The sequence below is a fragment of the Channa argus genome, chromosome 8 (genome assembly GCF_033026475.1).
Source record: "Channa argus isolate prfri chromosome 8, Channa argus male v1.0, whole genome shotgun sequence".
Lineage (NCBI taxonomy): Eukaryota > Metazoa > Chordata > Actinopteri > Anabantiformes > Channidae > Channa > Channa argus.
Window position 1 is genome coordinate 24,333,651 of NC_090204.1, and position 288,358 is coordinate 24,622,008.

General features: G+C 42.0%; 2 protein-coding genes and 2 long non-coding RNA genes across 4 annotated transcripts; all 4 read left to right on the top strand.

Annotated features, from left to right (window-relative positions):
* The first annotated feature begins 793 nt into the window (after positions 1-793).
* On the top strand, positions 794-5,978 carry LOC137132289 (uncharacterized). Its single transcript, XR_010915092.1, has 3 exons — positions 794-2,113; positions 2,189-2,333; positions 2,495-5,978. It is a non-coding gene; the product is annotated as an uncharacterized lncRNA (long non-coding RNA).
* A 352-nt stretch (positions 5,979-6,330) lies between these two features.
* Positions 6,331-48,737, top strand: LOC137131365 (uncharacterized). Its single transcript, XR_010914988.1, has 3 exons — positions 6,331-6,579; positions 46,188-46,298; positions 48,718-48,737. It is a non-coding gene; the product is annotated as an uncharacterized lncRNA (long non-coding RNA).
* Positions 48,738-56,086: 7,349 nt separating this feature from the next.
* Positions 56,087-85,713, top strand: pde4dip (phosphodiesterase 4D interacting protein). The gene is made up of 36 exons (XM_067512494.1): positions 56,087-58,219; positions 59,490-59,627; positions 59,729-59,848; positions 59,988-60,072; positions 60,210-60,427; positions 60,531-60,689; positions 60,856-60,951; positions 61,087-61,224; positions 61,316-61,495; positions 61,590-61,784; positions 61,868-62,122; positions 62,351-62,516; positions 65,343-65,431; positions 65,782-65,939; positions 66,014-66,302; positions 66,421-66,553; positions 66,739-66,855; positions 67,101-67,581; positions 68,616-68,851; positions 68,981-69,029; positions 75,678-75,937; positions 76,128-76,277; positions 76,444-76,626; positions 77,323-77,604; positions 78,057-78,188; positions 78,556-78,675; positions 78,828-79,017; positions 80,008-80,132; positions 80,218-80,346; positions 80,429-80,533; positions 80,618-80,805; positions 80,918-81,049; positions 81,976-82,114; positions 82,391-82,437; positions 82,538-82,652; positions 84,053-85,713. The coding sequence occupies exons 1-36, from the start codon at positions 56,957-56,959 to the stop codon at positions 84,160-84,162; spliced, it is 6,972 nt and encodes a 2,323-aa protein (XP_067368595.1). The 5' UTR covers positions 56,087-56,956; the 3' UTR covers positions 84,163-85,713.
* A 1,167-nt stretch (positions 85,714-86,880) lies between these two features.
* On the top strand, positions 86,881-235,562 carry mast2 (microtubule associated serine/threonine kinase 2). Its single transcript, XM_067512236.1, is given in 34 exon segments — positions 86,881-87,740; positions 117,851-118,001; positions 118,509-118,699; positions 176,299-176,330; positions 183,383-183,583; positions 193,388-193,479; positions 201,314-201,389; positions 203,886-203,906; positions 204,993-205,071; positions 205,665-205,819; positions 212,487-212,562; positions 213,285-213,494; positions 220,014-220,115; positions 221,761-221,893; positions 221,975-222,042; positions 222,225-222,328; positions 222,433-222,641; positions 222,722-222,860; positions 222,969-223,101; positions 223,284-223,449; positions 225,302-225,403; positions 225,495-225,617; positions 225,701-225,810; positions 225,971-226,125; positions 226,301-226,443; positions 226,784-226,963; positions 227,101-227,346; positions 227,460-227,686; positions 228,058-228,180; positions 228,603-228,739; positions 228,826-229,013; positions 229,374-229,927; positions 230,016-231,131; positions 231,133-235,562. Coding segments are annotated over 34 exon segments (6,357 nt in total). The 5' UTR covers positions 86,881-87,659; the 3' UTR covers positions 231,667-235,562.
* The last annotated feature ends 52,796 nt before the right edge of the window (positions 235,563-288,358 follow it).

The following is a 288,358-nucleotide window of genomic DNA, read 5'->3' on the forward strand; positions in this document are numbered from 1 at the left end:
TGCTCCCTCTGCTGGACGCGGACTGCCCACACAGGAGAGTCTGCTGTCCCAAGAACAGATCAAATGCACTATTCCTCAACACAACTGAAGAACCATTAAAGAACCGTTTAACCAGTGCATCCTGAAACAGATTTCATTTGTTTTCACGTAGTTTTTACAAGCTGCTGCTGCAGAAAATGGAGTCGGTTCCCGTTTGAATCCTGCCACGTTTCGAGATTCATCAAGTGTATGTAAAGTTGAAACATTTGTGCACATTTGTTTCGTTCTTTCGTTTTTTTACAATGTCACACCTGAAATTTAAGATACGATTAAACACACGAGAAATATTGTCCTGAGAATATTCATTTGACTTCATGACTGTTACTCTCCCTTCAGTCTTGAAACAAAGGGTTGTGCATCTTTATATACTTTGCTAAATTTCATCTCAAATATCCCTTTTAACTAACACTAAATCCCTGTTTTGAAAAGTTTTTAAACAATAAAATCATAAAAAGATCAGTAGTTAGATTTGGGTTATTGGTGCTGTTTTTAATTTTATTCAATTCTTGATTTTTTTTTTCAACTTCCTCTGAGAAATAGAAACTGTGTTTTATTTCAGAGGAGAAGCCACAATTGGCCCATTTATGATGAAATGAGCAACTTATCTGATGAAACGATCAGAAATCTTTCAGTGCTCGACAGTTTTTGATTCTCAGATTTGCACATTTCCCTCAACAACACTCAGGGTTAGATACGAATCTAAGTAAATTTTAAGTTATCAAGCTACGATCTGGCTTAAATTCCGTAATATTAGAAAAGCTCATCAAAGCTGACGTGAGATTTTCACTGAACAACAACAGAAAGTTGGAAACCGCTTTGGAGTCACGTCAGCCAGAGTCACACTGAAGCCGAGAGAAACTACAAATCTTTACCGGCTTTGTGTGTTTTTATCTCGGACTTTTTTTCTGCCCACTGGGCTGCTGCTGCTGATGGAGGCAGAGAGGAGGAAACACACTCAGTCATCTGTGCTGGACTTTTCTCTAATGCTCTGCACACTGGCCAGTTGGAGATGATTATGTGGAGAAACATGACACTGGGCTTGGATCAAGTTGGACGAATGCGGGCACATGTTACAGGTCTTGGCGTGCATGTGGACGTCTGAAAATGGATACAAGTGTGTGTGTGTGTGTGTGTGAATGAAAGAGAGCATAAAAGAGGGATGCAGTTTGTACATGTGTCTTTTGATCAGTGCCTAAACGTAAGGCTACAAAAAAGACTTTCTTTTGCTCCTTTGAAGGCAGTTTGTGTTTTCTGTAATAGTTTTGGTTCAGCTCGAGAGTGTGTATGTGTGTGTTTTCAGCTCTGAGATGAATATCATTGTCACATCTCGTGCCAGAGCAAATTCCCCGTCCAAAATGAGCAATTTGGAGTCGACGCCTGCCGTGGAAAATCTGCCTTCAATTTTCCCCCACTGGTGGTGGCTTCAAACTCCTTTTCTCTCATTCACACACTGAGCGAACCAGAGGCCGAGCTCTGTCTCTCTCTCTCTCACACACACACACACACACACACACACACACACACACTAAGTTGCAGATAGCTGGCCTGCAGCAAATGGACCCCAGAGTTTATTTTTTTCTCAATTATCCATTTAGTGTAAGTGGCAGGCGCCTGATGGGCTCCACACCAAGAGGAAACGTTTTCATTGTCCTTATTTAACAATGGCATTTAAGCTAATACCTGATCGGCGAGAGCGAGTCACCAGCGAGGGGCAGATTGCAGAGCGCTGGCTCTGGTGATGCTCTGCTGCTTTGTTTTTCCTACTTCCAGTAATCGCCTCCTAACATCACAACCTCTGCAGACTGTTTTCACTTGGACTGTAGCTATTGGATTGATTTTACAGAGACACAACCTCTGAATCTGTGCTCATAAAGTCTGAGCAATGAGATTCTCGGCTGGAATAGATCAAGAGCTGGATTGGAACATCCGTCCATGTGTGACTCGTGTAGTGGAATTAATATGTGATTAACATATGCTGAGAAACCAGTTTGTATCATATCCTGTCAACATTTCCTTGCTTGTTTGACACTGATCTTCTAACCACGGTTGCAGGGAGGACTTTAGAAACAATGAGGTAAGAATGGAGTTTCCTCTAAAAGAAAATCAGGTTTTCATTTCGTATTGAACTCACTTCCAATCCTCCCAACAGCAGTGAGCACTGGTCCCTGTGTGTTTGAAGTAAGAAACAGTTCTTTCATCCAACATCCAACTGGTAGGAGACTCGAACATGCTGGAGAGATTAAGCATCTCATCTGCTGAATCTGCTGCCACCGTGACCTGACTCCAGATAAGCGGTAAAAAAAAAAGTGGATGTATGGATCTTAACAAAACCAAACTGTCCTCAAACACTTGATGATGGTAGATGTTTTCCTGGTTTTGTTGGGTTGGTCATGTGACTCTGGTTGCACAACATCCTCCCTGATCTTGTTCTTCATCTACTGTATGTCTATTACAGAAATCGCTGCCGTCCTGATTGTTTCCTTTTCCGATTCGATGGTCTCAGGACAGAAGGTGCCGTTTACTGCACATATTAACAAACCACATGAGGCCAGTTTGCTGTGTGTGATTTGGGGCGGTAAGTAAAATGTGACTTGATGGCTTTGACTAAAGCATGAAGGCTGTTTCTTCGGAGAGACAGTGTTGAAAACCCCACAAATGAGCCGAACCATGTCAGTATCGGAGTGCGGCATCAGTTTGATGGACCTCCACATCAAACCGTTTGGATCTCTACAGCAGATCCTTCATGTGATCCAGCCTCTGTGCACGAGCACGAGAAAGCACAGGTGTCAAGGCCACATCTAACCTCACAGACACCAACAATGCGTATTTCTTCTGACTCAGCATCAGTGTGTCCAGGCCTCATGAAGCCTCGCTGAAGCCTCGCTCCCCCTGAGGAACAACTCTCCTTCATCTTTATTTTCCCGCTCTCTCGGCTCATTATCTGTGTGGTCGGACTGCTGAGCTGTGGAGGATTCTTTTTTTCAGCCTGCCCTGCAAACATGTTAAATCTACAGAGACCACAGGAATGATGGGGGTGGGAGGAGATTGAAGAGAGAGAAACAAAAACACAACTCCGACCAACTTCAGGTGGGGAACAATAACCTCAGATGTTTCTGCTTTCAGCACAGCTACTTTCTATTTCTATCAAAGTTCTGGATTTAATGGACAATTAATACAAGTTCACATGTTGATCTCTTCTATTTATTTGCACAATTTTTCCCCTGTTTGTTTACTGCTTTGTCTCTTGTTGCCGAGTTGGAGGCATCTTTGAGGCTGTTGAGTTTGATATGAGCTGACTCTCCCACTTGCTTCTGGTGTTTAACCTTATTTTTAAGCCCATTTTTTGCACAAGGCCAAAAAATACCCAAATTAAAGTGGTTGTAATCCTGAAAGTGGAAATGTCCGTGGAAACATCCTAAAAAGTATGTTTGGGATACAAGCGGCGATTGTGAAATTACTTCGGTGATTATGTGTTTGTCCCGCGGGCGACCCAGACATGAACAACAGCTGTTGAAAATTTAAGGGCCACACTTTGAACGTAGCTTGAATAAGCTTAAAGAGTTAGAGGACTTGTAGCCCAGCACATGCTTAAAAACCTGCTTAGAGCTGTTCACATGTTGACCTACCATACAATTTCTGTTAAGTACATTTTTGGCGTGTTTCTGTTAAGTTGCCCTTTAAGGTTCCCCCCACTGCACCAATGCGATAAAGGGACGTAGTCAGTTTACAGCATTGAATGGAACAGAATTCCTCTATCTGCACTGAGCGTGCAGTTATCCAGCCAAACCCCAATGGTTGTTTTCTGCTGAAGGGGCCCAGCTGAATTTCTCAGGTACCTTTGTGACCCCTGCCGCTCAGATAGCCAGAGTGCGGCACTGACGCTAACATTCGTGTAAACTCAGGAAAACAGGAAACTGTCTTGTTGTTGTTGTTGTGCGTTAGAAGATACATCTGTTGTGGTTTGATCCGACATAAAAAAGCCCTGTGTGGCCTATCAGAGCTCTTTTGCAACAGTGGGAGGCTCATTACTGTTTACTAGGGTTATAATTTGGTTTTATTTGGAGGAATGTTTGGCACAGCTCTGTGGACTTTGGCAGTTCACTGAAAAACCGTTTACCCTGACAGCTCTTCCCCACTTGCATCGATAACTTTTACACGGTGACACCTGCTTTTTTTGTGGGTCCTCTCATCCACCATCTCTTCACCAGATATGCCCAACCTTTCCCACCTGTTTCAAGTGGCTGCAGCTGTCCCTTGTTCCCTCATTAGGCCCCACAGCAGTGTGTTTCCCTGCAGACTTTAGAGCATTGTTTGAAAACTGTAAAATGAAGTGGAGCAATTTTGATTTAAGTGATTTTTTTTTTTTTTACTTTAGTTGGAGTCCTGCATGTTTAAGTGACATTTCATTTTGACATGAACTTTTTACTTGCTCTTAAAACTCATCGTAAACCTTCATCGCCATCAAGAAAAATGATGACGTCAACACATCTAAATGGTGAGTAACTCCACAAACACTATGTTTGGTTTGAAGTTTATAAAAAAGGGAAATTTGAAGGCTCAACATCGTGAGAAATCCCAAATATCAGCACATCTTTGGAATCCTGACTAGAATCGACATGTTTGACAGATGAAACAGCTGTGGAACATGTTTGTTTTGATGGACCCACCTGTGGGTTGGCAGAAATCAGTGCCAGCCCGGGACAGCGATGAAGGTTTTGATCTCCACGTCAGCTCCGGGTGCAGGAATGAGGGTTTTTTTCCCGAGCCAGGCAAAATTCGTCCTGACTTCAGCTGACAATTATGACAAATTCATCCAAACACAGCAGGAAACTGAAGAAAGGGCTGAAGATTTTCTAAAGGAGAGAAAATGCAGTGCACAAGTTCATAAACACGATATCACTCATCAGCACATCTACACACCCAGAAAACCACACACATCACTCAGTCATACAGTTACAAAGACCAGTACTCATACAGACACACATTGATTTCCCCTTAAATAAACCCTTAATTCCCCACTTTGACAAACTCACTGATCTGATTTCCAAAAATACTGAACCATCTCTTTAAATCTTAAGTTAAAATGAGAAGGAGAGTGTGTGTGTGTTTGGTTGTGTACTGTGCATTTGTGCATCATGGGACGTCTGTGTTGTGTTATGAAGACTGAGTCGCATGTATTCAGACTGGATACACACACACATACACACACACATACAAGCAGTGAAAAAAAAATCGGCTGCAGTTCAGTGTTTGGCCACCAGGTGACATAAAAGCAGTGGTTGGCAAAGGCTCATCACTGTGTGTGGAAGCATCACTTTATTATTATTTATTCCCTGGTCGCTTTATTAGGTACAGCTAATATAGTCTAATGTAATCCAGCACAGCCGTCCTGCCACATACTGAGCAAAGCTTTAATGTTTTCTCATGATGACACTGTCAGATGAGTTAATAGCTGTTGTTATAAAAAGTGTTTTTATTGTTACAGTCTGTCCCCTTGTGTTTGTGAGGGGGGGGGGGGGGCAGAAAATTAGAATCACATTTCAAGACAATGCAGTGGAGCTCAACACTTACTTAACCCTCCTAGGCAAGACACGATATAGACATATGTATGTGTATATATATATGTATGTATATTTGCGTGTGTGTGTATATTTATACACACACACACAATTTTATTTCACTTTAGAGGGAAACACTAAAGTGTGTCTGATTTCATTATATTTACCTGGTAGCTGTAGTGACTTTTCAGATTAAGTGTTGAATGTACTGTAATATTTAAAGTAAATCAAGTACAAATAGAGTAAACGAGTGGTTTCGACCTATTTTGACATATAACAAGTGACAACAATAAGAACTGGGGTCTGTTGTCACAGAGTCTGGGATATGTTTTCTGTAACTTCCCCACAACATTTATTTTACAGACATTTTATAGTAATTATTCAAAAGTATCATCAAAGTTTAGAGAATAAAGATTAATCTCTCCAGAGTTATTTTTTCTTTTCTGATACAGTGAAGGGTTTGAGTACTTCCTTCGCCTCTGCACGTTATCATGATGATTTCTATGTGTGGATTTGCACTTAAACTAGACAGAAAACACTGAAAACCCACAAGGTGGTCGCCCACAAGAGTCCCTCTCTGCTCTGATCTCTGTCCTCACCCTCCATATTTGGTGGACCGGTGGCCCACGTGCGCACCGCGACGAGGCTTTTCCCTTTGATGTTTGGGTACATGGAGGGGGGAGGGGGGAATATGACGCGTGAGAATCCACTCTGCCGTTTATTGGGTCGCGGAGGGTGGGGGTCCCTCTCTCTGCTACCGACCAATGAGCTGAAACGGGAACATCGACGGTGGCGTCTGGGCATCATCATCACCATCATCATCATCGTGATCATCCCTCTGACTCCACATTGAGCTAATAATCAAGGATGCTGGCGGGTGCATCCCGACTGATGGGACCGGACCGGATGACGGACGGTTAATTCAGGTGATGCGCGCGTCGTGATGGAGAGGGGACAGACGGGACTAGTCCAGAACTGAGAGGTAAGCGCGTTCACTGCGAGCTGCACCGTCAAGGCGCGTACATGGTGTCAGAGCCTGATCGTATTTCAGTCACTGACCACAGCAAAGTTACGTTTAAAGCAGCAGTTTTCAGGCTGCAGCTGGTCTGGTATCCCCCCCCCCCCTCAGGCTCAGTGTGTTGCGCTGCATCCAGCGTGCTGGGTGGCAGCTGTCTGATGGCTGTGCTGGAGGTGTCCGGCTGCTTCCTGTTCAGTAGTTGGTGATGCATTGATTTCGGAGGTTTCTGTGGGCACCCAGCAGGCCTGCTCTTTGTTTCCGGGCAGCACTTTGAAAAACTAGCTTACTAGAACACGGTTATAACAGGCTCCAACATTTGCATGGTTGCATATGTTTAATATCTAAACAGTGAGATGCTATTGCAGTCTGATGGTCACACACTTGCTTCACTGATTATTAGGTGCAAACCACAGTGCAGCTGCAGTGACACAGTGGGATTGAAATTTAAACACACACCCTTTCTTCTTCGTTCTGTCCCTCTGTTTGCACTGACTTTAAAGCTCCTCAGACACAACTGAGGCTCTAAAGTTTGGCCTCAGCTTCCCCAGAAGCCATGTGATAGCAGTTCAGATGCATGTGTGAGGCGTTCGCCTGCAGGTAAGAACCCGTGGGGGGCCGTGCGACTAATGGAAGCCTGCTGTGCGCTCTGTTGGTTGCTGCTGTTGGCAGGTCGGACATTACGTCACACATTAATAGAATAAGGGCTCTGACCTCTGACTGTACTTCAGTCAATCTGGGCGTCAGTCACGCAGCAGCTGTGCCATGTTTTCCGACCTTTTACTGCACCTGAACTCCCACTAACGATCATTCTGGATCATTTGGTTTCCCCCCAAACTAATTTTACCTCTTGCAGTGTCTCATGGCACTTTCTTACATGATGTTTTTTTCTGTAGTGGGAAATGTGCCAGTGTCTGTTTGATTGACAGCTGTCTCAGCCAATGATTTTCCACCACCCATGCACCGACTTTACTTTGGCATTTTAAAGAAGTTTAGATACTTTTCCCGAGGGAAGTACCTGCTGTTCCATTTCCACTTACCACCTTTCCTCCTCTACATTTTAGTTGACCCTCACGTTGTTCGGAGGCTTAAGCAAAAGGTTATTTTGCAAATTAAGTTTTTACTTTTAACATGACATTTCCCTTTTTGTTCCTTTTTGTCTTTCAATTCTTTATTCCTCCAACTGAAACGACTAAATCTTCTTTATATAAAAGATGCTTTGTGCACACACTCTGCTTAAAGCGTTGTCAACTTTCATTTAAAGTTTCATGACTCAACCTTCTCAAACTCAACTCAAACATTTTTATCTTTAGGTTAATGTCAGAACTTACCTATTAAATTACACTTAGACCCTTAAATAACCTCAAATTAAAGCTGACAGTCCCACACATTAAACACGTCTTAATTGTTTAAGTTTAAATCATTGTGGTGGTGTGTGGAACCAGACTGATGAAAACTGTTGTTCTCCAAATATTACAAACATGGTTTTCACTTGACAACTTTGGAATAAAAGACTTGTCTTTGCAAACCAATGTTTTTCCACTGACGTAAAGCATTTAAAAGGGTTTATATTATATGAGCCAGTACATCAGACTACGTTATTGATTATGGAATTTAGAAATATGAGCCTTGGATGGGGGTTGGCATGACACCTATTAATAATAAATGCATTTGACTGATGACCGCATTTTAGTGAAAACACATGCAGGACAACGACTAAGCTCTTTCAATCGCATCATATCTGGTGCAGCTTTCTGTTGCAGATTTTTACAGTGAAATCATGTTTCTGTTAGATTAGCTTAACACCCGCGTGATGTTTCGTGGATGTGTTTTTTGGCCGCACGCTCTTCAGAAAGCACTCGTCACTCCACCTCTCTCTGACAGACCCTTGGCCCCGTAAACACACCGCACTGGGCTCACAGATCCTCATTGACAGCTTGTCCCGAAACGAGCAAGTTAATTAGACAGTTACATCCCTGCACGCAGGCTGTGGATCCAATCACACAGAGTGAGGAGGTCTGTGCCTCATTCTCTGCAGACGGCGGCGGAGAAAGATTTAGAAAATACCTCTAAGTCTCATGTTGGATGCTGAAAGTACAGAAAGCAGCTCCAGGCGAGATTATGTAAAAAGGCACCTGTCTTTATCAGCCTGAACCACAAAATGTAGCTGCAGCAGAAAAAGTTTTTCCCACATCAGATGTGCGTCAGATGTTGTCGATTTGCTCAAATTACCCACATGAGATTCTAACATCAGCTGAGGTCACTCAAATCATCTCCACCCCTTGGATAAAAAACTTGTGGCTGAAAGATGAAACTGATAGAAATCAGTCCAATCCCAGACCGAGGGCTCCCAAACACTCGCTGTCTCATCCTCTGTTATCCTTCAGTATTAACTGATCAGAGAGCGGGCGGGTTGGCAATCAGGAGAGAGATCTCCTACGGTTTGGATGTTTGAGAAACTGAAGGCATTTGGGCGCCGACAAATGAACTCAGTTAATTGTTTGTTGTGGATGCAGTGACTGCAGCTCTGATATGCCTGTAAAATGCAGCTCTCTGGGTCTAAAGGCAGCAGAAAACAACCAGCAGAGACATATGACTACAGCTGGTTAGTGACTGTGACACACGTCACGATTTAGACTCTAACTCTTGTAAGCAGGAGGCTGCAGTGGGTGGTTGAGGACTTTCCCACAGTAGATCCAAGTTTAAGTCCAGTGTGAAACGATTTTCTGCTGCTTTATTGTGACCCCGAGGACGACTAGTGATGATTTTAAGCCAAACAGGGTCATTTTCACAGCCGGCCTTTAGGTAAAAATGGTAAAGCAGTGAGTCTGAGAGGTCAACATTAGGGCAAACAATCCCCCTTTCTAAAGGTGTCTCTCAGGGATTTCCTACTTCTTCTGGAATTCTACTACATTGTCATCAGGGTGTGATCCATGTTGGATGGGAGGTTCCTCTCCAAGCACCATGATGGCAGTGGCTGTAGTCATCGATCAGCGTCCCATGGATCCCACATCAGGAGCATTTTAACGGGCTGTGTTTTAATGGGTGGCTGTAGGTCAGTACATAGATCAGGTGTCCACGTGTCAAAGTGTCCTCGGGAAAGACTCTGAACCCCATCACCGGTGCTAAATATAAGCCGACCGTTTCCTCACAGAAACCTGAGGGAAACGTGCTGCAGTCCAGTGTAGGCTGCAGGAACATACCAGCAGCTGTGCGAGGCTGTAAAGGTGATTATGGCTGATTTTGCATCATCATCTTGTTCATTCATCCATGAACTAGATGATGAGATGTTTCCCTGGAGAGGTGAGAGCTGGGATATGTGGTGGCACCAGAATAGTCGGAGCATCTCTAAAATATGGTTCAATCCTCTTTGCAATGTGGGCGTCTGTGCACGAAATTCAACAGATGTTATTTGGTGTCGGACTGACCGACTGACACATTTCCATATGCTCTAGATGTGCACATACAGTGGGAATAGTGTCAGTTACGTTTCTGTTTTGTCCTGTGATGTTACTTATGAAATGTTGAGTAATGTAGCGTTTGACTGGGAATTAACTGGACGGACATCATTTGTAATTCTGTAATTTTTGGTTTACATCTATGTGCAGTGTTTGCAAAGACTAGACTGTGTGTGTGTGAGAAATCCCTTTAAGTGTGGCTTTAAAGTGAGGGTTTAGGTTGAGAGTTTAGGGTTTGGGTTACAGACAGCTTTACCTAAACACCAGACAGGGAAGAGCGGAGGGAAGGTGTGAGCAGGATAATTACAGGGTGCGATGTAAGGTCTGCAGACTCCCTCACTTCTGTCTCATTTCATCTTTTCTTTTCTTTTCTTCTTCTTCTTCTTTCACTGTGACTCACTCCCCTTTTTCGATAATCGGGGATTTGACAGGATGGCAGCCTCAGAATTTATGAACAACTGCATCTTTGTTGATTTAAAGATACATTTGTCACAAAATCAGCAGCAGCTTTCACAGTAAACATGAGTGGTTTTAAAATCCTTAGCAAACTGATCTGGTCTCATTGGTTCCCTCTGACCCTGTTCTGTGGTTAGTGGTACCAACCAGTGGGCCAAAAATAAAATGGTGAACTCTGACATCTTAGTTTTAGGGCTCAGGATTAAAGTAGACTGAAATGAAAATAAATGTTATTTTCAGCTGAGTTTGATTTCAGTAATGCAGTTCAGAGGTTTGAAGATGTCAAACTATTTGTAATTTTTTAGTAATATAAAAACAAAGTTTGAGAAAAAAGTCTAAAACCTCACGTGGCTCAACATCGACAAAGATGCAAACACAGAATTACCTGAGACGTAAATCACAGAGGGTCAAGTTTTATTGTTCTGGCTGAGAGCATCGTGTGTTTGGCTCAGCAGATTCTCAGACCCGCAGGGCTGCAGGCTGCATCCCACTGTGGGCCTCCTGCGGTCCCTCGGCCCCGCTGAGTGGACAGGTCCTGTGTGGACAGGTCCAGTATGAGGGATGTGAGGCCGATCTGCAGTGATAATGGTCGGGATACAGAGAGAGAAAGCACGGAGAGATGAAAGGAGAGAGATTCTATGAATTTAAATGCAGGCCAACTGCGAGCTGCCTGCTGGGTTTTTACAAAGTCCTGAATCTGGAATGAATTCTATAAAGCCTCTTCATGCTCACAAACTCTTTTTTTTTTAATTTTTAGTCTGTATATTTCAGAGCAACGATGTTGCTATGTTTCAGACTCCGTGTAGTGAATTAGTGTGTGGGACAGGCCTTCTGACCATTTGTTAATCTCCCTAATAGGAAATTCGCTTAGCTGTGGGGCCCTGTCTTATACCACAAGATCTAATTCCCATGATTGTTGAATTACATGAGGCCAAGGAGACTTGGTGGTGCTGTGGCAGAGAGCAGTGCTCTGAAGCCCGACCCACCAATCAGTGCATACATCTGACTGGTCCATTCGGACTCTGTTGCTGGCTGATCAGCCCCATTGTCACCGCCTGCCACTTTATAAGGTACTGTGGACCTTCCTAGTATCTGCAGAAGGGCCTCAATTCTTCATCTCAGAGATTCAACACGGTCCTGGAAACATTGTCACCATTCAGATCATCTTGACCATGTGCACATGCCTAAATGCACTGAGTAGTTTTTCTCATAAATTATCATACATAATCCCCTGATGTTAAAGGAAACTCAGGCGTAACTGTGGATTTTTCACAATAAGAGCCTTAGAGGGAATTTAAGTGAGAATGTCTGCTGAAGGCTTGGACGGGTTTTAATGTGAAAATAACTTGCAGTAACTCTAACCTCTCTAACCCCTTCAGCTCTCTGTAGATGTGGTACAAAGGCGCTATTTAGTCCTTTATGGTAACGGACTGACTCGCCCAAAAGCAGCAGTAAGGTCTTTTAATTTCTAACCAGCTCACTCTTTCCGTCCAGAATACATATCCACACACACACACACCCCCTCCTGTGTGCAGAAGTCCTGAGGAGGAATTTCCATGGATATTGGTCCAGGTCTCTGCAGCCGATTCTGGGCCTGCCGCTGTCTGTCTTTGATCCCGAGCTCCCTCCACCAGCCTCGCTTTGCTGCTTGTCTATCTGAATCTAGTCACTACAGCTGCACTGAGCCTTTTCAGTAGGCTCCTTTAATGTGGTTTGGTTAAGAAAAAACCCTTTGGATGTGTCGTCTGTTTGCACGAGCTGTAGGCAGAAATGTAAATCAGCTCCATGGTGTGTTTTGTGTTCTGGATTCGTACCTTGTCTTACCTGCTGGATACCTGTTCCAACATGTCTAACACACCTGCAGGGTGGGGGGGTGGGGGTGCATAAACACACACACACACACAAGTGCCCTTTTTTGTGCTCCACCCTGCTTTCAAAAATACCGGAGGCAAAGAGTCAATCTACAGTTTTGTGACTATTTCACAAGCACTGTCAGGAAGACGTTGGTGTGCTGCTTTGTACACAAGCTGACACACACTCACACGCACCTAGTGCAGCCTGTGTTCGGGAGCATGCTGAAACAGATCGTGCTTTCATGCTGAACCAGGCAGGCCGTGTGTACCTTTGCTCCCCGGTGGTGTTTACCTCCTCTCTCTGCTGCGCTCTCTGCCACGTCAAATGACTGCCTGGGTGCTTGGCTCGCTCCTCCGGGAGCCTCACGGCCAAACAGCCTGACTGTGGTCACTCTGCTCTGGGCCGGTGCAGTCAGAAACAGCTCACTGAAAGCTTCACACCGACACACAACTTGGATTGTTTGGCCCGTATTTTGGCAAAGACTGACTGTTTACAGGAGCTGTACTGGCAGCAGGGGTGGGGGGTGGGGGGCAGGGGGTTGAGATAAACGGATGAAGACCCACCTGACGGTTGAGGAGATACCAGGAGAGGAATCTGAACAAGTGTGTTTTGGTTTTGTTCGAGCCGATGAAAAATGAGTGGATTTCTCTACAGGGGGAGGTAAGACTTTTTGGTTGTTAGCAGCTCTGATGAGTCATGGGGGTCGGTGTGGTGTGTGTGTGTGTGTGTGTGGTGAACTGTGTTTGTATTGTGGGTGTCCATTTCTGAATGGAATATGAACAGAAAAGCTTCTCCTCTGCAGTGAACGCAGATAAATAAAGTAAATAAAATCAGGCTTCTTCAGCAAAAGAGGACCTTTGTGCCAGTGTTACATAAGAAGCCTCAACTCCCGCAAGTGGTGTCGCTGGAGAAGAGGCAGCTATTGGCTGAGCTCTTTTTAAAGCAAACAACAAAATTATGTGTCGACTACTGTCATTTTAACCTCTTACAGCCTGACAGACACAAATCCCCAAACCCAGTGTGTTCTCTCACAGTATGTTCACCTTTAATACGTGTCAAACTGGGTTAACTGAGTTATTAAGTTGACTTAACTGTTTAGTCACATGGACAGTCGTGTGAGGATCCACTGTACATTTCTCAGTTTAAAAGCTCAGGTGAACACACTTAATGCTGCAGCTGTTTCAATCTTTCCAGCCCAAACTCAGAACAAAGCGAAGGTCAGAACTGAATCCAACACTAATCTTTATCATGGCTCTCATCATTTAGATTTCTTTGTTAATCTAAACTATTTATTAAATTGGACATATGGAAAGTTTCCTTCATAAATGTCTTGCTGTCCAACACCTGTCTTCTAAAAGATATGTTACTCACACAGACAAAATGAAATACATTAATAATAATAATACTAATAATACACTGTACTTATGTTCCTGTATTGTTTTTAAATGATCGTTTCCTGTTTTTAATTTGAACTCTGAAATGGTGAGTTTCCCTGCTTCTTGTTCCATGATCTTTTTTAAATGAGGAGTTATTTTTCCTTCGTGGTCAGTCAGTCATTCAGTCCACGTTGGCACTAGTTGTTTAAAGTTAATTCGTGGAAGTGTTTGTCAGTTTGTCCCTGCCAGTGGACAGAGACGTTAGCTTACAGGGAGCTGGTGTGTGTATTCACGCGTGAAGCCACCCCAGCCTGTTGTTCGGAGCTCGGGTGGTCTGCTGTCACACACCTGCTGAAGGCCTTTACTAACGTCCAGCCACACTCTGCTGCTCCAGCTGTTGTCACCCAGTCTCATTTGTTCAGGAGGTTGTTTATTGAGCGGATCACTAGATTGTAACATACATGGATCCACTAATTGCACTGAAAGACTTTGAGTCCTGCTCTGTTCAAAGACTCTCACCCCGGTGTGAAGCTCCTTCATCTCCCTGATCTTCACTTTACTTCATAAATAGGCCTTAACAGCCTGGTGTGATCAGCTTTGACTTAATCTCTCTCATTGATTATTCGTGAAAGACTCAGAGGTTGTGCTAATGAGGAGGAAATCCAGCCCACGTTCCTCGGATTCCAAAAAAATCCTTTTTACAGCACTAAGACAATAAACAAATGCCTTTGTACTGCAAGAGGTACAAACTATAGAGTGAACATGACTTTCTGTATAACTAATAATCTTAGAAACTCTCTGGAGGTTTAAATCAAAAAGGAACAACCCCCCCCCCGACCACTAGGGTGAGGGATTTCGTGGACTCGTCCTTGCTCTGTCTTTGTTTACTGTTGCTCTGTTGGTGAGTGATGGCTGTGTGACTTGAAGCATGCGCTGACTCAGTTTCCACCACCAGCGTGAGTGTGTCCGCTGACTCCTGACATGTCGGTGGGAAGCTCCCACACACTTCAACTGTGCTCATTCTGGACTATTTTTGACCTTTTGGAGAATTGGCCCCATTTTGAGTGATGTAAGACTCAGACAAGACAGCAGCAGCGAGGGCACAGGGAGTCTGCAAACACAGGTTCAGATGCAGGGACAAGGCTGAGGAAGGCGCCTGGGACAGTGTTGAGTGTGAGGGAACTGGGCTGACAGCTGCGTCTTGTTCCAGGTACTGCGGCGCAGAGAAGCAGGCCAGGCCGAAGAGCGTCGGACCTATGATGGGTGAGTTCCTCCTCACGTCTACATTTTGTCAAAACTCGGAGTTTTGCTTGTTCCTTTTACTCCCACTGCTGAATTTCTGCAGCACAAAACACCTCATTAGCATTTTTGAACATCCTTAGTCTGATACAAGCCTGTGTTGGCTAATGAGCTACAGTCTGTTGCAACTGTGACTCCATGATCGACTCCTATCGGTACAAACCTCTCTTTTTCTTGTATGTTCGTCCACTTCTGACTTTGTGAGGTCCAAGTGCAAAGGAATTAGATTTTTTTTGCCGCAGTAAATTCGTCACATTTCATTCCGAATAATAATTTAGTAAGTAATTTAGTTTGGCACTAAGACCCAAATAAATAAAGTGTTTATTTGAAAAGATCTATAGCAGTTATTTTCCTGTTTTTACTTAATTACACATAATGTTTAAGCTATTTTCACATTATTCGTTCAGCTGACCTGCTTTGATGTAAAGCTTCTACACTAGTAATACATCAGAATTAATTACTAACTTATTCCCAGGACCCTGACTAAGAGTTATTTTTAGGAAGCTATTAGAAACATTACTCGGAAACTGTGGGACCTGGGAAATGCAGTGGTACTGCAACATTACCACAAATCTGACTTTTGTTGTCTGATGTCTGATTTGCTATTTGGTGATGACGGCCTCTGTCTTGAAGGAGTAATAGACATTTATGTCACGTCTGTTTCTTAGAGCTACCGTTTTTCTTCTGCTTGTTCTGCTACACATAAGCTTCTAAACATCAATCTAATTGCAGAAAGGTGTTGTAAAGGTGCAGCACTGGCAGCAGCACAGAGACGAATGTTTGCACATGTTTTTTTGTGATGAGCGAGGCTCATCCTTCTAACCAATCAGAGAATTTCAACACTTTCTGCTTCATCCGTAAGTTTTGCCGCTTCCTGTCTATTGTAATGAAAATAATGCTGAACACCTGAAGGGCTGTGCAGAGTGGAGCAGCCAGAACAGCTTAGCAAGGCAGGAAGCGGGAGAACTGGGTGGAGCAGAGGAAATTAATTTAGAATATTAATAAGCTGTGTAATTTAACTTAAACAACATTTGCAGTAAGTATGGAGGAGGAGGCAGGATGCTATTAGCCTAGCTTAGCATAAAGACTGGAAGCAGAGGGAAACTGTTAGCAGGCCTTTGTCCATAAGGAGGAAATACACCTTCCATTACTTCGAAAGGCCCAGTTACACTACACAGAAGTATCAGGTAAAAGTTTTTTGTACACATAATTTAAAGTTAATAATCTTTGAATCACGTTCATATAATGTGAGGCCCTTAGCATAGCAACAACCAGTGGACATGTACTTTGGATTTTCATACTTTAAACTTTAGAGCCTCTATTTTTTCGACTTTTGCTTGAGTAAAGAAGTCGAATCAGAACCTTTGCTTTTACCCGAGTATGTGCATTGTCACCTAACTAGAGAGGCTGTGCACCTTTGCCACCTCGGATGCTTTCCAAAAAAAACTATTTATTTAACGTTTTTTTTTCATTAATGATTATGGTTTGAACAAAGGAAACACAGCATGTAAATTGTTCTCACAAGTACAGTAAGGCAGCGTATGAATGTGTGTGGGATTGCGTGTTTGTGTCAGTGCGTCATTCATAGCAGTATTGTGTAATATCTCAGGATTCCATCCAGAGCACCTTCCACCTTTATGTTACTGAGCAGCTTTTTAATAATATTTAATGTGCTGCAATTTAAGGAACCGTCAGAAATCTGAACTCTGCCAAAGCCGTCCTGATTACGCCCCTCGGGACCTCAAGCACCCCCACCCCTTCTCCACCGCTGGACGATTGGCCGTGCTTTTAAAGGAATAAAAGTCTAACTATTGTACAAATCCCTCCTGTGTGGAGGTTTCTGGGAACACTCCTGGACTTTTAGAGAGGATAACTTTGGCTATGAGATGTCTTAAGACCTCTGGAAGTGTTTCAGCTGGACTGGAATACACCATGTCAGCTCTGTGTGTGTGTGTGTGTGTGTGTGTGTGTGGACACGGTCCATATACATCCAGGTTTAATGGGGTTATAATGAGGCGGGGGTTGATCAGAGCGTCTCAGAGATGCTGCTCAGAAAGCCCAGAGGTGTTTGGATTTCAGCTCCGTTCTATTAGAGTGATGATTCTCAGCAACAGTGGAACAAGTTTAAAGCCAGTTCAGTCTTGGTGTATTCAGGATTTCAAACAGTGTGGTTTACACATCAAATGCATTTGATTGCAGAAAACTGCGACTGGATTTTTCTGCTTTTCTGTAAAAACGCTCCTGATTGTCCAGCGACAAAAATATGTTATGAAAGCAATGTCCTTATTTCCTCTGTTACTTCAGAGCTTTTGACCATGTTGCATGGTCTTCATCCACAGAGCCAGTCTATCATGAACTATTCATACGCCAGAATGGATGAAAACTATAACGTCTGACAAAATAGAGGCAGTGTCTGAGATGCAACAGTCGCTGCTGACAATGTGATTCAATTTGGTTTATAATCAATAAAGCCTTAAGACTTGAATCTGTGTAACTTAACACTGATTCAAGTCTGAATTTTATATTGATTTATGCCACAACTGCAGAGGTACAGTCCTGATTTCTGAAGAAGTCTATCAGAGCAGGCTACAACAAAGCTTTGACAATTTCAAATCAATGTGTGCCAACGGAATAAAAGTCCAACAAGAGCGGACCCTTTGATCTATGCAGATTCTGAAAGTAATGCACAAATTTTGCATGTGCACTGGTCGGAGACAACTGAACGACTTTCACCTGCAGATGAAAGCTGGACAATGTGGTCAAAAGCTTAGTGGTGATTGGAGTCGAGAATGAAGTAACGAGCTCAGCGTCACGTGACATCTGGACTCTGATTATGCAGTCGTCGACTTTCAACAGGAGCATTGCTAAATCGCTGGCATCACACTGTTCCACGAGCCAAAGGTCAAACTAAGCTACAGAGAAAGTGTTATGAATAGTGGACGTTTTTCCCTGCAGCAACTTATTGAAACGTAGCGTGGAAATAAACTTCAGCACTGTTTGTGTGTTAAGTGGCTTTTCAATGGACAATGCACAATAGAGCTGAAAAAGTGTTAATTGGTTCCAAACGAGGGACATGGTTGAGCCAAAGATCTGCGTGAGGCGGCTCCAGCACTTCTCTGGCTTCTTTGTTAGCGCGTAAACTTGTATCTCACGTTCACAAAATGGCCGACACCTTTCTGCCGTTGCCTTTTTCAATCATCTGAAATATGCCACTTAGGAGAATACAGCGGAAACACAAGGACGCTCGTAACAACAAGCAGCTGAAATTACTGTCTAAGTCCCTTTAGAGGACGATGGTCTTCTGCGTTTGTTGTGATATATTGACTCCCATTCTCTTTCCGTCTGTGCAGATTTTTCATGTGATGAAGCAGACAAAGGCCTTCCGGTACAGATGCACAGCCTCCGAGAGTTCGAACAGGTAAGAACATTGAAAAGCTCCGTTTGGGACACGTGCTGTGTATGATGAAGAGCTGGTACCGAAAACTTATATTTAGTGATGCTGGAAAATCACTGCTGAGGTCTTGGTGGACGTGAGGCTCAGCTGTGGAGTCGGCGTAGTGCTGCGTGTTGGAGCTGTCTCTGCTCTGCGCTAATGACTATTTACAGTAGGTGTGTTTGGGAAGATGATGTGGCAACTGAAACTCTGCATGAGTCAAAGAGTTTCCTCTTCTCCCGCTCCACAAACTCTCAGGCACAGTTCTACTTTTAGCGCTTGCTGCAGTTTTCCGTGCAGTGTTTGAGTGTATGTGTGAGGCGTCTTTGTCTTTTCACCATAAATAGCTTCCGGTGTTTAACACCGAGTGCTCTCACTGTCAGAGGATGAACCCTGCTTTTTCTTGTCAAACTGCTTTGGTGTCTGTGTGTTTTTGTCCTCTGACTGTGGACAGCACTCTGAAGTGATAAAACACACATTTTAAAAAATAAGCAGCAACGTTTCCATATTCAATCGTGGCAAACGGGCGGGATCAAACACACAAACGAGATAAATGCCTACATTCCCAGAGCCGTCACACTGAATGCAGACTTAATTTTAGAAGCTGGAATAAAGTTCTGTGTCTGAAAGGCCACACAGCTCACTTCGCTGTGTGTCTGCTTGAGATGAGAGGCGTAGTTTTCCTCTGGTGCGGAGCCAGAGTAATGGATTCTGGGAGCTCTGCCAGGTGCATTATGGGTCCAATATAACTCTGGAGGTGCTTGCTGCAATTACTTTGCTCCCCTTTTAGCGAAGGACAGAGCTGCAGAGGGGAGGGGGAGGTGCTGGATGTACTGTAGTAATGTTGAATTAATGTGGAGAGTTTGGGCTGTATGGAAAACAAAAAGGTCAAAGATGTGAAATATGAAACTGTTGCAGGGTAAATTTAAATCCACTTTTCCTGTAGAACAAACTCTCTGATTGATTCTGCAGCAGAAATAGCAGACTGTAGTTCTTCAGCGAAAAGCCTTTTTGACTTTTTAAACAGGTGGTAATTTATAGAATTAAGAGGAAATATTTTAAAGGCTTTGCATCACACCTCATTCTACATCACCAAACTGTGTTCTTTGCAAACGCTGTCACGGCCGCTGAGAGGTGCGTGTGATCCACAGATTCCTGGTTTCATGTGTGTTCTCAGCCCGTTGTCATTCTCGGGGCGTCAAAAAGCGTCGCTTTGAGCAGTCCCTTCGCCTTACATGCTGACGCTCAGGGTTCCCGCTTCCGTCTGGGATGGACGTTCGGAGCCCTGACACTTCAGTATGCGACACCTAAATTAATGACGTAGTATTTAAAGTGAAAAAGTCTCATAGGGAGGTGGATGCACAACGAGACACAGGACTTTTCCACAGGAAACCCGTGTTCCACTCTAGTGCCAGACATTGTGCGCTTTAATAATGAGCGAAACACAACACGTGCTGTAAATCCATGTGTGCCGCACATGGTTACTATATTAATGAAGTTGTTTTCTCTAAACATAACCCTAAGTTTTTGTGTGTATATGAAGTTGTTTCCTCTGCGTCCAATAGTAACGCTGAAGGGTTCCTGTGGTGTCAAAGTGAAACTCCAAAGGATGTAAAAAGCAGCACAATATCTGGTGCTGTGGGATGAGAATGTGAGTTGGTCTTCTTGGTTCCCGTCCTCTAATGGGGTATGCGGCTGTAGAAGGATATTTGTGTCTGCCAGTGTCTCTAATCAGCTTTACCGCGCGATGGATTGATGAGGATTTTACTGTCCATCAACTATAGTAGAAGCAAAACAAATGAGTACCTCTATTATTATTATTATTATTATTATTATACCTCTGTATTAGCAAGTACTCAAATATCAGTACTTGTACATTACTAGTCTGGGAACAAGTGGTATCAGGACATTGGGGTAGTGTTCACATAACCAAGGAGGTTTTCGTGAAGTCAAAGCAACTTCACTACTCGTGCAAGTAGCTTTGTAGTCTGAAAAAAGGGAGTTTGGGTGTTTTTTGTGAGGATATATCTGAAGGTTCCTAAGCAACCTACCTCAAACTGAAGACTAATGAGTATCAGTTGTAACTACAGTAGCAACAAAGAATTACAGTTGCCATGACTCAATTTCCAGATAATCTCGCCCGGAGGGGGCTTCGCTTTAAAAGACTAAGATCCTCAGTTTACTCCAGGTGGTATTAATGTTGTGGCTGATCAGTTGTGTCTCTTACACAACCGTCAGTGAGAGGTTGCAGGCAGACACAGCTGCATTCCAAAGGTTTTCAAGCCAAAAAGTTAGAAGAGCACTGCCTAATGTCTGGATAAAGTGTGAGACTTGTCATTCAAGGAAACAAATATGGGAAACACTGAAGTGTCTCAGGGGTGTAAGTGTCTTGCAGACATGGTGTCGTCTGACCTTGAATCATACTTTCTGACAGATTAGTCAGAACCACAAATGAAAGTTTACATCTGTGTTCCTTTGGATGGATAATCTATAGGATGGGTCTAACACTGAGATGAGTAAATGTCCACATCGCCCTCTGGCAGTTGGACATATTAAAAGTCTTTGTGGGACAGCAGTGAAAATGGCAGAGGCAGTAAAGTTTATGTGTATGGAGGAAAAATATTTTTCCGGAACAAGTATGAACCTGCTGTTGAAGCAAGTCAGTGCCACGTGCATGAATCTCTTATAATTATCATAATGATGCATCACACGGTTTTGTGGGAATCTCAGCTGGAGTCAGATGAGTCAGACGTACAGTTTGTTTGTTGTTTTTTTAACCTGTTTTCCATTTTTTATTACGAATCATATCATGGCTCAAAACTTTGAACAATGCTGCAGGATTTACAGCACCACCGCTCATGAGCTGCACTGCGGTTTGTCCACGGATCAGCCCGAGCTTTGTTTTATGCCCAACCTGAAACTTTGACACATCTCAAAGTGTGACTAGCTTAACCCGTAAAAAGTGACAGACACAGCTGGTTGTTGTTGCAATGGTGAATCATTGAGTTACTGTAGTCAACTAGTGTTGGAAAATAACCCATCTAGCCCTGATAATTCTGTCAATGTATAATGATGTAGTTTTACCTGTGTATTTGTGTATTTGCGTGTGTTTTCTGAAGTTGCACTGCAGTTCAGCCCATTGTCATAAATATTTTTATGTTGCGTTGTGAGAAGAGCACAAGTGTGACTGATGATATTACCATCACATGTGCAATACTAATATTATTATTTACTACAAAATGTACTGAACAGCCCCAGTCCAAGCTCTGTGAGCGAGTGTTGTCAGTCATCTTTCATTTTAATGAGGTTAATGGTGAGCGGAAGACACTTAAAACTATATCGTGATATTTAAAATATGTTCCAGCTCATCACGCATTGTGTTCTCCGCAGGCAAAAGGTGCCGTTTTGACCTTTTTGGTGTAGAGGCCACGAGCCACATCAACACAAAGTCTTAATACACTGGCTATAAAAAGAATTGTGACCATCATCAAATTACTGTCCATGGCTAAAAACTGAGAATGGAGGACTTCGGTCCCAGTGTTGATATTAGAGGCGAAACTGGTCAATTCTTTGATAAATCTTTTAAAACTCAAGACTCAGCAACACAGCGCGGAAATGTCCAAACTGCATTCACAGTGTGATTCATCCGATTTGAATCACTATTTACAGCTCAGACTCTCCCACTGAAAACAAACAGAAACAACAGATTTTCAGTGCAGAGCGGAGACGTAACAGTCACAGTCCTGTCTGAAAAATGTCCACATTCTGACAAAGCAGATTAAAGTTTGTTGACCTTTCTATGCCTCTGGAGTTTTATAGTAAGTTTTTCTGACAGTGGAAGCATGTGTTGCTCGTCTCATCTCAATTGAGAAGTCTGGATTATTGAATCCAGATTACGGCAGGCTGTGTGTGTGGGTGTGTGTGTGTGCTGTCCTCTCTCCACATTTGCATCAGTTTAAAGAATCAATCCTCCCGTCGGCTGGTTGGAAGAAACCTGAACCTGCCAGAGCAGCGTTTGTAGCTGTCAAACATCCACGCTCTGCACTTCTGAGGTTTTTCTTTTTTTTCCCCCTCATCATCAAAATCATACAATCAAAATGCCCCTTTCTCAAATAGACTTTATTAGTCCACAGGAGAAATTGAAAGCACATGGCTGCCTATAAATGTGAATTCAAACTGACCACAGAGACACTTAGATTGATAGAAGAAGGGGGAGGATTGTGTATAATTTTGGCCATTAAAACCTCAGGACAAATTAGGGTCGTTAATCTGTTATTTTGCGCTCAGTCTCAGTGCTCACTTCTAAAAAGCCACATTCACTCTGAAAGGTCTGTCAGAGTTGGATTACCATTACCAGAGTGGCAGTAATGGACCGTGCTCAACACACACACACACACACACACACACACACACACACACACACACAGAACACTCGATCCTGCAGCTGACAAGTGGGGAAAAAGGCTGATTCCTTTTTACTTCCCTTTATCTTCTCCTCGCTTCTGGTGCTCTCCTAATTTTTGTTGTGGCATATGAAAATAGGTCAGAAGACTGTGTGTGTGTGTGTGTGTGTGTGTGTGTTCAGCCCTCCAGCTGCCGGCTCTCATTCGATGCTTATTGGTATGTTAGATAAAAAAATGACCTTTCATTATGATGCTCTGTCATTTAGTACAGTGAAATTGAAATGTCACGCAATCAGCTGAGAGTGTGTGAGATAAAGAAAAGGATGTGTCACCTGATTTTAAAAACTTCACGTTTGAACTTCTTCATCAAATAAGTCTGAAGCAGGTGCTCGTGTGTTTAACATTCTCTCTGTTTTACGCTTATTGAATGCATTTCTGCAGAATAGTTTGTGACTAACGTGTCCGTGTTTCCTGTAGGAGCAGCAGCTGCAGAACGTGAGAAAATAATCGTCAGTGTAATGTGTGTGTAGTAGAACACACTAAGTAGACAATGCAGTTTTTCAAAGCCTCACATTTCTGTTGTGTTCTACGTCTCATTGGGTTCAAACATAGTTCTGCAGGGCACGGAAAACCCCACCCTTTCTTTTTGAATGGTTTTTCATTTAGATTTGGATTTTAGTTGTTATTTTGCCATTCAAGGACAAGAAACTTATAACGAACTTAAAGATTGATGCCTTTCATAACTACGACCTCTTATGAGGATGAGTTATCAAAGAGAGAACATCAGAACAAATATTCTCAGACTGGTCTCTTCAGTTCATATTAAAGTATGATGCAGGTTTCCACAATTTCCGCCTCTCGTGTTTTCTCAGCTCCCCCACTAAGAATAGATATTGATGGCAGTCTGTCTGTCTGCGCCCTCACTGACCTGCACTGCAAAAAACATCTCCTGGATTTCTGTTTTCTATTACGCCAAGAAATCAAAGTTTAAATCAAGTATTTTATACATCATTTAGTTTTTGGAAAAGTGAAAGTGCAGATGAGTGTGAGTTTCTCAGTCCAGCACAAATAAACAATTAATAACATTTTTACTCCAACAAAACTGAGGAAATTTTTCTTCGATAGAAACATTTTGGGTGTAAAATTACGTAAAGAAAGTTGTGCAGAAGTAAAAGTTGGATTTCACCTGGTCCCCTTCCCTGAAATAAGCTGGTAGTGAATTGAAGTGTGATCGCAAGCGTAGTTTTGCAGTGCATGTGGTGGATGAGCTGATGAGTGTTAATGGACGTGCTGAGAGCACAGGAGTCAGTTTTCCCTGCGGCAGCATCATCATCACTGCTGAGACAGACCGTGGATCAATACACAGGAGCTCAGCTTTCAGCTTTCAGCTCAGCCAACCAGCAGATCTGCTCAAATTAGCCGTCGCACTGTGACACACACACACACACACACACACACACAATGTTCTCAATGGCCAGTTTGTGTGAAAAGGGGCTTGAAGGGCATGTGACTTGTGACTTGTTCTGTTTTATATCACATTTGCTTTAAAATCTTTGGTATGTGCATCTGCACACACACAATGTCCTTTTGTCGTCATACATCACATGTCAGCACACACAGCACATTTTTGTCAATTGTCAGTGCCACCAGCTACAGCCTCCTGGAATACAACCTGGAGAAGCATCAATGAGTGTATCTCAATAACAATTAAAACACGACAAAACTAGATGTTCCCTTCAGAGTGAAGGTGGACTGAGGCCATAATGAGTCCTAAAGTCCCTGGGGGGGGGGGTCCAAAGTGAGGTTCAGTGAGGGTCAACTGGTTTTTGTAATTTGATCATTTCGCAAATACTTGGAAATGTTTTACAAGTGAAGTATAATCTCAAACTAGGAATCTCAAAGTGGGTCATTACAGGAGCGACGGCAGCTTTTTACAGGTTACAATAGTCAAGCACACGTTTGTTTTTTAGCTTTCTGAAAAGTTCCACATTTTTAAGACGTTTGCCTTTGGTTCCTACCGTTTCTCAACATCATTATGTGGAAGTGAATCGTAGGCAACCAGAGTGATCCTTACAGTTATTCTGGGGTGGATTTTAACGTGCTGCACCAGCGCCACCATCTGGTAAGGAGGCGAGAAACCGAGTGGCACATCAGTAGTCCGAGTTTCACTTATAGTTAATTGATCCCAGGCATGTGCAATAAATTTGTGTTCCTCTCCAGCGGGTCAGAGAAGACATATTGTCTTGATCACGGTGTCGGTCATGGATGATAATTGTTCAGTTAAAGTGCAGAGTAATCTGCTCCCAACACTCTCCCAGCGGCTCCGACTGTTAATGTCAGGCTCCTGCTGGAAAGGCCTGACAAACTGACCGTATATCTGTTTTATTTCTGACAAGCTCGTGTCTCACATTGTTCCTCAGCGTATCAGCACAGAACACGAAGAGCACATACGTCTGAGCAAATCATCTCCAGCTCCTTAACACGGCAAAGTGTTCGTGTTCTCATCGTGAATGCTTGAATGTGTGCGTGGTTTGCACAAAGTGCCGCCGGGTGACTTTGCTGTTGAGAAACGTTTGTGCAATCACGATTGGTGCCAGCTTCTTCCAGATAGTATCTGAGAAACAAAATGACTGAGAGTGATGAGAAGGTTTGAATCTCCACTCCGACCACAGTCTCACAACATTGGCTGGATGCATCCAAAATGTCTGATGTTAAACGCGAACACTTAGCTCAGCACATTCCTAAAATCAACACTCTCCTCCAAAAGTACATCTTCTGAATAATACATTCTCACCTTCTGCAGGCTGGAAGGGTGGTTTTCAAGTGGTGCTTGGCAGCTGTCGTCAATCTGGACTCACTTCAGTTATAAGTGAGTCCCGCCGCTCTACATCAGCACTTTGTGTACGCCAACATGTGGTTAATGATCATCTCACGCCGGCACATTTAGTTAATGTAGAAATATTTTCTCCAAAGAACAGAGAGGTTTGGCAGAATTGGAGAAGCCTGGGAAACAGTTTCCCAACACGGGAGCAAAAACGGGTGGACGTGTTTCAGTCAATATAAAACCCAAAGTCCCCTCAGCTGAACCCGACATGGCCGCTGACCTACTTCCCTGGGATGCACAGGACCCAAAGTGACAATCACATCATTCTGACTTTTTTTAAAAACAGAAATATTTATCATACGTGCAGTTTAAAGGACTCTGCACGGAATCCCACATGGCACAATGTGGGGTTTCCGCTCTACTTGTTTCCGTGGATTCTCCCTCTTCCTGTTTTTGCATGTGGCTCTGCAACCTTGAGTCACAGTTGTGTTCAGGTACTTGAGCTACATCTTAAATTAAAACAGGATCATTAACCTGCCTGTTTGTTAACGGAGAGAACCACTAATGTTGGCTAAACGTAAAGCCTGTTTCAGACATGAACTCTAGAGAATGTCAGGAGGAGGATCAGGTCCTGACAGTTTCCCTTTCAGACACGTTGCAAACATCGGGAGATAGTTCGTGCGAGACGCATTGTCACAGAAATCCCCCCGTGTAATTGGGCGAGGGGTGGTCTTCGCACACTTTGAGCAGGGGGCAGGAGATGACGCAAAAACAAATCTTTGTACATCACAGAACCTCGTGTCGTTCCTTGTATTTGTTTGACATTGCTGTTGGGTTGAGTTCTTCACCTTCGGGTGTTTGTATGGAAATGGACGTCATCAACACGCCCACTCACTCATGGTGAATTCTCCGGAGTATAACCTCCTCTATTCACGAATGTGCTCGGTTGGAGACTTGGGCGTTTGCGTTCACACATGTACCCACCCCAGAGAAAATCTGGAGTCTGAAGTCTGAATTCCAGTCTCACCTGGCCTTGGCTACCTGGACACCAACGGTGACGAGGTAAATCCTAATGTTCCACCATCTTTGGTTACATTCACCTCGGCTAAATTCCATCTGTTAGTCCAGCTGCTTTATTTTGGTGATGTGAAATTTCAGAATAATAGCGCAGAGAACTGATCCCATTCTCAAAGGTTTACATACACTTTGTCAATGCTCTGTGGCATTGCCTTTAAATTGTGTGGCTTGGATCAAACGGTCTGTTTTTCAGTCCCAAACCTCCAGGCAGAACTTCTGTTGCATCAAGGTCAAGGCTTTGTGATGGCCACTCCAAGACTTTTACTTTGTTGGCCGTGAGCCCGTTTGTTTCCATTTAGAAAGAATGTTTTGAATCCTTGTCCTGTGTCCAAGCTTTAACTTCCTGTCTGATGTTTCTAATTATTCTCAAAACTCTGGTGCCATTCATGTTACGCAATTGAAGTGTTTTGAACACTTTTGCTGTTTTATGGGAACTCTTTTCAGTGAGATGCACCTGATCAAATGCACAGTAAATAATTGACCTTTAACCTTGGCTGGAAGTCTTTTTAGACCATTTCTGGGAACTGATGGCCTCACCCATCGACTTTCCCCAGCCTCCAACCATTCCAACCTTACAACTAACTAATAGCACTAACCATCAAGGTCCGTCGGCTGAAATGAACGTCCTCTGGCTAATATCTATTACTTCCTCCCAAGGTTGGTCGTCTGCACCCACTTCCTGTTTATGTTACGAATTCGAAGGTCATCAGCTTCACTGATGGTCAGTTAAGAAAGACAAAGCAAATCAAACAGGAGCAACTTCAATCTAAATTCTAACAAAAAAAAGTGTGTTTAACGAGGATTTTGTGCAAAGGCCTGATTCTCTCTGCAGTTGAGGGAAATGAAATACGTAGATCCGTCGACACATGATGGGATATCCAGTTAAGGTCCTGTACTTGTCTTGTCCCCCTGCAGAGACCCCTTCTAATCTACAGTACATGTGACACAAATCAAACCAGACTTCTGACAAAGTACAAAATGTTTCCAGGGCCCAGATCCACGGAGGACTTAGACATCAAACGCTCGTACCCAACCTGTGCCAGCCTCAGCCTCACATCCAGCGAGAGTTGAGCGTCTGGACAGATTTGACCGCTGTCCTCCACGCTGGCGAGGAGCTGTCTAATGTGACACTTTTCTATCAAAAGCAGCAATTCATTAGAAGAGGAAATTGAATGGAGGTTTTTACAGGGATCCTTTTGTATCTTTGTTACTGCTCGGACTGTTAGTAGGTGTGTTTCCCATCAGCCAGCTGGTTGTTAAAGCTTATTACTGATGGACTGAGTGATGGTCTCCATTTGTTATTGTTTTATGGAGTTTCTCTGTGGGCTGGTAATGGCCAGATCTGTGTGTAATCAAAGCCATCTCTCCTCCGTGCCCCCTCCCCCTCCACCCCTCTTTCTCTCTCTAACGGCCACATTCTGCAGATTCTGTCTTTGTCTCATTTCTTTCTTCTTTCCCTCCTTTTAAATATCTCCTTCTCTGTTGGGATAAGTTAGAAAAGGCTGTGAGCGCCATGTGCACAGCAGACCCCGCTCTTCTTTCTTTCTTTCTTTTCTTCCACTCCCTCCTCTCGTCACATACCAAAGAAATCTCACCCACTTGCCAGAAAAAAGGGGAGGAAAAATTTATGCTGGAGGAAAAAAAAAAAATCCTAACTTGGAACTGCTCTGTACTCACCCATGTGTCATCATTTATTTCCAGTGTCGGGTTCCTGGAATCAGCGCATTTGAATAGGGTGTTGAAACTGAGTTTTTCTGCTGTACTTTGGGGACAGGTGCTTTTTGGTAAAACCCTCTGACTTATCTGTGATTGAGGGAGTCTTGATATGGAATAATTGTTAGCAGAGGGGGGGTGAAGAAAGAAAAGACCGGGAGCGGCGAGAAATACTTCTGATTTTCATCAGCCACTTGCGTTTCTACTTAGGTTCGTCCTTCTTGTCTGTCTCAGTCTGTCTGCCTCCGTTTCTACTTAACACTCCTCCATTTGTCCTCATATTGTCCATCACTGACATCCTCAATAGTGTTTTTTGAGTCAAAACCCTACTCAGCAACTTCTTTCCTTAAGTGACCGTTCTGCTGGGCCCTTCAACATGTTCTCAGTCCTGATTTAGCTTTTGAGCAGCTCTGTTGTTCTGTCCAACACATCTCAGTCCCATGTTGCTTTACTGTAAAAGATAACGGAGTCTGCTAATAACTAGTGTGTGTTTACATGCACTTCAGGAACCTTGATGCTTCTTCTTGCCTGTAAACATGCAGCGTTGTCGGATTTCTCCTCTATTTTAACTAGTGACAGAAGAAGCTTTCCTCTAACTTTGAGCGCCGTTGATCTAAAAAGGAGGCGGCGTGTCTCCGTGTTATAAGGATCAGCCAGCGCTCCACTACTCTCCCTGTCTGCAGACTCTTGCACTCTGCTGCTGGTAGAAGCCCAGTTACATCCCTACATGGCAGAGACATCAGCTTCCTCCAGGAAGACGACTGTAATCTGGTACTTAGGTGTTGACTGTTGCATCGTGTGACACGTTTCTTCAGTGTGATGGACACACACACACACACTCCGTCCCACAATTAGCACATCATCAAATTTGCATTAAACAGCACTTTAAACCTGGGAACTGTGCTCAACAAACCCACTATATCTTAATTGTTTTAATGTTATAACATATTTGTGAGGTGTGTGTGTGTGTGTGTGTGTGTGTGTGTGGTACAGTGGCTTGTCACTGGGGCTGTTACCCCTTGAAGGCTTCATTTATACCTTCACAATGGGTACTTCTTTGTATTCTTGTAGTAATATTTGTACTCTTTATCCAGCATGTACACTGTCATCGCTTTTCATTTAACTTAGTCAATGAAACTGCAAAGTCCACAATTTTCCCATCTACTTGAAAAACCTGAAATTGGACCTTAACTGAATAAATGGTACATCTATGTACCTGTTATTGCTTTAGAACTTATATGTACTTTTTGGCCCTGAAAAGATACTTTGTGATGGACTTGTGCTGTGGCAGGTCTGCAGACTTGTAAACAGTTCTGTGGAAGCTCCCACAAAACTTGAATAATGTGACAGCGAACCGTGACACTCATTAATCCAGTAAAACAAACATGTCACATTCGTAACATTCAGTTTGGGCCATGAGTCGAGGAGCATCCTGCCTGTCTGCGTCTACCTCATTAGAAGGTTTGCCAGCACGTTTACTATAAAAGTATTTTCTTCTACATTTGAAATCCCCTGTGAGTCAGTGAAATGGCAGTAATCCCCGTTTAAAAACGTATCAGGAGTTTGTTCTCTTTCCCTTAAACAGCTCTGGCCTGAGGACCCTCTCCACCCTGTGAAAATATTTTCTTTCGCCAGTGAAAAGTTTGAATTGAACCATCAAACTCTGCAGTAAAGAGCCCGCTGCCTTCGCCCCCGCAGGGTGAGACTGAGTGGACTCCTGGCAGCACTGAGTCCAAAAACCTTGTACCTCCAACACAACCCAGGTCCAGCATATGTTCGTTTTTACTCTCAGTCTGTTCTCATCTGCTTTTTACAGAACGTTCTTTAAACATGTGATGACTTTTTTTTCAAATGATATAATCAAACCCATGATCAGATTTAAACAATTCTAGCAGAACACAAAATGCAGGCTACGGGGTTCAGCACAGAGAAAGGAACGGTTTGCACTCGATGATTTCTGGAGAAGTTGCTGCACTGTGACATATTCGGTACCTTTGGAACCATTACAGTTGCATAAGGTTGAGCACTGCCCTCTTCCCTTTGTGTTCATCTTACTGCTGACCAACGGGTTGAAGCAGCTGGGAACAAGTAAAACCACTGTAGTAAAGCTGTGGAAAACTGGAGAAAATAATCAAGGCTCAGAAAGTTGACCTTTAAAGATAGCAGCAGGTTTCTGCAGGGCACAGGCGATTGGCAGGTACCTAACAAACCCAGAAGGCTGACTGAAGCCTGGCTCGGATCAGCCCAGCCCAGCCTGCGCCAGCCAGCATTGAGTAATGCTGTTAGTAAATACCAGGCCAATTATTGCTAACGAGGGCCTAATTGGAACCAGATGAACATTTATTGAATTTGTCAGAGAAAGGTAGAGTGGAGATGGCTAATGAAGTGCAGCCACAGCGTCGGGCCAGGCAGCCAGGCTCTGGGGGAATGCAGAATTCACCTGGCAGTGCCACAGTGTTTTCCCATGTTTGTGGTTTCAATTCTCATTTAATGCTGCACAAGTATTTTCAGCAAAAAAGGAGAAGTTCGAAGTGAGCAAATCCATTGTATTAACCAATGGACTTTATCGTAAAAAACAAAGATGCATTATCTGAGAGGAGCAGCGGACGTGTCCTTCACAGTGGATTCCATCCAAATAGTTTAATATCAGAAACAATTCAAGGCTTCACACGACTCAAAGCCATGAAGTTCCCTCAGTCCTGAGGTTAATTATTATAATACATGTTTGGATGCTGTGGATGCTTCAGAGACTGGGCGACACTGGGCTTTTCCCTCTGTCTAACACACACACACACTCACACACACTCCTGCTGCCACTGGTTATGTAACATGGGGAATAAAAAGTTATGGAAAAATGTATAGCTACATGTAAGTACTACAGGTAATACTTTAGTGTGGTTTACTGCTGATTTGTACTTTTATTTCACCAAATTTCTATAGTTAAAATACTTTTACAAATTTTACTGATAATATTTGTACTTTTACCTACTTAAAATCTTAATTTCTTAATTGCTGCATTTCCTAGTAAAAGATACCTTTACTGCTTCAGGCCACTGTGTCTCAGCTGTGACATTTAGACGAGCAATGCAAATTATCAGTGTCCAGGCCTAATGTGAACTTTCTCACCCAGTGTATCAACGTACATCTCCTGCTTCCCTGAGAACTATCAGTCTTCATAGCTTTATGAAAAGTTTTCATCATGAATCCTTTTTTTTTTTTTTGATTTATCAAATTTCTTTTATTCAACTGTGCAGTTGTTGATGAAAGACAGTTCATGTTTTTAAAAAGCAAAAGTAGATGTTAGATGATAAGGTAAATTGTAAAACATATTTGCGTGAAAATTTCAGTGAATTCCTGTATAATATATATGTATATATTCCGATGATAAAATCCATGCATTTCTTTAAATGTTGAAGCTGCTCTAACTTCTTTTTTATATTGTGTATAAATGAGTGTGTGTGATGTGAATGCTGCAGCATCACCGAGCGTTTGAGCCATTTTGATTTCACGCTACACACACACCGAAAAACTTATAGCATAGAAATAGAAGGACAATGAATAATTCAATTCAACTTTATTTATTTAGCACCAATTCACAACAAAGTCATCTCATGGCACTTTACATAATAAAGATGTACGGCCTTGATGGTTTTCCGCGCACAGGGAAGGTGTGCTCACAGGATGGCATTTAGAAAGGAGTTTGGTGTGACCTCTGATTCATTCCTCCGTCTCCCCCTCCCCATCGTCAACCCCTCCCAGCCACCTCATTGTTTTTTTATACAGTCGCTTCTCTTCCTGCCAGCTGATGGTTGAGTGCAGCGAAGGCCTCGGGCTCCACTCTCTGTCCCTTTGATTTCCATTGCCAGACAATGAAAAAGAGGGCAAACAGTGTCTACACTACACAACTGTCCACATGTGCACACACTGTACTTATTTCCAGTATAGTTATACTGTAGGGTTATAAATGCTACTCTGTCCATGGCATGTGCACGTGTACAGTCAAGGCTCTGCTGTGTGGATATTTATTGGTCCATCTGTCCACTGAGTGTGTGTGTGTACACTGAGCTTCTGTCTGAATAAAGCCTCAAACCACAAAAAGTCAAATTCTTCATCGGTGAAGAAGCAGCTTGCCAGCAGCTAATTAGCAGCCATGTGTTTTTGACATCTCAGTCCAACAGTAATGATTTACTCAGCTCACAATGAGCCACAGTCGTACGGTGTAGCAGAGCCACCTGGCTACACGACCTTTGTTAGTTTAAAGATACGATGGCTCCTAGAATGCGAGAAAGCATCTGAAATGCTCGCACCAGGGAGAACTTGCCCTCCCACTTTTGTGCGTTTTGCATTTCCTCTAACTGCTGTCAAGTGCAGCACAACTCTGAAAGTTAGACCAAAAAAACTGCAGTCTGAAAATAATTATAATATCAAAGCCCAAATGTTGTATTTTCCTTTTGGAACCCTCCAGATTTCTCGTTTCTTCATCCCTGTAGAGGGCTGTGCCAGCTATGCTCTCCTGCAGGAGCTGAAACGTAGGAATCTGCTCACTTTCTGTGCATCGGGCTGCAGTCATGATGTCATGTTGTTAAAGAAATGTCTATTTACTTTGTTGTCTGGCAGTATAGTACTATTCCGATCTTGCAGGCATCATCAGGTGATATTGCAGGTTCACAATATATTCCATCATATTCCTCAGACTCCCTTACCAACAGCTCAGTTTACATTATTTTGAAGTAAAAGCTACAATATCCACTAGCATTCAAAACCATTCCACTCTGCTCCACTGAGCTCTGCCTCTTCATGCTCTTCTACCATCTGCTACACTCCGCAAGAAGTAAATGTCTCTGCAATGGTGCCACTGCTGTCAGTGAGTTTGACTTCACAATAAGATACATTTTTTGGGCATATTTCTACTACGATTTATTTTTAAAAGTCACGTATATAATAAGCTGTCCTAAAATTAGCATTGATAACTGATAATTATGCAGATTGTCTGAACAGCTTTACACAAGTTCTCAGCCTCAGGATGAAAATCATTGCTACTACACAACAAGTGTTAATTTGGACACAGTTTGTGTGAGAAAATGCAGATTGAAAATTGTCCAATTGGATTTTTGTGCTATATGAAACATAATAAGGCTTATAAACTAACACGTTTATGCTTTTTTGCCATATTTTGCTCAGCTTTCGTTACATTAGAGCAGCTGGAAAAGGATTTGGCAGCTTTACACCAAACAGTAATGGAGAACAGCTTTCTCAGAATAATTTTGGGATCATTTTAATTTCCGTGTGTCCATTTTTATGTCCTGACCTACATGCTGAGCGAGGAGCGTTGGAGCTCAGTGACACCTGAGTCTCTACTCCAACACTGCCATCTCATGGATGCTCTGTGTTTTGCACAAGTGAAATGACAGCTAGTGAAACTGATTACTTTGTGTGTGTGTTTCTAAAGCACACACACACACGCACACGTGCACGATTTAGGTCTTTACCAACCCTGTCCTTCTCCGTTTGTCAGCTGGGCTTCATTCACAAAATGTTGCTATGCTGCCAGTATTTCCTCTGCTTTCTATATGGGAAAGAACCTTAAAAAAAAAAGAACCACTAACTTTGTTCTGAAGGTCTCTGTTTGTTTTCTCAGATCCGTCTGCTCTCTCTCTCCACCTACAGCAAAAAGGGATACGAGCAGAAAGCCAGAAATTCAGGAATAGATTGGGTTACACTACTTCCCACAGACAAAAGTGGCCTATATGGGAGGGTCGGCCATGACAGTTGGCAGTTGCTTCAGTTCGGGCGAACTTGATACCGTAATTTAGATTTGCCATAAACACACAAAAATGAGACACAGACCTACAGCGCTCTGAAATATAACCATGGGAAAACTGGGTATTTTCGCCCCGACTGTAACATGAAATCCATACTTTTATGATTAGATGTAACATGTTTATCATTGCTTACACAAACTGATGGAAACTATTTGCTTGGCCTTGTCCGTGCTGCCTGCATGTGCGCAGGGCCGAAGCCTGAGGACAGGTATTCGTTTCTGCGGGAGATGCAACGGCTTGCTGTTGAGATTGTGCCGACTCCTTCTGGTTTCCTTGTTGTCTCAGAGGCCTCGACCTGAAGACGAATGAATTGTTAGAATCTTTGTTTTCGACTGTTCTCCTGTGTGTGTGTGTGTGTGTGTGTGTGTGTGTGTGTGCATTGCTACGTGTAATGGTCCTGCATGTGCTCATTACCGCCTGTGTTGACATGTCCTGATTAGCTCTGGCACTGATGCCGAGCAAGAGGAGGTTTGTGGAAGATTAGCTTAGCGGGATGGTTTCCTGTCAGATTTGCCCAAATCAAGTCTTTCCAGTCTGAGCGCCAGCAGTTAGGATGTTTGATTTTCTGAATGCAACTTTTCGACCAGAGCTGAAGAATAAAGAATTGTTGCTGTCAAGGACCAAGATGGGAAAGCAGTGCAGAAGTGAGCGAAATGCCACCCAGAGCCACTAGCACAGGGATGTCCACACTTTTCCCAGCAGTTCCTGCCTTTTCTTTGATGGAATAGGAAGTTATGTTGTTGTTCTAAAATAGGAAAGAGCTGTTCAGGACCTGGATCCATGTAAAACTGGGTCCAAGTCCAACAGAAGGTGAACACTTGTGTTAGAAAACATCTTGAGAGTCAAATGTCTGAAGCAGAGTGATCAGCTATCTTGCATATTGTTCTGTGTAATAAATGTTTCCATTCACAGAGATAAGAATAGTTTTGGCACTTTTGAAAGACTATAAACACCCAGCGCTTTAAGTCAACCCTCAGTCTGGGCTTTCCCATGGCTCTGATTGACTTTACGTGCAGATGAAGGTCTTGGATATTGTAGGATTTACACCAAAACTGATGCGGGAAAAGAAACTTGCATTTAAAGCTCAGATTATCTTTAGACTCAGAAGAATACGTTGTTTCGTCAGAAGTGCAGAGAAGAAGGAAAAATAAATCCCAGAAAATGGATTCATCTCTCTGTGGATGACAAAAGACACAATGTGATGTGAAGACGGGCATGTGGGTGGTTTGTGTTTGAATCTTGTGGATTAGAGCGAAGCCTGTGAGATGGAGACAAATGAAGGGACAGACTTTCAGAGGAGCAGCAGAGACGTGCACATTTGACATTTAGAAAACGAAGAGCTCTGCTCCTGTCACTGTTTCTTGTTCCCCTTCTCAAACCTCAAGCTAATGATTTGACTGTGTGAATCGTGTCGAAGGAGTCGTAGGAGACGTGAGGAGGAAACGGGATGAGAAATTTCAATTGTGTGACCTTGTGACCGATGCAGTCGTCGAGATACATGACGTCTTTGCTCGATGCAGCAAACTCTGTGCTATAAAGCACCTTTGCAGCTCATGCAGGAGACTCCCACCCACTGTGCTGTGAATAAATCGCTTGATTTTCTTCAGTGCCTGCAGCAAACTACCACAACACACTGCACAACAAGAGCAACTCAGCTAATTCATTTATTTAGTGCTGGCTCAGAAATATATGTTAATACTATGAACAACTGGTGTTTGCAGACTGCAACAATTGCACAGTAACAACAGACAGACAACACACAGTAGTTTCTTCTCTGGTGTGTAGCTTGTAGATTGAACAAGGATCAATCTGTGTGAACGGAGGATTGACTCACACAGTTTGACTATTTCAGACTTATCATCTTCTCAGCCTTTCCACAGCCTTGCGCTCCGGATTTGGGGACGATTGTTTCTGTGCCCCTTGTAGTCGGTCGCCGTAGATTCACATTTTCTTTTGGCTTTTTGAAAATGCACCTAACAGCTATTTGGTTATTGGTTCATTCAAATATTTCTCAGTGGAAGGTTTGTCCATACATGGCGTTTGGGAAATGTGAAAATGCTCCTCAGGGCTGAAGTTTTTTATTTTAAAATGTCTTGTTTTGTCTGACCAGCAGTAACAAATATTCATTTCTCCATTGTATACGAGAGGAAAAAAGGGGAAACCAGACCCTGTTTGTTTTTTCCCTTCATAGCTGTTCATTCATTTTCTGTTATCCAAATACTCAAATAATGCTTTAAACTAATCATTCCTGCACCACAATTTGCACAATATTTGGCTTTTGTGCAACATTTTGGCCCCAGGCTGGTATGTGCTGCCCCTCCTCTGCCGATCTCAGCTCCAGCTTTAACCCCTCACCCCCTCTTTCCCCAGAACGCTCTGCTTTTATCTCTGCGTCGATCTCCCATCCCCGCGGTCCTGCATGAGGTAATTTCCTCTCTGGCTGGCTCGCGGCACTCACACCTCTCAGGGGCAGGAGGAGGAGGAGGGAGCGATGAAGGAGTGTCGGGTGTCAGATCTACATCCAGAAAAAGCTGCGTGTTGGCGCTGACTTTTCTGTCTTTTGCCTTCGTCCTGGCAAATCTCAGTGCAATTAACACTCTGATATAGATGCAGAGGTGAGATGTCAGCAAAGAAATGTGTTCGTGCACACGTTTACTGAAGCGCACATATGCACACGAGGACACACAATAGCCCTGGAAGTCTCATTTTATAAACATGGCCACTGACACGATGCTGACATGATTTCTTCTTTGGCAGGCTGCTCGGACTCGCAGCCACCAGCAGCAGACTTTTAGCCCCAGGAGCTGCTTGAGTCCAGGTCCTGCTCCCCTCTCTGCTTGGCCGCTCTCTGGGAGTATCACGCTGCATCATCAGCCCCAGCTATGGGCTCCGGGTTATCCGTCACAGGCTGCTCTCATTTCCGGGGGTCAGGTATCTCAGACAGCCTGACATGGGTCAGGCAGGAGGGGAAGTTGCGCTGGAACATCTGATCCTGATCCAGGGAGCACGCTCTCACAGTCCAGCTTGGGTTCCATCTCTGTGAAAACTAACGTGTACTATACAATACAGAGCCTGTATCCATAGATAGGCTTGTTTGTTGATTAGCCTCAGGCAGCAGGGACCCAGCCATCCCTCCATCAAATGCAGTATTTCTGACTCTCTGCTCCCACAGAATGCATGACATCAGCCATGCTTCACCCTGAAATAGATTCTTACTTCACTGGTTTTGAACTTGCTTCCTTATGGTTCTAGTTTGGGTAGTACATGTACAAAAATGGCATTGACTTCCCTCTTTTAAAATCTCTCTCTACTTTTAGTTGAAAAATGCCTCCAGATGACATCACTTAAGTTTATGACGTATTGATGCTCACACTATGGGGTTTATAATCATGGTCAACAGGCTTTTCCAGAGCTCCCCGAGATGACATCATCTGAACTCCTAATGCTGAAAAACTCCTCCGGGTGATGTCATCTGGAGGGGTTTTTCAGCTAGAATTGGATAAATATTTTAATAAAGGGAAGTCAGAGGGAGGTTTACACCCTAAACTAAAGCCATAGAAAGCAAGTTAAAATTTGGTGAAGTCGTCCTTTAATTCCCACAACAGGCTCCTCATTTTCCTAAGTTTCCTAAGTCCCTCAGTTTCTGAGGCATGTGTCCCATAACTCTGAAGTCCTTTGTTGTAGGTTTGGGTCTAGTTTGGCAGTAGTGGGTCAGATGTGTTTACCATGATTTAACAAAAGGTTTACAGCTGTTTGTGTTCAGATGAATCTTAATTCTCTGCAGAAAATGTGGCCTGGTTCTAGTTCTTTGAACTGTTCCTAGCTATTTTGAGAAAGGGCAAAGTGGTGGGAGAAATAAATTAGGACGACCACAGAGTAGTTACATGTAAACGTCCTGCATTCAAAATGGCGTATACGTACAAAAGTGTTAGCTCCCAAAGTTTTGATGGTCACATGCTTTCCATCAAATCATTCTGATGGTTAGGGGTTTTATTTTTTTACTGAAAGGTCAGTAGGAGCCAGAGTTGTCAAATAATTAACTAATGACCTAATTAGTAACAGAAAATTTAAAAAGATAACTATAAATAATAATTAATTTTTTTCGATTTTCCACTTCTAAGAAAGGGAACAACATCTTGCTGTGCCAGAGCCAGAAAAATAGGTACACTAAAAAGGAAACACATTCATTTATAGAATCAACTTATTGATTTAAATGTTCTGATACTCGACTGAAATGGGTGAGATGGAAACTTCAGTTGCTTCTGGTTTATTAGGGTGAAACGCTTCAGACTGAATTACAAAGGGAAATAAAGGTAGTTAAACGCGCAGAATATATGAAACTAATGAAGATTTGGGCCACAAGCTGTTTTCTCAGGCCATGTAGCAGCTAAATGGAAGTTTGACACTCTACAGTGCCCGAGTGTCAGGCCTAAGTTATGACAATACATAAAAAGACATTTGGCAGTGTACTGCAAATCACTACGTTGTATTACTGTAAGTTATTGTGCTTTGTACAGTGTGGTGTGTATTTTATTGTATTTTTCATATCTTGAGCATTGCAGTTTTTGGTGCTTTGCCCAGGTCCCAGCAGACTCAGTGGTGCTGCATGAAATAGTGCCCATATGGGAGGTTTAAGGCGAGTTGGGTTATCATTGCAACATGATGGCCCCCTTTCTCAGGTGTGTTTGGGGCCCCCAAACGTTTGCCTCGCTGGCCTCTCCTGATGACACGCTTCTGAAACCATTCTGTGCTTCCTGCCAAAGAGCGGCAAAGAGTAAAAATTGGGTTTACTTGTTATTTATGTTCACTGCTTCCTACCAAACTGCCTGTAATGAGATTCATTCAGAGCTCCGTGTCAGCTCGGATGATTTGCCGACAGGCTTTGGTTTCGTGGAAGTGATCGCTTTTGATTTGGGCTTTGGGAAGAGGAGAATAATGTAAAGCACAGGGCCTCGCTGTGCAGCCTTTATCTGAACGTCTGGAGTCAGTGTGTGTGCTGGTAAAGAGACTCAGATCCTGTTTTGCTTCATGCCTCTTGTCCTCTTGGCATCAGTCGAGCAAAACAACGACGCTCAGACTAAATGGCCGTGGAAATGCAAAGAGGGCGGCAGCTAAACACTCAGCCAGGGTTCTCCCAGCTGTGCGACCTGTCGCCACAAGTTACACACTTGTCTTGACGTCGCGTTGACGTGCAACACATTCAGTGCTCGCTGTGCACGTTACAGGATGTACAGTTTGCATTTGGAAATGATCAGAGAGGCCAGTGTTTGAACTAAATGTGTCCTTTTGTTTTGTCTGATTTAAAGTTGGCAGACGAGCTGGAAAAGCCATTGAGTGCCCCCCCCCCCCCATTGGGAGGTTGGCACTCTGCTAAAGCGACCCTCCACTGCCACCTCCTTCACACCGCACCATCCTTCACTTGCATACAGCTGCTGCCACAACATCTGGGAATGATTTTATCAAAACCAAAGCTGGGAGGAAAGTGAGAGGAAGCAGATGAGACCTGCATTTAGAGAGACATGTCCTCCAGCCTCTGGAGACGGCTCTTCTTACCTTCCGAAGTTCATGTAGATCCCATTAGACTTATTTAAAAGGGAAAACTCCTCATTATTACTCTTTATTTTGTTGCCTGCTGCTTTGTGGGAGACGACTAACACACTGATGATTTTGCAGCTCTTGTGAACGTTGACTGATTGTTTTATCAGACACACTGATGGAGCTTGGAACATAAGGTTACCACAGCCTCCAGCATCATCACAAATAAGTAAGAAAAAGACAAATATCAAGCTAACACCATACACAAAGGTGGGTTGAGATTTGTATTTATTACATATAACTTCTGACATTTTGGGTAATTCATTTATGGGATGTTTTCTCTAGCTCGAAAATAGTTTCTTCCTTATTTGACCTCCTGTCCACTGGGTGCTGTTTTCTAGTCCAGACTGATATTGGCCTGTAGTTTATTACATCGCGTTGCATGTTGGACGGGTCCAGTGTGCCTCCACCTCCTTTGCAGACAAACAGCCTTTTAAAATTCCTGCTTGATACATTTTCCCAGTGAATAAATGTCCATCGATGGAGCTGTGTTTTCACTGTTTTCGTACATCAGTATGAACCTTGTGGTGTGACAAGCGATTATTCACTGGAAAAAACACAATGAACAGAGTTGTTTTACATGCTTGTTAAATGCAGAAGCGTGTGGCCTTCTCCCCCTTGTTAAACTATTTTAAAAGTACAACAAAAATGGGCGATGTTCTAATTTTATGATGAACATTTGCAGTGATCCTTGATTATATGGATTGTGAAGTCTGCTTTCGCCTGCGGCTCATTGATGCTCTATCACACAGTAAATGCTGTTTGTGTAGCTGCAGCTGCATTAACACGTGATGTTAACACGCGCAACTGCAGTCAGCTCTCAGTCCACAGAAGGGTTTGGAAAAACATGGGTCCCCTTCCACCTCCTCCACACACAGAAACCCCAGACGGACAGACACAAACAAGGTCCCCATCATTTGTTGTGATTCAGCTGTTTGTGATCGTTTTAGTTTATTTTTAGTCACTTTCTTAACTGTTTTCGTCTCTTCTGTGGTTTTGTTTCACGTTGTCGTCGTTTATTGTCTCTTCGGGATGGTTTGCATCTCTTTGTGGTCAGTTCAAATCCATTTTCGCTAGTCATGTCCCTTTGTTGTCCCCTTGTGTTCATTGTGTGTCTGCATGTGCTCATTGTATCTCTTTTGGTCATTTTCTGACTTTGCGCTTTTCTTTTTTGGTTTTCCTCCAGATAATGTTTCATGTCTCTGTGCGGTTTTTCTTCTTTCAAACTCAGGTCATAATGAGTGACACGAGTATTTCAGGGGGACCCAGTGACCCCTCTGACCCCTCAGACCCCTGGGCCTGTGCCTGACGTTGTGCTAAAATTTAGCTAAACATACTGTAACAACTTACACATGTGAGTTTATGCACATTATCAAGTTTCTCACACGTCATGGGTTTTCTGTTGTTACCCATCCTGTGACCAAAAGCAGCTGATGAAATTTAAGTTAACGAATTTGGACAAAGCCTCGTTTTTATTTACACGTGCGCAGCCTTGATATTGGTCTCCATTGCAAAGAAAAAAACGTATTTCTTATTTCAATGTGTCTTTTCAGGACATTATTAGTCTCGCTTCTTCTGGTCGGAGTTTTAATTAGCTCCTGGGGATATTTGTAGCGACGGTTTATAAATGATAATTTCTAACCACCGTGTCTACCTTGGACCCTGGCAGCACAATAAACACAATCAGACATTCCCCCTGCAGATTTTCATTAGGGTCTTGGCAGTGCCAGAGAGCGGGGCTGGAAAATGTCGAGTTAGCTGGCATCAAGGAGCTCCTGTTACCGGTAAAGAGGGAAAACTCCCAGCGCTCCGCCAATCCTAAGCTCACACACACACAGAGTCACACACTCACATGCTAATTTCCAATTACAGTCTCATTCAGAGGCGGTTTTCACCATTTCTGAAGATGAAGCAGAAAACGGGTTCGTTAGCCGTCCTGACTGCCTCCTGCTGTGCTGCCATGGCAACACAACAGTATCCGAATGTGCATGTGGACAAATGTGAAAAGGAGCAGTGGAAAATATCTGTTGTGATCTTCTTTTGGATATTTCAGGTTTTAATAGTTTGTGATTTTAATAACGGGGGTTGGAGTTATATACCCAATAATAATACGCAGTGGGGTGGAAGACAGAGCCTGGAAAAATGTTCTCAAGCTCCTTTTCTTTTCTGTCCTTTTTCTCGAATTAGATTATTCTGTGATGCTGGAAAAGTCCTGCAGAATTAGGATGATTTCATTTCACGGGCACGTTGTGTTGTAATAAATTCACTTGTGGTTGTGCGTGACCTCTGGATGAGCCGCTGCTTCTCCAGCTCTCAGCGATTCCACATTAGTTTTCAGTTTAAGTGCTGCACTTGTGACTTACTCCCTGGAACATTTTGGCCAACTATCACTTGTGTGTGTCCACTTCAATCACCGATCGCTGCTCAAAACCTGTTTCCCGAAGCAGATGGCTACACACACGTTGTAGTTCGTCTTTGGGAGAATTGCTGTGGTTGTTCTAAAGTACTAGTTTTGTCGTTCATTGTTCTTTCTCCCTTTGTGACTTTTGACAAATAGCTAGTCAGCTAGTGCGGCTTCCTTATGTGTTCTAACAAGAGTCTGTGTTGGAAATGGACCTGTGCTTATGTGGTAGGTGGCCAGAAGTATGTGGACACCTGTATTTTGCAAATATACAGAACTGTGCACAGGTCCAATGAACGCAAGAGGTCAAGGGGTCCATGAGCCACAGAGAGATGCACAACAACCGCAAAAAGATACGAAATGAATCAAAAATTATAAACGGGGACCATATGAAATCCAAAAGAGAGATGCAAAATGACCAAACGCAGACACAAGGTGACCAAAAAGCAGGCGTCTCACAGCTAAAAATATGAAATGACACACGTGAGCTCAGTTTATCCAAAACTGTTGGTTTGCTCACAGCCGAGGTTTCAGTTCATCCCAGAGGAGGAAGTCAGCATTATTCGACACACTGCACGTTTGGAGTGTACGTCAGGTTCCAGGCTAACAAGGAGCTGCTTCCAGACATTTATACCCAATGTCTGAGTTTGTGTCATGTCAGGTCTGCAAGGGAACCAGGGGTGCAACACACCAGTGCTCCACTCCATGTGCTGTGAGTAGAAACTAATGAGGTCAAGTAGTCCTGTTAATGTAAAAGTGAAACATTATGAAACTGCTACAGCCAGTTCATCAGCTGAGTGAATGAAACCAGTTTGCAGCCCTGAGGTGGTTTATTTAAGCTGGAATCTCCGAGTTTGTGTTGTGTCTCTGTTTTATGTGAGTAAAAAAAATACAAGAGAAATGAAGGAGAGTTCCCCTGTGTTGAGAGTATGTTTTCAACTATTTGTGACATTTTAGTCCTAACAACTAGTCACTGAATGCTAACATCAAACTTCTGATTTATTGATAATGAAAATCAACATAAATTACAGTTCACATCAACGTCCCTTCTTTTCCCTGAAAGCTGTACATTGATTTTCAGACACTGTATTGTACTATCAATTCATTCTGCACATCCAGAGAAAAGCAACAAATTCAAAGAAATGAAAAGATAAACATTTAAAGAAAGATAAAAGATTTTTCTATAATTCATCTGTCTAAATACCTCAGTGTAGCTATGGTTACTACATTTAAACCCCTGTGTTTCATGGTTCCATGTCTTATAAAGGCGTAACATTGCTGGCAAAAATGAGGATGAAAGTCCAGGAAAAACCATAAGAGCTGTTGTTGGTTTAATGACAGACACTATGTGAAGCGAGAGCTTTGCAGTTCATGTCGGCGTTGCCCCGAAGGAAACACAGAACGATGTGACGTGCGACAGGGGAAACACACAAATCACAGAGTGAGTTTAATCCAGATACGATTATGAGAGAAGTCCTGTACGTGTGTGTTTGTCTCTCTGCCTCATGTGCACGATGGGAGCCCAACATGTGTTGCTGCATCGAGCCGCAGTCTGCAGTCAGTCTCACACTGTGGGCCAGCACGTTGGACGGCCTGCATGTGTGATCAGCATCTCCCAGCCCAGCATTCCTCAGTGACAGCCGCAGGGCAACGGCTTCCCTAAATAGCCTGTGGACGAGCTCAGGTGGAGTATTAGTGCCTCCCTGTGGACAGAGACCAGTATGAACCTACAAGTGGTTTCCAAACTGGAATCGTGGCTTTTTCCTGTTGGGGGCAAGTTTTGTTAGATCGGTTTCAGCGGAACAAACAGGCCTGGAAGAAGCTGCACGGCTGCCTTCTTTTCTCGGTGGATTTAGTATTGACTTTTCCTGCTAAGTCTGCAGGTGGTGACGTGTGGACACGTCAGGGTTAAAACACAGACACAGAACTAGCTGCAAACTAAAAGGTTTCATCGAATGACTCTCACCTAAATGCTGTACGATCCTACTTACTGTAGATTCCTTTAAAACATGTCGTTTTCAATCCCACGTCTGTCTGCGATGTCTGACCCAGACATGTAGATGGTCTCCACCTGCCAAGAGGACCAAATCTTTACAGAGACATTAAGCAAATGAGACATGTCTGAACTAGTTCTTGCGAGCTGTGAATTATGTCTTTTCTCAACTTTATGACATTTTCCAAACAAAGAAGCAAGTCAAGGAGAGACAGTTAATGGGACGGGGTTATTTACATTGTCCCGTCCTGCAGCTGTGTTCCTTCTACATTCACTCTATTTGGGATGTTTTCAGCAGCTCTCAGTCAGGGAAGCAAAGCTGCTCACCAGACCTTCATCTCTTATTATTATGAGATCTTATTATTAGACTTCTAACAGGGCTTTCTTCATGTTCCATCGTGTCCTCATTTTTTGCTCCTCTGTCGTTTGGCTGCTTAAAGATAATCGTCGTACAACCTGAACAAGAAGACGGGTGCTCACTGGCTTCCTGAATGACAAATAACAGTTGTCCATCCTTTGCACAGATAATCTGCCTGCTTGCAACTGCTTCAAAAGCCTCTAGGAAACCACCTTAAATGTACAGAATAATAACTTTTTATCTATTTATGATATTCAGCTTCAGATTTGCCCCGTTCCTGTGGTGGAAAGTAACAAAGCACAAATACTTTGTTAGTGTACTTAAGTACATCTGTTCTTTACTTAAGTAGATTTAATTATGGCCACTTTGACTTTTACTCTACTACATCCCTCCACTTTTTACTCCCCTACGTTTCCAATCAAAGCTGCGTTACAATCACACATTTCATAATAAACTGCTTTTTCCATTTTCTTCTACCTTAAAAGACTTTATTTGACATATTAGCAGTACAAAGTGAGCTGGTGTGCAGTCATTTCATTGGCTACCTTAAAAAACCACTGAGTGCTTTAGAAATAAAACCAATAAAACCATCAGATCTTTAACCCGTCATTAATTACTTAATGTCCCCCCCAAACTTGAAGCGGCACTGTTCTTCAGAAAAAGATAGTGAAGTTATTTTACTTTTAATACTTTATGAAAAAATATAAATCATGTACTTGCCCACTCTTACTTAAGTGTAAATCACTGGGTACTTTAAAGTAAATTATTGTTTGTGTATTTGCACTTTTACTTAAGTACAGTACTTTATCCACCACAGGTCAGTGCTCCTCGTGCTGAAAGCCTGGCCCAGCAGGTACCCACCACCCTGCCACTCTGGCAGGGCCCCTTCTGGCTCCGCCCCTGCATGTGTCACCTCTTTGTTGAAGGTTTGGTAAAGTTTAATAAGCTCAGGGGAAATGGTAGATGTGGTTAAAAGAAACCAATCGTAAACTGTCTGCAGGAGGTGCAATTAAAATGACAACATGTGAGAAATGTCTCGTCTGTTCTGAGGTCAGCCAACCTGGTCACATACAATACTGTACTTGTGCTTGTTATCAACACACACACACACACACACACACACACACACTCTCCTGTCTCAGATTCTTGGCATGACTTCCTCGGGGTAAAAAAGGAAACATCCCGTAGCCCCCTCCCAGCTCCCATAATCCCCTCCTGCATGCCTGTGTGCCATCCCTGAGCCTCCTGGAACAAATCCACAGTGAGACGAGCTCACGTCCACGTTATGTTTTGACCACTGCTCTGTTCATGTTCCTGCCTGTTGATGTGTGACAGCAGGAGCGAGCAGACATTCATTGTTTCTATCATCAGGGTAGTTTGACTCTGCTCGTCTTCAGCCCTGTCTTTTCACATAGTATGCCGTACTAAATGGGGGGCCGCAATGCCCCCTACAAAAGAACTACCTGCCACCATGTCTAACTCTAGTTTCCGCGGTTACCGCACTATCTCGCAGCACCTGAACGACCTGAAGAAGGAGAACTTCAGCCTGAAGCTCCGGATCTATTTCCTGGAAGAGAAGATCCAGCAGAAGTTCGAGGAGAGCAGCGATGACGTGCACAAGAGAGTGAGTGACAAATTCATCCACACGTTTACATAATGATTTGATTTGTGACATTTTGGTCTTATGAATATGAGAAGTCCATGAAAACACAGAAGGAAAATGGCAACAAATCAGTGTCTTTGTTACAACAAAGCTTTCACGTCCCAATAATTTAATTTATAACAGTTCTGTTGGCTTCGTGTACATTTTGCACCAGAAAAGCCAAAGATGAAGGTGAGCTAGATTAACAAGAACCAGTCTGATTTGATGAGTGATGGTTGTGATGATGAACAGATGAACAGAGGATGGAGGATCACATAGATTCTGCAGCTTCTATTTGCTTGGTGAGATAAATGTTGTCAGTCCTGAAATCCACAGTTACTATGTGGAGTAAAATGTTGCAGGATGCACCTAAGTGTCTGTTTAGTAAGTCTTCTCATTTGCAAACATGAGCAAACTGAGTCAAAAATGTGGTTGTTATGTTTGTTTAATCAAAGGGAAACTATGACTAACTATGAAATTATGAAAGCTGCTCCGTTTTCTATTCTGTGTTTACAGCGTGTTATCATGTCAATGAGCTCCAGGTTAAAAAAACAGAGAATTTATTGAAATGTGTTTTGAAGAAATCAGATTTAAAAAATGTTTTAAAACATGTTCAGCACTTTAATTTAATCATGTTTGAGCTGCAACATGATTGACAGTGAATTTTTATTTCCCCGGGTTCTTTGATTTTTTTTCCCCCAATCTCAGAAAAACCTCTCAGCCATGTTTGAAACAAAGCTCACCTCAGTTTTTATACAGAAAATGAACCCGAGTGGCAACAAATTCATCCGGTTCTTCACAAAGATTTCACAGTGAGCACTGGGTTAAAAAGACTGAGATTGAAATGCACTGTGCTGCAGATGAAGGGCACAAACAGGCAGTCGATTGGCTCCTGTTTTAACTGCCTCTGCAAAAAATGTCTGACCTGTTTTCCATCAGCCACTTTAGACCCAATGACCCACATTGTGTTGGCCTGAGAGCCTGAGAGCCTTCAGGCCTGCTGTCTGCATGCATGTGTGCACACATTCTACTTCATGTGGAAATTTGCATGTGCGCCAGTGCTTCTTCAGTATAAGGAACAAAGGTTGTGTGCACCTGCGTTGTGTGTCAGTGTGTCGGTAATCTGACCTGTGGGACATGGACATGAAGTTCACTGCAGGAGCACTGAAAACTAAACCAGCACTGCAGGCGGATAACCTGCACGTGAGTGCACTCGCAGCCAGTTCAGGCCAGTTTGTTGCTGCTCTCGAGGCCAAAAGTTAAAAGTGGAGGTGTTGCTGGGTAAATAGCGGAGGGCAGGCAGCAGCAGGTGCTCATATCCTCAGCAGCTATCAATAGACCTGCTGAGCTCCCAGAGGATGCAGGTCAGCACGTGAGATGCTGGAAGCTCTTTTTGTGGAGTGTCTCTGCAGCGCTGTGCACAAGTACATTAAAGAAAAATATTTGTTGTGATTAAAGATGATGTGTTGATTTAGTTTTTCCTCCAGTGAGTCCATGCACGGCACAATTATGCTAATATCAGGGGGCCTTTAATCCACAATCCAAAATAGACATGTTATTCAAAGTGTGACAGCATGAGTGAACATCTAGCTGATGTGGACCAATGCAACAATCCGTATTTTCAAAGTATTTGTGCACCTTGTTTCAGGGTGACATCTGATTTGTTTTGACCTGATTGTTACAGAACGACACATTATTACTGTGAGCAATGATGTGATCCAGTTTGTTACCAAACCCAGATTTCGTACTAGAGGTACTTTCCAAAGCATATCTTAATGTGCAGAGGTGCTGTTGATGTGAAGTGAGACTCACAGCACAACTTTGACAGTGGTGCAGAGTGTTTGTGAGTGTTTGACAGAGCAACTGGAGCTCTCATGCTGTAGTTGGCTTGATTGCTAAAAGTTGCATATTAACAATAAAATGTGTAAGAGATTCCTACGTCTGTCGTGAAGAATCAGAGCAGCGGGAAACGGCAGATATCAGGGCAACCAGTTAGCCTCCAACAGTGCTCCGATCAAACAGGACTTATCGCTAAGTCAGAACAAAGGCAGGGGAACAAAAGAGCCGTGTGCTGTATTCTCCAGAAAGTAAAGTAAAGAAAGAAACACTGATAAGAGACATTGAAACGTACTGTAAGAAACGTACTGTAAAGGTCCAGCAGGGGAAAAAATAATCTGTTATCACATTAATGAAGTGGATAAAGTTATGCAATCAAACACTGAGACATAATGTAAGAGTGCACGTACCCAAACTAACTTTCTGTTGTATTTTATAAATCATTCTTAAGGTTTTTGTGTCATTTTAAGGATTCTTAGTCTGAAAGCTCCAAAATGTGTCTGATGGCAAAACCCCCTGAACCAACTCCTCTAGTTCAGGTTCTACTCTGCTTCTTCTTTTCCAGAACATCGAGCTGAAGGTGGAAGTGGAAAGTCTGAAAAAGGAACTGGAGGAAAAACAGCAGCTTTTGGACAAAGCGCTGTGAGTATTTGACTTCCTGCTTCGCATTTCTCCACGTAATCGGTGAACAAAATGACATCCCTCAAACCTTTAACTGTCTCCAACAAATCCCCCACCTGTAGTTTATTACATCTCTAGAATCTGGAAAAAATATTCACCTGTGGTTTCAAATATTCCACTGCTTGTGCTGCACAGATTTGTTGAAATGCCTTCAGGGAAACCTGCTTGGGAACTGCAAAAACACTCTTTTCATCACTAGTTTGTTGCATCAGTACATCAGAACCCCCGTGGCCCCGGGGACTCGACAGCCTCTCATCACACGCGAAACCTGCTGGACTGTAGACTCACCTAGCTATCACAACATGGACTAAGCTCTGAGGAATGCCCTGTATGAACGCGGCACTGAAATGCTTTTGAAGAGGATGAAGTGCTTCTGTGTTCTGGGATTAAGATGGGATGAGGAACCACTGCGGGTTTGTTTTGAAGGGGGAGGGTGGGGGGGGCGAGAGCAGGCAGACGAAAGGGCAGAGGCGCCTCGTGGTGTGTCGTGTTGCTGAGTCGGGAACTATTTGAGCTCCGGCACCTGTCTGTGGGGCAGCTGTCTGTCTCTCTGAGTATCACTTTCCTCAGCTCCTCTGAAAACACATTCACCAAACACAACAATAGTAGGAAAAGACATTGGAAAGTCTTTAGGCTCCTTCGAGCTGAAGAGAACTACACAGTCTACGGCGTGGCTACGTTTAGGCCCTGCAATGTCGGCACGGTCAGAAAAGAGCAACACGGGCAAAATCAGGAAGCGAGAAAACAGAGGCTAAAACCCCCACGAAGACGAGCCAGGAGACATGTAGGACGTAAATAGGACAGTCTGTGAAGAAGCAGGCTACAGTGGGCTGAAGTGGCTCCGGGGCAACTGAAAATACATTTACAAATCTACATCTAAACGTATACAACTGTTCTGGGGGACACAAATCGTGCGAGACTCAAGATTTGTAAATGTATTTTTAGTTTCCCCGGAGCCATTTCCCTGTCTTCATGCTGCACCTGTGTCATCACACTGATTTGTAGCGCCGTGAGCTCTCGGCCACCGTACAAAGCAGCTGAATTGTTTTTAAGTCAAAGTCCACCACTGAAACAGAATTCACAGTGGCTCATAGAAGTCTAAACTAGCCTCTTTCCACCCCAGATCCTTTTAAATCCGACAGTGCACGCTGCCGGGCTGGTTGGGCTAATAGACAACTGTTTGTTAGCTGCAGTTATGTGGACTGTTGTGTGTCTGAAAAATCAATGAATGAAGGTCAGAATGTTCAAAAATACGTGTGGACGTGTTCATTAGCAACTCGCAATCGCACTTGTCTCCATCTGTTGCTGCCATTGCGTTTTTTTCTATAAACACAAACTCTGGAAGCGATGCCTGTTTTCTGAAAGACGTCCGAGGCTTCAATCAGTTCTGCAGCTGACATCATAATTTTCCATCAGGCTAAAGTCCACTTGACACTTACGTAAGTGCAAAAAATTGCCAATAAGCAACACGTGTAAAAATCGTCTCCGTTAGCGTTATGTGACCGATCGTTTTGCCAATAGATGGATGTAGGAAAACCCCATCAGCTGCAGTGCTCAGCGTTATAATGCAGCACACGCAGTAATTAGTCCAATCAGTCAATTAAACACTTTGTCAAAATAATGAAAAGGGCTCAAACATGCAGCTCTTGAGGAGGGTAAATGTGCGTCTCTCTGTGCCTGTGCCCTGCTTCATAAATAAACTCCCTGCCTACATTTTAGCATTGGAGCTATTAACAGAGCCTGGCTGATAGATGAGAGGAGGGAAAGCTGAGTGTGACCTTCTGGCTGGTGGAGCAGTGACAGACTGTTTGCCCTGTGACAGATTCACATGTGGAGTCCGTGATAAATCCACAGCCAGTTCAAGTCAGTACATTTCATAAGGATTTAATTTGAAGCTTATTTAGACTCCTACGCCTTTGTAATCCCCTACACATCCTCTTTATATCCCAAATAATAAAGACAATAAATACAAATATACAGCAGATAAGCACACAAACAACAACAAGAAGACATCTTCTCCCTGAACCGTACATTTGTTGTTCCTAGATACAAATTCATCTTCTCCTACATTCCTGTACTTATTCAACACATTACGTTTTAACACCTCCTTATAAATCCAGGGAGACTTTCACATGTTTTTAATTCATAACTTCACCCTCTGACTGAATCACATCTGCTTTTCAAATTTGTTCTGGCTCTGATTTTCTTAAACATAAAAACTCCTTTGCCATTACAACAACTCCCTCTCTCTTTGTTTATTCTTTGGTAGCAACTCTTTACTTGCTTTATAAAATATCTGAGCCGTTTTAAAGTCGAGTAGATCATCACATTTCATTACCTGTGATTTGAGAAACAGATGGTTTGAGGATTCTTAATAAGAGCATCGGTTTGATAACCTTACTATGACCCTACTCCGTACTCAGTATGCGTAGTACTCTGTAAAGTAATATACAAAGTAAAGCCTATGCAGAATTGTAGAAACCTAACAAATCTGCCCTGAGGCCACAGTGAGAGAGAAAAAAGTTTCCACAGCTATGAAGAAACCTCCAACCGTCTTCTAACGTTATCACACCAGCCAGTGATTATTGTCTCTAGTTATCATATCATACTACTTACGGGGACAGTAGGTCACTACTCTACATGCCATCACATTCAGTGGGTTGGCTTAAAATAAAGTCACAACACAAACTGCACTGGGAACTAAACTCGTGTCTCCTGTTTGGAAGGCCAACAGACTTTGTACTCATTTAAACTGTGTCTTCTGATTATCCCACCTACTGTATGTATGATAACCTACCTACTGACCTGCTGCCATGTGGCAATGTGGCAGGTCACCTACTGAACCTTAAGTATGGTGATAAGGACTGATGATCCGCATTCAGTGCTGTGAGTCTGTCTTCTGAGCTGGTTCCACAGGAAAGGGGCTTAAAATCTAAAGACTATGGACATAATTTGGTAGATGTCTTACTGAGTTTTTTTATGGATGCTAGGAAGACATCAGTCCCTTTACTTTAAATAACAATTGTCCGACCGTGCAATGCTTCAACATCAGACATTTGACTTGAGGCCCCCTGTGTAAAACACTTGTCCAAACCCTGCAATTCCATAGGTCAACAGCAGAGAGCCTGTCCAATCAGAATGAAGCAGAGCTGCAGCGTCGCCTCACTGAGCGGCAGGACGAGATCAGCCACATGCAAGACATCCTGGTAACCAAGGTTCAGCTGCTACAAGAGGTACGATCACCCTCTGCTTCACTCACACAGAAATGTGTCTGATAAGGGACAAAGTTTGTATCAGTGTGGAAATGATTGTCTGTCTGTGAGCAGGAGGCAGAGCTGGCGCGAGACGAGGCCCGACGCATGGCCTCGCTGGCAGACTCTGAGGCCCAGCGCTGCCTGGCTCTTGAGAGACAGCTGGTGGAGAGCATGGAGGGAGGTGGAGGCTCAGGTGGAGTGTTCACGCAGCAGGCCGTAGCAGAGAAAGACAGGTAGGTTAGCAGTTGACTTGTGGAGATTCTTCGAGGAGGATTTGCTGCTTGTTTCATGTCCCTGTCAGCTCGGGTTTGGACTTAGGCTTTGGGAAGCTGCGTCCTCACTTTCGAGCTCTGACACTGCTGCCGACACTGGCCGACCCGCACACTGTACCTGACCCCAGCACTTAGACATGTGAACGTTACTGCAGCTTTAACCCCGACTCTCCCGTCCTTCTATCTCAGGATGATCGAGGAGTTGATGCAGGAGAAACATTCGCTGCGTCTCCGGGCCGAGGAGCTCGAGGTCGAAGTTCACAGCCTTTCCTCGTCTCTCATGGAGACAGAACAGGGAGCTGAGGTATTTTGACCCCATCACTACCTTTTCTACATTTAATCTCATACCAAGAATCTCACATTTCCCGCTATTTAACAATTGGACCTGCAACGATTGTGAGAAATTCACAACTCAAATAAAAATGTCCATATTATTCACCTTAATTTGTTATTTGACCAAAATCTATAACCCAGTGTCAAAAAAAGGAAACCAGGATGTACATTAAGTACTAACCTCCTACAAAGTCTAGTCTGGAGGAGCTTTCTGAAGTTTCAGGCCTGACTTCCAGCAGCTTGGACACAACCTTCAGGTCGTCCTCTCGCGTTTCGCTCTCAAAGTTCATTCAGGCTGAAATCAAACTGTTTAATTAGCCGTATAAGGGTCAGGAGAGCTTCACATCCACGGTGATAAAAACCAGGTGTGTGTCATGACAGACAGGAATATCCCTGGATGCTTAGTCTTTTTAGCCGCATTAAGGAGCATAGAATGATTCTGAACTCCACTGTAGATCTAAATTCTTGCTACTCTGTGCAGCTGCTGATGTCCCCACCACCACCACAGCGTCATGACGAGCGCAGAGTCCCCACACAGATGCAGGTAGGAGGACAGCGACGTTACAGTTTTCACACAGTGTCAGTTACTGGCAGACTTTGTTTGCTTTTTCTTGCCTTCATCTCCCACAACCTGTAGTTGTTCCTCCTGTTGGGTCGTAGAGATGTAGCTCCACCTGGTGGCAGCTTGTGTACCGTGCATTTATTATAGATTTGAATATATATATTTTCATTTCACTGAAACGGTTTAAATATTTGTCACTTTTGCACTTTTACAGCAACTTACAATGACAGGCCATTTTCTCTGTGTTTTCAAATACACTGTTTCACACACACCATCACAAACGGGTTCTAGTTCTCCTTTTTTATTACTATTCAATCCACAAACCTACTGACACATCATCTCGGGGCTTTGAGGCATTCTGGAGTTCCGGGGCCCTGATTTCCCTCATGGTTAATCCAGCATCGGTCCTGTGAAAAGAGGATGTCCTGCCCTCATATCATCTGCACTTGTGCCGCTCTTTCTAATTTTAGGTCGCGCAGTGTCTCTCAGCTCAGATAATGGGGGTCACTGCAGAGTCGGCTCACGTGCACAGCGCAGTCCTGCTAATTTAGCCTCAGTTTCCCCACTGACGCCAGTCATAATCAGCTCACTGTCTGCTGGCTGCTGCTCACAGAGACTCGTTTCAGGGAACGGCTGCAGAGGGAATCAGTAGTTTACTTGGCAAACCAACAAGTTTGAGTGAAGAAAATCAGCGGAGACACCTCTTCTGTCTGCATCAGGGTTCATTCTACACTGTCGCACTTTGGCATTTCTGCCACTTTGAGGAAAAATAAACTGCGGGCGCAGTCTGTCAGCAGTGTTTGGCACTTATCTCTGATTAGGATTAATTGGTTTTTGATTGCGTGCCTCATTCCAGCCGATCGGTGTTTGGGTGTCAGGTCTCCAAAGGCTCGTAGGGTGACAAATGTAGGCAACGGCGGAGGCCAGAGCAGTGTCAGTGAGTCCTGAGGTGGTCCACACACACAGACACACACAGGGAAAAACAATCACATGTGTGAGCTGTGTCAACGCTACATGCAGCCTGCAGCCACGATGAAGGACAGGTGACGCTCGTGTATCTGGGGGAAAACAGATCTGCAGACGACTTCGGCTTTGTAGGAGCACAGTTCTGCAGCTCGACGAGAGCATCGTGTGCTTCACTGGAACCAATTGCAAATGAGAGCTTGTTGCCCTTAACCTCCCCCTCCCCCACCCCACCATCTTTCTCTTATTCTGTGACATGCATGTGAACAACTGACAGGGACTTGGTGCCCCTGGCAAAGGCATGAACTCAATCCAACCCATGCTGACAATTAAGGGAATGTAATGAACCTGATGGAAAATATTTTCCAGTTCATGCACAGAGTCACGCGGACATACACAAAAAATGGTTTATGGGAATGGAAAGTGTTGTATTTTTAATTTTAACAATTTGTCTCAAATTGTTTTGACATTAATGATCAACAAGGAAGGAGAAATGATTTGTGCACAAGTTCAGCGCTGAGTCTTTTGGCCACAACTCAATGAGCAGTTATAATTAGGCAGACGATTAGTGACGAGGTATCGGAAAAGCAATGGTGCAGTAGTGTCTCTGTAATTTCATATTTAATGACCTACAACACATCACCACACCACGTTAATAAATAATAAATAAATAAAAATGAGCAGCTGTCCAGTCCTAAAAGCTACTGTCGTCATGAACGATTACAATCAGTATTAATGTGAAGAAAACAAAGCAAAATGACATGTTAAAAAAATAGATTTATTAAATCAAATGTAACTCCTTTTCGACTGGCTTTCGATTGAAATATGTAATATGTTTTTTTTATCCTTGATTTTATTCTCATCATTGTTCCCATGTTTTAATCAACATTATCTAAATTTGTAATCCAAACTAAATTGGTTGTATTGCGTTATACACGTTTTTTAACTGCCCTTTTTTGGCGGGGCAATTTAAAAAATATAATTCAGAGAAGTAGTCGAGGGAATCTCAGTGGATCTCAGGATCAATAAAACAAATTTAATTTTTATACAGATCTCTGAATATAATTTTTGATTTCCAAATTTTAAAGGCACAATTTGTAAACCCAGTGCAGAGTTTGGTAATGGAACATAAACGGTGAAGGATGAGAGACCTGCGTGTTTCCATTCACATGGTTCAGTCCCTTCAGCTGCGAGACGTCTCACTCCTACACAGATCTTAGAGACTATTTATAACCTACAATTCTTTATAATTGATCAACTTTAATTTTTCATATTATTATTACTTGATTTGGAGTGTGTTTGGATAACTGCTTTACATATTATTAATAAAATAATAACATTGTTGTTGCTTTATCATTTTGTAGTTTTATTCACATTATGCTTGTGTGGCTACTGTTTAAAGGAAATTATTGAAGTTAAGTATTTGATATTTCTAGATACTTTTCAGAGTCAATAACAAAATGTTCGGAGTGAAACTAACAAACTACGCATCAGTAGATAAAAAATTTTTTAATTTTACTAATTGGATTCAGATCATGTGACGTATAAAGGTGTGTATAAGGTCGTTAAAATCAGCTGCATCGTTACCAGCTGTAACATTAAAGTTGTGAACACATGAACACATCAATAATTATAATTTAATAAGATCATAAGCAGTGATGGAAAGCGAGAAACCTACGTAAACGACCTGAATACTTCCTCCTCTACTTCGCTCCAGTCGCTTCTGCAGAGTGAGCCATCTTCCTCAAACAGAGACGATCTTCGGTGTCTGTCAACGCCGCCTCGTCGTGTCGTTCTGAAGGCGGCTGGACGTCTGACTGACAGCCTCCCTCCCTCCCTCCTCCTCCCCCTCCTCCTCCTCCATCCTCTGCTGACGAAGCTCGAGAAACCAGATCGTGAGGACTCGGACAGAACCCGGTGGATCCACAAACACCGAAGCCACCGACGAAGACGGTCCTGTTTTCCGCGTTCGTGTCGGTTGTAGCGGCTGGGGTGGCATGAAAGAGGGAGGGGGCGAGGCGGCGGCAGGGAGATGCTGTCACGTCTAAAGAGACCACGTTGATTTAAAGGACAGACACAACAGGACCGGGACATCAGCTGTGGAATCACTGAGGACACGGACACTGGAGGAAAATCACGGATCGGTGCGGGAACAGATGAAAACAAGAGGAAGTGAAAACGAGCCTGAGCCACGACACACAGATTCAGCCACATCCGCTCTGCACTCAATTAACATCACGTTGCACGTCAGCGTGATCTGACGAGATTTGGGGTTTGAAGACCCAGAAACCTGTTCTGTCCTCCCCATTAAATCTAGTCTGCTGCGTGGAGCTGTCTCTGCAAATATCGGTGCATCATAAAATGTTCGTCTTCAATTAGATTTTTGCTCAAAATCTAATTGAATTCAATTTGTTCAGTGTAAATTGGACACGTTTAATTCAGTTCAGTCAAGTTGTCCCCAATTCAAGTTAACGGTCCTCATTTTACTGTCAACGTCCTCCACAGCTGATTTTTGTTCACCTGTAAAGACAATTAAATGCAAAACTTGAATTCAATTCACTGGGACTTGAAGGATGGAAGCTGAAGAGGCACAAAAAACACAAAACAGTGTCACTGACCGAGACTTGTTTTGACAAGGAGTTTGCCGTTTTTAGATTGAATGAATTCACCTGGACCACACCTGTACAAAACCTGCTGTGTTGTCCGACGACCTGAAGAAACTCTCACGTCTCTGTTGTGATGCTGGATGTGGTGAAGATGAAGGAGGTGTGCAGGATCTGTGCCCGCGAGCTCTGTGGCAACCAGCGCCGATGGATTTTCCACCCGGCCGCGAAGCTCAACCTCCAGGTGCTGCTGTCCCACGCTCTGGGCTGTGAGCTGACCAGAGATGGCCGCGGGGAGTTTGCCTGCTCCAAGTGCACCTTCATGCTGGATCGCATGTACCGCTTCGACACTGTGATCGCACGGGTGGAGGCACTGTCTCTGGAGCGCCTCCACAAGCTGCTGCTGGAGAAAGACCGGCTGAGGCAGTGTATTGGAGGTCTGTACCGGAAGAACAACGCAGAGGAAGGGGCTCCGTACGGGTCCAGTGTGGCACTTGTTGGAACTGAAATAGGGTCTGAAGATTCTCCTGTTGTGGACTTGTCAGCCCTGCAGGATGTTAAATACTCTGACATGATCCAGGAGGATCTGACTTACTCTGTGTATGAGTCATGGGCTGATAGAGAGGACCCAGCTCTGGACCACCACGACCACCTCCACCACTGCCCAGCAGGAGACTCTGTCGCTGGGATGAAGCCGCGGCGGTGCAGGGGTTGTGCTGCGCTCCGCGTGGCAGATTCTGACTACGAGGCTGTGTGTAAGGTACCTCGACGGGTCGGGCGCAGGAGCACATCCTGTGGCCCGTCCACCCGCTACTCGACAGCCACCTTGGGGGTTGAAGATCCCACCAGGGAGTCTGAGTCTACATCTGTGGCCTTTGAGCCTCCCTCCCCGGCGATGGACTCTGATAAGACCACAGGTGACCAGAGAAGTCCTGGTCCAGCATCGTCTGTAGAGTCTCTCGATACTGCCGTGGATGTGAGTGTCCCTCCTGCAAACCACGAAGAAAGAGAAGAAACTGAACCCGAGAAAGATCCAGAGGAGGCTCCAGTGAGAAGGGACACTCCAAGGGACAAACAACCAAGTGAGAGCCCCCTCTCTGGGCTTGATATGATGCTGAGCCTCCTGAGGGGCTGGGAGTACCGGCCAGTGAAGCCTCAAAGGGGCAGCAAGCTCCCGGTTCTGGTCAAAGACAAACTGGAGCAGGGCCTGTCGCTGCCGCTATCTATCACGCTTCAGGCATCTTGTGGAGGAGCAGCAGACCGTGACTTGCAACACTCCTGCTCCCTACCGGAGGTTGTGACCCCGTGTCCGCAGCAGGAGCTGCAGGCAGAGCTGGCAGAGATGGAGGAGCAGTGGCTGGATGATTATGTCCAGTGTGGTCCGTTCTGCCTACAGCAGGTAGTTCCGCACTGGATGACCTTTGACCTTAGCTCACTATCCAAATGTAGATTATTAAATTTTTTTTCCTTGTGGAACTAGTTTAGTAGACATGTCGTGTGCTACAACCTGCTGCGTCATCAGGTTCATCTCCACTTGGAGGATACACTTTTTTAACACAAGGCCTTTGAGTCTGTCAGGCAGGTGTGTTTACCAAGCAGGGAGGGTGTAGGATGTTGTCACGCAGTGATTAGGGCCTAGTGTTGCTGACGTTTGATGCACACTTGGATTCAAGTGTAGCACAACTGAAATCAAGCCCAAATAAAAGGTAAAATGTTACACTGTAAAAATAGGATTTGCTGCACAAACACACTATAGTTTCTGCTTTTTGGTAACCTGTTCTGAATGATGCTCTTACACTTTACCAAGATAAGCTAGGTGTTGTTGATGGTACACGGCACAGCAGAATCTGATGAAACAGCACTCGGTAAAACGACGGACCAACCTGCTCCCTGTTTGTGCGGCTGCCATCCACACTGAGCCTTTTCTGTCCTACTCTTCTTTCACAGCTAACAAAGCTGAACACACTCGCTGCCTTGATTACCCACTCGGGAAGCAGAACTACCACTCCTTGTTGGTATCCTAGCAACGCTTCAGTTACCAAGGACACAGTCTCCAAGTGCTGCAGCAGTCATTGCTGCTCTGTCTCATGCAGCTTCATATTTTCTCTTGTCATGTTGATGATTAGTCCGAATACGGTGTTGTGTCTTTCAACACATATTCACATTCAAAACATACATAATAGTCCAATTATTAGAACCTGGGACTTTGCAAAGTTATATTTTTTTTCACGGAGCTTCTTGGTCCTACATCTCATAAAGGCGTCACATATTGTCCTAATGCCCCAGAGGCCAGGATGACATCAATCCACAGTCCTAAAACACAAAACAAGGAAATTGACAACAGGCCACTGTGGCAACAGCTGCTTCCCCAGGAAGTCATGCAGCAGTGATCTGACATCACTTTCCACTTTCATTTAACCGTCCACCCAAACAGCTGCAAGGCCAACATGCTGTGTGTACAGTGTGTGAGGGCTGCTGGAACTTTTAATCACTGAGAAATTGATCATCCATTGGTTTGTTCCATTGTTATTCAACAACCAACAACCCATAAAGTAATAATTTTATAACCAAAATAACACAAAATTCTTATGTTTGCAGTCTAAGTACTATATACTGTATTTCCATGCTTAGTTACCTCTGCTGACGTGATTCCTCCTGCGTTTTTGCAGCGGCTGATTGACGAGCAGCAGGGTCAGCTGAGTCAGTATGAGAGTGCTGCAGGTCAGTGTGTCAGTGAGCTGCAGAAAGCCCAGGACCAGGTCCAGTCTCTGCAGGCCAAGATCAGAGAGAGCGAGACCAGGAACCAGGTACAAGCATGTTCCCACCAGCTCACCCTTTAAACAGCTGAACCACGACATGTTCAAATGTCCCTGTGAGTTTTGGAGCCTTCACATTTGTGTTTTTGTAGAAGCTGCAGCAGCGTCTTGGCGAAATGGAGCTGGAGCTGCGGTCGGCGCAAGAAGAAGCCCAGCAGCAAGAGCGGAATATCCAGAACCTCTCTGATACTGTCAACTCCAAGGATGCAGAGGTAGCAAGGCGTGGATGAAGGGGGGAAATAAATGTAGCAGCGTCATGTCAGGCTTGACCAGTGTTGTTTACAGAAGGGTGTGTGTGTGTGTGTGTGTGTGTGTGTGTGTGTGTGTGTGTGTGTGCGCGTGCACACTCAGGCTGCAGAGCTGTACAGTGTGATCGAAGAGCAAAATAAGATGCTGTGCTCTCTCAAAGAGCTCGCCAACCGCAACCAGCTGCAGGTTTGTCCTTCAGTCTGACGCTGTCTCACACACACGTGAAGCTCCTGTATACAATCCAGCAACTACACTGCACAGAACTGCACTAAATTGTAACCCAGAGCATCTTGTTTCCCTTTCGATTTTCTATCCGCTCGTTTTACCTGCAGGTGTCAGGAGCAGAGAGTATTCGAGGTCAGGGGGAAGTTCTGGCTCTGCAGGCGTCTCTCTTCCAGGCTCAGCTGGAGCTGCAGGCCGGCCAGCGGACGCAGCGGCAGGCATCCAGAACGCAGGAGGATTTGAACCGGGCTGTGCAGAGGCTGGAGAAAGACCTGCAGGGGGCACTGCAGCACAGGAGGGAAACCGAGAAACACAACCAGGTAAGGGGAGATTATGACCATCCTTTTATTTAAAATGTATTTGTTCATCCTGCCTCTTGTTTTAAGTGTGTGTGTGTGTGTGTGTGTGTGTGTGTGTGTTCAGGAGCTGCAGCTTGCTCTGGAGAAAGCACGACTGGCTCTGCAGGAGAGAGAGGAGCAGCTAAGAGACGTGGAGGATCAGAGACAGAGGGAGAAGGAGGAGAGAGAGAAGAGCATCAGGGAGCTAAAGACCTCTCTGCAGACTAAAGAACAGCTGGTGGAGGTCAGACACATATTAGTGATACTGCACATGCTAAATATGTTTTTTTTATTCACAAGAGGTTTGAATCTATATGCACAGTTACTGCTATTCACAGAGGCTCTTTACACTAAACTAAGTTTAGATTTCGAATTTAGAAACGCAAACACACACACGCTCTCTCCTCCAGGACTACTGTGCACTGTTGGACGATCCAAAGGAGAAGACAGACTCTTTGCTTCAGAAACTCCGCCAGCGTATCAAGGAGAGAGATCGAGCTCTGGAGGTAACGACGCACTTTACTGGGAACTCTTAGCTTCTAAAGAGCTGCCGGTGTAAGACCTCAGGTCAGCACCAAAGCTTCTGTGCTTATTTCGAGGGGATCTAAAGCAAAACACTCTGTTTTCTGTCGCACTCGCAGCGAGCGGTGGACGAGAAGTTCTGCTGCATGGAGGAGAAGGAGGAGGAGGCTCGCCGGCTTAAGCTGCTGCTCAGAGAGAAGGAGAGAGACCTGGAGAGACAGCGCTGTGTCCTGGGCAACAACGAGGAGACGATCACCGTAAGAACACACACACACACACACAACTGTTAGCTGCTCGCACCATTTGCTCAACTGCCTCCAGCTTATTATTGATGTGTGTGTGTGCCAGAGCCTGGAGGTGCTGGTGCGAGGTAAAGCTCTGGAGCTGCAGCAGGTGTGTGATGCCTTGAGGAGCGTCCAGCAGCAGCGGCAGGAGAGCGAGGAGAAGCAGAGCCGCATGCTGAGAGAGAGAGATGCCATCATCAGCCAGCTGCAGACGGCGCTGCACACTCGCACACAGGAGGTGCAGGTACGCGAACAAGTCTTGATGTTAGTGATGGTATCTTTGCCTGGAGTTTGAAGCATCACCAAAGTGTTGTGCTGCCTGTTTCTCTCTGCTGTAGGACCTGCGCTGCTCCCTGCTGGCTAAGATCCAGTCAGCTCCAGCTGATGTTCTGGAGGAGCTGAAGGTCCGCCTCCAGCTCAAAGACCGACTCTTCCAGGAAGTGCTGGGCGACCGAACGCGTCAAGCCCAGGAGCACCAGGAGCAGGTCCAGGATCTGCTCCGAACCATCAGCTCTAGGGACCAGTACATTCAGGTACAGAAGAAGAACTCAGCTGAGACTCTGAGTCCTACAGTAACAGTCAAACATAACTGTTTTCCCAATAATCCCCTTTGCAGGACTCTGCGAGCCGCCTTGGTGAGGTGATGACCGAGCAGACATCAAGGCTGCAGGAGCTCCGGCGGCAGCTGAGCTCAGGTTTGGGCTCGAGGACCCACACTGGGCCAGACCTGGCTGTGGAGCTGCAGGCGGTGCAGGAGGAGCTGCGTCTGGCTCTGAGGAGGGAGAAGGAGAACCAGGAGCTGAGCAGGAGTCGGGCTGCCCGACTGGACTCCCTCAGCAGGACGCTGCACGTAAAGGAGGAGATTATCAGGGTCAGTGACAGGGAGAGAGTACTTGTACTGCATTATACTCTGCTGGACTACTTGGTAGCATTCTGTGTAGAGTCGTGTCATTCTAGCTGCTTCTGCTTTATGTCTTCTTAATAAATGCATCATTTTAATGGAAAATGTGTGAAGGAAAATATAACATCATTAGGACAACGGATGAAAATGGACAAAGTGGTAGGAACCATGTGTTGTGTTGATCTGTGTGTACTGCAGGACCTCCAGAGGAAGATGGTGGATCCTTCCGAACTCCCACTGGTCGAGCGACTCACACAGGAGGTTGAGGAGCTGAGGGAGAGCCTGGTCCAGCAGGAGGCCCCCCCAGCCCGAGGCCCGGTCCTGGGCCGAGACCGACCCACCGGCAGGCAGCCAGAGTTTGGAGGTGGGCATCAGAGGAGCATGGGACAGTATCTCTAACATCAGCTCCCCCAGAGAAGCTGGGAGCAGTGACTGTGGTGTGGGGGTCCAAATGGAGGGTGGTGATGGTCTTTGTACTAATATACCGCACATTTACACCCAAGGGACCCTGTGGCATGAAAATACTAGCACTGCACTTTTGTTTAGTTTTTTTGGTAACAGTGGTGGAAACGGGGGTGTTTGTCAGAAGCCTGCACACTTCTTATGTCTGATGAAAGAAATGTTTGATGAATTAACGAGACATTTAAGTTTGGAAAGATTATTACCTGCTCGAACGTGGGCAACTTAAGATGCTGTATGCTCGAATCATCTCTCAGCCTTAACAAACCTTCATTGTTTGAAAGCTCACAATTTTCCCTGTGGAAAGTATGTGAGCATCCTGAAATTACTGGACGAGCAGCTGCTCACGTTGTACCAAAAGCTCCCCACAGCCTCGGGACCCTCTGTCAGTGTGGCTCAGTAGTAAACAGTGACACCTTCAGGAGAAACTGGGATTTTTTTAACCGCAGTCAAACGTTCATCCCAACTCCACCTTTTAGAAATGCACTGTAGAATGCGCCAGTAAATGTATGAGGACGGAAAAATAAAAAAATAGAACTTTTTAACTTCTCCTGCAGTTTGGAGACAATTGAAAAAAAATACTTATTTCATTGAGTTTACACAATTCATTCCAATGTTTTCTGTCAAAGATTCCCAATATACTCAATGTTTTATTTGAAGGGGAATCTTAATTACAGGGTTAAATGATAAATGATGTAAATGTTTTGTCATTATATGTAGTCGTGCAGCATGCTGGTCTTCACAGTGTGTGTGTGTGTGTGTGTGTGTTTGCATGGTCTGGAGCATGAATGAGCCTCTTTGCAGTAAAATGCAGTAAAATGTTTGATAATTGAATTGATATTTGTTTTACTGAACAATATGAAATGATAAGAACATTCCATGTTTAATATTCCGTACATCGGTTTACAGCTGATTTGTTTTAATGTGTGTTTGCTTCTGTGACTGTATGAGACTCAGCAGCTTTCAGTTTCATTACTAAGTGGTTCAGTGTCAATATTATCATTAAATGATAAAAATTAAAAGTGTCACACTGGAGTAAAGTAAGTATACGTAAGTATAAGTGGTTTTTCCTATAAAACTAAAACACATTCAGCTACATTTCAGAAATTCCATCACATTTAATTGACTTTATATTCTTCCAATCCTCAACATGTTATTGAACACTTTTTAATAAACTTCTAGTACTCGAAATATTTATGATTTTTTTTTCATGGTTTGCACACTGTCCCACATTTTCCCTGTCTCACAAATTCAGTGAGCTAAGCACCGTCTCAGAGGACAGTAGAACAGTCAACACCGTCCACAACACTATCTGACTAAAACACCAGAACAGCTCACGTTAGCTCAAAAAGTAAAGTTACACAGCGATTGCTGCCTTAATTTTAGGAATAATAAGATCATGAGTTCAGATTCCTCTATGTAATGTTTGACTACACACCAACAATATGTAGAAGACATGTTTATGACTTTACATTGTCTAAATACTGTTTAAATTGAACACTTTTCCCCCTAAAGTCACATTTAAGGATAGAAGTGACTAAAGAAAACACGAGTAACTTGTCGAACATTAAAATTGTGCACAGTGACCTTTTTTCGGTTTGTGCCAAGGTCAAGGACACAACGACACATCATCACTGTGTCCCGTAATTATACCAGTAGAAATATAAATCCATGTAGATCTGCTGCAGATCATCAAATCAACCTACAGACTCACACACACTACTCACAAAAAGTTAGAGATATTTGACTTTTGGGTGAAATTTCACAATGCACCTAAAATGCACTATAACCTTTAGAGGTGAACTTAGTTTGACATCTAACCTTTTTAATGTCCAACTGTTTGGTGTTTCAGTACTTACTGCATAACAAGGTGATTAACCACACAAATCCCAACGTGAGTCATCGTAGTCGATCCACTAAATGTTCTGGTTCAGTGACATTCCTCTCTCTTTCATGCAGTTCACGTTTTGACATCACGAGACAAAGACGACGCCTAACAATTGACAAGTTACTGTAACATTGACGTTTTTTGGTCTAACCACCACTGTTAGCTTTTGTTTCCATAAACTGTTTGAGTTTTAAAAAAATTACCATTGCAAGCTTCTAGTTTCATAATATCACTGCAGCCCGAACTTTTTACATTTTACATAAATTTCACCCGAAAGTCGAACATCCCTAACTTTTTGTTAGTAGTGTATGTATAAACTTTTAAAAAGGACATTGATGATGATGATGATGATAGAAACTGTTCTGGCCTTAGATTTTCATTAAACACCAAGAGAAGTTCAAGGCCTTGATTTACTTTGTTACTGTTAAATATGAAATTTTACTGACTCAGATCACCTGAAATCCTGTTCTGCCATCTTTGAGCCTTGTAAGTCAAACCTGTCCATCACTGCTGATCCATTCTGTCTCTTAAACCTCTTTGGTGGCTTCGTACTCTGAATTGAATCACATTGTTTGACTTGAAAGTGTTGAAATCACACACTCACGGAACATGAATCCTATCAGTTAATTACAAGCTGCACATAACACAAATTCACACATGCTGTAAAGTTACTGTAAATGCATGAAGAGTGTCGGCGAGTTGGAGAAACAGATGTTGTCTCTGTGCAGGAGAACAGCTGCTGAATTGCATAAAGTCACAAACCAAACAAAAATCAGAAAGCTGGACTTAGTAAAATGTATAGAAAGCGATTCTGACTGAGGAAATCTTTACTTTGTCTTGTAGGGCTGAGCTCAGAGGATGAAGAGGAGGCTGATGAAGATGATCTGAACAGCGACTACACAGAGAACGTCGATGAAGAGGAGTCCACACTGGTATGAACATGTGGATCAGGGTTACTGAAGCTCTGAGTTTTTAAGCTTACTTTGCTGATTTTCTCATTCTCTACTAGCCTCTAGTAATTAAAAGAAAATGATGCAGTGATGTCCAGGTACTGTGTCTAAATCTGAAGAAACCCCAGTAAAGTCTACTTTAAAAGTGCAGAAATGGGGGAAGCAGAATCTCTGGTCTTAATTCTAGCGGTTGCAGTTTCAGCTGCACGAAGGGAAGGAAGGAAATAATATAAATAATAGACATTAAGTGAAGAAAATGACTTATGAGACATGAAGCTGCTGTAAAAACTGTGTGTAAGGAGGCTCCTGACTGACGGTGTGTGTTGGATCAGGGTCCAGGAAAAGCGCCGTCACAGGACGTGTCATTCGAAGGCCAGGGCCTGATGGAGGTGAAGCAGCTGGTGGAGCAGAAGAGGGCGGTGGAGAGGGAGCTGGGAGAGCTGAAGGCTCAGCTGGAGAAAGCTGGCTTCTCCTCACTCTCACAGATGAGGTAAAACTGTAAAACTTTTATTTTCAGCAGGTCAGCTGTGAATGCTTCCTCACCACCTCCCATTCTCTTCTCAGGAAAGCTCTGTTCAGCCTCCAAGCCGAGAACGAACATTTAAAGCATCGGCTGACTGACGGAAAACGGAAGTTGCCTGAGGGCGAAGAGGAGGATGACGATGGGGAGGAGGAGCTGGATGTGACCATAGAGGGGGTGGAGGAGGATGAAGAGGAAGAGGAGGAAAGCTCTGAGCAGTGGGAGGCCTGCAATGGAGACCTGTCTCTGTCACAGTCCAACATCCAGGCCGGTGATGAGCAGAGGAAGAACAGAGCTGCCAGGCCTGAGTCTCTGAACCCGCTCAGCTCACAGGTGCGAGGAGTGTCTCTGTCTGTGGACTGTTCTCCATTAGATTTTTAGAGCTTTGGTTTATTCTTTACGTTTCACCATGAGAATAAAGCCAGTAAAGTCTGATCCCTCCTGCAAACAGGTTAATGACCTGGACAGTGAGCTGTTGTCCAGCAGACAGCAGGACGCTGTGGCCAAAAGGACGTGTGAGGAGACAGTTCGTCTGCAGCTGAGGAGCAAAGAGCTGAAGCTCAAGGACTACAGCGAGCCGCTGAGTGAGTGCTCTGACGCGTTAACGTTTGACGCCATCTACATTTACTCAGCAGAATCCTTTAAGCAAACATGAAAAATCTTTACGAACGGTAAAAAAAGCAGATGTGAAGCTGAATTCCAGCAGCCGTGAGCATTTCTGAACTTTTGTTGTTGTTGTTGTTGTTGTTGTTGTTGTGTGTCTCTCCAGCAGAGACAGCCGTTCAGCAGGACAGTAAGCAGATCCAGGTGGACCTACAGGACCTGGGCTATGAGACCTGTGGCCGCAGCGAGAACGAAGCGGAGAGGGAAGACACCAGCAGCCCAGGTATTTCACCTGTGCTCACCCAGCCTGAGGGAGCTCACAGTACTGTCTGCTGCTGGGTAGTTATCAAGCAGAAACAGCAGAGGGCAGCAGGAGAAAGGCCTCAGGCTGCAGGAAACGTGCAGCAGACACTGTCAGTCATTTCTGGATTATGTGTGTTTAGTCTCTGAAACCTCTCAGATGTTAACGAAACGTGTTGTGCAGTGTTAAAGAAAATGACTTTGAGTCTGCTCTGTGTTTCCTGGCAGAGTTCGATGACCTGGAGATGTGCACGTCTCTGGACTGTGGCTCCCAGTGGTGGCCTCCCAGCAGCAGCAGCAGCTCCACCTTCACTAAAACCACCACCGCCACCCAGAGCTCCAGTTACGGAGACGAGGCGTCATCTCTCCAGCGGCTCGTCGAGGACCTTCGCTCCCAACTCTCGCGCTCTCAGGGAGTGATCCGTGGGCTCCAGAGCCGCCTCCGCTCCCTGTCCACCTCCAGTGACCTCGGGCCCTCGACACCTCGCAAGGTCAACTGGTCCTTCCAAGCCTCGCCGTCCCAGAGCGGGGCGGAGGACGACGAGGGCTGGCAGTCGTCTGACGGAGGTCCGCTGGCTTCTCCCCATCATCCTCACCCAGACAGGGGCCTCCAGGAGCTGGTGTCCCGCGTGGACGCACTGGAGGACCAGCTGAGGAAAGGAGGCAAGAAGTCCACCGAGCAGGATGGGAAGTCTGCCACCTGGCCTGGGTGAGGGATTTTTATTTTCAGGCCTTATTAAAATGTTCTCCATTATTTTTCATAATTACATGTGAGTCAAGTCAAGGAAGAAGTAAAAACAACTATGAAGAACAGTCCAACACAGAGGACGTGGAGAAAGAGAAAACACGTTCGTGTGACCATATTCAGAACAATGTGATTAACAGAGTACAGCTTTTCAGTAAATATGTCAATGAAAGTGTTTATAGTTATGATAGTCATAAAAGTGCTAAATGTCTTTTGGAGAATTGTAACGTTTAATTTCTAACAGACCTTTAAAGTCCCCGAATATAAACTGTAAGTCCATGTTCAAATATTCTTTTATAATCTTTGAATATATCATATAATATATATCATATCTGTCTTGGGCTTTACAGTACAAATGATTTGGCTCAAATGGGCTAAAACACTGAAACTTAACAGAACCTAATGGACAGACACATTAAACAGTGTGTCAGTCCACGTTAATCGAGCGTAACCACAGATGTTTTCATATAAAGTCAGCTGCCTCAGAGTCTGACGGGATTAACTAGCATGAGGACGGGAACACGCTGTCCCGTTCGCCATGTGTGACCCAACTGTGGCTGCACTGAAAGCTGAAAGGTCGTAATTCTGAAGCTGAACGTTAATACACACACACACACACACACACACACACGAGTCAGGAATCTCCCCTCACAATAAGCGAATGTGCTGGAGCTCAGCAACTTTGCAACATACATTAGTGTTTGTTCTCTTAAACTCTGTATTAAAGGAAATAATCAGCTGAGCCTTAGTTTGGCCTAATGCTGTACGACTTAGCTGGTTAAACACAACCTCAATCAAAAAAGACAGAGAGGCATCAGCCGTGTGATTATTCATTCCTGTTTCCAAAGGCTGAAAGATGTAAAGGTCTGTTGGTTTCTTTCATGTGTGGGCCACCACATACCTGCTGAGTGGGAACAGCAGCTTCTGCTACCAGGCCATCCTGATCAGGTGTGTGCGTTCTTTCCCAGATCGTCATTTCTCTTCTTATGTTCCCGTAGTAAATTCAACACGCTGATCCAAGCCCAGGCCCGGGAGCTGTCACACCTCCGCCAGCGGATGAGGGAGGGCCGGGGCGTGTGCAACATCCTCACCCAGCACCTTGGAGACACCACCAAGGCCTTCGAGGAGCTGCTGAGGGCCAACGACATCGACTACTACATGGGCCAGGGCTTCAGGGAGCAGCTGGCTCAGAGCGGCGCCCTGGCACAGCGAGTCGGCGTGAAGCTCAGCGGACGTGAGTGATCCAGTTTATTTCTTTACACACAGTTACACTCAGCCAAAAAACAAAAAGGGCTTTAATTAGCTTAAATTGTGCATCTAATGAAATGAGGGACATCAGTGATCTGGGTTCGTTTCCCTACAGGAGATCAGCCTGAGGATCCTGATGAGAAGACAGAGCTGCTTGCCATCCGGTCAGTGTTACGTATGGTGTGTGTGTGTGTGTGTTGAGTTCTGCGTAACAGCGAGCTCAGTGCTGCTTCGTGGAAAATATTGTGTTTGATGTTGTAGCTGCTTCCTCAGGGCAGAACGATCAGACGCTGGCTCGATAATGAGTGGAGATGGCATTGGGTGATTAAAGAAACTTAATTAGCTCATCAATGAGGCAAAAAAAGTGGGGAGGGGCTGGAGAGACGACTGACGACACAGAGAGCTGTCCCTCCAGTGTCCTTCACTGGGGACATCTTTCCCAGTACTGGTAGAAAGCATCTGTGTACACACATTAGTCTTTTTAATGAACTGCTACTGTTGCAGTAGATTATGTTCTGTTCTGTAAATTGTTCTGCTCAAAGTCAGATTTCTTCAGTAAAAACACACATGCAATGTGTTTCACGTACCTGAGAAAACAGCGTGAAAACGTTTTGGGAGAATTCTACTTTCTCTAGTTTCCTTCATTTTCCTCTTTACTGTAAAGACACAGTGTCTTCACCTTCCTGCTGACTGTGACATCAGAGGAGTCGCTCTGGTTTCACTGCATTACAAAACCACAAAGTCCTTTGATGTCACCACAGGGCATCATCCATGACTGGGACACACTCCCCTCCCCCACCCCCACCACCACCATCCATCTAAAGCCTCGAAACTCATTAGGACACAGCCGACGTACGCTCCTCATACTCCATAATGCAGTGGATTAGTCAGCTAATTAGCCAGAGTGGCAAAGAAAAAGATGACGGGGGACAAAAGTAGAGAGAGACAAAAGTGAAAGCAGATTATGTACTGCACCAGCAGGGGCAGAGAAGGTGGAGCACCACAGTCAATGTTACACAAGCTTCACAGCTGACAAACTCACAGAGGAAGCTGCATCGTTAAGCTTTTTTTAAAATCCTTTTTCCATCTTAGAGAAATAACTGTGTTGCAGGAGCCATTTCACAGGAGACAATGAGGCAGATAATAACAATGCAGGTTAAAGGCTAAAGGTTAAAAGTCAACTTATGAGTGGAATAGATGAACAGAAACATAGAGCACATGCAAACACAGTAATGATTAGTATGTAATCCACTGAGCTTTAGACTAACTCAGGTGGACGGTGTGGACAGCTGCACGATAGCTGCAGGATTGTACCTGACAATCCAGCTGTAAGTGCAACATGCGTACGGTTTGAGTCCATAGCACACGTGATATATGATGTGTTACCGTATTAGTGCAGATGGTTCAGGCAGCGAACAATCCTGAACCATTCAAGCTCCAAGTTTTAGCTTTAACCACACTTCCTGTGTGGATCCGTCTCAGAATAGATGGATGAGGTAACGAGCAGCTGGTCACCACCAAGACTTTTGATGGTCATCATTTGTCAGGAAACCCTTTGGATTTACACACTGTATGTGGTAAGAGTTGGCAAAGCGGGAGGGGACGGTTTCAAATGTGCCTCTCAAGATTTCAGAAGGAGATTTTTTTCAAAAATAATCCCTAAACGTCAGCATTAACCATTTACTTTGGAAGAATTTCTTCAGTAAAATGTCTAAACAATTTTTAGGGTTATTCATACAAATATGGTGAGTAGTTCAGTCATGCCTCCCTGAGCCCTGAAGGTGCAGCTCCTGGCCCTTGTCACCTCTGGATGAGTGGTGGGCAACGTCATGTTCAGTCACTTGTAACACGGCACCTTCTCCTGTTTCATAACACAGCTCTTTGACACACACACACACACACACACACACACACACACACACAGGGTCATCTGCTCCTGTTGGAGAGAAAAGGTCGAGTGCTGGGTCAAACCCCAATAAACACATCTCTGTGAATAATTAGAGCTTCCCCTCACAGAGAGAGGGAGTGAGGCCTGCAGTAATCTCACATCCTATAGCTGCAGCACAGATGGCTGAGCAGATGTGAAGGAGAATTATCGAGTGTGTTTTCTGCTACAGCCCCTTAAATTCATACAGTACATATACTGTACATAAAGTACATACACAGATGTGCAACTTCACTTCCATGTAAACATGTATGAATACAGGAAAATACGGGTCGTGATTAATGGAAAGAGGATTACATTCACAAATGTTTATGGCCATATTTGATTTGTTTTTTCCCCCTAAAACTTCTCTAAAGCAGCGTCCATGTATTTACAGTGTGTGTAGTGACTTAAAGATAGTCGTGTTAAAGCACCACACATGACGTGTTTATGACCCCTAATCTCTTCCAGACTCATCCAAAGTGCTTTAGTAGCCTCAGCGAGTGCAGGATGTAGGATTAGATTCCCTGGTGTCACTGGGCAGCACTTTAACGTATCCACTGTCCATCCTGGCCTGATTGCATAATGGTAAGACATTAGAATTTGATCTGTTGGCTATTATGGAAACACGGTTGGAAAACTATAGTCCCGTTTATTTATGCAGGCAGCACATTTTAACAAGAAATAAATAGCAGAGATCAAAAGAGGTGATTGGTCAGAGCGGTGAGCCTCACACAAACCAGCTAAAAGGGAAAATCTGTGCACGTCTGCCTGGGCTTGTTCGTGGGTCTCCGTCACAGGGCGGTCGACAGCCCCTCTCCACAATTAGATACATGTCGGGGCTTATGTCTGCTTGGAAAAGTATTTGCTGAAATTGCGTACTGCAGCTTGAATCATTATGGGGGAGTCTTTTACAGATAAGTGGACGGGGAAACTCTAGAAGCAGAGTGTGTTTTTTAATGTCAGTACACCTGGGAGTGTAGTACTGCACCTGCACCAGTCATTATTAAAATGATTCTTTATTATGTGATTAACAATTTCAATAATAACATAAAGGCCTGAGTTCTCAGTTACTACAAATGCCTGTACACTGTTCCGATTTATTCAGAACACTATTGGAGACATTAGGAAATATGATATCAAACGTGTCAGGATAAAGTTTGGAGGAATGTGTCTTGGATGAATGAGTGGGTTTTTTCCAACGTTAAAGCTGCGTGAGGTAAACTGATGCATGTTAGATGGTAACAGAGAATTGGCAGTGAAAGAGAAAACATCTTGTGGACATCACATGCATAGGTGTGTGCACGCCTGTCTGTACCGTGCACAGCACATTGTGGGAGTGACAGCACTGATGGCGTAATGCTGCTGAGGATTTCACCAGCTGCGTTGGGCTCAGGGCATGTTGACATGGCCTGTAATCAGGTTAAGTTATTAGGACCTCGAGTGGGGAGGGAACTAGGTCAGGAGCAGCTAAACGTGGAGAGAGACGGGGGGAGAGAGAGAGAGAAACGTGATATGAAGCTCGGCAGAGAGAGCTTCACTTTGAGTCAGTGCATCAGGAGCTGCTCGTGTGCTAAACATCCAGCAGTGCTCTGATCTGGGAAGTTTCTTCTCCGCGAATCTGGATTTTTCTGCATTCGTGGACAGAAGAGGAGCTGAGCTGTTTTACCCACTTACTGGATACACGTTCTGGTATTTCTCTCTGTTCTCTGAATGTGGGACACATTTGCACTTCTTCTCTTGCAGTTCTGCATTGAAGAAGATGCCTGCATGTGTTTGCATGTGAACGGATGAACAGTCATTCAGCTTCTGTCTCTCTCTTCCTGTGATGGTCAGTGGGGCGTGAACGACACGAGCCCTCAGGATCTGGACGTCCGTTTCTACGCACATCCCTCTCTCTCTCTCCTCCCTCTTCGTGTTGCTCTTTCGTCTCAGCATCTCTGCCTCCGGGCTCCTGCTGCTGGTGGAATGAGCGGTTGTGTCGGCAGTGAGAGGCTTTTATTTGAGGGCAGTATTTCAAAACTTCAGTGGAGAAATGACTAATTTTAGGAGCAGAACCAGGCAACTGTAGAAAACAGAAAATCTAACAAGTCATAGATGGCAAAAACAGGAAGCCTCTTCTCAGAGAGTTCAGTGATTTTTTGTTCACCAACGAGGTGAAGAACTCACTAATTTTGTATTTTAGTCCTTAAATTCCCTTAATGCTTCATCTCCTCTCAAGCTGATGAGAAACAAAATCTCCAAAGGGATTTGATTCAAGCTGCACTCAGCAGTGTTTCTTTCTGTTTGTGTTCTTGCTGTTGCTCTTCATGCATATGCACAAAAATAATGTCTTTAAATCTGATGTGAGATTCCAAACACCTTGGATTTTCTGCCTCTTGTCTGGACTTTCTGTGTGCTCCTGTTTTTTAACTACCTTAGAATCTGATTGGATCTATTTGGGCTACGACTTGTAACTCAGAGCGTGTGTGTCTGTGTGTGTGGGGGCAGCAAAATCCATCTCTCTGAGAAGCTCAAACCTAATCAGGATTTGCTCCGCTTTTCACCTGATCTCCCACACGCTCAGACATCCCTCCATCCATTTATCCCTCGCTCACGCTCTGTCTGTCTGCTGTACCTGCTGTCACACACACTCAGATGTCAGGACCTCAGAAGCTCAGCTAATGAGCCACGCTCGGCTGCCTCTGGTGTCACGGCCGAGAGGAAAAAGAGTTTAACCAACACAAAGGTTTGAGAGAGAGAGGGGGGCAGGCAGGGGAGGCATGGCCAGTCAGTAGCCACTGACCAGGGGAGCAGACGGGGGCTGAGGGCTGAGGATGGCTCCTCTGTGGAAGGCCATGCTGTCGAAGAGCAGCCCGCTGTACAGAGACTCTCTTTTCTCGTTCTCTCTGTGGGAGTGGAAGGCTCAGGAAAGAGAGCTGCTGCTGCTGAAGAAGCAAACTGACAGGGAGAGGAGAGCGCTGCTCGCACAAATCAACAAGTAAGATTGACGCACATAAAGAAAATATGATAACCAGTGCTACATGATACAAAACTTCCCAAACTACTGGGAGCAACTAGTGAAAGTACAAGGAAAAGTCTCATGTCTGTGAATGACAGCAGCTTTGATGGCTGTTACATGTTGGAGCCACTCAGTGCATCTATGTAATGTCTACAGCTAAACTGCAGAGCCGTTTGCCTGATTTTGGTCTTTGTGCAGCCAAGAAACCAAAAACCTGGCAACTTTACTGAGTTCCCTCACAAAGCTCCCGCTAAAACCACGAGCACATGGTTTTTACATTTCAGTTTTTATATTCTCAAACAAACCACTGAGCTCTAAAAGAGGTTTGGGGTGTGTTCTTGTCCCGACACATCACCTGCATTTACTCTGCTGTGTGGGTGAAGAGCTGTGCAGCACCATAAACACATTTCCCGGTTTGAGTTGTGTTTTTCTGTAGCACGGGATACATTTAAAAAATGTTTGTATACTCACTCAGTTATGTGCACACAAGTCCTGGGGACGGACTTATTAATACATTATTGAACTGAGTGTGTGTGTAGCCAGGTAATGATTTAGATGAATGACCTTCACCTCAGCATCTCTGTGCCAACACATCACTGTTAATTAAAGCCGCTGCAGGGGAAACACGTCATTACTGTGAACTTCTGCCCTCCCTGTCTTTTTCATTCAGTGCATTATTGCCGCTGCGAATAAACATGGAAATGTTCTTGTGAACGTGGGTTTCGGCACCGTCGCTCGTGTGATGAGGTGCATTGTCGTGTATGTTCCCCAAAGCAGCACAGTGTAGTCAGGGACAGTCCTGATCTGCATCCAGGTGACTCACACCTGGTCCATTGTTTAATGCTCGTTATCCTTCGTGCCTGGGGTTCGAACCACCAGGCTGAAAAACAGCTTTTTGCAGGATGCTGTGAGACTCCTGAAATGTTCCACACTGCCAGGCCTCCGAATATTTGAATCCATTTTATTCATATGCAGCTGTATTTATTACTTATTTCTCCTGTCACTTATATGCTGCATTATTATTTATTATTACTTGGTTTTTAACTTATTCCATATTTTAATAACCTATTCAGAGACCTGGGTTCGCTATTTTGTCCATTATTGCCACTATTGTCCACTAGAGTCCATTACTGTTTGTTTGGCAGGTTTTTAACAAAATGTGCAGGAGTTAAATTACATCATATTTTAGTCGCTGCTTTGTTTCAGCTACATCATCAGTTCCTTGTAATTTATGTCAATGAGCAAAGATCTAAAAGAATCGATGCAAAACCTTTCAGTTTTATCTAATAACTTGAAAATGAATTGAAAATAATATAAAAATAAGATAATTATCCTAGTAGCCACTGACTGTGTAAAGTGTTGAATTTGGCAAAAACAAACCCTGCAACCACATGGAAAGTCCCCTGATTTGGTGTTTAAATGCTTCATTCTAACAGTTTATTTTATTCCATTGTTTACTTGATAATGTCGTGTTAGAGACCATAGATAATCCGTAAGTGGGCTGTGAAGCTGCATATTTGTAGGGTTGATAATCTTAAAATTTTTCAGATGTGACTTAATACAGAAAGCACAGTTTCCTTTTATGAAAAGTCCCTTCATCAAACTCATAGTTACTCTCAACCCTCTAATGCACTGAGCTGCACCATTGGAGCAGTTGCAGTTAAAGGTCTTGGTATGTTTGGTGGCTTGTAGGTCCAAAAACAACATTATGTAAAATCCTTTTTTGTTCCCTCATGGGCCACTGTAGGCAGGCGCCGCTTCACTGGGTGAAACCTAAAACCTAAAATGAGCTGGATTCACTAACTTCGATCTACATGTTTGAACTTGCAGAGGACACACACAACACGTACTGAATGCATACGTGTGCTGCTCTTTGCATGTGTACAGGCTCAGTAAGGAGCTGCAGCAAAAGGACCAAGTCATCGAGTCTCTCCGCGCCAAACTAAACCAGCATCATCATCGCCAACGTTCGGACACGCCCTGCAGCAGCCACGCGCTCTCCGACACCACGGACCAGTCAGATCGCATCTCCTATGTGTCGGACGAGCGTGGTTCCACAAACGATGACCTAGAACTTTGCTCTGATGTGGAAGTTGCCAGTGAGCTGGTCCAGGAGGAAACACGGCCTTCTACCAGAGTCAGCACAGGTCAGAACATGACACCCAGCACCCAGCTTCAGATGGGTTTGAATGGTACATGTACATGTGGAGAGGGAAGGAATCAATTCAGTAATTGATGCAACAATATTTAGGTGCAACAAGTGACACGAGCACATATGGTCTCGCTGTTTCATCCATCGTGACCTTTGTTGACCCCAGACTCTCTTTTCACTTGCAGCTTGTCACTCTCACAGTGGCACCATGTCATGCCATCCGTCTGTCTGTCCATCCATCACTTCATCCCACAGAGCCCAGTCCGGCCTCAGCTGTCCCAGCATGCAATGCTCCAGCTCACCACACCAACCTGCAGACATGCAGAGTCACACAGGTAGGAAGGCGACACCCACCATGGAACCCGTCTGTTCATCCTCATAGACACTCCTGTCTCTGTTTCTCTCTCTAGCATCTTTCTTTTCATTCTTGGATTTTCTTTCCATCCTATTGACCTTGTTTGACCATTTCCACTTTTCCTTCCCTTCATCTCTACCTCCCAGCCACAGCTTCCATCTTCACCTCTTCCCCCTTCCGACCTCCCCCCTCCTCTTCCACCCAGACGGCACCTTTGCCTTTCCAACCCCACCCCGCAAATTACCACGGCAGTGGGGGAGCTGGTTTCTCCTTGGCTGAGGTGCACCAGGAGCTGCAGATGTTACAGAGGCAGCTGGGACTCACTGACAGTGCGTCTGACTGTACATGAGCTCGTGTATGAGAGTGTGTGGCAAGAAACGTTTGTGGAATAGTGCAATTAACACGGTGTGATCTGTGCCACCTGTTTACCTGTGCCTGTTACAGTGGCTAGAATGGGTGACCTTGGGGTTAAAGGTTGTTTAAAGGAGATGAAATAGATGAAGGAAAACTACCTGTATTCATTAAATTGTCATAGCAAACAACAGTATTTGTAAAACTCATAACAATCCAATGACCATAATAATCAATATCTGCATGTGAAGCAAGTTGCACGGAAGAAACGTGTTTCTTCATCAGGCTGGTGCTACATTCAGTAGCAGCCTCACTATCGGCATGAGAATTGTCCGTGATGATGCCGCTGCATGTTAACACCCAGGGCTCAGTGTTAATAATCCACAGCTGCTCATATTACTCTGTTCTTTCCTCTCTACTGGTGGTTTTCCTTCCCTTTTTCTCCTTTATCTTTATTCTCTTACTTTGTTATTAACAGACCAGAGTACCCACCTTTAGAAGGGTTTGCCATGATTCTAAAACACTAAAGGGGGATGGAGCATTGAGAAAACCCTAACCACTCAAAATTCTCCCTAACAAGTTCTATTTTTTTGATCCGTGTGTACATTATTTATCCCTTTGATGGTTTTCTGCTGTATTTTCCTTTAATCACAAATTTGTCTCATCCTCTCCAGGGTTCCCCCCTCCCCAGTCCAAACCTCTTCAGGGTTTCCCGTTTGCCCACCAGCAGCCAGACTCCTCTGGGTACCTGCCTCTCTCCTTCCACGGGTACCAGTCTTCCCCTTTCAGCAGTGCCGCTAGCAGCAGCCTGGATGCCAGCTTGGCGATGAAAACTGGGGCCAGCCTGCTGGAGAGCAGTGCATTGTGGGACGTGGCCTATAGTCCCCGACCAGTGAGACTCGGAGCTGACCTGTCATCAGGATCATCAGGGTACCAGTCAGGCACCAGCCACACAGGTAGACCCACACTTGCTTTAAGATACTGTAGCTCTTGGTTTAACGAGCTTTGTGTAATTCATTACGTTAGATATAGATATAAATACTATGTGATAACCCTTAGATACAAAAACATATGGGTTAGATTTAGAGAAAGATTTTGTAAATTATGAGTTTTCACCAGATAATAGCCTGCCGGTTCTATACTAACGGCTTTAACTCACAAGTATGGATGATAATGAACCCACTGAACCTATTGGGAGGTAAAAGATCAGCTACTAAACCATAACTAAACATCTCATTGAATGCTGTGATAACTGCCAATTCTGCTGGAACTCATTGGTGATTATTGTTACAATTAACGCAAGAATAATTTGTTGGCAAAACAATAGAAGGTGACGTCGAGAGAACTATGTTTAGAACACGGCAATAACGCGACTAATGAAGTGTGTTTGTGCTGTGTTTTACTGAAGGTTCAGACCTGATGAAGGAGCATCTGAGAGAGATCCGGAGTCTGAGACAGAGGCTGGAGGACTCCATCCACACCAACGACCGCCTCCGACAGCAGCTGGAAGAGAAGCTGGCCCACGCAACCACAGAGAAAGGTAACACACACTTCTTGTATTTATTTTATTTTATTATTATTTTTTCTGTGGTCCTTTCGGTTTATCCCGTGAGTTCAGTGTCGCCACAGCGGATCATTGTCCACATGTTGATTTGGCAGTTTTTACGCTGGATGCCCTTCCTGACGCAACCCTCCCCAATTTCTGCCGGTCTTGGACCAGCACTGTACAGCTGCGGATGGGAATGGGCTGTTAGGGGTTCAGTGTCCTGCCCAAAGACACTTCGACATCTAGTCGGGCCGGGGATCAAACCACTGACCCTGGGGTCTGTGGAGGACTGCCTTTACCAACAGTATACTGTCCTCTATTAGTAGCACAGAATGATGAGACTCTCCTGTCTCCTCTCCAGGTGCTCCTACTAACATCTACATCCAGGGTCTGGATTCAGTCGCACAGCTGTCCAGTGAAATCAGGCTCCTGAAGGAGGAGAACGTCAGTCTGCAGAACCAGCTGAAGCAGTTGACGAGAGGTAAAATCTGATATTCACTAACTCGGCCGGAAACATTAGAGCATTATCTGTGAGTGTCCGCCAGACAGACCTTATTATATATAACAGATTTGGGGCAGCTCAGGATCAAACACCACCCTGCTCAGCTCTGTACTGCTGTGTGTCTCCTGCAGAACACAGTAAGGAGGTGGAGCGGCTGAGGGAGGCAGGGCTCCTGGAGCGAGCCAGGCTGAAGGAGGCAGAGCTAGAGGCTGAGAGGTGGGCAGAGCGAGGCAGAAAGCTGCAAGCTGAGGCTGAAGCTCATAACCAGGAGCTCACTCAACTGAAGAAGGACAGACAGAGGAGCCAGGAAACCATCAACAGGTGAGAGTGTGTCCTGGTCTTTGTCCGTGGGAGGAGCAGTTTGAGGTTGTGAGAACAAGCTCTTAAAAAGTCCTGACACTTCACCCGGTCTTTACATCTTCAGAAGCGTAATTGAGGCTTAAGGTTCGATCCCAAGTTTGAGATTAGAGAATTAAAGTGCTGCATTACAACCTGTGAACACGTTATCTTAACTCCTCTCGCTGCAGAGAAGTAGACACATGTCAAACAAGCCACCAGTGCCCCACAGTGAGACACAGGCTGTATTTTCACACTCATGGCTGACTGAAGACTCTTAATGTGCTTTTGATGCTAAAGTCCCCCCCAGAAGACCCCTAAAGTGGTCAATACCATGTCCACTCCCTTTCTTGAGCCACCTCAAACCGACACAGCCAGCAATCACATCTCCACAGAGTAGGACAAATGGCAGTTTATCACCTCCAATATTTGTCATGACCAGTCATCAACTGCCTCCCTGAAAATTTCTATTAGAATCATAAAATGTCCTATTGCACTAAAATATTTATTGCATCATCCAAATATACCGTCCGCAGGGTATTTAAGACTCGGAACTCAGTCTCTAACTCTCCCCCTCTACAAATACTGAAAGTCTGGTCTACCCCCTCCCTCCTACACCCTACACACACATTTCCACACACATACGAAAGCACCAGTCACTTTAGGGGAAGAGATGCTCTCTTGCACTACAATAGTAATAGTTTGAAAATCAACTTATGCTCCATTTATTTGAAAGTGTGAACTAAAACGTAACTCTGTGCCTCAGTTTCTGCCCACCTCTCATTGTTGCTCCCACTCAAAGTACAGCCTTTCTCAAAGATTCCCTGCAGTGTATCTGGATGCTCATTCGGTGTGTCGAGTTCAGTGTGGAGCACGTGCAAATGCAAGGGAGCTGCTTCCCATCACACGAACAGAGCTGCACACACCAGTAATAAGCTAAGTAGCATGTGATTTTGTGTGTGTGTGTGTCGTCAGGCTGCAGCATGAGGTGAGCGTCCTCCAGCAGCAGCTGTGCGAGAGCCGCACTTTGGTCCATTCTCTTCAGTGTGAGCTGCAGGTGAACCACAAAGTGTGTGGAGTCGCCGCCATCACACACTCAGGTACGATTCATCCCCACAGGGCAGGTTTCCAGCTGCGATGAAGGGAATTGCTCACCTTTGGTTGGTTTGTGTTTGGTGTAAGCAGGTCAGGTCAGCGACAGCACCGAGCCTGCACACAGTGGCACGACCTTTGACCCCAGGGAGCTGCGCGTGCAGCTGGAGCAGCAGCTGAGAGGACAGTTGGACACACAGCGCCGAGCCAGGAGACAGCTCGGTCAGTGTGTCTGAGACACCTGAATTGTGCAGCAGCAAGTGACTAAAGACATTTCAGCACTAATAGAAATGTTCCTCCGCAGATAACGTTCCCTCTCCACCTGTAAGAGACACAGGACTCGTCAGTCTGTCCTCTCCTCTCCATTCTGTGCAGAAACCTGCAGAACAGACTGGAGCTGCTGATCAAGGTTCAGACAAAGTGTTATTTTCCTGAATCACAGTAAAGTACCTCATAGCACTTACAACTTCTCAAACCTAATATTCCTTCCCAGCAGCCTCGACTCTGCAAGGCCAAGCTCCAGACGGTTCCTTTGCCAACCGCCATGGCCGCCACGTGGTCGCCCACGTCGATGACTTCAAAGCTCTGCAGCAGCAACTCCTGGAGGGCAGTGCTTTACTCTGCAAGATGGAGGCCACCGTTTGTCCTCGGAGCAGCCCGCAGGAGTTCGTCCTTTGTCAGGTGAGTCCAGGAACCAGAATAAGCTCAGTCCAAGCGATCGAAACGATTCACGGCGTGAGCCACAGTGCTTTTCGATGAACAGCTTATGATTTGTTGATGTATGATGTTTCAGCCGTTGGACTCGGGTTCTGTCAGGAAGTTGCTGGCCGACACTAAAACCCTGAGCCGCATCCTGGAGGAGGCCGAATCTCTGCTCCGGATGTTCTGGAGAGCAGCACTGCCCAGTTCTGAGAAAACCAAACAGGTCAGAACCAACACATCCAAGTTCTTGTTTTTACAGAGAAAAGTCAGAAAGTCGTTTTTCGAAACCATTTTTATGACTTTGCTCCTATCAGAAGTTTTGGAAAGTAACAAAATACTCTACTTATGTACAATTTAGAGCTATTTCTACTTACTACTATACTAATACTACCATAAGTATTTCCATCCTTCTACTAATTAAGAATTTGACTTGACTACATTTCAGATACAAGTGTTGTAGTATTACTCGTACTATTACTCCACTACATTTATTTAATAAATATTAATATTAATTTTTAGAAACACATCAAATAAAAAAAGAATCAAACTTCAGCTGCTGCTCTGCAGTTTGTAAAGTGATTCATTATCTAAATGTAAGTAATGCATCAATTATTGCCCTATAATCCAATAACAGTTTATTCACTGATGGGAACTGAGCCACTGAACATAAAAGTACTTTTACCTTTTGGCATTTTTCTTTAGTTAATACTTTTGAACATTTTGAATGGATGACTTATTATTTGTATTTGTTTAATGGAGTATTTCTTTACTCTGGTAAATATTTCTTGGTAGAAAATATAGTATTGGGACACACTTCAAATTTCTTAGCGACTGTCCCAAAAACGTCCTTTAGGCTTTTATTGTTATGGCTTGGTATTATTATATTTCTTGAAGGCATAATCTAAGACAAATAACTGCTTTCTTTTCAAGAGTACAGAATAAAAAGTATAATTTCTCAAACAGACTAATTGTCCCAAAGTGTTTTTTGCAGAACTGAGCTATTTCTACTGGTTTCTAGAGCTTGTTGTGAATAATAATAGAGTTTGTCTTCAAGATAAGTAAATAGATTTCTGTTAGATTTCTTCACTCATTTTACTGAACGTGCACAGACTAAATGAGAGTGTCTGTCATATGAAAATGTGTTTTTAGGATCAGTCTCTGAGGGGGGAGGTGGACTCTCTCCGTCTGAAGATCTCAGAACAAGAAGAGGCTCTAAGGGACGCCATGGAGAGACTGAAGAGCTCCAACCGCACCAAAGACAGCATGGAGCACTTTATAGTCAGCCAACGTGAGCCACTCATGCTTTCTTCTAGTAACACATACTGTACATAAGATCAAATATCTTTTCTAATAAAAAAACCAAACAGCCCTCAAGTGATTCTATCAAACAGATCCATCAGAGCAGAAATCTAATACTTCAATGTAAAATCTCACTCTTTTTTGTAAATGTATACTTGTATCTTATCTTTTGCGACCCACAGTAGACACGTACTGTAGTTACTCCTGTATTACTATTTACCCAATGAATGAATATGACTCTCAGATGCTCTGTGTGTGTTTCCAGTGTCGAGAACACGGGACGTCCTGAAGAAAGCTAAGACAAACTTACAGGTAGGTGCATACGTTGCTACAGGTTTGGGTGATGATGGTGCACAGTTGTTCCTCTAAACGAACATCTTCTCTCCTCCTGACTCCTGCTGAGTCTCCTCAGGAGAATGAGTTCAGGATTTCCTCCCTTCGTCAACGAGCCTCTTTCTCTCTCCCTCCTTCTTCCTCCACCTTTTCCTCTACTTGTTCCTCTTCCTCACTTCCCTGGACCTGTAAAGGTACTGTATGGTCCTCTGGCTTTGCCTGGCTCTGTTTGCTGCCCTAAAACTGGTGATGATGCTGCCTGTTTTTGCTGATAAGCTCGGTATTAAAAATATTTTTACATATAGCTTATCCATGAACTTCTTAACTTTGTTAGTGTTGCTTTATAGAGTGACCAGGATACAAAAACTAGGCCCTTTTTCATTAGCAAAATAAATGTTTTGTTATTTATTTTAAAATAAAGCTTAGCGTACTGCAACTTAAAGGGCAACTTCACAAATTGTCGACTTCCTGTGGAAGCAAATGTTTGCATCCCCTAATCCCCTAAGAGAATACAACATAAATGTTTTTATATCAACATAATATTTTTTGCACATGCAGCTAGTAAATATTCCTTCATCAGAAATTATTCAAAGGTCATTTTTAATTATGCAAACGTTTGTACCCATTGAAATGGCATAGAAGCCATTTGTGCCATGACTGTACATATACACCCCAAACTAGAACCACAGCAAGCATTTTGTTAGTGAAGTCGCTGTTTAAGAAAACAACTTTACAAACTTGAGAAAAAATTTCAAGTGCCGAATTTAGAAAAATGCTGCAAATTGAAGACAGGAAATAATGAACCGAAAATATACAGATGACTTTATTTTTTGGTTCAGATTTGTTTGCTTTTCTTCTGTTTGCAGTGATTTAAAAAAAATGCTGCATCTGTGTCATCAAATTGGTGGTTTTTAATCCGCAATGTGTTGAGCTCTCAGAGCCACTGTACCAATGCTTCTGTTGGCTAAGCTGTAAATCCTGACCTGAGCTCCCAGAAGCTCCCAGAACAGACAAGCATTTCTGAGACTCCTTTTGCTTCACTTAGGATAGAAATAAAATCAATACAAAAATGATCGGCTGCATAAGTTTTGATTTTTAAATGCTTACTGTGCTGTATCATACATATAGGCCATAAAAGCAGGACCACAAGAAACTGAACTACACTGAGCCAACTCTACAGGGTTCCTGTACATTTTCTGCTGAGATTGTGTGCTGTTTAATGCACATTGCAGTGTTGAATATTTGTACTGTTTCTTTGTCTTTGAAGTCAGAAAACACAAAGCCTAACTCTCTTAAAATGACTAACTCATGTTCTCAGCAAACTTAAGTTCTAATCAGAACACTTGACACTTGGGTGCTTGCAGTGCTAAGTGATGCATTTTCTTCTGTCCAGCTTCTTTTTTCTTTTTTAATCTGCTGGTAGCCATGACATGCTACACACCCTTGGAAAAGATGTTGTATGAAGCTGCTGCTGTGCAGTTTTTAAATGGAAAAACAGGGTGTTAAACTGTGAAACATAAATAAAAGTGTGAATTTTGTCCCTGACTTATTAAAATCATAATGCTAAACTCTGAACGTTTTCTGTGTCTTTCAGGTGAAAACACCGGAAGCTTCTGTGAACTCGCCTTGTTCTCTCCTGGTTGGGGCGTCATGACTCCCCGAGCTTCTTCCTCCATCTCCTCCTCTTCCTCTGTTGTCCTGTGAAAGGCTTCCCATCAGTGCCCCCTGCAGGCAGCCTTTATGTAATACGCCATCCCCCCACCCCCAATCATTATCACCATCATCAATGTCTTTTCAGACAGAAAATGCTGAAATTCTGTCTCTTTCATTGGCCCGAGACACATTTCAAAGCCAAAACCAAACAGCAAAGTGCTTCCTCTCAGCTTCTTTCGAAGCTTGTATTTCTAGTTAATATGTAGAATAGTTGCATGTGGTTTGAGCAGCTTGTGGAAACAAAGCCATACTTTCAGGTGGTACAGTAGATATGTTTTAGTTTTGTCCTGGTTGTACAAAAAGGTCATAAAATTAGCCAGTTACTTCCATTAAAAAAAAAAAAAAAAAAACTACGTAGAGCCATGTTGATGGTTTGGTTGAATAGTTAGTAGATAGCTGGTAGATGATTATCTCATCTCATTTACTCCCAAAACATCTGTTTAGGAATCATTGCCCTCAGACTCCAGAATACTAATGTTATGATATTTGAAAGAATCTGAATAACATGGGTCCACCTGCATGGATTGACAGCCTCCTGACTGACTGGCTCTTATGTGCCACATGGTGTTAATAAGAACAAGCACATGTTACAGTCATCAAGCTCATCAGCAGTTTGTACTGTGTGCACTGATCATTTTAACAAGGAGAAGAAAATATTTGTGTGCATGGTCGTAAACTGATGACATTACGCCTTTGTAAGGAAAACAAGGACCACACTTCTTTGTTCTTAAAATTCTTTAGGTGTTTTTTTTTTACTTTATTTTAGGTTTGGATTTCCCTCAAGATGACGTCTTTAAAAAACCCGTGTATGAACATGTGTTTGTCGGAATATTTTATTACAGACCTTTTTAGAATTTGTGACAATCACTGTGCAAATGAGCTTCTCTGCCATTGGACGTTTTGTGATGGCATCACCAAGTTTTATGTCTTTTTATAGTTTGATTTGTCTGTAGTAGGGTTAAATTTTTCTTTTGGTGCATGAACTGTGGCTTCACTGCCCTCTTATGCTTCAATGAAATATGCAATGTTTTGGGCTACTGTGCAATACTAGCCTTCATGTTTGCTTTTGATTTATGTATCAGGCCTGGGTGAAGTGCCATGTTTTCTGTTTCACTTTTAAAGATGGATTGATTTAAACAACTTACTTGGATAAATATATACACTCTTCTGACAATCAATTGTAAGTGGATTAAAAGCCCGCTTTATTTTATGCTACAGGGGAATAAGGAAGCAAAGAACATCATTTTAAAAAGAACTGTAAATATTTCGTAAGCAATAAGAAAAACCAAAGTCAGTTGTATCAAAATCAGGTGTAAAATTGTCAAATTTATGTTTGATTATTCCCCAAAGATCAAATGTAGTGTTTTGCTTTGTGTCTGTGTGGTTTTATAAACCACATGTGTATGTACATATTGACGAGTGTGTACATCAGTGCAAGTTTTGTGTTGTGAGAGAAAATATGTATTTTTATGCATGCTCTCTTTATTAAAAGGTTTTGGGGTAAAAGGAAAATAACCTTTTTAATAAAAGGGGTCAAAACTATGTCCGACTTGTTCATTGTTGTTCCTCCATCAAGTTCTTTTTTTGTTTCAGCACACAATATAATATCAGAATATGTTGCAAAATAATCTTTATATGACCAAACAATTCGAATAATAAAAAACATACTTTATTCTCTTATCTCCTAACACTATTAAAAACATTGTGTGGTGATTATAGTGTTGATCAGCAGGTGGCAGCAAAATCCAACAAAACTGATACAATTGTCACTGACACCTGATACACACACACATGCACGCGTTCTTCAAACAAACAACCAAAAGAGGATTAAATTGTGATTTGAAACATTCGATTATACGTTTTTATTTATTTTGTCGTTGCATGTTTCACATGTACTGAGTCTAGGATTTTGCATAAAGACTTCAACGTCAAACTGTCGATTTATGAAGCTGAAACTAGACCGGGGTTCCTTCAAAATACAACCGACAACAGACGGTTGTATGTTGCGAGGTGATGATCAGAATTTTAGGTTAAGATGTAAATTAATTGACCTGAATTTCATTTCACAGTATATTTCTATAATTTGAAATACTGTCGTTTTGTAATCATTAATAGCCGGCTATCGAAGAAGATAGGGCAACATAACCACTTTCTAACTTGCTTTCTACGGCTTTAGTTTAGGGATTACATGTACATGAATGCTTTTAGACTTCCCTATCGTGTCCCTATATTAATTATATTTTTCTGCATTAGCTGAAAATTTCCTCCAGATGACATCATCTGGAGGAGCTTTTCACCAACTGGAGTTCAGAAGTTGTCATCTGGGGGAGCCCTGGAAAAGTACGTTGATAACGATTACAAACTCCATAGTGTGAGCAACGCAAATAGTGTATTTTATATATCCTGATTTCATATCCATCTCATAAAAAATAAAGAAAAATTATTTTTAACATTTTTTCAAATACTTACAAGTATATGACCTTGTTCTTTTTAGATTGATACATTTATGTCACAGAGAGCGTTTAACTCATTCGCTCCTTTAGTGTGACGCTTTCCGTGTTTTTATATTTTTAATATTTTTTTTATGTTCAAACGTTTCCATAAAAAACTTTCCGTTTTTGAGTTTAATTTTGTAGAAGCGGTGCTTTTATTGTGGTAGAACAAACCGGAGGCGCTGATGTCGTTCTCGTCCATTGACGCCGCGTTGACAGAGTCAGGAAACAAGCCGTGCCGTGCCGTGCCCGCAGCTGAACACAGACCTGGACCCGGTGTACACACACACGCACACGCAGCGCGCAGTCTTTATGTGAGGATGGACGAACACGCGAAGAGGACTTCAGCCGCCCGTTGAGTGACCGAGGCTTGAGCAACCGAACAGACGCGTGGCGGGAAGCATCTGGAACCGTCCGTTAGGAGCGAACGCGGACTTGTCATGGGTGTCACGGTGTTTCTGGGCAGGTAAAGCGTTAGCAGGCAGCTTGGCTAACCGCTCAGCAGCAAGCTAGCGTCGGTGGCTAACAGCTACTTAACGCCTAACAAGTTGGTCTGGGTGAACTGTTGTGAGAGACGGCACCAGAAACCGCCGAGCATGGATCACCCTCACACCGCGGACTACAAACCGTCACCGTGACCCGTCGTGAACCGCCCTTTTCATTGTCTTCAAAGAGAAACCAGTGGCCGCTGGCGCCGCGGGTTTGATTGACAGCCTGTCACACAACGGCTTCTCCAGATGTGGAATCCGCATGCAAACGTGTAGCTAGGCGGCAAGTTAGCTAAGCCACAGCCGCAGCCGCAGGACTGGCTGCTGGCTGGATGGCCGGGACGAACTCATTTGTGGACTCTCAACTCCCGAAGCTGCATCGACCAAGCGATGGGATTTCATTTTGCCAGTGGGGTGTCAGCGTGAGCCGACACGTTGAGCTACGTTAGCCCTCAAACTGTGTTCGTAGAGGCTGCGACGAAGCAGCGTTTCTGCACTGAAGTGAAAGATGAAGCGAACAGAAAATAAAAACAAAAGGAAACTGTGTAACACGGAGCCGCAGGAGACCGTCGGAGAGGAGAAAGATGCGGTGAGTAGTGAAATCATCGAGTCACTGCGGTGGGAGCTGGCCGGGTGTGTGTCCCCGCCGCTCACCTGAACAGAGCACTGAACCGGCGTTTTTACCGGTTCTGGTCTATTCTAACAAATGACGTGTTCACGTTTGCAGGACACATGTGGTGAAGGTCCGTTTTTCAGCTACATCAGGGATGTTGTGTTGGAAACTCGTATCGTAGGGCTGCAAAATGTAACCATCAAATTACTCTAGTATTGTGTATGAAGTTGTCACCTAGTGCTTAAAATGCAGTTGGTGCCACATTTACCCACTGAATAACTAACCTCGTGCACTGAGCCACACTGACACAAAGCTGAACTTTGATCCCAAATGATCCAAAAATACCAAATAATGAAATAAAGCTGAAACATACAAAATTAGTTCATTTTTATAGAATAGATAACACCATGAATTCAAAGTGCGTCCAAAATTAGAGCTATGTAAGATGACAAAAAGTACAGATATTGAAGTAATATACGTTATTCTGAAAGTGGCACTGAACACCTAGTAGTTTTACTTTTGAAAGTATTGAAGTATTTTTACTCTTACTACAGCATCACTAATGCACCTTTTCTTAAGTAAAAGATCTGAGTACTTGTTCAACCACATTTCATTTCTTCATTTAACCATTTGTTCTGTTAATTTAGAAAATGACTAAAAGGGCAGTTGCAGTTCTGTATTACTTAGATGAACAATTTAAGCATGTTATTAACATTAGTCTGCCAATTGAGTCACCTGAGGTGTAAAGTATCACAAAAGCTTCTTATCAGCCAGTGGTATAAAGTATATTTGAAGTCAACCTGGATATGTAGCTGTTTTTCTGGAACTCACCCATCAGTAAAAGGGTCTCCCTCTGTTATTATGACCCACCGTGCTGCTCTGTGGGATTTGTGTGTGCACATTAGTGGTGCTAACGTGATGGGCGGAATGGACATGTCACAGTAGTTGTCAAAAGTTGGCCAAGTTATGTTTCTATTTGTCATTGTGGCCACTTGCTACTAAGAGCTGCTTTGTATCCAGGTGTATGAATGTGTCATGTTGTTGGAGAGCACATTTCTGCTTTGACAGTGAGGAACGACCATATTCAGGTTCAGGTATTTATCGGTTTGCATAAGCATGGAGGCACCTGAATCTTTGGCTGAAATATATTAGCTTCAAGGTCATTTTCAATGTTTTCTGCCATTTTGTTGCGTATTTGTTTGTCATGTAGAGTGTGTGTGTGTGTGTGTGTGTGTGAGTGAGTCATATTTGGTTGTGTAGATTGTGGTTTGTGTTGTGTCAACCAGGTTGCATTTGGTTTTTGGCTTTATAAGCTAAACTTCTGTCATTCTCAAAAGTGAGTCGTATTTTCCAACAGTCCCTATTCAAATGCTAAAACCAACAGTGAACCACGTCCACTCACGTTTAATGTCTGTCAGTTTGTAGCCTGGATAAACTTTTGTAACAAACCTCTCAATGAAGAAACACGTCACCCAGGGGAGCGATGTGTTCTTAATAGTTTTTAACAACGCAGGTCTACGGCACAGACGAACAAGTTAATCTTGGCTGCAGCCTCACAGACGCTAAGCGTAAGTGGAGCCAATTCATTGTTGGTTTTTGTTGTCCATATGGGAATTGTTGAAATTGTGGTTAGTTTAAAAAATGACTGAAGTTTTCCCTTCACTCAGCTGTTAAATAGCAGAAGCAGCATGCAACAATTCCATAAACAGTAAACCAGCCACTAAGCGTGCGTATGCAAACATACGCAAGAATCTAAACATTGCCAGGTGTTATAATAAATGCAGCAGTTGCTTTCATTGATTCATTCACTACAGTATAAAATCAGCCTGCAGAGACTTGTTAAGGTTAGATGATTATAGAGTGAACAATATTGTTTAACTGGTTTTGTTTAGGTTCAGATGTCTAAACTGTAATGTGGTGTAGACTTTAGTAATGATTCTGTGCTTCAATATGTTCTCTGCAGGGTGATTTCCATGTCATAGCATTAAACCAATGGCTGTGTTGAATACATGTTGTATTCTGCTTTGTGTAAATGTAAAGATTGATGTTTTACCATTAGTCTCAGTTTGCAATAAAAATGGACCCGATCCTGAAACAATAAGAGCTGCTTCCAGAGATGAAGTCATGGCTCTGTCTCTGTGTGAAGTCATGTTTCTCCATCTCTGGAAGTTTGACATGACAGACTCCATTGTGCACTGTAGCTGCGCCGCCCAGCCTTCTGGGATATGACATGAATAATGAGGTGAAATGTGTTCAATTAATAAGATTTACCCTCAACTCTCAAGCTGTGTAACCCTTTCCAGTTTTTTGCATTAGCCTATAGTCCTGAAATCAATTGTATAAGGGTGAATGTACATTTTTTTTCTTTTTAAACCATGATGTGAGCCAGGAAAGGGAGGTGCTGATTGAGGGAGTAAGCTTTGTGCTATCAGGGGAACCAGACAGATGTTTTTTAGCTGTTGCTGTTTTATGTGCTTTTGTGTAAAGTATTATGAAATGGAGGAACAGACAGGGTGTTTTCATCCAGTGTGAATTATTTACAGTATCTATTGCCTAGACTTGGGATTGCTGGGTAATAAATTACCGGCCCTGCTGCGTTACTTCCAGCGGTTGTCAGAATCGGTTTACTGAGTTTTCTTCAACTCTGTGAGCTTTTAGCATTTGCATCATTGATTATTGTTTTGATTTTATTAGTAGTCAAATAGCCCAAGGAGACATTCTTAAATGTCTTGTTTGTCCCACTAAGAAAAAGTAAGTAGCAAAGCCATTTTTTAAGCTGAACCAGAGAATTATATTTTCATTTTCATACTGATGTAAATTATAATATAGCTGTAAGATTTCTGTTGATATTTTGGCCGAATCCCAATTTCGCCCCTTGGCCCTTCTTAGGTTTTGTGCATTCACATGAAGTCTTCTGCACCTTCATGTGCACTGAATTCTTAAAAAAACCAGAAACACTTCCTTTCTGTCCTTTCTTGCACTTGCTTTCTCATGAAACGGAAACTTCTTCTGATAGCACTTTGCTTTGATGTTTCCTACTTGACTTAGATTTTTGCTGCCTTGTACTTGTAAGTCGCTTTGGATAAAAGCGTCTGCTAAATGACTAAGTTTAAATGAAGTGCTAGGGGTGTCGTGAAAACTATGGCAAAGTGGTATATGGCTACAAAGCCCTTCATACTAACTTTTATGTACGTTTCCTGAGCAAAAATACAACAATAAAAAAACTATAACAGTTCACTTGGTGACATTGAGCCTGTTAGCTGTTAACTAAAGATATGAATTTGTATTTTACATTCGTAATTATCCTATTTAGTACCTTTGGCATTGTGTCGTTGTGGTTGATGAACAGGCTGCTTTTCACCACCGCTAAACGTGCATTGTGGTTGCAAAAATAACATTAACATGTGTCGATGGGAACAGTGTTACTATGGAATCCTCAGCAAATTAGACTCTGACATATGCTGGGCTTTAAAGGTTCCTCAAGCTTTTTGGGAGATAGTTCAACCACTACTCCTCATGACTCTGTTTTGAGGGGAAAGTAAAAAATGAGGGGTAGAAGTATAAAGATATGAATGACTTCCCTGTAAGGTAAGTGATAAGTGCATGGATACAACCAGCAGTGACAGACTGCATCTTCTTGTTTTTTTCAGGTCGTCAGTGTCACATTGAACAGCAGGTTTTGGCTTGTTACAGTTACAACATTGGGAAATGAATAATAACTTTGTCATTTCTTAACTTGAGTGTGATTGTGTGAGAACGTGTTTGTCGATTTATTGGCAGGGACAGAGCAAACCCCCCCCCCCCCCCCCCACACACACACACACACACACACACACACACAAAACATCCTCAGCAATCAAAGGGTCGTTTAGAGGTTTCTGTCCAAACAGGCCCTTTGTTTCTGATTTTAACAGAGACATTACATCTAAACTGTTTACAGTCACCAAACTGAAATACAGAACAAATGGCTGGACATCAGCTCTGATCTCTTGATTCAATTTAATTTCAATATAATATGAATCTGTCGTAACTGTACATTCTCAGATGTTTCATCTCAGCCCAGACATCCACTTTAATGACCACTTTGGTCAAACACAGGGCAGAAATTGAAAATTGTCTCAATTGCCTCATTTCTCTGAACATGAGCCTTTGTGCCGACAGCTGTTAGTTAGCGTCAGCCCCCCCTTCAGAGTCAAACTGAAAAAAACCCTTCCTGCAGTAATCACCTACATATCATATCTTAAAATAAATCTTTCTATGAACCTTAAAATAACTTGACTTGCAGTAGGATGGCAATTTACACACTGTACTCAAACTGAATCATTCTCAACAATTAACTACAGCATGCAAACTAAAAAGATCACAAATGGGTACATGTCAAGAATTGGCCTGGACAGATTCATTTAAACAGACTTTATTCAGTTTGGCCATAGCAACAATAACAATAATTGGATGTTATTATTCAAACATTTACAATGACATCCTGCAACTTAAACTGAGTCACGTAAATGTGCAGCTTTCAGTTTCAGGGCTGTGAGTTTTTCAGGTCTGTCTTCTGTTAAAAACATTTTCTCTCCAGCTAAAAGTTGCAGTGATTTGTTAAAACCCTCTTGTCTTTGCTCCATATGGTTCCCACTAGCTGACAGAGCAGCTAACAGCCGTTTCTCCTGTCCTCCTGAGTCCTCTCCTCTCTCTGACTTGTATTTTACTGTGGTCCTGACCCATTCCTTCAATAGTCCGGTGTGTTCTCTGACAAGCAGTAAAAGTGTGCAGTGGGCTACACATAATAATCAAGCCAAACAGTGTTCGTGCAGAGGGATGACTGGTATTTATTGAAGCCTGTTTCTTATTCCTTGTTCAGCAATGTTTGTTCACTGAGTTTTAAAGATGAATCCATGATAATCTGTTTTTAACTTATAAAAATATTTAACTACAACTGTTCCAGAATCCAGCCTTTCTTTGTTTGACTTCTTTGGCTATTCATTTATATCCCCAAGCTTTTGGTTTCAATGATTGTCACATTTATTTATTTATTTTTTTAACTTTTATGTTAGACTTGTTTTTGGTTCATCCATTTTTTTCATTTACTCTAAAGGCTGTTTGTGTGGTTAGATGTGGAATTTTAAACCCAAAAAAGTATCCAAATGACGAGTGACACTTAACTTTTAAAAAATGTGAATAAAGCGATTTACCTCAGCATAAATGAGTGGATACATATAAAACACCCAGTAGATCTTTCTGAGTTAAAGGTGTTTGTGCTCCTGGGATAGGAGCATAATCTGGTACATCGCTGCAGTAGAGAGACGTTGTTGTTCCCAGTTGAAGCCCCCACCAGAAGGATCAAACTAATTAAGGCAGACTGGAAGTAGACTCGAATCTACAGTGGATTAACATTGTGCTTTACTGTCGTACAGTGGGGGTCGGGGAGAAGAGGGAGGGGTGTTGTTCTAAACACTTATCACTGGAAGGATTATCAGTGGAAACTTCAGGCTGTGTGGTGGTGTTACGCTGTAAGATTCATGCGTGTCCCTGCAGCACAGTTGTGGATAGTAATGTCAGCGTGCAGAACCTAATATGCAGTTACTATGAGTCGCTCCCAATGTTATTCTTCCAAATGTTTACAATATATAAAAGGGGAACAGCCGTTCTTGTCATGTTTTTCTCTATTTATATTGACTGTAGTTACTAGGGAACAGTGTATAGTTCTAATGCATTTTTATGTAAGAAGAATCGAGAAAATTCTGAAAATTGCTTAAAAGTGCAAATTGTCCAGAACACTGACATAAAATTAAACTATATTACACAGACCTACATCCACTGTCAATCAAATATGTTGTTCACAATAGCTTTAAATACAAAGACTTGACCTTTACAGAGCATAATGGGACAAGGAGTGTGTCTTTGATATTTGAGCTTAATTGCATGAGTGTGACAAACAAGCTCAGGAAAAAAAAGACGAAATCAAGTTGTATTTCTAGAGCTCAAAATAACAAATTTATCTCAAGGGGCTTCACAGCTTGTACAACAAAGACACTCTCTATGCTTAGATCTTTGAATCAGAAACTAGAAAAAACATCAGACAGAAACTCAAATAGTTTTCTTTGTCATCCCGTTAAGAGTTTTTTGGTTAGAGTTACTGAGAAGTGTAGGACTGTTACAGTTACATGGATGGAGCAGATGGCTTGGACAGCACTGCAATGCCAATGGCCTGAACAATGTCATCTAAACATTTCACATTTTCTCCATCAGCTCCCACATTTATTAGGCTTTTCCAGTTTATGCGATCATCAGTCCCTGCTGCATTTGTTGGATTCCAACCAGTGCTCAGAGCACTTTTAGGTATAAAAAAAAATGGATTTACATCTGCTTGTTTGGCTGTTCAAGCCACACCCTCCTCTGATCACAGTGCACTTGCTCACTGTCATGAGAGAAAGGTTTTGTTTTTTTTTTACAAAATTTGTCTTAAAGCCCTCAATACAATGCCTCTAAAAATGACTTGGCCCGATTCCCCTTTAGCACATAATTGTGTGTTAGATTTAAAGTGAGACTTTTACATTAATAATCCAAACTTATTAATCTGTAAAATGAGAACATGGGCAGCTCATGACATTACATGGACTAGCCAGTAGCTTTGGCTCTTTGCTCTTTCCTCCTCATTAGGTATCTCATAGGTTAACCCTTAAACGCTCTCCCCTCCCTTGCAGTGATATGGAAGAGTAATTTCCTTTTCTCTGGGTGACCAGAGTGCAGCTGAGGAGCTCCTTTCACTGCACAGGCAAAGGAAGCTGATTAATGGAGCTGATGAAGGCCATTTCAAGGTGCCCTTATTAAGTAGAATTATAAGCTATATGGTTTCTATGCGTCAATGCTCAGATAAAAAAGCCTGTGTTTATCTTGTGTTGAGTGCTGGCAGCAGGAGAAATTAAACCACAAGTGATGAAAAATGAAACCATATAATATAAAAGTCAACAACAGATATTTGCTTGTGTATTTGTTGGTGTCTGCTCACCTATTAATAATCTGTGGAAAAAAACTTCAGAGTTGATTTATGGTGAAGTAATGATTTTTCGTAATACGTAAGACAGGGTTTCTTCACAGCAACATTTCACATGCAGGTTAAAATTAAACTCTGATCTGTTAAATTCTGCAGAAGTGAGATTCAGAGTCTGGATCTTAACTATTAACACCACATCCGAATGAAGAAAATCCATCAGTGCCTCTGCTTAGCGCTTATGCCTCCCTGTTTCAGCTCTTCCTCCTGACCCCAGTGATGGGTAATGTGCTGATTTCACCCTAAGCTGGTGCAGCATTATCCAGATATTTACTCAGACAGCATTTACTGACTAAATGTATTTTGTTTTTCGCTGTCTCCTTCCTCTATCCATCTTTATCTTTCTCCCATGGTCTTTTTCACCTTCTTTTTCCCCCCTGTATCTCACTTTCCCCTGGAGCCTCCATTCCATGTTCCAGTTTTCTCTCATACAGTGATAACATGTACAGTAGTTGTCCAGAGTTAAATTAACTTCCCGCCGATTAAGTGTTTTTTGTGAGTTGAGTTGGGGAAACTCCATAATTAACATTTAATGATGGTAAACGCCAAGAACTGAGTTCATGAGCAGTGCAGTCCACCTATGCTGTAACTTGATATGATGAACTAAATCCAACAACTTTTTTCATTTCACTTAGAAAATAGTTTTACAGATTTGAACTGTGCAGATATACAAAATAGGTAAAAGCATGGAACTAAAGTATAGTAATACGTGAAATAATAATATGAATATAATAATGATGATGATTATTAGTGTCATTATTAATGTTGCTAATTGGTCTTGGGAACTCCATTGGTGGCCAGATGTCTGAAAACAAAATTATAACGTTTCTTCTTTTTATGAAAAAAATATTTGCAGTCCCTCATGTTTGCCGTTCTCATTTGTTATGGTGTACAACAGGTTTAGACAAACCAGGATTTTTGAAAAATTTGATAAATAGTAAGATGATGCTAATATAAGATAGGAAGAAAAAAGAAAAAAAAAAACTTACCTTGATTGAACATTGGCCCTCTGATAGACTGGCGAACTTTCCAGGGTGTGCCCCCCCCACTCGCCCTATGATGGCTGGGATAGGCTCCAGAGTCACCCCCCTCCTCACCCAGACCCTACCCAGAATAAGAGATTATAGATAATGAATGAATGGATGGATGAACATGACAAAGTTGTTGTTACCATAACAACGCTAATGCTTTATTTCTAACTCTTGTTAATGTAGTGGTATGTAAAGTTTAAAGCTAGCGTAAACTAATAAATATGAAACTTTCTAGGTCCCATGAACTTTTATGATGTGTGCGCTTGCTTGGACTGTCTGCTCTCACTATGGTGGGAAGTTGAACATTAAAGGCAGCTTTTCTACGCTTGTTTGTCTGCATGTTTGTGACTGATGAATGACATCACTTAGTCTGCTTGAATACGACACGTTGTGTGTGCCTGCATGTGTGTGTACATGCTACCTTATCTAGTTTTCCTGTGAGTGATTAGCTTTGTGTTAGCTTAACATGTGGACCTCCGTCAGTGCGTTTACATGGGCTTAATTCAGTTCAATTCAACTTTATTTATATAGCGCTAATTCACAACAAAGTCATCTCAAGGCACTTCACAGAATAAAGCCAAGACTATACTTAAGTCACCAGGTTACATTCAGCTTTCTCTGTAAAGATGATTTGTTAAATGTCCATGTATACACTTAACCAGATTTCTGCAGCTTTCTCTTACTACCCACGTGTGTAACAAAAGGCTGCAGATAGGAACACACAGAATCAAATGCTGTATGAACTGAGAGATCATTAATGGGGTGATGCCTCATTTTTAAAACAAAGTCTGTCTAAAGTCCGACAGGAAATTTAGATTAGATAGATTTAGATTCAGATTAATCTTCTGTTGCATGTCTTCGCAGGTTTCTAGGAAACAGGCTTCTTAAGTGCATGGAAATGTCATTCCCTGATTATCTGAGAAAGTTGATTTCTCTGAGTAACCTGGTATTTAATTGCATGGAAACGCAGTCTGCGTACAGGGTCAGGACAGATGGTGAGAAGCTGGAATGGAAACAAGCAGAAACCTGCTGCTACTGTTTGATCTGCTGTTTGCAGATCACCATGTGGGTGCAAACAGTGCTTCTTTCACTATCAGTCAATTTTTACCTGGTAGACTGCCAGTATTAAAAGATGGACTCAATAAGAAATTCCAATGGCTTCTACTCCTAAAAGAAACACTTTTATCAATTCCTTTTCTAACAGTTTTTTTCTATTTAAGGCATTTATTGACAGTAATTAAAAGTAATTGCAAAAAATTAAGAAAAAAGATATTTCAGTTCTTGACCTTATACCATTGATACTGTGAAAATGTGCATTTACTATGTGATTCACAGGTACTGTCCCATATTCCCATATAAGTGAGAATTAAAATGAAAATCTGATACCTTGATCAGAAAACCTCACCATTAGAGGGTTGTTTGAGGTGTTTTAGTGAAAGAGCACATATAGGGACCAACAGGTTTAGAAAAGATACATTACCTGATGTTAATCAAAGTTTGGTTCATTAACATCAATGATGTATCAGTACGAGGGTTTCAGATTTAAAAGAAGTATGAAGGTACTGAAAGCCCCCCAGTTGTGTAAGAGTTTCTGTTTACACAGGATTATTGGTATAAAGTAGATAATGCATAGTTGCATGGCGCAAAGTATTCTACACTGCTGAATTGATTTTTGGAAATGGGTCACATTAGAAAACTGGACTCGCCTTTGACCCAGTCCATGTGCCTGATGATGGAGAAACTCTAATGAAATCCACTATCAACCACTTTCACCCCTTATCTCACTCAGTGAAATGAGGTCAACAATCAGCAGCCACAGTCCAAACCACTCTGTGTGTAAGCGATGACTTCCTTTGCTGGGTGCTATAAGATCTCCTTGTAGTCCAGAGCCACCTTATAAGAAATATTATACGTAATAAGAAATAAGTTCAGGACACTTGATCATAGAGAAGGTGCCTCTATATCTGGGCCTCTGTTTCATGTCACTGTGATCTCACAGTTTACACACACAAAAAGAAACTGTGTCAACATTCCACAGACTGCTTGACTTGCGTCTTTGAGTGGGTGTAACAGTTTTTATAGCTTGTTGATTTGCCGTGCTGTAATTGTAAATTAAACTGCACGCTGTCCCTCCCTGTCCTGATTAGGGGTTATTAGCCTTTGGGCTGTGGCCAGTAAATGAGCTTCCAACCAAACATCCTGCTTCCTTCCAGCTAAGCAGCTAACTATAGGAGCAAAAACACAATGCTTACTCATAAACAGTCGCACGGTCTGGTGCGTGCTCACACCAAAACAACCGCTATGTCTTGCATTGATTACGTATTTCTTGCAACTGGGACACATGAGGACACATTAGCATTTACAGTACAAAAGCTATTTAGTCACACATGTCCCAGACCACCTTGTAAAGTGTTTTGAGTGATTGGGTCACAGTCTGCCTCTGCGGTGTTTACACTAGTATTTAGCAACGTCCACCCGATCGATTGCCCAAGACTCATTTTAAAACAAAGTCGTGAAGCCGTTATTTTCAATATTTTAACTGAACACAACCAGTGAAATAAAAAGATGTGCTACTTTTGCATGTATTTCTTCTTTTCCTTTCAGCTGTTCCCTTTCAGGGGTCTCCACAGCAAATCATGTGCCTCCATCTAACCCTGTCCTCTGCATCCTCTTCTCTCACACCAACTAACTTCATGTCCTCCCTCACTGCATCCATAAATCTCCTCTCTGGTCTTCCTCTACACCTCCTGCCTGGCAGCTCCAACCTCAGCATCCTTCTAGTGATATATTCAGTGTCTCCTCTGAAAATGTCTTTATCTCCTAAACATCTAACTTGAGCTGTCCCTCTGATGTCCTCATTCCTGATCCTGTCCATCCTCGTCACTCCCAAAGAGAACCTCAACATCCTAAGCTCTGCTACCTCCAGCTCTGCCTCCTGTCTTTTCTTCAGTGCCACTGTCTCTAAGCTCTACAACATTGCTGGTCTCTCCTAAACACTCCAATACCTCCACAGGTATGTCATCAGGATCAACTGCCTGTCCACTTTTTATCCCCCCACTCTTAAATGTCACCCTATGTTCCCACCTCTTTTGGAAGAAAGTCCTTCTGTCCTTCTGTGTTCCTTTCCTGAAGACCAAACCAGCTCATCACACTCTCATCACCTTCATGCCCATTGAAATCTGCTCCAATGACCACTCTCTCACCTCTTTAGATGCTCTGCATCACTTCATGTAACTCTCCCCAGAATTTCTCCTTCTCTTCTAACTCACATCCTACCTGTGGGGCATAGCCACTAACAACACTGAACATCACACTCTGAATTTCCAGCTTCAGACTCATCAACCTGTCTGATACTCTTTTCACCTCTAGAACGTTCCTCACAAACTCCTCTTTCAGTATAACTCCTACTCCATTTCTCTTCCTATCTGACCCATGGTAGAACAACTTGAACCCTGCTCCTAAGCTTCTAGCCTTGCTAACTTTCCACCTGGTGTCCTGGACACACAGTATGTCCACCTTCCTTCTCTGCATCATGTCAATCAACTCTCTAGCCTTCCGTGTCATAGTCCCAACATTCAAAGTCCCTACTGTCAGTCCTACATTCTTGGCTTTCCTCTTCTTTCTTTGTCTACGAACACGCCTTCCTCCTGTCCTTCTTTGGACGACAGTACCCCAATTTCAACCAGCACTCTGTAAGTCAATAGTATTGGTGGTGGTCGTTGTTAACCCGTGCTGCCATCAAACCGGTATGGAAGTGAGATTCGGTATGAAAGCAATGATTTGCATGTTTAACTTGGCATGTGTTTTATGTTGGATGCCCTTCCTGAAACAACCCTCTGCATTTATCCACACTTGGGACTAACACAAGAAGATACTGGCTTGTGCCGCATTGTGGTTGCAATACTTTTGCATAAACTAACTGCTGACAAATTTATATGATGTGGTTTATAATCATACTATTTAATCTGAGTTAATAATTAGAAATCTATATTTGGACTCACTCTTTTTTTAGCGCTTTGGCCTGCTTTCATCAGCTTCTGTGTGTTCAGTGACACAAATGAAAGATTTTGCTTTTTGTAGCCAAGCCGAGTTAAGATGCATCAGATTTCTGCAGAAATCTTGACATCACTCAACTTCTGTTTGGAGTTATTTATACAACAATGAAAGCTCACATTTGAGGACACTCTTCCGCAGATATTCGCCAGCTGTTTTTCCTTTGTAAGCAGTTGGGGCCTGCTGCTTCGATGTAACTGAAACGTGTGATTATGCCACACAGTCACATGGCAGAGACACGCTTGGGATTAAAGCGTTCAAGCTCAGATATTAGTTTAATCCTCAGGGAATCAAATGGACAAGTAGTGAAGAGTAGGCCAGAGAGCTATAACTCAGAGTGTTCAGATGGTTTTCTTATATGTTTCAGACATACCGCATGCCAAGGCCTGTTACTGACATGCTGCAGTGTTAGATAAGTGGATGGCAGGTGTAGCTGCAAAAATGAGTTATGTAAACCAAAAAGAATCACAAATGGTACAATTACAATATCAAGGTGTTTTGTGATGTGTGGCAAAACACGCATCTACAACAAATGTTAACTTCCAGCCATCTGGTCAGCAGTGGGGCAGACTGAGTCTTTTACCTCTGTTGTATCCCCATTCTCCATCTCCATCAAAAGTTTTTCAGCGTTTTGCAGTTCTTAAATTCCACCAGTGAGGGTAAACAGCGATGCCGTGCATGCTCTTCTTATTTATTTACAAAGTCTGCTTCCTAATGTTGCTAATACATAACTTATGCACATGTGTGAGCAAAGAAATTGTAGGTCCTTGTTTTCCATATACTTTATTTTCATGGTCCACACACAAAATTAGGTTGTTTTTGCCCCGTAGCTTAATGTATAGCACATCATGTCATATGTTGCAGTTGGACATGTTTAGTCAAGTTGCAGAAGCCAAAATATTGCGATTCGGGAAATGAATGTGATCATCTTGCTGCTTCTCTTAAGCAATAACTCACATTGATGCTGTAACGTATCAAGCAAACCTCAAACAGTGCAATGGAGACACAGCCTAATGTTTTATATAGTGAGATGCTGTCAATATGCAGCCTTCCATACAAGCCAGTGAGGCCTAGTGTTTGGATGCATGCAGCCAGTGTATGCAGGCCTCAACATCTCCTGTTTGTGCTGCAGGAAGGCGGGCTGATCGTAAATATTTGAGAGCCAAGGCATCAAACAACAGCTCTGCACAATGCATATTGCTGTATTGACTTACTGGAACGGTCTCGTAAAAAGTGTGACCATAGAAAAAAGGCTGCTAGCTTAGAAAGCGAGAGATCATAACCTTAGTAAAGTATTTTTTGTTGTTGGTGCCTGAAGACTGAAGTAGAGTGACTGGAGTCTGTGACTCTTAAAGATTAGTCAGAGCTCAAAAACTGGTGCAGTTTGCTTTCTCTTCCTGCCGCACACACGCGCACAGCCACATGTACATATACTCACATTAAACAATGGGTGCATGCACACACAAACCCACACCCCTAGCAGTGCACCATGCAGTTTTGGCGTCGTGCCCAGGACTCAGGTGGTGGTTATGGCAGTACTGCTGCTTATGTGGAATTATGCTGAAGACATGTATTAACCTTTCCCTCGTGTGTGTGACTTTGTGTGTGTGTGTGTTTGTTTGTGTGCATGTTTGTGTATGTGTGTTTGCAGCTGTATGATAGTGGAAATGACATATATGAGATCAAACTCTGTACCAGCAGTTTGTAATCCAGCAAACATGATCAGAACCTTCTGTTTTGGATCTAATGTCTCTACCCAGTTTTTATTGGACACTGGGTCATAATCACTGGTAATTTTTAAAGCCAGTGTTCTGTCTACATGTAGCAGAATATGTGCAAATAATAAGCTGGAGGATGGACTAGTAAGCATTTGACTATGATGTTAGGTGAAACTATTGAGCAGGTGACTTTGGGTCGTCAAATTAGTGTATAGCTATAAGAACACAGAAACTGAACAGGATTCGCTTTTTCTTATCACATTTTATCGCTTCTGTCCCTGTTGGTTCTGTGCTGTTTATGCAGTTGTGCAAATCTACTAGGTCCAGGAGAATTCCATTTTTAAAATTACGATCCGTATCCTGTTTAACACTAGCAAATATTGTGTGCTACATGGGTGTTAAAACATATGCACCTAAAGTTGCAGTCTGCTAATGTTAGCAGCTAATGCTAGCAGACTGTAAACACAACGTGGAGCACTGTCACAGACCAGAGAGTGAGAGATCGTAATTGAAAAGAGTGGCTAAGTAATTTTACACAGCATTTAAAGTGTCTGTTGCTCAACAGCTCCGAACCTGTGTCTGCAGCGCACTGTTTGAGATTTGCTTGATATGCTGTCAGATTTTTAAAATTGACTTTTATATATAGGAACAAATGACAGGAAGAGAAGGAGCACATTTGCAGCATTAAGTTACGAAATCACCCAGATCATTCTAGATTGATTAATTTCAGTTATCATGTGAAGATTTATGTGTTGTTGTTTTTTTCATACTTTACAGGGGGGGAAAAGTTATTTATTTTTTTAATTGTGCACCACCAGTTTAGACTCTCACTTACTTACTTACTAAATGGAATTTGAAACAGGATCCATCAGGATGTGGGCGTCTTACCACCTTAGCTAAATGGTTTACTCTGGGAAACCACTTAGCTCTGGATGTCTCATACTGTTTGACAACAATTAATTATTATTGCGCTCAACCGCAACAACCGCTTTAGACATATTGGCAGTAAACATACAGCAGCATTATATGTTTTCCAAAGAATAAATACTGATAAAACATATTTCATAATGAATTTCAGGGAGTATGACGTTTTTATGATACCTTGATGACATCATTCTTAGTATTTTCACCAAATGCCCATTATTTGTAGGTGTGTGTTCCTACCTCTGTTGATTTTAGCGTGTGTATATTGTCAGACTGCCCTACATACTTTGCTGACACTGTTATAGTTTATACTAATAACCTCCATGCCTGTGTTCTGGCTTAGCTCTCCATCATTTTATTGTGTCACTGCCCTCGTCCTCCTCTTGCTCTATCTGCTCCTCCTCACATCCTCTCTTCTCCGTCTCAGTGCGTTTTCTCCCCCCTGTTTATCCTGAGTCACAGCAGAGCTGTTAAAGCTAGCTGATCCCCTGTAGCTAAACTGGATGTCACAACCACCTGGAATTGAAAGTACACCACATGATTGTATCCAAATGGATTCTGAAAGACTCCAATTTTGTAACTTTTGTAACTGTAAAGTAACTTTTGTTACTTTGCTTTTTCTTTACTAATTGAATCAATCAAACTATCTTCCCTATATAACAAATACTGTTTGTAAAACCATAGAAAAGTTTAAAAGTCAAATTAACATTTTTACTAAGAATATTTCAACAAATAACTTTGTGTTTTTCGTATTGTTACTGGCAGCCATGAAAGGTTCTAAAACGGCAGCGCTGTCTTTCTGTCGATGCTCTTTGCTAACTCATTATTCAAGGCTTGTTTTACATACCTCAACAACTGTCTGCCCCCTTGACCCTCAGCACAGACCGAGGAACATGGAGGGTCTCTTCCCTTTAAAGTATTAGAAACATTGAGACCTGTTAAGACACTCCATTAATCCCTGTGCTCACTGGTCTTTTACAGTCTTGAGCAAAATTATAACAGACAGCACTTGGTTAACCACGCTAACCCAGCAGCCAAACCACACATTTATACTGGCAGTCAGTGCACCCGGACCCCTATGGGAATAATGCAGCAAGCTAGCTTTGTACTATGTAGCCTGAGAGAGGCTAAGTACGCTTTGGAAAAACAATGTTTTGCCATGGATAATTGTGAAGTAGGATTTTGTTCCAGCAGTGTCTTGGATACAGGAGAGAAGCTATTATAAAAGCACTTGATTGTTTTTCCTCGAAGAAGCGTGAGAGGCTGCCGTCATTAGACCCAATGCCAGACGATTAAAAGCTGCAGAATGCTGCATTGATCTCATCGTACTTACGTCAACTTTTCTTTGTTGTCTTTTTATCAGCTGAGACATATAAGCTTCAGGTTCAGGCACACATCAGCAAGTTCAAATATTAGATAGTCAGAGCTTGGATTTAGCTGGAAGATCTAAAGTGTACTGTTCATGATTTAATGTAGCAGCCAGAAAAAAACTCTCCTCTCCTTTACCACTTGATGTTGCATCAAGAGGCTTTATGTTGCCGGATAAATGGTAAATGGTCTGCACTTATACAGTGCTTTTCTAACTTATTGGTACTCATTTACCCATTTACACACACACACACACACACACACACACACACACACACACACACACACACACACACACACACACACACACACACACACACACACACACACACACTCACACTCACACAGCGATGGGGGAGCTGCTATGCAGCTGCCCAACACTCACCGGGAGCAACTAAGTTGGGGTTCAGTGTCTTGATCAAGGACACTTCGACATGTGACCGGAGGAGCTGGGGATCAAACCGCTCCACCTCCTGAGCCAAAGTCGCCTACATATAGATACAGATACACTCCTTGGCAGTTCAATTAGGCACACGTGCTGACTAAAAACCTTTCTCAGACTCTGTATTAGAAACATGAAATAAAAACCAACTGAAAGATTAAATATTTGGCTTTACTGCAAATTACCCAAATGTTTTTAATCAATAATCCAAGAAATAGGAGAGAAATTACAAAGATATTACATTACAATTACATACCAAGTTAATTTTAATTGTTTACCTTTTTGTTTTTTCTTTTTGCTTAAAACTGACGGTTCCCTGTTATTTTAAAAACAGTTGCATATTTATTTATTCATGATTTCTGTGTATCAAACGTGTGCTGTCCACATATTTTTTTATATTGTTTGCTAAAATCTTAAATATGTCTTTGAAATTGATAGATGACTTTTTATTTTCCTTGCGCAATCATCATATGCAATTCCCCTAAATATCAGCATCAAATCTCTGTGTGATTTTTGTTTTATAGTCTTAAAATAAGCTTTAAAATCCTGCAGCCGTTCATGAATAATGGATGACATTACTAATGCTACTCCATTAGCATTTAAAGCAGCCTCTGCAAGACCAGAATAAAAAAGTGGAGTGAGAAGCTAAATGGGTTTTCATACAGGCGATAAAGCTCATTAAATGTCTGAAGTTGACCAAGCAAAAAAGGGTGATGAGCTAATGACTGTGTTATTGTGCATGTTCATGTGTGAGTGGTGCACGTGCAAGTGTGCATGTATACACAGGGAATGTCTTAGCAGACAGCTGGAGGCTGCCTTCATGTGGACACACCTGGTCTACAGGAAATCATGTCTGTAATTCTTTTAGGATTGATAGATACTGTAGCAGTATGTGAGTATGAGTTTACCTAAAAATTAAATTTTCAGTACATCCAACTAAAATTGTTTTCATCAAATAAATCAGATATTTTTTTGAGCATTATTGGAGAGTGTGTTTTAGCAGTTCTCTGCTATAAAGCATAGTCTATTAATATGATTGTTTGCAAAGACTCCAGATGTACTACAGAGACAAGTCACTGTCACTGTGAATTATATAAACTTTTATTTGAGGGTAAATTCATTAAGAGCATTCGTCTCTCTTTGTATTCGTTAGTGTTACACCTGGATGCTGATCAGTACAACTAGAATGTGATCAGTGATCACTGAGCAGCTCCACTGGAGCAGTCTGGGTTTAAGCTCTTTGCCCAAGCATCACAGTAGTGTTGAGGAAGGAGACGAACTATCGCACAGATCTTCTTATCCTGCTCGTCCGGGGCTCACTTCTCTAATCTTTATGCCACCACTGCCCCTACTGCAACTAGACTCTTGCAACACACACACACACACACACACAGCTAAGAGCTGTCAATGTAATGCATTGATGTGTGATGTGTTTTATGCTCGCTAATGTTGGCTCTGCTATGGCCCATTTAGTGATGTCCCACTGCCAATAGCAATATTGAGTGTGGGGTCTGATACTGCCTTTGTGTCAAATAAAAAAAAAATTTTTAGGTACTACACCTGAACAGAGTTGACTTCTGCAGATGGGAGTTGGAAAAACTGTGTTTAAAATAAATTACATTGACAAAAGTAAAGCCGACTGTAAGCTCTGCTTTGCTAAAGTCTTAAGATCCAGTTACTAACAGTCGTACTCGAGATTATCTCTTATCATGTTTACTATTTGCAACTTTGGTGAGAACCAAGGGAGATGTAGTGTAGCTACAGGTTACCTGAAGTTTGCATTGTTTTACAAAGTTATTTTACCTCCATGTTCCTCTGTGGACCGTTGTTGGTACCTCTCCATCCCAGATCCCACCTCAAATCTGTGCTTTGTTCATCCTTTTTCATTTCGTTTTGTTCTTTTCAGCAAAAGTTGCTTATAGTTTTTTCTTTTTTTTTTTTTGGTCCTTTCGGGTTATCCTGTGATTTTAGGGTCACAGCGGATCATTGTCCGCATGTTGATTTTGGCTGAGTTTTTTTTTTTTTTTACGCCGGATGCCCTTCCTGACACAACATAGCTAAACATCACTAAAAATCAATAAAGCTGAATTGTCTTTGTGATGTATTTAAATTGAAATATTGTTTTCAATTTAGCGTGTAAAGTGTACTGTTTATACTGCTTTTAGTTTAGCATTTTACCTATGGGAATATCAAACTCAAGTTTAACAAAACAACATTTTAAAGTACAAAATAGGCATTTTTAATAATTAATCACAAATTCAGTGAAAACAACAACAAAAAAAACAATTAGAAATCTACTTCATTTAATGAATATCAAGCAGACGGCTGATGTTTGGATGTGTTATGCACTTACTGTCACCTGAAGGCAAACCTGCATAGCTGTGATATGGGATATGATGGGTCACAGAATACTGTAACACAGGTAGTAATGTGAGGAAATGCAAGCATTGTTAAATCATTATTAACTTACCATGTTGGACTGAAAATGAAAATAGAAATGATTTGTTTGTGATGTTATCACCCAGCAAATATTGCATTTGGCAATAGTTTAGTTTACTTTAAAACAGTTGAGTCTTTCTGTTTTTTGCAGATACCCAGAAAAAAGTAAACAAAACATAATTAGTTTGTCTGTAAGATTTAATAAACCCAGTTGGTTTCACGATCCTGGAACTGCATCCAATGTGTGTTTTGTTTGAGGAAAGAAGAGGACAAATCCAGCCTGTGTGAAGCTGAAACAATATGCTGAGTACAGACAGACGGAGTAGGATGAGGAGGAAGGTGTGACATTTTATGAATGTGCCCCACTGATGACCTCCCTCTTGTAACAGCTTTTACTCCTCATTCTGTCTCTTCTTACTGTAGTCACCTCTGTTTGCTTCCAGACTTTGTCCTTTTTAATGAAGAGCTCCTTAGCAACCATGTTGTCCTTTGCACTGTGGTTTATTTATCTCAAGTTCCCCAGTGGGACGGAACTGGGCTGTGAAGGTCATTTCACACTGAGAGAGGGGGCGTTTAAGGAGACAGACCGAAGCTGACCCGCTGAGTCTGACCTCATATTAACGCATACCTCATCTATCATTCCTCGATTTCTTTTTTGTTTTTCTCGTTTTTAAATCTTTGGTTCAGGCTTTTTTGTCTTTCTGTATTTTCTCTTCATTTATCACATAGAAAACTGATAGTAGTCCCACAGCCAACTGTGATTCCATGACAACATCATATTACACCCTAAGTAATACGGACACTTTTAGAAAACCAAAAAGATATTAAAGAAATAAATAAGTAGACGTACCGTAGTACTACTTACCTTCAGCACTGCTATCTCTTTCAGGCCCTCTGTAACCCCAGGTTCTCTCTGTTTGCACAGTTAAACCAGCTCCTGGAAGCCTGCTGGTGGGCTGAGCACAGCCATGAACAGTAGATGTACTATGATAGTGGATGGGCACAACTGTTTAAGTTGTAGGTCCAAAATTGAGGTCTGTTTATAGACTGTCAACATTTGTGTGTAGGACTTTTAGGAAAGGTATTTTTATTTATTATTTATTTTTCTTTGCTTTCTTAATTCCACACAAACCGTAACTAACAGTACTAAGCCCCTATCAACAGCAACCCTGACACTGACCAACATAAACATATTCTCTCTGTGTTGAAAAGCTGTGGACATCCAAGCAAGACAGAAGACAAGAAGACATATATTAGTCAAAGGTGTTTCGAAGTGGTGTTTTTAACTTGGACTTAAATGTGAGCTTAATAATTCTTGTCTTTCATGCAATTATTTATGTACTTGTAGCCTTACACAGAAGCAAAACTAAGCAAGTAAATCTTAAGGGTGACACAATTCATTTTTAATGTGTTTTCATTTCCTACTCAAGAAAAATTATGCAACAGAATGGACTACTGTTGGTCTTTAACCATAAATAGCCATTAGCTATTGTGTAAAATGTGAAAAGAATAATGTTTGTCTCAGAAGCCTTCTTTAGCCAAGAGGTCCCTTAAAAGACAGTCGTCACAAGATTCTGTTGTTCTTATGGCAGGAGACATGAATAAACTACAGCTGATGACATTTTTTACAAAGGTAAAATCAAAGGCTGCTGGCTAAAAAAAAAAGGCATACAAAAATATTAAAAGCCATAAAACCTGCAGTGGCACCAGCAGAAAGTGGACAATGTTGTTCGGTGTTGACCTTTGCAGTACTACTTTGTCTTTTCTCTCTTTTTAAGCACAGCCTTGTAGGAACAAGCTGTGGAAAACAGAGATGCTGTATGTGAGTTGTGTGAGAAACACGCCAGCCCAGTTTTCACTGTTGATCAGGCAGTTGTCCACGGACCACAGGATCAGTGGCTGAGAAGTGGTAGACATTAGCTCATTCTGACACAGTGGTGCAGTCTCTTCCGAAGGTCTCTTATCTCCCTCAGCCTCGCCTTGGTGTGGGCTGATTATGGGCGTATGTTTTTTGGAGGGTATATTACAGCAGCTGGTGTACTCAAATGTTACTGTAGCTCATAGAGTGTGTTTGCCGTTTTACAGGAAGGCTAGAGAGCATTTTTTAGTACCTGAACAGGTCTTTGAAGCTGGTTGATTAGTCCTCAGCAGGGTGCGTGGCTGCTGACACAGTGCCTTTAAGCTCGGACAGTTTAAAGATGACCTTTCTACCACAATTGATGCGATCTGTGCTCCAAAAGCTTCAGCACACAGATAAAGTCTGACTGTAATCTGAAGTAAACCTACTAAGAAAGCAAATACACGGAAAGGTTCTGCTGTGGTCATTGTGTCATGCATGGCTCACTGGACATTTGTTATTTAGTTACAGATTTTTTTTGAAGAGATTTGCCGTTATTTCATTGTTGGGGTTCACTAATTGGATTGTTTTCAAACCTAAATCCTCTGGCAAAATTTAAACCTGACTAAGGTCAGAGCTTTCTATGGCTCGGAATTTAGTATTTATGCAAAAAAAAAATAAAAAATCTTAGCTTAAATAAATTCTCTGAAGATTTTAAAGCTTTTTTCTGTCCCCAAAGCATCAACACTAGTCCTGATGAGTTCCAATGTTTTTATGATGTTATAAATTGCAAGCTCTTGTAGAATTCACTGGGGATTGATGAAATGAATTGTTGGAATTGCAGCATACTGATGTGTTTAAAGCTACAGTTTGGGTGTTTTTTCTACAAAACAACCTTTTTACATTATTTAAATTAGCCACTGCAAAACTCCAACCTTGATTTTAATTAGGCCCAGAGCTGTTTACTAAACTTAAACTTTCTTCTCTCCCCTCCACCTCATTGCATGCTCAGTCAACTAAAACAAGTAAAGGGCTAATTTTGTCAGCTGGGTGCCATTAAACTGTCACAGACGTAGTGAGTGCAACAAGATGGAGTAATGACAAAAAGCATCAATCCAAATTCAAATTGTACTCTGAATTATAATTTGCTGACCTAACTTAAAAAAGCTTACAAACCAATTGTACCAAACAAAATAAGGAGACGGGTACTGTGACACCGGTTAACTCACCATGAAAGTACTGTTGACAAAGTAACTTTGTCATCCGATCTGTTGCTGAAGTAATTACATATAGCGTTAACTGACATTTGACTGTTTTGAGTTGGTTTCCTTCAAAAACAAGAAGTAAATTGGTTTCTTCAGTCACTAGTTGCAGTTACATATTGTTGTTAGGTGTCACTCTGACTTTCCTTTATTAAAATATTTCTCTGCCTCTAGCTAAAGACCCCTTAAGATGACATCATTTTGGATGGATTTTTTTATCATTAAGAGTTCAGATGATGTCATCTGGGGAAGCTTGACCATGATTTAAAAACTCCATAGTTAAGAGCGACAGGATGACATAATCTACACTAAAGGTTCCTCCAAGTGATGTCATCTGAAGGCATTTTTCAGCTAGAGAGATAATTTGATTAAGGGAAGTCAATGAGAAATATAATGGCATTTATGCACATGTGCTACCCAAACTAGAACCAAAAGAGGAAGGTTGAGAATCAGTGAAGGTGTCCTTTAAGTAAGATTCACATTCACTATTTTTTCAGTGTCTGACCTGTGAAGTTCACAGTCAGCTGATATACTGTTCGACTGGACTATACTGAATGAATGGTTGCACTGTTTTTCCGGCTCTTTCTGTATGCCAGAGTATTTCTGCAAAGAACGGTGCAAGACTAAACTTATGCTCTCTGAGGTTTGGGTGTTGACTGTGGTGTGAAGGGTCTGTGTGGTGAAGCCGTTTTCTTTTCTTCAGCCTTTATGCACAAAACTATAAAGCAACCTGCAGTCGGTTCATCGTAAGCTCTTACTGTGTTGGTATGGTTGCCATTAACAACAGTGGCAGTTGAGATGCTGTGCTGTTACAAATTAACCATTTAATTCTGATCCTAATGCACAGTTTCCCTGGGAACAACACAAACTCAGAAGTCATAATCATAATGTTTCAGATTCAAGTGGCTTATAGAAAACGAGGAATCATAGAATTCTAGAAAATGATTACCCTAACAAAGATAAAAATAAAGACTTCAGGCTGGGTGCATTATGTCTCACCAGCTCCCTCATTTATGTGCTCTGTAGGAGTTTGAAGAAACATCAAGTGTTTCTTTGGTTTTTGGTCCATCTTAACTGTCCTATACGGAAAACTGGGAGCTTATATTGGACCAAACATGTTTTAAGTTAAAGCCAGGAACCAATGTGTATTTCTGAGCTCTGCATTCTTTAAATGGACTTGAATTTGTGGTTGTTTTATTGAAACCCAAAAATTACAATAATGGTTTCTTTCATGTCAGAATTTGAATGAGATTTTTACCACATTTAGCATTTTTGTCTTCAAGCTCAGTCGTTCCCCATGGTGTAAACATGTTGGGGATTCCTAAAAATATGCTGTTACAGTTTACTTTCATAGTAACATCATTTTTGTCTCTCAGTGTTACAGGTTAACAGGTTAACAGCCTGCCTTAAGTTTCTGAGCACACTGAGGAAGTTCAGATTTACATCAGGCGATTTATTACATGTGTGTGAGGTGGATCAATTTACATACCTGCTTCCTGTCCATCAGTGTGGGCACAGGCCACAGTGCTGCATCAGGACTCAGTGTGATACAATATGTGGGCGTTATTGGGAGGTAATACACTGTATGTGCTGATATGTTGCAGCTGTGTTCAAGCTGTAACAAGGTAATCAATGGGAAAACTCAAAATGAAACAAAGAACTCTGACAAATTGATGCAAATGATGGAAGGAGATGCAGGGATTGCAGAGAGGAGTTGTGATGTGATCCAGTACACATGCTCCCTATTCTCAGCCGTGGTTTGTGGAATTGTTTGTCCACATGAAAACCTAGAACTGCATCAAACTGCAAAAAAAAACCCTAATTACAGGCCCTCACTTAACAGTCATAGTGACATTTGAAACAGTTTTTGTTGGTCTGTTGTTTATTTCAAATGGAATTTCTTGTCTCGGACCTCACTGTTAATCCCTCCAGGATTTTGCAAAATTTGTTGTTTAATTTGTTGTATTCATGCTGCATTGTTTTTAGGAGTTTTTGCAATGACATTGTTGCAATACCTGAAAATTGCAAAAAATAGACTTATTTAAAAAAATCATTTATTAAGATGAAAGCCACCTTGTTCCAGTGTGAATAAATCTCACTGCTCGAGTGTTGTTAGTAACACACACACTATGTGTCATGAAATGTTATTTATGTTACGCTAACGTTACCAATGAGCATGATTATTTAATCTAACTCACCTTGATTCTTTTAGCCCTGGCAATTATGGGCGGGATCACATTAACAAATGACTTGTTCACGCTGGCCATATCATAAGCCCTCAGGCAACAACTCAGCTCATTTATAGGAAGCATATCATTTTTCTCCTTTTATATTCAGAAATGTGCAATGTACACATTCTAAACATGGGCATATTTCAAATGTTAACCACAAATGACTCGGTGGTTGTTTTTGCCAGGTCAGACCTAAGGTTGGCCGATACATTACACTATTGCACAAATGACATCAAATCTTCAGTTTTTTAACTATGATTACAAATTTGAGATAAAAACTTCCTCTGCTGTCCCTCAAATGGCGGCACCAGAATAGCAGGTGTAAGTAACAAAATAAAACAAAATAATCGGAGTTATTGTGCAGTTGTTTTCCATTTGTGAGGGTGGGGCTTTAAAACAGCTACAGGGCTGTTACAGGATGGTGCCTCCCTGTCATGGGGGACAGCAGATTTATGCTGGCGTTTAGGGCTGGGTGATATTAAAAGGTTTTACTTTTACTCACCAAGTTGTGCGTGTCGGGGAAAAACAGGGAGACGTCACTACAAAATAGTCAGATAGGATAATGCCCAAGAGCAAAGTATAGACTGTAAACAATCCATCGTCTTATTCAAATAATCTAAATGTAATTTTGAGATGTTAGTAATCCCTCATTGCCAAGGGAATCACTGTGGACACCGAACTCTGATATAGATGCCTGGTTCATAATTTTACTTTTCAGCCCATTTTTGTCTGTAAATTTTTTATTTTTTATTTTTTTTCCCCATACAAAAATTAGACCTATTTTATAATGAACTGATTTTAACAACAAATCCATAATCCATAACTAGGGCAACTTTTACAGCTGCTATAACTTCGAACTTTGGTATTTGCAGATTCAAAAAATACACCGATTTTTATGAATTGTTTACAATAGATTTGTGGCATTTCTGTCACATTTCCTGTCTCCCCACATGAATTTGTTGTCATCTGGCAACAAGGAAAATCTAGGGATGCAGAAAAAAAACTGCTGAATGTTGAAATCTTCCTTCCAATGTGGTTTAAGTCAAAGCTGAGGCAACACTCATGGACTTCAGTGGTTGTCCTGCATGTCCACACAGAAAGTTTGTGAAAACCAACCTGACATGTGGCTGTTTCTTCTCTGATCCAGCTGACACAAAGCTGTTTAATCTTTTCTTCTACATGGTTCACTTTGCTTGTAATGCGCTGTTACCCATCTCCATGAGTTGTGGTCTTGCATCTGCTGGTTTGAAATTCACTTGTGAGCCAACTAGGAGATTTTTCAGCACTTCTTCATCCATCAGCTCTTTGAATCAACAGCCAGCACGACCTGGAGCTTTGAAGAGAGGGGTTTTTAAATTACATTTTGGATCAACAGATCAACTTTGGTGCCAGAAAACCTATACACAAGATGAACAATTTGTTATTTATTTTTTTGCTGTTTGTGTTAGAGCTAAAGTGAACTTAAAGGTGGAAGAGTGTTTTGCTGTGGAGCAGATCTGTCAGTACAGTTAATGGCTGAATTCACTATATTTGACCTCCATGATGCAACACTCCATCACTGATGAGATTGGTGTCCATTCAATGCATTATCCGTCTCTTTAGTTGTTGTTACTTTGAGAAATGGCCCCAGCTGGATGCTTTGTTTTAGCTCTGCACGGTGACAGATGTGATAGATTGTAGACGTGTGAGTTAAATTAAAATGTGTAGTTGCTCTCTATGGGAGGTAACAAAAGATAAATGTTGGCCCAAATGGGAAGCAGCAGAGACATCCAGGGCAGGAGGATAAGAGAAGCCAGAGTAGAAGAAAGGAGAAGAAGGATATGAAAACATGGTTTTACTTCCTTATCTGTGTGAGAAAAGAGCACATATGCAAGGTCTGTCTATTAATCATTTGTTTTGGCAGTTTTTTAGTTTACTGATGGTTCCTTGTTTTTCTTATTAAGTTTCACAAATGCCTTTGTGAAATCTGATGTAGCCTGATCTATTTTGAATCAAAGGGATGTCAGAACACAAACTACATTGCTATTCTGCTCTGCTGAGTTGTTTCTTGAGTCCACATCTGAGACACAATAAACCTTTGTTCGCTTAAATTTCTGCAGCGTTTTGTTTTTTAAATGTTGAACCCTAGTGTTTAGGACCATACTCAATGCTCTACAATTTTGGCTGTGAAAATGTAACATAATATTAATACCTGAGTGAGGCAGATTAAAATGTAATCAGTTCTTTTTGTTTGAATGATCTGATTATACAGCACAGCAGTCAATAATTGTTTTCTCTATTTCATATAGCATAATTTATCCATGTCTGCAAAGGCTTTTAAAATGTGCTTCAGCAGTGCAGCAACATTACCTGGCTATTAAACACTACTTTACTTTGATACTTTGAATTATTATATTGAAGTATAAATGAGTGATGAATTAAAATTGTGTTGTTATATGTTGTTATATTATGTTATATTATTGTACATTAATTGAAAAGTAAAAAAGAGCTTAATGGGAAAATATTTGCTAGATTAATCTGAAAAATTATTGATCGATTAATCGATAGGTGCAGCCCGTAGTTGAAAGTGTTAAGTCTCTTACCTGCATGTGAGATATTAGTTGGGTGTGTTTATGTGTCTGTCATACACTATAGGGGCAATGATATCACCAGTAGCTGTCTGTGCGAGCAGGGTTATGAGACTGCAGTCTGTCTTTAAAACCATTTTGTAATGTTTCTTTTTATGTGAGCCTGTGGGAGCCATTAAAAACTTGCCAAACTTTCCAACCCACCCTCAACTTAAATTTTTACTGTAACACATAAATTCAACCATTTGAGTCGACTGCCTGGATAATATTTTGTAACTGCAACAAGCCCATCGGGTCAACCGCTGGAGCTTAACATGAGCAGATACAGTGCACAGTTTTTCACCTTTTGCTTGGTTAAGGAGAGGATTCATAGGTCATTTTCTAGTGTAACTAGTAAGTAGTACACAAAGCTTTGTGATATGACCATTTGTTTTGTTTGATGAAAACAAAAACGTCTGTTTTAAAGGCGTTCGGCTCGTACTCAGTAGAGAAGCCAGGGGTGGGGGATTTCACTGAGGGCTGTGTAACCCATCAAAGTATAAAACTATACCTACTTCAAAAAGTATATTTACTGCCCAGTGATGGGTAAAACCATAATTTTTCAAATAGTCAGTGGTGACCTAAAGGTTAAGGAAGCCAGCTTGTAACAGGAAGTTTGCAGATACTGTATGTCCTAAATGCTGTATACCCAACGGACAGAATTGAAACTGTCTGGGACCAGGACCTTAATCCCAGCAGCTCCACGTGTGTGTGTGTGTGTGTGTGTGTGTGTGTGTGTGTGTGTGTGTGTGTGTGTGTGTGTAACTGTGAATGTGATCAGGGTGTTCCTGCAAAAGAGTCCTGTCATCCGATCCCTGCAAACAGTAACAATTTAGTGGACTTTGCGGTGTAGACTTTGATGGTCACAGTGTCAAAGAGGCACATTTGTTTGCTTTTTACTTTTCTGGTATAGAGACAAGTGTAGATAATCTAGTTCAATAATGACTGAACACGCACACCCCAGAAATCTTCTTATCCGCCTTTGTAGACCTAAAGAAAAAAATGTTTGCAAATGAAAATTTGTTCTGAGAGTGAAGGGTTTGAGATGTATTGGCGGAGTGCGTTTAATTCTCAGTGTCAGCCTTATAGAGTTGTGTTTAAAGCTGACTGTGTCTGCACTGACAGCTGTGATACATCGTAGCCAAGTACAAACACGCGGACAATGGCCCATGTTATTAAATTTCATTTTCAGTGTGTATGAGAACTTCAGAGCAACAAATTACATGTAGACACGCTCACATTAATTGCGTCTGCCACCTGCTGGAGCTCCGGTAACAGTAAATTCAAATGTATGTGACGTGCTGCAGGACACAGCGCTTCTTACTGTGAGCTGTCTTTCCCGGTAAGATATACAGACTGGTTGAAGCACATTAAACGTAATGATACATGACAAGCAGTCATATGTTGGACGCCTAGAATATGCCTCCTCTGCTCTGGTCACATGTTTATGTGGAAATGAGGTGTCCGCACTGAATACTGGCCTGAAGTCTGACACGGTCTTCAGACTTGCTGCTCACATAATGCACATATCCATGAGTTAAATGTTAATGTGGGTTCTGTTGGGGCTCATTTACTTCGACCTGGGTAAATGGATACAGGTTGTACATGATTACATTTTCTTTGTGTGTGTGTGTGTGTGTGTGTGTGTGTGTAGGCATGTTTATAGGTGTTTATCAATGTGTTTTAGTAAATGTGAAGGGAGTGAATGGTTGTAGTTTTACTGGCAGGGGTGTAACGGAAGCTTTCACTAAAGCGGTTTCATACGTACAACCCACAGGGCCATGAGTGTCTGTCCAGATGTTTCTGGAAAAGTCTTGTTAAGAGCTGGTCCGTTGGCAGTTCAGAGGAGAAATGAGTCCAGGCAAGCCTTGTTTCCATGGCAATGGTGTTTTCAAAATCGCTTGAACCAGAACCTCACGTGCAGAGTTTATGCATGGTCTGTGTGCCTGTGTGTGTGCAATATATTTCCTATGGAATTTCCTCTGAACTCATTACTTATGTTCGGTGACAGAGTTTTTAGAAATGTCACATGGAGGTGATGGAATCACCTTGCTGAGTACTGCTTCTGTTGTTTCCAGCGAAACCAGTTGTGTGTGAGTACATTTTTTTTTTTTTTTTTGTTTAGTTTAAGAGCTTGTGTGTGTTTCTTTGAGAGAGGGAGAGGACTGAGTGTGTGTGTGTGTGTGTGTCATGCATGTGTGCTGCAGCCTTGAGAGAAGATGTGCTATCAGCAAGTGGTTAGTGTAGTGTTTTATAACTTTGTTTTGGCTCTTAGCCCACTTTCACAGGGACCCTATGCAGTGTGACTGCAGTTCCTGAGATTTTTCAGTCTTACTTAAATGCTGTTATACTACATACACTTCTATACTTTATACAGTATTGGCATGTTGTCTGTGTCTGTATCACAGAGTTTGACTTAAGTGTGCAGTATACTTGCATTAGGTGAAAATGTAATGATTTCTTTCATTATTTATATTAAATATACTAATGATTATTTCTCCTATTGTTTTATCTTTTGGCCTTTAAAAATGTAAAAAAACAAAACAAAAAAACAACCACTTGTAACAAAAGCCAAATACCCTGTTACCCCGATACTCACTTTTCATAAAAATAAAGTGAAGCGGCAAATCGTCAGGTTATCATTGCTTTAGGACAGATTATATGATTGGAAATAAAAGGCTGTATTGTTTTACCTACCATCTTTCCCACTGTAACAATGCTGCTTATACGGAGGACGTGCCTGAAAAATACCATACATACCAAACACTAGAGAGTTTCCACATAAACACTGTTTGCAGTCACAGATTTCCAGTGTTTGACAGTCTGGATGCAGCGTTTTAAAATGTCGACCAGAAACATTTACTGTGTCAACAGTACTTTGATGGTGAGTTAACATATGTATTAAACTGCTTTATTTCTCACCACAATCAATTCAGTCACAGTGTTGTGCAAGCACAGATGCAGCTGCATCTCTAAGTCTTGTACCATTTTTCTGATCCTTATCAATTCATTTTAACACCCCTGGTGTTAGGACAGAGTAGTAAAATATACATGTGAAAAGAAACGTATCTAAACCAAGTCTGATAAATTTCTCCTTCTTTTCTCTCTGTCCTATTCTCTCCAGAAGGAGTTTGCAGCCCCCCCTCCTCTCCTCTTCAGGAAGCTGAGCAACCCTGACCTTTCCCCTGCAGCATCCACAGCAACCAAATCCAAACTTCACCGACAGCTCAGCCAAGATGAGAGCCGTGCCCGACGCAGCAGCGTGGCCATGACTGGTAACACAGATACTTTATACCCACGTACTTGTCAGTACATCCACAGTTGTGTCGTGTTAAGCTCCATTTACACAGAGCGGGTGTTACCTGAGGTCATCGTGTGATTTGTAATGACTACAAAGATCATCCATGTTGTTAATCCTGCTCCAATCTGACTCATCCATAATCTGTAAAGTGAAATTCCACCAGAGATTAACTGCCATATATCACCAAGCAGGTCATGTGATCATATTAATCCAGAGCGAAATGGCAGCTGAAATGTGTTGTGGGTTTTAATGAGGACATGTTTGTTCTTTGTGTTTCTTTTCTTTTTGGCTTAGGAATATGACATAGGACTCCTGTAATGTGTGTATTATCCAGTTGCAGAGCCATTATGTGGATATGATTCATTAAACTAAAGACCAATGCTGATCCTACTGTAAACAGTACAGAGAACAGCTGAAAAACTAAAACAGATTTATTGGGTGTGAGGTGAGTCTCTCTATTTTCTCCTTCCTCTCTGCACAGGTAAGCAGCTGCTGCCTCTGTCCAGCAGTTTGCACGCTGGGGTGAGTCAGCTGGCCTGGCAGGGGCCCTCTGGAGGATTTGGAGGTCCAGGGGCCATTGGGGGAGCATCTGCAGTAGGTGGAGAGGTGAACAACCTGGTCCGCATGAGGAGCCAAGCCCTTGGACAGTCTGCTCCATCACTCACTGGACTGGTCAGTTCACAAATCCAACAAAGACACACAAGATGGTCCTAAAACGCCATTTATACGATTAACTTGAAAATTTACTTTTTATAGGCTATGTGGCATCCAAGGCCACACCCCAAAGACATTTTCCATAAATATATCAATGAAATGAGTTGATTATATTGTAGTGTTTAAATTATTATTTGTTTCACTAAGTAAGTACATCAGCTGTACAATCAACTGAGCAAATTGTAATACATTGTAGATGTGTGGAAAAGACATCTGGTATCTTCTATCTGATTTAATAATAGGCAGTTTTAAATTATTCTTTTAAAGCAGATAGTGTGCTACTCACAGCGAGTCAGTCTAGTGCCATCTGGACCATGTGTCTTGGACTACCTGCTCAGGGCAGGAAGGCAGGCTGAGGATGACTCAGGCTTTCATAGCTGCCTGCGCACACACACACACACACACACACACACACACACACACACACACACACACACACACACACACACACACACAGAGGCACACACACAGGCACACACACACACAGAGGCACACACACAGGCACACGCACACAACCGCAGTTGCACTCAACATCAGAAGAAACACTTTTTTTAACTTGCTGCTGAGAAGGAAATGGACTAGAAATGACTGAGTGTGTGTGTGTGTGTGTGTGTGTGTGTGTGTGTGTGTGTGTGTGTGTGGGGGTCGTGATGCAGCAGAGTGCAGTGCTGACCCCATGTGACTGTTAGTCTAAATAAATTCTGCTGCAGTGTGAGGGCAGGTAACTGTATGTGTTTGCATGTGTGCTGCTCCACTGTGACCCCTGCTGGTTCTAGAGAGGATTTACACAGAAAATCTACTCCAACCTTTCAATTTTCCGTTACTCAACATGATTATTTTTTTATTAACATGAATATTTGGAGGTTAGGGATTCTTTAATTTTTCTTTCTCTAAAACGGTTCTTGCAGACTACATTCAAGCTGTTTTTGTATCTGGGCTTTACTGCTTCATGACTCCAACTTTTACCGTCATTTAATGTGTTATAAAATAATGTCAGTCTTTGAGGTCTTCAGATTTTTGCCCAACATCCGGGCCTCAAATTTTATATAGCTGAGTTTGTTCTTTAAATGGCATAAATGAATAATCCAGTTTTAATGCTCTGTCCACGTTTCCTCTAATAATTCTGAATTTGCATCGTCCAAACAGGGATGGAAATCATTTTAATGTCAAGTAGAAATAAGGTAAAGACTATCAGTTTGCTTTTGCTCATTCTACTCACCAAAATTTATACACATACATACATATTTATTAGATCACAGGGAGGCTGAGTAAATTATGGATTGTCTTTTGAGTTAATGACTGAAAATAATAATATATATGTTATACCTATACAATATGTCCTGACTTTGCTTTTAACCAGCAAATAAAGTGTGTAAGAACCTAATAAAATGATCTTAGTAAAGAGAAAATAAACCCCTATGAAATAGAGCAGATTAAACCAAATTAGAGTCTAGGGTACTGATTTGGGGCCTGGTTGGGTCCAGAATTAGAATTAGAAGTAATTTGCAAAGGTTAAATGCAAACTGTAGATGGAAGCGACCAGCAGATGGCAGCAGTGTTTAATGTGAAGAGCCATAGTGCTTTTGACTCACATTTGCTCTGGTTTGTATACAGTGTCTATAGTGTCCACAGCCTGTGACTTTGACACTGTAATGTGTTGTGTACGTCACAGTTCACTCTCATACAATCACATGTTGAACTTTGCTGTTACTGTAGGTGTATTTATGACTTTTCCCATCCTTTAGAGATCCTAAGCTCTATACAACATTACAATAAGAGTTACGTGTTTGGAGGGTCTTTGCCCTTCGACTCTGTCAGGGGTACAAATACATTCCTCTGTGTGTCTCTGTTCAGGTTTGTTAAATACCACCATGTGTTGGTGTTGGTGTTGGTTGGACAAAAATCCATTAAGATAAAATAAATTGTGTTTCTAGTGGATTTTGGCTGGTTTGAATGACTTCAGAATTAGAGTTTTCTTCTCTGTTCCTGTGACCTTTGGTTGATGCAGCCAGCAGGAAATTGTATCCTGAATTTAAAGCGGAAAATATGATCTGAGTTATTCTAGTTGAACAAATAATCACAGGTTATTATATTTCTCAAGGGTACGCTTATTAATGTTTTCCTTTTTCTTGGCAGACCTGCACACGGTTACTCTCTGTCTGCCTGACCCCGTTTTACTCAATTTGTTTCTTAGCAAACAGCATTTCTTGTATGATGCATCAGTCCTGTGTTGTTGCTCGGGGTCACGGATGCCAGAGTTTTTATATCACAAGGCCTGAACCATCGCCATGGTTTGAATTGACTTACATTACAGATTTAGGAAGAACACCTGAGCCCCTGTGGCATATTTGTCATGTTTCCACCAGTCCCCTGAACTTTGTCTTACCTTTTTGTGTTAGATTTTATGAAATACAGGATACAATTTGGAAGAGGGAGAATTATAAAAGGGTTCTAAATGTATTTTAATAATATAAATGTAATTATACTGTGCATGAGCACATTTCAAATTAACATAAAAAAATTCCCACACAGTGTCTCACTCTGATGGAGTTTTTCATGTTTTATTCAACACATAATCTAGGACAATCTGACCTAGCTGTCGCTTCTGTTGTAGGTTAACAATTATTAGGTGCAGTTATTCAGATTTATTCTACAAGCAACATGTTTGGGAAAACCAGCTTTAAATAAAGGTGTAATGGCACATAAAGGAATGAAAACTCACTCCAAGTAGCAGTAATGACACGACATCACTTATAAAATGCCTTTAATGCTACTGTAGAAAGTGGATTAGTGTTTACTTTAAGAGTTTATTTCTCCCCTTGGTGACCACCTCCCCCACCCCAGGTCTGTCTATATGCGTTGAAACAGGTGTTTACAAGTGTTGTGTTATTCAATGAAGTATATGTGTGCGGGGGGAACATTTGTGGACGCCCAGATGGTGTTTACCTCTTGACTAATGGACGAGGGTCGGCTCACTCTTGCTTTTCCTCTGTCTGACACACTTGAGTTTAAGTGCATGTGTCCATTTTCCCAGGGTAACAGTCACGTATTGCTTGGTAACCACCGTTAGAGCCTGCTTTTGTGTGTGTGTGTGTTTTTCCAATAACACATCCAAGTGCTCAGTGCCTTTACAATATATGGACACACACTATTTGAAAAACAAAGAATATGATCCTTTTTTTTAATCCAATCTGTCTGCGAGGAAAGGTCCTTTACTGAGATGTCACATTCAGAGAAGAGGTTGAACTTTGCAATAAAACACCATCGGATTAGCATATTATTAGCATTTGTTTTAGAGGGAAACCTAAATGAAAGACTCAGCTCAAAGGGAAATACAGGGCTCAACATGAAAGTCTAGTGCTGCTGTTTCAGCTCATGCTCAGGTTCTTTGTGTTGGCACGCTGTCATTAAACATAGTCCAACTCTGCAGGGAGGGAGGACTTTCCTCCACATGTCCTCTTCTTAGACAAGAGTGTTTTTATTGTATTTATGTAATTGTTTATTATATGGATTTGGAAGAAATCCCATTTTGTCACAGTTGGTTAATGAGAACAGTGATCTGGGGTAGTTTGGGGTAGAATAGAACAGTGTATGGGAAGCAGAGACCCAGTCCTTAACACACTGCATCTGTTCTAACCTGAACCTGTTGCCTGTCCACACAGTCTGCATCAATGCAAACTAAGAGATAAAAAAAAAAATCCTGGACTAAACAGAGCAGTGTGTAGGCAGTTGTTTGTGAAGTAAACCTTCTGTCTGTAGACATCAGGCCTTAGCCTCAGTGACCTCATCCTTTGTGCTGGTGTGTTGGAGCTGCTGGAAAAACAGGCTGATGCAGCTTCCATTTAAATATACATGAGAGCATGATGAATAATTACTGCTATTCTTACCTTTTCTCCCTGACTGTGCCTGACAGACTGCTGCTTTAATGGCTCGTCATTCTCACCATTGTTCCACACCATAACTTGAGAAGCAGCACCAACTACACCTGTAACTGAGCAGACAATTTTTCAGTTCTTGTCCAAGTCTGTTTGCCGTTTACCGCTGGTGTGTGGATTGATAGCTCATCTTCCATTAAGGTGATTTTCAGTTTGATACTATGAATGATGAGGATTATAACTCAGATCCCATATTTATAAATCCACACTTTATATACCTCCATCCAAAATGTGACAGTTTTGATACTGATTCCATAGTTTCTTTGCTCAACTAGATATGTTGCTTTTTTGGTTTGTTGTGACAACGTTTGAGGTTTGTGTGGCACTAGCACTGATGCCTCCTTGCGGTTTCTGATGCACACATTAACATTAACCATTTTTAGAATTGTCATGCAAATAATTTAAAGATACCGTTATCTCTCTGGCACTAGCCTCAAGTGTTGTTCCTTCTGGAGCAGATGGCCTTTCTTTCTGGTTGCAGGGTCACTGAAAGAATGTTACTCACGACACCAATAAAGTGCTTTGAGAGCAGATATTGTAGTGATGACTCATGTTCAAGGCTGGACTCCGTTAGAGGAGGTGAACAAGAGCATGAAGTGTGTGTTTGTGTGTTATACAGATTTTATCTCCTCCCTGCATATCTAAATAATGTCTGTTCTGCTTAATTTATCTCTCTCACACGCTCACACACAGGTCTTCATCTTGCTGCAGGCTGTCAGTTGGCCTTGTCATCAGCATGATTCATTGAGAAGTGTTCTTGTTATGTTCTGACCCCACGTGCTGAGAAACACCAGGACATACATGCATCTTCCCTTTTTATATATACTCACACACTTTAACCAATAATTAAGACTTAAAATTACCAGATAAGGACGTGCTGTAGAAAAACTTCCCTTTTCTTGTTTACTTTTAAAGTCGACGTCGACACTTTTTACGTCAACTAATTTTAATCTCTGCATTGATGCTGCTATTTTATTTATTCTCAGTCTGGCTCTGTCATCATCTGTCTGTCTTTGCTTCCTTCTTTCTCCCACCTTTCTCTTTGCTTTCATCTCTTGATCCTCTTTAAGCTGAGAAGGAAAGGCTTAAGCTTAAGAGAGGAGTGAGTCACTGTGTTGGTGGAAAAAAAGGTGCAGTGTGGAGTTGAGCTGGCAGGCAAACTGTAACTGAGGTCCAGTAGAGGGACGAGTCCGCTTGGCCCATCTGCAGTGTCCTGGTTTAAACTTACTTCACAGTAGAAAAGGAAAGAGATGTGGCAAAAAGTGCTTTTAGTAAATACCTCAGACTGTCCCTGTCCCAAAGTTCCCAAAGTGGTTGTGAAATCTCTGGGACATTTTGACTTTTTTGAAGGAGGGTGTATTGACAGGGAAACTCACATTACAGTATTAAAACCCAGATGGCTCGTATTAAAATGCGACCCCATAGGATCTGTACAGCTACTTATTTTACTGACACAAACGTGTTTTCATCTTTTTCTGCTGAACTATTTCATGGATGCACGAAAAGTACATTATTTGTTGCTCGGTTATCTGTAAAACAAAAGAAAGTGTGCATTGCTGGTGAAGCCGTGACACTGGTGATGGGCACTAGTGAAATTTGCTGGCTGTTGAACTGTTTTTGTTTTGTTGGACTGTCAGATGTGAAGGGCAGAGGAAAAACCGTGAGGGTTACAGGTTTGACTTCCCATCTCACATCTAAACACCTCAGCAGAGATTCGACAACTCCAGTGGAGCATCCCGCGATGAGATGGGAAATATTATGCAGAAGGAGGGATTGAGGGGAAAAGGGCAACACTCTGATGGGCAGAATAAATAAATCCAGTCACAGTGTAATAGCACAACTCATACAGGAGGTAGAAGAGGTGAGAGACGGGCGGAGGGAGATGGATGAATTGGATATGGAGGTGAAGTGAGGAACTGCGTCCTCCAGTCTGCTCTGTCAGAGGAAGGAAGCAAAAAAAGAAGATGACAATTCTGAAGACTTACGATTCCCTGAATCAGTATAGAGCTGCAACTAATTATCATTGAATCTGCTCATTCACCACAATGTTCACTGTAAAACTGAAATGATTCTGTAAACAATTTCCAACGACACATTGTCCTGTAGTCAGGCAGAGATCAGTACTTACTCCCTTCACACAGATGTTATGAATTTGACTCATAACCTTTAGATGTACTAGAAACCCCCCACATTCAAATATATTTCAACACCAAAATACAGCACGTCCTTTAAAATAACCTTTTTCTTGTGAAGTTCAGTTGTACTTGTAATAGGCCTCTGTATTACAGGATTTTTATGTTGGATAATAACATGTCAAATACCAAAAGCTGGCATAAAATGTTATATTTCTTATCTTATTTACCTGTTGTTTTTTTTTTTTTTTTTTTTGTCCTTCCTGTAGTTAACTCCCTATTGTGATGAATCAATTGGTAGAAAGGAATAAGCCTGCAGTGTCTTTATTGCCCTAAGTATTAACTACTCTGAGGAGAAAAAGTCGCCGTGATCAGCCGCCAGTATAAATGTTCTATAAAGCTCTTTACTGATAATTGGTTTTACTTTTTTTGTCAGTGCAGTAACTTGGAAAGTTGGGGCAGTTATAAATTCTTATTTGATATTTTATGGTGTCACCCTTGATGTGGTCCTTAATTACAAGATTCAAATAGGCTAATAAATAATTGAATCATGCACATGGTCTTGCATAAAAAGAGCTGTTTGTACTCCAGCAGGAGTTTCAGGGCACAGATTTCATAACAAACACAGTTAAGCTCATGTCCTGTTAACTGTGGAACCTTCAGGCTTCATCCACTGCTCTTTTCTCTGGCCGACCTAATAACTGTTTCCTCTACTTCTTCACCTCTTCACCTGCAGATGTTCAGCTACTCTACAGCCAACGGGAAGAGGTTCTACGGTTTGTCCATTCGACAATTTTGTATTTTTTTTTGTGGACGTACATTCTTCTAATTACCTTCTACATCCGTGTGACAGTCATTCACAGAAACACACTTACACATACATCAGAATTAGGTTTACTGGTTCATTTGCCGCCGCTCTACTTTTGACTATATTGCGTTAATCACCTATACACACGCTCACACGCACACAGTCACACACATGCAAAAAGTCACCTCCTGCGGTTATATCCAGCATGACTGACTGCAGACACCAATTAGAGACAGACCATGAAAAATTAAGTGTCTGCATGTGTTCAGTGCACACTTGGAATGCACAGAGGGAAAACAAAGCACAACATCAGCCGAGGCTCCAGGCAACTAATTTCCCTGAAATAATTAGTCTGCATAAAGAGGTTTTATTTTCAGACTTTTCTCTGCTGCTTTTTCATATCGCAGAAGATTTTTTTTTTTTATCCTAGTGGAAATTAAGATTTGTTTTTTGAGAAAAAACATGTTCCAATTGTTCTGCCCATGACCCTTTTGATGTCTGCTGATGTGTTTAAAATACAATGAATGGACGTAAAGTCTGTTAAGAAGAGACATGGATCAAACCTACAATTAGAAATAGAATCATAATCATCATTAGCTTGACGGATGTTGCGATAAATCAGCCAGAAGCCGATTATTACTGATTTGCAACAGTGACTAAATATTTAGTTAGAACATTCATTAACAGTAGGATCTTTCTAAGCACAGTTCAGTTCCCATGATGATCAGTGAATTCAGCGACTTGTTAGAGATTTGGGAAGGCTGCATCATTGTTACTGTTAAAAAATATAAAGTATTACAAAATTTGAAACTTAAATGGTTTCATTTTACAATACCTAAATGCATAGAGAGTTTCTACCATGCCTCTGTTTATGCTTCCTGTGGAGCACTGCAACTAATCTAGAGCAGCTTAACCATGATTACAAAATGGCAATGAAGAAACACAAGTGAATTCAGCCACTAGTGTGGTTAATACGTTTACACCAGCTTTTGTCCTTTTGCCTTTTAGCCTTTTTTCTTTGTCTGAAACTTTTTCACCTGTAAATGAAAAAAGAGATGCCATGACTTAGTTGTTGTCCTAGTTGTTTTTTATTCCGTTATCTTTCCTTAAACCCTTTTGTCATTTGTCCGTTTTATTCAGCGTGTCGGCCTACGTTCTTGTATTCTGTGCCTGCGTGTGCACTATATTAAAGCACTTAATTAGCCCACGACTAGGTCATGCCCGTCTATTTTAAGGCTTTAGCTCTCTGTCTGCCTACTTACATGAAGCTGTAAAGACTCTCATAGGAAAGCTGTACCAGGGACTCCACTTGATCCCATCTCTCCTTTCTATCTGCCTGCTACATTCACGTTGGTGTGTTTAGTGGGCAAAAGAGGTTAATTCAAAGATGCCAGTGGGGACAGTAATTTTCTCGCAGGAAAACCAAAGATTTAGCAAAGAATAACACAACATTAGTAAAAAGCAGGGCCAGTGGGCAGTGTACTAAATGTTAAACAGCTGATGGTCACAAATCCAGAACCGTTCAGTGTTAACGGAAAAGTAAAAGGGTGACGTGTACTCGACTTCTGCCTGTGTGTATGTGGTAGCCTGATGCCCCCTCCCCTCGTCAGTTTCACACCCACTTAAAATACATTAGCACTCACTCAGCAATTCTTTCAGTCCTCTGTTAATGTGCAAAGTGTGAAAAATGTGCTTCTATTGGACAGAAAACAAATTACAGTTAAAAAAACAGAATTCATTTCTAATCAACCTGAGCTTTACGAGTCCTTACTTCTAAAAAGGCTCTATTTATTTATTTATTTATTTTTAATCGTTGCATACAAATTTACAAAACTCATGCTATTGAAAATATAGAACTAGGACTTAATATTGGTATCAGCTGCACAAAGGCAACATGTTCCATACACAAAACTGCCCATGTACTGAAACAGTAATATGCATTACATTATCCTGCATGATAGGAGGAAAGAGTGCGATAACATCAGTGTTGCCATGACAGTGTGAGAGATAAACACTTGCCATAAATAATAGTTGTTATGGGCATATTAGCAAAGTTAAGTGACATTTTTAATTAATGGGCAGGGTGAGCTAATGCAGACTAACTTTCGGACGACTCCGACAGCGACTCCCAGTCCACTGGTTGTTCAGAATTGTTACAGAGTGATACAAAGACAGTGGTGTTGTCTTGAAACCTGCTTGTTGACCACCGTGCGAAGACCAAACACACTGATAACAGGTTTTTTGTGACCTGGTATTTTTTGGATGGATGGAAGCGGAATTGCTATCAACAAATGATGATGATGTAATGTAAACTAAATGAACTGTTCATTTTCACCAAAAAAGATCCGTTTGTAGATTTACAGTTTGGTTTTATAAGTAAATGGAAATGTACACTTTATATCTACAAGGCAAGAATACTGTTCAGCAATTTAGCATTTAAAAACACATTCAGCCTGCTCATCCAGCATGCTAATATTCAGTGCTATTATTTTTATTATTTGCATTATATTATTGCTAAAAATGTAGTGACACAGAGATGATGATCTATTAAAGGAGTGAGTGTAAAAAAGGTTTCAGTAGTTCCATGCCGTGTTCACTCTGAAGCGTTAGCCCATTATGCTAATGGAGACACTGCTGTTGTCTTCTTACAGCCATGTTGCTAATATAGCTGGATACTTAACACACAGAGACACGATAACGTTGTCATTGTCCATTTCAGACACACATTCTCTGCCTGTCCAGGGTATCACATAGTGATCCTTGTTATCCATTACTCTGCACTCCCAAGATCCTGACCCACACACAGACAAACACACCAAACATAGTTTTCCCTGAAATGTACTGTCCTTGTCACCTTGGCAGTTGTCATACTTTGTGTCTCATTGTGACACGATTCACTCACCTTTTTCTTGATCTGTGTCTGTCTTATGCTGTTTAGCTCTAAGCCTCCTGTGCAGATGGATGGCTTTATCGAGCCTCGCCTGCTAGTTTTGATTAACTTTGGGATTTGGGAGCGTGTTCAGCAAAGCGAGCTCTGTTTCAGCTTCAAGAGAGAGAGAGTGTGTGTGTGTGTGTGTGTGTTTGTGTGTGTGCGTGTGTGTCCGGCAAGGGTTTTTAGAGATTTGGGGATATTGTAAGATTTATTTACTCCTATAAAGAATGGAGATAAAATGTGGCTCCACGGTTTGGATCCCCACAGGCTTTTGCTTTGGTCTCACCACTCGTTACTCCAACATGAAACAGTGCTAGAGAAGAGGGAATACACACATACACACACATTTTCATGTGTGTTTACATGCATGTTCTACAGAGTGTTGCTGTGGGTTTGATGATGCGGCTGCATTGTGGTTTAGGCATTGTTCTCACTTTATCCAGATTATAATAGAAAACTGTCTTTAGACATTTGGGAGGAAGACTCATCCCTTCAGTTTCTTCTCTGAGGTGTAGTTCATTTATGTTAACTGTCCTTGACAAAGCCACAAATAGTACATCCCATTGTTAAGCATGCAAGGTCTGCAAACGTAGAGAAATGTGTGGTGCAGATATCAGAAAGCCAGAACCTGGGTGGCTGTGGCTCAGTGGGCAGGGCCCCGTTAGTTGTTCTGTCCTTCTGCCTACATGTCGACTTACAGAAGAGACTATATGCAGCTACCCAACAACAATATCAGAAAAAACACATCTCAGCAGCAAACAAGGTGAATATCCCAGTAGATAATGATTCAACCTTCATTCAAATGTCAAAAACATTGTGAAAGATGTTGCTTTCTTTGGCTAAAATCTGCTGTGTGTGTGTGTAGTTGCTTGGCACTGCTCTGGCAATGAACACATCCATAAAAGTGACCAGTTGTTTTAGATGTTGCAAGAATACTGTTCTTTCATTGTTTCATTCATACAGTGTTTCAGCTTTAGATTGCTGCTTATTACCTAAAAAGATCACGAGTTTTTATTCATTGTAACACTTGTTAATTGGCTTCACATTTTCAGTAATTGCTCAGTATGTCGTACTTGTCTGACATGATTCTGTAGTTTAAACATTACAGTTTAATTTAAAAAAATAAAAAACTACTAGATCAAAACAGGATTCAGTTTTTATCGAGTCTACATGCAAGCGACAGTCTTTAGACACAGGCTTTGTGTTTTCGGGTGATTGGGATTGTTGAAATACTATTAATATTAAAAATATCTAGTTATCTTTCAAGATTGCTTTTTCATGCACATGTGTTTTTCAGAATATTATTTAGTTTTTGCTTTCGTGGAAAACTATATCTCTGCAACACCTTGAAAAATGTCTTCAGAATTGGCACAAACATCCACTTAGCTTTAAGAATGAACGGTTTGGTTTTTGACCCACAAAGTTCAGAGTTGGGTGGTCAAAGGTCAACTTTACTGACCTTACACCCATCCTATTCTTGGGAACGTGAAACCAAGGGCTATGGAATGTCTTCAAATTGGCCACAAGTGCTCACCTGGACTCAAGCATGAACCGATTGGATTTTGGTGGACCTTACTGTAGGTCAAAGTCACTGTGACCTCACGCCTCCTGCATCTCAGCAACCCCTGAAGAAAATTCTATTAACATCTGACATAAAGGTCCACCTGGACTTGTGTATGAACTGATGAATGGTTTGTGGACGCATACAACTGCAATGTTGTAATTCTTGGTTGAGATGTTTCAGAGGCAGTTTCTGAACTTTTGTATTTCTGTGGATTTCTCTCTGTTATATCTCCACTGTGATGGATGATGATTTGCTCCAAGGATGTTTTTCTCAGAGATTAGGAAACACACATTTGCACTGGCTTATGGTTTGATTTTCCTTAGTTTTCAACCTTTAGCAACTTGCCAGTGTTATGAAATTCTACTGACTGACTAAAGATGGTGTTTGTAACTTTATTTTGGTCCAAGTGTGTGTGTGTGTGTGTGTGTTTGATAAATACAAATTCTGGTACCTGCTGAGATTGGTGGTAGAGAGAGGGGGGAGGAGGGGGGTGACTCATCTTCCTTTCTGTCTGCAACTGTCCTCTTGTCTACCTCAGCTCCTTTGTCGGTGTTAAGATGGCTCTATTTTCTTTTTTCTTTTCAGATAATGTGCTCAGATTAAGCAAAGTGCAAACAGCAGGACACAGTTTCCTCGCACACAAACATACACACGCGTGCACAGACACGCGCACGTATTTACAGCGTATACACTTTGTATTGATCTCACACACAGGTTCCTGTCTTTACTCTAGACAGCCCTCAGTGGTTAGTGTTTTATTTATTGAACTGTATAGGACACACACATGCACTTACTGTATCTCTGCCTGTCTTTGATAAGCAGACCTGACACTGTGGCTGAGCCATTGATTGACAGGCGGACTGATTGCATGCAGAGATTGATTAGTAAGGTCTACTGAGGCAGGACTTTCTCCTGTCAATCAAAACAGGAAATCGAACATGTCTGTTGTAATTATCAGAGAGAGAGAGAGAGAGAGACTGATTTGCTAGAGGTCAGCGAAGGCACAACCAATCTGGTGACTATGAAACAAGCTGTTTCCCAAATTAGTTTTTATCATGTCAAAAAGATGTCTGCAAAAACATGGACCATAAATCCCAGTGTGATTCTCCAAGTGCTGTTTTCAACCTAAAATCTGTGATGTATGGGATTAAAACAAATTTAAAGAACAAATGTGGACAATAGAAGAAACAATGAAGTCAGCTCTCAACCACTAGACTTTGTGTGTGTGTGTGTGTGTGTGTGTGTGTGTGTGTGTGTGTGTGTGTGTGTCATCATCATCACACCCTGGGAGCTCTGGTTAATGATGTTTTGAACACAGTGTGGTTTTCCCATTTACACTTTGAGACAAGTGTGTGGTGTCTGGTATCTTGCACAGAGAGCAGAGTGTGTGACAGTCACACAGCATGAGGTGGTATAAATACAAATGCTGTACACACATCAACACACTGCTTGGTCGTCCACAGAAGCTCAGTGAGGACATCTGAGTCTTTGGCCTCCTAGTTATCTGTGACTGCCTCTTAACTGCTTCTGGTTAACTGACGGAAACAACTGTGTGTTCGGGTTTAAACCTTATGCTATAAATAGGGCTCATTATTTTTTGTTTGTCTTTCTACATGAACATTCTGACGTTCACTAAAACACTGCACGATTCGAGGTTCATTTATACTATGGAATTTCAAGAGGCTTTGATCTGCGGGATCATCAGCAGCTCGACTTTTTCTATCTTAGTGAAACATTTGAACTAAGCTTGATGAAAATCATAAATATATAAATTAATTTAAAACAAAAGCTATGAAATATTTATCATCTACAGCACAGATGGCTTGTAGTTTAACTGTATGACCAGACTATATCACGATACTGTGTATCTGAACATTTGAATTATTTTAGCTATTGTTTCCCATACTGTTATTTATTAGTTGCAGCCGGCCATAATATCTATGTTGACCACCACATGTTTATCATTTTTTTAATATTTACAGGAGCAGTGTGTTATATTTACATGGAGCATAGTGTTCATGAGAATTGTTTCACTGTGAATCCACCTTAAGGTAGGAAGTGATGCATTTTCTTTAGCTTAGACAGAAAAGCTCTTTATAGCTAAGTTTGAGTGCATTGCCCTTTTCATGGAAGCCGCTGTGTTGTGCCCCCAAATTTTCTTCCAAAAAATTCAACACTGGCTTTTGTGTTTTTACTTTGAAGTAGCATCTTCAGTTCAGAACTGCTTTGTGCCCTGTTTGGGAAAAATCTGTTTTCCCAGACCAATTTGAAACATACTGTTCACATTTTAATAACCACACACAAACCAAATTTTAGGAAACGTTTCCTGTTATTTTGGACTTCAGATTACATAACAAATTATGTGGGGTAACACTGCTACTGATTCATTCATAATCATCTGGTCTTTAACATGGTGATGTTTCTGGCTCAGATTCCAAGAAACCATTTCATATAATATTCTGTATCATTCATTTAAACTGTGTTTTTAATATACTGTACAAACACTCAAGTTAAAACATGCTTCAAAAACAGATGTTTTTTTTTTAAACCTGTCTCCATCCAGCTGTAAAGTTTAACACCAGAAGCAGCTGTGGTACAATAACAAAGGGCTAATCGATGATAATCAATAATACAGTTTAACATAACTCAGTTTTCAGATTGCAAAAGCTGCAATTAAAACGATAATCATAGAAGTAGCTTTCCTGCGGACTTCACATAGAGAAACTTGACTCTCCTCTGCGGAGGAAGTGAGTGACAGTGGATGAAGAAAGTTTCACACACAAGTTTAACTGCAGCGAAAATGGCCTCAGCAGAAGCAAACCCTGATTATCGATGAGCATGAGACAACAATAGTGGTAAATTAAAATAGGTTTAGGTTTTAAACGGGAGGATGTACAGTACGGCAGGAACAGGTGTTGGGTCGAATGTGTTTGTCTAAGGAAACACCACAAAGTTCCACCGGGCTGTGTTTGACAAGTTAATGATGGAAGTAGTCAATCAGTCTCCATTGTTTTTGTAAATCTTTAAAAAGCATAAACTTAATCAAATTAGATATATCCCCCAGCCCCACTTGTATATAGGATGTGAATTTTGTCTTAAAATATGGCTTAAATAATCATTTAAACACTTGCTATAAAATGTAAAAAATCATTACAGCTACATGTTATTATTTTATAATAATTCCAGATTTCAAAACAATCCCAGGATTAAAGGAATAACTAAATTTTTAAATGTAATTGTGAGTCACAAATACACAGTCAACATAGAAAAAAGTACAGCTACAGGTGCTAAGTGCTTTGTTTAAAACTGTTTACACATGTGCTAATGTCCTAATCATAACTCCTCCTCCTCCTCACAACTCAGATTAAAGTGTGTAAGATAATTATTTTAATGTGACTCATAAACAGTGCAGGTTGTTAGAGTTAGCATGTATTAACCCTGCACGTTCATATTTTGTCTGTGCTTTTGTGTGGTGAGCTAAAACACAGAGAAATTGTGGTAGGGGGGGTTATTGACAGCTTGTTGGCTTATTTGGATCAGACTTTACTTAGTTTTATTAGATCCTCCTTATGCTTTTTGTCACACACACACACAAATCTTCGTTAATTAGCAGAGTGAGCTGTTGCCTCTGATGCAGCAGGGCATTGACATTGTGTGTTGTGGTGATGTATTGTTTTAGGCCTGAGCCGACACACTAGTCTTCTCTGGTCTAAAACCTAATGTCCAGCATCAATCACACTAACAGGATTACAGAACGCTCTCTGGCTTCTGTTTCCTCCCGCTGCCCTCCTGTTTATGGCTGGTTCCTTTGTCTCGCTTTGTGAACCCTGCCCTGCAGTGTCGATACACTAGCTTCTGTTCAACCAGGTTGCTTATAACTAGGTCAGTGTGTCTCATTGTCGTAGTGCTGGATTGTAACCAGTCATTGAAAGCTTGAACTGCAGCCCTGATCTCCATTTCTGGCCCCAGAACTGGGGCCATTGAGTTCCAGCTGATATGTGATCTCTATGGATCACATCAGTTTCAAAGAAGATCCTATTACTTTTTCTTTCTCCTTGTGTTTCTTTGTCTCGTCCTCCATCTCACTCTCTCTGTTTTCTTTCTCTGTCCATTATGCTGCAAACCATCCATCACACTGCACATGTATTGATCTCTACTGTAGGCACTGGTTTTGCTTTGCTTAGAGGCAGCGTGTGAGTACATATACTATACATTTCTCTAAGTGTTTGTTCATTAACTGCAGCCTCAGATATTGTTCATAAGGTTCATCAGCTAAATAAATGCAAGAATTGAGAATTTAACAAAGCTCGTACACGGACTGATGAGTAGTTGCAATTTGTGGTTCTGTAGATGCTGAACGTTGTTCAGACTAATCTGGGAAATTTAGCTTTGATTTTGACCTTTTATTTATTCAGGTTCTTTCAGTAAGAAGCTAGCATGAGATATAGAAAAATCCCTCTAGCCCTCTAGCGATCACCATATTTCCCCAGCAGAACTTGCACGTGCACAATTTATTCTTGCTCTCTTCATACAAAGTTGTGGAGAACCAGCACTGCTAGAGCAGCATTTGTGCTTTGGAATAAAGAAACCCAGTCACTCAGTGCAGTGGTGTGTTCGGCTGATGTTTTTAACCATTTTTTGATTAATCTATGGCACAGACAAACACACTATTCCAAGTTGCAGACTGACAGATCTGTTTTTATTGATATGCTTTAGTTTTTGTGTGTGTTTGTATATATAAATATATAAACAAATATAAACATCTTGCCTTATGGAGGCTCTCTGCATTCTTGTGAGTGTAAATTTCAGACTTTACAGATGTAACAACCTTAAAATTCATCCGAATTTTGGTTCTATTATCAAATGTTAAATTTCTGCTTTTTCTTTCTTTGTATTCTTTATAAAACTCGTTGGTCACACAAAACAAGCCATTCAAGACCTTAATGACCACTCTAGTTTTTGCTAGGCTTAGACATCAATATAGACAAATATTGAATCAGAAGATTAAGAAAACAGAAACTAAAAACTATTTTCATTATTGATAACCATGGTGAATATTCCCTTAATTCATTGAAAAATATAATATATAAAAAGCATACTAGTTCATCTATTTTTTGGTTGTGTTTCATTGGTACAGGCCGCCCATAATTATAAGTATGATTCTTTCACAGCTGGTAGCATTTGGCTTTCTCACAGCAGGAGCCTCATTGTTTCCTGCTTCACGGATGTCTCTAGTTAAATAGTAGCTCATAGTTTTATTTTTGATGAGATGTTATGTTATTCTGTTCTGTTGTGTTTGTCAGTTTACTTTATAGATAGAGGGATGAACAAGCTCAGTTTGATGTCGTGAGGTTTATAGATGGCAGGTTGGAGGAAGTCTTTGATTGAGCAAGACTGCAGTTTAATATCAGGTGTGAACATGGCCCCTCAATCCAACTCCTATATGACTTTCTCATTACACATGTTCCTTTGTTTCTCAAGTACCTGCTCCATAGATATTAGAAACGACTCTCACCTCAGCTTATTTTCATGTCTCGCTGTGAGCTAATGCTTTCTGCTTCAACTTGCTCACACTGCAGACATCTAAAAGTGACCTGAATCCACAAGTAGTCATTGAAATGCCACTTAGGAGGACACTTATAAGGTATTCATCTCTTAGAGCTGGGAGTCTCATAGAGCAATAGGCTGAGATGAAGACCAAATAAAGGACAGAGAACAGTTTTCTCTTTCCACTTCTCCTGGTGTGAGTGTTTAATTAAACAGCATATATGTCTATTGAAGGAGCTTGCAAGTCATAGTAGGAACAGCAGTTGTTGTAGGGAGGGATTAGCAGACCCGGTTCTGTTGACTAGTCAATCAAAACATTTATGTAGCAAAATGTTTTGATGGGTTAAAATGAACGTACCAATATAGAGGTTTTTGTTTGAAATCCACATTTAGGACTCAAGATGACCTTTTGTGCTCCACATAGAGTTACAGCTCACATCAAGATTAAATACCATTATGACAAAAAAAGTTCTATACTTGCTTTTACTCGAAAACCACTTTCTTCTAAATATTTTAACAAAAACGCCCATTCGAGAACTTTTCTGCAGTAATAAGATGTGTTGCTGCCATCCAACTCAAAATGAGCTCATATTTTTCCATGAAATGGTAAATAATTTTAGTTTCAACATCTGATATGTCTATGTTCTATTATTAATAATATATGGGTTGATGAGATTTGCAAATTATTGCATTCTGCTTTTATTTTTATTTTCACATCCACCCAACTTTTTAGGAATTGGCGTTGTATAACTGTTATCGACTTACTTAGATGAGTCTATAGACCGAAAATATGTGCAAGCGTATTTGTGCATTTTGCAAACCGACCAGATGCTATTTAACAAGATGCGTCTTGTAGCACAAGTCCTTAAAGCACATTAGCATCAAGATAAGACATGAACAAGTAGCACAGGCACAAATTCCTATGTGGGTTAAGGCAGAGATGTTTGAAGATGTCACACATTCCCTGAACTCTGCGGTGATTTAAAAGAGAAAAGCACTTGAAGCATAGATCTCAATCTGTATGTTCTAGAGGTGAGGAGTCCCCATAGATCAGCTGTACTCTGCATTAGATGAGGTATGTGTGAGGTAAAGTGACGGTCAGGCTCTGTTTGTGGGTTCACACAGGGGCCATGACGCGGGGCTGAAATGTTACATAAATCAAAGTTCAGATTCAGTCTGATCCAGTGTTTGGAGTATTTCTATCTGTTTGTCCATCAGTATCTTATCCATTTTCATTTTGGTTGTCCTGAAGATACACAGTTATATATTTATATTCAGCTTAATAGAAGTATTACCCATCTCCAAAATTCATCAGCCATTATAATTATGCTGTTTTTGTTTAGTTCAGACTTATATCAAGCATTAGCAATACTTGATATGTTGAAATGCCTGCCAACAACAAATGGCCATGTTCCGTCGTGGTAAAACACAGTGAAAACTGTTCCTTTGCTTACTGTCCCAGGCTGCTTTTAGTGGTCTTTGTGTGTTTGTTTGCTTCCATTTGCTCCTCATGGCCATTTGTTTTCTTCTCTCACTTCACCCCTAATAGCATTTTTCATCATTTGCCAACAGCTTACATTGGATACACAAGCCAAAACGTATACACATGTAAACCACAAGGTTTAAACTCATTTGTGTTTTGGCTGCTGGATGGCAAACACCACTTATTCTCCCATTAGAGTTTGAATAAAGCCAGAAGACATTTCTAAAAGTCTTATAATGAAACTGGATTCTTGTTAAAAAGCTCTCAGCTTTTGCAACGAAGAGAAATAATGATCAAATGCTTTGGCAAGAGCAGGGAAGCAGAAGCAAACAGTGATATCGAGGAAGTTCAAAATAAGAGCAAACACAGTGGACGTGCCGCCTCAAAGGCTCTTCTCCACACGACCAGACAGTCTGTTTTCCAGCAGAGCTTCCTCCTCTACCATTGATCTGTCCTACAAACAAAAAGATTCTTTAACCATTTTCCCATGATTGTGTTAAGAGAACAAGCCTAAGAAAAACCAGGGGATTGAGAGGGAGACGAACAACAGAAGGATCAGGGGGCAGACGATTTGTTCAGCTCACATATAAAGAAGAGAATGTTATTGAGTGTCAAGTAGAAAGTCCATGGTGTGCATCCCTTTAATCTGCTGAGGGGAGTGGATTGATTTCACCACATCCACGCAAAACTCTCCCCTTAGTTGTTATTGGTAGCAGAGTCTTCATTGGTTTCCTCAGTGATCCACTTACAGTAAATGTCTTGAAAATCAGTTTTTGAAAAAGGACGTTACCATGTTACCGTAGCCTGACTGGATTCATTTTTGTTAATGGAATTTTTACATGTCAGAAACACTGTGTTGCACAGCCCAGTCGTGTATCTTAGCGTTGTCCACTACCTTTTTTATTGTAGTGTTCTCAAAATGTTGTCTGTTCACAACAACCTTTAAAATTAGCTGCGAAGAGCAACTTGGGGTTAAGTGTCTTGCCCAAAGACACGTAGCCAGGAGGGACCGGGAGTCGCACCACTGACCCCGTGGTTGGCTTCCTTAGCAACTGAGCTGCAACCATTTACATGCATTATAGTAACCTGGTTACCGGAAGTCTGTGTATGTGCAGCAGCAGAGCAATTCTAATTTCTTCTTAACCTCTGACATATTTTGATTCCTATTGGCTTAACTGTATAGTAAAAAGGCAGCTTTCTGACCAATACAAGTCGGCTGAGTATAAGGACTTGTATGAAGCACTTTTTAATAGTTTCATTTCCTATTGGACTTTAGAAAGACTTTGATTTAAAAACGAAGTGGCATCGTGCTGTTAATGATCTCTCTGGGTTACTCGTCCCGTCTGCAGCCTTTTGTTATGCGTGTGCCTATTGTTGAAGGCTGATTAGAAACATAGTAACTCACAGATATGGAATAGAAAAGGTTTTCTCTGGGAGAAATCTAATTTCCCTAACCCCCCCCCCCACCACCACCATTTTCTTGACAAAGCCTAACCTGGTAAGTTGAAAATTCTGCTGGGTATAATGCCAAAAATCGGGGTAATAGATTTGGGCAATATTATTGGCTTAGTTACCTGCATTAATGTTAATTATAAGCAAATTTAGACACATCTGTTGGTTGAAGATTGTTGGATTTAAATAGTTTATTGACATGTTAAACATAGCTCTATAGTATGTGTATTTCTTATTGTGGCGGTTTGAGCTGTGGCTCTCTCCTGTCTTTTCCTCCCTCTCCCTGCAGCTGTCACTTTACAGCAGTGTAAACATAGGAGAAAATGTCAGAAAGAAGTTAAAAATCTATAATTGGTGAGACTTTCTATTAAATTATAAAAGCAGAATGAATTAAAGAAATTATAGTGGGAGAGATTTGTAGGTAGTTTTGAAGCAGTGATCTTCTAAATGTGAGCGCTCCACATTAGCTACAAGACCATCTCAGTGCTCCAACAAAGATGACCATCATAAACCCACTGCTCCTGTTCCTGAACCTGTCTAATCTAATTATGTTATGGTTAATGAAGTTATCGCCCCACAGCTGCACTTGCCTTACTCATAGTTGTATGGATTTTCATCATGTTCCATAGGTACTGGGCCATTTGAAATTATTAGACCAATCCGCTTCCCCCTTCCCCCCTGAGTCAGTTGGTGAGAGACGGAGAGAGTGATCAAGGTTTTGGTGTTAACAAGAATAAAGCAGTAACATTATATTCTAATGGTTTCACTGCAATTACATTCTAAAGCACAAATAAACACAGCCACACATTTGTCCCTCATCTCTGCTGGTGTGTGTGTAGCTCCCAGTCCTATAGAAAGTCCTGAAACTGGATTCATTAAGCTCTAATTTTTACAATGCAGAGCAATGACGAGAACAGAAAGAGCCATAATTCGTGTTGTAAAGTAAACTGAGGGTTTTCAATTTGAAAAGACTTTCAGCTCATGAGACCCTCTGCAGTATCCTAACACAGCATTGTGACAGGCTTCTGAGGGGGTTGCTTAGGGCCGATAACAAGGCCTTACTCTTTTTAGTGCCAGTGACTTGAAGCTCCTTCTGTCTCAGCTTGCCATCGTCTCGAGTCCCTGCAGGTTCCCACTACAGCCCTGCACAGACTTGGTGCTAGTTGTGTAGCTGGTCCTCCTCCGTTCACCTTTCACCCTCTGCATTCTGGCTTGGTGAATCTACCCATTGCATGGGAGGAAAAGGCATCCGAGCTTGGCCGTGTTACATAATTACACGTTGTAATTATCAAGCCTAGTTACTCTCTGCTGTCCACAGTTACACACCAGAATGTCTCCATAGAATTTTCAACACAACTGGGGTGTAGCTTTTTAAAACCTTTGTGTCTGTAGACCTGTACGTCTCTTCCAGTATGTAGACACACTTATTCTACCCCAGTTGAGCAGAAAGCGTCTTGACTTCAGCAGAGGCTTAGTGCTCCTTACTTACATTAACAAATACATTCAAACAATGTTCTGTTCTGTTTGGGATGTGGTAATTCAGTTTTGACTGTATCACCCATCTCCTATGATGGAGAGGAAATTGAATTGTCTTTCCATTTCACCCACACTCTGCCTCGCTCTTCCCTCTCTCTCTGTGTAATTTTTCATCCGTGAGACACAGAAGATCATCCTTCACAAAAAACGTGTTAGTGTTTGTGCCCACATTTCTCTGTTTAGATATTGTTAGCTGCTTTTATCTCCCTGATACAGATGGAACACGCAATCTGACAGCATGATATAAAAAATGTGCATCTTAACTTCTTAAATATGAGTCTGAGAAATTGCTAGAATTAAGATTTGCATAAGAACATTCGATTCTATTCAGTTTAATTTGCCTTTCATGCATGTTAAATGAGAATCCGTCATCAAGCAATGGCTTCTTCGGTTCAGATACATTTTCTCAACCTCTACATGCGTCATATCAACTTCTCTTTCCAAGTTTGTTTTAGTGTCTCCAGAAGCCAAATTTATGCTCAAGCTCCATTCTTTCCCAATAAACACAATCCAGTATCAATGGCTCTGCAGAGGTGATGATCAATGTTGCTTTTCTCAGGTTTTATATCCTGGTTTAGTTGTTGTCATAACAGCAAGTAAACACTTTCAAACATTTACTGCACAAACAGTGTAATTGCTTGTAATTTACAAGACATTTATGCTGTGATTATGGGTAAAGAGGCTAGTGATACCCATGTGATCATGTCCTCGTTTTTGACTTTACAAACAAAATAGTTCAGTGTTGAATGTGGATAAAAGTTAGTGCTATTGCTTCCTCTCTAGAAAGTCTACAGTCGTGACTTAGTTAAAAGGACAAGTACACATGCAACACACAAGTCCGCTGAGTAGAGTGAACACCATCACCAGCAATGTTTTGAACTGAATGTGAACTCAGCCTTGGCACACACATCCACGCACATTTCACACGTCAGCACTGTAAATGTTTCAGTTAATCAGCAAATGCTGCACACATTTTCTAGATAGAGATCAGCTCAAAGCAGTGTGGCTATAACAGATTTGACTTGACCAAGTGCTGATAAAACAGCCTGCAGCCGCACTTTTAAATATTCTGTGTTTGTTTGGGCTTCTCTAACAAGAGCTTGCCTCCTCAGTCACCCTTTCCCCCTGACGGTAGCTCCAACCTTTGTCTGAAGAACAGGGCAGTATTGCACGATAAAGCTCCACTTTACTCCTCAGGCGCACAATTAAACCCCTGCGTATACAGTTAATCAGTTTGTTCGCGTGCATGCAAAGTAACAGACCCTGATTTTGTGAGTGTCATGTATACAATAAAACAGGTCTTTGTAGTGTTGGTAGAAGATCCAGATGCATACAGTCAGATTTAGAATTTTCCTTAGCTTTTAATAACTGATGTAAACAGAAGATGTGGTGCTGTGATCACAATAAAGTTGGTTGAATGTAGATGGCCAACCCCAGATACATTTAAGGAACAAATCCCTCAGATGTTGTATTGAAATTCAGCTTTCAACATATGTAACTTACTTGCATTACAACAGCAAACATTCAATAGAACAGAGCACTATTTCCTAATCACCCTTTATTTGAACTGTGTAGTGGTTTATGCAGAGTTCAGGCCTGGAAGACACCTGGATTACTGTAAGAACAGTGTCGTTTGTCTTTCTAAACTCATTCTCTCCCTGTCGCCCCATTTTTTGCCTGTCCCCCTCCTCTCTCATTCTTCTTCATCCACCCTCTCTTCCCATCACTGTGTAAAGCTCGTTGAAGCTTGCTCAGCATTTTCTTATCAACCTTAGTCCCGATGGGCACAAAGCTTTATGCAACTCTGTGTCCTTTTCATTCCCTCCTCTCTCCTCCCACTTCCTCTCTTTTTCTGTTTAGCTTGGATCTGGTCTGAGCATCATCACCATGTTACAGCCTTGATCACTGCTTTAATAAAAATAGAGCACAGCAGCAAAGTGGTTTGCAAAGGCTTGAACCTTAAGGTTTTAGGAAACTATAATGTGGAAAAGCTGGAACATCAAGGTTTTTACATCATCTAAAGCCTGGGCAAAGGGGCTAAAATTGAACTTTCATCATTTGTGGTTTGTTCTGAAGTTGAAGACAATAACTGTATCGCAGATCTGAGGCTGAATCCTGAGGAGGGTCCTGCCTCATAGACCAGGAAAGCCAAACCGAAATGTGACAGTCTGCTTTATGAATGATTTCCTATTTACATCACCAGCTGTTCCCGCTTGGATTTAGACAGTTGAGTGGCTGAGTGAGCTGCTAGCTAATGTAATGTACCTTTAATGCATTTTATGAAAACGTGCCCATTTGTTTGTTATTAGGTAGCCAGCCACCAATGTCATATTAATTTAAGTGTGCAAAGAAATTTGGGATGCGTTCAGCCACATTTGGCCACATTTTTCGGCCACATCCGAATTGGACAGCATTCTCTTGATTCAGTACATGAAAAAGCTATAAACTCTTTCAGAGTAATTTCAGTTCCCATGACCCCTGACTTCTTACACATGCATAAAAATCTTCTTCTTCTTCTTCTGTACACGAAGCCTCATTAGGCGAGCAGAGCAGCCGCTGCTGCCTGACTGCATGATAAAGAAGTGTCATGCTGAGAGAAAGCAGTGGGACTGGGAATCTTGATTTCCAAAGCTTGTGATTATGTAAGGTCAAAGCTGACGTGTGTGCCTGTGTGTGTGTGTGTGTGTGTGTGTGTGCGTGTGTGTAAAAAGTACAAGTTTTTGTTTCTTCTCCTGTCAAGGATGGACTTGACAAGCATCGCATTCCCATCGTGGCTTCGTCAGTATGTAACAAACACCACCATGTTTAATTTATTCATGCTGAGCTTTATGCTGTTGCTCTGTCTGAGGTAGCTTGCACTCAAAAAAACACCATCAGCATAATACACAGACAGAGCAGCACACAACCTGTCAGCATAATGCTGAAACACACATTCTCAGCTGTCATCTCTTGGGTTGGGTATTGAACTTGGATAAGTTTGACACCCATAGAATCGCTTTGATCCTGCCGAGTATTAAAAAATGCCTTTGAATTCAATGTTCAATATCTAAGCAAGGCCCAACGGTGCAAGCGTTTCACGTGGAAGTCGGAAGGTCTTCTGATTTTGCTAGAATATGAAGGAAGCAGTGAGGGAGATTAGCAGACCTGAAAATATAATTATGGTGTTAATGATGTGGTCTGTCCTCTCTCTGTGTGTGTGGCAGGGGGCGGAGCTGAGCTCCACAGAAGTGAGGTGAGCTGGAGGAGTAAAGACAGAGCCCAGCTGAGGTGAAACGCTCGGCTTCTACGCTCACATAATATTAGCTCATTGAGTAACAAGCCAATAAAAGTGGTTTATTAAAACACCCATTAAACAAACGCATACGTGCAGCAAAGCGGTCCTTGCAGCTTTCTCCGCAGTCTCCCATCCATCATCGGCATTTGTTCAAAAGCTGCAAGGCTCTAAACAGCTAATAAAACAATAATGTTTCGGCTGACAGAATATCTTAAAACCAAGCAGGTTCTGGTTGACGTTGTGTTTCAGGTCCCCCACACAGCAGCAGCCCTGCTCCAAAACAGCATCTCCCTCTGCCAGCTTCACCCGTTCACCAGTGAATCACAATGTTGGGACTGTTTTTTGTTTTAGAGAGATTTTATATTACAGACAAATATTGTGTCTATAGCATTTTTCTCTTGTTGAAATTAATAGATTTTTACTCAGAAGTCAATTATTAGGGACACATAGCTAAAGCTAAGCTTTAGTGTAATTTTTTAAAAACTAGTATCGCACAATTTACCTTTGAGAAACCTGAATCAAAGTCGAGGGATCTATATTGGTACCAGTATTTAAAAAATAATTTAATGATACCCAGACCTAATTATCTTGAAATGTAGGCCTTTGTACATTTCAGACTACACTGGCAGTTGCTTTTGTCCTAAGAAGCTTCTTGTTACCATTTGGTTTTTTCCTCTATACGTGCCCGTCTTCATATTAGACAAACATTCTGTGTTTGTTGTATAATTGCTGGTGCCTCTATGTAGCACTGCCATCCTTTCCCCAGACCTCATTGTTAACTGCGAATGAGTCCATTTGAACACACATGCTCAAAGCTGAGTTATCAGCCGGGCTGTTGTCCAGACAGACGGCCAGCTGGCTGCAGGACAGTGGGACTAACAGTAGACCGACTCATTGAGCGGATGAATAAAGTAATGCAAACAGCGCCTCTTTATCTCAGCTCCTTTATTACACAATTGAGATGAAAACCTCATCTGGCATAACAGCCTGTGTGTATTTGCATGTTCACGCAAATTCCTAATCATGTTTTGTTTTATTTCTCCATATTGTTTCTTTGCATCTGTTACTTAGTATCTTGTTTTGACAGACATGTGGATGTTTGTAATTTATCAGTGTGCAGGTAAATGTACATATCAGCAGTCACTAGATCAGCTACCAAACCATAATGTAAAGGAGGACTATTAAACATGTTCACAAAAGGTTTCAGCTTTTTAAAATAATTTGAATTTTCAGTAAGCTTCAGTGACACAACCAGATTGCTTGTGTTGTTTAACCAACATATTAAAAACCTGTCTATAGCCAATTGGAAGCTTGTGCCCAAAAGCTAAAATCAAACTCATGCCATCAGTTATAATATTTGTGGTTTATTCCAAAGTCAGACATTGAGTGTAGATGTGCTTTTTCTAATGATCTGTTTAACCACTGGCTTCCAATGATTAGCTTAGTTGTTGACATCATGTCTGCAGTAAACTTTTCCAAAGCCAAACCGATCTAATGTTTGTACTTTTGGTTAAAAGGCTCAAACTAGAAGTGGGCGATGTGGACAAAACTTTATATCCTAGTTCATTTAGGTTGATTGGCAATACACAACATGAATCTCGGTATTTATGCAAAGTATTTTTATTTATTTTGTTGTTGTAAGTCAAAGTCGTAAGCTTGAAGTATGTTAAGGAAACTGCTATTTCCAGCTAAGTTGTAGGCTATGTTGCACTTATCATGGTTAACGTGTTTAGAAACAGTGTTTCTCAGTAAATGAGTGCACTGTAGTGACCAGGTTAATGGAAACACGGCTCACTGAATTTAAGCAAAATGCGGTGGAACGTGACTTATTTAGGTTTGTGCAGGAGTCTTTCTCTTAGTTTCAGTTTTAGTCCTAAATTTGGGTGAAGTTTAATTTAAAGACTATGATCTCTGCTTTTTCTTAGCCTTTGGTTCGACTGTTCACCCTGTTTGGAGCCTTCTATTCTGTTATAGAAAACAAGTGGAATCCTGGTTGTACCAGAGAAATCCATGTTCTTCGGGACAAAGGTACCTGGGGAAGTGACGTGTTGACACCAGCTCTGTGTGTCGCTACACGTTGCAGGAGAACTTGCTAGAAGGTTCTTGGAGGCAGAAGGGTGGTGGTGTAGTGGTGTGATTGAGTAGTATACATTAAAAAAAGGCAACTACAACTTACAAATACATTAGTGAGCTGTAATCATATAATCATACATATATATTTCTTTTATTTGTATTTTCTTTTCTTCGTTATATTGGTCCTTTTCAGCTTACCCCCTACATTCAGGGTCACCACAGCTGATCATTGCCCCCGTGTTGATTTGGCACAGTTTTTACGCCGGATGCCCTTCCTGACACAACCCTCCCCCCCAATTTCTACTGTGCTTAGTGCCGGCACTGTGCAGCTGGGGAGGGGAATGGGCTGTTGGGGGTTCTGTGTCTTGCCCAGGGACACTTCCACACGTGGTTGGGACGAGCGGGATGCGAACTCTACTAACTGAGCCACTGCTGCCCCTGTATTCAAATTCTATCATATAGTTGAAATCCAAGTGGAGGAGCACTTGTATTTTCAGCATAGACTGAAACATGTAGTGTAAAACTCTCCAGTGTAAACTCATGTGACTGTTTGAGTGTATGCAAGTCTCTCTGGGCAAACTGTACATAAACTCATTATTCTCAGCTTCATTAATGCTAAATAAATATATTATTGATGATGGTGATTTAGTATTTTGTTTTCTAATGAATTCTGTTTTTAATTATGTGTCTGCAGATTAGGTTGATTGTGCTGCATTGCCGCCATTATGTAAAGACTTACTCGCTCAAAATTCTAAGACTTGTTAAAGCTTTGTTAGTATTGTTAGATTGTATGAACATTATAAACCGAGCCGTCTTCCTCCACTGTGCTAAAAAACAGATTTGCCACTATCTGACAGCTGAGTGTCTGTCTGTGAAAAGCAGGCAGAAGCAGTGGGTTAAAGAAACAAGTTATTTTTTTTTTATATGTAGGATTGAAAAGGTTTGTAGATGTAAGTGGGGAGAAAAAATCTGTTCTTAGCAGTCCTTCATCACTGACAGGAACGTAGGGGCCACTACTTCAATTAACCTGCAGTGCAGCAGACATAAAGCAGAGCAGGAACAGGCTTTTGATTTAATTAGCTGTGTACGTAGCAGAGAAAAACACTTGCATCTCTGTTTCATTCATCCCCAGATCTCTCCCTTCTTTTTCCTCTGCATTCTGAGCACCTTGTCTGCTCAGTGTCTGCTTGTCTAAATAAGCGCAGGTGGAACATTATCCAGTGGGTTCTGTGATCATCGACAGACACGTGTAATTGCGATTGTGCTCATGACCTGCATCTGTTCAATAGCTGAAGGTGAAATTATAGGCTTAAAGGATAAAAGGTGATTTTTATTATTGGCAACTAATCCCATAAAAATGCTAAACCACACAATGGTTGGCATCTGTTCACCATAATGTCTCTCTTCACTCTACTTTCTTCACCTTTATTCACAAACTATCATTGAGTGTATCTTTCTAGCAAGCGCTGCTAGTGTATCCATAACTAGAGAGCTTCATTATTTTCCAAAACTATTACACACACCTCCCTGAGATACAAAGTTGAACTAGGTGTCGTGTGTCTTCATTGCCATGAACACACACACTCTAATTTTTATTAACTCAACCCCACACACCATCCAAGTTCCACAGTAGTGTATTAAAGCATTTGGAATATCCCACTGCTGAAAATAGTCCCCAACAAATGCTGTAACTATCTGTTTAAGAAAATTACTCTGTTTAAAAATTAAGCCATATAATTAATCCATTGCTAGTTGTTGTGTACGTCTTGATTAGAAAACAATGGTCATGTTGACCCCGTCATATAAAATAAACCTTCAAGTTCTTTAGCAAACATAAATGTGAGTGGAGGCAGTAAACTAGCTATGCAGTGTTTTTCTAACCATACAGTCAGAAACCAGTCAGTCAGCTGGTGTCAGTCAGTCTCATTGTGGCTGTGTGAACATTCCTCTCTGTGGCCCCTTTGGCCTTTGCTCCTATTAACACAGAGGCTCTGACCAGAAGCTGGGGGCCCGGGGAGTGTGAGGAGGATCCTGGTCTGGTTTCTGCTTCTAAAAAGAGAGCAGATTCTGAAAACATTGATCTGTCCATGGATGAGCAGCATGTTGTGTTGATGCACTCGCAGTGCAGCACACAGCACACAGGCCGAAACAAACATGCTCATTTTTCTCTTCCACCTGCTAAAAGACTGTTGGTATTTCTTTAGTAACTCAGCCCATCCATCCTACCTCATTAACAGTCTCTCATCACTTTGTGAGTCATCAGTACCTCGCGCTCTGTGGCGTAGGAGGACACCAGACACTTCTCTTCCTTCTCTCTGCATCTATTTCCTTGTGTATGTTTAAACTGACTCTTTCTCCTTCTCTGTCTCTCTGTTTATTGCAGAGGAGGCATATTGGTTAAAAATAGTCCTGTGGTTGTCAGTATACACATGCTGTTGTTCGTGTAATATCTGTCTCTGTCTTTATCTAAATAGGGGAATTAACATTGACAACGGTGTGTTTCTAGGACATAGTCCAGCATTTATAATTATAGTCAATCAAATATCAGAGGGCACCGCTAAATCCTAGCTATCGATTGCAGTGTGGAGACCAAGATGCCATCTCTAAATTGGTTTTGTTATTGGTTGTTTTGCATATCTTACTCTATTTACTTTTTATCACATGCTGTGTGTGCTGCTTACTTTCACTGAATGGAAACCATAATATTGATACTGTACATAATCATATTTTAAACATCAGTTGTTGAAAATGTATGTTCTTAGTTTGTGTATAACATGAAACAAATGTTTGCGCAGTTTTGTGTAGAAGGATGCGTCTGTGCCTGCATTTGGTTCTGATCATTAGACATAACCAGAGCTCTGGTTGTTGAATGAGCTCAATCCTTGGAGCTGTGTTCAACATCTTAAACCAGATGAGTGGAGGCTGTTAAAGCAGCAGAGATTTGGAATAACACATTCACCAAATGCATCCAGTGCGGGTGCAGTGCTGTGGTGCCCACGTACTTTTGGCCATCGTCACATATGAGATGACAGAAGCAGTGATTGTTGAATAGGAGGCCTGTGTTTAATGTCACAATGTTAAATAAGTAATCATCTAAAGCCTTTAATCTGTGCGCTCATGATTCATTTATTCATGCTCAGTAGTAAAAATAATCCACACATTGCTGTGTGGGTGAGTGTGTCTTTTGTGAACACACCCTCTTGTTTTGATTCTAGCAAACAAGGCTCTGTGGTGATGTGCACACAGTGCAGAGGACTGAAGGGAGGCAGGCATGGAGAGAGAGGGAGGAATCAGGAGGTGGGGCACTTGTCCTCCCTCCATTCATCGTGAGCAAAGTCTCTGTCTTCAGCTTGCGCCTGATTGGCCCCCCTCTGCAGAAAGAGAGAGAGCCGTAGATTGTGTGGTAAAAGAGCAGGGGAGGAGTCAGAGCATGTGAGCATACTGACACATCAGAGAGAGGAAAAGAAAGCAACAACAGAACAGCAGAAGAGACGGAGAGATTTGAAGAGCAGGAGAAAAGAGAAGAGGAAGGGAAGGATCTGCTCTTCCATCGTTCCTCGCTTGTTCCTTCTCTTGCTTGTATCACCGTCAGCTGTGCTGGATCTTATTTCTCCTCCTGTAGGCTTTTGGAATAACCCCAGAGACTGAGACATGCAGGAGAAGATGCACAAGAGAATGGCAGACATGAAGACATGACTAGGGTGTGTGACAGGCTTGAATGCTGTGCACATGAATGTGTCTAGTAGTCCAGGAGTTCCTGTGGCCTTTAACTGGATAGACTTCAGCCCGACTGGTTGGCATGGACATGGATACATGAGGTTCTTCTTTAGTCAGTGCACCACTAAAAGCAAACAACCCGTTTCCAGTGTCCAGAAACTTTTAGTGTGATCATTTTTGGCTGTTTTCTTGTTCCAGACTGACCCGAAGCACAGCTTTTTCTAGACTCTGTAGACTCGCTCCTGTAGACTGACGCCCCCCAGAGAAACTCTTGGAATCTAGTTCTCTACACGGGATTTTGCACCAATCTTGGGACCCCGTCCAGGAGTTTGTTAGTGCTGAGCCAGAGAGCAGCAAGCTGGTGCCCTCCCTTTAGTCCCCCTCTCCTCCTTCATCCACTCCCTGAGGCCCAATTGTCATCATTAATTTCCATTGCAGGCCGCTCATGAATAATGAAGGGAACAGAGTCTCCTCTGGACTAGTGCCTTAAGGGTGGGAGGCAATCTGGCAACGAAGGGCAAACAAAATTGTTAGGAAAAGTAGAACACTCAGCTCCTGTATCAGAGCGAGGTGGAGGGCTGTTCAGCACTAAATGGATGAATGAAAGAACAGCCAACGTGGACTGAGCTCAGGGACGACACGTGTTTTTCCGACGAAAGAGAAGAGGCGATCTTCACGCTCCGACCGCACCTTCCTCCACAACAAGCTGGAATAAAGGAGATAAAGAAAAGGACGACAAAGGAGCGATGCTTTAACGCAGTGCAAAAACAAATGAAGCTTGTGCCATTTTCCCTGCTTTTAAATTTCTGGTAAAATCATTCCAAGACAACCAAATGAAACACCACTGAAGCCTGGAATGGTTTCATTTCTAAACCCACTTTATTAGAAACTTATTCTACACAGACTGCGCTCACGTCACCATTCAAACCAGGACTAACAATTCATTTTAAGAAGCATAGAAGACAACACAGGACTTGTAGCGCTTTTTGAAGACCTGGTACATGAGCAGAGATTCAAGTAGTTGACGGGTTGTTGGTATTTCAGTCCGTATCTTAATGGCATTTGGTGACAGTTAATGGACAGAAAATGAAGGAACAAGGAGGTTGCTATGTAACTTCCTAAAAAAGTGCCTGAACTTTGTGTCTTTGTAAAGTAAAACCAAAAAGGGAAAACCTACCTGAACTCCCAGAATCATGGATGACTCAAGTATTTTGAGGCGCAGGGGACTCCAGGTAAGGATCAGTTTCTTTCTGTTACGTGGGGTTGAGGATTCCTCTGTTGTTCACAGAGCTTTGGGAATTTTACCTTAGGTGCCTGGAGTGAAGGGTTCAAGGACAGTGACCTTTTCCCCCCTAAGTTTCCTTTTTTTTTTTTTTGATACTGCCAATGTTTGGATTCCAAATCTTTTGCCCTATCACACTTTCAGTTAGTATTAGATAGAAAGCCTACTAGCATTCACACACATAATCTCACGTGTACACACACACACACACACACACACACACACACACACACACACACACACACACACACACACACCAAATGTGTTGTTTCTCTCTGGTGGTAATTGGTTGGCAAAAACACTTAAAAAGTTAAATATTCAAAATAGTAGATCTTATTATCATTCAGCTCCATATTTAGATCTTTAGACTGTTGAGTCATTTATCTGTTTGTAACTCCGTTTGTAACTGTATGAAAATTGACGTAAAGACCCTGTTAACAGTATGTAAACCTAAGCACATCTACAAAATGGTATTTTCTTTGCTGTATGGTGGCTTCAGTAATGTTGAGTCAGCAGATACAATCTACATCCGGTCAACCCCCTTATCCAGCCCTGAGATTTAGTTTGAATCACTTTGTCTTCAGCTTCTTTCCCATCAGCTTTTACCTCACTGTCTGAAGCTCAGAAGGCAAATAAGGAGACAAGGTTCTGCATTTAGAGACACTGAAACACTGTGCTCTATATCAGCTATTTACAGCCTTGAAATGGCTTTGTGTGAAGAAGAACTAGGCCCAGAATGAGGACACCAGGCAGGGAGAGATGACCTGGATTTGCCGAGCTTTGCTTAGATTCCAAGACTACACTGCACCTGTTCTACCTCATGATTTTCACATACACACAGTAACATACAACAATAATAATAGTGAGTAGTACACAAAAATTGGTGTATCACATAGGAAGTGATTGTAGCAAAATGGACTGGATTATTTGGATTTGTTGTTATTTCTTCATGCATTTTATGTTAAAGCAGCATTTCCTGAAGTTTAGTTAGAATGCTAACAATGTTGTGTACTGTTGCTTTGAATAAGGTCAAGAGTCAAAATGTTCTCAAAGCAGTACTTTATGAGAGTGGTCTCATAGGTTTTAACTGAAAGATCTAATGTAGCATGCTTGGAAAAACATACTGTTGGGGACAGTGTAGAAGGACAATGGGGAAGCGTTGAAGGGGGTAAAAGAAAAAAGCCAGACCCAGAATAGAGCTTTGAGGCACATCACAAATGGTTGCGAGTTAATTGCAGGGGATGATTAACTATGATTTACTTTGATTCTTCTGCAACGGTATTTAGTTATATGAAATGTTTAGTGACTTAATTCAGTTCTACTGCATTAAAAGTCTTCACTTTAACCATGTGAACAGACGTGACAGATTATGGACATAATAAATATAATTTTTTGTGGGGGGGTCGACAAACAAAGACATTGACAACTGCACATTTGTTTGTAGGCACACAGCAGTAGTTCTAGACTTGTGTTTGTTAGAAGGGTCCTCTGTTGTTTTGTTTTTTTCTTTTTGCTGTAAATCCCCCTTAGTGGCTGGATGCCCACAGTTTGCTACCGACACAGTTGGCTGGAAGGATTAAACACATCACAGAGGCTGCAGCTATCTCTTCAGACACCACCATGGAAAACTCCATACTGGTAATGAAGCCACTCTCATGGCCTTATTGCTATTAAAGGGCCGACTGTGGTGCAGGAGGGTCTCACAGTTGTTGGTTATATCCCTGGCTCCTCCGGTCACATGTCGAAGTGTCCTTGAGCAAGACACTGAACCCCAACTTAGTAGTGTTGGCCAGCTGCATAGCAGCTCCCCCATCGCTGTGTGAGTGTGAATGGGTGAATAAGAAGCAGTGTAAAGCGCTTTGAGTGCCGATAGGTAGAAAAGTGCTATATAAGTGCAGAGCGTTTATTAAAGCTTAAATTTGGTGATGTTTTTCCCGAAGGGGAGTTGCCAGAGGACTCATCAAGGGGTCATTAAACTCCAGAAGATTTTTCCTTTGGGGAGCATAATTGTGATCAGGAAATTCCATGGCCTTTAAAATTTAGTCATATTTCCTGTGTACAAGTGGAAATTATGAGCAGAAGGTCAAACAGTCAACATCATCATCATCTGTAGTCCACATTTGTCTGGATCAGCTTTTGTGGCATTAAGGCCACTAGTTTCCAAGAGAAATGATCATGCATCCAAGTGCTGGTAAAAAAGGCGTTTAAGCGTAACGATGGTCAACGGGGTTATTATGGGGGATGGAATCCAGCTTCCAAGGTTTCACCTTCCCTTACCAACATTTAAGGCAATCTAGCCAATTACTTGATGATACATTCAATTAGGTTTATAACTAATGGAACAATGATATGTTTTTTGGCATTTGACCTCTGTACACATCTACACTGAATTTAAACTGAAACATTTATGTGAATCCACATGTGAACGAAGTCAGGACTTTCAGATTTAATCAAGGATTTGGACAAATGTGTGGCATTTACTTATTCAGAGGTATTGGTGCCTCATAGATAATGAAACAAATGTCTTTATGCCCAGCAAGTAACAATTATTACCTTTATCTATTTCAGTGTTTATTAATCAGTTAATGGTTTAAATTCATATTCAGAATGCAATAAACAGAGTGTGTTTTCACCCAGGACTAGCTATTTCAAAGATTTTAATTATTGTTGTATACGCAACAAAAAAATAAATGATTTATGGATTAATTTAAGCAGTAATGTTGCATCTTTATTAGCACCAATTAACTAAGTAGAAGAATCCGTGGATAAATAGATTTTCGGTAATTAATAAACCAAATGAAATTGCTGATTACATGCAGCAGTAAGAGATGCTTTATACAATCTACTTAAAACCGCAGTGTTGGACGAACCTCTTTTGAGACATAAACACCACAAACTACACTTAATTTAACAGTTTAGCATACAGGGTGTGTTAGCCGTGTTTTTCCATGTCCCTGTCATGTGGCTTATTTGCTTGCTCCCTGGAGTCAAAGGTCACTAGTCTATCAGGACTCTGTCTGCCTCTATCAACACTTAAGTGTTTAAAGACCAAACACAGGGTAGATCTCCACCACTTGACCTCTGCCGGGTAAAAGGGTAAAGGGAAAATATTGTTAGTTGACAGGTCAGGCAGACAACCGTCCTTGTTTAGCTCCGAGGTCATTCTACTGAATCTAAGGGAGTCACTGTTTTTACATTGGTAATCTGTTCTTTCTATTATTGGACATGCGGGAAGAAAGGAAATATGAATCCAGGAGGGATAAAGGGGTGTGTAGTATCAGACTGTCCTCGGCCGGATACGATAAGAAAAACAAAGTACTAAACCATGAAACAGCTCTGTGCTAAGACGAGACGCATTGGTACAAAACTGTGTGTGTGTAGTGCTGGCTGACTGTAATAATGGGAGGACTGTGTTTTAGTTTCTGTCGCTTGTTATATTCATGTTGTAGACTAATAGTGCTAAATTGAATGGATGCAAATAAAGCTGTGCATAATTGCATTATACATGCGCTACTCATTGTACACATGTGACACCAGAATGACCTGCTCTTCACTGCAAGTTTCCTTTAATGAGAAACATTTTAAAGTATTTATTTACAGAAAGTTATAACACAAACGCTAATCTGTTGTTTCCCAATGTCGGCATCAAACCTCAGCATTTGGCACTAGATTAAAAGTAATAGTTGTACACTATTTAACATTTAACAAGTATTGATCTTTTAGCGGTAAACTTTTCATACTATTGAAGCTATTGAAACCCATTCAGTACAGTACAGAAACCCGGGTAAAATATCGAAATGGTTGTACTGTACAGCAATTGGGCAGCACGATGGTGAAGTGGTTCGAGCTGCTGCCTCACAGCTAGAACGTCTGTACTTTGAACCTACCTGCTGGCTGTGGCCTTTCTGTGTGGAGTTGACATGTTCTCCCTGTGCTTGGGTTTACTGTCTTCCCTGATTATTCGATCTTGACTAAACCTGCTTGTACTTATTCTTTTCCTGCATGTTTAATGTTATTAAAAAGTACCTTTTATTTTTCTGCTTTCATCCATTCATCCATCCACAAGCTACATCATACACATTAACTTTTGACCATTTTGGTGGGCCGGGCCTTGCTTGATAGGTGGTGTACACTCTAATAACTAGGTGGTCTGTCTCTAATAACTACTAAGAATTTACAAAACATAAAATAGTCTGTAACACAATAGTGTTTTTAAATCAAGTGTGTAACCACCTGGTTTTATACATGTGTCTGTGACCATGCGTCCCACGGTAATGTGATTAACAGGATTAGTGTTGCCATTCACTGCTCCAACAGCGGCATCGAGTCTCTGTCAGAAACAAACCCCTGTCTGTTCCTGATTGTCTATAAACCCAGAATCTTTATTGAAGCTCTGTGCTGACATCAGCTCGTCTGCATACCAGCACACATGAGATCAGCTCCTATCAAGTGACTTCTACTTCCATCCCAATTTGCTGTCACATGGATTTAGAGATGATTCTTGGTTGTACTCTGCGGTCCATCGGTGCACTCACGTTTCATGAAAATGAGATACAAGCAGGTTCTGTAAACCCACTGCTCCTTAGAGACAATTCCCTCTGCGTAAAGCATCTGCATCATCCTTTAAACAGTAGATAACGCCGTGTGCGCATTACCAACAATTATAGGGAGAAAGAGGGGCTTCAGTTATTTTTTTAGTACATTGATGTGGTATCCTACAATGGATAAACTGTAGGTTTCATGGTGGTTAAGACGAATAAAAGCCAAATTGTCTGTGGGATACGAAAGTGTCACAATGAAAATGGTCTAATATCTGTAGAAGTAAATTACAAAGTGAGCAGGATTCTTTCCTGCCATTGCTGCTGCTGTCGTTGGTGCTTGTTAACCAGCCAGCAAGCTGGAACCCGAAGAGAAACCTTCTCTATGATAAACCACAGCTGTGCACACAGAGTAAAAAAGCCTCAAGTCACACAAAATCTTGTTTTTAAATGGTGTTGCTTCGTTTTCACGAGTGATCTACCACAGATTTATTTCTTTGTTTTAAGGACATCTGATTTAACTATCTACTGTAGCTTTGAATTACTAAATAATACCAATCACTTAGCTATGTTGTTACAGAGGCCAGTCAATCTTGTCTAATAGTCAAGTAGTACAAAAAATAAAAATCACTATCATATTTGCTGTGCTCATTAAAAACTGACCTAGAATATGAAAGAGAACTGACTCAAACTGCTAAATATCTTCCAGTTTCTTGGTCAGACATAATTCTAGGCTCTGTGACTGGACGTAAAACCAACTCTATAAAATTGACACCGAAACCTCTTTGGGACTATGATACTGTATCTATGCAGAAACTTGCAGAAGCCACTATATCTGAAACCTAAAGATTCAATTGTTAGTTAGCGTATATCCTCAGTGCCAACTGTTGGCCTGACATAACACCCATTTAAAAAGCCTGGCACATATTATACTAGGTTGCTTGGTAACCTTTAAGAACAGTTATAAGGGTTTAAGGGAAGTAGATAAATCCCAAACCACAAACAGAAGTTATGTTTAACCTTCATGATTTTTTTTTTCTTTTTTCCCCTTTTTAGTTTTTCTGATTTGGTCCTTTTGTTTGTTTACCTCTTTATTGTTCATTCATTTTCTCTAACTTGTTTCTTTCTGTTGATCTCATTGACTCGAGTGTCTTTTCCTGTGTTTTTTCTGAAATCATACACTACATTGGCTGTAGGTTATAATGGTGCCCTGTAGAGTCAGTGGCTCTCACGATGATGGAGAGATTCCATTCTTTCCCTGCTCCACCTTCTCGTCCCCTCCTCCCCTGCTCCTCCCGCCACAGCCAACCAAGCGTACTGCTCTGCCTTGCTCTCAGCCTGGTGAAATATTGATCACGCAGAGGTAACAGGCTGTAAAAAGAAGGGGGGGGGGGGGATTTCACTTTTCCTTCTTTGGCTTTAACCCCTGAACACTAGTTTTCTTCTCAGGGCTTGAAAAACCGCAGCAGAACTGAGTAATCTCATGTTTTGGCAGAGAAACTGTGTCGGGGAAAAGCAGGTTGAGGAATTTATGATGGGTGAGTTAGTTAAAGGACAAGAGAGGAAAACACGGATCAGGCTAATGGACAGCAACATTCAGCCAATCGAAAGCCAACGGGCAAATAAAAGCACTACGTTTACTGCGAATGGAGTTAAATTCTGCTGAACGTTCTGCTCAGAGAGCGTTTGTATGTTTGTGATGGCGTGTCCTCGGTTGCTACAAACTAATGAAGACGTAGGCAAAGACAGCAGTTCACTAGCCTGCAGACGCTCTGTAACTTGGTACGGTTTAAGATTGAATATTATCAAGGAGACATATGAGACAGCATCAACAGTCTGCCAGGTAAGAAGCATGACGTGTGGCATTAGTGACCCTAAATGTAGAATCTAACTATCATCTCTTCCCCAGACTTTAACCTCTAAATGTAACACGACTTTAATAAAGTCTAGCATTGCACCTAACAATTATATTATTTGTCAATTCATACTGAATATTTTTTGGATTAAATACTGCACCACAATAGCAGAATGAACATGAAATCAGTCCCTATAACTGATCCCTGTCCTCCCCTGTCTGCTGCTGCTGGGGACTCTGCTGACAGTTACAGGGTCCTGTCTGGTTTGGGACTGTGACTGTCTCATTGTCCACCAGAACCTGTGACACATTAGGTTGAACAGTTGGTGCATTAAGTGCAGCACATCCAGCTTTTGATGACTTCCAGCTTTATGTGGATGTAAAGCTAACGTGTTTGTAGCGATTAACCAACAAGCTTGTTGTGATTAACATATGACGTGGATGGAGAACTGCGGCCACAGCTGAAATTATTGCTTTTCTGCATGTTTATGATCGTTTCATTGATCATTTACTCTTAAAGAGCATTGGTGATGGTGTCCGGTTGGGTTAAGAATGAACTTTGACTTCACCTGAGCTGTCTGCTCCCTCTCTGCTGCAGACAGGGACACTTGGGCTCCTGAGCTCCTCCCTTGCTCAGACTGAGAGAGAAGAAGCTGCTCCACAATTTCATTTTCTGATCCGCTAATCTTAGTAGTGTCTTGAAGAATTCATATCCAGTGATTTCAGAACCCATTTCAGTAATTTCTTTATTGTCCCAAGATTTTCCCAGGTACAGAGTCTTTGTGTGCTGTTCATTTCTAGCCCAACTTGTGACGTGTTGACGCGTGTCTTGTAAATAGACATATTTTTGTGATCGATTATGTTGAATACGTCGACACATCAATCCAACCTCGGATACAATCACATGCCCTCATTCATCATAGTATCATTTTGAGGAGAAACAAAGCAGTTTTTTATTAGCAAATGGGGTCTAATCACTGTAATAGGATTGTGAATGTTGAAATTTCCATTTATTTTTATGACTCTTACATGTGTAAAAGAATTGGAAATTTGAGTAACTACTATTCCATGACACCTAATAGAATATTACATTTACATTTATATTTGAGATGTTCTGAACCAGTGTGGGTATATTTTAAAGGACCTGGGTAAAGTGTCTGTGTAGCTGATGTCTGTAACACTGATTTACAGCGAGCAGAGTGTTGATGTAGTTTCAGAGAATCCAATGGAGTGAGAGGGTTTCATTATTCATTTATAACAACAATGTGAACTTATAAAACCAATTGATCTGACCTTGATCTGTTGTGGCTAAGATGACAAAAATGCATAAATCTGTAAGTTGTAGTTGCTCATAATGTAACTAGTATTAACTTTTATATTTTATTTTCTCAGAATAAATAAAAGTTTAGGTTTATATTAAGGAGCATCTTCTTCCCTCCAGTTGATTTTCATTTTCCACAGCTTTTTGTCCTGGATTTTCTCTGTGGTGAATCAATACTTTGTGCCTATTAAGCGGAGCAATAAGTTGTGACCCAGTCCACTGTTCTGTTGAAATCACTGCAGCTGCTGTTTATCAAGAGCCTAGAAGAGCAGCCACTATGGCTGCTCAGCATTATCTTAGAATGCAGAGAGCTATTAATGGACTGTGTGTGCTCAAAGAAAAATGGCTGTAATTTCTACTAGCTCCCTGTTAGTCTATCAATAAGCCAGATAGATACAAGCAGGCTAGACAGAAAAAAGAGTGTTTGTTGCTGTTGACTCTAAGGGTCTCTGCATTAAAGTAATTGATTATCAGTGATTACCATTTACCAGTGATGGAGCAACATTTCCCTATTTGGAAATAGTCTCGTCCCATAAAATAGAGTTGCCAGAAAAGACACTATTTGTATTTATGAATAACCCTCGATAAAGAATGGGGGGGAAAACAAAACTAAACAGGCGTGTGTGTGTTTCTGTGTGTGTGTGTGTGTGTGTGTGTGTGTGTATGATAATATGTGTTTGGTTTTTTGGAGTAAAGAAATCTTTGGTTTTTAGGATGGTGTTAGGCCAAAAAAAGCAATGTGAAGACGCCATCTTTGGCTTTAAGAACACGTGATTTAAATTCTTTGCTTTTGACATCATATGAAACAAAACAGTCTGTTGAGATAATCAAAATAGTCACTTGCAGACAGAATTTGAGTCTGATAGTAAGTTTGGATTTACTTATTAGAAGCTCTGAACTCACAGTTCCCAAACCTTCACCCTACATTGTAATTAAATACACACAGCTCTCTCAGTGTATTTCTTACTTGAACCCAGAGAACCTTCTCTGCATGGCTCCACAACCATCCTCCTTTTTTCTCTTTACTCTCCTCATCCTCCTCCCTTCTCCTCCGCCTCCTCTTCCCCTTTCCTTTCATCCGTTGTGCTGCGGGCAGACATCTCTCCACATGATAAAAGCTAAAGCCCAGAGGGTGGCAAGCCTGCTGCCATCCTGGCTGTCGAAGTTTAAGAGAATGACGGAGAGAGACACAGGGAGGATTGGAGGAAAGCAAGAGGCTGAGTGTGACAGAGATGTACAGCACTGTTTGACTTATTGTAATCACCCACAATACTCTCGCTGCTGAAAGAAAAGATGGGGAAAAAGAGCAGACAGCACAGATTTCCTTTGTTTGTTTCCCTCGTCTGTGAAACGCTGTGTGAAACATTGAACACTTAATGCTTGAGCGCCGGAGATTAGCTGCATTTTCAGCCACAGTTTGGAAGCTTATCTTAGGTTGGAGTTTGTTTTTCTACATTTAGGAATCCCAAATGGGGTCAGGATGAATATGGAAGGATATGCTTTTCTGAATACTCGATTGGATATGATGTTCACGGTATGTTCACTATATAACTAAAAGTTCAATAACAGTAATAAATGACTAGTGCTTCAGGTGAGCGTAGTAATGAGCGCAGGTCAATAGTGGGACTAGTGATGTAGAGGTCAGGTCTGAAACTGACGAAATATTGACTTAAATCATGACTAAATATGTGATCAGACATTATGTGCCAGTAATTTTGACACAGACACATTTCAGTCTGGACCAAAACTAGTGAATCAATGATGTAGCTCTTATGTACTTACAATAAAACATGAGTCCAGCTAATCACTAACTAACCAATAAACTTCAGCTTCATGCAGAATGTGTTTGGTAAAACATGTGACCAGTTAATGATCATCCCAATATTTCCCACCACTGGGGCACAATCGCTTCTCTCCATATTGATGTATAATATTAAACCTTGGTTGGTTTGCATTCAAAATTATTATTATTTTTTTTCACATTTATGCAAGGCTGCTGCAATAATCTTGAACTAGTTCTCACACAGCTCATTACCCTCAGTGAATCTGAACAAAATGTAAACTCCATAATTATCAACAGTTCTTGTCTGTCACGTGTTCTAGATGATCAAGTCTAGTTTATTTCCTTTGAGGCTCGGTCCATTCCTCCCTGGTAGAAGCCTTCTGCATGAGCTTAAAACTAAATAATGGGGTTATGTTGTTGCTCTGACCTTCATGAAAAACTTCTTCAGAGTTTGTGTTTCTTCCCACAGTTTTATGCAGCCTCTCAGTTCAGGAATGCACCACAGATCTGGTACTTAATTACCCATGGCACACTGCGTCGGCTCAGCAGATGTACCCCTGGTTTGTCCCAGGGGTCGTGAAAGCAGCCGGTGTTTGCGGCCAATCAGGATGAAAGATTGTGCAGCTGGAATGACACCATGAGCTCATCAGGGGAAACATTTCCTGACTTCGATATCTGATCTGGAAGTTTCTCATTGCCAGCATAATCACATATGTCCTTCTTCTCAAGTGTTGGTGGATTCAGGATTCATACAGGAGCTGTAACACCACACAGAGGGTTATTGTCAGAAAATAATGCCGAATATGAGGATGCATGGGTGGCTGGGGAATGAAAATGGGTGGCAGCTTGTGCCATTGTTAAACTCAATTTGTGCTGGACTGTCAGTCAGAAAACTCTCATATTCTGTCTTATCTGACAGCCTCTGTGCAGTTTATTAGCATCCTTGGGACAGATGTCATGCAGTGGAGTCTGAGCAGTCAGAAACGTAGACTGAGAGAGCTAAAGGTCACACTGCAGCAGCCCTCGGTCCAGACCCAACCCCACTGCCTCATACATGAAACCAAACAACAAAAACCAGTACAGTTAAACAGACAAACAGTTCTCCCCTGTGGTAAATGTAACTATGACGTTTCCTCCACCGACACTTGGAGGACACTGAACCCGTTGTTTAAAAAAATAAATAACTTGGACAGAACTAGTACACTGTGGACATTTCATCATCATTGTTTGCTGTCACCAGAAGTCAGTTTGACACCTTCCACCATCCTGCACAAACCATAGATAACCCACCACTATATGTACACAAATTTAAATATAAATTTGACATTTAATTTCTATTTATAAAACAAAATGCCAGTTATTCTCGGCCTGTTCTTTAGCTCTCCAAGCACAAAGACCCAGGTTAAACAGAGCTTAACGGATTTATCTGGACTTTTGCTGTTGGCTTCGTTTGTCCTTTGTTCTAGAGAGAGATGGATCGTCTTAGAGAGTGTGAGAACAGAAGTCCTGTTGTTTGCCTTTCGTCCCTCATCTCTTAATAGGCTCTTGTGCTTTTCTGTCTTTTAATCTCTCTTCTGCTGCATCACTTGCTTTTTACACTTTCTTACTCCTCTGTCATACACTGTTCCTGCATCTCCCGCCAGCAGACTTTATCAGCCAATTAGACATGAGCTATGAGCTCATCTGGTAGCCACGACGACCGCTGAGCGAACAATATGAGCTCATCCTTTGAACAGCAAGTGTGAGAGGCTAAAAGAGTGACCTTAAACCATAGGAACACTTCAGCCAGCTGGTTGGAGAGACAGACAGGCCTGAATGCTGAGATCTGAGAGAAGGAAGGACTAAAAGATAGACAAAGGTTCAGGATGAAGGAGAGAATAAAACAGCCACTGTACATCACTGAGTTTCACCTGTATGGTATCCTGCTCGTTACAGGCTGAGAGTTTTGTACGTGAGGACAGTTTGAGGTAAATAACTACCAATTACTGTTATAGTTTGGGATAATTATAGTTATAGCATCCTTCAATATGTTTTTGCATAGGTTTACAGCAGACATTTGAACAGCGAACACGGAGAGAGGAATACTGTAGGTATGCAATGCAGTGAAGGTCGCTGGAAAAGCTTGTTTGCATTATTATGATGCCACTGAGTTGCTGTGGTGCAAACTGCAGGTGGAGGGCAGGAAGTGATTTTCCCCATCAGATGTTACGCCTGTGGCTGGCATGGTTTGTTTTTTTGAGTAGAAGGATGTGTAGAGGACACCATGCTGTGCCTAATATCCTTTAAACAAGCACAGCATGGGCTTTTCTCCATCTTGCTCCTTGTGCTTGGCACTTCCCGTCCTTCATCTGGAGATTGCAATCAAGATTCCAGAGTAGAACAAATTAATGGACCAGAAATGTTGCACTTGTGCACAATAAATCTCAACCCCTAGGCCACTTGGACTCCCCATTTCTGCACATTTAATGTGAGTTTACCACTGGCCGGCTTAAAACTAATATATTTGCCATTGTAAGAGTGTAACGAAACTCCTCCCAGGACATTAAGCTCATTACAGTTTCTTTGGCTTAGTACCTGTGTATGATTCGCAAATAATTACTACTGGAATGGTGTAATTCACTTCAGTGAAGGTCTCATAAAAGGGCAATTTTAGCAGTATAATGGTTTTATAAATATAGTTCATGTGTTGTATATTATTGCTTTCAGTGAAAATCATAAATATTAACATCTTAGTGTCAAAAGGCAGCAGTTGATAGATGACACTATCATGCAGAGCTATGGAAAGCAAAGTTAAAAAGAAAGAAACAGCTTTTTACAAACACAAAGGTTCACATCTTTCTACTGTCCACTGATCTACCTGCTGTACTGATGTCACAGGGGACAGAAAACCCTCTTTTGCTTGTAAAATAAGAAAAGGGGAAATGTAACATCGCTCCTCCAACATTCTACCTCCTTGTTGTCTCTTCATGTCAAGTTCATCCACACGGCTGCATTTGGCCGGCGGGCAGCAAACTTCAAAGAGTGTGAAATTGAATGTCTAGACGCCACCGAGTTCTCGCTCAACACAAACAAGCACACCTCTCTCTGGCACACACACACACACACACACACACACACACACACACACACACACACACACACACACACACACACACACACACACACACACACACACACACACACACACACACACACACACACACACACAGAGCCTTAGTCCAAAAGCCTCCTGGCAATCTCTTTTCTGAAAGTCAACAATAAAAAGTTTATTCTGTGAACAAACGGTTGAGTCCTTTTGTTCGATAGCTGTTATTTGATTTTGCACCTTGGTTGCTGTAGTGAAACTTTTTCATTTATGATCTTGGACACAAAATTGGTTGTATTCAACGTTGGTGCCACTTCCTCACAAAATAACTGCCTTTTCCCAGGCCATTACAATATTTGTATTCCCACAAAATAAAAGTAAAGTAACAGTAGTGATTCACCAACTTTCACCAACTAGAAGATTTTGTTTGTGTTTATGGCACATTTCCTATATAATTCAGAGATTGTGGCAATAGCAAAACTATTCCACAACATCTTTCTGGCCACAACTTTCAACTGCAGACAATATTTGCAAATGGAAAGAGTAATAAGACAATAAAATAAAAGCATGACCATCATCAAATAGTAAACTAACCAAATGCTGGATTTTTTTTTTTTAGAATTCTTCTGTATTCCTTCTTGTACAGAGTTATGATTTGCGTCACGGCTTCGGCTCAGTGCCCCTGTCTTCATCGGTTCATGCCAGCTTAGCGTAGAGCACTGCCCTTCAGAATTAAATCAGCTTTTTTACTGTTGCAGCGCTAACATCTGCGCTGGTTTCCTCTTCATAGATGTGCTTTTTATGCTTGAGCTGGTGGAATAAATTCTCATTTCCATCCATTCCTATAGGTTTTTGGCACAATCTGCCAATCACATGTTTGATTTGTTCCTGAAACACTTTAATGAAACGGCTACATCTTTTATTTTTCCCCCAACTAACTCCCACTCAGACTCTCCCACCATGTAAGCTTCCATCATGTCAGTTGTGTTTTTAGGGACTTCTCGGATGTCCATGTGACGGTGCACTTAAAGAACACATCACATCATCTTTTTTGCAATCTGACAAATTCCTACAGTGCTGAGCACCAAAGTTCCCAGAGATTACTCACTTTTAAAGCTTGACTTATTACAGAAATTTCATTAAAATTTAAATGATTACGATTTTCTCAGATTTCATTCTCAAATTGTGATTAACAGAACACCTTGAGGAGGAAAGAAATCAACTGTCCATCAGCCAGCTGATGCTCTGGAGCAAGCAGAGAATATGTTAATTGGATTTTTACTCCCATATGTGTTTGAGCAGCTCTGATTTAAATGAGAAGGAAAATCAGAGCGGTTTGTCTAACTGATGATGATAATTACTGAAATCCTCAGTGGCTGCCTGCTCTCAAGTGTGGAGTAATGTTTGCCCCTCTTGCAAACCGTCTTCCCCCTTCACATCTTTCACTTCATCTGTAATTTTCGAGGCTACCCACCCGTCACTGAACCCTTACCCACTGTAAGCAGATCAGCACTAACAATGAAGATGAGCCGTGAGCGGGAGAGCAGTCGGGAAGGAGAGGAGACGAGGGCAAGAAGGAGGCAATGAAAGAGCGCTTACATCCAGATGGATTACACGTCGGCCTTTCTGCTGGCTGCTCGCCCTCCAGGGATTCATCACCCTCTTTAACTGTCTATCAAACTCCTCTTTGTCTCCCTTTCTCTCTTGTCACCCTTTAATCATTAGTCTTTCTGGCTCTGTTCAATCTCATTTTCTTCCAGTGATTAATACCATCACAGAAAGTTCCCTCTGTTGCTTTAATATTTTATCATCCAGGTTTTCATCAATCTATGTTCTTCTACTTCTTCTTGCTTTTATAAAATCTTGAAAAGTTGGGTTGGCAGTGGTGTAGATGTTTGAAAGGTTTGTTGAGGCAGCTAAAAGTCATAAAGTCCAAATAACAGAAGGAAACTGTGAGTCAATCATCAGGACTTTTTCCATCCTTGAACAACGAGCTAAAACATTACGGTCGTCCATAAAGACACGTAACAGGCTTCAGTGGGGATTCTGAAGAGTAAATGTCCTCCACCTCAAAAGAGTCCACATGTCACACTGACCTCCCACCCCCTCCTCATCCTCTCCCTTCTCCACTTCTCTGCCTTATGGTCACTTTTTGATATTTTTCAAACTAATGCAGTCGGTGGAATAAGACCAAGAGGTTTAGTTAATCTTAACACTTCTCTCCGGGTTCATGCTGCCTGATGGGAAAATAATTACTGATTTTAAGCGACATGTTTTTCATCTGCTGGAACTCACTGACAAAGCATTAAGATGTCCCCATCCCGATACCAGTTTATCTGTCTTTGGGAAAATGCCCTTGTGTAGTTACACTCATGAATGATACTGTACAGCATACTGTGTTAACCCCCACAGGTACGTGGGAATTAAGACATGTCTGTGGTTTAAAGCTATTTTATGATAATTGATGAACACAAATGCTCACATCCCGTTACCAATGGTTGCACTCATGTTTCTCAAGACTATTTTACTGTTTGCAACTGACCAAAGCGAAACCCGGAGGAAATCTACTGTTTTACCTGAAGTTGGCTTTGTTTTACAAAGTTATTTTACCTCTATATTCTTCTGGATCTCACCTCAAGTCTGTACTTTGTCTTTTTTTTTTTTTTTTTTTTTTTTTTTTTTTAATAAAAGTTGCTATGTGTATAAAAACCCGGTCATGGCCATATTTGCTTTGGCGGAATGGCGGGTTTGTGTACCTTAGAGCATCCAGCTGTTAGGTGAGTGCTTCTTCCTGACTGTCTAGAAGCGAGACTAGAAACAGTTTAGCTCTGGTATTGGTAATCAGCACATGTACTTGGTCTGGGGAAAAAGCGGTTTCGATAAATCTCTAGAAAGTACAATACAGCAGATATTGTTCAGGTGTGGTGGTGTTTGAAATAGGTGTAATTTGTTTGAGCTTTTTCTACACACTGACTTTTTTCACATTTGTTGTTGATATTGGTAGCAGTCCACTCAGCACCTTATACCTTGTCTTTGTTAGGTCCAGTGCTGGGGGGCAGTGTACACTAGACAGACAGACAAGATGGGATTTTGCAGCAGAGAGGTGCAAATTGAAGCAGTTTTCAGCTGAATGAAGATGGGATGACAGGCGACGCGGTAAATCGAGCGTGTCTGGTTTCCTCATAATAAACTGAAACAGCAGGAGCGAGGGAGGACAGGCCACAGGATGAAAGAAAAGAGAGGCACACAAAGGACGTGAACTGACTTCATTTCTTTCCATACATATAGATCACTTTGTTTCCAACACACACATTTGAAGACAGCGTTGTGCCTTAATGAATCTGTAAAAGCAGAGAGGTCTGCTGCAGAGCTTGAATCTGAGAGCTTTGCTGAAATCTGGGTCACACACATGACACCGAGGAAGCTTCACCTCTTTTTCAAAAAGCATTTTTCCCATTTTTCTGAAGCTGCACCATATGTGCACACATTTGTTATTGTTCTTTTCTCGCAAACAAGCTGCTGTAGTGCATCAGATCTTAGCTTGGGGTTTCAGGGGGAGTAGAGGGAGGTGAAATCTACTTCTGTCACTCAAGAATAATTCTCCTCAGACCATTAGACCAAGTCTGCGTTAACACCCATCTATAGTTCAGTTCTTCAAAGACCATATAGCACATTCTCTGGCTGTAGGCAAAGACACTCATCTAATGAAGTCATGTTATTGAAGTCATTTACATTTTGAAGACATCGATACAGAAATATTTAACAGCTGCTCACACACTGGCTTTATACTAACCAATTTTCAATTTGTAAAATCCTATCGGCAATGTCACTGCTGTGGAGTCCAGTTTATATCTTTGCAGTTTGAGCCACCGCTAGTGGTTTACACAGGCACGAGAAGCAGGGCCAACCGTATTGGTCAGTGTTTGTCCAACCCAGTGATTGCACCTTTTTCGTCTTGTCACATTTTACATATATGTAAGTGGTTATCGGTTCAACTAAAGCGTTTTTTTTCCCTTTCAGATTAATTTTAGAATAATGTTTAGAGACTTGTAGAGTTAAAGCTATGAAGCAAAGAGAAAGGCCAATGCTAAGAGAGAGATTATAAAATGTCAGTTGTAATTATCTAAAATTGCAAAATGCATTTAAAAAGAGTGAGGAGAGAAACTGTGTAATGAGGCTCTGCTTTCTACTCCCAATTTTAACAAAGGTCTGTGTAAAATGTTGAGCTCCAATATTGGTGCTTACAGTAGTTTTACAGCAGGCTTTGTGGCCCCTTTGAAATTTCCTTCAGTTTTACTTAAATATTACCTAAAGTTTGATCAGAATTTCCCACTGTGCATTGAACTAATCAAAGGGAACTCGGTAAACAAGTGGGACCAAAAACTGCCATTGATAGTTTATTTATCAAAGAAACCGATCAAACTGGAAATATTTTATGGCATCAGAATGTGCACTTGCAGTGTTATACATTTATTTGATTAATTAGTGAAATTGTGATGGCAGGTTTAAGATCTCTGCTTGTTTTGCTGCCTCTGGACCAGGATTGGCTGCCATCATCGATGATGCTTTGAATTTGTAGTTGTACACACAAGCTCTATGGGAAAAGGTCAAGGTACCATCCTGTGAACTGTAGCAAACACACCCTCATACAATAAGGACCTGATTTACTACTTTTGTTATTCAATAACAGTGACAAGTTTTAGTGAATGCGGTTTGTTACATTCAGGTTTTTACGTATGGATTTCCTGCAGAACAATAAATCATGCCATAGGTTGAAGGATAGTTGTAAATGTTACCCTCCAGTGATGAACGATTCAGCTGGAAGATAAAAATATTTTTATATCGGCAATATTGTTCATCCCCAAAAGACAGTTACAGTATGTGTGTAGTTGTCTGCTGAATACAGTCCCAGTGGGGATCAGCTTAGCTTAGCATGTGGAAACAGACACAAGACACCTCATTGTTTTAATTGTGGTAGGGAAGCTTGATTCAAATCCACCTGCCAGTCTGACTCAGTATTATCTGCAGATAAAACCCATTCAGACATTGCAGATTTCATCTGAATGTGTAAATTCCAATTAGGATTAGCTCGCTTTCTCTACCGCTGCTGATAGCGGCATTAGCTTGTCGCTAGAGGAAGTGTAGGGCTACTGGAACTCATGATAGGCAAGTTGATGAGGCCAGATTAGTCCCTTTCAGCTTGGGGCTGTGTGTGTGTGTGTGTGTGTGTGTGTGTGTGTGTGTGTGTGTGTGTGTGGGCGGGCGGGCGGGCGGACGGGCGGGTGGTGTTATTTGTAGATGAAACTAATCATCAGGTTGTCTGTGGAGGGGACGAGCACCAACATGCTGCCTGGATAATTGTACGCTTCTAGTTATCCGTTTGTCCGTTTGATAGACCTCACAGCTGCATGCGAGATGTCCTGCCGTTTCACAGGAAGTGGGTGTGGAGCGATCTGATGAGTGAATAGTGCAGCTGTAGAGAAACAACAGATAGAAAGATGAGTAAAAGAGGCTGTGCAGGATGTGTTAGAAGCTGCCACCCTGCTCAGGGTACATTCAGGGACAGTAGGAAATCCTACACTCTTACATTAGGCAAAAAATATTTAAAATATTTCCTTAATTGATTGTTACCGTTTGCCCTCTGTGGACACAATTATTCAAGGCGGAGGCAGATGGGTTTACAAAGTCCATCTTTGTAAGCCCCTTCCTCTGTGGGACTGACAGGACATTGGGATATCTGTCTACATTCTGGGCTTCAGCTCTGAATATTTTTTTAGTTTCTGTTGTACAAATAAAAAGACCGTCATCTGCTGATTCCCCCCCATCCCCCCCCCCATCCCCTCTCTGCATTATGTCACCTGAAGGGTTTAGATTTGGTGGGCCGCAGCTGCAGAGCTCATCTAGAGCTCCACTTATCTCAGCTAAGAGTCCCACTTTCACCTCACTCAGTCATGTTAATGATGACACACATGTATAATGAGTGGTCCTTTTCCTACATCTGAGCATTACCCCCCACACACACACACACGCACACACAAACACACTTTTACTAAATTAACTATTATTGGCATTAGTGTTGGAAGAGTTATACCTGCTCATTTAGAAGATTAAAAGCCAAACCAAACAGATGTCATCCCCCTGGTGACACACACACAACTTTTCGTACCCAGTTAAGGAGATTAGTTGTGTTAATGTGTCAGTGTTTGGCCCAGATGAATTATAATGCTCCTTAATGGCTGTGTTAGTCTGGGACACAAATATATTCACCCTTATGCCCCATACTCGCAGTGAAAGACAGACACATGCACAAACACACATCGCTGTTAGAGCCTTACTGGTCCCAGTGGGCTTCTATGTGTGGTGTAGGGTCTCTGGTGGTGGCCGTTAAGCAGCAGCAAAGCTTTCATTAGGACGCTGCTCTTGGTCACAGAACGCCACTAGACAATTAGCTCTTTCACTTAGAGCAGCTTTATGGTGCTGTTTAATGGCTGTTTCACCTCAAGGCTGCATCGTCAATGTGTAGTGTTCTCACATGAACGGTGTCATTCATCATCAACAACAGGCTTTTTTTTTTGGTTCTCCCTCACTATTGATATTTGGGTGGATTTGTATCAGAAGTAGTAATACTCCACACTGGTACTGTCTTTTAATTCACACATCGCTGTGGTAATTGTAGTATAAAGGTTGTGGAGTAAATCAGCTCTAATCTGCTTGATTTACAGTAAACAAAATTTCTGATTTGTTCCCATTGAAAATTTGAACATTCTCCTCTGTTACGGCGCTAAACTCACCACTTTTCTTCGCTCCATCAATTAGTGGGAATACCGTGTCACTTCAGTAGATAATTACACTCCTTTCTACCTTTTATTATGATGAATGCAGCTCAAGAAGTATAATCATTTCTTACCACGTGTGTTTAATTTACTCATCTGCAAAAAAGGTAAATCACTTAAAACTGATCAAATTACAAGTACAGCCAATACATGTACACGTTCACAGTAGAAGCTTATGGTAATGATCAGAGTAAATAGAAATAATGTTTTTATTTCAGACAGAACACTCTAAACAGTAAAGTGGTGAATATGATGGATGTAATGCTTTACAAATATATATTATACTGAATAAATAACTCAGCCATTACTTCACTTGTCACTTAATGTTTTTAACTATGCTTTTAAAAGCCGGTTAGGTGAATTCAGCAAACAACCTTTAGACTTGTTGTACAGTGTTGCTGCGTGGCATTATACCATTTCTCTTTATGGACCAACTATGTTTGCTTTACATATAATGCAAAATATGGTGTTTGATTTTACATGAAAAAGTACAAATAAAATGATACAAAATTAAATTGGTCTGTTTAATGACCACACTCATATGGATAAGGCTAATAAATAGAAAGCATGTTGCCTTAAATCATTAATGACATTTGGTTTAGTCAAAAACTCATCATAGAAGCTGATTTAAACAACTAAACAGATTTAATTACTGTCATAAAACCATGTGATAATGACTTTTTACAGGCCTGACACAGTTTTCTATTCTTCAAGATTGTTTCACCTCATTATCACCAGTCATTACATCAATCTAGATTAATGAGGATATTGTTGCTCTGTCTGTACTAGTCTACTAAAAGGTTATTATGTCTTACTGTAATTAATCCAGCTTCCATTAATGAATCAGTCTCAGGTCTTTAGCCTCAGTTTTCTAAAGATATGCACCTATTATGCCAACGTATAAGGGATTTTGAATTGACTTACATTTATTTAGTACTTTCTTGTTCAGTGCTGTTTGGTTACAGCACAAATTCAATTCCTTCTTTTAAAATCTGAGGCCAAACCAGGTCAGTTTTGCATCAGGAGCTGAGCTGATTATACAACTTTAAATAAGGGCTTGTAGGCTGTGTATGAGAGTTATTACCATTATTTTGAGCGATAGAAAAAAAGATTATACCTTTTTTATTTAAACCAGATAAGAATAAATTCATTTCTGACTTTGGAACCAAACCTGGACTGTCTTTTAGCAACATATGACTTTATTTGTTCGGCTCTGTGTACAACTCCAAATGAAAAAAAGTTGGGAAGAGGTGTAAAACGTAAATAATAATATTATGCAATAATTTGCAAATCTCATCAACCCATATTTTATTCACAGTACGTAAACAACATATCAGATGTTGAAACTGAAACATTTTAATATTTCATGGAAAACATTAGCACATTTAGAATTTGATGGCAGAAACACATCTCAGAAAAGTCTGAGGGTGATGTTCACCATTGTGCAGCATCCGCTCCTGTTTAACAACTGTCTGTAAACGTCTGGGAAGTGAGGAGACCAGTTCCTGCAGTTTAGCAGAGGAATGTTGTTCCAGGATTCTAACAGTCCTGGGCCTTTGTTGGTGGATTTGTTGTTTTATGATGCACCAGATGTTTTCTAGTGGGGAAAGGTCTGGACTGCAGTCAAGCCAGTTCAGCACCCGGACTCTTCTCCTGTAAAGCCATGTTGTTGTGATGTCTGGATTGGAGCATATGTTGCTCTAAAACCTCTATGTAATGGTAATGTTTTCGCAATTTTACGTTGAAGAATATTTCTCTGAAATTAATTCACAATTTGTAGATGCAGTTTGTCACAGATTGGTGAACCTCTGTCCATCTTTACATTTGAGAGGCTCTGCCTCTCTGAAATGCTCCTTTTATAACCAGTCATGTTACTGACCTGTTGCCAATTAACCGAATTTGTTGTCAAATTTGTTTTTGATTTGTGCCAATTACATTTCCAGCCTTTTGTTGCGCCTCTTCCAACCAAGTTCACAATTAGCTAATAATTTCTAGGACTAGTAAAATGTCTTAGTTTAAACCTCTGGTATGTTGTTAATGTTCTATTGTGAATAAAATATCAGTTGATAAGATTTGCACATCATTGCATTCTGTTTTTCCCAATTTGTGGGGAATTGGGGTTTGTGCATGTACTGCACAGTTTACACATTGCATATCTGTTTTTATTAGTGTGCGTTTCTAAGCTTCTGCCCCGTGTATTGATGCACCGTGTGTGTGTCATTGTAAAGTCTCTTTGTTGTCCCTGTTTTTCTCATCAATATTCACAGTGTTGATAATGAATTCTGGCTGCCGGCGTCTGCAGCAGCTCTAATTGTCTCCGGTGGAGCTCGGCTTCCCTGCATCCTCCTGTTAATTGCATGTTTTTATTTCAACTAAAACATGTTATTATGATTGGGCCCCTGGGTGGATCAGTTAAACACACACACACACACACACACACACACACACACACACACACACACACACACACACACACACACACACACACACACACACACACACACACACACACACACTATAGTTTGATAGATATGTTGTAGACATTAAAAAAAAAAGCATCACCAACAGGAGAATACATTTAAAACCTAGCATGGCTTCTTGGATAGATGGTGTTGAATGACATTCTGTTTTCTATTTTAATAGACCTGTGTGGTTTTGCTGAAGGACAAGTGTGTATAGTTAATAAACAGATGGAAAATATACAAGTTTTTTTACTAATAATTTTCACTTGAAATTAAGTGCATTCATTTCAATCTGTAACCCAAAACGACGGCCATTGTTGCTTGATTGGCATCTTTTCACACAGGGCAACAACTGTTAACATTAAATGAAAGAACTTTTTGCAAAGTTGCTTGCTTAATTATCCAAACAACATGAGGTGAGTCGACTTGATTCATTTGCTCATTGACTTTAAATCTGTACAAGTGGTTCACAAAGTTGGAAAGTATTTGATGGGAGTTTAATGTTTGCAGCTGAACATTTGGCGTTTGCTTTTGGCAGAGTAACTAGGAGCTAGAACACCTACTTAACCTTGGGCAGATGAGAACGGATATTAGGCCATTAGATAGAGTGATGCCTTCCTCTGTGGACGCATTGAAGACTTGAACACTCTTTGCTTTGTGAAAAAATAAAGCTGTGCTTTATTTTACATGGCAAACGATTGATAGACAAAATAACATTGGTTCATATCGAGAACAATTGCAATTTGTTGCAGCCTCTTCTTATGAGTCCTGCCTCTAATGATCTTTCATTTCATCATAGCAGTACTTTCCCCTTCTGTCCTTCCCACACCCTCTTCACATTTACATTCTCAAATTCCCATCCAGATTTCCATCATGTTTGATGGAAATGTTTTTCCATCAGCAGCAGGTTGGTTTCTGGATGACAGCAGGGATGTTCTGTAACCAGTGAGGAATTTTGGATCACGCTGAACAACAAAGTTTTTCCTCGACCGGTAAATCGTCCCTCTTAGTCCATGCAGTTACATGTTACTGAGCTGTTACCTTTTCGCCCTCATTTCTTTACCTCTTCTCTGTCCCGTTCCATCTCGCTAATTACATTACACCCCCCCCCCCCCCCCACCGGCTTCCAGCCATAAAGCCTATTATCAGTGTGTGTATTGCATCAGGAAGATTGCTTCAGGCTTTGTGTTCAGCTCCCCTTATCATTGCCGTCACCAGGGATAATTTCGTCACAGCTTGCTGTTGTTTAACACAAGCAGGCTGCTGTGTGTGTGATTTATTTATTTATTTATGTATTTTTTTTAAGTGTGCAAACCCTCTCGGGTTATTTTAGCAGGGTGGCTTTAGAGGTGAACATCCTCCCTCAGGGCTTGGACAGCAGCAGCTGTGACACACTCGCACACAAAACACACAATCTAATAGAATAAACTTACAGACAACGGTTTGAGACTAGCATCATTTCACTTACAGCTCTATGTGGGCAGATAAATGATAGAGGGTCTCTTTATGTACTGCTGTGTGATCAGACAGGACTTTGAACGTGAGGGGCTTTTGCTTATGACTCTCTTATATTATCCTTAGGGGTTCAAGCCCCAGTGTTACCAGAAAACCTACATAAGGGCTGTAAAAACATATTTGATTTTGTTAAATATGTGCATCTCCTGGTATAAGAACCCTCATTTTCATCTATGATTTCTATGTGCAAAATGGAAAAAAGTGCAGTATCATTTTTTTATAGTAATTTTTTTGTGTGGGGAACTTCAAACATTTCTGTCGCATTGATCCCAGTTCCATTTATGGAATCCATAAATCTCCGTCTCATAAGATCCAGGATGCATGAAATTGTACAGAATCTAATAGATGAGTGGTTGGTTCACCATGAGAAAGTTAGTGGGCCAGTGTGCTTAGGCTGTGACACGTGCTAATTTATGATGTTGTTACTTTGTCTAAAACGTTGTTATATTACACAAATTATTATAAAAATCAAGCATATATATTCACCATATATCCGTATGAATATTTATGTCTAGACCCATGAGACCCAAAGAACTTATCCAGTTGACCAGCAGAGCAAAAAGCTTTTCTTTGTGGTCTGCTGCTGCCATCTGTTGGAGAACTGGCATTGCATGTATTGTATTGTTTTATGTGACTGCAAACCTCTTCTGTAAACGTTGGTAAATGTTTGTAATTGGTTCAAAATTATATTCCGATCAAAACCTTGAGGATATTTTATACTGTGTTACAGCATTCATACAGCATTTCATACATACAGCATTTCAGCCACTGTGCCTGAATAAACTAAAGATTGACATTATCAAATCTAAGTGTCTAAAATCTTACATTGGTTCTTACCTGTGACACTTTTTCAACTTCAAGTCACCAAAGTCATAATTAGTGGATTAGACTAATGTGAAGTGCTGGTGAATAATTAGGATTATAAGATTTCATCACTGCATTATCTACAGAGGGGGGTCAGGTCCAAATGAATGAATGCACAATACTGAAATTAATTAATTTAATAATTGGTTCATGTTTTAAATGAATCATATTCACCACACAAACACTTAAACCAACAGGCAATTAAAGTAAATGAATTGATGTGAGCACAAAGACTTTGTCTAACAAGTCACAACATCTGAATTCAGCCATAAATCCACCAGAACGTCTGTCTCTGCAAACGTGATCTTTCTCTCATATCAGCATCTGCTGTTTGTGTTTTTGCTCACTCAAAGAATTATCTGTGTTTGGAGTTTAATCAGATGTGTCCGTTTTATAAGCAGAAGAAATCTGCTCAGCTGTAACATGGAAATAGGACCTGCAGTGTAAACACTCAGAAGGACTCAGCATTAAAAGTTGCCACCTCTCCCATGATGCTCGAACCATTTCCTGTCCCTCTGGTTCTGGACAACATCTGTTCAGCAGACTAATAAAATCACACGGTCTGGTCTGACTGACAGGAACACACACAAACACACAACCTAATTGGTCATTTTAGACTGTTCTGTTCCAGTGGGACAAAATGAAAAGTAGTTACATTTTGATTGACGATATTGTAGCACACAACACATTGACTGACACTGCAAAGCATTCACTCACTCACTCACTCATCCCCTCACTGCTTCACAGAACTCCATTATGCCCATTAGCTTCTCTGTACAGAGTGATACGAAGAGATCGAGGGAGTTTATCTGACTCTGATGACACAGCCGTCCCACGCAGGACCACGGAGTGTATGTTAGAGTGTGTGTGTGTGTGTGTGTGTGAGTGATACGCAGAAAATGTGATGGATAAAAGCAGATTTGGCAGCAGAGTCGAGTGCTGAGCATGAGCCAACATGAGCCATGAGCATTTAAAGTTTCTTTAATCAATGATAGAGCTGCAGATTTTTGAAACACCGCAACATAAATGTAGGACTCATGTTCTTAATATGGCTTCACACCTGCATTTAGTAGCTAAAACCTAATTTGCAAAGACGAACATTCCAGCTTTGAGCCTCCCCTCTGTGCTGTGCTCCCGAGCCAGCAGCTGGGACAGTAGTAGGAGCTACAGTAACACCTTTCCTTAAAACAGTGTTTTTAAGAACTTTTATAAGTCATATTCAAGGGGTAAATGTCTGGTTAGACAAGTAGTTATAAGAATTATTGAAATTTGTGAAATTAAACAATTTCATTCTGCTACACACTCTGAGGTGACCTGACTATTTCTTATCAGGATCACACTAATAACAGGACAGAGGATCTGTGAAGACTGAGCTCAGTCACTGACAGATTTGAAAAAACTCTTTTATGGAAGCTGTTTGTACACGTTGGGTCAAACAGTTGACCTTTTGCTGCCCTGTCGTTACTAAATGATAAATCTCTCTGTTTATAATATTTTTTTTTATTACAAATGAGCTGGTAGTGATGGTGAAGATAATTAAAACTCTCTTTTTTTTCTCCATTTCAGAAGGAGCTGAGCCTTCCCAGAAGAGGCAGTTTGTAAGTAGCCCCCCCCCATCCTTTCTGTCTTCTGTCTAATCGGGGCCTGTTTGAAATCTATGGGGTTGCAGTGCAAGGAACCAAACCAAGATGCACATATTATTATTTAAAATTAGTATTTTATTTTTTCAGATTCAATATCTATAGGGCATATAGCAAAAAGCTAATTTGCAGCCCCTGGTGAGGCTTTTAGAGGAAATCAGATCAAATCCATATAAAACAGAAGGATCAAAAGAAGGTTCATCATGTATTTACAGATATTTCAGGTTAGAGATTGATGGATAGAGAGAGAGAGAGACCTATCTATATAGCTATCTATCGATAGATAGATATATTGATATAGCTTTTTTTAATAGATAGATATATATAGATGGAGAGAGAGTTTCCAGTAAAGGGTTAAAGGACAGTGTTGACAGGTCACGGTACTTCTGTGTTCTGTGTTTTAGCAGAACAGCTGAGCATCAAACTCTAGATAGATGGGGATCTATTTATATCTGTGTGTGTGTGTGTGTGTGTGTGTGTGTGTGTGTGTGTGTGTGTGTGTGTGCGTGCCCAGCAGCTGACTTACTGTCCGGTTACAAATACTCTGCATGTTTGAAAGCTTGCAGCCTGATATTCAAGCATGTTTTACTTATGACGAACTGGTGGGATATAGGCTTGGCCATTACACTGTGATCATTATCTGTAATTAGAGAGTGGTGGTCTTCACTCAGGCTGGAGTTTCCCTGGTTTGTGGGAGTCACCTTAAACAATGGGTCAGGAACAGTTTGATGCTGCTATTGGGATGATTACATTGGAACTTATTCTTCTCTTTCTCATCTCTTTTCTGTTCAGTTGTAAATCCTATTTCTAAGGATCTGTTTCAGCACAACTCTCCCTAATGCTGAGGGGGCTTGTGAAAGTGGGCATGTATGTGTGGTGAGATAGTGAGCAGTCCACATAAAAAGTGTACAACACCTGAAACGTTCGAGAAAATTTCCTGCCAAATGTTGAGCTACAAACATTAAACTCCCATCAAAAAAAAGCTTCGTAGAGACCTGAAGGTTTCCTGCCCGAGGTGTTGGAGTGATCATCAAAAGGTTTCTTTAGAGAAAGTTCTGATTTAGGATCCCAGATCACCTAAGAGAGAGATAGAGATAATAATATCTAACAAACTAACTAAATAAATAAAAAGCTTCTGGTTGTATATCTGCTGCTGTAAAGCCTCACAGTCTGATTTACAGTTTGCTGCTGTCTGCCGAGCTTTGCCACAACTGTTAATAACGGACACAGATCAGGAAGTGATGAACAAGCAGGTCTTCTGTCACTGAATGTTAAATCAGAGGCTGAAAGTGCATCATCCTTCACACCTTTACTGCTGTGAGTCTCTCTTTCTCTGTCTTCTCATTTTTCCTTTAATCTTTCTGTGAAGCACACACAGATTAGATTTTCATGCAGGTCGAAGCCATAACTTTTACTCAGAATTGCAATACAATTATAATAAAGAGAAAGCAAACATGTGCATATTACAATATTTTTATATATATTATAAAAAGTATATTAATTAGTGCATCATCTTTGTTGTAACTGAAAATGTAGAATCAGAATCAAGAGCTCATGAATCTTAATTAAAGGTATCTATTAAAAATACTGTATTCTAGTGAACTGATTCATTTGCTTGATTTGACCTTATCCAAATATCTCAGACCATTACTAAAGTTCTGAGAACACAGGGAAGACACGTAGGTGCTGCAAATGAAATTGAATTTAATATCAAATTCAGACATAATAGCAACAAATTGTAGTGAAAAGGTAAAAGTACACAATATGCAGGGAATCACCGGATGAAACTTTAAAATCCTGCTAAGCTATTTCATAGTTACAGTCTGTCTGAAACAATTTCTCTCTGTTTGTGAAACTGGTCTTCTGTCGTGTACATTCTGTATGAGCACGTCAGCACTAATGCGTTGACATATAGCATAACACCAGCATTAGTGGCTCCTGCAGCTCAACAATTGCATTCATTCAGGTGCTATTTCATTATCGAAAATACATTTTTGCACTAAATGAAAGTGAACTTCAAGGGCAACTTCGCTAGATTCCCAAGATTTCCCCATGGCTTTAGTTTAGGGTTTAAACATACAATTATGATTTTAAACTCTCTGATTCCCTGTTTTAAAATATTTCTCTTCTTCTGGCTGAAAAATGCCTCCAGACATTTTATATCAGATTAGGTTCAGATGATATTGTCAAGGGGAGCTCTGGAAAAGCAGGTTGACCACAGTCCCAGACCTCATAGTGTGAGCAACGAGACATAATCTGATCTAAAATCCCTTCAAATTATGTCATTTGGTCGCCTTTTTTAGCCAGAGGAAGAGAGATATTTTATTATAGGGAAGTCAGAGAGAAGTTTAAAAGCATTATTGTATATTTACACCGTAAACTAAAGCCATGCGGAGCAAGTAAAGAATTGGTGAAGTTGCCCTTTAAGAGACGCAGTGACCTGCAAACTCTCAGTTGCTCATGTGTCTTTTCTGTCTATTTAGTTTGTCACTTCACTCCACTGAACCAATCTAATTCATTAGTCCTTCGTCTGATGGCAGTAGTTCCACAGCAGAGTCATATTAGTAAGTTTTAGGGAAACCTGTGTGGAAAATCACAGCTTCAAGGTTTCATGTCAAATCGGCAACAGACACACACACACACACACACACACACACACACACACACACACACACACACACACACACACACACACACACACAGATTGGTGTGTAATGACAAACTCATGCCCTGTGGCTGCTTCTACGTCAATCCAGTAATCACTCGACATTAACTGTGTGTGTGTGAGCGCGCGCCCGTGTGTGTGTGTGTGTGTGTGTGTGTGTGTGTGTGTGTGTGTGTAATGCCATCCAGGTCAGAGCCACCTGTGGTCCAGTCCGTTGTGTATGAATTAGCATTCTGGCATGTGAGCTGCATTTAGCCTGCCGGGCTCAGCAGCGTTCCTGGGCTTCTCAGTAACCAGAACAGAGACAGAGAGAGGACAGCTGCACGTCCAACGTGGTCTCATACTATCAGAACAGTGTGTAAGTGTCTTTTAGAAAGTGACACAAAATCTGTCCTGTTCAATGCTGGAACCAATGATTAAATTCATTACAATAGTTTTAAAGGATTAAAATTATTAAAATTATTTAAAACAAAAATATTTAGAATGTAAAAAATAGTTAGCAGTAAAAACATAAATACTTTAAAAATCATTTTTCTTTAATAACTTTTACTGACAAGTAATTGACGGAAATCTGATAAAAAGCCTTTAAAAGACAGTTCTTAATTGTCATGCTTTTATCTATCTATCTATGCATAATTCTAGTTACAAATGTGGCTTTAAAAGCTATACATTATTGAAATTCTAGTTTTACACATAAGTTATATGTGTACTGGTAAAAATAAAGCCCTACATATTGTGATACTGTGGAGCAGGTGGCAACTGGTATTTATTTATTTATTTGTTTATTTATTTTTATTTATTATTATTTTTTTCTTTCTATAAAAAAACAAAGGGGCCAATATGTGGCCAAGGATTATCCTTCTTTCTTTCCCCCTTTTCTCACATTATTTTCTCGTTTCTGTTTTTCTTTATTTAATTTCTTTCTTTGTCACCTTTGGGCCCCTATAACAAAAGCGTTTTTTCTGCAGGAGCAGAAAGTTTTATGTTGAGTTATCTGGTAGTTGGAAGGTACCATGTAATCTCAACGTTGCATGTTGCATGTGATTCTCCTGTCTCTCTGTCTATACACGATCAGTAAGGGCAAAATAAAATACATTAAAAACTGACCTGATTTCTGAACAGTGACATTTCTGACATCTTTAGGTTTCCTTCTATCATCCCCCTCAGTCTCTCTCACCCTCCTCTTTCCTTCCTCTCTCCCTCCGCCTCTCCGTCCCTCTGACGGCTGTTTGTTGAGGACTCAGTCAGTCCTCTCAGCTGACAGCAGACAGTCCGATCACTGCAATCAGACAAGCTGGGACTTCCAGGAATTGACGGGGATTAACTGGACAGACAGTGCACAGGGAAACCTCAGGCGGGAGGATGCCTCTGAGCCTTCTGTCTGGAGCTGAGGGTTTACTATGAAGTTGAAGGATCCTCTTTGTTATCGTACATGAAGGAGCTGCTCTGAACTTTGTCTTCTCTGAGATTACTGCCTTGTTTTTTATGCAACAGGATGAGGGGACAGCATGCAAGTGGACTAATTTATCACGTTTTTTTTTAGACTTGCAGTAGATTTTTCCCAGGAACACTAAAATGAGAAAAAGGAAATGCCAAATGAGTTTCCATGTAAAACACGCTGAGCTTGTTTATTCGGCACAGACGGACGTGTGTGTGTGGTCTGCACGTAGCTCCACAGGCTTTGTGTGTCTGTGACTCAGCCAGCCTGTGCTTGCTGGTGAAGGAACACTTTACCCCAGATACCTCATATAACTGTGTGTGTCACTGCGTGTAGAGAAGAGCAGGTGCTGACGTCACACACACTCATACACACAGTGATCATTCCGTTATATTTTAAAGTGATTCAACTTATGGAGGACTGGCTCTGGAACAGGATTAGGTGGTTTGTGGATGTGCGGGCTGTCAGTATGTATCCAGTGCCTTGATAAGCTGATGCAGACGAGTGGATTATTAAAGATTACTTGTGAGCCCTTTTGTCCCAGGACACAAAATGAAGAGAAGGAAGGAGAGAGCCCCACATCTCCGCCTCCAGTAAGAGACATCAGAGCGTGTGTGCGTGTAATACAGAGGTTATACAGATCTGCTAAATATCAGAGGAGATAGCAGTGATTTTGACTTCCTTTGCTTTTAAGATACACAGCCCAGTCACCTAAAAGTTGATTTTCTAGGCAACTAAACTACAAACCAGTGTGTTTTGGTTAACTTTACCAATCGGTGGTTTTAAAGGACAACGTCTGTCATTTTTTAAAGTATTCATCATTATACAGATGCTGAAGGCAACACTTGATCTTCTCTACTCATATTTGGTTAGTTGTCATCCTGCAGCCTGTATTCAGTGGTTTGTTGATTCCATAGAGCTCCGTTGTTGTCCAGAAACCAATAGAATGAGTGAATAAAGACTGCAGGCTGACGACTAACCAAACGTGTGTGGAGAAAAAAAAAAAAGTGATGACTTTACGATGTGGATAGAAATTTTAGACAATTTGATTCATTTAGTTATCCATTTAAATACTGATAGTCAGCTGTCAGCACATAAAGTGTTAAAATTGTTCCACATTAACAAACAGTGACCTTTGAACCTTAGTTTTTATTAATTACTGTCTTTATGTTCAGGCATAATCAGTATTGTGTAAAAGTTATCTTAGTTGAGTACTTTTACTTTTGTACTTTTATCTGCTTAGTACTTTTACATCGAGAATTTGAAGTGGTACTATAGTGGAGATTTTTTCTTTTTTTTAAGCCAATACCTGCACTTTTACTTGAGTGTTGAGTTTCGTGCATTTGTGCCACCTGTGCACACAGTGTATCACATTTAGCATTTTGCTGTGTAGCTGCAGGCTGCTCAGAGCTGCCATGCTGAGCTTGCTCCTCCATAAGATACACAACATTAGTGGCTGATCGGTGTATTCTGTGTTCACAGAAAATGAATCCCACTTGCAATTATACCGCCTACAAAGTATATCTGAGTGACAGGGTTAAGCTGCAGGTTTTTATTTAAACCTAAAACTTTAATAATTGACGGACGTGTGTCAAACTGAAGTGGAGGATGGGGTTTGCCAGGCCCATCACTGTAACTCAAAATATGGCTGTGAACGAGGGGATAATTTGAGTTACATACCGTACATGCAGTCACAATGCTAGACGTGCAAAGTGTTTATGTATATTGAGTCACTGAAGCAGCCGTGCACATGTGTCACTGTCACTGTTTCCTGTTGTCAGTTGTCAGAATCATGTTTGATAGGTCCAACAAACTGATAATTCTAATGTAATTATATTTTTTGCGTTTGGAAATAACAGCACATTGCATGATACATATTCAAACCTATCTTTCATGGCATAGAACTATATTTAAAAAAAAAACAATGGCACACAGTTCTCTTCAACACCTTTCAGCATAAAAACGATTTATTTACATAACTGGTAGCTGCCACACACAGACACATAGTTATATAGTGGAATTGGCACATTCCCCACAGTAGGTAGAAAACACCACAAACTGTTAACAAATTGCAGTTCCAGTTTATTTTTGTGTAATTTTCTCTCCTCCTAAGGATTTTTTAAAGCCAAAGCCGTTTTAAATGTATTTTCTGAGGGTAGCACCCATTCACCCTCAGCTCCTAATCAGTGCCTGGGACAGCAGCCCCTCGTCTCATTTCATTTTTCTACTCATAGAATTTGTTTGCTAAAGCTCCGGCCTTTTGTGTGCTGGGGAAACTGCACACACCAAAATGTGTGCAGCCTTAGGCCTCCCAGCAGGTGTTCTCAGCCAGTCTGTCCCACCCAGCAGTAGGGGAGGGGATGTGGAGACCACCACCATAAGGCCACCATGCCCTGCAGACCTCTGCCAACTGCCAACGCAGATGTTGATAGATCTTTTGCACACATGCACTTTCATTTTCATTAGCATGCCTCAAACACTGAGAAGTAAGATTGTATTCTCAGACATTATCATCTCAATACTCTGAGCTATTGATATTTAAAAATGTACAACCAATATTTTGCATATTTGTTTAGAGATATCCACATTTACCAGCTATGTAACAATATCAATTAGTTTATAACTTATCAGAAGCATTTCTTCTTATATAAGTAAAAACTACTGTTTTGTATAAACTAAAAAAAGACTCAACTGTCCCACGGTTGACTTTATATATGGCTCTTTAGGTTTGGCAGAAGGCACCACAGGCAGAGGATGGAGGAAAGTTTACCATGTGGGCAGTGTCTCCACTGTTTTTCATTTGAGCCCTGCATCCTCACATTACACTTAACGCGTCCTCATCACACATCCCGCTCTCCTTACCCTGCTCTCTTTTTTTCCTTTCTTCATTCCCCCCTCTGTTGGCAGAATCTGGTCGCCAGCTCAGCTGCGTTGCCACGGCAACAGCAGCCTCCTCCAGCACCTGCTGTCCCCCACTTCCTTTCATCCCTCTGTTGTTCAGCCCCCTGTCATCCCCCTCTTTCCCTCTTCTTCTTCCCCCTCCCTCTGTTCCTCTGACGGTCCACTGTCAGCCCCTGTTTACCAGCGAGGAAACCCCTTCCTCTGGAGGTAAGACCCAGGCTGTGTGTCACCCCATAATGCACACCTGTTTGTTTGTAAATGTGTCTTCTTTTTTTTCCGCCACCATTATCGAGTTTCTTGACCTTCTGTTTCGGTCAGTTAGTGTTTAGCCGACGACTGCTCAGGAAGGAAAGGACAGAGAGGAACCAGCCAACAGCACTAATGAGCTGTGTAGGGTTATGTGACTTGAGTAGGGCTGCTCCTACTGATTACTTTTTTATTGATTAATGTAACGATTATTTTCCCACTCGTTATTAATCACTGGGTCGCCCGCGGGACAAAGACACAATCACCTGAAGTATTTCACAATTGTAACAATCTATCCCAAACAAAACTTGGAAATCACAGGATTCCAGATACAAACCAATGTAAGGTTGAAGGACCACAGCAACAACAGTTTCTCAAAATGTAACGGGTTCATACTCAGTGGGACGGTAAATCTTTGCTTTGATTCTTGCAGCCCACCTCTAAGCATCTATGGCGAGGAATGGGCCTTCAGTGAGCCTGTAAACCAATCCAAACCCCCGACAGTGAAATAAGGGTTCAGGGATAGTTTGCAGGCACTGTGTAAATGGGAGTTGTGCCTATTTCACTGTGTATATGGGGCAGCACACTCACCGGGCGAAGGCAGTACGCACAACATTCCAGATTCCAGGTACAGCCCGTCCAACTTCCTGTTTACGAAGCGTCGATGCTTGTTATGTTGGTCGACCTATTTACCTGAGTACCTGAGTGAAGTTGTTTTTTTTTTTTTTAATCTAGTGTTGTAATTTTGGGCATAACGCAGTTATGAATTTTATTATTTGACTCGCTAAATCCTATTTTTGTTTACCCAATTCAAGATCCTTTTTTCGTTTTTTACTTTTCAGCTAAAGATTAGTTTGATTATACATTTTAAAAAATCACTGACATGCTAAAAAAAATCTGCAAAGGGGACATGTAGTGGTAGTGATGGGGTTGCTGTGCCCAAAGATGTGATGCTACTGACAGTTGTAATATTCATTCCTGTTTTACTCACATACGTTGAAAGGAAAACCAACATTAGCTCTTGTTTGCTGACTGCTCTTCGACACTTAGTTGTTCATTTAAGATTAAGCTGAATTTAGACAGACTTGGGAATTCTGGGAATTCTTGTCAGAGGGTCCGAGTTATGTTTAAAAAACATATTAGATGCCAAAATGCAGCACAATGGTTTGTGATACTCAGAGAAAGCTATCAGCAGCAGGTGGTTTATTTTAATCATGAGAAACAGCACAAATGGTGCATTTGTGCTACAAAGAAATCCCCCAGAAGTGCACATTTGCAGACCATATATATATATATATATATATATAAATTACCTGAGGTCAGGTTGTGATGGCAGAAAGCTAAACAAGGTCGTCCAGAGTGTCTGTTTTACACGTTGTCAAGTTGTGTTGACCTATGGTCCATGTCTAGCACCACAAACCCAGTCGGACGGGACCTCTGTCCTGCTCTGGATAGTGAAATGCTCATGTTGGGATTTTTGTTTTCTGAATGTCAGTTTGCTTTGGTGGTCCAAATACAACCTCCTTTTTTTTAATGTATTTTGATATGAAAGTACACAGATAATTTACCTCAGTTGTTCCCATCATTGGCCAAAATAAAATATTTGAATATTAGGGAATAGATACCACACAAAACATACACGCATACATGGAGACGTGTCAGTTGATAAAAATGATGATATGATGATTCATATAACAGTTCCTGTGATGTAAAATAACCAAATTGTGTGTTTGAAGAGGAAAACCAACATGTTCCTTTAAGAAAACTCCAGCTGGCTGTGTTTATAATGTGGCTAGAATCAAACATCTGCTGATAAATGTGTAAACTGATAACCACTGTGTCCCTGCTTTATATTGACGCCAGTAAGAGCTCCACTCAAACAGAGGGGTTAGAAGAAGAAAAGAGCATCACAGAGGGAGGGAGGAGACACTCCTGTGAGCGGAGCAGAGAAAAGAGAGAGAGTATCAGAGGAGGGGGGGGTGTTGTGGGGGGGGGCAGACACACCAGCAGCTCTCACACACACTTGCAGTTGCCAGTGTGACAGGTAGAAGCCAGCGTCTGTTTGCTAACCACGTCTTGTAATAAGTGCGGCCGTGTCACAGCGATGCTCGAGCGTCTGTGCTAGTGTTAGCATGTCTGACTCCTTCTGGACGGTGCTCTCAAATTTCTCCCTGCCTGAGAGAAGCATGTTGCGACGCTCTAAGAGGTACGAGCTTCTATCCGTCCTTTTCTTATTGATTCATATTTCTCTGGGAGCCTGCTTCTCGCTCTCCTCTGCACTTGTCCTTTTTATTTTTTGCCCGCTACATGTATCCCTCTTTGTTTTTATGCTATTCCATCTTTGATTTTCTCCCTTTTCTTGTCCTTGCTGCATGTCTGCTCAGCAGGAGTTGCTCCAACGTGAAGGTCGGCTAACTAAATTTGGCTTTTGATGGATAAAGGCTCTGTCTGACTTAGTTTGTCTTTTTCAATGGGAGTTGGTGTCACATGTCTCACTGCTGGCATTCATCCTAGAGCCTCAGTCATTTATTCTCTTTATTCATTTACTTCTATCTACATAAGATTTGCGTGTTTGTGATGCAAGTTGAGGTTGCGAGACGTGATTTGACATTTGTGCACGCAACTATTTGTCATTGTGTCTTCTCTTTCCTGTCATTACCTCTGTTGACCCCCTCTTTCCTCTGTCAGTCAGAGTCAGAAGTGGCTTCTCCAACAGGAAAGAAAGCCGGAGGCAGAACTGTACTTATCACTTTGAAGCAGCAATTTTCTTCCTCCTCCCTGTAATAACAGGGGTAGCTGCCACACACAGACACTAATTTCTTCTTCTGTGTTCTTTGTCACCGCCTCCTGTTGTGTGTGATTGTTTCGACAGTGTGTTTTTTTTAAGAGAGAGGGAGGTTGTGAAGTGAGAAGGAGGGGCGCTTGCATAGCAACAGGCTCTGGCAGTTTTTGGATTGGTATCGATGGAGTCGACAGCTTGTTTGAAGCTGTAATCAGGATAAAACTGACTCTTCACTCAGAAAAAGTGAGAGTGAGATCTGTAGTGTTTGTTTTTAACACTAGTTGCTACATTCACATAAAAGTAAAAAAAAAAAGCCATGAAAATTAGCTAGAAAGGCTAAGAGAAGGTGTGTGTGGGGGGGGGGTGATGACATTTTTGACAAGATCAAGATCAGACAGTATGAGAAATGATGTGTAAATCAAATATTTTCTATATTTGTATTTTTGTAGCATGTATTTAATTGTTTATGCTCCTCGAGAGAAATCAGTAGACAACCTGCTAAGTGAGTCAAAGTTTTACTCCAGACAAACTTCTAAGAAGAAGAAACTTTATTGTCATCATTGAGTACATACACATTTACATGTTACAATGAAAATTGTCTCTGTATTTAAACTACCCCCTTGGGGGGGAGCAGTGGGCAGCTGCAGGGGCTGCCCGGGGAGCTGGCACCGAGTGTCATGCTCCCCGGTGTGTGGGCTGGGATTTGAACCGGGAGACTTCTGCATCCCATCCTGATGTTATACCCACTGAGCCACCAGGCCACTGGTCATCATGAGCTGGAGCTCATTGTTGTCTTTGCATTGGGAAAAGGACATTTTCCCTTCACAGCAGAGGAGGAGACACACCCTAAGCCGCACACTGGGCCGTCACATTGATTTCCTGTGGCGGCCGTAACCCTCAGACCAACATTATTGAGTCGACTGTGGGAAGTGAGTTGAGCTGTAGATCTTATCCGCATACACTCACCTGTCTGTTGTGCTTGTGACTTGTACCGTCCCCTCACAACACCTCTCAGCACTGTGACCATCAGAATCACTGCACAGATTACAATCCACATAATTGTTATCTATTGGTCACTGGGCCAGTTTGGCAAGTTCTGTCTTGTGGCTGCCCCACTCCATTAACACACTTTCATATCATCCTCCCCCTCCACCTCCCTCGCTGCTGCTAACTTTGACGGCTTCTTCACTAACGAGGTGGCGGCCGCTAGTTCACGTTTTCCCACCAGATGGAGAAATTCTGCTAACTTCTTCAAACATCTCATCACTCTTCGTTTTCCATTCCGACGAAGCATCATCTTCCACACTGTTCTCTGGAATCTACCCCCTCAACTCTCCTACAAGCAACTGCACCCTTGCTAATTCAAGCCATTACACAAATTAATACATCTCTGACAACAGGCACCTTCCCACCACATTTTAACAGGCCTCGCTCCCCTGCATAATAAGTTACCCTTTTCTTGTGGAAAATATCAGACTTGTTCCAATTCTGGGCGAGAGCCTTGAATGTAGAGTGTTTATTTAACTTCACTAGATTTCAACTTGCTCACCATGGCTTTAGTTTATGGTGTAAATATACTAAATAATCTTCTCTCTGACCTCCCTATATAAAAAATATTTCTCTGGCTGAAAAATGCCATGACATCTCTTCAGTTTAGATTATGTCATCTCGTTGTCCACGCTATCAAAGTTGTGATCGTGGTCAATCTGGTTTTCCTGAGCTCCCCCAGAAGATATTAATGTGAACTCTTAATGATGTAAAACTCCTCATAGTGAGGCATTTTTCAACCAGAAGAAAAATATTTTAAAATAAGGAAGTCAGAGAGACGTTTAAAAGCATTATTGTATATTTACACCCTAAACTAAAGCCATAGGGAGCAAGTAAAAAAAAAAATGGTGAAGTTGCCCTTTAAATTGTCTTTCTCTGAACAACCTCATTTAAGGAGGACTCATTTCTGGGTCCTCCTTATTTCTCCGGGTTCTATAATCCACTCGCAATGCTTTTCATATTTTTGCTATGCTGATGATACACAGATGTTCCTGTCCTTTCTATTGTCTCATCACGTATTTCTTGAATGAGAGACAGGCATCTTTAACTCAGTCTTTTCAAGGCATAAGTTCTAGTCTTCCTTCCATACAACACAACATTAGGATCAACTTAGAATCTTTAGTGATTGTCCCCATAGAGTATACCAGGGATTGGTTGACCAGCTGAGCTTTATTGAGCACATGGACAAAGGACACGTGTTCAGATCTCTGCACTGGCTTTCAGTATCCGTAGAAGGTTCAAAGCTCTGACACTCACCATCAGAGTAGTCAACTCAACAGTTCCATCCCACCTGATCTCCATCATCCAGGTCTACAACTCCTGCGGCCCACTGGGCTCTGCCAGTGAATGATGTCTGATTCCTTAACAAAACTGCAAAACTTTCCAAGCAAAGCTCCTCAGCTCAGTGGTCCCTCAATGGTAGAAAAAGGAACCCACCTCACCGCCAACTTTCAAGAAGCTGTTAACGATAGAGCTCTTCCACAAAGTCCTACGCACCTAATCTTAATATTTCATGTGTTGCACTTTAATATATGAAACAGTAGCAGTTTTTAATTTAACATCTAAAAGTTGCATTATCTGGAAAACATAATGAAATCGAGAGAGAGTCACCTGCTAAACACTGATGGTGACAAGAGTCATACAAAAATATGTTACACAAACACATTCATGCAAAGTGCCTTGAGTCATTTATGCATAAAGGGAACATGTTTTTCAGCAGGGATTCAAAGTGCCTGCAGGGGAGAAAACTCTTTTTCAGAGAGTGAAACTGTGCTGCAGCAGCAAGTGCAACCCGTCCCCCTCTCGTCTCTATCACACAAACTCACTCCATTTTCGTCTGCTCCATCACTTCTTCTTTTCTGCTTCAGACGTTTGACAGGTGCATTTGTGCCTTGGATTGACTCAGATGTAAATCCATATTCATGAGGCAGCCACTGAGCTTTGTTCATTAGCCGGTGCACAGCAGCAGAGAGAGCAACAGTTGATATAAATTAACCTACACAAACTGAACAGTGCGGGGGTCTCATTAGGACCCTGTGTGCTGCAGGCTGTAAGTGTCACCTGACTTTTTTTATTCACAAAGTCATTTTTTCATTTTTCCTCCTCTCTGTGCTTTTGCTGCGTTTGCAGTGGACCAAACATCTGTCATTCCTCCCTAACCGTTTGTCAAACGACATTGTCTGCTCACAATTTCCATTCATTCAACAAAACCTCAGCCAATAACAAGATATCTCAACAACTAGTGGACAGATGTGTGTGAAATTAGTTTGACACAATTTTACAGGTCCCATAAATTATCAAAATCTATCTGCAAATGAAATATTACGTGAATAGTTTTAGGAAACTATTTGCACATAAGATCAAAGCGTCAACTTTGCATCAAATCCACATTAAGTGTTCTCTAACTACCAGGAACCATTTTTGGCTGTAAAAACAAACCTGGTAGACACACTTTACTTACTATTTGTCTGAGCTTGTCTTTCTTACTCTGGGTTTTACTGGCTCTGTATGCTTCTGAACACCTGCTCTAAGGCTATGGTTCTGTATCCAGGTCCTCGAGGACCCCTGCTCTGTTTGTTTCTAACTAGCCCTGCACTACCCAGGCTGATCCCCTGCATCAGTTGTGTTAAGTCAACCAGGATCTTCCAGCTTCTGATTGGATAGACAAACATGATCCAGATGATCAGCGGTGAGTAGTGCAGGGTTAGTTAGCAGGGGTCCTCAAGGACCTGGATAGAGAACCACTGCTTTAAGGAACTTCATTTGTTTTTGTAGGTTTCTTTGTGGTGTGATTTAAAAACCCTAAGCGTCCGACTCCAGCTCCTCAAGAGTTCAGTCCATATCACAGTTCTCAGGAGAGTTAAGAGAAACAATAAATGGCATGGAGTGTGTGCATGTGTGTGTCTTTGTGTAAAATTAAGAAATTCATCACTAAATATCCAACATGACGGCAGATGTGTGTTTGACTGTGTGGACCACATGCTGCACTCAAACTGCTGATGCTGCACATCTCAACAGATGGCAGAAAACGCAAACGCACACACACACACACACACACACACACACAGCATGCAATATCAACATTACATGCAGCAACTATTCATGTGATGTGATTCAGATCTGAATTGGACACAAACCTTTGCATACTGTGTGTAATGTAAATGACTGTGTGCACACTAGTATGATATATGACATGTTTCCCTTCTAACACTTAACTTTGCCTTAACACTTTTCTATCATCATCAATCGTGCACCTTCAAACATCAACTTTCAAGGAAGGAAGAAGTTGACCAACTTTCCTTACCTTCCAAAAATATCTTTAAACTTGAGGTTGGAAGTCAAACTGGTCCTCACAAAGAGGAAATCCAAATCAAAGAGCCCACATTTGACTGTAGTGAAGATTTCAGGCCTCATTGCTCCATGTAGACTACGTGTCTTGCGATCACCCAGGCGGGTTTGGCCTGTCAGAAACACTACACTACACACATACATAATTACAGCCAGCAGATGTGATGGGCCAATTAACACAACACACATGCTGTTAGTGTGCCAACACCTGCTGCTACTGCCAGAGCATGTGAGAAGCATCGCCGTGACTGTGTGTGTCCATGTCTTTACTTAAGATCTTTCTGTACATTTACTAAAATGCATCATGGAAGACCTGAAGAAAAAACTTCCATTTATTTGAGAGTTAATTTGTATTTAGAATATTCAAAAGTTGGCACAGTACTAAACCTTTGTTGGTTTGCATAACAAACTGAGGCAGGAAAAACTTAACAGAATATAGTTGTACATATTATAACTGAACATGAAATATTCATTTTTGAAACAGTAACTGCATTAGGGTTCATATTATTTTCAATAATCCCCTTTAGTGTCTGTCAGTCTGCAGCTTGGATTAGCTCACTCGTCTGGGCTGTATACTTCAATAAATCAATATATCAATAAATAAATCAACATTAGTTACAGTAACACGCTTACAATACATGTTTTTGTTCAGTGTCACAGACAACTATGCTAATTCCAGTTTTCAGACATTACCAATGAGTAGAAGCACTTTAGTGTTGCTTCTAGTGTCAGTATTAAGATTGTTTAAAGCATTAATACATCTCTAAGCAAAACCTTTTGTCATTTGTAACATCCAGGCTTATTTTCCCAGCACATTAATGCAGTTATGATGAACCAGGTTACAGTCGTCTTTTTCAGGGAAAGCTGATCTCTTAAGTGTCATGGTAACGGTAAAAGCTGATTTATGAAGTCGGGGTAGGGGATTTGGGAAACCGGGTTTCCCCAGTTAATCTCTATTCTCAGTGCTATGTAGTTATAAAGTTAAAATCTGTGAGCCAGGCTTCCAAAATAAGCCCGACTTAAAGGATTTATCGGGTTGCTTTTCCGCTGGACGTATTATGTATATGCAGATTTCTCGTACTCCAGTAAACACATTCTATGAGTTTTGTTTTAGTGGCCTAGAAATGTGTTATTTCTGAAAGACATTATCATTGTTTACTTGGAGGCCTCATCCCAGCCTCCCCTTCCACATGTAATTTCCTCTGAGTATAACGACTCTCGCCTCAAGTCATTACAGAAACGCTCGCTTCAGAGCAAACAGCAAAGTGGAAAAATCCTGTAAGCTCGACCTGTGGGTGTGTTAGGTGTGAAGACTGTCGCTTCATTTCCCCCTCGTCCCTTTTGTCTGGGGCAGATGCCACAGCTTTTAAAGCAGATTGCTTGTTGCTCTACAAGCATATTTTTGTGCAGCTTGTGCATCTCCACACACAAACACCAATATATCTACACAAAGTCGAACCATTTGGCTGCAACACAAACCTTGTAATATCTGTTAAACCATTTGTAGTGGGTCTTAGATTAACTTTATTTAAATGAATAGAAGTTTTAAAAAAAAAAAAAACAATATTATTGACAGAAGCAAAAAGCAATTTTCCGGTAAAAGCTTGTAGCTTAGTTGGTAGATCAGTCCTCTATTCAGCCACTGAACCCCAGGTTTCCCCTAAAGTCTCCTTCTTACTTGTAGGTGTTGTGGGTAATTATCTGCTAAATGACTAATTGTAATTGTTAAAATAGCAAACATATGTGTTTGAATTATTTTAGTTGTAATTTAAAGTTAGTTTTTTTTGATATTACAAGCTATAGGGTAACTGTCTTTCCTCATATAAACTGCATACATCAAATTAAAAGGATAAATACATGAATAAATGCGTGTGCACACATGTACCTAGTATGAACTGCTAGTGTTGCCATGGTATTGGTGAGAGGCCCTCAGATTACAGTATGATGTTTTGTGTTACAACCTTTTTTTTTTTTAAAAGGCGATAGTGAATTGGTGCTTTTGTTCCTTTTGTCCACCGTACTCAGCGTTCAGAAAATTTGGTTCGTCAGTAGTTGTGACTTTTGGTTGGGAGTTGCATGATTGCAGATCTGGTTTTGACCGTTTGATGTCTTTGTGTGTGTGTGTCATCGCTGCTCTCTCTGGTGTGAAGGACAGAGTGTGGAACACTTCTCGCATGAATAAAACTGCAGCATCTGTGTGCTCTCCAGCAGTGCATACATGAAAGCTACACACACGCTGTGCATTGTGTGTGATCAGATGTGCGGCTGACGGTCAGAGTAGACACCTGCTGTTTTTGATGTGTTCTGCCATTTCTGGAACAAGTACAAATGAATGACTTTTACATTTATGACTTGGTGAGGTGAAGGTGTGTCAGCTCAGTGTGCAGAAATGCAAAAAGAGGACTTGGCAACATTCAGTGAAGCCAGTTGCATTCATCTTTTGTGTGGTTCTTTGCAAAACCCTTTTTAGATGATAGTGTTTGTAGATATTATGTGAATAGTAGAGTTGCAATGTGGATTTCATTCATTTTTATATAATTAATTGGATTGACTGAATTCACTAAACACATTTTGGTGTCTTTCCTCAGCTGTCGGACAAGCAACAGGAAGAGCCTTATAGTGACGTCCAGCACTTCACCCACCCTGCCACGACCACACTCACCTCTGCATGGACACACAGGTAACTCACAAACAATACACATACTGCATATACTTCCTTGGACACTTGAAACATTAAGTTGTTCCTTTTAAAAACATGTATAAATACCTTGTTACCTGCCACATCGTGCTTGGCCGTTAGCAAACTAAGTGCCTCAGGTTTTTTGATCCTGTATGAATGGATTTATGGCTGTAGCAGCACTAGAATAAATACTAGATTTGTCCTCTGGTGACTGTGAATATCCACAGCGACTTCTATTGCAAACTGGTGAGTACATATGGATCTGCCTTCACCATCTTTAGGCTTCACAGGCAGAAGAGCAATAGATGGAAAATTGTTGCAGCACCACGTTGGTTTGAAGCGATGTGGAGTTTCCCCATTAACTGAAAGGTGTTTGTAGTAACAGCAGGTGAGGTGTGTTACACGGAGTCATGTTGTTATTATCACACACTAGCATGGCTCAATTAACAGTTTAGAAAGCACAGTAAGCACAGCACAGTGAGGCGTCCAACTTCATTTATGAATGCATGTGCTGACATGCTGCAGGAGGCTGCTGAGCGACAGCGGATTTGAAAAACTTGGATTGTCTTTTATCAGATGATGCTACAGGGGTTAATGACTAGCTGCTTGCTGCTCCACGTACCACGTCCCTGAACATGTATGTAGTAGTTCAGATTGATGGCAGGCTATGTGTATAATATTATGTTATAATAAAAAATCATTTATCACTAAACAGTCATAATGAAGTTTAAGTAAACACAAGACTTCTCAGAACAGACCTAACAAAAGTAAAAGTTACTTGCTCCTATTAATGCTAACGTGAGCATGACACCATCTAAGAGGAGAAAAACTGGACAGTCAGCCAAAAAATAGTCTTTTGCAAATAGTAGATGATACAGATGATAAACCTGTCAATTAGTAATCAGATGTGTTTTATTATTGTTTGCTTTGCATGTTCTAGTTTAAATTGAAGTTTCAGACAAAACCAACAATTTAAAAACATCAATTTGAAACCTGCTATAACAGGATTTATTATTTTTGCCCATTTTTTCAGATTCAATATAAAATCAGTCGGTAATGAAAATAATTCTTGGCTGCAGCCTTTAAGGAAGGAGAAAGAAAGCCTGCATTCCACAACTGATGGATGTTGTTGTTCACCATCTCTAATACTTCATCTGTTGTTGTGTATGTTCTTCTCTTCCTCTTTCCTGCTCTCTCCATCTTCATCATCCACCAGGCTGCTGTGGCTGCTGTGTTGCCATGGTAACGTGGCCACCAGTCTCGCAGTCGTGTCTTTTGTGTCCCAGCCCCTGCCGTGGAAAGAAATACTGCTAATTAAACATTACTAATTAATGTTGCAGTTTTTAATTTTCACTCAGGTGGCTTCAGAACCTCTTGCCTGGTGAAATACAGCTTATTCTCCTGGTAACTGTTTTGTGTTTAGGCCTGTGTGCTTGAATTAAAACCTAAATGAAGTTTCAGCCATGAGCTGAGTTTGATAGCGGAAACTAAAAACAACAAAAACCTTTATTGAAGGCTTTGATATCTCGCTGTTGGCTGCTACTTCACTGATTACTATGCACCACTGGAGGCCATTAAACCTTTCCCCTCATTCCTAGAAACCGTCTTTATACATAGATGATTGCTTTTTCTTTCTCACACTGGCTCTAATCAGCAGTTTCATCATGGTTTCAATCTTCCAACCATTTACTACTAATCACATGGAAATTCCTCAAATTCTAATATCCTGCGGTGCTGATGAAGAGCAATCCTCTCCAAAAATGACTTATTAAAAGTTGAAAGTGTGCATAAATCTCTCGTTTCCTCTCTCATTGGCACTTCTTTACCCCAACCGCTCATTCCCCATAGTGTTTTAACTTCCCTTTCACGTCTTTTACTCCATTTTAATATCTACATCTTCCTCCACCTTCTCCGTCTGGCTGACAGCGGGCTGTTATTTGCTAAAGGTCAGATGATGATTGGCAGCTCTGTGTGCTCTGACTTCTGATGAATTCTGTCAAACAGTCCACTGCTTGTGTTTGTAATTGTAATGAGGGACATAAAGAAAGGCAGCAAGCATTCAGGCTTCTCTCTTGTTCAATTTCTTGTCACACTTTTTCCGCCCCCTCCCCAATTATAGCTGTATTTTGTTATCCCAGCCACACACTCCCAGGAGATGCAGTGAAGGAGTAAGACTGAAGAGGCACAAAGCAGATATTACATTTGCATGTATCTCATATGCTGGTGTATTTCTTGCTAAAGTAGGTCACTGTCACTGCAGTTTGCAGCACAAAAGATTCTAAAAAATGTGACAGCAAAGCTACTTCTAGACCTGTTATGATGAGGCTGCCTACCAGGTACACGAAACTCTAATTTACATTTCATGTGGATTCATTATTCGCTCTGAAAACACAACTCAGTGATTTTTCTTTCCTTGACAACAACTGGAGTCAAGAATATTCAAATGTATTTTAAGAGCAATAAGATTTCTCTATAAACAGAGGGTGTCACGTGCTGTAAGTGACTGTGGATACCTGCAAACATCACATGACTGGTGGGAGACATACAGGTGTATAACTAACCCTTTGGGAAAACAGCCACATGTGTGGGACAGCTGTGTTCAGTGATTCAGTGAGTCAGTCCATTTAAATTACCAATTAAATAACCAGTTTGTTTTTGGTTACTACATATTTACTACATTCGCTACATATCAGAGGACACTATTAGGCAGAGTTACTTCTCAGAATCAAATGAATCAAAGAAAATACAGTATAATCATCAGACTTTATTGATCTGTGAAACTACCCAGCAGTACTCAAGATTAAACAGTGGGAATAATACTTTTACTTAAGTAAATGATCTGAATACTTCTATCACTGGCCATTCAGTTAATGTCATGTTTATATGTTTTGCTTCCATTTGTCTTCAGTCTTTTGTCCTTTGTTTTCTGGAGTTTGACAGAAAGTTCACCCTTGAGTACAAAGGAAGCTGATCCTGGGCTCAGAACCAAGATGTGTGATGTGAAAAATTTTTGTTCACAGTCAACTAAAATGGACACAGTCTGGTTCTGAGCATTTAAACTATTTACAAATTCAAAGATTCAGAACTTTATAGCAATAACAGAATTGCTGTTTTAACGGACCTAACTAAGTTAATTTTAGTGAGTTGTTTTTTGGAAAAAACTGAGACAAAGTTAGTAAGTATATTAAATTCTTTTAAGAATTAATCCAATAAGGTGAAGGAGCTTTAAAGATGAATTCACTCTACAACTTTTTTTACAATCTCATAACAACTGCAGACTAGGTGTAGTGATTAGTTTTGCAGTTCAGCTGTAATACACTAGCTGCTGTTCACCCCCCCAGTCACCCATCATCTCACCTCTTATGTTAAGCAGTGACATATATCCTGTTAGGGTGTAGGGCATATGGATAATGGTAAATGGTAATAGAAATGTTAAATAAACAACCAGATTTTATAAGAACGACTGTGCTTTACTAAGTTCAGTTGTGTTTAAAACACTTTTTTAGATCAATTGAAAACCATTGAAAAAGCCTTAGATTAGCCCCAGTGATTCCTCTGTGTCCTTTAAAAGTAGCTTCAGCAACATCCAAAAGAACATGTTAGAGATGTTTCACACAAGCACCACAGACACTAACATGTCTGTTTGACTAATAACACACATTTACTCAAGTATGTGTATCCATGTTAGAGATGGAGTCAATCCAGTGTGTGTGTGTGTGTGTGTGTGTGTGTGTGTGTGTGTGTGTGTGTGTGTGTTTACCCGTTCACCCTCAACGTCGCCCACCACTGAATTATCAGTTACACACCAACACTCACAGCAGATAAGCTGTCCTTGAATATTCATATTCATTTCACTGTGTACATAGGAATGTGTCAGTATGCTTATTAAATAATCTCAGGATTATTCAAAAGAGGATCATCTGTTCCCTAGATTGTCCAGCCCATGGTGCAGATCATTTATGTTTCATTTTCATCATACCGTCATGTTCGTGTTAGCCCCTTTTTGGTCAGGAGTGACAGATGCATCTGTCCTGTCAACGTTATTTTCTCTTGACATGGAAAATACAGACGCAACCATAACAAAGTTTTTATTGCTTTAAAGAAACATCATTCCTGCAACTGTGAATGACTTTTCCATAAGCCCTCTGATGTGTGGTTGATATTTTCATATTGAAATCAAATAAGGCTTCATGTCACATTATTTGGGACGTCTTTCGGACGATGGCGCCACTGTCAATGGCAGGTCGTCTGCTCTACGCTACGCTCTCCTGTTTCATACGCTTTTACTTGGCATTTTCAGTTTTAGTAACTCTCCCTGTCGTACAGTCACGAGTTTGCGACACAACAACGGACCACAGACCCGCGGTGGGTTTGATCCTGCTGTAAAAGTAGAACAGTAGTAGAACCAGCCTGATGTCTGCAGAGGTTTAGCGGGTTTTCATTCATATTTAAATGAAGTTGTCATTCACACCTCTTCGATGTGAGACTATCTCCATGGTGACACCAGCTTTTTTTCTTTAGGTAATTATTGTTTTTAACATTTAAAAACTCTATAACTACGAGGCAGCTCCAGAAACCATTCGCTCTCTGGCAGAGAGATCTGCATGAAACCTGAAAGAGTTGGTTCAAATCTATAGACTGATATTGAATAAACTCATATTCTCAAACTTAGTGCATGGTCAGGTCAGACCTGCAGTTTTAGAGACCGTGATGACTTCAGGTGAAGAGAGAAGCACATAATAATTTTTTTACAAATCATTTGTCACTGCATGGAAAAGTTACTATAGTACAAGTTGAGATTTTTCCTGCCTTGCACCTCACTGGTAATTGGCTTTGGATAAAAGCGGCTGCTAAATGACTACATGTACAAATAGATGAGAAAGGATGAGCTGCTCCAGCTGATCTGACACCAAAACTAAGCACAGTAAAACATGACTGCAGCCCAGGATGAATAAAAACTAATCCAAGTAATATTCACGTTACATTTAACAATATTTAAACACCATATTTTACAGTGCTCAGATTTTCCACAGCCAGCATTTGTGTAGTTTGTCCAACACTGGTGATCTGTAGACCTGTGCTTACAACTAGAGGAAGAGACGAGAACTTATTTTAATAAATAATGAAATTTCTTTAAGGCAGATTGATCACTGGTTATGGTTTTTCAGGGAACAACGTTGGAATCGAACTCCCAAATCTGACATTATAGCTCCACACTTTACCAGCTTGCCACCCGGATGTTCACATGTCTGTGGATAAATGTTTCGATTCCATCATTACAGGCATGTCGCAGTGGGCTATAATCCAAATATCAAAATTGTCCTTCAAAACGATTTTGCCGTTTAGTTGCTTAGGAACCTTTTAGGAGACAGGGTGACTGAACATGTATGAAACAGTAATGTAATCTCATCATGACTGACATTAAAGAGACACAGACACGATCCATAGGACATCTTATGTCCATACATTTTACATTTACATTAAGTCATTTAAGGCTTTTATCCAAAGCGACTTACAAGTGAGTCCTGTCAATCATCTGACAAAGCCAACAGAAACACGAAAAGAAAAAAAAAGACACGCTGTTTATGACAGCAGCTGTGTGAGAGATCAGATTTAAAACTAGTTTTCATCAAGAAGTTGTTAATGCAGCCACAGACAGTAGGATTCAGTACTGTGGGCTGATGACGTGGACGACACTGCGACATCTGGTGTCCGAAAAAAAGAACTGCAGCTTGGATTTAATGAGACCTTCTCTGAATTAAACACACTGCATTCCTGAGGGAAAACCACCAGTTTGCTCAACCTGTTGGTTGTTGGAAAGTGCTTTATAAATACACTTTGATTTGATTGTTTAAACTCCTGCCTCCAACCTGTAATTCTGTCTGAGATGTACCACCAAATTAAAATGGCTGAGCAGTGACAGAGGGTTTCAGACCAGGTTGTCATAAGCCAGGTAGCAGTTTCATTAGAATGCCTTGGTTTCCCCAATAGTCCAGCCATTATCCTATTTCCTGGTTATATCATAAAATATATACTGTATTAACACTAATGTGCTCAGGTCTCATTTTTGATTCTCCACAAAGGACACACTTCACACTGGCTTCTAATTGCTGCCTGCATCAGGATCAAAGCTGACTCTCACCTACCGAGTGCTTAACTCAAGAGTCCATGTCCAAGTCTACAATCTCTGTCTCCTACACCACACAGCTGAAGAGCTCTAACAAACCCCTTCACTTCAGTGGTCTCACAGTGGTGGAACAAGTACCAAACTGTACACGCTCAGCTGCCTCACTTTCAGTATTTAGTTATGGATCTTTTATTTCAGACAAAAGATGACAGAAAAGGCAACGGTAATAAGCAGATTTATGACAGTGAATAGCAACAATCAGAGATATAATAGCAGGTTACTATTTTCTACCCCATGAAACTCGCTCCTCTTTTTTTGACCATCTTTCCTTTAAAAGATGTCTGAATTTCTCTGTTTCTTTTCTTTCTGGGTATTATTGGCTCTCCAGGGGCCTGGTGGCTCAATGGGTCAAGCATCGGTCTGGGATGCAGAAGGGCGCAGGATCGAATCCCAACCCACCAGGTGTGGCCCTGCCCAGCCATCAAGAGCCACCTTGGTGCCGGTCCTGAGCCCGGATTAAATGGGGGGGTTTGTGGCAGGAAGAATATCCGTCCTAACAACTTGTGTCAAACCAACGTGTGGAAAATTGGACAAGTCGAAAGCTGTTCTCTTGTCTTTGTATCAGTGGGTGTTTCTCCTTTAACCTCCTTGGACGGAGGAGACAGAATAGTCATCCCTCTTATGTCTCCAACCTCCACCTTCCTCTGAGCTGCCATTCAGTTAATGATACACTCCAGCGGACTCTGAGTTCCTCTCCATCTTTTGTCACAGCCTCTTTCTTAGGACAATTTAAATCTTCCTAATCACTTGAGATTCTTCTCTTCCATCCAAAATCTATTCATTCACATTGTGCTCTTGTCTTCTTGAGGGCTTCTTGAGAAGAAGAAGATAGAAATGGAAGGGAGCATAACTTCACACATACACTTTTCTTCCATGCAGAGACTTATTTTCTAATTTGTCAGGTTTCTTTCAACCAGCAAAGGCTCATCTCTATTGTACCTCAGAAGTGTTTCAGCCTTAGACAAATAACACACACAATCACAAATAAAATTATTTCACTCTACTTAATGTGTTGTGGGGTTTCTATGCAGTGCACTCTGGGAGTGGAAGTTGACGTCTCTCCTTGTGTTTTTCTGTCTATAATCTCAGACCTTTGATTTTTTTATCAAGAGAACTACACAACTGTTCATCTATGGTGCTGCTCCAGCTGCGTGTCACTTAATGTGTATGTATGTTAACGGTTACTAGTGGAACCCTGCACTCTGATGTAGCTCATCTATAGGCCATTTTACCCTCAGGAACTTTTCCTGTGGACCGGGAAACTTTTCAAGTAACTTAGATTAACTGCTTCCATTTCCACCAGAGAAATCCGGGTTTAAAGTTAGTCCCACAATTCTACACCCCATACAAATCCCTAGTTGTGGTGTAGGAGTTTCTGAAGCTGTAGAAACTCATTGCCATTTCAATGCATTTCTATACTAATTTGCTTAATCCTCACAGGGCATTGGCCTTGCTGTGTAAACCTAAATCTCAATTCCTTCAAGGAGCTTTACCCCAGTGTGGAGTTTAGTTCATGGAATAGAACAGCTTTTGCAACATTTTCCCATATTAGTCTTTACACTGTGTATTCAGCAGCGTTTTTTGTTCAGTGTTGTTGCCCTTTTGTTTTACAAATGTTCTTTTCTTCTTTTTTCCTCTCTATCTCAGGTACCAGCCCGCTGGACAGCCCTCGCAACTTCTCCCCCAACACAGCCGCACACTTCTCCTTTATTCCTGCACGCAGGTGAGACACAAAGACTGTGTTTGTAGGACGCCCCTAACTCATTGACTCGAAAATCAACCCTTTAGTTAGGGTAGGATGGAAAAACATCGATAAAAGTAGCATTTGCTACATAATCTTTCTATAGAATTGGGCCCCTGTCAAAGTAGCAGCATGAAGAACCGAGTACCTAAAATTTTACTTAACAGTTTAATATGTGTAACTGTACAGATGACATTAATCTGTGAGGGATGAAATCAAATAAAGACTAAAACCCGAAAAGCAGAGAGGAGATTGTGGCCAAAAAGATGAGCTGTACCTTTTAATCTTTGAAAAGCTGTGAAATGGATGAGTGGCCTCAGCGCTTTAAGAGCCCTGCTGCAGTTGATCAGAGTGAGTGAGCTGATGAGGAGGCAGATGATCACTCTGGGGCTGTCACTCAAACCTGAGTTAATAAACCTTTTATCTATCTGGGAATAGCTTTGCACAGATAGTGATTACTGAAAGGGAGATGAAGCTGTGCGTGTGTTTGTGTGTGCACGGACATGTCAGATTCATCTGTGTATATTCAGGAATTTGAGTGACTTTAATTAAATGTCAAATGTTGCTATGAGCTTAATATAAGTTTGATGATAGGGAGAAGAAATCCCTAGCAAACTGCTTCTTAAATGTTCATTAATATGATGACGTTTCCATGGCAATACACCTTCCTTGATGTCCTGAACCCCCTTGGCAAATTTCATGCCAACATCATCAGATATTGCATGGCAGCCTTGTGGTGGTGCAAAATCAAAAAAAAAAAAAAGACAGTTTTATGGTAATGAGAAATCCTTCCATGTCCGGCTGCTGACCTCAGTGCTGCAGCTGCACAGTGTATCAACAGTGACACTGTGTGGTGGAGTTCGATATAACAGGACACCAGAGGACGCTTTTCTCTTTCACTTAAGGTTTTGACCATTTTCAGTGTAGGACATTTACTGTCACATGGAATAATAAAGAGTACAAAAAGTATTACTCCTAGAAACAAATTATTGTTAAGATGCAGCGATGACACCTAAAGAATTAGCCTGTTTTTGTTGTATAGAAAAATGTAGTGTAATACAAATGTCTACTCATTTACTCATGAGTGCTTTTTCTTCTCTGGGAAAATAAAATTAGCTGGAATTAAATATTAATCTGTAATAAGACCACGATTCTTAGAAAGTTATTTTATTATTTAAAAGATATTTTTTATTTTTTGTAAACCAAAGCACTGGCTTTTGTATTAATCTTAAAGGAAGCTGGATCATGATAACCCAGCATTAACTAGATTATTAACAATGTTACATACAACCCCAATTCCATGGGATGATGTGTAAAAAGTAAATTAAAAAGAGAATACAATGATTGTCATATCTCATCAACCCATATATTATTCACAATAGAACATAAACAACATATCAGATGCAAAAACTATATCAACTCATCTAGAATTTGATGGCAGAAATACATCTCAAAAACGTTGGAACAGGGTGATGTCCACCATTGTGTAGCATCCTCTCCTGTTTAACAACTGTCTGTAAATGTCTGGGAAGTCAGGAGACCAGTTGCTGGAGTTTTAGCAGGGGAGTGTTGTCCCATTCTTGTCTGATGCAGGATTCTAGCTGCTCAACAGTCCTGGGCCTTTGTTGCTGGATTTGTTGTTTTATGATGCACGAGAGGTTTTCTATTGGGGAAGAGTCTGGACTGCAGTCAGGCCAGTTCAGCACTCAGACTCTTCTCCTGTGAAGCCATGTTGTTGTGATATCTGGATTGGAGCATATGTTGCTCTAAAACCTCTATGTACTTTTCAGCATTATGGAGCCTTTCCAGATGTGTAAGCTGCCCACAGCATAGGCACGAATGCACCTCCATACAATCAGAGATGCTGGATGGTCCATCCCCTCTAAGTCCATAGGACAGTGTCCATGGTTTCCAAAAACAATTTCATATTTTGATTCATCTGACCACATGACTTTCGAGAGGCTCTCCCTCTCTTAAATGCTCCTTTTCTACCCAGTCATCTTACTGACCTGTTGCCAATTAACCTAATTAGTTGTCAATTGTTCCTCCAGTTGTTGTGGATTTGCGGAAATTACTTCTGCAGCCTTTTGTTGCCCCTGTTCCAACTTTTTTGAGATGTGTTGCTGCCATCAAATTCAAAATGAGCTAAGATTTTCTAGGAAATGGTAAAATGTTTCACAATAAAATATTGGTTGATGAGATTTGCAAATCATTGCATTCTGTTTTTATTTAGGTTTTACACATCGTCCCAACATCTGTGGAATTGAGGTTGTAAATTGTTATAGTATAAATGTTCTCTGTCAAAGTTCTGTAATTATTCCTTTTTTTTTTTCAAAGGTGGTGCTGTAACTTGAGGATAATTTCTTAAGGACAGTTTAAAAATGCATTAAACAGGCTTGAAGATATAGGAGTGTGTTTGTGTGAGTGTATTTATGTGTGTGTGTAAAAAGAAAAACGAATGTCTTGTCTCCCTCACAGTCACGGGCACAGGGCTGACAGGTAACCTCTAAGTTTTTGACTTTGACCTTTTTCCTCCCACTTCCTGCCGTCTCCTCCCTGCTGTCCTTCCTGCATGGCTGAGCGCACACACTCTGAATGGCATCAACACCCTGCAAGGTCTCGTCTTTTTCCTCCTGATCAGTCTGCACATGAAGCAGGTTTAAAAGAGGAACAGCACCTTACAACTGATTTGACACCATGTGAACAGGACGACAGCTCTGCTCACATGTCCTGGGACTCTTTGGCACTCGAAAGTAGGGAGATGGGTCACATTTCCATAGATCCTAGATTAGATTATCGTTGATCCTGAAAGAAAGGGGTGATTACATCCCATAATTTCTTTATGTTAACCTGTCCTAGTCACAAACCAACAATGTGTGTTTATCAAAAGATAGAATCCTATTGATAGATTGTGATGAATCTCCTTCCCTTTGTGCCTTAGACTTCCATTAGTGACCAAAATGATTCAAAATACATCATTAAGCCACATTTATGCACCGGATGACTTGTATCATTACCATGAAAACACTGTGGTTCATTTTGACTCACACATGCTGCTGCCACAAGTGCCCATTAACTGCCACTCTGGAGTCATGTGCCTAATGAATGCACTACTGGCTACTGCCTGTTTGTTTGGAAACTATATATTTGTGGCAAGGTGTTTTTAAAGAAGAGCACGTTTTCAGGAGGAACCCATGGTCCCGAAAGTTTGAGACAGACTGACACATTTTGGTGTCTCATGGAATTTTTGGCACTGACAAAAATACAGGACAGCTGACGTACATTTTGATAAATGATTCCTGAAATGTGTTTTAGAACATGGAATTCAGCTGTAGGCCATCACGCTTTGCTGTATGTCTGCAGATTCTCTGTGGATTCTCCTCATGGTTTATGTTTCTGAGGTTGTTATCTTGTGTTTCCATTGTCCCTCTTGTCAACTGCATCACTTTTTTTGCTGTATGTGATGCATCTGCTGCACCTCCTTCATATGGCTGCTATGGACTGTGTGCCTGGATTTTGTATTTTTTTAATGAAAGCCTGTTCCTGTAATCTCCATCCACTTTTCTTTCTTTTCCTGTCCCCCAGGACGGATGGTAGGCGCTGGTCTCTGGCTTCATTGCCTTCCTCTGGCTATGGTACCAACACTCCCAGCTCCACTGTCTCGGTAAATATCTCCACTGTACTTTATTTCTCTGCATGTAATTGTATATATTTTGTGAAGATCGCTTAAGAAGGCACCAAAAATCCCTCTGCTATGATATTGTCCCTTGTTCTCCTAAGTTTGCCTTCTTGTTTCCTATGTGATGTCCTCAACTATACTTGAGCTTCTGTTTGCTTCGCTGGCACAGATCAACAGTCCTACTGGTCTAATCCTCCTTTCCCTTCATCTCCCTTCCTAATACCCTGGTCTGTAAAATGTAAAATCACTTACACTTACTCTACTAAGATGGCCAGAAATCTTGCCTGTGTCCTCGTGGTAGGACAAATCAATTGGTTTATAGACTGGTTTAATAAGGGAGAGCTGCCCTCTAAGTTGTTGTTGCCTATGAAAGCTTACAATGGACTTTTCAAACACGTCCCAGCTTAACCCATTATAGCTGCCAGTATTGGATGTAACTTGCTTTCCTTGAGTCCTCCTTACTATGAAGACAAGCCTGGTCCAGACTAGTCCCAGGCCTAGCCTAGATCCAGCCTCACCGCGCAGTAGCTCCAGTGCTGGTTGTAATCTGTGCTCCCTCTGTGCTCCTCCTCTCACAGTCCTCCTGTTCATCTCAGGAGAAACTGCACCAGCTGCCCTTCCAGCCCACCCCGGACGAGCTGCACTTCCTCACCAAACACTTCAGCTCTGAGAGCATCACGGACGAGGAGGGACGCCGCTCCCCCGCCATGAGACCGCGCTCACGCAGCCTCAGGTAGACACTCTTAGGTTTGAGTAAAGATATGCACTTGACACCCACGAGCACATTGTGAAATTATGTCTGTGCTTCTCATCATTCCATACAGCTGACTGCTTAAGCCAACGTAAAAGTGCATTTAGACACTGCTGCAAGAAAGTCAGAAAGAATTTCTTCCTAGAAACTTGGTTCAGTTTAACCTCTTTCAGGGCACCAGACAAATGATAGACTCTGTCTTAAAAGTTTGAACACTTGTAGATGCAGTTCTGTTTTGTAGACTAACTGTGTCCCGACACATCAGCGATACCTTTGGAGAGTGAACTGTTAACAACTTAATAGTTGGTTAGATCTTGTTTGGTCCAATTGTATACAGTAAGAATATCTAAATTAGACATTTATCCATCTGTCATCTCTTTATTTCATGTATCCCAAACTGAAGTAAGTCACTCCAGCAAATGCTAGTACTGATTTTTTTTGTCCCGGGAACAATGTTGCTTAACTTCTCACTGGTATCAAAATGGTGGCCTCTCTTTGTTTGTTTCGTGTGCAGTAAGAATACATTTTGAAATTGTATTGTTATAATATAATAATAAATCACTCATTGGAGTGGTCTAATCCGTCATCTCAGTTTAAGTTTCCTCTGGGTTGAGGTATCTGAACCAGTTGTAGTTTAGGCTGAATTACACCTGAAGCTCACGTTTGCTTCCTGTTTTCCTTATAAATATTAGAAATGTCACAGCAGCTAAAACCTTTAATCTCCTAACAAGTCGACCCTTAGATCTGGCGGTTGTCCTGTGTTTTATTCACTCTGTCTACAGCTCAAACATCCTTTGTCTTTATCTCTTTGTGATTCTATGTCTCTATTTGTATCTGTCAAGATCCCTTTACATTTTATTTTATTTGTCCTCTAGTGTACTGATTTTCATCCTGCCGCTGCCCGTCTATGACATCCCTGTTTAAAATGTTCTGCCTTCTTTTATCTTTGCTTCTTTACAGAGAGATATTAAATTCTTTCATCCTCTGAGATGAAAGAAGGCAAGACTGAGCTGCATGTTGTGTGTTTGATTAGAGTCCTACTGCGTTTGTTGATTGATGTCACAATCTGTGTGTGTACATCTGTGTTCGTGCCTGTGGAACATGATTTAGAAGTCATAAGAAGGTAAAAATGAACTTTTCATACCAAAATTCTGAACACTTACACAATCAGATATAAAAAAATAGGCCAGCCTTTATCATCAAAGTCAACAAAAGCAAAGTAATGTCATTATAGAAAAGAATGAAACCGAGCAGTTTGTGCATTAAGGTGACTTCTAAAAGTGTTTCGTCTGCAGCCAATAGTCGCCGCCCTCAAGTGCAGGGGAACGAGCCACCGTGGACAATGTTATATCCTATTAGTCTGTTAGCTGTGAGTGTCATTAAACAGCTCCTTATGAGCAGGCTGCAGACTGTCTGCAGCTGCTGATGGATAACCAAAAGAAAGCTGTGGAGAGGCAGACAGTTCCGACTTTAGGGGAAAGTGAGATAGCAGATTGAGAACCATTTAAAGATCTGAAGAGGAGGTGCAGAGGATTGGACAGACAGCGAGGAGCAAAGAGAGAGATGAAGTGCGTGACTGAGATGATGATAATGACCATTAGACTAGGAGGAGGAGATGTGTATGAGAGAGTGTGAACAAATGAAAATGAGGTGCAGAGTACAATTATATGCTAATTTTATGACTCTGCCAAGAGGGATGACAGTCACGTTTTTGGTCATTTAACAATCTTTGTTCATCTCTCATTTATATGTCTTTTTTCCTCTTTGTTGCATTTTGGTACATACTCTGCTTTCTGTGTGAATTAGAAAGAAATGAATAATAGATTTTGTCACTCCTCCTGCATGTGGTCCTCCATAACTGTGGGATCACGCACATTTAATCCATCCATCATATTTCCCAGCTTGTAGACAAGCTGATGGATAGTTTTTACAGTCACCTCATTGACTGTATATCTGGAAAACCACATATACTGTAACGTACCCCACAGGCATTAGTCACATGTAATTTATCCAGCTAGTCTATGTCAAATAAAGCCAGTTTGTAGCTTGGTAACAGCAATATTTTTAATTCAGTTCACCTTTATTTATTTAGCACCAATTCACAACAAAGTCCTCTTAACACACTTTACAGAATAAAGTCAAGATAATAAAGATGTATAGAGAGAACCCAACAATTCCCCCTTTAACAAGCCCTAGGAAACAGTGGAGAGGAAAAACTCCCTTTAACGGAAGAAACCTCCAGCAGAACCAGGCTCAGGGTGGACGACCATCTGCCTTGATCGGTCCCGTTCTACCTCTGGAAATTCTGGGAACCACAAGCAGGCCTGCACTCTGAGATCAAACTGGTCTATTGGGATGATAGGGGACTAGATATGATGGAGCAGGGTTTTAAATTCTATTCAAAATTTTATGGGAAGCCAAAGGTGAGAAGCTAGTGAAGCATTTTGATTAATTGTAGGCTCTTTAGTGAGTTATTTTGGAAAATAACAATGTAATAAAAGGCCAGATAATGACAGTAAGTGAGACTGTCTGCTAACTACTCAGGTAATGACAAAGTAGAAGATGTATTATGATTGTAATAACATTAGAGGCACAGTAACATTTCTGTAATAACATTGTAACAGGGCTATTATATTATACAAAAATGAAAGTTTGGCCATAGCTGTGTATATACAATGAATATATTAAGGCTATGGGCTGCTCTTAAATGTTGTGTTTTTAGCCTCCTTTTAACTAGATGATTGCATGAACCAAGCTTATTACTGGTTGGAAAATCTTACTGTTCAAAGTGTTATGGAATCAGGAGCTGTTTGTCTTATCAAAGTAAGATTTTAACAAATATATATTACGTATTTATTCTTGGGGCAGCAGTGGCTCACTTCGTAGAGCGGCTGCCTACCGACCATTGGGTCTTTGCGGGGATCCAACAGACCATCCCCATCCCCAGCCGTGCAGTGTCAGTCCAAGGCCCGGAAGAAAAAACTGAGCCAAATCAATATGATGACAAATGTTCGGCTGTGTCGACCCTGAACCCACAGGATAAACCGAAAGGGCAAAAAAAAAGTCTTCCTTTATAATTAATGGAAGTTAAACACAAGATTTTATTATAGTATTGATTGATCAATCTAGTATTGACTGAAATTGTTGTGACCAGTACTAACATCCTGCCAGTGGAGCTGAGGTAATTCAGGTAGTTCTATCCTGAAGTCTCAACCCATTTGAAATTGTGAGTTGCAGCCAAAATACTCTCACAACAATGGGATCAAAGTACAACACACACAAACACACAGACATATCTACCTCATCCCCATTCTGCCCAGCTCTCTGTCACGGCCAATTAGGCCTCTCATTTCCCGAGACGCCTGCCTCAGTTTTCAAGCATCAGTGTTATTTTTCTCTCTCTCTCTCTCTCTCTCTCCCTTACACACACACACACACACACACACACACACACACAGTCTCTGCCCCCTTCTTACCTCTGTCTCCCCCCACCTCACCATCACCATCTGATTTGCTGTCTTGTCTGATTTACTTCAATTACCCTTTCCACCAGTAAGCTCGTTTGCATTTTGAGTGCATTTTGTCACATGACATCACCACTTAACCAAAAAGAAAGAAAACAGCTTTCCAGCAATATATTAATTATCCAATTTTATACAACGCCCAGGGGTTGAAACGCACTTCCTCTTATATATCTCATAAATATTTTCTGCCTTTCTCACAGTCTTAAGTTTTGAACTTGTATCTCCACACTAAAACTGAACTCCTCTCCCACAACTTTCTTGAAAGCCTTGTTTCCAAGGTCGTTTCTCATAATAATGACAAAGATATTTTTTTGCAGAGATTGCCGAGGGGTGATTTTTATTTCCCATTACAGCAGAAATATAGCAGTGTTCTAATTAGCCTTTGTCAGGCTTCTTTGTGTTATTCATCCCGGGGATTTCACTCCGACCTCCACCACAGCTCACACTGAATAGGAGCTTTATTTTAATAAAGGCTAAGGCTGCTTAGAGCCATGAACAGACAAGAAGAATAACACAGACAAAAGAAGAAGATATTCTGTGAAAATTAAAGAATGAACATAACTGCCTCTGGCACTGTATCCATCTTTGTCAAGGCTAACCTTTACTTACTGAGCCCAGTGGCAGAGCCGGCCAAGTTTTGATTGATTTTTCTCTTTCAAGATACATGGGCATGAAAGCAGAGCTTTAAAGTTGAGCGTGTTAAAGCTCCAGATGATTGACATACTTCAGTAATTGTGCATGTGTTTGTGAGTAGCCGCACAGAGGCTTTCTCTTTCGTGACCCTTCTCAGATGAAGGGTAATTTCACCTGAGTTACAAATAAAAAGGTTTTTCACTTACGCTAAAGTGCTGCTCAGAATTTCTCTGTTAAACTGAATTCACTCATTAGGTGCTTTTTGCTGTTTAAAAGTCAATACTACTGTATTTAAGCTGTAGATGAAGGGTGTGTGTGTGTGTGTGTGTGTGTGTGTGTGTATGTGTGTGCGCGCGCGCACTACTTGTCACTGTATGCGCTGGCATCATGATAAACAGCCTCCGTGACGTTTAGCCCATATGTCACATTCAAGCTTCTGTCATTCCTATTAAGCTGGTAATTGGAATTGAAGCTGCCGATGGATGACTTCAAGCATTACCTCATCGCACAGGTCGAGTGTGAGCAACACGATGACTCATACGAACAATAACATCTGGAGTCTGAAATTCATATCTTACATCTCCTGTTTTCCCATCAATTTTGTCCAGGAGTTTTGCATCTTTGATTTATTTTTAGAGATTTGGTTCTTATTAGCTGTTCATTGCATTTATACCGATCTAGATTCTTGACGTTTTGGATTCAGCAATAAAAATAATGTGTTTTCCTAAAGTAAGAGATTATTGACAGTAGTTGACAACTGTAAAATTGTAGTGATACTGATGGGATTAAATAACAATTAACATAACTAGCACACATCCTGCTTGGTCACAATATCAATTAATTTTTAATTAATTTAAATAATTTTTCTGTTAGTAAAGTTTGTAGTATGTACTGTATAATGAGATATTTGTTGGATTTCTTTTGGTCATTTGCTTTCTGAAGACAAATGTCTATATCTTGGAAAAAGACAAGGTGGAATCTGACTGACAGGCCACTATTTGTTTACTCTATGTACTATATGTAAGATTTTTAGGATTTTTTAAGATTGTATTTTTTTTAGCATGGAGATTTTTTAAATTGGCAGCTGCAACATTTTAGAGGGAAATGTTTACGGTCATAAAAGAATGGAACAAATATAATACAACAAGCTAACAAAGCCTAAAATTGCTTGCAATATGATTTCTCTCCCATGACCTCTACACACAAACACACTGCCTATCACCTGTCCTCATTCCCTATTTGGCTGAAAGTGGGCAGAAAGGTCAAGGGTATTCCTGCTGTCACCATTTTGTCTAACTGTAGAGAAAGGTTGCGGCTAAAGGGGGGAGCTTGGCAGGGTTATGATGGAATACGAAAAGACATGAGTCCCAGGAGGATGGAAATTGAGAGAAAATGGAGTCCACTGATAGAAGGATGGATTTATATTCTGTTGGAGCCCGTACGGATTGAAGGAGACATCTCTGTCAGTCTGTCAGATCATGAAAACCCCAGGAGAACTGATAGATACTTGGCTGAAGAATGGACAGTCTCACTTACTGACCGCTACACACACACACACACACACACACACACACACACACACACACACACACACACACACACACACACTACATTCGTCCATATATCCGCTGATCTCCAGAGGCATTACCTTTGTGCTGTCTGTGTGTGCAGCCATGTGAGTCCAGCGGTTGTCCAAGTCTTCAGTTTACACTGCCAAAAAAACACACATATGAAGACCCCAAGGTCCCATTAGTTCACATGACCCCGTCCTGCTTCTTTTCCCTCTGTGCTCTGGTATCCTGACCAAGCCTGTCAGTCACATCCAGTCTGGCCGGTTTGGTTTCTGCAGCACTCCACATTAAAACCCACTACAGTCTACTACAACCCACTGCCATGTTGTGATCAAATGAGGTTTACTTATATTAACACCTGAACATTTGTCCTCTCTTTGGATCCCTTACATTTTCTTAATTTTCTCTGAGCTCTGTGTGATTTGGCCTGTATATAGGGTTTCACACAAATTGATTACGTGTCAAATTGACTAAAGCTAGGACAATTATTTCTAAACAGTCTTTTAAAAAGACAAGATGAGATAAACGTTTGAAAAATGTACAGTAATTTCTGTAAAGGATCAAAAAACAAAAAGTTTCTACACAGTACAAATAAGTATACAATTGACAAACAAGCAATATTTTTATGTAGTTTGATGTACATCTTTCTGTTGCTGGGTCGAAATACATGAGATGATCAGATTTAGGTATTTTTAGGAAAAATTCTAGTTGCCTTTAAAAATCAGCTGGAGCAAATTTCACCTTTTAAAAAGCGTTGGTGTCTTCATTACTCTCTAAGTGGCCAAGCATTTGAGCAAAGATCCCAAACATTGCACTGCAACTGTCCAACAAATGATTCCATCTACATCTACCTGTATAACTGTGTGCAGTGTTGTACTCATTCCCTGCTCACCTGGGTTCGTTTGTCTGTTGTTTTCTCAGCCCTGGGCGTTCACCGATCTCCTTTGACCATGAGATCGTGATGATGAACCATGTGTACAAGGAGAGGTTCCCCAAGGTTTGTACTGCCCACACACACGACCATATGCAGCAGTAATCTAAACCGTGTAGAGAGATGCTGTAGATAACGAGCGCAACCCTGCAAGAGTGGCATTAATGTGGGGCCAGAGTATGTGTCAGTGGGGGGACGTGGACCTTGCTGATGAGGCCAACAGCAGGTTTGAAGAAACTGCTCTTGTGGCCTTAGGTTTTGGTCCTAATGGAGCTCAATCCATGATAAAGAACATAAGAAGTCACCCAAAGGTCCCTTCTCAGCTTATCTCTTTGAAGTATTTCTAACCCGAGTGAAGTCAAAACCGCAACTAAACGGTTCCTACAGCTGCAGAAAGTTTTCACTTTGCATTAACAGACCAGAAGAACAGAAGATTTCTATTCTTGATAATGGCCTGTAACCCATGGTCATGATGTGTAGCTGGTCTCAAATGTCTCTTATTTCTATTATATGATATACTGTATGTGTGTTTGTATGACTATTATCTAATGAAGATGCAGCTACGGTAAAGACCTTCAGGTTGCTAATTCTGTCAGAGGCCTTTAGGCCAACATGTGTAGCTGTTTCTGTCCAACTTTTTAAACATTTTTTTTAATAATTATTTGGTTCCAATATCTGATTAAAATATACGATATACCGTATTGAAAAACTGGCTCTTTTGTGACTCATCCCTGTCTACCCCCTCCTGATCACCTCACCCCTCATCCCCTCCCTTCCTCTCTATTCAGGCGACGGCTCAAATGGAGGAGCGACTGGCTGAGCTGCTCTCCTCCTCAGCCCCGGAGAAGGTCTGCCCGCTGGCTGATGGGGTGCTGAGCTTCATCCACCATCAGCTGATAGAGCTGTCCCGAGACTGCCTGGAGAAAAGCCGCGAGGGCCTCATCACTTCTCGCTATTTCTACGAGCTCCAGGAGAACCTGGAGAAGCTGCTGCAAGATGTAAGTTAACAACAGTTTGTTCCCTGCCGTGCAAGAAGCAATGTTACCTCCAATTTAATAAGTCTCTTAGAAAACAAAATCAAAAAGTGTATTTGTACTAATCTTACTGTACAAATATAAATTCACTTGCAAATCGATTTTTTTTAAGTGTAAAAATATATTATTTTTCATGAAAATAATAAAAAAAGGTCATGCTGAAGTTAACCTGATAATGGACAACACAAAGCAAGACAAAAGAGGAGGATGTAGAATTAAATAAAGCACCTGACATTTGATTGCTGTTAAAATGGCTCTAAATGATTTTTCAAAAAACAAAATCATATGATACTTGTCTTGTTCTGGGGGTTTGTCATCATCTTACATTTTGACTAACGGTAGCAGGTAAAGTAAAGGGTTAACAGTCGACATCAAGGCTGATTTTGTTTCCTTTAATGGCCCAGAAACCTTGATTGGGATTTTCCAATATGTTACTGTTACTGAAATCACTACCTTGTTCACTCACTCATTTTTCCAGATGTATTACTCAATCATTTGCACTATAGTGAGCAGTAAAGTGATATTTCAGACACTAATAAACCAGCATCACTTTGCATCACCACTGACAGGTGAACTGTCACACGACTCATTTCCACACTCGGTAAACTATGTAAAGCTGTGATACACAGCAAATTAGGACACTTGGTGATTACAAATACAGTGCACCAGGGAGCAAAAAAGGAGCAAATTCACACTGTTGATTTTTCAGCCTCCACAGTTTCCTAATTACTTCCTAGAAAGGAGCTGTGGACCCATTAATTTGCAGCCATGTTCCTGGAGAGGATTATGCCATTTGGTATTAATTATAGGGAAAATGGAGACAGATGTGTTCAATTGGTGAACCTCCAATTAATGATTTCCAATTAACTTCACTTTCTCAACTTCTTTTAATCACTCTAAAGCCCAGCTGAACATGTATATATGCAAATATTTTGCTACCAAATAATTCCACCAATAGGAACAACTTTTATAGATTATGTTACAACTGGCTAAAAACCCTCTGACCACTGCAAACTTTGTTTTCTTTTACTCAAAATGTCTTGTGAAATGTATTTTCTTCTGATCCTTTTATGAACACAACATGACTTTACCAGTCACGCTTGCTTTGGCTTGGAATAACTCATGGTGTGACACACTCTTCATGTATTTGATGACCATGTGACGTCACATGAAGACACAAAGACCTTAGACACATACAGTAAAGTCTCTCACACATTCCTTCACTTAAAAACTCCAACTGCTGTTTAATACAATAATGACAAACAATCCTGCTATTTGCTCATCGCAGCACCCAACAATGTGACTGTATCTCTGTATGTTTTTGTTTTTTTCTGTATTAATGCATTTACTTCTAAATATGTTAACATGAGTATGGCAGTGCTGACATCTCTATTAGCTCAGGTTTGCAGTGCCTGGGGGGGTGACATTATGGTTCCCACTGGCCTCTTATTGACCTTCTGTTCTACTGGGACACACATACAAACTATCTCTCAATCATAGACACACACACACACACACACACACACACACACACACACACACACCCCTACACACATCCTCTCCAATTTTAATTTCACACTCCAGCAGTCACTGGGGGCTGACAGATGACTCTTACAGACGAATAGGAGGGGTGAGGAGGTGCATTTATAGGCTTTTGGGATGGGTGGGATTTTAAGGTCGTTCCTCTGCTTCTGATTGGCTGGGGAGCTCATAGAGGAGGGGTTAGATGTATGTGCATGAAGCCTGTTTGAATGCTTTTGGAGGGTGTGAGGAACTTGAACACATCTGGAGAAGCGTCAGGCAGCAAAGCTGCAATGCGGGCGGATGATGACATCACCAATTAGGCGGCATTAGGGATTTTTTTATTGTCTTTTCCTCTTGGCGGGTGGACAAGCCAGGCAGCAGGTGGAGCAGACCTATAGAGGACAGGAGAGTGTGAGGCCACGAGCAGGTGGATGCAGGTGTGAATACAGCATCCAATCCCTGCGACGTTTATGGAAATCCTTCGTTGTTTTTGTGTGGTCCTTAATTTGGAGGAGACATGTCTCGCATCTCGTGGCAGAGGAGACTGGAGGAGGAGGTGCTGGAGGAGGTTGTGAGGAGGAGCAAATGGAAGGTGTTCACTCACAGCTGGGAGGAGGAGGAGGAGGAGACAGATGCAGACTTTGCAGTTGAGTCAATTTCCGTTTGATCCAGACAAGCTTTGATTGGCACTGAGAAACGCTAAAAAGGAAAACAGTCTATCACAGCAGTCTGACAGAAACACCTGATTTAGCTCTGTGGTGTTGATGAATTTTGTTGCATTATGTAGAAATGTGTATGTTATTGAGCAAAGCCTCACTAATACAAATGTGATGAATAAAATTATAGAAACACCTGTTATTCTAACACATTTCTTTTTTTTAGCATCACAAATGTTGAAAGTGAACATACAGATGAATGATCACAAAAACATGAAATCATTATCACCTTCACATAGGACTTTACTTCAGCTTTCTCTGTTACACGTTAATAGTGACAGAGATAGAAATTGCTTGATTTTATTTTTAAGTAATTAAGTAAATTATTTAATGGAAATTTAAGTTAAAAACAACAGGCCACTTTGGGCAGTTTAAAGTTTTAGATGTTCTTGTTATCTGACAACTTGCATGTGGTGGTTTTTATTTTTTTCTCTCTCTTCTGTAGTTTGTTAATATTGTGGCTTCAGTCACCAGGCTTCAATATGTGATATATATTTCTATTTGTAGCACATAGTAAGTGAGGAATATGGTGCCCATATGCTTTGTAATATTATACTTTGATCTTGTGAAATATTTAATATTTATTTATGTTAACTAAAACTAAAACATGGTGCATTTACTTCTTTGTGTTACCTTCACTTAACAACATAAAAATGACAAACTTCATGTTACCATAGAAAAGTGCACCTGTAGTGTCAGTTTTATCATCTAGATGATGACAGGAACTTCAGTCATTGTTGTTTATTGCTGTAAACACATAATGAAAAGCTGCACACAACATTGGGATATAGTGTGTTTTCTGGAAATTCTAATCTCTCTTGACCTCAGTAAGATTTATTTTGACTTGATATAAAAGTAGTCATGGGCGTAAGATAACACAATGTGAAGGTTTAACTGAATTATTAATTTAATAACGTACCCCATCAAATTGATCCAAAGATTCTGCAAATCTTGAAACAGCAGATAACTATCTTGACAATTTTATCACTTTATGAGAAAATTTGTCACATCTCACCAACCCTGTTTTCCCTTGTTGTGAAACGTGTCGTCATCGCTCTGCCTTCCTACGGAAACTGTGTCTCTGGTTTGAGTGAATCCGTGAAGATAAAAAAGATAAACATCAAAGATAAACACTAATCACTATTAAAACTTTTTTCTGGTTTTATTTTAATAACTAATTTTTATTTTGAATTTATTTATTTATTTAGTAGTTTTTTTGTATTTCTTTGTATTTTGTATTTTTTTGCTTTATTATTTGCTAAATATTCAGAAAACCAGTGTTGCACAGGTAAAAAAAAAAAAAAAAAAACAGTATAAAACTATTTTACCCAGTTTTCAGGTTTTGTCTGTCCAGTCTTCCTGGTGTTGACATGTCTCAGTTCGTTGCCCTTGTCCTAGCAGCTTATCCATTTCTTATTCATTCCTCCATTCCCTCCTCTCCTTGTGTCATGACCCCATTACAGAACTCATGGGAGGCCAACTCACCTCTCCAGTTTGTCCTCTTGTGCTCCAGGTCTCGTCTTTTATCCCTCCTCCACCTTTTCCACTCTCCTCTTCGTGCCTCCCTTCACCTCCACCACTCATCCTCGGTTCCTGTCTCATCCATCTTTGTCACGGGCCCTTAGTGACCTGCCAGGCAGTCACACCACGGCAACCTGCAATCACGCCATTCTCTGCTGGAACCCCTGGGAGACCCCGCTGGACTCCTTAGGCTCATTTGAGAGCGGAAGGGAAACCAGAGTGCATGCTCAGCTCTGGTGATCTGTCACCGAGCATAGTGTTCACTCTCTTCTTTTAGCATGTGATCATATGCAGCTACAAACATCTGGTTATGATGATTTGGACTGCATTTTAAAAACAGGAGCTGCTTGGTTGAAGGATGATTGTCTAAAGGGCTAATAGGACGAAATCAATACACATTTTTACTAATCTACTAAGAATCTAATCCAATCTTTAAAAATGAGGTGACCTTGGATTACTTCACTTATTAGTTAATTTAAAGGGAAAAGCAGAGTCAGGTGTTCAGTGAATGTGACCCAATCAGGTGTGGGTGTGGGAGGCCCAGCCCTTTTTCAAAGTCCTTACCATTAAAGTCATATGTCATATATACGTTAGATGTCAACTGTGTGTCATGGAAGAAACAACAGAGATTTCTAGAAATGTTAAAGAACACTTGTTGATGTTCACCAGGCAGGAAGGGGTTACGATAGAATTTGCAGAGTTGGAGAACAGACAGCACCATTGTTACACTCCCCAAGAGTGGTCGACCAGTAAAAATCACACCAGAACCAAGGTGTAGAATAGTCTGGAAGTCACAAGGAAACCCCACAGAAATGCATGGTGAAATAAAGGCCTTTCTTACACTGGCTGATATCAGTGTTCTTGACTCCGACATCAGGAGAACATTGAACAACAGTGGGGAACATGGCAGAGCTGCAGGGATGAAGCCTCTACTCTCCAAAAAGAACATTGTTGGCTGTTTTTAAGATGGTTTTGGCAAAATGTTCTCGATGACACCAAAGTAGAACTTGAGCATTGTGTTTGGTGACAACTAAACTCTGCATTCAAGCATAAAAATCTCATCCCATCTGTGGCAGTTTAGGATTTGGTGTTGCCTTCACTGAGGGAGCTATTAATTCTGAGTTTGGGGAAATGTTCAAGTATCTATTGGCACTGAATCTCTGGCCTAAACACAAGTCACTTCTGCAGAGAGTGGCAGAAGTCGAAGAAACGTTTGGAGTCGAAGTCTTGACCCTAAATAAACAGAAATGTTCAAGGCTGGTAAAAAGTTACTTAAGCTTTTAGTAAAGTTGCTGCTAAAAAGGGTCATTAGTCAGTGGGATTTCCATCCGCCCATCTGGGGTATCGTTTCACACATGACCCGTCACCCTTAGGGGCAATAACTATATATTTACAGCGTGATTAACTTTTTTATATTAAACTAGAATATAGAATTATGAACAATGTATGTTGAGGGAAATGATATTATAAAATTAGTTTTAGTTTGTTTTATATATATATATATGTGTGTGTGTGTGTTGTTGGCATGAGTGAGTAATTTTTTATATGTATTCGTGTATCTTTTGTCTAAAACGTCCTTTCTCACCATCATTTTGTCAAAACCCTAAGCTCCAACAATCTCTGTACACAAGTAAAAATACATTTGTGATAAAGTAACATTGAAATACTAAATCATACAAGCACATTTTGTGTTCTTTGTACGTGTCACTGGTGGGTGAGCACACACACACACACACACACACACACACACACAGACTGGTTAATTATCTGCTGCACAGTGGGAGTCTGTCCCTCAGCTCTCCATTACTCACCGATCACTGGCCTGTACAGTCGCCCCACACACTCATTCAGTCTCCTTCACGTTTACATATACACACACTTATACATATTTAGTGTGCACATAGAGTACAGAGACACCCCCTCCCCTCTAGGTTTCATTACTGTTATAAATAATTCAGGGGGGGAGCCTTGGCCCTGAGGCCTCCTGTGTCTGTCACCAGAGCTCTGTTAGACAAACAGCAGCGAGTCAGCCTTGCTTTGTTTATGACCAACTATGTCCTCTCTGTTAGCGCACCTGACACGTGCACACACACATTAAAAATACATACATACATGCTGGATTCATAAATCCACACACACTGTACCATTCTGAGAATAAAACATGTTTTACAGTGGGTGGTTTGTAACTGTTAGAGCTTCTACTTGCACACACACACGCACACACACACTTCTCTTCCACCCTCATTTCTTTCCGGGGATCTCTGTTTGCTCCAGATGCATCTCCAGTCAGTTACAGTGGATTGCTGGGTAAATTGCTCTGTCTGCACGCTGACAGACATTTCACGGTGCATAGCAGGGAGCGAGGCAGAGGTTGCTCTGATTTAGATTACCTCTCAGGTGTTACTCGGGGGAGAAAAATGAAACTCAGCTATTCGGTTGTCATCCCCCCCACTGCTAGTTATGCCCAGTTTGTGAAGGACAAACACAACACATTGGATATTTTCTGCACAGCGTCAAGGTCACATAAAAATTCAGGATGATTAAACATTTAAAATACGATTAAAATTAATGCATAGATATGATGATGGGTGATCAGTCTGCCACACTCTGGAGAAACAATGAAAATCTTTTGTCTTGACAGAATCCTGCTTTAAGAATAAAGATTTTGATTAAAAACATGTCTTGCTGAGCTGATCCACATCCTGTCTGCTTGTGTGTCCAGGCTCATGAGCGCTCGGAGAGTATGGAGGTTACCTTCGTCACACAACTCATCAAGAAGCTGATGATCATCATCGCCCGGCCTGCACGCCTGCTGGAATGTCTGGTAAAAATTTAAAAACCAATCAGAAAATAAATTAGCATTCTAACGTATATACAGCCCGACTTTCATAATGTTCATTCAGTGATTTTAGGGATTTTCACCAACGTAACTTTAAAGAGAGAGGCTGCTTTTAGTTGGCCAGTATATCCTTGGTTCTCATCAGAAAAGAAAGTATAAATTAACGACTCCGTACATTCACTCAAGTACTGCACCATTTAGGGACACTTTCACTAAGTATTTACATTTTGTGCCACTTTATTAATCAACTTTACTACTATGTTCAAGCAAAACGTTGTGAAGGTGAACTGAACTGTAATATGTGTATTATAAACTTAGATTGATCAGATTATAATAACAAACATCTAAACCCTTGAAAGACACATGAAAGTAACTATAATCAAATTAAAATTAAAACTAGAAATGCAAAAAACATATTGGATAAAGAAAACACCTATAATGCCCAAAAACATGCTAAAAAGCCTGACGTCTAACATATGTTTTTGCATTTTCCATATTGGTTTAGCATAGACGGTTGTAGTTGTGTTTTCTTTTTAATCAATCAGCTTATTCTTAGCAGTTACACAAAATAGTTTGTGTCATTGCACAATTGGTGTAAATTTGAGTCTTTGAAAGACGTGTGACAGGGATTAACTAGAATATCGTTTTCATGTCATCCCGTTCATCTCCATGCATAGTTAATAACCATTTAGAGCATCTAGAGTCTCGGTGTGAAAGGATTTAACCACAGCAGTTCATTTATGAACTTCATCTGTGTAATTTGAATCAGCTTAACATACACGCACACATGCAACCACATTAACAACTCTCAGCTGGCACTGCAGCATTTCATATGTAAAATTGTAGGTTGTTTTTTTTGTTTGTTTTTTACTATATCCTCATATTGTGTAATTCTCCTCATCAGCTTCCCTTCACACTCACCCTCCTTCCACTATAAACTCCATTAAGTTGGGTGGAAATGGTGCAAAAGCTGGGGCCAAACAGGTGAAGTCGACCGTGAGCTCAGAAATGAGCCAAGGAAGGAGAAAGTGAGGACGGGAGAAGAGATGAAGACAGAAAGAAGCAGTGTAGAAGACGGAGGGATAATTGGGGGGGCAGTGGAGTGTGAGGCGGTGAGAGAAGGGAGGCGGAGGGAGGCTGCCCTGGTGCTCACATCGGTAGCTTTGACTAATCACATGCAGGAGAAGCTATGACAGCGTAGAGGATGGGTTTTTACAAATGGAAGCACCGAGAGAGACGAGGAGGAGGCCGTGTGTTTACATGGGCAGTGTTTTTGAGGTGGGGGTGTAACTGCGCTGTTCTCCGTGTCTTTGTTCGAGGACACAGGAGAAACATTATAGTGTACAACAGCCAAAAATGTTTGCTGTTGTTGTTGAGAGAATTCAGTTTATGTGCATCACAACCAGAAAAAAAGCTTTTTGGTGTTTAATAAGTATGTTAGCAGAAAAAGAGCATCTTCATTCTGTTGTGTTTATGGCCCATTGACAGCTTGAAGCAGGTGGAAGCAATGTGTTACAGCTTTATGATCTTTCAAAATTAAATACACACCTACAAAAAAGAATAGGCCTCAGAAAATATATTTCTGAAATCTGCCCTCCTCACCTCTCTTGGCTTTTTTCCTCCCTTGCAGGAGTTTGATCCAGAGGAGTTCTACCACTTGTTGGAAGCAGCCGAGGGCCATGCCAAGGAGGGCCAGGGCATCAAGTCCGACATCCCCAGATACATCATCAGCCAGCTGGGCCTCACCAGGGACCCCCTGGAGGGTAAAGCACTAATCTGAAGTTTCACTTTGATCTGTCCTCTTCTTGTTCTGCTCAGTAACTCACGTGTGTGTGCTTTTGCAGAAATGGCCCAGCTGAGCAGTTACGACAGTGGGAATCCAGAAACACCAGAGACTGATGACTCAGTGGATGTGAGTACTTCACCAGAAAACATTTGTTGGATGCAGTTTGTCACCATGAATGTTACCTTAAAAAACACTACAGCTACATTAATTTACAGTTTAAAAATTGCTTGTTTATTTCAGTTCTAGAATGTGTTTGTCATCCCCTCATTGGAAATTAACCTTTTTTCTCCCTGGTGCATTATTTTCAGAGTCGGGGAACCACAGTCCCAGCTGCTCCACCACCGACTAAAACCAAAACACCACGAGAGGAAGACTTTGAAAATATCAAGCTCATCAGTAACGGAGCCTACGGGTACAGCAACACATCCCTGATCCTCTCACTCTAGTTTTACTTAACGAACATCAACTGTTACTTCTGAAATGAATCAGCTTCGCTGGGTTTCTTTTTCGTTGTAGTGCTGTGTTTCTGGTGCGTCACAAGGAGACCCGGCAACGCTTTGCCATGAAAAAGATCAACAAACAGAACCTCATCCTGAGGAACCAGATCCAGCAGGCCTTCGTGGAACGAGACATCCTGACGTTCGCTGAAAACCCGTTTGTCGTCTCCATGTTCTGCTCTTTTGAGACCAGGAGGCATCTCTGCATGGTGATGGAGTATGTGGAGGGTGAGATCCTTGTTTCTTTGTCAAAGTTTCTCATTAGTTTTGTTTCTCTTGTTGTTTAAAGTTGTCACTGTCTTCTGTAGGTGGAGACTGTGCCACACTGCTGAAGAATATTGGAGCCCTGCCGGTGGATATGGCTCGTATGTACTTTGCAGAGACTGTCCTGGCTCTGGAGTATCTTCACAATTATGGCATCGTACACAGAGACCTAAAACCAGACAAGTAAAACACACACGGACATTTGTCGTACTGTTCTGCTTTTATACATATGCTTTTCTGATGTTAAGCAGTTTAAAGCTTTTTTAAATTATTTTCTTTTTTGTCCTGCAGTCTTCTCATCACGTCAATGGGACACATTAAGTTGACGGACTTCGGTCTCTCAAAGATTGGCTTGATGAGTCTCACGACAAACCTGTATGAAGGTCACATAGAGAAAGACACCAGAGAGTTCCTGGATAAACAGGTACCAGCTTAAGTCTCCAGCATCCTGTTGTTGTCTGACCCCAAATGATGCAATTTGTAGCATTTGTTAGATGTATCTAACTGTATTTTCCCGTGATATAGTTGGTAATATTTGACAGAACTGCAAGAAACTGCGTGTACTGGTTGAATTAGCCTTGACTCTGTGTGTTGATGCCTCTTCAGGTGTGTGGAACTCCAGAGTACATAGCTCCGGAGGTGATTCTCCGTCAGGGCTACGGGAAGCCGGTGGACTGGTGGGCAATGGGAGTCATCCTGTACGAGTTCCTGGTGGGTTGTGCGCCTTTCTTTGGAGACACACCAGAGGAACTGTTTGGTCAGGTCATCAGTGGTGAGTAGATGGAGGCAGACTGCAGCCGGTTCAGTATTTGTGCAACTGTCACTCATTTCTTGCAACTTTGCTCATCGGCGGTACATTTTACAGACAACTTCACAGCCTCCACACCTACATTCATTGTTACCAACCATCTCTTTACCATCGCTATTTTGGGTCTTTCTAGTTTCTCATTGCTGGATTAAGCTGACACAATAAATAACTGAGTAAATAGTATTTAACAAGTTGGACTAGCAGTAGCAGATAAATTAAAAAACATGAAGACAATAAAAAACTGCTCTGTTGGGATAATAGAGTGAACAATTTTGTCAGTGTGAACATATGGCTATTTTCATGGGGCACAACTTAGTTTGAAATGATTATATATCTCTACATCAATGTCAGTAAATAGTATTTTACCTGAACAAATGTAAATGACAGAAGAAAAAAAAATGCTTTTGTTTTTTAGGATTTTCTGAAATTTACAAAAAATCACCAGTCAGTGGAGAAACACTTAAAATTATTCAGGTTCTGCTCTTCAGTAAATATGTTGTTCTGTTTGTATTTTATCACGAATGATTAATGTTTGAACCAGAGAACAGCAGGCCTGATAACATCATCAGAAATCAGAAATCAGAAATCATCTGCTTTTTTTTCCTCCTTTGAATTTCTTCGGATGTACGGGCAAGTCAATAATCATAAACGTGCATTGATCCCTGTGTGTCTCTCTCCATATTGATGCACTGTGGGGTGATATAAAAAAGCAGGGCTCCTCGTGCCTCAGTGTGTTCCGTATTTTTATCTGTCAGCCTGTGACTGTGTAAGGTTGTGAAATTCAAACTCTGGAATTTGATTTTAAAAAAAATTCACAGGAACAAATAACAAACTATATTACAGTTAATTTACTTAGAAAAAAATGCAAACTAGTGAAAAGGTGAATGTGTATTTCACACATACGGTAAGAAAATTAAGCGTTTTCCTCTGGTATTCACTGATCTAAGACATTCTTGAAGAATCTTTTAGTTTAATTACAATTTGAGTCTCATGCCCTAAAGTTTTTTTTCATTATTTAAATCAGTGACACAGGCAGACAGGCTGTAAACAAACCCCCACGTTAGTTAGATTTACTGGGACGAGAAAATAAAGAGCCCAATCTGCTCATTGGTGCTTAAAGGTTGAGAAATCCTTCGCATTTTCTCTTTTTCTCAACACGTCATCAGATTTTCATGAAAAACCTAAAAACTACATATGGGGAATCTTGACATTATCCCAGACTCAGCAAAGGAAGCCTCGATAATGATGCTGCCAACACCATGTTTCGCAGATGGGATAAGGTTCTTATGCTGTCATTCAAAGTTTGGTCACTAAACATAAGATTTCTTAATCAAACCGAAATGTTCTCCAGAGATTGTTCTTCCAACATTCCTCCTTGTTTTTCCACATGGTTTTGTTGCAGTCATTTTATTTGTGGCCATGCTCACTGTTGTTTAATGTTCCCCTGATGACTGAATGACATCATTGTACATACCTGAAACCTGGGCCACGATTAACCAAAATGTTCCTAATAGGTCTTAGTAAGCAGTAAGTAACACAGGAACAAAATATGTACAATGAGCCACGTGTTACATTTACAAGAGAAACCTCATCTAGAAACGCTGCTTTCTTATTTGGCCTTCAAGGAATAAATTCATGACTGAAGTAAGTTATTGAAATAGTCCAGCTTTAATCTCTGCTCCCATGTAACTGTTCAATTTGACTTCGTGTACTGTACGTTAGACAGACTGGTCTGTGAAATGAAAACATGGAACAAAATGGTTCTTGTGGATGATTTACTTCATACTGCTTTGTATCATTCTGTGTGTTGTGTTAGATGAGATCATGTGGCCAGAAGGGGATGAAGCTCTGCCTCTCGAGGCTCAGGACCTCATCTCCAAACTTCTGAGACAAAACCCTCTGGAGCGCCTGGGTACAGGTAAGACACATGTGCTCACACAGGTTTTGAAAAGTCCTAGCAAAGATGACTGGAAAGGTTTTACAGGACATGTGTTTCCTCATGTCCACAGGAAGTGCCTACGAGGTGAAGCAGCACCTGTTCTTCACAGATCTGGACTGGAACAGCCTGTTAAGGCAGAAAGCTGAGTTCATCCCCCAGCTGGAGTCTGAGGACGACACCAGCTACTTTGACAGTATGTCTGCCACTGGTTTACACGCATTTGTGAGCTGCCTGAAGTGTAATCACCACACAGCCTGATGTCTTTTTGTCCCCCAGCTCGCTCTGATCGGTACCATCACGTGGATTCAGAGGAGGAAGACGACACCAATGATGATGAACATGTTGAGATTCGACAGTTCTCCTCGTGTTCGCCTCGCTTCAGCAAGGTAAACACTGAAACATACACACATTACAACCACAATATGAAGGTGACTGAGGTGTTTATGTCTCTGTCTGGAAATTCTATGACAATTTACGTCCCTAAATGTGATGTCACAGATCTAAGACGTGATATGATGTGACATTTATATGTTCTGTTTCATGCAGGTGTACAGCAGTATGGAGCGTCTGTCCCTGCACGAGGAGAAGAGGACACCTCCTCCGACTAAACGCAGCCTCAGTGAGGAGGGAGGGGATCGCGTTGATAGCCTGAGCAGCCTCAAGTCCAGAGATCGATCGTGGTTGGTGGGATCTCCAGAAATGTGAGTTCTTCACCTCCGGTACACAAGGCAAAGTCAGTCCCTTGCAGGCTGTTTGTCTTCCGTTAGTTAAAATCTTTCTACCTTTAAAAATATGGGTCATAACTGGGATGTGAGCATCCTGAATCAGGCCATTGTTGTACTAATGTCCAATCCCTCCTCACATTTCCTTTTCCAGTCTGCGGAAGCGTCTCTCAGTTTCAGAGTCGTCCCACACAGAAAGTGACTCCAGCCCACCTCTGACAGTCCGTAGACGCTGCTGTTCCGCCATCATCGAGATGCCGCGCTTTGCCATCTCCTCAGAGGAAGAAGGAGGCCAAGGTAAAACTTATAGGAGGAACATGCTGGTGGCCAGGAACCTGCCCTTTAGAGAGTGGATTAAACAAAGTAGTTGATGAGGCTGGTGCAGCAAATAACTATCTGTTAATTAGCATACTTGCTTCTGAATCAAAAAATAATTATTTAGCGGAAAGTCTAGGTCCTAACTCAGCTTTTTCTTGGTCCATCTCTTATGATTATTGGTCTTATTAGATGCCCCGTTAGCTTCCTCTTGCTTAGTTGGTCTCCAGTTAGAAATAAAACTTGCATTGAAAAGACCTACACATATCATCACATATCATCAAACCGGATTCACTCAGTACTCGCCACAATGATCTTTCAGGTGCAGCCGGAAGTCGTAAGAGTCCCAGTCTGCTGGGTCCAAGTGCAGTGAGGGGTCCACGAGTGGACGAGCTCCCGCTTGCTATTCCAGAGATCCCAGTGGAGAAAGAGCTAAAGCTGGATGAGTCCCCCACCACCCCGAGCTCCACCTCTAGCCAACAGAGCAAGACCACGCTGACACGTCAGTAAACACACAACCTGTTTTTCTAAAGTAGATGATAACACATGATAAAGACAAAGTTTCAGGGAGTCTGCAGGTCTGTTAAATAAGTCTCAATAGTTAATTCTGTTTTCATCCATCCTTCTCTGACCATGCAGCGGGCAGCTCAGGTGATGTGTGTGACCGCGCTAACGGCAGCAACGGTGGTGGAGCTGCTAAAAGTGGAGCAGACAGCGATTCTCCGTCAACTCCGAAGGCCATCAGTGACCTGGCCGCTCGCAGGGCTCGCCATCGGCTGCTATCAGGAGACGCAGACAAGCATACGACAACCCCAAGCTCCAGACCTCTTAACAAGGTCATCAAGTCGGCCTCTGCCACCACGTTGTCCCTGATGATCCCCTCAGGTCAGCGCATTGCTAAACAGCAGCATTTATTCTGCAGGACATATCTCACAGCTAGTATTTTGCATCTTAGTAATAAAATAAAGCTCAAATCTGTTTCTTCTGTCCATCCCTAGACCACCACGGAGCTTCCCCTTTGGCCAGCCCAATGTCACCCCATTCTCTGTCGTCCAACCCGTCGTCGCGAGACTCCTCCCCGAGCCGGGACCTGTCCCCAGCTGTGAGCAGTGTCAAACCTGCTATCATCATACACAGGTCGGGAAAGAAATATGGCTTCACCCTAAGAGCCATCCGCGTCTACATGGGAGACTCTGACATCTACACAGTGCACCACATGGTCTGGGTAAGTCCACGGTGCAGAGGTGGCCACATGTTATCTATGATCATTTCTGTGGTTTTTAACGAGCGTCTCCAGGACTAAGAAAAATGATAAATTGCAATGTCAGTGGTAACAGGTGATAAATACAGTAATTATTATTTTATAAATATGTTATAGATGTTGGTTTTGCAGTATTTTTTATTCACAACCACTCAAGTCAACTGAGATTCTTTTTGGTGTCAGAAGATGGCAGTAAACAATAAAGCACTTTCTTTCTCTGTCTCACCACATTTCCTCTGTTCTTTCCTCTGACCTCCTCTCTCTCTCTCTCTCTCTCTCTCTCTCTCTCTCTCTCTCTCTCTCTCTCTCTCTCTCTCTCTCTCTCTCTCTCTCAGCATGTGGAGGGGGGTGGTCCAGCCCATGAAGCCGGACTGAGGGAGGGGGACCTGATCACCCACGTCAACGGAGAGCCAGTCCACGGTCTGGTTCACACAGAGGTGGTGGAGCTCATACTGAAGGTGCAAACACAAACTCTCCTTTTTTTATTTCAGTAGAAACCTGTTTTACACAGCTACAGAATAGACCAAGGTACTTTTTTACATTTTGTTTTATTTCTTCTTATTAAGTTTCTTCTCGTTTGTTCAATTTGATAAATAACAACAAAATAAAAATGTTTCCTTTGTAATTTTAAAATGTAAAATTAACTTGTGTACAAAACATGCATTAAAATTTACTTTGTTTTTAGTAACCCTGACTTTAATATTGTCCATTTTGATCAGTATGTTGTTGGTAAATTTGTCCCAAAAAGTTTCTATTCAGTCGTCAATAGTAGGGAAACTACCGCACAATTGACATGAAATTAAATGTAAACACACTTAACATTTTATATTTAAGTTTGGTGAAACTACAACAATTTCTGATACTGTGTTTGGTCCCTCAGAGCGGCGCCAAAGTGTCCATCTCTGCTACCCCATTTGAGAATACGTCCATTAAAGTCGGCCCTGCCCGGAAAACAAGCCACAAATCCAAGATGGCGCGACGCAGTAAGAAGACCAAGAATAAGGAGGGACAGGACAGGTGGGACGCATGCAGCACTTCGCGTGTTTTTAAGAAGTATGTACACACATGTGGAGCCACTGAGTGAGTCATGTCTTCTCTTGCAGTAAGAAGAGGACGTCTCTGTTTAGGAAGATCACCAAACAAGCGTCTCTGCTCCACACCAGCCGCAGTCTGTCCTCTCTAAACCGCTCCCTGTCCTCCGGGGAGAGCGGCCCCGGCTCACCAACACACAACTTGTCACCACGGAGCCCAACACAGGGCTACAGGTCCATACCAGACTCCGCCCACTCAGGTGAGTGAACACTGTAGTAAAAAGAGAACTCAGCAATAAGTTGTATGCTCGTGATGAATTGTTTATTTCTTTGCCTTTGGAAAAGTAGTGAAAAAAACTATTATAGTTTTCACTTTCCTAAAAACACTGCCAGTATATAAACTCGGGTTTCTAAAAAAAATAAGCTACTAGTAAACAAATATGTACTACACCAGTTACACTTCCCAGAGAAAACACAAAACTCTAAACATTTATTTACATGTTTTAGACATTCAATGCTGTAGATTTTTTACAAATTACAATTGTGATTTATCAACTCCGATTGGATTAAATCAACGAACCACCTCTATTACATCGTTGTTTTTCCTCTCGAACCCTCAGTTGGTGGAAACTCGTCTCAGAGCAGCTCCCCCAGTTCCAGTGTCCCAAACTCCCCGGCCAGCTCCGGCCACATTCGGCCAAGTTCCCTGCACGGCCTCGCGCCGAAGCTCCAGCGCCAGTACCGCTCTCCCCGCCGCAAGTCTGCCGGCAACATCCCCCTCTCTCCTCTGGCCCGCACACCTTCTCCCACCCCTCAGAGCAGCTCGCCTCAGCGCTCCCCCTCCCCACTGCCCAGCCACGCTCTGGGGCAAGCCGCCGTGGGCCAGTCGTTCCCTGTGAAGCTGCATTCCTCCCCTCCCCTGGTGAGGCAGATATCCAGACCCAAGAGTGCAGAGCCCCCACGTTCTCCTCTTCTCAAAAGGGTGCAATCAGCTGAGAAACTGGCTGCTTCCCTCTCTAACTCCCCCTCATCCCCCTCCGGAGTTGCCGCAGCGGGAGAGAAGAAGCTGGCAGTGGGAGCAGCTGTCGGTAGTCGTAAACACAGTCTAGACATCTCACATTCAGACTTTAAGAAGGAGATACTGCAGAGGGAGCCGAGCCTGCAGAGCCTTCAGGTAAGTTTCGTAGCACAGCACACTCAGAAAAAAAAGTCAAACTAAACTGTAACATGAGCATTCTGTCCTATCTCTGTCTGGTCATCAGGAGTCAGCCAGCGAGGGTCTGCTGTCTTCAGCAGGACGAGGCGTGGAGAAAGGCAGCCTGCACTCCTCCTCATCCAGGAAGTTGGGACGTCAGGAAGGGGAGGGCTCCCTCGGAACAGTGTCCAGATCACTGGGCTTGGCCCCTGGGAAAAGCAAGCTGAAGGACAAATTGTCTGCCATCCGTCAGGACAGAGCAGAACGGAGGGAGTCACTGCAGAAGCAAGATGCCATCCACGAGGTCGATTCATCCGAGGACGAGACAGATGAGGGCTCAGAGGACAGCCAGGATGGACGCAGAGGGACCACCTTCACCCCTCCTCCCCTGCTGAGGCCCACAACTGTAAGAACAGGCCCTGGAGGCACTTTGCCATCCCTTTGTCTTTCCCCATGCACCCCGCATGCCACGTTCAACCACACCGGGCCCTCACAGATAGGAAGGCCCACTCCCTCATACAGCCTTCCTTCCGTTACGGAGGCGAAGTCCGGAAAGGGCATCTCCTCTCCAGGAGTAAAAGAAGGGAGTCCAGCACCCTCCTCAGATGATGCTGCAAGACAAGAGAGAGAGGTTCTGGAGCCAAGTGGTACCACCAAACCCACCCAGGGTCCCCTTCCCTTCTGCACGCCAGGCAGTGCATTCATCTCAGTCAGCAAAGACACTTTCCTCAAGCCAGCTCCTCCACAAGACTTAAAGAGCCTCAGGGGGAAGACTGGACTTCCAGAACCCAGGGCAGAGGACCGAACCCTTGACAGCCCGAGAACTACTGCCCCTTGTACAGTGAGGAACACAAGTACTCCTGACCTCAGTACCGCCACAAGTACTACAGACTGTCGAACCACAGACGGCCGAGAACGCAGCTCCTGCTCCTCTCCAGGGATCCCCAAGGAGAAGAAGGAGGCCGATAACCGGAGACTTTGTGCAGCCGCGGCTGCTGCAAGTTTGACTGTGTCAAGTTTGCCCAGTTCTGGCTCCACTTCACCTTCCAGCTCCCCAGTTCCGCCCTCTGAGAGTGGTGTAGACAAAGTTGTGTCCCAGCTCACGACAGTAGCCAAAAGTGTTCTTGGTCCTGTCAAACTCAGCACTGCTGCCAACAAGAGCACGAAGGACCTGAAACCATCCAGGGGTGGAACTGCAGAGGTCCCACCTACTGACCCCCCCTCAGTCCCCTCCAAACAGGTCACAACCCCTCAATCCCCGTACCTGTCCCCTACCAGGCGAGTTGCCTCACCTGCCACCTTGCAGGGACCGACCAAAACCTCAACCCAGTATGACTGTGCAGCCCCAGCACCGACATCCCGCAAAGACGTCACAGAAGGTCCCTCGTCAGGGTCTGCAGGTAGGGAGATTGCTGCCCCCTCTGCACCTGCACATCGGCTGGGAGCGACAGCAGCAGCTCAGGCCGTCATTAACACGAGCCAGCCCATCTCTGCAGCATCTGATCCACAGCGCAAGAGGTCCGAACCCCAAGCGGCAACCGCCGCCACGTCCGCCTCCTCACAACAGGACAAAGCAACCAGCAAGAAGACGTAGCAGCAAAATGAAAAGAACCAGAAGAAAAAGTAGAGATCACACCGTTCAGTGCTGGCTTGAGGTTTTAAAAGTCACACAAACTGCATGTTTAGGAGAACACAACCAATTAGTAACTTCACACTAAAATTTCAGACTTTTCAAGCAAAAAGAATGATGTAGAGAGAGCAAACAGAAGCCAGGACAGATGTGGTAGTGTTAGTTCTGTTCCAGCTGTTCTGTGCTCTTCATGTTCGTGTGAATACTGGTGTCCTGACACTTTGGTTCATGCTTTCAGACTAAATTCCACTAGGAGTCCTTTCTCTTTTCTGCAAACATGTACAGGGCTAGAAATAAAAAGCCCAGTGGTCCGTGCACATACAATTTTAAAATGCAGAGACATTTACATTCACCTTTCCCACTCTTTGTCTCTTTGTGCTGCCTCATTAACGCTCACCTTGATGTTTGGCAGAGCTTAAACAGATGTTCCTCAGACCCGGACGTGCCTTGTCCTTCCCATCCCGTCCCTCCTCGCCCGACATTTGCCCCGCAATGAGTATGTCTCCGCAAGCTTAGATATAGCAGTATTTCTAAATGCATTACAGTAAGTGAATCTGCACCATCAATGTGCATCAGCTAAGTAACAGGCCAAACTGAATCCTCTTGTTCTTAGCTCCCTGCTGGTCTTACACCGCAGGTCTGCAGTACAAGTGATGTACAGTGATCCTTGAACACATGATAGGTGTAGTTCTTGCTTCTGAAAAGCTTTTATTGATTCAGTCATTTGCAGAAACTGCTCCACCACCCGACATCCAGCTGTAGTGAAGCTGCAGTTGTTTTACAAATGCTGTTGTGCTGGACCACCACCTTTTTATTTCCAACCCCATCAGCCTCTCAAGGCTGCAGAAGTTTTATTTGGTATCTGGACCAACGTGCTGTGTTTTTTGCCTCTAATCATGTTAAGGTATCACACTTTACTTTGTGTGTGTGTGTGTGAGGGTGAGGGTAAGCGTGTTTGTTCATTCGTGCATGGTTATCTATGTATATACATATATACATATATAAGAATATTTAAAGTTCTGTTGTACATCTGTTTTATACCCTGTGTGTGTGTGTGTGCGCGCCCACGTGTTTTATGACTAACTCTGCTACCTGTGTACATGTGCCGAGCTCTCTGTGTTTCCGTTGGGCATCAGGCTTTGCACAAAACTTTTATCTCAATTGTCTGTTTGAAAGACGACAAAAATCACTACAAGGACAGCGAGTGCAGAGGTTTGGAGCTCGGTTCTGCTGCTGCTTCAGTGGGTTAAAGCTAATTCACTTCACTTTTGTCAACTTTGTTTTCCCACGTTTCTTGTTTTTCATCTGATACGCCACCTTCAATTTCTTCAAACAAGAAATACAGTTGTTTTTGGTTTTTTTGGTTTTTTAATTTGACTTATCGATCATAATTGACTAAACGCACACAGAGCCCGAATCATGTCATAGATTTAACCGTTGCTTCTGTGTTTCCACACGGCAGTTTAATGATCTTCTTGTGAGTTTGGAATGAACTAAACCTCCCTCAGTGTTGTGTCTTTGCTGAGCTTGTGTCACTGTTGGAGAGACAGAGTTGAGTGTTTTTAGTTTAGGAGCTTTCAGGCTGACTTTCAGTGACTGTGGCAATCTCAGTGTCATGTTTACATGTGGGTTAGGTTTTTATGTGCTCTTTTGTTTTTGCGAATGGAACTTGTTGCCTGTAGCAATCCCACCTCCTCTGACAGGCTGGGATACTGACCAACGGATCACAAAGTGGTTTATTTGTCCTGTGATAGAGGTCGGCTGTGGTGGAGGACGATTAGAAAGGAGGAAGATCCCGTGCACATATGTGAAAGTCATTTCCTGTCTCTGTGCACATCGAGTTTGTCGTCTTGTGTCTGTGGAATAGATCAGCTGCATTGAAACATGTAGAGAAGAAGCAGCCCCCATCATTGGGAGCTGTTGACCTCTTTATCTGCAGAAGGTTTGAGATGTGAGGAAGTTGATGACTATCTAGTTAAACCTGCTTGTCTCTTTAAAGACATTGGACTTGAACTGAATGTTAATGGATGTCATTCATACACATTCACTAACCTCTAGCCTCTGCATCCTAAAGTACTGGAGTCATGGACAAATTCAGAAGCACTGAAGTTTTAGAGCAAACGATGACAGAATTCCATTAAACGCGTATAAAATTCTGAGCCTAAATGTAAAGTTTAGTTTGTCCATTTAACAGAGTAGCATGTTGTGCTGGACTCGTAGGATGGCAGCTGTTGGTTTCACCTGGTTCCAGGGCAATAAAACATCCTGTTTGGGGCTGATACTATAGGCTGTGTCTTTCATTTGAACTCCCATCTTCTATGGTACAAAGCCAAAAATGCAGACCTTCATTAGTTCTAACAATAAAAAGGCCTCATGATCATTTGTACACAAAATGTTAAAGCAACTGGGAAACTGGTGGCACATAAGATCCCAACATTTTGCAGCTGAAACAGGACAAATGTTGGCTTCTCAGCGACGTCACGCCAAAGAGAGAAGTCATTTAAAGAACAGATTCTTCTGATTTCTAATAGGATTAATGAGCGACGGCTTCATTACATCCTGAAATTTCCTTCATGCTGAGCAGTTGTATCATCAAAACCCTTCTAGACATCAGCCGGTGTCCTGAGCAGCACTACAGCTGATTTTCTTCATGTAATTAGACCCAGTGTGTGTTTGTGTGTAATCATGCACAGTCCAGCCCATCTGCTCTCAGCTTGTTGTCCTATTAATGCTACACGAACAGCTGCCTCACGCCCGCACACACACGCCATTTCATCCAGCGGTGCCACTTTCAGCGTCTCCATCCACGGTATACGCACATACAGTCCCTTCTCCCGTGTGTAAAGAAGACGATGCAGCCATCTGCTGGAGAGCGAAGCAATTGTCACTTTCCCCAGGTGGAGTCATTAATCTGGAGCCCTGAGCCTTTTGACCACACACTCACATGCACACACACACAATCACGGGGTCAGGTTTTTCCACAAAGGCAGCACCCAGCCTCCCTGAGGCTCGTCTGTCCTGCGTCGGCCCAGTCGCTTCAGCGGTTACACTCTGAACAATTTGTCCGACCTCCAGCCTGTGTTTACCCATTATGCACCTCTGCTGCTCTGCGGCACACAGCATTATGGAGGTTCAATAAACCAGGTCAAATCGTAACTTTAATCCGTTTGAACGGCAGGATTTTGAGGAGAGATGCTCGGCTTCTCGAGAGTTTTGTTCACTTATTATCATGACACTAATAGGTTGCATGTCCAGCAGAAGCCTGTTAGTTTTACAGAGGCTCAGAATTTGCTAAACCAAACATGCACAAAATCCACATTTTAAGTAGTTTTGCAGAAACAAATCTGTTTCTGGATCAACTTAGATCTAGTACATGTACAGTTTTCTGTTATGCAGGAGTTTTGTAGTAAAGGTTGATCAAATCAGAAATTTGAGATTTCTAAACGTGTCTTACTGTCTTCGTTTGCTCTCAGATACCAAATCCTGACTATCATTAACAAGCTTCCGTAAACCTCTGACTCTTGAGCGTAGAACGTTTACCAGTTCGGTCTCTGAGGCACACGGACGATTTTAAACGTGTGGCCTTGGGTATGACGAGGTGAAGCCTTATCGCCACAAAGAAACACACACTCTGAGCCCCTGTCACCATTACTTGAGTATCACTAATGTTTGGATGTGCAGTGCGTTTGTAGGCGTCTGAGCAGGTGGTCGCCGCGCAGTCGAGTAGCAAAAACCGACTGCTATTGACTTGATTCTGGCAGACAAGGGCAGTATTTCCAGGCTGTGTGTTGTGTGTTTGTCTTAAAAGACTGCTGAAGAGGAGGAGGAAGAGGAGGTGCACCGTAAAAGCTTGAGAAAGACATTAGGAGAGAGAAAAGCATTGCTAGAGTAAAACCAGTGCAATATCTTTTTATTTTTTATTGTGGTAAAAGCATGTTGTTGTCAATCTTACCTTACAACAATAATAAAGGTTTTTTATGTACAGCTCAGTGTCTGTGGTGCTGATTTGTTTTATGATGTTTTTCCTTTCATTCTGCTTCATCATCACCCTTTATGTGACATATCGTGCTTTTCACATTAAGGCGGCTTTTTGCACAGAGACTTCTGCCTCTGAACACATAAAAGTCACGAGCAATAAATGATAAAAGGCCTCAGTCTGCTGGGAGCAGCTGCACTGCAAAAACACTGTTTGCCTCAGCTGAATTCAAGGAAAACGTGGTCTTAAGTTGTTGTTGTTTAGTCGGATTAATAACACAGACATTTCAATTTTACTTTAATAGACTTCTGGAAACTTGTGGCAGAAAAACAGTGTCAACATAAATATGATGAATATGATATTTTAATTTATACATTATATACTTTATACATCAGCGTTTTCTTTTTTTAATATCAGTGCTTCTTGTTTGAAATAGTCAAATCGTTAAAGCTGTTACTTTCTAATGGAAATAAAGTGTCATTAAACTCTCCATGCTCTTCCACATCTCACACACACACACATACATACATGTTCCAGTCCTGCCTCCTATTCCCCTAAAGTCCCTAAAATGAAACTGCAACCTGTGTGTCGGCATCAAATGACTCCAGCCAGTGAGATTCACTGTCAGTTTCACTGTCAGGCTGAAGTCATGTAGTCGTTGAAAGATCCCGGCTGCTCCCAGAACTAACTGCAGTGGTTCCGTTTTCAGTTTACTTTGGTGCAGCCCTCGAGTTTTTCTGCCTGCAAAAAATGTCCTTATCTTTCGTGAAATAACTGCCATGTTGAAACACCCGTTTCCTGTTGGACACTCCATCCTCCTCCGGTGTTCTGAGGTGGAGGCACAAACCGTCACAAACCCCGACAAATAAACCAAAGCTAGCAGCATGTGGAGTTACAACACTTGAACTTGGATAAACTAACAGAGTTTAGCCTCTTTGTGGTTTGGACAGAAAATACTTTTTTTCTTTCAGCGTATTAGCTTTTTGTTCTCAGGAGGAAACAGTAGCGTTTTCTATTCAATCTGCTCCTCTCAGTTCTTTCATCTCATAAATGGGATGTTAAATTGCCCCCCTCCCCCACCTCCTGCTTCATGCCAGGCATTTGATTCTCAGTCATTTGTTCTCATCACGCCCTGCTGTCCTTCGGGACTGAGAGGTTGAGCACAAAAGTGGCAATAAATTATGTGTAAACTCATTTTCCCCGCAGTTCTGCGTATTACCAGTAAAGTGGCTTCATCCAGTCAGTTAAGTTGTGGTTTTGCGGCACCGAGCTCCCAAATCGTTCTTCAAATGGACCGATCGGCTGGGGGATGCGTGTCTGCTGTGTGTCTGTCTCTGCTGGAGATTTCAGGCGTCTTTAATGGTCTTGAGAAAACAGCTTCGGCAGGGTTTGCAGTGCACTTACGGGGGTAATGGCTAATCTGTGCGGTGCCGCAGGGCCGCGGCGCTTCGGGGAAGAAACGGCGGTAAAATGGTGCTTTGTTAGTTTTCATCCTACTGCAGCCTCTTGCTAAAGCATCTCTCTCCTGCCAACGGACTGCTGAGGTCAGAGGTCAGAGGTGGTTTAAACACCACCTATTGTTGCATTCTGGGATAATTGGGTCCCTCTCCCCCATCCTGCCTCACCTTCACTCCCTGTCTCCATTCCTTCCATCCATCCACGGGGAGCTGTCAGAGCGGGGGAGAGCGAAAGGCCTCCTCTCGGTCTTTACTGGAGGTCCTCGGGGGTGGAGGTGCACGTGACGTTGGTGTGGAGCTCTGACAGCGGGCGAGCAGCCGTCTCTCTCACACACACACAGTAAGAAAACGCCGTGGCGGCAGTGACAGGCAGCCAGTGCAGTGTGATGAATTGCCAGCTGTGCCTCGCTCTGACACGGCTCTACATGACCGGGCAAATTCATTCCAGGCTGCTGAGGGAGGGAGAGGGGGAGGGGGAGGGAGGGAGAAAAAGCGAATACAGAGGAAAGGGAAACAAATGTATTGACTTCCTGTGTGTAGATTCTACCACTTGCCATAAGTCAAACAAGGAAACTGATGCCATCACACTGACTGTAGATGTGTCTGTGACCTTTGACCCTGTGCTGGACCTTCACATTTAATGTGTGAGGGTGGGGGGGGGGAGAATCATTAAATAATACCCAGGATCCCCTCCTGTGATAATTGCTCGTGCACATGCCTCAGAAACAGCTATGAGAAATTTACTCAGCGATTTTCTATCACCAATGATATTTGCTGCTGCCGTGCAAAGTGCTCTCACGACGGAGAGGAGACAGGGGTCCAAACTTTTGGTCCCCTCCCCTCCCAACAACAGGACCTCCACCCGTTCAGACTGCACCTTTTTCACACCAAACATTTCTTACAGCGGCACCAAAGTGGTGGCGGGTCCAACAATTCTGCACGATAAACGGTCAAAAGCACCTAATTACCACTGAGGTGGGCACACGTTTCACACCGCGTTGTCCGGTGTTGGCTAGTTGGTTGACAGTTGTGGGACTGTCCCACCGTGTGAGAGCTGCTTGTCCTCAGCGTGTCTTCTCATGGACATGAAAGAATGATTTTATTTGTCATGTTCCCTCACCTCATACACAGGCCGTGACCTCTGACCTCTCAGGCCTCTTTGCTGTCCACACTCGTCCTCACGTTTCACCTGAATTATCAGCAGAACACTAAACAATGTCCCAGCTGCTGCTTGAGTCCATGTTTGTCTCCTCTTTCTTAACGTGCCCATTCATTACGAGCCAGACAGGAGGCCAAAGAACAAAGTTACTTCTGTTTCCTCATCAGCATTAATGAGCGGACCAAAGTGATTAAATCCGGCTCGTGATTGGTTCAGGCCTGGCAGAGAGAGATTACATCCCATTACTCCCTGACTTCTAATTGGTCTCTGTAGGTAGCAGGTGCCAGGTACTTAATGAGGCCTGTTGTGGCTGATGTATGGCTACTGTAACGTCTTCCCCGACACGATGATGGTGCCTATGAGACTAATAGTGCATGAAATAACTGCCATTGTGAGGAGGTGCCGAGACGAATTGTTGGGGAGACGGAATGGACATTGCTGTCCAAATCGATGCTGGGAAAGAAAGAGATGTGGTCAGAGGTATTTTCCCTTCTTTGCTGTAAAAAAAAAAAAAAAAAAGGAACAGAACAGGTTGTTGTCACATTTTGTAACTCTGCAGTTTCCCTCCTTCAGATGGACTCGTCCACTCACCTGTCTCCTCCGCTTTTTGCTTTAGATTTATTTACCGGCAGCTTTGTCCCTCTTGTCTGCAGGACTCAGAAGAAGACAAAATCATTACAACAGAAAAAAATCAATATGAACACAAAAATGAGAAGAAATAGAAATAATAGCCAAAGACAAAGAGATGAAATAATTAATAATGGACACAAATCACTGAAATGTTGCACAATTATCCCAAAGAGACACAAAAAGATCCCGGAGAGAAGCAGAAACACAACCAAAAGTTACACGATGGCCATTTGTAGCTGTTTTGTGCCCATTTTTGAATCCATCTATGACCCTGAACTGTTTTACATAACAATCAGCGTCAGGCTCCTTCAGCTCCCATTGGCCTCAACACACCTGAAACATTCAGCGTGTTCATCCTGTTTTCATTATGTCACCTCTCGGCAGGTTTAACGAAGGAAATTGTTAAAGGGGTTTTCTGGCCTCACCTCAGCAGATTAAAGTGTCCTGCAGTGTGTGTGTGTGAGAAAGGTGAGAGCACAAACACACAATCAGTCCCTGAAATAGACTCTGTGAACAAAGAGGCTGCTGCTCAACAAAGGACTGATTGGAAGTGGTTAAGAGCTGGAGGTGTGTGTGAGAGAGAGAGGAGTGTGTGGGCACCCTGGGTCTCCATCAGTGTCTGGCTGATTGATTGAGACGTCAGCCAAGATAAAAGATCCCGTCCTCAAAGTGTGGCCACGCAGCAGCGCCTTGGGGAGGGAAGGCGCGCGCGCGCACACACACACACACACACACACACACACACACACACTCCGATACCTGCACTGAATCCAGATCTCCCTCCTGGTCTCCTGGCTGTGTTTACTCGTAGGCCCCGGCAGCTGACAGGCACATGCTCATTAGATTTATTAATCACAGGCTCGTTTTTATAAATGTCCGTCATTCATCACGTGGTTTGGAGGTTTCACGTGTGGAACAGAGTCTCACAGTAAATCAGTCAATCGTAATGTGGCGTTTCAAACTGATTTCACGTGGTAGAAATTGCACATGTGAGGAATATTTGTGAATATTTTATGTTTTTTTTTATGGTTTAGCAGCTGAACAAGAGCTGATGCCTCTGATTAAAGAAAACAAACCTTAATGAAGAACTTGAACCTCCTGTCCTGCCTTGTTTCCCCCTGCTGCATCTTTTTTTCTGCTTCTCTGTCCCACAGACGTCTGAGACAGTGAACTTCTGTCTCTGTGAAAACATTCCCTCTCTCATAATGTGTCCATACTTATGAATGTTCATAAGCTGTTTGCTCCGACCGTGTACTGATGATTCGAAGGCGACGCTGGGAGGAGTGTGAAGCGCGTTGGTATTTATTCCTAAAGAGAAGATTTGTAAATGTGAATATTTCAGGACAAATGTCTCTGATGGACAAGTGATGAGAAAAATGGGCCCCCCAGGACAGAAAGGGGAGACCAGTCATTTGTGGTTCCTGGACATGTTTCTTCGGACAAGACGGTGAGGTCCAGTTTGTCCCTGATGATTTTTCATAGTGCTTTAATGAGTTCAGCTCTTTTCAGTCGCTTTGTCTCCTGTTCTACATCTGTCACAGGAGAAACATGAGCTGGACCTGCTGGAGGTCTTTGGTGGACTCGCTCAGTGACCCAGTTCCTGAAATGAGCCTGTTGGTTCTTCATAGAAACTGAGCTCCATCAGCTGCTTTGTGACCAAATATTATTATTTAGCAGTGATTTAAATACTAATATTTTTAACATCCCCCCTCCCCCCACCCAGCTCCTGTTTCCTAGTTGTGGACCAGTTTTTTTGTGTAGAAACAAGTTTGTAAATGTGACTCCAGATTTTAATGTTTCGGTAAAGAACCACATGACTCCGCCAGTTAGCAGCAGTGAGACACACAGTTCCGTATGTGACCTGCAGGGGGGGCTGCTGCCGCTGCCGCCTCATTTCTCTCCTCATTCATGTTTTGAAGCTCACACACCTCGTCCTGCTGGAAGCCGCACACTCCGCCTCCTTCATCCTTCATTGATTTGAACTCTCTGGCTCCTTTCGGCCTTCCTGACTCCTGCTCCGTCCCCCATTCATTTTTAACCTCCCCCTCCCTTCGTCCCTCCTCTCTGATCATTCAGGGAAGGAGCTGTTGGAGGCGTCTGACATCTCTATCAGAGAGAAGTGAGGAGATCACCTGCAGGGAGAAACAGCCTGAAACACATCAGAGTCATGAGGAGCTTCATATGTGAACAACCTTTCAGCAAATAAACAGTTTGTATTATGTTTTAAGTTTGTTAGTTTTGCTCATTTTGTCTGTAAAGTTTGGGAAGACTGTAAAATGTTACATTAAAGACTTTATTTTATGGTTTTGAAGAAGGTTCATGGGATTTTGTGGTCGACAGTCAAAAAAATATATAATTGATAATTGTGTGTGTGTGTGTGTATATAATTAAAAAAATATAAATATATAATTGATGTTATAATTAGATGTTTGTGTATGTTTGACTTTGTAGCACTCAGACGTTTGAAACGTTTGTTTCCTCTGAGGATCCTGGTTTCCTTTCAAAGTCCACCAGGCCCTGAAGATGAGTGTGTGTGTGTGTGTGTGTGATCCTTCTCCAGGATCTGCTGTTGAGCACTTTCTAACAACTAAAATCATATTTGTAACGCTATTTAAATGAGGTTTGACCTGAGGATGCATCTCACACACACACACACACACCTTTCCGACGCTTGGATCCGAGAGGGCTGTTACGTTTCCTGACTGTCTGAAACGAAGCAGAAAGTTTCCCTGTGACCTCTGACTGAACGCTGCTGGTGGGCTGCAGTAGCGTTCAGTCTGACTGTCTGCAGACCATCACTGTCCTCACAAAGACATGGTGAGAGACACAAACACACACTTGGAAAGATGAAACAAAGCCTTGATACAGCGGCAAACTGTGTCCGCACTGATCAATAATTCACTGAAATCGCAGTGCAGCCTGTGAATGACGTCTCATGAGCGGCCTCCTGTCGTTCCTCCGCTTCTTTCCCTCCTTCCTGCTTGTTTTTTGTTTTTTTCCTGCTTTTCTCTCCATTCTGCTCCGGATCTCACGAGGTAAACAAAGAGGCAAACGTGTCGAGATCAGAGCAGCAGATCAGCGTCTTTGTTCAGCGTCCCCCCTCCGGTCTCACCGGTTCTTCTCTGCGGTGCAGCTGAGCTTGCAGTCGGATCACTGCTTCCACGCTCCCCGCTGTTTGCTGACGGCGGTAGCGTTGTGGAAACACGCTCCCACCGCCTCCGCTTCATCGGTGTCACTCACCGAGCCGTAAAATAAGTGGATATTCAATTAGCAGCGGGGCCTCGGAGGCACAGGGAGAATTAGGATGTAGATGTGCCAATTAAGCCATAGGGGGCAGTGTTTGATTAGATTAAGAGCCGCACGGATCCAACGTGATGCGCTTCAGAAATAATTAGAAAAAGGGGCCTTTTCCGCTCCACTGCTCACAGCACAATGTTCACGTGATTTCTTTTTCATATTCTGGAAGCTTTCTGGCCTTAATTAGCATCTTTTTACAACGATGTTCACATTTACTTACAGCAACATAAAGGAGCCTCCCTGAGGGCGTGCGGAGGTTTATTTTGGGCTGAATTTAATGGTCCTGACGGTGGTTCCGTGGTGCGAAGGACAAATGTGGCTCCATGTCTGTAAACACACACGTGTGACTGATCTGCATCTGTTTTTCATGCTTCGCCATCATAGAGAAGTGGAAAAGCAAGACTGGGACGACCCGGGACCCGGAGCCAGCGACAGGGCTGGACTTCTCTAAAGCTCTTGTCCCTGCAGCAGGTTCGAGCAAAGGCTGAAAGCAGAAGACCAGAGTCTGTTATGGCAACAGATTAATTCCTGTGATGCCTCAACCATATATTTAACAGGTGTGTTGCGGCTCGTATCTACCTGGACACCAGGTGACCTCATTCAGATTCACTGGCCATTTATAACCACGAGCCCAGAAAAGTTGGGACATTTTAAAATGTAAATAATGACATAAATGTTATGGACCTGGTCTAGAGAAACCATGTGCTCGCCCACGTTTCCAGGTCAGACCCAGTGTGAAACATCCAAATAGTAGCAATATATTAATTTCAGAGATGAGCATTGTCCAACAAAAAAGCTGTAACCCGACCTCAACGAGCAAAGACCGCAAGTACAACCTGCTTCTCAGTCGTACGGAAGCTTCATCAGACACATCAGAACATCTACACAATCACAACAGTAACACACTGAAAGAGTTTATGAGGTTTGTAGTAAAATCTTATCCAATCAGGCAGCAGCCATTTCTTCAAATGAGCCCCCCCCCCACCCCACACCCGCACAAAGCACCCGAGGAGGAGGAGAAAGAAAAAACAACAACAATAATAATATTAATAATGAACCATGGTTATAACGCAACAGAATTATTAGCAAATCATGTGAAACTTTTTGTGATAGTAAAAAGTACAACTTTTTTCTCCAGCACAAACAGGGACACGTTCTCCACCTTTGTAAGAACCTCATCTCTGGTTGAAAACCAAAATTCATGTCCACAAACTTCTGTACAGATGATTCTTTATTTTTGTGTTCACAGCTTCTCGTGCTGCAGCTTTTGAATTCACTCCTTTAGTATAAAATCCCTTTTTTTTTCCTTCTTGCTCGTCAGATCCACAGACACTGAACCATTTGACCATATGCAGTATTTCTTCCGCCCCTGCTGGACTCCAGAGGCATTACACCCAATCAGCTCGCCACTGATTGCAGGTAAACTCCGAACACCTGGGACTGAGACCACCAGGAAGTAGCTGCCAAGCTGCCGAGGACAGTTTCTCACAGCTTAATGTCGTTAAGTGAGGAACGTTCCACTGTGTGTTTTGTTGGAATGAATCAAACTATTAATCCAGGAAAAGCTCACAAACACAGGTGAGAAACCTTTTTCCTCCTTTAAATAGTTTAAAATGAAGTGAGGATTTGATGTGAGTGACACTTTCTTCACTCCTTTGAGACTTTGAGACATGTCGACAAACCTTAGCACAAGAACGTCTTCTCATCACGCTGCAGCAAAAATGAGGTTTTCTTTTGGATCCTGCAGGGACTTAATCCCAAGTGCTCGTAGAAAAAAAACACACACCGACAACAAAGATTTTCTTATGTTTTCTTTTTTTTTATTTTCCGATGCCCGTCTTCCCATTAGTACAGAGAATAATTAAGGCAATGGGATGTTGAGAGTTGCTGTCACTGCATGAAGCTCTTTGGTGAGAGGCCTTCATGTAAAGGAGGCCACAGTCCTCAGGAGAAACGTCCCCGGTGGAACCTAAGTTTAGTCACATTAAAATGTCGTTTTAGCGGCTGCAGAGATGCAGATCAGCTTCGGTAGGTGGCCTCGTTTCCCACGGCAGATCATGAATTGATCATGACTGAAGGCGTTTGATCTGCTGTACACACTACTTGATGAGGAGGACTGTGTTTGCATGGAGAAGTGAGGCGTTCACTGATCTCTGCCCAGTTCGACCTGAGGCTGCTGTGCTGTGTGTTTTATGTAGGTTCAGTGTTCTGGATGCTTTCCAACAGTTTTGTACTTGGAATCTTTACCATGTTGCCAGTGGTTATTTTGGCACCTTTTAGGCTTTAGACTAAAATCTGAATTACTTTTATTCCTGGTATGTGTGTGTGTGTGTGTGAGTTCATTTGTGGTAAACTTCAAAAAGTTTGTCTTGTCGTCGTCATCTGAGCCTCTTTCACTTTGTTCTGACTTCTCCAGTTAGTTCAATTTAAAGAGTCTGACCGAAAACCTCTCAATGACGTCATCTGGAGGATTTTATCAGCTCACACTGTCACCAGGAGAAGTTTTTGTTCACAAAGAGCTGTTTAAGGGTCGACCCCCTATTTTCAACTTGCTCTCTATGGCTTTAATTTAGGGTGTTAACGCACATTAATGCTTCTAAACTTCCCTCTGACGTCACTGTATTAAAATATTTCTTCTGATTCTAGCTGAAAAACTCAGAGTGCGTTAAGTTAAATTTCAGTGAAGTCGTCCTTTAATTTTCCCCACAGCGGGGGAAAAGCAACACAGAGGCCTCTGAACTCTGAACAGAAACTCTGCCTGCAAAACACAACTGCAACCAGAGTCGATTCTCTTTTAACACGATGTCCTCTGTAAAATGTTCCCACGTGTAAGAAACAATCCAACGTCCACGTTTTGTGTTTGAGGCGCTGATGACGCTGATGTTAGAGTTTTCAGTTAGAGGAAGATTGTGCTTCTCCTGCCTAAATGTCACCGCACGTGGGATTGTGGCCTTCGTTCGTGCAGCAGGGAACAGTTTTACTTATCTGAAGCGTTTAGATTTATGCAGGTCGTTAAATAAAACGTATTCACCCGACTTCACGTGAGGGGTTTTTATTGTCGATAAAATCTTTTCTTGAGTCTGTTTTGTAGAGAAAAAGTTGTCAAACTCCATGTTCGGCTGCAGCATGTGTGTCGTCCGTGGATCTTCTCTCTGTGGGTGTTCAAATTGTTTCAGAGCTTCATTCGCTTAAAGAACAAAGGTCCAGCTTCACTGTTACATCACGTGCTTTGACAGACTGCTGCTACACACATTAGCAGCGTACGGCTTCATGCTTAATGACTATGAAGACACACATTCTGGGATGTTTGGATGTCAGTTCATAAGAAGTTTTCTCACTCTTGCCATCAGCAGATTATACAGAATATTTAATTTGCTTCTCCAACTGCTGCTCGTGGGGATTTAGCTGAAAGAAGATGTGAGGAGAGACGGGCTTTGATCAACAGGAGCTCGCTCTCCTGAAACAGATCTCTCTCTATCTGTGTCTTTATCCTTCAGTGTGTCCTCTCAAACACGGGGAGCTACAGTTTCGTCCTGCCACTGCTCTTCACCTTTGTCTCTCATTAGTTTTCCCAATTAAAAAATAATGTTGCAGAGCTGAACAAGCCAAATCTATCTCCTTCTCAACTTGAAGCAGTTTTTGATTCTGTGATTCGGTTTTGGAGCATCAGGGACTGGGAAGCAGAGAGGTTCTCAAATTTCTCAATACTGTGGCCAAACCAGTGCAGCAGCCATCAGACTGTCACTGGATCAGGATGTTGGTCTTTGATGCTGAACTGTGGAATCAGGACGGGTAACTCCAGCGTTACAGTTCACTGGAGGTTAGAGGATTCATCGTGGAAGAACTTGGTTTCCCTCGCTCGGCTCGGCCAAACCCGTTCTGCTTCACCAACCGTGGTCTTGGGAATGTAATGTTCTTAATGTTCTTTAGGAAAAATGTGAAAATCTCAGCCATTAAAAGTCCAACGTTTTCCGTGAGAGTTACAGAGTTAGTTAGTTAGTTACAGTAAATATCTGCACATACGTTACACGTATGGAGGCAAACACACACAGGGTTCAGAGACTAATGCATTTCATTATGTGTCTGAGCACAACATGTGTTTTCTTTTTCCTCCATGGACAAAAAGTGGCTCAACCATTCGGCCCAAACTGCATTGACATTTAGGAGGTTTGTGTGTGTCAGTTGCTTTACAGCTGAAGCCAGAAAAATTCACTGCTGCCCCGTCAGCATGTGAGACACTGCACTGCAGCACTTGTTGGTGTCTGACTCTGAGTCCATGGACCAGTGTACAGCAGGGTACAGGACGTAGCTTTGCTCTTAAAAAAAAAAAGTTACCTCCCATCTACCAACAAGGAGCTGTGTTCAAGTGCAGAGCCGAGTTTTGAGACCTTCAGGGTTTCTGTTTAAGTAGACTGAAAGCTCCGAGCACCTGAAGCAAAGAACGAAGCACTGCACTGCTGTCAAACGTGTTTCTGCCTTAAAAAGCTCAGCTGTCCAGATACCGTTTCCCCAAAGTGAGTAGGAGTACGTACATTTGAGTACTGAAACTACTATCGCTCCCCCAGTGTAATGTGGGCTATTGTCTGTAGAATTTTGAGTAAAATAATGAATTTGATCCATAAGGCTGGAACATAACAAAATGTGGGAAAACCCCCGCTGCATGTGCTGTATGAGAGCGTGGTCACAAATGACCTGTAGACGCACATTAAAGTTGGAGAGACAATGACAAATGACAAGCAGTCGGGGAAAACTGAGCTTTTTCTCTAGTTTTACTACGGTGAACATGTTTTTTTTTTTTTTGGGAATCTCCTCCCTGCAGAGTGATGGATGTCTGCTGTGCCAACGCGGAGACAGAAAGCTGGAAGCTCGTGTTTGTGGAGGTGTTGCTCTCGACGGATGTGCTGAACTTCACCTGTGAGTTTGTTTGCTCCTCAGTCAGTTAGTCTGTGACGTGAGATGCACCAACCTTCAATTTCAATTTTGAAATTCTCCACCGACTGCAGCACACGGATAACAAAAGAAAAGGAAAGTGGGCTTTATAATTTAATGCTATGGCCCACGTGCAGTGTGGTAAATTCAGAGCATCGGTCTGGACAGTGCTGGATCCCTGTTCACCAATTATTTATGCTGTGCTGTGAGGCATGTTTTCAGCTGGTGTCTGCATCTCATTGTGAACCAGAGTGAACAGCAAAGCCACTTTTGCGATTAACCAAACTCCGCATACGTTCTGCTCCTGTACACACTGTACTCGCCCTCTGCTGATGGACGTGACGCTGCCACGGAAACATCTGTATCATTGATGGTTCATCTGCAGCACATTCCTGCTCTATAGGCACAAACTCAATGAAGGTTTGGAGTAAATACCTGAGAACAGTGAGCGTCCTCCTGCCAGGTTTGACCTTCCTCACAGCGAGGACTGAGGAAAGGAAACCGATTCTGCTCTGAGCAAATAACTGTTTCAGCTGCAAGAACAGAGCAGTGTGTGTATTAATGTGGAAACAAAGCAACTCTGCTGGTGCATCCGACCCGGACTGAGGGTTTTCTGTCATCCTCACAAACATTATGTTTGCTTTTCTTTGATGGTGACAACATGTGCAAGAATCTTGGGGTCTGTTGTGTAAAATGAAGCTTCAGCACCAGCACGTTGGTGATGGCCCTGTTTAAATGAAGGCCGACCGTCTATAGCTTTTCTATCCTCCCCTGACGTCTCCCTCCTTGTCTTGGACCTCAGGGATCCACTTGAAACAAAGGTCCAGGAGCAGGTTTAGCACCTCCTCCATCTTTCTAATAGTGCCAGGTCCATGCTAGTTAAACAACAACAAAAAATGAAGTCGGGGATGTGTCACAGGCCTAATACGGCCCCTTCACCTCCTCCACAGCAGGGTGTTGTCACCAGCTGAGGACACTCACTCAAGTACAGCTCTGACATATTTGTACATTAGTGCAGTATTTCACTTTTGATTTGGCCCCAGTGCAGCTTTTAAATCTCTTTATAATCAAACAATAAAAGCTGATTTAGTGGTTTATTTCTTATTATCAGTATAAAGTGCAGTTCACCACCTGCGTTTGTTCCCCACCAAGTTTCTGTAGAAAAACTGATCTATGTCCTTAGTTTTTACTCAATACTAGTAATCGTCTTAGTCATAATTTTTTTTTTTTTAAATAAATGCCGAATAGATTTTTTTTAAACATTATTTTTCAACATGAGTAAAGAAGTGATACTTTAAATTGTTTAACCCCCTCAATGCTTCCAACCCTCTGCAGAGATTCTCTACACCTAATTGGACGGGGGTGGGTGGGGGGGGGGGATATATAATTTATGCCACAGTTTTTTGAATTGGCCTTTATTCAGCCTGAGAGAACTTGCTAAGAGATTCCAAAGGTTAAGTCACGTCACCTGGTTCTTCTTCGTTGAGTAAACAGGTGCAGTTTGTGGTGTTTTGCTAAAATCCTTTTCAGCTTCTCTGACACTCCAGCCATGTTAGGAATCACCAGGTTTTTCCTTTGACTCTGAGTTTGTCTGTCTGTCTGTCCGTCGTCATTCTGCTGGATCTGGACACCATCTTCCTTCTTTTTTGGCTTGGAGGTGTTTTCTGCTCTGTGGTTGCAGAGTCCTGATGACTAGTTTGTGTGCAGTCAGTGGGTGGTGGGAGTCAAAGCTCAGGTACTGGTCAGTGTGTGCAGGTTTGTCTGTCTGTAGTATGTGGTATTGAGACATTAGGCCAGTAGGGAGAAGGTCTGATCCGGCTTGAGTTTGCTCCTGATGTGCAGGGTGGTGACCTCCTCTAATCTTCTGAGTGTCAGTGCATCAGTGGAGGGGATGCTTGTGAGGAGGGACGTGACGTCAAAGGATATCATGGTTTCATCAGCGTCCAGTTTCAGCTCCCCGTCCCTGTGGCAACTCGGTGTGTCTAACAAATGATTTGAATGTTTTCGAACTCGCTGTCCAATGAAATAATCCATTAACATCACATCCCCCTATAGTTGCACTTTGCTCTGTATGAGCTTTTCCATGTCGCCCCATTGAACGAAGACTTTCTCTAGACCCCTTTGAGCGGGATGAAAAAGGAAATCTGGCTTCACAAGATTAACCTCTACAGGATCCTGTCCGGCATAATCAAGTATGGCCTATCTGTCCGTCTCTAATTTCCTCTCACCTACTTACAGTAACCAGACGGACAGGCAAGAGGTTTCTAAACCAATAACGTGATTCAAAGAGTCATTAGCTTACGTGCGGCTTTGGATCAATCGGCTGCAGCTACAGTGTAACCAGCCAAAGTCCCATCTGTATTATTAGAAAGCTGCTCCACCCATGACCCTGATGATCACAGGTATCAACACTAATGCTACTGAGAATCTGTTCAGTAATCTACTTAATCCACGTGTAATCTGCTGCGTCTGCAGTCGCTCTGGCCTTTATGTTGTTGGAATGTTTGGACAGTGTGGAAGGTCTGCTGAGACGGGAGACAGGAGGCAGGGATTTTTCAAGTGGACTTGATTTGTATTAAGTGTCTTAATCAATGATTAACATAAGTACTTATCAACTTGGATCCCCATTAAAAACTCTTCAGGAAATAAAAGCTGAATGTTTAATTGTGCTGCCGACAGCAGCCAAGTGACACTGAGCTGAGGTGGTGGTGGTTTTACTGTATTATTTCAAAGTTAAAAACGTAGAAGCTGTTCATCTGATGATCACTATGATTTTCTGAGGGTCTTGAATGTGATGCCAGAAACATTAGCTCGACCACGTCAAAGCTCCAGAAAACTGTCTTTTTATAATGACCCACATAATGTCTGACACAACTTACAAATTTTTCTAAATGTAAAGTCCAAATTGCATCTGTTGGTCCGATAAACTGAGCTGTCGTCATTCGAAAGTTCAGCTCGTGCAGATTCGAGTAGTTTTTATGGGGGATTTAAGAGGAACTTCGTGTATTCACTACCCCTCACTTCTGTCAGTAAAGGCCATGTTCTCGTGATCACTCGGTGCTTGTGAATCTGCCTGGTGAGCTGCAGCATGTTGGAGAATCCTGTTTGAGATCCACTTATTTCTGATGGAACTTGCATCTGGTGCACAAAGGATCCATCAAGTTAGTTTGAAGCTACTGTATCTCTCGTCTCAGTCCAGTCGTTGCCTCAGGGTCTTTACTCAGGTTCATGTACAGGTTCAACACCTGAGAAACATCACCTACTGGATGTTGTGACGTCTCAGTGAGGTGTCGTCATATTTATTTGTGTATTTTTATTTTTTGGGGGACAGGAAGGGACCACATGGATCGGATTAATGAAGACGATGAGGGAGGAAAAACAAACGAGGACAGACAGGGACTGACGTAGACATGCTACAGGTACGTTGGCTTAACTTGTGTTTGGCGAGCCAGTTATTTTACTACGTGTGGCTTTGGGTTTTTATAATATTATATTCATTGTAATGTCAGTCGGCCACGTGCTGCTGATGGTAACTAGCCCCTGATGCTGGACTGAGACAGTTGTACTTCATGGATCCTGTGTGTTTAAGGGGGTTAACGTGAACATGAAGCAGGTGTTTCTGGTATTTATTATTGAGATTAAAGACCTGTTTTAAACATGAATCCTGGCCAAGATGGGCAGCGTCACACCGTTAACACTCAAACAAAAACCAAACAATAAAAATTGTGAGATGTCATGGAGTCGACCTCAAGAACCTTTAGTTTGGATTTAAAAGCGTTAAATGAAAATAACTCTGTTTCCAGTCTTTCTATAACTTATTCCATCAAAAGGTTTTTTTTCCTTATTTACCCAGTTCAGTGTGGGCTTATGGAACGGAAACAATAAATCTCTGTACAATTAAAGAACAATAATCCAAGCATTGCCCTTGTATATCCATCCCATCCCATCCGACAATATAACTCGCAGTGGTGTGTCGACACTTGCAGTTGGTGCTGAACCTCAGAGAAGTGTGATAAACAGTCAGCCATCCAGAGACCTCGAGAAAAGCAATTCATACAGAAAAGATACGATCATATACATCATCCAACACAAGTTTTTCCACATGCAGCTTGAAAGTGAGGGCATCATCAGTCCTGTGAACCACGTACAAATACCTGGCACAGAAACCGGTCAGAACACAGTCCATCACATTTAATGCACTGAGACCTATTAGTGAGAGAATTTGTAAATCAAGCGAGTTTCTAAGTTTGATAATCTCATGGTCAAAAACTTCTAACAAATCAATAAAAAGTGATGCACAATGATGAGCATTGTTCATTTATCACCTTCACGCAGCTGTGATGATACTATGTTTGATATTTCGATAAGATGGCAGAATAGTAAATACTCACTAAAAAGAGCTTCCAGAATTTTGGCCAGTACTGATTAGACATTTGTCTGTAATTAGTTAAAATCGCTGGGTCATCTTCTTCTAATAAAGGGAGGACAAAGGCAGATTTCCATATAGTGGGAATTAGATTTTCTTTCTCCTCTTTAAGGTTAAAAAGGCTTCTAAGAGGCTCTGTTGTGAAATCAGCTGCCAATTTCAAAAAGTGAGGGTCAATTAAATCAGGTCCAGAGGATTTTCGCTTTAAGAGCTTCATGAACTTCCTGAACGTAGAAAGGTACAAAGTTGAAAGGCTCACTGGTGCAAGGTGTCACAGACTGATTACACAGATTTAAACAAAGAGCCAGAAGATGTGAAATGCTTGTTAAAACAATTTAATACCTGCATTCTATCATACACAGAACATAACCATTTAAAACATATGTAGGTAAAGTCTGTGAACTGTTACACACTGAAAGAGGATTAATAAGGAAGGAGAAAGGAGGTAAAAGGGATTAAAAAAAATTGAATTAAAAGTGTTTTAACCTTCCAACCTACTGTGTAAACTTTAGGCTGCGGCTTCAGGAACAAGTGGATCCTGCTGTTACACTCAGACAGGTGTGAGGCTGAGTCTCAGGAAACATGACCGTCCTATAGTCTGAAGCAGATTGGACAGTGTAGGACAATCTGTGTCCCCGACAAACATCTGTCGCTTTAAATCGCTCAGGTTTTACTCTTCTAAACAATGTGGACACAGCTATTGTGGAACCTGGAAATAGGGTTTTCAAAGTAAAATCTGGACCTGATGAAGTAAATGAAGTTACTTTTAACTGTGATATACTGACATTGTTTTATAGTGTCCTGCTGAAACGTGAGGTGCGGAAAGTAAAAAAGAGGTTTTGTTTAAGCTCTTTAAATGTGTTTGTTACTGCAGGTTAATCTACATTTATCCAGATCCAATCAGAAAATTTGTGTTTCTCCTAACGGAGTTGAAAACAACAAATGTGAGTAAAACTAACTAAACTAAAACTATAACTAAAAGCATAAAGACAAAAGCTGAAGCGTGTGGTTCTGACCAGATGGCTAAAGCTTGATCCCCAAACGCTCTGGATTCGACTCTGTGATTTAACAGTAATATTGTTGTGCTCCGTTGGCAGGAGACAAAGAACATTAGCAAACTAAATCTGTTCTCGGTTCCATTGTGTGTTTAGGAGGCAGCTGTGAAATGAAGGTGTTAATAATTAATGGAGTAATATGTGTATATTTAGACTGGGTGAATGGTGACATGCATTCATTATTCAGCTCGACTGGGCTTTTTATGAGATTTATCTTTATTAGTGGAGACTGTGTGTGTGTGTGTGTGTGTGTGTGTGTGTGTTAACGTTTCACTTCAGTTGAATCATTGCAGGATAACAGCATTAGCTTTGAGTGCATTGGTTTGGACACTGTCCTCCCAAAAGAAGAAGAAAGAACTCAGTAATCGGTGCCTCAGCTTTTCCTTACAGCCTATAGTTCTGTTTTATTGTCCGCTGTGTTCTAGCACCTCTAAGCAGACGTACTCAGAACGGGAGCATCACAGGAGTCAGCTGACGTGTCGACAGAGCAGCCTGTGTGGATCCATCAAAACACAGCTCTGTGACACGTGATGTTGCCATAGTTTCCTTTAGCCGTGAAATCTGAGCAGCACCACATGAAATGTATTTAAATTATACATATTAGAATCAGAATAAGGATTAATTCTGTTCATGGCTGCTGTTTAAATTAGGTGGTGTTTAACAAGTAAAGCTACAACGTGCAACGTTTGGGACTCAATCGGTCCACAGGGCGTCAAACGGCGACGCTGTGATCGGTTAGAGAGTCTCACACAGAAAAGCAAATGTGTACATTTGAACATGAAATCTTTGGTGTGTGTGTGTTTGTGATGCCATATAAGAGCAGCTGGACCTTTAGCATCACCAACAATACTGAGCACAGTCCATTAATCAGTGCTTCCTGTTACCATGCCAGTCACATCTTACTGCCTCCCTATCATCACGTCTCTTTTCCCAAGTCTATAGAAATGATACATTAGTGTGTGTGTGTGTGTGTGTGTGTGTGTGAACCTCCATCAACAAATGGATATTTCTGTTGGGTCTTTCGTTCAGCCGTGCACAGCAGTAATGAATGCAGTGAAACACAGATTTCTCAGTTAATGCAGATCGAAATGGCTCGAAATCGGTTTTCAATTATTTTTACTTTATAGAAGCACAATTGGCCCAATCGAGCAAACTAGCGAGAATTAAATATTTTCATTAAGGTGTTTTTTTTCGTGTGTGTTCAGCCACAACATTAACCACCTGGTGGTCTGAGATCACAGAGACTCTGTCAGCCGTCAGGGCAGCAGTTGAAGCTTTATTTAAAACTTGTTACCTTGTTGACGACCTCCAGTCACATCTTGGCTCCCCAAACACATGAACGGGGATAAAGTAAAATAATCCTACAGCTCTTCTCGACTTTCCACATAATAATAGCTGGAAATAACAATTTGCAAAGTGTGACGCTCAGAAAAATGTCTTCACCCCTGTGCAATGCTTTTTGAACCAGTGAGGATCTGCTTGTGCTGCCCTGCTCTGATCCTGGCGGCTCCTTTACCACAGACGCAGAATGATGTTTGTGACATGTTCCCACCAGCCTGATGTCTGTCTGCATACTTTCGGTCATGTAGTCATCAATCGGTTGATGCATTTCCAAATCTGTTAGGAAAATGTCTGCCCTCTGCATGAGGCTGATGGTAAATAAAATCCATGTAGTGATTTTCTAAATTAAAGTTATTTAGCGTATTGTTGCAGTTTGTCCTTCCATGCAGCACAGTGTAGAAGTGTGAATACGCTCCGTCACTGTTGACTTTAGCACTTTGCAGCAGTGAGTTCACCTTGAGTTGCTGTGCCAAGGCCACCTTCCCTGCATAGAGGCTCATGCTGGGATTTCATTTGCCGCAAATCAATGCAGGTCGGCTTTTGGATTGACCGATTGATCATTTCATTGATCGGCTGCCTTATCAGATAATCAATTTATTACTTTGTGAACCAGCGACCTTTTTATGGACTCGGAGGAGCTGACAGTGGGATTCATTGAGAAACATGGCAGGTAGTGTCCTCAGACGGCTTCCTCTCTGCGGCTGATCCAATACAAGCATCAAATCTTCTAAAAGTCACTGATTTCTCTGAGTAACATCTGTCAGACCAACGCCATGGAGACGGTAAATTAACAAACTGATGTTTACCTTCATGTTTAAATGATTGATTTAATCTAAAATGAAAATAGTTGCCTCCCTACTTGCTCATGCTGAGCCGGACTGACTCTTGTCCCCTTGGAGCAACAGTTAGTCAGGTTGAGATAAAATATTCCGGATAATTTTCTGCCTCCATAATGAATTCAGTGTAATTGGTTCCTCAAAGGAGAACCTGTCAAGTGGATCTGGCTTATTTATGCTGAGGCCTTGAAAGAGTAAATCAACTTTTGTTAATTTCGAGATGTGGATAGAACGCGTACTGTATCAAAATGACCACGAAAAACGTCTTCAGTCCTGGACCCAAATAAGCTTTTAAAACTCTGAGTCCTGTTGAAACAGACTCGTTATCACTCATGTCATGTACCCGATCTGAACCTGCAGGGAATAGAAACCCAGTGTTCATGTTCCCTGAATCAGGGACCCGTTGTCGAAGCCTTGTTTATTATTAATTTGTAGGACTGTTCCACGAATTGATTCAAATAATTGATAATGTGAATATTTAAGTGACATTATTAATAGGACGAGCATACAGTTGGATTATTGTCTGTCAGAACCCGAGGGGAGAAAACTAAAGATAAACCACAATGAGAAGGTGCAGGCCCTTTTCTGTCCCTCCTTCAAATTCCACCCATAGTGGTAACTCTGAGAGTTTCCTCCCAACTGCCATTACACTGCTAAATGGTGAGAGAGAGCCACAAATCACGAGCTGGACAGAAGTACAGTCTTTATCTTTTCCTCGCCTCCACACAACTGACAGACCATTGTGTCAAAGCTAGAGAAATGTCCCACACAGGCCCCTGTACCTGAATAAAACATGTAACCGAAGAAGAAGAACAAACGACAATATGACAAACGGTTAAGAAGTGGAGCTTAAAATCGATCCTGTGCGTTGGGGCTGGAGTCGGGGTCAGGGGGTCATTACCACACAAAGGGATTCACCTACTCTGGATTAGAAGTCTTTACAGGATTATAGTTTCTAATTTAGTTTTCTTTTAATAGTTTTTCCACTACAAAGCTTATTCTGCTGCTGCTGTGTTCCAGTCACCGTCGCCCGAAGCACCAACACGAGTAGTGTGTTTGCTAACGGTTGGTGGTTCCAGAAATTTCTGTGCACGTCAGTGATGGGCCGTCTTGTTTTCAGCCACGAATCTGTTTCCGTCCAAATCAAATGGGTGCAAATCATCCCGGAGGAAGTGAACTCGGACTTTTCATGTTTAGTTTGCAAGCAGCTGTGACACAATCGTCTGCGCTCACATGGTTTTTGCACAATTCAAATGTTTGTAACTTCACAGTATCATTTTCCATCATCATATTTCTTTCTCTCCTGCTAATCTTACTCCTTCATGGGCTTCATTGCATGTTGAAAATGTTCAGGATTCCCAGCACTTGGGAGGATGTGGGCTGTTTAAAGATCAGAGCGAATGGAAAGTTACCCAGAGTAGCCATCATGCTCATCCTCACAGTTAAAGGGAAGTAGATCCCTGGCTGGATCCAGCTGTTTGAAGCACATTGCAGCTTGCGGTGCCGTTGCCTTGTTTCGAACACGCGAACAAACACACTTGACACAGACCTTCCTTCACCTTCCGTCACTTGTGAGCACAGTGCAGAAAAGTCACTTGGTCTCTGTGCAGGCGTTGGGGTGTGTGTTCCTGTCTGCACTGTGTCATCGTGACGAGACTACGCTCCGGCTCTGGCTGAGAGTTTGTATTGTGAATGAACCACAGGAGGATGTTTAGACACTGTGAGAAACTGCAGACTGCTCTCAGGTCGGCACGGCAACAGAAGCAGTCACCACCTCGCTAAGCGACGGGGAATAACAAACGGCCGGGCGACAAGTGAAGTCGTCCTTTAGCTGATCACAGTAACAACTGACTGAATTATCATCAGGAGTAGACGCGTGGACGTGGACGGGCTGTGTCCATCTGTCATCACTGGATCAATCGCCCAGCGGAGTTCAATTACTCTACACCTTTCATAATAGTTACAGAGCTGTTACTCACTCTTCATATCTCCAGCCAATGATGGATGGTCCCAAGAGTGTGTGTGTGTGTGTGTGTGTGTGTGTGTGTGTGTGTCATTTCATTATCTCTCCAACTTTCCCTCATTTTGTCCTTCCTCCTTTATGTTTGAACAGTAATTAATCTGCTGTGTAAGTGTAATGCATCACTGTCATATGGAGTCCCGTGTGCCCCCAGACCCAAACCGTCCTCCAACACACGAAGTTCAGTGGAAACTGACCGACCACTCGTTTTAATCCCTGGAATCAGACTGATCTCTTTGTGATCCGACATGTTCCTGTCATGAGCTGCACTATTGACTGATTTGTTTGCATTTGCACAGTTATTTCTCTTTAGGTTTTTGTGGCAGTTTTGCTTTATGTCTGGCCGTACAACAGGTGGCTTCTCCATTCTTAATCCTGCAGACACCTGACAAAGAGCACTAGCTATTAGAAAAAACCAGGAGTATGTGGTTGCAGACAAAGATGGTGAATTAACAACCTAATCAGGAAGTAAAAGACTTTATCCGGACGTGGAATTTTGGCAGAAGATGGAGCTTGAGATGAAGATGGTTGGAGGGGTTGTGCTTAGGGAAAGTCAGTGAGCTTAAAAACACCAACTTATGGTAAAAGTCAAACTCCAGCCAAGGCCTGAAACCACGCTGTCAGTCTGCACGGTTTACACCCAATGAATCTGTTTTACTAGGATTTACATTTTATTTAGCTGTAAGTTGCAAAATGCAAATAGTCAGCTTTTGTCTTTTTAAATCAGGTTTTTTTCCAGTGACTGTGTCTGGACAGTGTGTTTAGTCCTACAGTTGTGCAGGTTGAATTGGATACAGATCAATAGTCTGCTGATGGTGTTGCATGATGGGTAAGAATCCAAACACCTGAAGGGACTAAGACTAAAATGTCCATCAGAATAAATCGTTATTATTCCCCCGTCCCCTGCTCGTATAAAAGCACACACACGTCTTTGGTCGCGGATGGTCTTGCAGTACTGAACGCAGTGTGTAGGCTACACTCAGCTGGTTCTCAGAGCCACTGCAGCACAGCTGAAGAACATCAGTCAGTTTAGAGGCTGTAAGCAGTTATTGTCGTTCCTCACAATCCTTGTTAATTGAGAATGATGTTTAAAATAAAAGAACCTAAGCGTGAAAACTGCAGTTGCTGCTCTGTTTCTTGACTTTGTTTCTGTGCATCGAGTAAAGTTCAAATTAGTTTTGCCATTTGAAATCACTGACTTTTGTGATTTCAGAGTGAAAGTTCTCAAACACTATAATTATGTGACTAAACGCCTTCACTCTGCGTATTCAGCTCTTTGTGGAGATTTGCACAACATGTGTCTGCTTTTGTGAGCTCCTGTCACGTCACTAATTAGTGAGCAGTGGACACATGTAAGCGCTTCTTGTACAGCAGCCCTACAGAAACACGTTACACTGGATCACAATCAATACTTCTTCTCCTGCTGCAGGCAGTGTACAATGCGTCCGTCTGTCCGTCAGTCAGGTAACAATCCCTGCGTCAGTTAAGTCACCTCTCCATATTGATCAGCTTTCCTAAAAATGTGTTTTCCATTGATTGACAGCAGTGATTAAATGATGGAAAGGGACCCCGAGGCTCTGTGCATTGATTGGCGCCACCAGGTTTAACAATAAACTGCATCTCCGATGGGAAGGCCTATTTAATAATATGAGAAACTGAATTTTTATGGCAAATCGTTGACAACAGGTAGCAATCATTTCCCAGTAATTGCTACTTCTGGCTTTTCCCTGATGGGCTTCGTCCAGACTTCAGAGGAGAACGAAACAGAAAGAGGGAGAGAGAGTTTCTTTTTTTTTTTTTGTCAACAAGTTCCTGCCTCTCTCTTTCCTCTTGTTATCTCCGTGGCCTCGATATGAACCCGCGTTCACAGCTTCCTGCGAGAAACATGTTTTTTTTTTCCCCCCTCCCTTTTTGCTAGTAGTCAGGATTTTGTGTGTGTGTGTGTGGAGATGAAATGAAATGCAGCGGATTGGATTCGCTCTCACACAGCACTCAGGCCCCTGCTGCTGGGGAGCTCGTGACCAGAGTTTGACTCCTGCGTTTGTCAATCCTGAAAATAACCACTTTTTACAAGGAGATGAGGGGGATTAGAGAAAAGGGGGGAGGGTGAGAGGAGATTAAATAATAGCAAGCAGTCTACAGAGACGGTCTACTCCTGATATTATTGTTTGTAGTCTTTTGATCTGAAAGTTATTTTGTCTGTTATATGGGGAAAACTGCTCGAGTTTTCATGTCTTTATTCCAAATAATTAAAAATGTGCTAATGTCAGGACATGAAAATAACTAGAACTAGATGAATTGTATCCATAGCAGCAAAATGAAGTTTTACATTCATTGTGCCGTTGAACAATGAGGAATAAAACTATAATCCAATGCAATATGCAAACAAAGTATAACGTGTTCTAGTGTGTGTGTGGTAAAAGTCTATCTGAACGTAACTTATTTGACCTTAAAGTCCTTTACTGCACCACAGTTTCCATAACAATCCTCTACTCGAAATCATTACCTGAGAGAAGGAAAGCAGAGTGAGATGGGGCAGAGGACCATGTGACGGACTCGCAAAAGGAGAAGAGTGATTGAGGAGCGAGTGACAGGGGAGAGGAGATGGCAGAGGTTACCGCTGGTTACCGCCCGTCCCCACTGACGGACCTAATGAGACGGCTGCACGGCTGCTCCGCTCTCACAGGAGATAATTAAAAGTGGAGCGATGCAGCAACTGAAGCCAGAACCAAGGCGAGCGGTTGGAGACGTGAAGGGGCCTGACTCTTTGATAAGAAGTGCTCACAGACAGATGACCTAGCTGAAGCCTGTGGGCTCTCTGAAGCAGGTGGCTGTCACTAATACACCACTGGGTCCTTTGCTGCTACTCCAAAAAGCCCTTTATCTTCCAAAAAAGCCCTGACATTGATTAGGACTTCTCTGAGAACTCAGTGCAAAATCCTAGACTTACTGACCCGTCGCTGAACCCGTCTCTCCACGAGACCTGTCTGTCAGCTTCATAGAGAAGTGTGTGGAAACGCTGTGTGACGCACCACCCGCTGCAAAACATTTGTGATGTTTCGGTGCCTCGTCGGGATGTGACAGCACTTATAAACACACTGTGGCAGCGAGTGTGTGTGTGTGTGTGTGTGTGTGAGACGGCTGCTGAATAATGAGGGTGGCTGTGGGGCTGCTGTAACATCATGTGAGAGGACCTAGGGCTGTAGTCATGCAGTTGTAAGGACTGTTCCTGTGGGGTATGAAAGGTGTGTGTCTCTAATCAGACTCTTCAGATTTGTGCTTCCCCTCCCTCCCCTCCCTCCTCTCTGGGGGTGAAGCTCCCCAGTGGGACTGTTTAAACCTCAGATGAAGGCAGAATAAAATATGAAAAAGTTTAGACACAAACTGCTTCAATAAGATGATCGACATGTAAACGCGTGTGTGTGTGTGTGTGTTCATGTCAGCACTGACCTGAATTTGAACCGAGTCTCATTCTCTTCAGCTCCATAACTCTGAGGCCACAGTTTTCTCTTCAAAGTACATTCATATGCTCTTAATGTTTTTTTTGTAGCAAACTCATTTTGAGTTCACCATAATTGTGTAATATTGCAAACTAATGAATATGAGGTGGTTGAGTGTAGAGTCACAATTCTTTATCTAAATAATGGTGTCATTTGAAGTGATGAACACATTGTACAGTTCCTTTCAGCACACACAGACACACTGACTCTGGATGTGAACCACTAATACGAGCGTCGCTGGTTCGATTCCGGGCTGTCGCCGCGTCCATGGGGAAGAATCCAAACCTAGCGGCTGGTGAGCGTAGCAGCTCCCCCATCGATGTGTGAGTGAAATAGGTAAATGAGGATCCGTGTGAAGCACTTTGGTTTTACATAACTGCAGCCCATTCACCATCCGTACACTTATCCAGCGCCTGCCGACAAAAATGGAACATTTAGCAGCTTAACAGCTGGTGGAGACCAAACTGGAGCTCAACAAGCGTGAATGTTGAATTTAGAGATGGTCATATTCCAAAAGATCTGCTACTAATGCAAAAAAAACCCACAGAGATGTATTTGGTTGATGTTGGTTTTTTTTGGACCCACACTTCTTTTGTGCCTGAACCCATCCAGCAGACCCTGCTACACAGTTGTAATCCATCGACTAGGCTCTGTGGGTTGAGAGGGTTGGTAAAAATGAACGATATGGTTTTATTTTGAAGGACTGGTTGTTTGTTCAGAATTGATGATGGAGATGCTGTACGTCTGCTAAAGGTGCAAAAAGAGGTTTTGAGGTTTTGTTGCCGCCGCTATTTAGCTGGAAAAAAACAAGATCCCAAACAGCTGCCTAAATATAACTTTAAAAATTCAGATTCATCTGAATTCCACCTCAGATGACTTCACCTGGCTGACTGAGGATCTTCACCCAGTGTTGGTAGTTAAGCTTAGCTAAAGTGAAACGGCTCCAAAGCCTGTGAGCTGAAGGCTACAGATGCTGCACGTGAGTCATTCAAAAACAAAGGTCTTTATTGTTCCGCTAACCTGTCGGTGCTGTCTTGGCGAGATTCAGATCCAGGATGCGACAGGTGTTTCACCTGCTATGTGTGTCGGGGCTGAGCCAAGGTGCATTTTAATAAAAGAACTAGTTTCTTTCTCACTGCTGTTGTCACGGAGTCTTTGATTTTGAAGCTCTTTGTGTGAGTCCTGGCTTTGTCCCAAAAACAACTCAGCAGTGCTGCTTGGACTAGAAAAGCTATTTTAATGCTGTGCCAAGCTCATGTTTTAAAATTGCCAGCTACAACAGGCGAATCGTTTTTGTGGCTCTGTGACCAAGGATATGGTTTAATACAGTTCAAGCAGCAGGAAGGTTGGTTCTAATATCATTTTCTTTCTTCAGTTCATCAACAGGACTCACTCAGCCTGCTGTGCTGGCACTGAGTGTCTTCATCTGAATAAATGAAGTCTTCTGAAACTAATTACTTGTCCAGCTTCCAAACCAGCACTAAATCATCTATTTGTTGTGATATTGTTTTAATGTGGAGTATAATTTCCAGCTAGTTTGGTTCACGTAGGAGCAAATGTGTTGTTTAATTAAATGGGGAATTTGCTGGCTTGGTTGGATGTTGCTGTATCTGTTACCATGGTTATGGCCCTGCATCTTCAAAAAGTAGACAAACACAAGCTAAATGCAAAATGATGGACAAGGTGGACGGGCACGTTTTCCAATTGTCTTTAAACTTCCTGATGCTGTAATTCCGTTGAGTGCACGACTTTGAATTCCCCTAATTTGAAATGGAATATAGAATAAAACAAAGAAGGTTCATATTTAACCTGTGTTCAGCTAATAGCAATGATCCTTCATCATCACAAGCAACAAAAGTGGTCAAGTAGTAAAAGTCCTCTATAACCTTCTCTAATCTCTTTGGGTTTTCTTTCCTCTGAGCAGCATTTGCATCCTTTCAGGTGTAATTTACCGGATGTCGTGTTTGTCTGTATTGTACAATGCTTTTAAAGTCTATACTTTATTTTTTTTTCTTTAGGTCCAGAAACTGGGAAGGGAATGATGAATCATTTGCCTAATTCTTTTTAAAGTGCTGCTGGGTTGACTTACTTTGTGCTTTGGGCCATTGTCTTGTTGAAGGATCCACTTGCTCTATTCTCCTCTTCACTTTATGCAGAGCTCCAGTCCCTGAAGCAGACACAGACCCTCTAAACATCAGTAAGCCTGCACCATGTTTGACTATTGGAATGAAGGACTTTTTTTTTTTTTTTTTCTTGCCGCCACATATACATGTCAATTATGACCAAATAATTCAACTTTAGTCTCATCAAGCCACATAATCCTGTTCCCACATGCTCATCAGGAGTGTGCTGCCTTACATCTCAAAGTGAGCAGTGGCTTCCTGTTTCCTGTCTCCCAAACAATCCAGACTTATGCAGTTTACGCTTCTTTTCCTACGCGTCTTCGTGTCCATGTTCCTCCCATTTCTGGATTATTGTCTTAACAGTTGGTACAGTGTCTAATCTCTACTGTCTCTTCATAAGGAATCAGAAGGGTCAGCAAATGTGATGAGACGCCCCCCATCCTGATTGTCTGTCTCCAGATCCAGTAGCAGAGGGTGAAATCAATGTCCATGTCTAAGTTTATTGAAACATTTTACAGGGATGAGAGTGTGGGGAATTTAGCATGTTGTAAAATTGACTGGTTTTAGTTTTAAGGCTTCTAAAAGCTGTGTTCCTCCTGTTGTAAACTGCTTTAGACTGACCCTGGAGATCACTAGCAAAGTTAAAGTGCCCACCACTCATCAAGCATGAAGTGTCGAGCAGAAACGAGGGGTTGGAGTAGTGGCCGAATGTTGAGTGTGTAAATCTGTCCACTCAGTGTCCCACGGTGCAACGCTAAAAGTAGTGAACATGGCAATGACTCTGCTTTCTGCTAACAATCCCACAATGCAGTGCTCCACATTTTAGAGACGAGAAAATCATCGTTCTTTTTATTTGTCCCTTATGTTGGTGAAAACACTTGAAATGAGGAGACTCAAACTTTTTCACTTAACTGTATCTGTGGTATTATTCTGCAGCCCATTTCCGTATTTGGTTGTTTCCTTCAACTGCAGCCAGTAGTATTCTTGATTTGCTTGTGTTCAGTCTGTTGACAGGTGCTTTCTTTGGTTGCAGTGCGTCGAGCTTCCAGGACCAGAGTATGTTTGAGCTCGTTTGTTTTTCCTGCTCAGCACCTCAGCGCACCTTCACGTCTCCGTCGTTCTCCTGCCGCCTGCCTCCTCGCTCCTCTATGCTGCTGCCAAATAGTTTGGCATTGATGTGGAGTTCATTTATTCAAATGTTGCAAACAGTTTGACATGCAGCTGCATTTTCTGATTCTCACCCGATCACATTTCTCCGTCTCTTCCACCTGATTGACTCTGAAACACCACGAAACAGACTTTAGACCAACCTCGAGCATGTGGCGCGAGTGGCTGATGGATTGATAGTTGCTCTGCCTTTATTGGATCCAGTGGTGCTGGAGCAGGGATGACATTTTACAGTAAGCACAGAATGGAACTGTGGTGAATTAAGGGTGAGAAAGACACTGAAGACCAGCTCAAACCACATCTTGTGTTTTTGGCTGGATGTACTCTTGTGTTTTTCTGTCGCCTCCAGACCAGTTACTCTACTACAACACAATCTCACGTTCAGAGCAGCCGCGACTGGGCCCATATATTAACTGGAAACGTGAGGCTTAAAGTCGCTGAGGCATGAAACAACTGCAGCGCTGCACACAAAGAGAAAATGACATTGGTAAACGTAACCATGCGCGACAACGCCGGCTTTCCCATGGACACGATCCACAAATGAGATATTCATGCAAAGTCCAGTGTGTTTATAGTGTGTTTATAGGGGGGAGCGAGTCGTCACGCTGCTCTGCCCCCCCCTCCCCCTCCAGCCTTGTAAAGCTGGCACAGGAGGTGACCGTGCATCTGATGAAGTTTTTAATCGATTCCCTGTGCATTGATTTCTGCCCGGCCCCTCGTGACTCCTGATTTCTCACAAGTCTGCTTCTGAGCCAGCCGTAATGCGTTAATGCACGACAGGCTGAGGTCTTGGCCTTTAGTGTGAAATATGGGAGTGTGAATTGTTGCCAGCACTATATGAAGCAGCCCACCTCACAAACCGCACTGTGGTGTAAATGGAACAATGGTTGCCATTTGTGTCTCAACTGTCTTTAAACTTTTCTTCTTTATTTGGGTGACAAATCATAAAGCACTCATTATGTGTCCCAGACCGCTGAAACCGCACCTTTTTTTTCTCTACCCGACTCCCGTAAATGGAATTTTAATTAACAGTAAAAACAATTCAATGACTTGGAAAGGCCGTAATGAAGTTTTTACATGGCGTGCAATTTACAGCATGTGGTTTGGCTGATATAATCATTGGGGGGGGGGGGGGGCTCACATCCACACACAAGCACAACAGAAGTGCTTTTGTTTTGTAGGCGACATGCCAGGGGAAAAATGAAGAGACCGTTAGGAACAATGGAGCAGATGCAAGGCATTGTGGGTTTGCTGTGTAATGGCTGCTGTTGGCCGGATGAGCTGAGTGGAGAACATGGGAAGATGGACACTTACAATGGTTGGTCTCACGATGAAGATAAAACTTTACACCCTGCAGCTGGACACAGAGCAGAGGTGCACACTGCAGGTGAAGCCCCACCTTTTTGCTCTGATTGGGCCTTTTTATTATTATAGGTTTGTGTCAGCATGTGAGGAAATTCACTTATCGCCTTGTTCTCTGAGAATCATTATTGTTGTTACGTCATTCGAGAGCCCCCTCAGAACTATGAGGGGCTTTTGTGCCTTTTGTCAGCGTTTAGACTTTTTTTGTACCAGCTTTTTAAGTCGGGTCTTTTTTTGTTGGTTCTCTCCGCTGCATTGGAAGAGGTCTGACACATCCTTTTAAAGCCCAGAGCCCAAATGAGATGCAACAGGAATCATGGTTCACACACACAGTTTACCCACACAGACAATCACCTCGTGGTTTACTGCACACAGCACGAATGTTCCCACTACTGGCCTGTTAAATCAAACTCCCCTTGATTCTTGCAGCAGTAGATCTGCATGCAACAGCCTGTCGAGGTGAGTTATCTGTTTTGCAAAAAAAACTGCTCAAATGAATTCATGCAGGTCACGAAGAAATCGCAGGCTCTGGTTGAATCTGTGTTAATCAGTGAGAGTGAAATGTTTTTGAAATTCTGAAGAGTCTGACTAATGATGCAGGTTCTTCTGATGCTGAACCAAACTCAGCCTGATGCTATTTTAAAAAAATGCTCCGATATTTATGTGCTGGAACTATAGTTGTTTGACAGAGAACACGTGTGTGTGTGTGTGTGTGTGTGTGTGTGTGTGTGTGTGTGTGTGTCTGTGTGTACATCAACAAACCATAAAAAAAACTGATCTACACCGTTTTCCTTCTACGTTTAAGCCTGTTGGTACCTGAAAACGAGAACTGGATGTCACCCTCTCTCCCGTTCTGTCTCCGCCTGTGATGCATGGTGCTCCTCACCCCCACCACACTGAGCTCAGCCCCCCACCCGCTCTGAGAGAGAGAGAGAGAGTGATTTGGGGGGAAAGCAGCATGACAAAAAAACCCACCAGAAGGACAAATCCCTCCATGACGCCTGTTTCATCCCTCTGCCTAGAGACATGTGGTGTGATACGAGGGCACATGGGGGACACCTGTAGCTTCCCGCAGAGCAATGAACTCTGGGAGAAAGTTAGTTGTAGAAGATGAATAGAAGGAAAAGAAAGTGTCCTCTTGTACTGTTTCGTAAGGGTGAGCTGAGGACACAGGACACAACAGAAGCTTATTGTCCCTGTGCATGTTCAGGCCTTATTTTCTTCAGTTAATTTCTCTCACGTTCCTATTTCCTCTCTTGGCGTTTCTCAGAATAGCATGGATGGCACAAGCACGGAGCTCTAACATTTGATTAATGTGACAAGCAAAGCTACATACAGAAAACAGAAAGTGGAGCAGCTGAGGACACGTCGACTCTGTGCACGTTCCCGCTGTAAAAGTTACTTTGCACGGCTGCTTTTGAAGTTGACCTTCGGGAGAGTGTGATACAGTATATGTGGAAAAAGTGCCGCCGTACTTAAGTGATTCATACGTCTGTTTGACACGGTGTGAACATGCTGCTGAGGAGACCGGCTGACCTCGGGTCACGTCTTCTGCAGAACCAGACTGTTCACTTTAACTCTGCTCGTTAACGCTGTCACATGGGCTCTTTGAAGTCTCTGATTCTCTCAGGGCACATTGCGTGCACATGATAACCCCCAGTCATATTCAGAGTAATGGTTTTGTGTTGCTGAGGATAAAGAAAGAAATGTGTTGTCACCAGACAGAAACAGCATTGATGCTTCGTTCTAACACGGAACGGGGAGTTGGACTCAGCAGGATCAGTCTGATATTGGCTCTGAGAACAAGAAGAAGCACTGACGGCTGTTTGTACTGGAAAAACAATAGAAAGTGCTGCAAAATGCACATATGCAAAGTCAGCTTGGACTTGGTTTTCGTTTCTATCCAACTAAACTTCAAAAGCGAATGTGTTGAGGAATGTGCTTGCAACAAATTGAAATGTTTACCATAAGGGGGATATTCAATCTGCAGCCCGAGTAGAGAACACAACACCGGTTTTAAAGTCCTTACGCTGGCTGCCTGTCGACGTCCGTATTGATTTTTCTTTTCCTGGTTTAACTTCCTGCTCTTGCACCAGCCTAATTGTCTGACACGTTTTCAGTGTGTGAACCAGTTTGTGCTTTTAGATCCGCTGGGTCTCTGAGTCGTTCCAAACTTTTGGTGAGGCAGCTTCTTGTGCTCATGCTCTGAGCCGTTGGGACAATCTGAGGATCTCAGATGATCTTTTTTTTTTTGCCCAGTTTTTGATTCAAATATCTTGTGTGCTGTTCATTTACTGCATTTATTTACATAGAAGTTATTTTATATTTTACATTTTTCTGTCGTCATCTTTTATTGATATTTTAACGTAAATCTAGTTTATGTCATAGCGTTATCATTTTTCATTTATCATTTATTTATTTTGATTTATACTCTTATCTATGTGCAACGTCCTGTTTGTTTAAATTCAGCTTTATTCAACTTTTGATGTTGGCGTGTAGCTGCTCACAACTCGTGCTAAAAGACCAGAGAAAGATTGCGGCTGGTTCAAAAGAATGCAGTCTAGTAAAGTAGGTGATGTGTGAATGTTTCCCGATCAAAGTGAAGCAGCTTAATATGACTCGTCTGTTTTTATAAGACAAGTGGTGTAAACCTGTAAAGAAGTTGTGCCCTTCTGCGATTGACCAGCCAGCGGAGTAGGGAGAGCAGCTGGGTCCACACTGTTCATTTGAGTGGTTTGGGATCTTTGTATCACAGTGATGAATCTGCCTCCTACTGATTAATTAGCCATGTTGGTCAACAACCCCAACAATGCTGTTAACCTCTAACGTAATATTTCCCCAAAATCAGTTCTCTTTGTCACGAGGGACCAAAGGATCCAGCTGATCAAAGCGTTGAAATCCAATTCGACCAGGATCTCTAACCTCAACCAAAGTGCTTCTCCAGCCCAAACCCAACCACATTCAGGACTTTGGACTCTTAAGTTTGGCGTTCACACCCCCTTTCCATTAATAAATGTCGGCCCATTCAATGCAGCAGCTCCCAGAACAGAGTGTATTTGAATGCATCGCCCTGCCTACGTGTTGACTATGACACCTGTGTGGCTCTTGGTAAAAGGTGGTGGGAGCGTGTGAGTGCGGAGCGAGGTCAGAGCTCACATCTGATGTTGACCTAACTGTGAGAAGTAATAACCTGAGCTCCTCTCAGGGCCCACGGTGGTGGTCTGGGGGCTGTAAACCAGTTTGTGTGTACAGCTTCTGCACCAACGCAGCGAGAATTAGCTGTTCTTTTATTTTATTTATGACCAGAAAATGGCAAATGAAATGACCTGTGAGTGATTTGCAGTTCACTCAAATGAATAGACTTCATTTACATATTTTCACTGTGCAGATAAGTTTGGCGTATTTTGTCCAGGTTTGGAGATATTAGTCTTTTAAGATGTCTGACTCCCACCTCAGCTTTGCTCCTGCAGCAAAATGTCAGCAATGTGTGAGCTCAACTGAAGCGTCCATGCGTTCAGTCTGCACTGATTATGACCTTCATTACAAAAGGCCACAGAAAGGACAGCGGGAGGCCAAAGTTTCTTCACCTGGCTGAGTGACGTCTGACATTTTCAAGAAACTTCCGGAGAAATCCAGAGGAAGGAAAAAAGGGCATTGCTTTTTGTTTTTGCTTCATTTATTCCTCACTCATGTAACACATCACTGCAGCAGTCTTTTAATTTCCCGTGTTAATTTACAGTGGAAGTCAATAGGACTCAGCACAGTCACAGCACCGAAAACATTTATTATGATGTTATAATGCAAACAAACTCTTTTTTTAAATCTACAAAAACAGAGAAACGGGCGACTTCACCGATTTTCATCTTGCTTTAGTTTAGAGTCAAAATGTACATTAATGCTTTCAAATTTTTCTGACCTCCCTATATTGAAATCTTTTTCTGCTTGTAGCCCAAAAATGTCTCTAGACATGTCTCTGACATCACCCCCAGGAGTTTTTCTGGCTTCATGTAGAAATGGTTTGTGAAGTTGAAAGTGAAGCTCCCTGTAGCTTCTTCTGCTTCGTTACTTTATTGCAATATTTAAAAGTTGCCCTGCTGGTGGAACAAAACCTCCAAACTGGCTGCTTTTATGATAAGACTGCAGTGAGAGGAGACTAAATTCAGCTGAAATACGTGCGTGGATCGTTTTCCCTGGTAGCCGCTCTTCTTTGGTACCAACGCTGCACTAGCAGCCCCTAGAAACTGTAGTTGCTCCAACACCAGTTACTATTTTAGAGCAAATGTATGAATAAATAGGAAATCGACTTAAATTCAATAGGAAGAGTAAGTTTAGCTTCCATACTCTCTCATTTTGAAATGTACTGCACAAGTATATTTTGTCTTTTGTCTTTGAAACCAGCTTTATGGCAGAAATCAGGATGGGAACTTATGCAGCTTTCTCTCTTTGAAGCTCTACCTTTAAATCCTCAGAATCTGGAGAATCCCTTAGTCACCCCCCCGTTGGAGTGACACAAACCAACCACTTCCCCCGAGGTGCAGCATAAATAAATGATATGCTTTTGATGAATCCCGGTCCATGGCCTGGTCCAACCCCATAATGCTTCTGTTCTAGCAGCAGCCTGTGACTTTCGGTGTCAAATCCACTCAGAGCAGAGTCAGAATAACACCAGTAACCGAACGGATTCAGCAGCAGCGTTGGGCGCTTGCTGTTGTTATTTATCTATTACAGGTTTAATGGAATCAAAATGTTTTGTTGCTGTTGTCACTGAGCGTCTTGCTCGAGGTGCGTGGGCTGGGATTTGAACCAGCTGGATGCTCTAACCATTGCACCGACCGGCTGCCAGGTTTAGGAAAATTCCAAAGAAGTGGATTTAGGACCTGATTTGTGAGCAACAGGCCTACAAGGAATGAAGTTTTTCCTAAATCTCTTGTGCCGGGAATGTTTTCACTGGCTGGATTATGTTCAGAACGGATGTGGTTCTGGTTTTTAATAAATTGTTACATTTATTAATGACAGTAAATTTACCAGGAGCTGGTTTGATGGTGCATACAAAACAGTGAATGACTGTTCACAACATGACACTGGGGGTTAAATTGACATCCTGTCTGTGGACATTGTAGGAAGTACAGGGTAATTTTATTTTACGTTAGAGGTGTGTGTGTGTGTGTGTGTGTGTGTGTGTGTGTGTGTGTGTGTGGCGCTGCCTGAGGGCCCTGAATTCTCTATAGGCGCAAGCAAGAGGATAATTCTGGTCATGTTTGTGGCAACAGTCAGTGGTGGAAAAATTTTTTTTTTTACATCCTTTTCACTAACCCTGATCAAACCATTCACTTGTTAGTTTTGTGCCTAAATCCGACAAAGTCGTAGCTCAACATTCACAGCCTGTCCTCTAACCTCAGTGTCATTCTTTTCTGCCTTCTCATAGCACTCTGTGTGCTCTCTCCCGTAGTTGTCTTTGTCTTCCTCTGTCCCCCTCTCTCTGTCCCTTTCTGCAGGTGTCCCCCGGCTTTGAAGCTGTGTGTCTTCCAGCGTGCAGCTACTGGTCCTACCAATCTGCCCGATGTTTTGTTGTTGCTTTTTGTTGCTCTGTTCTTTTCTCTCTCGCCTTTCCACTCACCCCAACCGGTCGAGGCAGATGGCCGTCCACCCTGAGCCTGGTTCTGCTGGAGGTTTCTTCCGTTAAAGGGAGTTTTTCCTCTCCACTGTTGCCTATGGCTTGCTCCAGGGGGAATTGTTGGGTTCTCTTTATATATCTTTATAATCTTGACTTTATTCTGTAAAGTGCCCTGAGATGACTTTGTTGTGAATTGGCGCTATATAAATAAAGTTGAATTGAATTGAAAATCATATGATCCAAACTAGGGAGGCGGTCGTCTGTTGAAAGTGCAGCAGGTTCCAGAATCATTGTTGGCTCTAAACAATCTACAACACAGGATTTAAACTCTGCAGACACAGTGGTTAGGTTTGGTTCGTGTCAGGCACTGAAAAAAAGAGGGTTAGTAAAGAAATGTCAGTATAACCTGCATCACATGACATGAACATTAACAATAGTTTCACAGTGTGTCCAACTCCGGCCTCTGGAGGGTCTAAATACTTTTGTTCACTACAGACACCAGATCCTCCATGTTTGTGCTAATATATTGACCACGGCAATGAAGGTCAGATGCATGATAGTCTGTGATAACAACCTGCTGGCAGGTAGAGTAGAGGGCTGGAGCTCTAGAAGTATGTGCTGATAAGAAAAGCTAAGGGGCCTTTGAGCAGTGTGGTAGCAGCAACCCATGGCTGAAACTGCTCTCGTTGTTCAGGGGGATTGTAGCTTCCATTAAATGAACCACCATCTCCACACATGGACAGGTTACCACAAGCTGAAGGCCACAAATAGTTGGACAGCTGTCTGAAAGTGTGAGGACGAGCCAAAATGTCCTCAGTTTCCAGAAGTGTCGTCACACTCAAGTTCTAGCTAAATAGTCACACAGAAAAACGGTGAATCTCGGGAACTTGCTAAGTGGAAAATGGTTTCAAGCTTCACAAAAACATCTCCTTTTTTTTTGTCATGTCGGTTTCTTTTCATTTTCTTCATCATCAAGTTTTCTCCTTTTCTATCTTCTTCTCAGCCCCACACCTCCCTGTTTTTTCCCCCTGCACCTCCCCTCAGCTTCAGCATAAACAAATCAAGCCTCTGCCTTTCTGGCTCATGTCTGTTTCACACTTCCCAGGCGACCTGTAGTGTGTGTGTGTGTGTGTGTGTGCGGTTTGTACAACCACGCACACAAAATCTATACTGTATACACAAAGTCTTACACTGCAGTTGTAGTTCAGGTATTATATAAACACGTCAGTGAGAAGGAAGTTAAATAATGCATCTCTCTTACAGCAGCAGTCTGGTTTCCTTCCTGTGTGTTTAGTTGTCTCTGGGTTCAGACTCAGTCAGCTCAGTGAAACACTGAATGTTATGTCATTTTGTAAAGTAGTATATTAGGACTGAACAGTGTAGGAAAATTAATTTATGATTTTATTTTTTTAGAGCAGTATTACAATTACATGGAAGCCATGAACAGCCATGGATGTTATCATCTTTAGTGCCGTTATCTTGTGATGGCGAGAGAAATTAATATCATCTGGACAATTATCGCGTTAAATCTCCATCATTTTTTGGGGAAACAAAGTTCATTTTCTTGTAAAAAAAGAGATGATTTTCTCATCATCTCCAGATAACAAGACTTGTTTTCATTCAGCAAAAACGTACTGTCTTTGCTTCCGTGAATCAAATTCAATTCCTTATTCTTTAAAGTTTGTCTAATAGAATGTGATTTTTGCTTTGGTTCAGCAGTGAATATAGGCTGTAGGTGTTAATATTTTACCTTAGGGGTTAAATTATTACACTACTTGGATAAACTGCCCTCCCCTCACCCCCCACATCACTGTGGTGCTGTAGGGAGGTGTGTGGTTGGAAGCCATTTTTTCCCAGTGTATCTGTTTTCCTATTCTGACATTACTGTGATCTTCTGGAACACGTCCATTCAGATCATGTCCATCCACCGTGGACCTTCATTAAATTGCAGCCACACACCTCAACAAACATATCTCTGTCTACTGTCACATGGATGAAGCAAAGCAAAGTATCGAATGCTAAACGTCCACTGCATCCTGAGCTGGTTCATTTGGTCTCGTTAACACAAGAAAACAAAGTTGTTGTCCTGAGAATGCGAGATAGTAATGTAGTTATAACGAGATAACAGGATAAAAACAGAAAACAGCATCCATGGCTGCTCTCAGCTTCTGTGTGGGTTTGTGTGAAATGAACGGCACATTTTTTTCTATCTCTACACACTAGGGTCTCAAAGACAATATCGGACCAAACAAACAGTGTCACTAACATTGAAACATAATATAGAAGTTTCCTTGTTTATGCTGTGAATTGTCCGAGCAGACGTTACTGTTTCCATAGTTTGGTTCTCAGTCTGTGTTTTCCTGCCATGAACTCACTGTGTCACTGTTATTTTACTGTCAATGAGATGTTTAGTTTGATTCCTCACATGACCAGCAGGACCACCAGCAACAATCAGTGGACTCCTTCTTTTCACTGAAAAGACACACACACACACACACACACACACACACACACACACACACACACACACACACACACACACACACACACACACACACACACACACACACACACACACACACACACACACACACAGATTTATTCAGTGCACAATGAGCTGAGTGACTGACTTTAGTGTTAAGCTCTGCTAGTTTAAAAAAGTGGGGGGGGGGGGGGGGGGGGGGGGGCAGCAGCTGACAGTCCTGTTTTTCCAGCCTGGTGACAACTGTGTGGTAAAACAGCACGAGCCACGATTTGCTGTCAGCTTGTTTTCAGTTTCTCCAGAGTGGACGCCAACAGTCCATTATCAGTTTTTTCTAAATCTCATAAATATTTGAGTACTATAGAATTAATTCTCAAAATCATTTCATTTGGATGTCAGCCTATCATAATTAGTAAAGTGCTTACGTTTACATCCTGTCGTATTTGCTGTGATGATATGATGTGTTCCAGAGAAAGACAGGTAGGGCTCATGTTTGACAGTAATTATTGAGTATTTATATAATTAAACAAGTATTAATACATGTTTGAAGTTTGACTTCCCTCTAGGTACAAAACTTCAGTCCAGCTTTGACTGACGATGGTGTTTCTAGCTCCACTTCTTGCTCTTCCTTTTTGCGCACACTGTCTTGGGTGATGCCAGGATCTTGTTTGATTAGTGATGTCGACTTTCACTGATAGGTCAGGAGGTCGAGTCTCGCTCACACCTGTTTTCCCACTACAGATTCCCAAGATCGAGCGTGTTCACTCCATCAGCAGCTGGACACACTTGGAGAACAAGCAGGGCTCTCAAAGACCAATACATTCATCTGATGCCAGTCTGCTCAGCGAGTCTGAGTCAATGAGGGGCGAAGTTTTGAAAGGTTGAAAGTTTTTTTTTTTTAGTTAAGTTACTGTAGCTTTAAATAACAGCAGAGTTGGTGCTTTGCCCTATGGATGTCACTCATTCGCAGGCTCTTTAAAACAGGTGGTGCTGCCTGATCAATATGGCTCCATAATAAGACGCAAACTGAAAAAAAAGCTGTGAATAAGTTTAAGAGATGTCTTTGTGCTCCGAGCTGTTTACACTGTAGTTTGTGAAGGATTGAAACTCCAATAATGCAGCAGTTCCACTTAACAGACGCCTTCACCGCTTTTTACCTGCTTCTTTTGCTTCCAGTTTGGGTCGTACATATAAACATCTCATTAAATGTCACTTCCATATATTAAAAGATCTCTCTGGCTGAAAAATGCTTCCAGATGACATCACTTGGAGGAACCTTCAGTTCAGATGATGTCGTCTTGTCACTTACACTACAGAGTTTGTAATCATGATCAACCTGCTTTTCCAGAGCTCCCCCACATCTGAACTCGTGAGAAATAAGTCAAGAGAAATATTTTCATATCGGGAAATCAGAGGGAAGTTTAAATGCATTCATGTATATTTACACCGGAAACTAAAGCCTTAGGAGCAAGTTGAAAGTTGGTGAAGTCGCCCTTTAAGGTTAAGAATTGATTTTGGTTGAAACTTCCCGTCTAAAGCCACCACTTTATTTCTGTTGCTCCAGTGTTTCACTGTGGACTGTAGACGTCTAGAAAACGCTCTGAAAATGCAAAAATGCAGGATCAAGACATTTCGTCATTTATCTACATTAGTGTGGACACGGCCTCAGTGTGTGTGTGTGTGTGTGTGTGTGTGTGAACGGGGGACAGAAATTGAAACAGACAAATGGAGAGAAAGGAGAGAAATGAGTGTTTCTCTGTTAACAGGCGGCTGTGGAGCAGCTAGTTTCTCATATGTTTACCCTTTCATTTATTTTTAATCCATCAGCAGGGCCTTTGCAGAGGTGGGAGGGGAAAAGGTGGAGGAAAGAGGGAAAACGGTGGAATTAGGAAGGAAGGAGGCAGAGAGGAGGATGAGGAGTCGCCCCGTGTACACGTTTACAGCTGATGTAACGCGTTCACTGCACCGTCTTGTATTTCTAGTACATTTCCATCCTTTGCTGTTTGTGTGACTTGCCTGTATTTAGTATTCCATGTGCTCATTTCCACCCCTGCTCTCCCCCTCCTCTAATTTCTCCTCTGTATTGACGGCCGTGGTACTCTGAGGTACTCGGGGCAAAACTCTCTGAAATGGAATTGCTGTCACCTCCAATTTAACTCAAGCTCTTTCCGAATCCAATCTCACTTCCCTGTAGTTACTTTCTTTCTTTCTTTCTTCTCGTTAAGTCGTTGGATGTTCTTGTTCTGAATTTTAAGTGAACTCAAACATTCTCGTCTAGGATGGCTGCTTGTATGAAAGCAAAGTCGAACACTGTGTCTTTAGGGAAAAGTTTAGCAGGCGGATTTATGATGTTGTTTTTATTTTTTGTGCTCACTGGGAAATGAGTTTGATTTCAGTTCCGTACATTTGAAACGGTGGCATTTTACTAAGCAGACGTCTCCTATCATTTCAAATGAGGAATCATGAACTTATTTGAGTTTGTAAAGGTAAATGATGTATTTTATAACAACGAATCTGTGTCAAACTGAAGCGCTGCGACAAACTTCCACAGCTCGCTCGATGTTGCCTTTGGCGCTTGTCAACTACAAAGGTTAAACCAGGAGGAAAGTTGCTGCATCCGTGCATTCGGTGACATTTCTCTTTCCGTGGAAGGTGACAACAGGAGGCTGACATTGTTTGGTGAATATGACACCTTGTCATATTGTGGAAACAGATACATTCCAATAGTTTTCTTTATCCCGCTCCCAACAGAAGCTGCAGTTTAGCTGCTGACCGGTCAGCGGAGCTCTGCACTGACGCTGAAGAGCTTGAAACTGCAGGGAGCAGAATGCTGAACGGGCCCAACGAGCCTCCGTACGAGGACACGCTTTGGTTTTTCTGTTCACCAGTCAAACAGGAATCAGAACAGTCTGAAAAAGATGCAAAAGAGAGAAATGCAAGATGCAAATGAGCCAAAACAAACCCTAAATGAATTCCCCTCCAAAATGAGATCAGCCTAATTAACCTAGAAACATGTAAAAGGGTCCAATGACGACCCCACTGACTCAAAATGATACAACATGACCTGAAACCAACACAAAATACAATCAAATGCAACAATCCCAAAAGTGTCTCCCCACTTGTCCCTGAGAGCTCAGACTCAGAACAATGATCCAGTCGACCAGTCGGAGCCACAAATGGTGACGAAAGCAGATGAAACTGGTCACATACAGCTCGTACAGGATATGAGATAAAAGCCACAATCGTTCAGAGTACTGGCACTTTTTTTTATAATTATAGCAATTACGCACTGTGTGTGTGTGTGTGAGTGTCAGTGTGCGACAGTCAGAGCTTTGTGGTGTTTGTGTCATGAACCCAAACGGCCCACAGATATGAAAGGAGTCATTCTGTCTGTCGTCCTCGCTCCTCCCGCTCTCTGTTGGTCCCCACCCTGCAGCACACTGGATTCCATTCAGGTGTGTTTAATTGCACGTGTGTGTGAGACAGGCAGCGGTTAGCGGCGAGGGCGGTGACAGCGGGGTCAGCTCCATCTTTATCAACATTGCTGAGCAGATTTTATAACCAGTCTGACCACACATCCTGTCGTTTGCACACACGCCTGACTTACCTCTCAACCACAGGAGGTCACGGGCTAAAGCCGCCTCAGAAATAGCACCTGCTGACACTTCATGTACTATTATAAGCTATGACATAATTACTCCAAGGTTTTTTGTTTTTAAAGAGTGACTGTGTTCTGTCATGCTGTTTAAGCTGGGGCTATAAATACAGAGCCGTGAGACACTGTATTCAGATGTGAAGCTCTTTTACTCCTTTGGCACCTGCTTACATGCCCACATACAGGATGTGTTGCTAAATATGTTGTTCAAAAGAGAACATGACTGTATAGTGAAGCTTTTGTGCTCAGTGTGTGCAGTAGTTTTCCAGAGAGTGATGTAGCTGCACCGTTCGGTCATCGTGTGACCAAAAAGCTTTTGCATTTCAGTGCCTGGACTGCTGAATCAGGCGAAAGTGAGGTTGAGCTTAACTCCTGATGATGTACAGCACACGAGGGAGTCCAGTGGTTGCAGGGTTGGTGGTTTGAGACCTGGCCCCTTCTGTTTGATTCTCCGTGAGGAAGACGACCAAATTGGTCGGCACCTTGTTGCTCCACGACCTTTGGAGTCGTCAATGGATAAGACGCAGTTATGTTTTCTGTAGAGGCTCTACGGCCAAAAGTACTTGTAATTTCTACAATGAAGTGAAAAAAAAAACCAATTAATCACAATTAACTACTAAGAATTTACGGTACATTCTGATTCCAAGTGAGTTCATCCAAACCAACAACTGAGTGAAAACGTTTTCATTCTACAACAGCAGAAACACAGACTTTATCTGCCCTCATTAAATTGTCAACTCGAAAGCAAAGAAATGATGATCTGATGGTGGAGACTTGGATGCAGCTCCGCCCTCTGACACAGCACAAACCCTGAACCGTAAACACTGGAACGTCACATCTCACTCTTCGAGTGAAGGAAATGCTGGGAGAACGACTCAACCCGTCACCCGCACTGGTTGGCGTTTGTCCTTAAAAGGACTTTGCATTAACATTGGTTAGTTGCTGCACCGTGTGCTGCTGGTTATAACTGCACACAAAACAGAGGGGACATGTTTTATCACAAGACCCAATAAGACCATTAGAATCTGTTTAATGTAGGATCTGCAGGTAAAGAAAGTGGCATCTGAGACACAACAGAAGTCCCAAGGTGCCACAGCACATGGATTCACACAACGAGCTGAGGCTGTGCAGCTGTATGAATGCTTTGGTGGCTACACTGTGTTGATGGAAGCCTACAGAACAAATCACGTCCACTGTGCGTTGGGTGCTTGGTCTCTGTGGACAGTCCCTGCAGGGCATCCTGATAAAGCTGTTTGCCACTACAGTATTACCAAAACCAGTTCTGGGGTCCAGTTCATCCTCACACAGCGTGTTGTAAACGCACCAGCACTAAAGCTGGTAGTGTGAACTATTGAGTTCAGCTTTCATCTTGAAATGTCGTGTTTATTTCTCGACTTTTTATCTTCTTCACATTTTGATTTTATATCTTTCTGCTGACCCGAATGTGCTCCCAGGATTTGGTGCGTGCTCCTTCTTGGTGAGTGGAAACCACTCCCTCTAGTGCCTTTACCAAACCCAAAGATATTAATATCACAAGCAGGTTTAGAAGCTAAAATAACCGAAAACCACGTAGACCACAGGCATGAAGCCATGAAGTTTTGACACAGATCACATTTGTCACATTTGTCTTTGTCTCTTTCTGCTTCAAATGCAGTGTCGATGAGTAACAACGCGAGTGAGAGCAGAGCTCCATGAGAATGACACAGTCACACCTGGTTCTCAACCCAAAGACCAGATAAACTCTGTTCTCTTTACAAAGCATCTCACTGATCAAAGTTCATTTATACGAGAAACTGAGGAAAGTTATGTGAAGACAAATTATGCAGGAAGTTGGACAATGTGCAGTGTGTTTCTATGCACTGAGGTCACCTGGTTACTGTAAGCACCAACGTTCATCAACCTCTGAAACATGTTTCATTTTGGAACTGTTTGGAATGACGTGTGTGTGTGTGAGGGAGGGAGGGAGAGAGTCGGCTGTGAAGTTGTGATGTCTGAAAGGTAATGTGTCAGTTTCAGCGTTAACACAAACCCAATATTTTTACTTTTTATTTGCCTTTATTGAACCAGGAAAACCCACTGAGATCTGAGATCTCTTTTACAAGGGAGACAGAAGATGGCAGCCGTACAAAATCAACACGTACGAAATACAAACAAAAAAAAAAAAGTTATGTTATGACATAATTGTTTTTAGTGTAAGAGTTTTTGGAGATTATTCCATGACCACGGTGCACGAACATTCAAGACAACCAACTGGACGCGTTCAGATTACAACGACTCAAACATGGAGTATTATGGAGGAGCAGCCTTATTCCAATGAGCAGGCTTTTAACAATCTACGTGTATGTACGACGTCTAAGGCAGGTGAACATGACTGTTCTCTGAGGACTGTAGCTCACACACACACACACACACACACACACACACACTGCTCTCACCTCTGTAGCAGTCTGTTCTCTCCGCTGCTAAAACCAACATCCTCACCTCAGCAGCTCCTCGTCCTCCTCCTGTTCTGTGTAAACAAGGTTCAAAGTCTCTGGGTTTCTTTAAGTCCAGCGCTCCTGTATTTGACAAGTTCCAACTGCATAAACATGTCTGTCGTTAATGTTCGCAGAGTCTGCAGGTCCCTCTGCAGCAGCGACCTGAGCCTTTTGGAACTTTGAACTGTTGAACTGGCAGAGAGAGAGAGCGCAGGACCCGTCCACTGCTTCAGCTCTATAAATTCCAGATCAATAAATCATGGACTGGAGTTCAGCTGCGCTTTCGCATGAAATATTAACTCAACTTGTGATGCTTTTGAAGCTCATGTGAAAACTCTTGCAAATAGGTTTCATTACATTTACTGGTGAAATTTACACGGCGAAGCTCAAGATCCAATCAAATCATTTAAGTTCGGAAAAATGTGGATATACAGTAACTTTTACCTGAAGTCTGGTTAATCAATACAAATACATGTCACACTAAACGGGGAATCTTAACATAAAGCTATGCTGTGTTTGTATTATTATTATTATTATTATTATTATTATTGTTATGAGAGGGAGATGCAGATTGCAGAAACTTTTAATGAATTCAAATATTTAATAGATGATTATGCAACTGCCATTTTTTTTACTTTACTTTTCTTTTTTTAATGATGAAGTTTAACAGTTATGATGGAAACTTATCCTGAAGTGATGCAAAATCTGTAGATTTAGATTTTTAGTTATAATGAATTAATTTTGGAAAACGACAAGATTTTAGTCTAACCATCATAGATTAGTCCCGTCCTTGTAATATTTATACCTATACGGAATGTGAAGGTAACGGCTGTCGCCATCTTGTGTAGCGTTGCCATGGTTATGGACGTTGTTCTGGCCTGGGTCAGGAAATAAGACTTTGTATTAAGAGAATTTCTTCATGGCAATTTCTCCATTTGTCCCTCTTCTTCATCATGTAGGTGTAAAACATCATATTTCAAATGATGCTTTTTATTTAGTTTTAGTCTCCATCATTAAAAAATACTTGTCAGTGGATTATTTTGGAAAATAAATGCTGGTCATCTTGTCATCTTACTTCCATTCCTCCTCCTGCAGCCACAGGCCTGAACAGTTATTGATTTCTCTCTGTGAGTTATAGAAATATTGATTGGTGCAGCTTGCAGCAGTTTCTCACTTCTCCAAAAGTCTGGCAGAAGCTTTAGTCGGATAGCGAAATGATGGGACCACCGTGTGAAATAAAGAAGAAGTGCGTTATTCCTTTCCTGCCGTGTCCTGTGTCATCATTTGACTGCCATGAAATCAAGCTGCTGTTCTCCTGTAAACCACAAACCTCAAACATTCAGCGGAGTCCTTGATGTAGTAAAGATTTTGGATAAAATGCCACTTGGAAAGAAATGAGAATCCCTTTTTTCTGTCTTTTAAATGTACGTTGAAATGGCCAAAGTCAAATAAACCGTCAACACGTCATGGAAGAACGGTGGACAAACACAGTGTGACTCTGTTCCATCATGAGAAATCCCATCATCTAGTGTTTTGTTGAAAGTGGAAAATGCCTTGTGAGGCCTGTTCACTTGGGTCTGGACCAGCTGACTGATGTAGCCATGACTAATGGTTTGCGCTGTTCTCATACTCATCAATCTCTGCGACCAACGGAGTGGTATTCTCACCGAGCGTGCCCCCGGTCAGACCTGAAGTTCTTCACCGCAGGATGAAGGACGATTATTCAGAATTATGTTGTATTTATTCACGCTCGCTCTGCCCTCGGAGGAACCTCGGCCCCTGCCAGGAAAGTCTTACCTCACAGGTTTCATGTACTTCGAATCCCTCAGTTGCTCGAGTCGTTGTTTTGGCATTTATCTCCTCTTTTTACGCTTCGCTTCTGTGTTTTTTCCCACACGACTCTGAGTTCTGATGCAGGTCACTGCAGAAACTCTGAGGATTTTAAAAGCTACTTATCAAACTACGGTTTTATTTGTGTTTTAAAGTAAATCAACTTCATCTGTATCCATGTGTTCTGAAGCTGCTGGTATCAGTGTTACAGTTTAATCCGTTTGTCATTTGTTCAGTTCACAGAACAGTGATGATGCATCACATCATGGTCATTTGTTGGGGTAGTTTTTGAGTTGCACTTTATTTTAATCTGACATGATGGTGCTTCCATGTTTAAAGGCCACAGTTTAGAGGAAGATGCTGAAGATGCTAAACTGAGAATTAAGGTGGTTGGTTTTGTTTGGAGAAGTGATTGAATTCATGTGTCTGTGACCAGTAAAACCGAAATATCAAACTTCATAAATTTATGTCTCCAGCTGCATACTTTTATTTTGTAAACTAACCCCATTTTGTAGCCTGCTGTCTGTGTCTGTGTCTGTATCTGCAGAGCTTCTTTTATTCAGTGCTGCTCAACTAGTTCATGTCTTTCAGCCGTTCACTGTGCTTTTATTCACCCGTTAATTATGATTTCTCCAGCATTAGGTTTGATTTTCTTTTTTCTTTTAGAAAATGTCCTTTGAAAACTTTGTGTTGGCTGCACGAGACTTGTGCTACAGGTCAGTGTTCAGTCTGTTTAAAAGCTTGTGTTCAGTGAAGGGAGCTGAGCTACTGTTTGAATAGTTTCAGTTGAATAGTTGAATAGCTCAGTGCATTGGGGGTGGGGTCTTCCAGCAGTCTAACTATAACTATAACATAACTATAACTAACTGGAAGCTTCATCAAAGAGGAAGGTTTTGAGCCGAGACTTAAAAGTATAACTTTTGGAGACATATGACTTAATTCAGTGATGCTCTGGCCATGCAGTAAAACATAATGCAGAGAGATGCTGCACGTCCATCAGGTGACTCATAATAAAGTTTTCTTAATCAGTGTCTCGTGACTCATCTGTGCCTTCTGCCATGTCTCCATCATGACCTCCATCTGAAGAGTGTCCTTGTAGAGACGGGACACTCTGTCTCTCAAACAGACACACCATGTCCATGTGCTGGAGATATACTCATGATTAGTGTTATCGCTATCAGGGCTGAGTCAGCAGTTTGGCTGCAAACATGCATGTTCAGACTGTCTCAGAATACCGTCTGTCCTCCACATAGAACCTTTCTGTCTTGCTGCCTGTACAAGACTGTGGTCCACATTATGACATTGCAACAATGACTGGTCAAATTGTCCCTGAGGGGGAGACTCCTAATGATTTCGATGACGTTTTGGCCTTTTCTGAGAAACACAGTGGGCCCAAAGGTTCCCTGCCCACACTTGAAAAATGCCAATCTAACAGCCCGACTCCCATGAGTTTTACAGAAAACCGCCCTGCTATGAAACCGTGCAGGAGACGCCATCAGTGGGGACGTGTTGTCAAAGGAGTTCACGAGCGAATGAATAGTGATCGGCGCACATTCCGAATTTTTCATTTTAAAATCTCCCATTCTAAGTCTGAGCTTGATTATTGAAAAAGCATGAGGATGAAACAAATCATTTGTGTATGTTGGCACCAGGCTGTGTCTCCCTATGCGTTTTAAATGATCTTTAATGATATTTATTTTTATGCAACAGCTCATCTGGTCGAGACATGAATAATCCTGTTGTTGGATACATTTTTCTTTTAGAAAAAGAGGCGGGTCATATAACAATAAAGTTGTTGTACAACCTACAAGTTTGATCTTTTTAGTTGGTATCACACTTTTCACTCTCAGTGAGCATCTGAACACATGTTCAGCTCCAGCTTTTGACTGTGTGTAATACTGACACCCAACACCAGCTCACAAAGAGCATAATACGGCCTGTTTAAAGAGAGATTAATTAAAATGATTTTAAAAAGAAGGAGCTTTTAGGTAACAAATAAACATACCAGTAGCAGAAGTTAAAGAAAGACGAGGGACAAGTAGAGGAAAAGACAAACGTAGTAGTAGCGTTGAAGGTACAACAGAGGAGCCACATGTGGCCTTATAAGGCTGCTGGAATCACCCGTGGAAGTTAAGGGCCTCGTTAAGGAATTCGGCAGAACCAAAATAAAGTCAACATTTATTGAGCGTTAAAGAAAACTGAATATGAAAGGGCAGGAGTACAGATGGAGGGCGGGTGGAGACGGGCTCGGCCCTGCCTGCGTACTGTGTTGTTATTTTTGGGAGCTGTGAATGGAGCTGTGTGTGTGTGTGTGTGTGTGTGTGTGGACGTACTGGAAGTGCAGTCAAAGACTGGCCTTCGTCTGGACTGAGAGGCTGGCATGTGAGGAGGAACACCTGTGACTTTAATGGAGCCCACCTCAGCGTGGACACAGAGCTGCCTTCACTGCTCGGCATGTGATCCCCACATGAAGCGTGTTTTAGCCGAGGTTGGAAAGTTGTGCTCTAATCTTTCAATAGAAAAAGTGGAAACGCTCTCGTTAAAGTTATGACCTGCTATTGATTAAAGAAAGAAATGCACCAAACCAAACAGCTCCATCTGTCTGATGGTAGGATTTTGTCAAAAGAAGTCGAAGTCGAGTGGATATTTGTTAGGACTCATGGTACTTGCACTAACTGCTGCTCAGTGTTTTGAGCTGCTTCATAAAATATTTGAAATGTCACGAAAACAATATAAATGAGAACATAAGTGATCCCCGTGTAAAAGTAAGTGAAATGGTACCAGTGTTGGCACCGACTGCAACATATTTTATGCAGTAAGGCCAAGAGTCGAAAGCTCGGATGGCAAACTGAGCAGCTGCAAAGTTGTGAAATATAATATATAAATATAAAAATGGAGTTGAGGTTGTCATAGCAACATGCCGGTGTTGGGCCCAAAAAATCAATCAAACCTAAGCTGAATTCAAATCTGGTGCAGATCTGGTGGACTAGATCTGTGAGGACCCACACCAGACAAGGCAGGCAAACGCTCGGGGCCCCAGGCCAGTAAGGGGGCCACCCAAAAGTTAGACTGTACAGCACTGACTGCAAGTCCCACACCTCGCTAAGAGGACCCCGACGGTCACCCCTTTGCAAGTAGCACATGATTCAGAGTAACAGGTCTAATGAAACGAGGGAAACCCGCTGATGAGAACGAACAGGACTTATAACAATGAAATATAATAAACTAAATGCTAATTATGTAGCTGTAATTGTGGTGAAGAGACAGTTGTAGAACTGGTGTTGTTAGCTTAGGTAGCAGGCTGCAAATAATCAGATAACTCAGCTGCTGTTTCTGCAGGTTCAAGCTCTGGTTCAAGCAGTTTTCCTGCCAGGAGAATCTGTCTACAACCTAAACACACATCTACACTACTTGCTCATTGGTGTTGATAGGAGCTGGCTCATGCTACCACCACAGCAGTAAACGGACAAAACTGACGTCTGTCTAAACATTTGAAGCCGCACAGCATCAAACTGAGGCTCCACAGTGTTTGATGCGTTTTTGGTTCATTTTGAATTTTTCCAAATGTTCACAGTTCACCGACCAATTGGACCAGAACAAATTGTCCTCACAGTAGTTCAGTGTGTTTGTAACGATTTGTCTTTCGTCCTAAAGAGCTCAGGCTGTTCACAACGTAATTTGTTTGCCAGGACATCAGCCACAAACCAAAGACTGAACCTGATGATGTTGAGAGGTGAAAGTTTTCATCTTTAGGGTTTGTTGCATCAATCCCAACTTTCATAATGATCCATCCATGTTTTTAATAAAACCCTGTTCTTACAAATTATTTTTTAATACAACTAAACTACAAACTCAACGCATTTTTCTAAAGGCCAGTTTACAATTCTATTCAATTTTTCAATTAAACTTTATTTATATAGCGCCAATTCACAACAAAGTCATGTCAAGTGCAGAATACAGTTACAGAATAAAGTCAAGACTATAAAGATGTATATAGAGAGAACCCAACAATTCCACCTTAAACAAGCACTAGGCAACAGTGGAGAGGAAAAACTCCCTTTAACGGAAGAAACCTCCAGCAGAACCAGGCTCAGGGTGGACGACCATCTGCCTCGACCGGTTGGGGTGAGTGGAAAGTGAAGAGAGAAAAGAAAAAGAGCAACAAAAGAAACAACAAAACATCGAGCAGGTTGTAAGGACCAGTAGCTGCAGACTGGTAAACGCACAGCTTCAAAGCCGGGGGACACCTGCAGAAAGGGACATAGACGGAGAAAGACAACTACGGGAGAAAGCACAGAGTTAATGTCATACGGTGGTGACAGTTGTGGGGTGAGAGGAGAGTAGAGAGGGACAAGAGGAGGAAGGGAGCTCAGTGCATTGGGGGGTGGGTCCCCCAGCAATGTAAGGCTGTAGCAGCATAACTATAACTAACTATAAGCTTTATCAAAGAGGAAGGTTTTAAGCCGAGACTTAACTGCAGACCTTTCACACAGCAGTGTTTCTGGTGTTCACACATGGCTTCTTGTTTGCACAATACAGCTTTAACTTACATTTGTGGATTGTACAGTGAACCGTGTTCACAAGGTGATTTCTTTGACGTGTTCCCGAGCCTGTGCACTGATGTCTAGTAGAGAATTGGGCGTTTTTTTGTTTTTTTATTTGTTGGTTTTTTTTAATGCAATGCTGTCTAAGGTCTCAAAGATCACATGCATCCAGTTTTGACCTTTGGCCTTGACCTCAGGAGATTTCTCCTGATTCTCTGAATCTTTTGATGACATTATAAACTGTAGATGGTGGGATTTTCAAAGTCATCGCAATTATACATTGAACATTTTTCTAAAGTTGTTCCACAATTTTTAGATCCAGATTGGTGAACCTCTTAAACCTTGTTTAATGTGTTTTAAAATGAATGAAAAGTGTATTCACCAAGTACCTGTGCTTTGATACATATGTAAGAGCTACATGGAGACATAAATCAGGTGGTGTTGTCTGCAGACGTGTGCAGATACAGTATGGAGATGTTGGGGCCAGACATGCGTGTGCAATGCAAATATGCAAATAAAATGCAAATACCGTCTAATGTATATTCATGCAACAGAAATGCACAGTATGCAAAGACTACCATGCTGCCGTACACGGGTTTGTAAGTGCGTGTCAGCGAGTGTCTGCTTTATGTAAAACTATATACACGTGCATGTATATTTTATATATGAACTACTCTGGGTGTGTTTGTCTTTAGCCCTTTAAATATATGTTTTGTGCTCTGTTCTGCTTAGTGAGCAGGTCTGGAGTGTAACCACAGCAGCTCCTCCATCCTTTCCTCTTTTCCAGTTGGCCCGGTGCCCTCCCTGCCGTGGCCGCTGAGTCAGTTCTCACCACGACTTATTAGCAGGGTGGTAAATATTCGCTGGGCTCTGTCCGGGGTTGGCACGATGGCCAGCTGCAGACTCATTATCACTTTATTATTCTCTGTGTGCGCCTCTAATTTATTCCCCTGCTGCCGCCACAGCGCTCGGTGCCTGCCTGCTGTGCCTCGAGAGCATGCCCGGGCCTCCATCGTCCCCCTCCTCCCCTTTACTCGCTGTCCTCTGAAACGCTGAGACAGTGGGAAGATGAGATGCAGCGGGAAAAGAGGAACGGAGATAACAACTGTGGTTATTGGGGATGGAGAGAGATGGAGGTGAACGGGGATGGATGAAGGCAGAGCAGAAAGTCGTTATGGTGATTTGGGAGGAGGGGAGTCAACCTGCTGCAGGCGGTGACCCTGAACGCCAGTTGTGCAGCAGATAAGTCGGCATTCTGGCTGTTTTTGTGCTGCAGGGCCTGTGCTGGAGTATGCACACAGAATATATGTTCAGTGTCTTCTGTGCATCGTAACCCCATTAGTGACTCCACAACTGTCAATCAGCGTCCGTGTTTTCCTATAGCACCACAGTACAGGTGAGGAAGGATGATACATTCTAACATAATGGCCACAAGCTACTACAGTAACAGAGAGACACGTTGCTTAATTCCAGGACAGTTATAGCAACGTGGAATCGGCTTCTGCCAGTAAGACTGTTAATAAAACTAAAGCAAAGTGGCAACAATTAGCGAACTAAATCCACAGCGTGGTGCTACTTTTGTCTGAGAAGGAATCTGAGAAGGATTTTACGTTTTACATTTTCTCTCCCAGTGGGAGCATTTTTAATCTGTTTCCATCTACCGGTAGAATTTAGCTCCTGGCTGTGTGGTGAGAGCTGAGAGATTCAGACCTCGTGTTGGGAAAACAGAAGTTCTTGCCATTTTCTCACACTGGAGTTATGTTAGTGTTTACAACAAGTAGAAGATTTATGCATCTCGTATTTGATTTGTACGGACCAGAGAACTTTCCTACGGACCCGTGATCAGACTTTTGTGTTCCACTCCTTCTGAAACTACAGCTGTGCCCTTAGAGGCTAAGACATTAAGTAGCAACGGGTCTGAAAGTGCAAATCACTAATTACAAGTCCCGTTAGGATGTGAGAGTGTGATAATTACCAGCTCCTTAACACACAAACCTTCACCGCTCGGAGACACTCCGACACTCGGAGCAGTCGTCTTGAGAGGAAAACGTCAACTCATGAAGGACAAAAGGCGAGTGTTCTTACTGAGAGGAGGTTATATCCCACAGAAATGGACACAGAAGTGTCTGCAAGCATCGAAAACGGAGGGAGAAGCGTCATTAAAAAACATGAGCATTTGGAAAGTGAAACCAGCCAGTAAGAATAACAAGCTGGAAACATTTACCAAGTGTTAAGGAAGGTGATGGGGCTCTGTGGAGATGTAGGCTCAGGTCCCCAGAGGTTTCGAACAAGAAGTGTGGTTTATGTTCTGAAGAGGAAATGTGACAAACGTCTTAGCGTCTTGGAAAATATGTTTCTTTGAGTAAAAAGTCAAAGGTACAAGTCTGTAAACTGAGGCGAGAAACCAACTGTGCAGCTCAGAAACACTAAATCTCATTGGAACTGTGTAAACTGCTGCTTGTGCTAAAGCTGGTAGAGACAGACTCGATCGGACAACGACAAATCTACTGCCCACTGAGGAAAATCTGCAGCCTGTGGCTCGAGTCCTGCAGCATAAACACGAACCTTTACGTACTACTGACACACACACGTGCACTGAACATGTCCTGCAGGCTGCTATAGTGTATTAGCCTGCATTGTTGTGTACCACTTAAGATTTAAGCCTTTGGTACATTTTGTCAATAACTGCTCACAATGTGATGAATGAAAGAATAGAAAATGTAAATACAAACGGGACGTTAGCTGGTGATGTAATGAAACCAGGGCCTGTGCAGCTTCGTTTGCCTACGTACAGTACGTAGTTTTGTTGTTCTGCAAGTTAAAACCACTTCTCTTGTCGGCCACATTCTCACGATGCAGATTAAGTTTCTCTGACGGGCTCTTGATTTCCCCGGAGCCCT

Coding starts and splice junctions, on each gene's coding strand:
- pde4dip (XM_067512494.1), top strand. CDS start 56,957: ATGCTGGATGTGGTGAAGATGAAGGAGGTGTGCAGGATCTGTGCCCGC. Junction 78,676..78,827: donor GCTGAAGCAGTTGACGAGAG/GTAAAATCTGAT, acceptor TGTCTCCTGCAG/AACACAGTAAGGAGGTGGAG. Junction 80,534..80,617: donor GACTGGAGCTGCTGATCAAG/GTTCAGACAAAG, acceptor ATTCCTTCCCAG/CAGCCTCGACTCTGCAAGGC.